Genomic DNA, 262,388 nt, shown 5'->3' with positions numbered 1-262,388 from the left:
ACTGAGCGGTTCCTCTCTTCTTCTCCCCAACTTCTGTCTCCTCTTCTCCCCCACTTGTGTCCCCTCCTCCTCTTCCTCCCTCCTCTCCTTTCTCCTCCTCCTCCTCCTCCTCTCTCTCTGCTCTAAGATGCTGAATTCCTACTGAACGGTTCCTCTCCTCTTCTCCCCAACTTCTGTCCCCTCCTCTCTCTTCTCTCCTTTCCTCTCTCGTCTTTCTGCGGGCCTACATTCCCACTGAGCGGTTCCTCTCCTCTTCTCCCTAACTTCTGTCTTCTCTCCCACTTCTGTCCCCTCCTCTCCTCCTCCCTCCTCTCTCTCTCTCTCTCTCTCTCTCTCTCTCTCTCTCTCTCTCTCTCTCTCTCTCTCTCTCTCTCTCTCTCTCTCTCTCCCTCCCTCCCTCCCTCCTCTGCGAGGCTGAATTCCTATGGAGCGGTTCCTCTCTTCTCCCCAACTTCCGTCCCCTCCTCTCTCTTCTCTCCTCTGCTCTGCGAGGCTGAATTCCTACTGAACAGTTCCTTTCCTCTTCGCCCCAACTTCTGTCCTTCTTCCTCCTCCCTCCTCTCCTTTCCTCTCTTGTCTTTCTGCGAGGCTAAATTCCTACTGAGCAGTTCCTCTCCTCTTCTCCCCCACTTGTGCCCCCTCCTCCTCCTCCCTCCTTTCCTCTGTCTTCTCTCTGCTCTGCAAGGCTGCCTACCTACTGAACGGTTCCTCGCCTCCTCTCCCTAACTTCTGTCTCCTCTTCCCCCCTACTTGTGTCCCCTCCTCCTCTTCCCTCTTCTCCCCAACTTCTGTCTCCTCTTCTCCCCTACTTGTGTCCCCTCCTCCTCCTCATCTCTCTTCTCCCTCTTTCTCTCTCTGCTCCGCGAGGCTGACTTCCTACTAAGCGGATCCTCTCCTCTTCTCCCGCACTTATTTCCTCTTCTCTCCCGCTTATTTCTTCTCCTCCACTTGTCCCCTCATTCATTCATTCATTCAATCGTATTTATTGAGCACTTACTGTGTGCACAGCGCTGTACTAAGTGCTTGGAAAGTACGATTCGGCAACAGATAGAGACAATCCCTACCCAACAACGGGCTCAACGGGCTCACAGTCTAGAAGGGGGAGACAGACAACAAAACAATAACATTGATAACATCAAAATAGATAAATAGAATTATATATATATATTAGATATATAATTATTTATATACATACATATCATTAATAAAATAAATAGAGTAATAAATATGTACAAATATACACAAGTGCTGTGGGGTAGAGAAGGGGGTAGAGCCGAAGGAGGGAGTTGGGGCGATGGGGAGGGGAAGAGGAGCAGAGATAAAGGGGGGCTGAGTCCGGGAAGGCCTCCTGGAGGAGGTGAGCTCTCAGTAGGGCTTTGAAGGGAGGAAGAGAGCTAGTTTGGCGGTTGTGAGGAGGGAGGGCATTCCAGGCCAGGGGGAGGATGTGGGCTGGGGGTCGACGGCGGGACCTCTGCCCTCTCTTCTGTCCTTCTCTCCCTGGCCTGGCCTCCTCCCCCTGGCTGGATTTTGCTCTCACACTTTTCTCTCAGGTGGGTGGGTGGGTGGGTGTGTGTGTGTGTGTGTGTGTCAGCCTCCCCCCATCCCATCCCATCCCATCTCATCCCTTCCCTCCCGGACCCCTGAGTGACCCCCCAGGTTTCCCCTCCCCTGCAATAGCCCTTCTTCCTCCACTCCCCTCTCCTCCTCCCCTTCCTTCCTCCCTTCCTCTTCCCCTTCCACCCCACCCCCACAAGGGTCCCAGGGCTCTCCCCTCTCTTGGCCGGGGTGGGAGGGGTGCGTGACAGGGAAGGGAGGGGAAGGACTGAATGACTGCAGATTACTCATTTCCTTGGTCTCTTCCCAAAAAGAGAAGACACCCTGCTCCCTGGTTCCCTGGCCCATCCATCCATCCATCCATCCGTCCCCCTCCTCTCCCGTCTGGCTCACATTGTGCAATCTGGAGTGACCCCATGCCCTCACTCAGCTTTCTGGGGGCTGGGCCCTTTTCCAAAGGCAGGGAGACCTTTCCCAGCCTCCCATCCCTTTGGATAGGATGATCAATCAGTTGCATGGATGGACAAGCACCCAAGGAGGAGGTGCCACCTTGGGTTTTCTCACACCCACTGTCCCATCTCCCCCTCCCACCCCTGTGACCCCAAGTTTTCTCTTGGACTGCAGTCAACACCCCAATCTGGGGGGAGGGACAAGAAGCCTGCCCCACACTACCTACTCTCCTTCCTCTGCACTAATGTCACTCATTCATTCATTCACTCATATTTATCGAGCACTGACTGTGTGCAGAGCACTGTACTAAGCACTTGGGAGAGTACACTGCAACAAGAAACAGACACAGTCAGGGAGAAGAGACTTCCCTGGTGAGCACAAGCAGCAGTCCACCTAACCTAAGTAGCAAAGGTGACATGGCTTCCCTCAAGAAGGACAATCAATCCTTTTACTGAACGTTTACTACGTGCAGAACACTGAACTAAGCACTTGGGAGAGTACACCGCAACAAGAAACAGACACATTCAGGGAGAAGAGACTTCCCTGGAGAGCACAAACAGCAGTCCATCTAACCAAAGTAGCAGAGGTGACATGATTTCCCTCAAGAAGGACAATCAATCCTTTTACTGAACGCTTACTATGTGCAGAGCACTGTACTAAGCAGTTGGGAGAGTATGATACAACAGGCTAGACTGTAGAAGCAGAAGCAGCATGGCTCAGTGGAAAGAGCCCGGGCTTTGGAGTCAGAGGCCAGGGGTTCAAACCCCGGCTCCACCAACTGTCAGCAGTGTGACTTTGGGCAAGTCACTTAACTTCTCTGTGCCTCAGTTCCCTCATCTGTAAAATGGGGATTAAGACTGTGAGCCCCCCGTGGGACAACCTGATCACTTTGTAACCTCCCCATCGCTTAGAACAGTGCTTTGCACATAGTAAACGCTTAATAAATGCCATCATTATTGTTGTTATTATTAGACTGTAGACTCTAGACTGTAAGCATGTTGTGGGCAGAGAATGTGTCTATTATGGTATTGTGCTCTCCCCAGCACTTAGTACAGCGCTCTGCACCCAGTAAGCGCTCAGTAAATGTGACTGACTACAACTGTGAGCAGAGTCAGTAGACGTATTCGCTGTCCGCAATGAGCTCACAGCCCAGAGGGCAGGATGGAACGATAGAACAGCGTTCTCCCACAAATGGCAATCGATTTAACCGAACTAGTAGAGGTGCCATGGCTTCCCAATCCAAGACCCCCCCAGCTGTTCCAGACTGAGAAGCAACATGGTGTAGTGGATAAAGGCCGGCCTGGGAATCAGAAAGTCATGGGTTCTAATCCCAGCTTTGCCACTTCTCTGTGGTGTGACCTTGGGCAAGTCACTTATCTGTGCCTCAGTTATCTCATCTGTAAAATGAGGATTAAGACTGTGAGCCCCATGGGACGGGGACTGTGTCCAACCTGATTACTTTGTATCTACCCCAGTGCTTAGAACAGTGCTTGGCACATTCATTCATTCATTCATTCAATAGTATTTATTGAGTGCTTACTGTGTGCAGAGCACTGTACTAAGCGCTTGTGAAGTACAAGTTGGCAACATATAGAGACGGTCCCTACCCAACAGCGGGCTCACAGTCTAGAAGTGGGAGACAGACAACAAAACAAAACATATTAACAAAATAAAATAAATAGAATAAATATGCACAAGTAAAATAAATAGAGTAATAAATATGTACAAACATATATACATATATACAGGTGATGTGGGGAGGGGAAGGAGGTAAGATGGGGAGATGGGGGGGAGGAGGGGCAGAGGGAGGAGGGGGCTCAGTGTGGGAAGGCCTCCTGGAGGAGGTGAGCTCTCATAGGGCTTTGAAGGGAGGAAGAGAGCTAGCTTGGCGGATGGGCGGAGGGAGGGCATTCCAGGCCCGGGGGAGGACGTGGGCCGGGGTCGACGGCGGGACAGGCAAGAACGAGGCACAGTGAGGAAGTTAGCGGTGGCAGAGGAGCGGAGGGTGCGGGCTGCGCTGGAGAAGGAGAGAAGGGAGGGGAGGTAGGAGGGGGCGAGGGGATGGACAGCCTTGAAGCCGAAGCAAGCACATAGTAAGCTCTTAACAAATACCCTTATTATTATTACTATTAGAACAGGGCTTGGCACATAGTAAGCTCTTAACAAGTACCCTTATTATTATTACTATTAGAACAGGGCTTGGCACATAGTAAGCGCTTAACAAATACCATCCTTATTTTTAAACATTTGGGTGAGTCGTGGCCTAAACCCATTTCTGTAGGTGGAAGTGGACAGATACCTCACCACTTCCTCCCTACATTCATTGCAGTATCATACATTTGATTCTTCATAGGTAGGAGAAACAGGGGATCATCATCATCATCAATCATATTTATTGAGCACTTACTGTGTGCAGAGCACTGTACTAAGCGCTTGGGAAGTACAAGTTGGCAACACATAGAGACAGTCCCTACCCAACAGTGGGCTCACAGTCTAAAAGGGGGAGACAGAGAACAAAACCAAACATACTAACAAAATAAAATAAATAGAATAGATATGTAATAAATAGAATAGATATGTAATAAATAGAATAGATGTGTAATAAATAGAATAGATATGTAGTAAATAGAGGATGCCTAATGGAAAGAGCAGGGGCCTGGAAATCCTAATCCCAGCTCCTCTGCTTTCCTGCTGTGTGACCCAGGGCAAGTCACTTTGCTCTCTGAGCCTCAGTATCCTCATCGGTGAAATCAATCAATCAATTGTATTTATTGAGCACTTACTGTATGCAGAGCACCATACTAAGAGCTTGGGAGAGTACAATAGAGCAAACTTGGTAAACTTGTTCCCCACCCACGGTGGGCCTAAAATCTAGAGGGGAGATAGAGTTAATATTAATAAATTACAGATATGTACATGATTTCTTTGGGGCTGAGGGGGCGGTGAATTAAGGGAGCAAAACCCAATGCAAAGAAGATGCAGAAGGCTGTGGGAGAAGAGCATGGTATTGTGGATAGAGCACGGGTCTAGAAGACAGAAGGTCATGAGTTTTAATCCCTGACCCGTCACTTATCTGCTGTGCGACCTTGGGCAAGTTGTATCTCTTCTCTTGGCCTCAGTTCCCTCATCTGTAAAATGGGGATTACGACTGTGAGCCCCAAGTGGAACAGGGGCTGTGTCCAACTTGATTAACTTGTATCTACCCCAGCTCTAGAGCATTGCTTGGCATGTAGTAACGGCTTAACAAATACCATGATTATTATTATCTGTAATTTATTTATTTATATTAATGTGCATCTCCCCCTCTAAACAGTAAGCTCATTGTGGGCAGGAATATGTCTGCTTATTGTTATATTATCCTTTCCCAAGCAGTTAGTACAGTGCTGTGCATACAGTAAGTGCTCAATAAATACGAGTGAATGAATGATGATGAAGATGATGACAAGACGCTGCAGGGCAGATGATGATCCCTCGTCGAAGATGGCTAGTCTGCACACAGTAAGCGCTCAATAAATATGATTGAATGGATGTCAAACTCCTGGGGGCGATTTAGCCCCACTGCTGCTTCCTACTACAGCAGGGCGGGATGGACGCCCCATTGTGCTGCAGAAGAAGGGGTGGGCACGACCAGAGCCCCCCGCCCTGGGGCCAGAGCCCCCCTGAAGCTGAGCCAGCCTCCAGCTCCATTATGTTGCCAACTTGTACTTCCCAAGTGCTTAGTACAGTGCTCTGCACACAGTAAGCGCTCAATAAATACGATTGATTGATTGATTGATTCTGCAGTAGGCTAGAGAACCGTTAGCATGCTGGGGAGGTCGCCGGAATAATAATCATAATAAGTATTGTGGTTGGCACATACCTTTTCTAAGCCCCTGGATAGACCCGATACAATCATTTCAGACCCAGTTTCTGTCCCACACTGGGACCGCAGTCCAAGAAGGAGAATGGATACTTAATCCCCATTTTATCCCCTCTTCATATCTGATAATGACTCTCCCCACCACCTTCCAAGCCTTATTTGAAGGCACATCTCCTCCAAGAGGGCTGCCCTGACTGAGCCCTCATTTAATAATAATTATAATTATGGCATTTGTTAAGTGCTTACTATATGCCAGGCACTGTACTAAGTGCTGGGGTGGAGACAAGCAAATCGAATTGGACACAGTCCCCACACCTGGTGCTCACAGTTTCAATCCCCAGAGAAGTGAAGTGACTTGCCCAAGGTCACACAGCAGACAGCTATGTACATAAGTGGTGTGGGACTGGGTGGGGGGGATGAATAAAGGGAGCAAGTCAGGGCAAGGCAGAAAGGAGTGAGAGAAGAGAAAATTATCATTATCAACATTGCTATCATCTCTTGGAAACATCTAACCTTGGCTTCAATCAATCAATCAATCAATCGCATTTATTGAGTGCTTACTGTGTGCAGAGCACTGTACTAAGCGCTTGGGAAGTACAAGTTGGTAACATATAGAGACAGTCCCTACCCATCAGTGGGCTCACAGTCTAAAAAGGGGGAGACAGAGAACAAAACCAAACATACTAACAAAATAAAATAAATAGAATAGATATGTACAAGTAAAATAAATAAATAAATAAATAGAGTAATAAATATGTACAAACATATATACATATATACAGGTGCTGTGGCATTGTTCTCTCCTGGTTGCTCTGCACACAGTAAGTGCTCAATAAATACGATTGAATGAATGAATGAATGAATGAATGAATGAATGGTTCTCCTTTTTTATGGTGTTTGTTAAGCACTTTACTTTGTGCAGGGCTCTATATTAAGCAAGGGAAGCAGCATGTCATAGTGTAGCGGATATAGCTTGGGTTTGGGAGTCAGAAGGTCTTAGGTTCTAATCCCAGCTCTGCCACTTGTCTGCTGTGTTACCTTGGGCAACTCGCTTGACTTCTCTGTGCCTCAGTTACCTCATCTATAAAATGGGGATTAAGAGTGTGAGCCCCAGTTGGGACAGGGACTGCGTCTAACTTGATTTTCTTTAATCCACCCCTACGCTTAGTACAGTGTCTGGCACACAGCATAATAATAATAATAATAATGGCATTTATTAAGCACTTGCTATGTGCAAAGCACTGTTCTGAGCGCTGGGGAGGTTACAAGGTGATCAGGTTGTCCCACAGGAGGCTCACAGTCTTCGTCCCCATTTTACAGATGAGGGAACTGAGGCACAGAGACTTGCCCAAAGTCACACAGCTGACAGTTGGTGGAGCAGGGATTTGAACCCATGACCTCTGACTCCAAAGCCCGGGCTCTTTCCACTGAGCCACGCTGCTTCTCTAATTATTACAAGCTTATAATAATAATAATTATGGTATTTGTTAAGCGCTTACTATTTGCCAAGCACTGTTCTAAGTGCTGGGGTAGATACAAGGTAATCAGGTTGTCCCATGTGGGGCTCACAGTCTTGATCCCTATTTTATAGAGGAGGCAACTGAGGCACAGGTAAGATAAGTGACTTGCTCAAGGTCACATCGCAGACAAGTGGCAGAGCATGGATTAGGACCCAGCTCCTTTGACTCCTAGGCCCTGTGCTCCATCTATTAGGCCACACTGCTTCTCCAATCAATCAATCAATGGTATTTATTGAGAAGCAGCATGGCCTAGTGGATCGATCATGGGCCTGGGAGTGAGAAGGTCATGGGTTCTAATCCCGGCTCCACCAAACTGCTGAATGTCACTGTTTACTGTTGTATTGTACTTTGCCAAGAACTTAGTACAGTGCTCTGCATATAAGCGCTCAATAAATAGATTGAATCTATGCATCAGGCAGAAACTCTTCACCCTCGGCTTCAAGGCTGTCCATCACCTCTCCCCCTCTTACCTCACCTCCATTCTGTCCTTCTCCAGCCCAGCCCGCACCCTCCGCTCCTCTGCTGCTAATCTTCTCACCGTTAGGCCTCGTTCTCGCCTGTCCCGCCATCGACCCCCGGCCCACGTCCTCCCCCGGGCCTGGAATGCCCTCCCTCTGCCCATCCGCCAAGCTAGCTCTCTTCCTCCCTTCAAGGCCCTACTGAGAGCTCACCTCCTCCAGGAGGCCTTCCCAGACTAAGCCCCTTCCTTCCTCTCCCCCTCATCCCCCCCTCCATCCCCATCTTACCTCCTTCCCTTCCCCACAGCACCTGTATATATGTATATATGTTTGTACATATTTATTACTCTATTTATTTATTTATTTATCTTGTACATATCTATTCTATTTATTTTATTTTGTTAGTATGTTTGGTTTTGTTCTCTGTCTCCGCCTTCTAGACTGTGAGCCCACTGTTGGGTAAGGACTGTCTCTATATGTTGCCAGCTTGTACTTCCCTAAGTGCTTAGTACAGTGCTCTGCACACAGTAAGTGCTCAATAAATACGATTGACTGATTGATTAATACAAGCACTTATCCTACCTCACCTTGATCATTTTATCAGGCTCTTCACTGACCTCCCAGCTTCCTCTATCTCCCTACTCCAGGCCTTACTTCGTTCTGCTGCCTAGATCATTTTTCTATAAAAATGTGCAGCCTACATTTCTCCACTCCTCAAGAACCATCCGTGGTTTTCAAACTCACCTCCTCCAGGAGGCCTTCCCAGACTGAGCCTCCTTTTCCCTCTCCTCCTCCCCATCCCCCCCGCCCTAACTCCTTCCCCTCCACACAGCACCTGTATATATGTTTGTACAGATTTATTACCCTATTTATTTTACTTGTACATATTTACTATTCTATTTATTTTGTTAATGATGTGTATCTAGCTTTATTTTTATTTATTCTGGCAACTTGACACCTGTCCACATGTTTTGTTTTGTTGTCTGTCTCCCCCTTCTAATAATAATAATAATAATAATGGTATTTGTTAAGTGCTTACTAAGTGCAAAGCACTGTTCTAAGCACTGGCGAGGTTAGAAGGTGATCAGGTTGTCCCACGGGGGGCTCACAGTTTTAATTCCCATTTTACAGATGAGGTAACTGAGGCACAGAGAAGTGAAGTGACTTGCCCAAAGTCACACAGCTGACAGTTGGCAGAGCTGGGATTTGAACCCGTGACCTCTGACTCCAAAGCCCGGGCTCTTTCCACTGAGCCACGCTGCTTCTCCTACTGTGAGCCCGTTGTTGGGTAGGGACCGTCTCTATATGTTGCCAACTTGTACTTCCCAAGCGCTTAGTCCAGTGCTCTGCACACAGTAAGCGCTCAATAAATACGATTGAGTGAATGAATGAATCTACCTCCCCACAAACAGAAGCTCCGTACCATTGGCTTTAAAATACTCAATCAACTGGCCCCCTCCTATCTCACCTCCTTAATTTCCTACTGTAAACCAGCCAGTCCACTTCACTCCTCTAATACCAATCTTCTCACTGTACCTCGATCTCATCTATATCACCACGGAACCCCTCGCCCGCTTCTGCCTCTGGCCTGAAACACCCTCCCTCTTCATATTTGACAGACGATCACTCTTCCCACCTTCAAAGCCTTATTAAAAGCACATCTCCTCGGAGAAACCTTCCCCAACTAAGCCCTCATTTCCTTCTCTCCCACTCAATCAATCAATCAATCGTATTTATTAAGCGCTTACTGTGTGCAGAGCACTGTACTAAGCACTTGGGAAGTACAAGTTGGCAACATATAGAGACAGTCCCTACCCAACAGGGGGCTCACAGTCTAGAAGAGGGAGACAGAGAACAAAACCAAACATATTAACAAAATAAAATAAATAGAATAGATATGTACAAGTAAAATAAATAGAGTAATAAATGTGTACAAACATATATACATATATACAGGTGCTGTGGGGAAGGGAAGGAGGTAATACGGGGGGATGGAGAGGGGGACGAGGGGGAGAGGATGGAGGAGGCTCAGTCTGGGAAGGCCTCCTGGAGGAGGTGAGCTCTCAGTAGGGCCTTGAAGGGAGGAAGAGAGCTAGCTTGGCGGATGGGCAGAGGGAGGGCATTCCAGGCCCGGGGGATGACGTGGGCTGGGGGTCGATGGTGGGACAGGTGAGAACGAGGTACGGTGAGGAGATCAGCGGCGGAGGAGCGGAGGGTGTGGACTGGGCTGGAGAAGGAGAGAAGGGAGGTGAGGTAGGAGGGGGCGAGGGGATGGACAGCCTTGAAGCCCAGGGTGAGGAGTTTCTGCCTGATGCGCAGATTGATTGGTAGCCACTGGAGATTTTTGAGGAGGGGAGTAACGTGCCCAGAGCGTTTCTGGACAAAGACAATCCAGGCAGCGGCGTGAAGTATGGATAACAAGTTCCCAGGATGCTATAAAAGTCTCATCCCATTATATTTTTATGATGCATTGTTTAATATAATGCAACAGAGTCTGTGGATGTACAGTAAAATAATTGTTGCCTGTGCTGTAGGGATTAGGAGAGGTAAAAATAATTGCTTTTAGCACTGGTAGTAGGTACCTTTTGTTAAGGAAGAAGACAGTAGCACAACTACCCGTTTAAAAGCAAAAATAAAAATGGAGGCAATTACATAATTGATTGACTTTTTATCTTTGGTTTGGCACTCGCTTCTGTGTAGCCTTTGTACCCTTAATTCACCCCCATCCTTAGCCCCACAGCACTAAAGTATATCTCCCTAATTTACTTATATTAATGTCTGCTTCCTCCTTTAGACTGTAAGCTCCCTGTGACCAGAAAATATGTCTACCAACTCTTATACTGTACACTCCCAAGCGCTTAGGACAGTGCTCTGCACACTATAAGCGCTCTATAAATTAATTCATTCATTCAATCGTATTTATTGAGCACTTACTGTGTGCAGAGCACTATACTAAGCGCTTGGGAAGTACAAGTTGGCAACATATAGTGACGGTCCCTACCCAACAACGGGCTCACAGTCTATATGATTGGTAGATTGATTGAACTAAGATGGTAATTAAAATGGGCCCTTGTCTCTCACGTCATGGCCTGTAACAGATTAGCAGTGTGGCTCAGCGGAAAGAGCATGGGCTTTGGAGTCAGAGGTCATGGGTTCAAACCCCGGCTCCGCCGATTGTCAGCTGTGTGACTTGGGGCAAGTCACTTCACTTCTCCGTGCCTCAGTTACCTCATCTGTAAAATGGGGATGAAGACTGTGAGCCCCCACCCCCCACCCCGTGGGACAACCTGATCAACTTGTAACCTCCCTAGCGCTTAGAACAGTGCTTCGCACATAGTAAGAGCTTAATAAATGCCACCATTAACTAATTAATTAATTAATCTGAAGCAGCGTAGCCAGATGGATAGAGCCTGGGAATCAGAAGGACCTAGGTTCTAATCCTGGCTCCACCAATCAATCAATCAATCAATCGTATTTATTGAGCGCTTACTATGTGCAGAGCACTGTACTATGTGCAGACCACTTGTCTGCTGTGGGACCCTGGGCAAGTCACATCACTTCTCTGGCCTCAGTCACCTCATCTGTAAAGTGGGAATGAGGACTGTGAGCCCCGTGTGGGACATGGACTGTGTCCAACCCGATTTGCTTGTATCCACCCCAGCATGTACACAGTGCTTGACATGTAGTAAGCACTTAACATAGTCTATATTATTATTGCATGCGGACTGGGTGGGAGAAGCAGAGAAGCAAGATGAAGTAGGAGGTATAAAAGCTGAAGTCCAGAATACACCCCAAAAACCTCTGTAAATTCTGTAATTCATATACTATATTATTATTATAGAATTATTATAAGAGTTGGTAGGCATGTTTCCTGCCCACAGTGACTTCAAGGTTCTGACTTCTCTCTTCTCTGCCTAGAAATCCTTTCTGTTGAGAACTGACCTAATGACTATTCTCAACATGATTCCTCCCTTGGGTTCTGACAAAATAAGAAAAGTGTTTTAGGAATTTCAATTTTCACTCCTTTCTTCCTTCTGTCTATTGTCCACTCCCAAGCACTTGTACGCAGTAAGAGCTCAATAAATACGACTGATTGGTTGATTTCTTGATTTGTTCCTCCTGCTTTCCACCTTCGTATTTTTTTTTCTATTTTCCCTTCTAACTTTTTTTCTTTTCTTGTCTTTACCATCTTCAAGGAGAAAGAAAAAATCTAGCACTTCTCCGTGCCTCAGTTACCACATCTGTAAAATAAGGTTAAATCCTCCTTCCTCCGACTTTAACTGTGAGTCCCAAGAGGAAAAAGGACTGTGTCCAACCTATCTTGTGTCTACCCCACCACTTACAAATAGTGTTTGACATATAGTAAACACTTAACAAATGTAAAAAAAATTAAATAAATAAAAAAGGAGCTCAAAATCAACAGGGTGGAGAGAGACGTTAAAATAAATTACAGATAGGGAAAAATAGGGTAGAAGAATGTGAACATAAGTGCTGTGGGGCTGGGGTGTGCGTCATAAAACTTGAGGGGTAATAATTACGATGGTATTTGTTAAGTGTTTACTATGTGCAAAGCACTGTTCTAAGCGCTTGGGGGATTCAGGTTGTCTCATGTGGGGCTCACAGTCTTAATCCCCATTTACAGATGAGGGAACTGAGGCCCAGAGAAGTTAAGTGACTTGCCTAAAGTCACACAGCTGACAATTGGTGGAGCTGGGATTTGAACCCATGACCTCTGACTCCAAAGCCCGTGCTCTTTCCACTGAGCCACGCTGCTTCTCTGAACCACGTGCATAGGATACACACAAGGGAAGAGCAGGTAGAGGAAGTGTGGTTTAGTCAGGAAGGCCTCTTTAAGGAGATGACAATTTAAGAGGGTTTAAAAATGTAGAAAGTTTACATGATAGTAACAAATCACATATAACTTTGAGGATTAATGGAAGGGGCAGGTATAGTCATTCATTCATTCAATCAATCATATTTATTGAGCGTTTACTGTGTGCGGAGCACTGTACTAAGCACTTGAGAAAGTACAACAAAACAATAAACAGTGACTTTCCCCACCAAAAACGAGCTTACGGTCTAGAGGCAGGGAGGCAGACATCAATACAAATAAATAAAATTACAGATATGGACATAGTGCTATGGGGCTCGGAACGGGGAGAGCAAAGGAAGCAAGTCAGGGTGATGCTGATGGGAGTGGAAGATATTATTATTACTGTTATCATGGTACCGGTTAAGCACTTATTATGGGCCAAACACTGCCGAGGCACTGGGATAGATACAAGTTAATCAGGTTGGTCACAGTCCCTGCCCCACATTGGGCTCACACTCTTAATCCGCATTTGTTACAGATGAAGTGACTGAGGCACAGGGAGGTTAAGTGACTTGCCAAAGGTCACACAAGACATGTGGCAGAGTGGGAATTGGAAATCAGGTCCTTCTGACTCTCAGGCCCGTGCTTTATCCACTAATAATAATAATAATGGCATTTATTAAGCGCTTACTATGTACCAAGCACTGTTCTAAGCGCTGGGGAGGTTACAAGGTGATCAGGTTGTCCCACGGGAGGCTCACATTAATCCCCATCTTACAGATGAAGGAACTGAGGCCCAGAGAAGTTAAGTGACTTGCCCCAAGTCACACAGCTGACAATTGGCAGAGCCGGGATCTGAACCCATGACCTCTGACTCCAAAGCCCGGGCTCTTTCCACTGAGCCACGCTGCATCATGCTGCTTCTCCTACATAAGGACTCTGGGGCTGGGGTGAGCTTGGAGGGTATGGAATTAGTCTATAGGTGACACAGAAAGGAGGGAAAATAAGATGAGGATGAGAGATTAAAGAACGACTTCCTACAGGAGATGGGATTTTAGTAGGACTTTGAGATGTGGAAGGTGTGGTCTTTCAGCTAAAAAGGACTTTTCTACTCTGTCACTTACCTGCTGTGTGACCTTGGGCAAGTCGCCTAACTTCCTTCTAGACTGTAAACTCCCTGTGGGCAGGGAAAATTTCTACCAACTCTATTATACTGTACTCTCCCAAGCACTTAAGTTGGTTTAGTGGAAAGAGCACAGGCTTGGGAGTCAGAGGACATGGGTTCTAATCCCACCTCTGCCACTTACTAATAATAATAATAATAATAATAATGGCATTTATTAAGCGCTTACTATGTGCAAAGCACTGTTCTAAGCTCTGGGGAGGCTACAAGGTGATCAAGTTGTCCAATGGGGGGCTCACAGTCTTCATCCCCATTTTGCAGATGAGGGAACTGAGGCCCAGAGAAGTTAAGTGACTCACCCAAAGTCACACAGCTAAGTGGCAGAGCTGGGATTCGAACCCATGACCTTTGGCTCCAAAGCCCGGGCTCTTTCCACTGAGTCACGCTGCTCCCCCTGTCTGCTGCATGACTTTGGGCAAGTCATTTCAATTCTCTGTGCCTCAGTTACTTCATCTGTAAAATGGGGATTAAGACTGTGAGCCACTCATGGGACAAACTGATTACCTTGTATCCCCTCCAGCGCTTAGAACAGTGCTTGACACATAGCAAGCGCTTAATAAATACCATCATCATGAGGAATGGTGGGGCTTAGTCTGGGAAGGCCTCTTGGAGGAGATGTGCTTTCAATTAAGGCTGCTTTGAAGGCGGGGAGAGTAATTGCCCATCAAATTAGAGGAGGGAGGGCACTCCAGGCCAGAGGAGGGACGTGGGCCAGGGTCCTTCATCATCATCATCATCAATCGTATTTATTGAGCGCTTACTGTGTGCAGAGCACTGTACTAAGCGCTTCGGAAGTACATATTGGCAACATATAGAAACAGTCCCTACCCAACAGTGGGCTCACAGTCTAGGGTCCATGGCGAGGCAGGCGAGATGGAGGCCCAGGGAGAAGGCTAGTACTAGAGGAGCAAAGTGTGTGGACTGGGTTGGAGAAGGAGAGCCCCCAGACTGAACCCCCTCTCTCCTCTCCTCCTCCCCATCTCCCCGCCCTACCTCCTTCCCCTCCCCACAGCACCTGGATATATGTTTGTACAGATTTACTACTCTATTTATTTTACTTGGACATATTTACTACTTGCACATATTTAGAGAAGCAGCGTGGCTCAGTGGAAAGAGCCCAGGCTTTGGAGTCAGAGGTCATAGGTTCAAATCCCAGCTCCGCCAATTGTCAGCTGTGTGGCTTTGGGCAAGTCACTTCACTTCTCTGTGCCTCAGTTCCCTCATCTGTAAAATGGAGATTAAGACTGTGAGCCCCCCCACAGTGGGACAACCTGATCACCTTGTAAACTCCCCAGCACACAGAACAGTGCTTTGCACACAGTAAGCGCTCAATAAATGCCATCATTATTAGAGAAACAGCGTGGCTCAGTGGAGACAGTATGGGCTTTGGAGTCAGAGGTCATGGGTTCGAATCCCAACTCCACCACATGTCTGCTGTGTGACCTTGGGCAAGTCACTTAACTTCTCTGGGCCTCAGTTCCCTCATCTGTAAAATGGGGATTAAGACTGTGAGCCCCACATGGGACAGCTTGATCACCTTGTATTCCCCCCACAGTGCTTAGAACAGTGCTCTGCACATACTAAGCGCTTAACAAATGCCATTATTATTATTACTAGTCTATTTATTTTGTTAATGATGTGCATCTAGCTTAATTTCTATTTATTCGGATGATTTGACACCTATCCACATGTTTTATTTTGTTGTCTGTCTCCCCCTTCTAGACTGTGCGCCCATTGCTGGGTAGGGACCGTCTCTATATGTTGCCGACTTGTACTTCCCAAGCGCTTAGTACAGTGCTCTGCACACAGTAAGCGCTCAATAAATATGATTGAATGAATGAATGAATGAGAGAAGCGATGTTGAAGTAGGAGGTTTAAAAGCTAGTCCAGAGTACACCCCAACAACCTCAATAAATGCTGTTAACATGGATTTGTACTCTTAAACACTTGGATCCATGCCCTTTCATTATTTGATATCTGCCCTTCCCTCAACCCCACAGCACTTGCACCTATATATAGATTATATTTTATAAATGATTTATTTATATTAATGTCTGTCTCCCCCTCTAGTCTGAAAGCTCGCTATGGGCAGGGAGTGTGTCTACTGACGCTGTTGTTTTGTAGAGAAGCAGTGTGGCCTAATGGATGGAGTGCAGGCCTGAGAGTCAGATGGACCTGGGTTCTAATCCCGGCTCCACCACTTGTCTGCCATGTGACCTTGGGCGAGTCACTTCATTTCTCTGTGCCTCAGTTCCCTCATCTGTAAAATGGGGATTGAGGCTGTGAGTCCCATAAGGGACAGGGACTGTGTCCAACCCAATTTGCTTGTATCCATCCCAGAGCTTAGAATAGTGCCTGGCACATAGTAAGTGCTTAACAAGTGCTTAACACATAGTAAGTGCTTAGAGAAGCAGCGTGGCTCAGTGGAAGGAGTGCGGGCTTTGGAGTCAGAGGTCATGGGTTCAAATCCCGGCTCTGCCAATTGTCAGCTGTGTGACTTTGGGCAAGTCACTTAACTTCTCTGTGCCTCAGTTACCTCATCTGGAAAATGGGGATTAAGACCGTGAGCCCACTGTGGGACAACCTGATCACCTTGTAACCTCCCCAGCGCTTAGAACAGTGCTTTGCACATAGTAAGCGCTTAATAAATGCTATTAAAAAAAACAAATATCACTATTATTATTATCATTACTCTCCCAAGTAGTTAGTACAGTGATCTTACACAGTAATCTCTCAATACCATTGATGGGGATGATGATGATGCTCCATTTGCATCCATAATGAGGTTCTGGAATGCATTCAAAAGAGGGAATTGATGCAATTCACAAAGGACTCTTAATTGCTGCCTGGACTTTCAGCTTTCTTATCCTCCAAGGAAGGAAATTCCCCCAACTACAAACTTCCCAAAAGATTAACAGCACTCGCCGCCATATAAAGTCATATCCTGTCTCATACACTCTAAAAAGGGAAGATCATTTAAGTAACATAGTATTGAGTTCATCTTGATTCCAAAAAATGATGGCAGAGTGGAAAAAAATACCAATTGGATGGTTTCGTGGAGATGACTGGAAAGTACACCGCAAAATGGTTTCTCCTAAACTGTACTTTCAGCTAGATGAACACTTAGTACAGTGTACAGGGCTCTGCACACAGTAAGCGCTCAATAAATACAATTAAATGAATTTGCACACAGTAATCACTCAATAAATATGATTGAATAAATGAATTGTATGAATGAACACCTCTAGCCCACCTCTGATTCAGGGTTCATTTATACAGCAATATGAACACTAATCATAATCGTAATCATAATACCAAAGGAGTATTTGTTAAGCTCTTAGCTTGTGATAAGCATTGGGGTTGATTCAAAAGAATCAAATAGGACATGGTCCCTGTCCCACATGGTGTTCACAGTTTAAGTAGGAGGGAGAACAAGCATTGAGTTCTCATTTTGCAGATGGGGGAACTGAGGCAAAGAGCAGTGAAGTGACTTACCCAAGGTCACACAGCAAATAAGTGGCAGAGCCAGGATTAGAGAAGAAATGTGGCCTGGTTTATAGAGCACAGGCCTGGGGGTCAGAAGGGCCTGGGTTCAAATCCTGCCTCCTCCACTTTGCTGTGTGATCTTGGGCAAGTCACTTCAGGTCTCTGTGCCTCAGTTCCCTCATCTCTAAAATGGAGATTAAGACTGCAAGCTGTATGTGGGTCAGGGACTGTGTTCAACCTGATTAACTTGTATCTACCCCAGAAATTAGTACAGTGCCTGACAGTAAGCACTTAAAGACCAGGAAAAAAAAAATCTTCTGACTGGTAGGCCATTGCTCTTTCCACCAGGATAAGCAGCTTCAAAGATCACAGAGTAGAATGAAACTGGGGACTAGGGAATATATGTTTGTACATATTTATTACTCTATTTATTTATTTATTTATTTTACCTGTGCATATCTATTCTATTTATTTTATTTTGTTAGTATGTTTGGTTTTGTTCTCTGTCTCCCCCTTTTAGACTGTGAGCCCACTGTTGGGTAGGGACTGTCTCTATATGTTGCCAATTTGTACTTCCCAAGCGCTTAGTACAGTGCTCTGCACATAGTAAGTGCTCAATAAATATGATTGATTGATTGATTGATTGATTGACAGGGCAGAGAAAGAAGCAATCCCCTCCAGATCATGATTCCCATTCCCTTCTCCAATGCTAGGCTAGCTCCCACTTTCCCCATCCATTTATGCTCGAATTTACTCTTGGTGTATTCTGCCTAAACACAAGCTGCTTATCTTGTTGGTCTGATAAGAATAATGATAATGATGGTATTTGTTAAGTGCTTACTATGTGCCGGGTACTTTTCTAAGCGCTGGGAAGGATACAAGCAAATCGAGTTGAACACGGTCCCTGTCCCAATCTCGATCCCCATTTTACAGATGAGGTAACTGAGGCACAGAGATGAGATGTGATTTGCCCAAGGTCATACTGTAGACAAGTGGTGGAGCCGGGATTAGAACCCGTGACCTTCTGATTCTCAGGCCCGGGCTCTAGCCAGTAGGTCAGGCTGCTTCTCTGGTCAAGTAGACCAAAAGCCAGATCCAAGGGTGAATCCCTGTCATCATCATCATCATCAATCGTATTTATTGAGCGCTTACTATGTGCAGAGCACTGTACTAAGCGCTTGGGAAGTACAAGTTGGCAACATATAGAGACAGTCCCTACCCAACAGTGGGCTCACAGTCTAAAAGGGGGAGAGTCTAAAAGAGGGAGTACTGTCTCTACTCCAGTGCCTAGTACAGTACCTGGCACTTAGTAAGCGCTTAACAAATATCATAATTATAATTACTATTATAGACCCAACCCATCAAAGCTACTAATCCCACCACGCTTGTCAAAGATGAAAACAGCTCCTTTTTCACATTCCAGGCACACCTTAAATATTACAGAGAAGCAGCATGGCTCAGTGGAAAGAGCCCGGGCTTGGGATATATATGTATGTTTGTACATATTTATTACTCTATTTTACTTGTACATATTTATTCTATTTATTTTATTTTGTTAATATGTTTTGTTGTGTTATCTGTCTCCCCCTTCTAGACTGTGAGCCCGCCGCTGGGTAGGGACCGTCTCAATATGTTGCGAACTTGTACTTCCCAAGCACTTAGTACAGTGCTCTGCACACAGTAAGCGCTCAATAAATATGATTGAATGAATGAATGAATAAAAGATTCACTCATTCTCTTTATCATTATGACAAATGGTGAGTCAGTATCAAGTTCCGGGAGCCCCAGGTTAAAGAACTGAATTCGTCTGGTCAATAAGGCGAGCTTGAAGTTCAACCTTCCTTTCGCTCTTCCTCTAACTCAAGGGGGCTAGGTTTGGAAGTGGATTGGGGAGACTTAGGAGAGGAAGGAAGGAGGCGGCCCACTTGCTCAGAGTTGATAATGTACAAGAAGGAAATGTACCCTTCCTCTTCCTCCACAAGCACAGTCATCTGGAACGTGTTTCATTGCAAAATCAGTCTCACCACATAGAGGATTTCTGAGCATATAGAAGGGAGGGGTAAGAAATATGAACTGGTTTTGTCTTCACTCATCCCAGTTTTCACAGTACATCTCATGCCTGGCCTTGGCAGGCATTTATTTATTTATTTATTTATTTATTTATTTATTTATTTATTTATTTATTTATTTATTTATTTTACTTGTACATATCTATTCTATTTATTTTATTTTGTTAGTATGTTTGGTTTTGTTCTGTGTCTCCCCCTTTTATACTGTGAGCCCACTGTTGGGTAGGGACTGTCTCTATATGTTGCCAACTTGTACTTCCCAAGCGCTTAGTACAGTGCTCTGCACACAGTAAGCGCTCAATAAATACGATTGATTGATTGATTGATTGACTTTTCAGTTCTTTCTTTGCTGTGCCTCTCACCATTTCTGGATATTAGCCTCCATCTCATTTTGATTTTCAAAAATTCAGTCTAATCATTTCTGGCCATGTCTCTGGATCTGTTTTTATTATCACAAAACATTCTGTGGAGTGGATTTTTCTTATCGAGGAGTTTAACCTAACCAATAAAGACTAAACCCTTCATAAAATGTACACAACAAAAAACCAAGTCCTATTTTGCAACAACTAATCAATTTCTTAAAATATTTCCAAGGTAAGGATGATATTCTAGAAAATACTCTGACCAAACAAAATGTCACCTGCAGAGCAATTTCCTAACAGCATCTTTGGACTTTTGAAATACGGTTTGGTTAAGAAAGGCCGAAGCAAGACTTGGGAAATTTGGAAGAATCATTTGACATGATGCATTTTACATAACTTACGATCAAATGATAGCTTAGAAATGCAAGACCATCTGGCTAGTAACTTCTCCATCAGGGCAAGTGACTGCCCTCAGGGAAAGGCAGGCCACTCAAACAAATTGAGGGCCCATTACATTTTTACTTTTACATTATAACATTTACATTATATAGAATCAAGGTGGCTTAGTGGAAAGAGCACGGGCTTGGGAGTCAGAGGTTGTGGGTTCTAATCCCAGCTCCGCCGCTTGTCAGCTGTGTGACTTTGGGCAAGTCACTTAACTTCTCTGTGCCTCAGTTACCTCATCTGTAAAATGGGCATTAAGACTGTGAGCTCCACGTGATGACCTTGTATCTACCCCAGCGCTTAAAGCAGTGCATTACACATAGTAACCGCTTAACAAGTACCATAATAATAATAACAATAATAATAATAATACTAACTAAAATTAAGGCAAATGGGAATTTGCCAATCCATATTACAGAGAGTAGCATAGTTTTTTTTCTTGGTTCATAGCATAAGCGCTTAGTACAGTGCTCTGCACATAGTAAGCGCTCAATAAATACGATTGATTGATTGATTACCAAAAATATTTAGTCCCTAGCCTTTAAAATTTAGGGAAGCAGCATGGCTTAGTGGCTAGAGCGTGGGCCTAGGAATCAGAAGGACCTGAGTTTTAATGCTGACTCTGCCTCTTGTCTGCTGTGTGACCTTGGGCAAGTCATTTACTTCTCTGTGTCTCAGGTCCCTCATCTGTAAAATGGGAATGAAGACTGTGAGCACCATGTGGGACATGGAATTTGTCCAACTTGATAAGCTTGTATCTACCCCAGCACTTAGAACAGTGCTTGACACATAATAAGGGCTTAAAAAGTACCATTATTATTATTAATAATTATTATTGTTGTTAATAATAATTAAAAATGGCAAAAATAAAGCACATTGTGCCCAAGTATTGACTAGACAGATGTTGGTAAAAAGGCAGCTAGATTTCCTTAAGAATATGAAAAGTCACCTCTGGTTCTCCAGGTGATCTACAGACTTCACGATATACAATATTGGTATTTGTTAATAATAATAATGGCATTTATTAAGCACTTACTATGTGCAAAGCACTGTTCTAAGTGCTGGGGAGGTTACAAGGTGATCAGGTTGTCCCACGGGGGGCTCACAATCTTAATCCCCATTTTACAGATGAGGTAACTGAGGCCCAGAGAAGTGAAGTGACTTGCCCGAAGTCACACAGCTGGCAATTGGCAGAGGTGGAATTTGAACCCATGACCTCTGACTCCAAAGCCCGTGCTCTTTCCACTGAGCCATGCTGCTTAGTATGGTGCTTGGCACACAATAAGTGTTTATGCAGTGTGGGCTAGTGGAAAGAGCCCAGGCCTGGGAACCATAGGACCTGAGTTCTAAAACCTGTTCCGCCACTTGCCTGCGGTGTGACCTTGGGCAAATCACCTAACTTCTCTGTACTTCAGTATCCTCATCTGTAAAATGAGTATTAATATACTATGAGCCCCATGTGGGATATGGATTGTGTCTCACCTGAGAAGCTTATATCTTTCCCAGGGGCTTAGTACAGTCCCTGGAAATTAGTAAGTGCTTAACAGATCCAAAAATAAAAAATAAAAAATGGAAAATTAGTCATTCTTTAGATCCAGATCTGGCCCCGATGCAGGGTGTGGCTGAAGGTTGAGGAAGCCACCACAATAGATTTTAGGTGCCAAGGCAGTTGGAGTTTCTACAGTGGAATCAGCTCATTTTCATTCCTGCATCCTGCTGACCTTCTCCTTCAATGGTCTTGTCTTGTCTTATGCAGTCGAGTCATTTCCGAAACATAACGACACCACGGACATCAAGGGAGAGGCACCTCAAAGATTTTTTCTTCAGTAGGGAACTCTGAATCCCTTTGTCCTTACAATCAATCAATTCAGCAATCCTATTTATTGAGCCCCTGCACTAAATGCTTGGGAGAGTGCACTAGATATAGGAAGAGTGATTCCCTGCCAAATAAAGACACAGGGGATTTGTCCTTTGCTGCTCATCAAATGCCACCAAGAAAGGAAAGTCCTCTAGACTGTAAGCTCCTTGTGGGCAGGGAAAATGTCTACCAATTCTGCTATATTATACTCCCCCAAGCACTTAGTGCAGCACTTTGCATGTAGAAAGCATTCAATGAGCATAATTGATCGATTGAAAGGGGCAGATTTTTTTCCAGCAAAAATTCCATAAGGAACCAGAGACAAGGAGGCCAAACAGCCCCAGGCACTGCAAACAATACTTAGTATGGTGCCTGACACATAGCGTTTTAAGTACTACACTCAGAGAAGAATCAAACACAACACAAGGGAAAATATTTTGTGTAACCAATGCGGTCGTGGCTGTTGGTTCCTGCCCTGAATTTCACTGCAAGTACTGTTTCATTGGAAGGAGGATTCCATTCACCAAAAGCAGAAAAAGGAGGAAAAACATCTGTGTCTCTTTATGCTGATTTTGTCAATTGGATCAGAGCCACAGATTGATAGAACCAGTAAATTAAGCTATGATTAACTTGTATATACTCTAGCACTTAGCACAGTGCTTGACACAAAGTAAATGCTTGACAAATACTACAATTATCATTACTATTATTAAATATTATTAATAGCATTATCATCATCAATTATTTTGTGCTGGGAAGCCCAAGAATTATTATGAACATCCTGAGGCAACTCAAGGGGAAATTCATGCTAAAGACCCCTCATTCAATCTGTTTCCCACTGTTTATCTAAAAGAAAACCCCCAAGTTTAGCTTCCTGTGTACATTTCTCTGGGTTGTAGAGTAAGTGGGGGATTTTAGTACTTCTTATAAATAAGCTCTGATTCAGCCCAGTCTATTTCCTCTTCTCCACCTGAGACCCAATTTTGTAACTTGATGCCATTTCCCTTCATTCTTTCAGAATCTTCTTGTTCTTAAGATTACTTCCTGCAGCCTACCCTATTACTGTTTTCCCATTAGGAAGTATCCGTAAACACATTTATGATGTCTTATTTTATTCTTTACGGGCAATGTCCGGGGCCAAAAATAGGGTGTTGGAGTTGTTGGTGTTTCCTTATGGAATGGTAATGCTGAGAAATTACTTTTTTAAAATATCTAAACCCTATCCAGACTAGATCGATTGAGTTATAGATGATCTCTTTCATTAACCTAGAAGGGAGGAGAGGCAGAATCTACCATTAAATCTATTGGAAGAGGTGAACAAAAGCAGTGATGGTATGGTAGAGAAGGAGCATGGCTTAGTGGAAAGAGCACGGACTTGGGAGTCAGAGGTCATGAGTTCTAATCCCGGCTCCACCACTTGTCAGCTGTGTGGTTTTGGGCAAATCACTTTACCTTTCTGTGCCTCAGTTACCTCATTTGTGAAATGGGGATTAAGAGTGTGAGCCCCAATTGGGACAACCTGATAACCTTGTATCTCCCCCAGTGCTTAGAACATTGCTTGACACATAGTAAATGCTTAACAAATTCCATTATAATTATTGTGTTGGAAGATTACTGAAAGATTATCTCCCTAAAATTGCCCCTGCTTCTCTTCAGTCTCACTCTCATCGAGCCTTCTTCAAGTGTCCCATCTTTCCCGGCAGTAATTCAAGAGGTGATCTCCCATCTCCTCTCAAAATCCACCCCCTCCATCCCCTCCACTTCCTCCCAGCCCCGTGCATCTTATCAAAGCACTTGCTCCCATTCTTCTTCCTTCCCTGACCACCATCTTCAACTGCTCAGTGACCAGTGGTTCTTAACCTTACCTTAAAAATCCTCCCTTGGCCCCAAATGACCCTCCAGGTATTGCTTCATTCCCCCTCCTACCACTGCTTTCCAAACTCAGGTAACTTGTTTACATCCCAAGCCTCCGCTTCCTCTCCTCTGATTCTCTCCTTGACCCCACTGCGATCTCCCTTCCTCTCCTTTCCATGGAAATCACCCTTTCAAAGATCACCAATGACCTCCTTCTTGCCAAATCCAACAGCCTCTACTCCATCCTAATCCTCCTTGACCCCTCAGCTGCCTTCAACACTGAGGACCACCCCCTTCTCCTGGAAACATTATCCAACCTCAGCTTCACTGACACTGTCCACTCCTCATTCTCCTCCGATCTCTCTGGCTGCTCCTTCTCAGTCTCTTTTGTGGGCTCCTCCTCTGCTTCCCATCCCCAAACTTTGGCAGTCAGTCAGTCACATTTATTGAGTGCTTACAGTGTGCAGAGCACTGTACTAAGCACTTGGGAGAGTGCACCATTACAAAATAACAGATACATTCCTTGCCCACAGTGAGCTTACAATCTAGATGGGGAGACAGACATTCATAGAAATAAATAATTACATTGCAGTACCTGTAGTTCAGTTCTGGGTCCCCTTCTATTCTCATCTCCACCCACTCCCTTAGAGAACTCATTTGCTCTCCTGGTTTCACCTACCAGGTCTTCATAAATGATTCCCAACTCTACCACTCCAACCCTGACCTCTCATCTTCTCTTATAGTCTCATATATTTCCTCATGCCTTCAGGACATATTCATTTGGATGTCCCACTGACACCTCAAACTTTTTTTATGGTATTTGTTAAGTACTTACTATGTGCCAGGCACTGTTCTAAGCGCAGGGGTAGATACAAGATAATAGGGTTGGACATAGCCCCTGTTCCACACGGGGCTATCTTAATCCCCAATTTACCGATGAGGGAACTGAGGCACAGAGTAGTTAGGTGACTCACCCAAAGTTACACAACAGGAAAATGACAGAGGCGGGATTAGAATGCAGATCCTAATGACTCCTTGGTAAAGTGCCTGGCACACAGTAAGTACTTAACTAACACCATAGGAAAAAAAAAACCTTGACTCATCTCTCTAATTCAACCCATTTCACTGTACCTCAGTCTCACCTGTCTCGCCACAGTCCCCTGATCCCCAACATGCCTCTGGCCTGGAAAGCCCTCCCTTCCCAAATTCGACAGACAACGACTCTCCCCCACTTCAAAGCCTTATTGAAGGCCCATCTCCTCCAAGAGGCCTTTCCTGACTAAGCCCCACTCTTCCTCTTCCCCCACTCTCTTCTGTGTCGTTTTGACTTGCTCCTTTTACCCTCTGCCCACCCCAGACCCACAGCATTTATATCATATATATATATATATATATAAGTCTATCTGTCATTTTATTTATTTGTACTGATGTCTGTCTCCCACTCTCTAGGCTGTGAGCTCATTGCGGGCAGGGATTGTCATTGTTTATTGTTGTATTGCTCTTTCCCGAGAGCTTAGTACAGTGCTTTGCACATTGTAAGCGCTTAATAAATACGAGGGAATGAATGAACTCATACCTTCAGTCTGTCAGTAAATCTTGTCAGTTCTACCTTCACAACTTCTCTAGAACCTGCTCCTTGGTCTCTACCCAAACTGAAACCAGGCTGGCATGGAGGTCATCATTTTCCTCCTTGACTACTGAAGCAGCCTCCTCGTCTACCTCCCTGCATCCTGGCTCTCCCTTCTCCGGTCCAGACGTCACTCTGCTGAATGGATCACTTTTCTAAAAAGCGCCCTTCAGTCCACAGCTCCCCGCTCTTCAAGAGCGTCCAATGGTTGTCCATCCACCTCCGTATCAAGCAGACACTCGTAGCCATAGGGTTTAAGGCTCTCAGTCAGCTTTCCCCCTCTTACCTGACTTTGCTGATCTCCAACTACAACCCCACCTGTATGTTTTGCTCTTCTAACACCCACCTACCTTCTGGGCCTCCATCTCATCTCTCTCACTACCACCGCTTTGCCAACGTACTCCCTCTGGCCTGAAACTCCCTCCCCCTTCCCCTCTCCCCATCTTCAAAGCCTTACTAAAATCACATCTCCTCCAAGAGGCCTTCCCTGACTAGCCCCTCCTTTCTCCACTCAATTCTCTCTCCCTTCTTCATCACTTATGGGTCCATAACTCTTCAGCACTTTGACATTCAGTCCATCCCCAGCCACACAGCACTTAGGTACGTAGCCTTATACTCACTCCATTTCCCTTAAATGCAATTTATTTTAATGTCAGTCTCCCCAATTAGACTGTAAAGTTCCTTGAGGGAAGGGATTGTATCTACCAACTCTACTGTAGTATACTCTCCCACAGCGCTCTGAGCTCCACAAATGCTCGATAAATCTCATTAATTGATTATTGAACATCAATGTATCCCTGAGGCAAACTTGGGTATCAAATTCCTGCAAGACCAGGATAACGCAAAGTCGAATGCTTTAGAATTCAGCATTACAATTTTTAAATGGTTTAAATGGAACTGAAATTGAGGCCCCGATTATTACTGAAAATTCCTAGATTTCAATCAGTGGTACTGATTGAGCACTAATTATGTACACAGCACTGTAACCATGGTAATAAGTGGAATTTGTTAATGATTTGCTATGTGCCAAGCACTGTACTAAGCGCATGGGATAAATGCAAGATAATCAGGTCTCCTCTGGGGCTCACAATCTAAGTAGGAGGGAGAACAGGCGTTGAGTCCCCATTTTTCAAGTGAGGGAACTGAGACACACAGAAGTTAAGTGACTTGCCCAAAGTCACATGGCAAGCGCATGGTGGGGCTGAGATTATAACCCAGACCTTCTAACTCTCAGGCCTATGCTCTCTATTTACTAGGCCACACTGTTTCCCTAGACTAAGCGTTGGGAGATTATAATACAATAGAATTGATAGTCACAGTCCCTACCCTCAAAAAATATAGAGGTCTTTGGGGGGGTTTTTTGGTTTGGTTTTTCATTTGGTTTGCACAGGAAGTTTGTATTAAACCATTCCTTCTGGAGCGGGAGGGGATGCTTAGGTTCCAATGTCCCACCTTTGGGTCGGAAATGAGATCCAGTTTTCCTTCATTTTCCAACAGGTTTGGCCTAGGGTTTAGGAAGCAGGATTAAAACAAATTCCAATATTACCCCCTTCATCCACACATACCTTTTCACTATTTTTATCATGGAAGGAATAACCTCACATACCCCATTGAGAAGCAGCATGCTCTAGTGAATAGAGCACGGGCCTGGGAGTTGGAAGGACCTGGGTTCTAATCCTGACCTTACCACTAGTCTGCTGAGTGATCTTGGGCAAGTCATTTCACTTCTCTGTGCCCCAGTTCTCCTGTTTGCCCTCCTGTTTAGATTATGAGTCCCACGCGGGACAGAGATTGTGTCCAACCTGATTATCTTGTATCTATCCCAGTGCTAAGAACAGTATCTGGCACACAGTAAGCACTTAACAAATACCACAGTTATCATATACTTTTCCAACATTAAACTCCAATAAACTCCTGGAGGAATAAAATAAAATCAATGGACCCTTAGTACAGTCAAGTGCTTAGTACAGTGCTCTGCACACAGTAAGCGCTCAATAAATACAAATGAATGATGATCAATGAATCAATTCATTGTTTTTATTGAGCACTTACTGCCACAGCATTGAGAGCACTTGTGAGAGTACAATATAACAGAGTTGGTGGATATGTTCCCCGCCCACAATTAGCCTAGAGTTTAGTAGGGGAGATATTAAAAGCCAAAATTATTTGGTGGCATCCATACTTACCTTCTAATATGAATAGTTAAATTAATTAGGCCTTCCCAGACTGAGCCCCCTCCTTCCTCTCCCTTTCCCCACAACACTTGTATATATGTATATATGTTTGTACATATTTATTACTCTATTTATTTTACTTGTACATATTTATTCTATTTATTTTATTTTGTTAATATGTTTTGTTTTGTTGTCCGTCTCCCCCTTCTAGACTGTGAGCTCGCTGCTGGGTAGGGAATGTATCTATATGTTGCCAACTTGTACTTCCCAAGTGCTTAGTACAGTGCTCTGTATACAGTAAGTGCTCAATAAATACGACTGAATGAATGAATTAGGGAATAATGCATTTCAAAATAAAACATAGGTCTTTTCTAATGCTGTCACAAATTTCAAAAGACTTGCATCCTGATTTGTGATTCATATGCATCAATACAACAGCCTGAATGACGTGAACATATTTCAAAATCCTAACACAGTTGGCCAATTCTGGAAAACTAAAAAATGAGAACGGTATTAACAGGAGTGTGGCAAATCAAGATGTCATTTAAAGTAGTTTTTTTCTTGTCATCATTTTTTTATGGTATTTGTTAAGCCCCTACTATGTACTAAGAGCTGAGGTAGATACAAGCTAATCATGGGGTTCCCAGTTTTCATCCCCATTTTACAGATGAGGGAACTGAGACCTAGAGAAGGGAAGTGACTTAACCAAGGTCACACAGCTGACAAGCGGCTGAGCTGGAATTAGAACCCCGGTCCTTCTGAGTTCCAGGCCCACGCTTTATCCCCTATGTGGCATATGGGTTTATTGCTTTCATGATAAAAATGGTGAAAATGTAGAAGTGGGGTAATATTGGAATTTGTTTTAAACCTGCTTCCTAAATTCAAGGCCAAACCTGCTGGTAAATGAAAGAAAACTGGGTCTCATTTCCAACCCAAGGGTGTGGCTCTTTCCACTAGGTCCTGCTGTTTCTGTTATGTTTCTGTTCTGATATGAGTATGGTAGTTTATTTTAAGCTCATTTCTGTCATTTACACGTGACTATTAAGAAATCAATCAGTTTGTGAGAACATTCCTTTTTGCCAATAAACATATCTTATTATTTGATTTATATAACAGAGGAGCAGCGTGATGGATAGACCTTGAGCCTGCGAGTTAGAAGCCCACTGTTGAGTAGGGACCGTATCTATATGTTGCCAACTTGTACTTCCCAAGCGCTTAGTACAGTGCTCTGCACACAGTAAGCGCTCAATAAATACGATTGAATGAATGAATGAATGAATAGAAGGTCATGGGTTCTAATCCCGGCTCTGCCTGTTGTTACTGTGTCACCTTGGGCAAGCCGCTTAACTTCTCTGTGCCTCAGTTACTTCATCTGTAAAATGGGGATTAAGATTGTGAGCCCCACCTTGGGCAGGGACTGTGTCCAACCTGATGTGCTTGAATTCATTCATTCATTCATTCATTCATTCAATCGTATTTATTGAGAGCTTACTGTGTGCAGAGCCCGTGCTAAGTCCTTGGAAAGTACAATTTGGCAACAGATAGAGACAATCCCTACCCAACAACGGGCTCACAGTCTAGAAGGGGGAGACAGACATCAAAATAAGTAGACAAGGAACAATAGCATCAAAATAAATAAATAGAATTATAGATGTATACACATCATTAGTAAAATGAATAGAATAATAAATATGTACATATGTACACAAGTGCTGTGGGGCAGGGAAGGGGGTAGAGCAGAGGGAAGGAGTCGGGGTGATGGAGAGGGGAGGAGGAGCTGAGGGAAAGGGGGGCTCAGTCTGGGAAGGCCTCCTGGAGGAGATGGGCTTTCAGTAGGGCTTTGAAGGGGGAAAGTGTGCTAGTTTGGCAGATGCGTGGAGGGAGGGCATTCCAGGCCAGTGTAGGATGTGGGCCAGGGGTCCATGGCGGGACAGACGAGAACGAGGCATAGTGAGAAGGTTAGCGGCGGCAGAGGAGCGGAGGGTGCGGGCTGGGATAGAGAAGGAGAGGAGGGAGGTGAGGTAGGAGGGGGCGAGGTGATGGAGGGCTTTGAAGCCAATAGTGAGGAGATTTTGCTTCATGCGTAGGTTGATAGGCAACCACTGGAGATTTTTGAGGAGGGGAGTGACATGCCCAAAGCGCATCTGTAGAAAGATAATCCAGGCAACAGAGTGAAGTATAGACTGAAGTGGGGAGGAACAGGAGGTTGGGAGATCAGAAAGGAAGCTGATGCAATAATTCAGTTGGGATATGATGAGTGATTGTACTAACAAGGTAGCGATTTGGATGGCGAGGAAAGGGTGGATCTTGATGACGTTGTAAAGGTGAGACTGGCAGGTTTTGCTGATGGATTGGATGTGTGGGGTGAACAAGAGAGCGGAGTCGAGGTTGACACCAAACTTGTGGGCTTGTGAGACTGGAAGGATGGTAGTGCCATCCACAGTGACGGGAAAGTCAGGAAGAGGACAGGGTTTGGGGGGAAGATAAGGAGCTCGGTCTTGGATATGTTGAGTTTTAGGTGGCAGGAGAACATCCAGGTGGAGATGTCCTGAAGGCAGGAGGAGATATGAGCCTGGAGGGAGGCAGAGAGAAAGGGTGGAGATGTAGATTTGGGTGTCATCAGTGTAGAGATGCTAGTAGAAGCCATGGGAGAGAATGAGTTCACCAAGGGAATGAATATAGATGGAGAACATTAGGGGATCAAGAATTGACCCTCAAAGAACCCCTATAGTAAGGGGATGGGAAGGGGAGGAGGAGCCCGCAAAGGAGACTGAGAATGAATGGCTGGAGAGATAAGAGGAGAACCAAGAGAGGATGGAGTCTGTGAAGCCAAGGTTGGATAGTGTGTTGAGGAGACGGGGATGGTCCAGTGTCCAAGGCAGCTGAGAAGTCGAGGTGGATTAGGATAGAGTAGGAGCCATTGGATTTGGCAAGAAGGAGATCATTGGTGACCTTTGAGAGGGCAGTTTTGGTGGAGTGTAGGGGACGGAAGCCAGATTGGAGGGGGTCCAGGAGAGAGTTGAAGTTGAGGAATTCGAGGCTGCGAGTGTAGACAACTCGCTCTAGGAGTTTGGAAAGGAAGGGTAGGAGGGAGATGGGGCAATAACTGGAGGAGGCAGTGGGGTCCCTAGTACTTAGTACAGTGTCTGGCACTTAGTAAGTGCTTAATAAATACCATCACTATTATTATTATAGATCAATCTCCCTTGTTGACCTTCCTGTCTCCAGCCTTTCCCCTCTCCAGTCCGCACTTCACCCGGCGGCCCAGATCATTTGCCGAAAAAATTGTTCTGCACAAGTCTCCCCAGTCCTCAAAAACCTCCGATAGTTGCCCATCCATCTCCGCATCAAGCAGAAGCTCAGCACTGTCAGCTTCAAGGCATTCAATCAGGTCCCTCCCTCTTCAATAAGTGCTCTCCCTCCTTTCCATTCTCATTCTTCTTCCACTAGGATCCAGGTGACACACTTCTCTCCTCTAACAGAAGCAGAGAAGCAGCATGGTGTAGTGGATAGAGCAAGGCCTAGGAGGCAGAAAGTCATGGGTTCTAATCTTAACTCCACCACCTGTCTGCTGTGTGACCTTGGGCAAGTCACTTCACTTCTCTTTGCCTCAGTTACCTCACCTGGAAAATGAGATTTAAGATTGTGAGCCCCACGTGGGACAGGGGCTATGCCCAACCTGATTACTTTGTATCAATCCCAGCGCTTAGAACGGTGCTTGGCACATAATAAGTACTTAAAAAATACTATTAATATTATTATTATTAATAACACCAACCTACTTAATGTTCCCCCTTCAGGATCGCACCTGGAGAGTTTCCAGTCCTCTACCAGTCTCGGCTAAGGGAGGGAGAATCAAGCAGAGGCCTACCCATTCCATTCCTAGCTTGGCCAGTGGTTCCAGCGCTTAGAACAGTGCTTTACACATAGTAAGCGCTTAACAAATGCCATCATTATTATTATTATCATTCATTCAATCGTACTTATTGAGCGCTGGGTGCAGAGCACTGTACTAAGCGCTTGGGAAGTACAAAAGTGGCAGGCAATCTGCTGCAAATCAAAACTCCCCTGTGCTGGGCAGCGGGGGCCCGGGAGAGAGTAGAGGGTGGAGACTCAGGTAAGGAGGTAATGGGAAAACACTTCTGGATTTCTACCAAGAAAACTCTCTGGATCCACTACCGGAACGATTGCAGGTGGATGTGGGGCGTTCTGGGAGGGATGTGTCCATGGAGTCGCTATGGATTGGAGATGACTCCCCAGCATAAGACAAAACAGGATGTAATGCCCCTCATTCTCCTCTCTCTCACTGTTGACCCCCTTGTTCACACCTTTCCTCCTGTCTGGAACTCCCTCTTTAAAATAATTGTGGTGTTTGTTAAGCATTTACTATGTGTCAAACACCGTATTAAGTGCTGAGGCAGATACAGGATAACCAACTCCAACACGGGGCTGACAGTCTAAGTAGGAGGGAGAACAGGTATTGAAATGTTATTTTGCACGGGAGGGAACTGAGGCACAGAGAATCAATCAATCAGCTGCATTCACTGAATTTACTGTGTGCAGAGCATTATCCTAAGTGATGATGATGGTATTTGTTAAGTGCCAAGCACTGTTCTAAGCACTGGGGGAGATGCAAGGTAATCAAATTGTCCCACCAGGGGCTCACAGTCTTAATCCCCATTTTCAGATAAGGTAACTGAGGCACAGAGAAGTGCAGTGACTTGCCCAAGGTCACACAGCGGACAAGTGGCAGAGGCAGGATTAGAACCTTCTTTCCACTAAGCCACGCTTAAGTGCTTGGGAGAGTACATTACAATAGAGTTGGTAGAGATGTTCCCTGCCCACAGCGAGCTTACAATCTAGAAGGAAGTTAAGTGACTGGCCCAAGGTCTCACAGCAGGCAAGTGGCAGGGCAGAAACCTCCCCAGCACTTAGAAAGTGCTTACTAATAATAAATACCATTATTATTATTATTATTATTATTATTAACCCAGGCTGGGCCCAGGCTCCCCACAAGGAGCTGGCCTCTCCCGCTGCCCGGGGCCTTCTCTCTGGGTTGGCCTTGGACTGGTTGTCCAGTAGAGTCCACGGTTCCCAGTGGGCGCTCAGTATAGCCCAGGACTGTGGTAGTGGGGAGCGGAGGGAGGCTGAGGCTGGGGCAATCACCATCTAGCAGGGAGGCCTTCCCAGACTGAGCCCCCTCCTTCCTCTCCCCCTCGTCCCCCTCCCTATCCCCCTGCCTTACCTCCTTCCCCTCCCCACCGCTCCTGTACATATGTATACATGTTTATACGTATTTATTACTCTATTTTATTTGTACATATTTATTCTATTTATTTTATTTTGTTAATATGTTTTGTTGTCTGCCTGCCCCTTCTAGACTGTGAGCCCGCTGTTGGGTAGGGACCGTCTCTCTATGTTGCCAACTTGTACTTCCCAAGTGCTTAGTCCAGTGCTCTGCACACAGTAAGCACTCAATAAATACAATTGAATGAATGAATGAAAGGTATTCATTAGCTGAAAGACCACACCTTCCCCATCTCAAAGTCCTACTAAAATCTCATCTCCTATAGGAAGTCGTTCTTGACTAATGTGTCATCCCTATCTTATTTTCCCTCCTTTCTGTCACCTATACACTTAATTCCATACCTTCCAAGTTCATTCCACCCCCAGAGTCCTTATGTAGAAGAAGCTGCGTGACTTAGTGGCTAGAGCATGGTCCTGGAAGTCAGAAGGACCTGGGTTCTAATCCTCGCTCTGCCAGATGTCTGCTGTGTGACCTCGGGCAAGTCACTTAACTTCCCTGTGCCTCAGTTACTTCATCTGTAAAAAATGCGGATCAAGAGTGTGAGCCCAATGTGGAACAGAGACTGTGCCCAGCCTGATTAACTTATATTCAATTAATTCAATCGTATTTATTGAGTGCTTACTGTGTGTGGAGCACTGTACTAAGCGCTTGGGAAGTACAAGTTGGCAACATATAGAGACGGTCCCTACCCAACAGCAGGCTCACAGTCTAGAAGGGGGAGAAAGACATCAAAACAAAACATATTAACAAAATAAAATAAATAGAATAAATATGTACAAGTAAAATAAAGAGTAATAAATATGGACAAACATATATACATATATACAGGAGCTGTGGGGAGGGGAAGGAGGTAAGGTGGGGGGGGATGGGGAGGAGGGAGAGAGGAAGGAGGGTGCTCAGTTTGGGAAGGCCTCCTATAGTAAGTGCTTAATAAGTACCATAATAATAATATATATATATAATAATAATAATGGTACATATTAAGCACTTACTATGGGCCATGCACTGTTCTAAGCACTGGGGTAGATACAAGGAAATCAGGTTGTCCCACGTGGGGCTCACGGTCTTAATCCCCATTTTACAGATGAGGCAACTGAGGCACAGAGATGTGAAGTGATTTGCCCAAAGTCACACAGCTGACACGTGGCAGAGCCGGGATTAGAACCCATGACCTCTGACTCCCAAGTCCTTACTCTTTCCACTAAGACATGCTGTTACACTCTGTTGCTTCTCCATTTGGATGTCTGCCCGCCACCTAAAGCTCAACATGTCGAAGACTGAACTCCTTGTCTTCCCTCCCAAACCTTGCCCTCTCCCTGACTTTCCCAACGCTGTTGACAGCACTACCATCCTTCCCGTCTCACAAGCCCGCAACCTTGGTGTCATCCTCGACTCTGCTCTCTCGTTCACCGCTCACATCCAAGCCGTGACCAAAACCTGCCGGTCTCAGCTCCACAACATTGTCAAGATCCGCCCTTTCTTCTCCATCCCAACCACTACCCTGCTCATTCAAGCTCTCATTCTATCCCGTCTGGACTACTGCATCAGCCTTCTCTCTGATCTCCCATCCTCGTGTCTCTCCCCACTTCAATCCATACTTCATGCTGCTGCCCGGATTATCTTTGTCCAGAAACGCTCTGGGCATATCACTCCCCTCCTCAAAAATCTCCAGTGGCTACCAATCAATCTGCGCATTGGGCAGAAACTCCTCACCCTGGGCTTCAAGGCTGTCCATCCCCTCGCTCCCTCCTACCTCACCTCCCTTCTCTCCTTCTACAGCCCAGTCCACACCCTCCGCTCCTCCACCGCTGATCTCCTCACCGTACCTCGCTCTCGCCTGTCCCGCCATCGACCCCCGGCCCATGTCATCCCCCGGGCCTGGAATGCCCTCCCTCTGCCCATCCGCCAAGCTAGCTCTCTTCCTCCCTTCAAGGCCCTGCTGAGAGCTCCCCTCCTCCAGGAGGCCTTCCCAGACTGAGCCCCTTCCTTCCTCTCCCCCTCGTCCCCTTCTCCATCCCCCCCATCTTACCTCCTTCCCTTCCCCACAGCACCTGTATATACGTATATATGTTTGTACATATTTTTTACTCTATTTATTTATTTATTTTATTTGTACATATCTATTCTATTTATTTTATTTTGTTAGTATGTTTGGTTTTGTTCTCTGTCTCCCCCTTTTAGACTGTGAGCCCACTGTTGGGTAGGGACTGCCTCTGTATGTTGCCAATTTGTACTTCCCAAGCGCTTAGTACAGTGCTCTGCACATAGTAAGCGCTCAATAAATATGATTGATTGATTGATTGATTCTCCTATCTATAATTTCTTTTACGGGATCTCCACCATACTACATCTTAAGCTTCTTAAGACTAAGTATGATGTCTACCTACTTTATTGCACTTTTGCAAGTGCACCAGTCATTCATTCAATCGTATTTATTGAGCACTTACTGTGTGCAGAGCACTGTACTAAGCACTTGGGAAGTCCAAGTAGGCATCATAAAGAGACGGTCCCTACCCAACAACGGGTTCACAGTCTAGAAGGGGGAGACAGACAACAAAAGAAAACATGTAGACAGGTGTCAAAATCGTCAGAACAAATAGAATTATAGCTATATGCACATCATTGACAAAATAAATAGAATAATAAATATGTACAAGTAAAACAGAGTAATAAATCTGTACAAATATATACAAGTGCTGTGGGGAGGGGAAGGAGGTAGGGCAGGGAGGGATGGAGAGGAGGAGAAGAAAAAGGGGGCTCAGTCTGGGAAGGCATCCTGCAGGAGGTGAGCTCTCAGTAGGGATTTGAAGGGAGGAAGAGAGCTAGCTTGGCGGATGTGGGGAGGGAGGGCATTCCAGGCCAGGGGAAGGCGTGGGCCGGGGGTCGACGGCGGGACGGGTGAGAACGAGGGACGGTGAGGAGATTACCAGCAGAGGAGTGGAGGGTGCGGGCTGGGCTGGAGAAGGAGAGAAGGGAGGTGAGGTAGGAGGAGGCGAGGGGATGGACAGCCTTGAAGCCGAGAGCGAGTAGTTTTTGATTGATTCGAAGGTTGACAGGCAACCACTGGAGAGTTTTGAGGAGGGGCGTGACATGCCCAGAGCATTTCTGTACAAAGATAATCTGGGCAGCAGAGTGAAGTATAGACTGAAGCAGGGAGAGACAGGCGGATGAGAGATCACAGAGGAGGCTGATGCAGTAATCCAGTCGAGATAGGATGAGAGATTGAACCAGCAAGGTAGCGGTTTGGATGCAGCGGAAAGGGCGGATCTTGGCGATATTATGGAGGTGAGACCGGCTGGTTTCGGTGATGGATTGGGTGTGTGGGGTGAATGAGAGGGCGGACGGGAAGGATGGTAGTGCCGTCTACAATGGTGATGATGATCACGGTATTTGTTAAGTGTTTACCATGGGCCAACCACTGCGCTAAGCACTGGGGTAGATTCCAGATAATCGGGTCAGACATGGTTCCTGTCCCTCATGAAGCTCACAATCTAAGAAGGAGGGAGAACAGGTATTGAATCCTCATTTTTGTGATGAAGAAACTGAGGCAAAGAGAAGTTAAGCGATGTGCCCAAGATCACACAGCAGGTAAGTGAGGGAGACAGGATGAAAATCCAAGTCTCCTGAGCTCCAGACCCGTGCTCTTTCCTCTAGTACAGGCTGCTGCTTCTAACTTTTTTTCCCACCGATTTTATCTGTTTCAATAGATCTAAAGCTCCCAAAACATTGGCTTGGCTCTGTTCCAATACTATTCACATACTATTGAGTGAATCAAGTCCACGGGGACTTTCCTTTTCTCCTTTTATCCCTTCACTATTATTGGACACAATCCCTCTTTCTCTTGGATCACCTCCACGGTACGCTTCCTCTGCTCTCGGGCACGAACTGTGAACCACTGCTGGAGGAAATCCAGACATCAGGCTTACTTCATCCATCTCAAATTCATCCTTTCCTGTTTTAACTCTGCCCTATCTGCCTGGCCGTATTACTTCTACATCCAAATTGATTTCCCGGCCCCGTTACCCATATCAGCTGATAACAGACTTTTAACTCCCTCCTCAAACTCCCTGTCCTCCCGCCTCCCCAATCTCCTGCCCCTAGTGATCTGGTCTAGTGATCCACTTTACAGATAAAATGGAAACCATCAGGGCCGATCTCCCTAAAATCTCCCCTGTTCCTCTCCAGCTCCTCCCTCCTCCTACCCCTTCTTCAGTTCTCCCATCTTTCTCAGCAGTATCTCAGGAAGAGATCTCCCACCTCCACTCAAAATTGAGACCTTCCCGTGTGCCTCCGACCCCATTCATTCATTCATTCAATCGTATTTATTGTTTGCCGTGCGCAGAACACTGAACTGAGTGCTTGGGAGAGTACAATCAATCAATCATATTTATTGAGCGCTTACTGTGTGCAGAGCACTGTACTAAGCGCTTGGGAAGTACAAATTGGCAACATACAGTGACAGTCCCTACCCAACAGTGGGCTCACAGTCTAAAAGGGGGAGACAAAACCAAACATACTAACAAAATAAAATAAATAGAATAGATATGTACAAGTAAAATAAATAAATAAATAAATAGAGTAATAAATATGTACAAACACATATACATATATACAGGTGCTGTGGGGAAGGGAAGGAGGGGGGGATGGCGAGGGGGACGGGGGGGGGAGGAAGGAAGGGGCTCAGTCTGGGAAGGCCTCCTGGAGGAGGTGAGCTCTCAGTAGGGCCTTGAAGGGAGGAAGAGAGCTAGCTGAGGGGCTTGTTGACGGGGCGGGACGGGGGGGATGATGGCGTCGAGCGCTTTGAGCAGGGCAATGAACAAACACATTCCCTTCCCACAAGCTTACGGTCATCCAAGCAGTTGCATCCTCCTTTTTTCCTTCCCTGCCTTCTATCTCCAACCATTCAGTCTCCAGTGGATCCTTCCCCACTGCTTTCAAACATACTCATGACTTTCCTAGCCTAAAAAAACCCCTCCCTTGACCCCAAGGCTCTCGCCCAGTTATCGGCCCATTTCCCTCCTACCATTCCTCTCCAAACTCCTGTAGGGAGTTGTCTACACCCACTGTCTCAAGTTCTTCTTCTCCGCTTCTCTCCTTGTCCCCCTCCAATCTGGCTTCTGTCCCCTTTCCTCCAGAGACTGCCCTCTTTAATGTCACCAATGATCTCCTTCTTGCCAAATATGAAGGGTTCTACTCCATCCTAATCCTCCTCGACCTCTCAGCTGCCTTAGACACTGGGCCCACCCCCTTCTGCTGGAAACATTACCTAACCTTGGCTTCACTGACACTCTCCTCTCCTGGTTCTCCTCCTATCCCTGTGGCCATTCATTCTCAGTTTCCTTCGCTGGCTCCTCCTCTTCCTCCCACCCCCTAACTGTGGGGATCCCTCAGGGTTCTGGGTCCCCTTCTATTCTCCATCTACACTCACTCCCTTGGAGAACTCATTTGCTCCCATGGCCTCAACTGCCATCTCTGTGCAGATGATTCCCAAATCTACCTCTCCAGCCCTATCTCCTTCTCCAGTCCCACATTTCCTTCTGTCTTCAGTCATCTCTACTTGGATGTCCCGTCACCACCTCAAACGTAACATATCCAAAACAGAACTCCTCGTCTTCCCATTCAAAAAAATGTCCTCCCACTGTAGACAACACCACCCTCCTCCTTGTCTCACAAGTCTGTGAGCTTGGCATTATCCTTGGCTTCTCTCTCATTCGATCCACATATTCACCAAATCCTGTTAGTTCTATCTCCACAACACCTCTAAAATCTGCCTTTTCCTCTACATCGAAACTGCTACTACTCTGATCCAAATTCTTATCATATCCCCTAGACTATAAACTCCTTTTGGGCAGGGAACATGTCTACCAAATCTATTGTACTGTACTCTCCCAAGTGCTTAATACAGTGCTCTGCACGGAGTAAGAACTCAGTAAATACAATTGATTGACTGATCGATCGATCCTGCCTTGTCTACTGCATCGGCCTTCTTGCTGGCCTCCCGGCCTCCTGTCATCCCCACTCCAATCCTTAGTCCCCTCTGCTGTCTGGATCGTTTAAAAAAAAAAATTCAGCCCATGTCTCCCCACACCTCAAAATCCTCCAGTGGTTACCCAAACAACCCCATGCCAAACAGCAACTCCTTTCCATCAGCTTTAAAACACTCAATCACCTTGCCCCCTACCTTCCTTCCCTGATTTCCTCTTCTTCATTCAATCATTTATTGAGTACTGTGTGCACAGCATTGTACTAAGTGCTTGGGAGAGTACAATACAATAAACGGACACATTCCCTGCCCATAACTAGCTTCCAGTTTAAAGTCCACTACAACCCATTCCACAAACTTAGTCTAACACCAACCTACTCTCTGTACCGCAAATCTCATCTATCTGGCCACCAACCACTTGTCCTTCCTTGGGCTCAGAACTCCCTCCCCGTCTCTATACCACTCTCCCCACCTTCAAAGCCTTACTAAAAGCCCATCTCCTCCAAGAGGCTTTCCTCGACTAAGCCCTTTTCCCCCACTCCCTCTCCCTTCTGCACCGCCCTTGCATTTGGATCTGTCCATTTGAAGCACTTGATATTCACTCCAACATTAGATCTACGGCATTTATGTAAATATCCATAGCGTAATTTAATGTCTCTCTCTCCCTCTAGACTCTAAGTTCCTTGTTGGCAGGGAATATGCATTGTACTCTCCCAAGTGTTTAGTACAGTGCTCTGCATGGACGCAGTTGGTGTAGTCAGAAGGTCATCTTTTCCAGGCCTTCCCGGACAAAGCCCCCCTTTTCCTCTGCTCCCCCTCCCTTGCTCTACCCCTTCCCCACCCCACAGCACCTGTGCATATATATGTACATATTTATAATTATAATTCTATTTATTTTTATTAATGATGCGTATATGTCTATAATTCTATTTATTTATAATGATGCTACTGATCCCTGTTTACTTTTTTTGATGTCTGCCTTCCCCCTTCTAGTCTGTGAGCCCATTGTGGGCAGGGATTGTCTCTATTTGTTGCTGAACGGTACTTCCCAAGCCCTTAGTACAGTGCTCGGCACTCAATAAACGTACAATAAATACAATTGAATGAATGAATGAAAAGGTCATGGGGTCTGATCCCAGCTCTGTCTGCTGTGTGACTTGGGTAAGTCACTGTACTTCTCTGTGCCTCAGTTCCCTCACCTCTAAAATGGGGTTTGAGGCTGTGAGCCCCATTTGGTAGAGGGACTGTATCTACCCCAGAGCTTGGTACATTGCCTGGCACATAGTAAGTGTTTAACAAATGCCATAATTATTATCATTATTACTAAACACTCAATAAATACTATCAATTGTGTGTTATGTGTGAAAGAGAGGTGGGTTTGACTTTCCATTTTATAATTTTTTTGCTTTTTTTAAAATGGTATTTGTTAAGCTCATCCTCTAGACTGTAAGATCTTCGTGGGCAGGGAATTTTTTTTTTTTTTTACCAACTCTGTTATACTGAACTCTCCCAAGCCCTTTACTATGGCACTCTGTACACAGTACGTAAATGCTCAATAAATAGCATTGATTGATTGAGTCTCCTTTGACTTGGGACAGTCAGGAAATGGCTCCTCCTAGACCCTCTCTTCTGGAAGAACTACACCCAGAAATTAAAATAAGGCTCTCCCCCTTCTTGGGCCCAAACATGCAATTCCAATCCACGTTTTCCTCATACCCTGCTGGCTCAAGCAATGAGAGGCTGAAGCCAAGGAAACAAATTCGCATCCCCCGCATTACTGCTCTTTCTAACCGAATTTTCAAATAGCTAGACTTTATTTAAAGGGCCAAATATTGCGAAATTGCTCAGCAGAACACAGAAATAGGCCCATAAGGTGCTGCTTCTTTGAAATTGTTCTCAACTTGTGGCGGCTCAGTTTCGACATCGCTCTCTTCCTGGAACACCTGCCCATAAATAAAACAAACCTGCAACTTTGGTATTACCCTTGGCTCCGCTCTCGTCTTCAGCGCCACTTATTTTGTCAATCAGTGAATCAATCTATAATATCTATTTAGCACTTAGTGTGTGCAGAGCACGACGCAACAATATCACAGAGTTGGGAGACAGGTTTTCTGCCCACGATGAGCTTACAGTCTAGAGGCGAGCTTACAATCTAGTCAATCATCAAATCCTGTCAATTGTACCTTCGCAACATCTGTAGAATTTACCTCTTCCTATCCACCCGAATTGCTACAACACTGGGCAAGTATTTGTCTTGTCTTATGCCGCCGAGTTGTCTCCAACCCATAGCAGACACATCTCTTCCAGAACGCCCCACTCTCCATCTGCAATCGTTCTGGTAGTGGATCCATAGTTTTCCTGGGAAAAATCCGGGAATGGTTGACCATTGCCTCCTTCTGAGCTGTCAACTTGAGTCTCCACCCTCGACTCTCTCCCGTGCCACTGCTGCCCAGCACAGGGGAGTTTCGACTTGCAGCAGTCCGCCTGTCACTCGCTGGCCACTGGCCAAGCTAGGAACGGAATGGGTAGGCCTCTGCTTGACTCTCCCTCCACGGCTTCAACTATCATCTCTACGCTGATGACACCCAGATCTCCATCTCTGCCCCTGCTCCCTCCCCCTCCCTCCAGGCTCGCATCTCCTCCTGCCTTCAGGACATCTCCATTTGGATGTCTGCCCGCCACCTAAAGCTCAACATGTCGAAGACTGAACTCCTTGTCTTCCCTCCCAAACCTTGCCCTCTCCCTGACTTTCCCATCTCTGTTGACGGCACTACCATCCTTCCCGTCTCACGAGCCCGCAACCTTGGTGTCATCCTCGACTCCGCTCTCTCATTCACCCCTCACATCCAAGCCGTCACCAAAACCTGCCGGTCTCAGCTCCGCAACATTGCCAAGATCCGCCCTTTCCTCTCCATCCAAACCGCTACCCTGCTCATTCAAGCTCTCATCCTATCCCATCTGGACTACTGCATCAGCCTTCTCTCTGATCTCCCATCCTCATGTCTCTCTCCACTTCAATCCATACTTCATGCTGCTGTCCAGATTATCTTTGTCCAGAAACGCTCGGGGCATATTACTCCCCTCGTCAATAATCTCCAGTGGCTACCAATCAATCTGTGCATCAGGCAGAAACTCCTCACCCTGGGCTTCAAGGCTGTCCATCCCCTTGCCCCCTCCTACCTCACCTCCCTTCTCTCCTTCTCCATCGCAGCCCGCACCCTCCGCTCCTCCGCCGCTAATCTCCTCCCCGTACCTCGTTCTCGCCTGTCCCGCCATCGACCCCCAGCCCACGTCATCCCCCGGGCCTGGAATGCCCCCAATCCCTCTGCCCATCCGCCAAGCTAGCTCTCTTCCTCCCTTCAAGGCCCTACTGAGAGCTCACCTCCTCCAGGAGGCCTTCCCAGACTGAGCCCCTTCCTTCCTCTCCCCCTCGTCCCCCTCTCCATCCCCCCATCTTACCTCCTTCCCTTCCCCACAGCACCTGTATATATGTATATATGTTTGTACATATTTATGACTCTATTTTACTTGTACATATCTATTCTATTTATTTTATTTTGTTAGTATGTTTGGTTTTTGTTCTCTGTCTCCCCCTTTTAGACTGTGAGCCCACTGTTGGGTAGGGACTGTCTCTATATGTTGCCAATTTGTACTTCCCAAGCGCATAGTACAGTGCTCTGCACACAGTAAGCGCTCAATAAATACGATTGATGATGATGATGATGGAGCTGAGACTGGTAGACTACTGGAAACTCTCCAGGTATGACCCTGAGAGGGGATTCATATTGATGGGTCCCCCGATTTTGGTTAACGCCGCTCCCGGTGTTAAATATTTTTTTGTGTGTGTTTTGGTTCTTTTTCTTTTTAATTTCAACAGTACCAAATGTTTGGACTGGGAATTGGCACCACCCCCTGTGGGAAATGGGATGTCAGGGCAGAGCAGGGGGTGGAGTGGAAACGGGAGAAGCAGCATTAGTTATCAGTCTTTCCATCCCCCCCAATCTTACCTCCTTCCCTTCCCCACAGCACCTGTGTATATGTATATACGTTTGTACATATTTATTACTCTATTTATTTATTTATTTTACTTGTACATATCTATTCTATTTATTTTATTTTGTTAGTATGCTTGGGTTTTTTTTCCCTGTCTTCCCCTTTTTGACCGTGAGCCCAGTGTTGGGTAGGGACTGTCTCTATACGTTGCCAATTTGTACTTCCCAAGCGCTTAGTACAGTGCTCTGCACATAGTAAGCGCTCAATAAATATGATTGATTGATTGATTGATTGATTTCCTCCGCTGGCCCTGCCTCCAGCCTTTCCCTCCTTCAGTTTCTACTTCACTGTGCTGCCCGGATCATTTTTCTAAAACATGGCTTTGCACTCCGTCGCCTGACTCCTCAGAAGCTTCCAATGGCTACCCATTTATCTCTGCATCAAGCAGAAACGCCTCACCATCAGCTTTAAGACATCCGATCAGCTTTCTTGCCCCTACTTATCCTATTTTCCCACTATAACCTCACCCTAAGCCCTCCTTACCTCTTCTCCCACTTCCTTCTGAGTCACCCTTTGTTCCCTTTATTCATCCCCTTTCCCAGCTCCACAGCACTTATGTCCATATCTGCTATTTATTTCCATTAATGTCCGTCTCCTCCTCTAGACTGTAAGCTGGTGCTTGGCACATAGTAAGCGCTTAACAAATACCATCACTATTAAGTTCATGGGCAGGGAATGTGTCTGTTTATTGTTCCATTGTACTTTTCTAAGTGCTTAGAACAGTGTTCGGCACACATTAAGTGCTCGAAAAATACGACTGATTAACCCACAAACTTCACTCCTCTAAAGCGTGGTTCAGTGGGAAAGAGCACGGGCTTTGGAGTCAGAGGTCATGGGTTCAAATCCCGGCTCCGCCAGTTAGCTGTGTGACCTTGGGCAAGTCACTTCACTTCTCTGGGCCTCAGTTCCCTCATCTGTAAAATGGGGATGAAGACTGCAAGCCCCCCCGTGTGACAACCTGATCATCTTGTAACCTCTCCAGTGCTTAGAACAGTGCTCTGCACATAGTAAGCGCTTAATAAACGCCATCATTATTATAATGCCAACTTATTTGCCGTTCCTTGTTCTCATCTCTCTTGCTGTTGACCCCATTGTCTGAAACCTCCTTCCTCTTCACGTTACAGAGAAGTAACGTGGCCTAGTGGAAAGAACACGGGCCCAGGTGTCAGAGGACCTGGGTTCAAATCCTGGCTCGGCCGACTGATTTCCGGGTGACCTCAGGCAAGTCACTTCACTTCTCTGCGCCTCGGTTTCCTCAACTGTGAAATGGGGAGGGGATGCCTTAAGCGCTTAGTACAGTGCTCTGCACATAGTAAGCGCTCAATAAATATGATTGATGATGATGATGATGCCTGTTCTCCCTCCTTCTTAGACTGTGAGCCCCAAGTAGTTAATGGGACAGTTTCCAACCTGATAAACTTGTATCTACTCCAGCGCTTAGAACCGTGCTTGGCACATAGGAAGCGCTTCACAAATACCATAAAACAGAACGAGAGGAACATCCAACAGTTGACGCTACTCTCCCCAACTCTAAAACCCTGCTAAAATCACATCTTCAAGAAGTCTTCCGTGACTAATCTGTCATCTCCCCACACTCTTTCCCTCTTGACGTTACTCATGCGTTTGAATCCACACCCAATAAGCATTTGGTACTCACCACACCTCCCACTTCCACAGTATTCATTCAGTCAATCTTAGGGGCATAGCTTTATATGATTCGCCAATTTGTACTTCCCAAGCGCTTAGTACAGTGCTCTGCACATAGTAAGCGCTCAATAAATATGATTGATTGATATGATCTATAATTTATTTTATTATGTCTGTCTCCCCAACTAGATTACAAGCACCTTGAGAATCAATCAATCAATCAATCAATCAATTGTATTTATTGAGCGCTTACTATGTGCAGAGCACTGTACTAAGCGCTTGGGAAGTACAAATTGGCAACATATAGAGACAGTCCCTACCCAACAGTGGGCTCACAGTCTAAAAGGGGGAGACAGAGAACGGAACCAAACATACCAACAAAATAAAATAAATAGGATAGAAATGTACAAGTAAAATAAATAAATAAATAAATAGAGTAATAAATATGTACAACCATATATACATATATACAGGTGCTGTGGGGAAGGGAAGGAGGTAAGATGGGGGGGGATGGAGAGGGGTACGAGGGGGAGAGGAAGGAAGGGGCTCAGTCTGGGAAGGCCTCCTGGAGGAGGTGAGCTCTCAGTAGGGCCTTGAAGGGAGGAAGAGAGCTAGCTTGGCGGAGGGGCAGAGGGATTGGGGGCATTCCAGGCCCGGGGGATGACGTGGGCCGGGGGTCGACGGCGGGACAGGTGAGAACGAGGTACGGTGAGGAGATTAGCGGTGGAGGAGCGGAGGTTGCGGGCTGGGCAGTAGAAGGAGAGAAGGGAGGTGAGGTAGGAGGGGGCGAGGTGATGGAGAGCCTTGAAGCCCAGGGTGAGGAGTTTCTGCTTGATGTGCAGATTGATCGGTAGCCATTGGAGGTTTTTGAGGAGGGGAGTAATATGCCCAGAGCGTTTCTGGACAAAGATAATCTGGACAGCAGCATGAAGTATGGATTGAAGTGGAGAGAGACACGAGGATGGGAGATCAGAGAGAAGGCTGGTGCAGTAGTCCAGACGGGATAGGATGAGAGCTTGAATGAGCAGGGTAGCGGTTGGGATGGAGAGGAAAGGGCGGATCTTGGCAATGTTGCGGAGCTGAGACCGGCAGGTTTTGGTGACGGCTTGGATGTGAGGGGTGAATGAGAGAGCGGAGTCGAGGATGACACCAAGGTTGCGGGCTTGTGAGACGGGAAGGATGGTAGTGCCGTCAACAGAGATGGGAAAGTCAGGGAGAGGACAAGGTTTGGGAGGGAAGACAAGGAGCTCAGTCTTCGACATGTTGAGCTTTAGGTGGCGGGCGGACATCCAGATGGAGATGTCCTGAAGGCAGGAGGAGATGCGAGCCTGGAGGGAGGGGGAGAGAGCAGGGGCAGAGATGGAGATCTGGGTGTCATCAGCGTAGAGATGATAGTTGAAGCCGTGGGAGCGAATGAGGTCACCAAGGGAGTGGGTGTAGATTGAGAACAGAAGGGGACCAAGCACTGAACCTTGGGGAACCCCCACAGTAAGAGGATGGGAGGGGGAGGAGTGGAAAGAGCAGGGGCTTGGGAGTTAGAGGTTGTGGGTTCTAATACCGGCTCCACCACGAGTGCTTTGCACACAGTAAGCGCTCAATAAATACGATTGATTGATTGGGCAAGTCATCTGACTTCTCAGTGTCTCACTTACTTCATCTGTAAAATGGGGATTAAGACTGTGAGCATCACGTGGGACAACCTGATTATCTTGTATCTTGTAGAGAAGCAGCATGGCTCAGTGCAAACAGCACGGGCTTTGGAGTCAGAGGTCATGGGTTCGAATCCCAGCTCTGCCACTTGTCTGCTGTGTGACCTTGGGCAAGTCACTTAGCTTCTCTGAGCCTCGGTTCCCTCATCTGTAAAATGGGGATGAAGACTGTGAGCCCCACGTGGGACAACCTGATCACCTTGTATCCCCCCCAGCACTTAGAACAGTGCTTTGCACATAGTAAGCGCTTAATAAATGCCATTATTATTATTATATTATCTACCTACCCCAGTGCTTAGAACAGCGCTCGGCACATAGTAAGCGCTTAACCAATGCCATCATCATTATTATTATTACTTATTCAATTGTACTCTCCCAAGTGCTTCCCCTTCTAGACTGTGAGCCCACTGTTGGGTAGGGACTGTCTCTATATGTTGCCAGCTTGTACTTCCCAAGCGCTTAGTACAGTGTTCTGCACACAGTAAGCGCTCAATAAATACGATTGATTGATTGATTGATTAATTAATTAATGCAACGCTGTGCACACAGTCAGGGCTCACTAAATAGTTCTGATAGATCAAATGATTGTTTGATTATTTTGGTCCATCTGAAATGAATTCTCCAGTAATACTTTTGGCTCCTTTCAAGCTGCCAGGGAGAAGAAAAAAATCTGACCTAACTCACCTACGAAAGAAGCAGCAGGGCATAGTGGATAGAGAACAGGCCTTGGAGGTCATGTGTTCAAATCCCGGCTCCACCACTTGTCTGCTGTGTGACCTTGGGCAAGTCACTTCACTTCTCTGGGCCTCCGTTACCTCATGTGTAAAATGGGGATTGAGCCTGTGAACCCCACGTGGGACAGGGATTGTGTCCAACTCGATCATCATCATCATCAATCGTATTTATTGAGCGCTTACTGTGTGCAGAGCACTGTACTAAGCGCTTGGGAAGTACAAATTGGCAACTCGATCTGCTTGTATCCACCCCAGCGCTTAGAACAGTGTCTGGCACATGGTAAGTGCTGAACAAATACCATTGTTATTGTTACTCATCTATAGAAGAGGAAAATGTCAATGATGCTTCCCTCAACACACGTGGCTTAGTGAAAAGAGCCCAGGCTGGGAGTCAGAAGGTCCTGGGTTCTAATCCTGGCTCCATCACTTGTCTGCTTTGTGACCTTGGGCAGGTCACTTAACTTCTCTATGCCTCAGGTACCTCATCTGCAAAAAGAGGATTTAAAGTGTGAGCCCCACGTGGGCCAATCTGATGACGCTGTATCTACCAGTGCTTAGAACAGTGCTTGGCACATAGTAAGCACTTAACAAATACCATCATTATTGTTATTATTTCTAGCCCAACTGGGACAGGACCAACTTTCAGGACAAATGACAACTGCATGTGATGCTTAGTTGCAAAGTCACCTGAAAATTCAAGTTCCTTTTCACTTGACCAAAGAGAAGACAATCTCCCCTCCTGAGTTTGTGATTTAGCCTTCTTTCTTATTCATTCTCTGTCCAACTGCTTTATTAAATTGGGCTGGGCTGGGCTCAGGGACTCTCCTTGGGCACTTAGTAAAGATTTCCATCTACAGTGGTGGGCATTGCTTAAAAGCTGAGGAATGCACGTTCATTTCCAAGAGAGGGAACTGCCTATTTCAAGAGTGAGGTACTGGGGGTAATCAGCATTTACGTGTGAAGTGTCACAGAGGCTCCAGAGATATAAGAAAACTACAGAGTTATAACTTCCAAGACCATAGCTATTCTAACAAGCGGCACGTTCACAAGCAAAAGATTTGTTTCCTAAAATGACTGAATTGTCCTTTAATTAGAAGCTAAATGTTTTTTTTTTTCCTTTGTTAGTGCAAAAAGGCCCTCTTTAATAATAATAATTTTGGTATTGGTTAAGCGCTTTCTATGTGTCATGCCCTCTCCTAAGGGCTGGGGTGGATACAAGCAAATCGGGTTAGACACAGTCCATAATAATAATAATAATAAAATATAATTAATTATAATATAATTAATAATATATATAATTATGATATAATTATATAATAATAATGATGATGATGATGATGATGGTGTTAAGTGCTTACTATGCGCCAGGCACTATACCAAGCACTGGGATCGTTACAAGCAAATCTGATTGGACACAGTCTCTGTCCCACACGGGGCTCAGAATCCTAATCCCCATTTCAGGGATGAGATAACTGAGGTACTGAGGCCCAGAAGTGAAGTGACTTGCCCAAGATCACACAACAGACAAATGGCGGAGCCGGGATTAGAATCCGGGTCGTCCTGACACCCAGGCCCTTGCTCTATTCACTAGGACACGCTGCTTCTCTAATATGTCTGTTATACTGTTGTATATATTGTCTATATATTGTATACTTATTGCATATGTACTGTATAGTAATAATAATGGTATTTGTTAAATGCTTACTATGTGCCATCCACTGTTCTAAGCACCGTACTCCAGTCACCCCAGAGACAAAGTAATCAGGTTGTCCCACGTGGGGCTCATAGTCTTCCTCCCCATTTTACAGATGAGGTCACTGAGGCACAGAGAAGTGACTTACCCGAAGTCTCACAGCTGACAAGTGGCAGAGCAGGATTAAAACTCACGACGTCTGACTCCCAAATCCATGCTCTTGCCACTAAGCCATGATGTTTCTCCAATTCATAGTGTAGATTATATTTTGAATAATAATAATAGTATTTGTTAAGCACTTACTATGTGCCAAGCACCGCTCTAAGCACTGGGGTAGATAGTAGGTAATCAGATCCCACATGGGGTCACAGTCCTAGTCCCCATTTTGCTGATGAGTTAACGGGCACAGAGAAGTGAATTGATTTGCCCAAGGTCACACAGCAGACTTGTGGCAGAGCCATTTTACAGATGAGGTCACTGAGGCACAGAGAAGTGACTTACCCGAAGTCTCACAGCTGACAAGTGGAAGAGCAGGATTAAAACTCACAACGTCTGACTCCCAAATCCATGCTCTTGCCACTAAGCCATGATGTTTCTCCAATTCATAGTGTAGATTATATTTTGAATAATAATAATAGTATTTGTTAAGCACTTACTATGTGCCAAGCACCGCTCTAAGCACTGGGGTAGATAGTAGGTAATCAGATCCCACATGGGGTCACAGTCCTAGTCCCCATTTTGCAGATGAGGTAACAGGCACAGAGAAGTGAAGTGATTTGCCCAAGGTCACACAGCAGACTTGTGGCAGAGCCAGAATTAGAAGCCAAGTCCTTCTGCCTCCAAGGGCCGGGATCTTTCCACTAGTCCATACTTACAAGATGTTATATTGCACTCTCCCGAGCGCTTAGTAAACTGCCCTGTACACAACACTCAATAAATACCACTGAATGATGGATTGATTGAATTTAGTGGCCCAAATGAAGTAGTAGGTGCCCCAGAGTGCTTCACTGTATGCTCACTGTGGGCAAGGAATGTATCTATTGTTATATTTTCCTCTCCCAAGTGCTTAGTACAGTGCTTTGCACACAGTAAGCGCTCAATAAATACACTTGGATGGACAACGTGACATCTTTACCTGGTAAGCATCAGAGGACATCACCAGGACATGAACACCTCCTCCAGGAGGCCTTCCCAGACTGAGCCCCTTCCTTCCTCTCCCCCTCGTCCCCCTCTCCATCCCCCCCATCTTACCTCCTTCCCTTCCCCACTTGTATATATGTATATATGTTTGTACATATTTGCTACTCTATTTTACTTGTACATATCTATTCTATTTATTTTATTTTGTTAGTATGTTTGGTTTTGTTCTCTGTCTCCCCCTTTTAGACTGTGAGCCCACTGTTGGGTAGGGACTGTCTCGATATGTTGCCAACTTGTACTTCCCAAGCGCTTAGTACAGTGCTCTGCACACAGTAAGCGCTCAATAAATACGATTGATGAGGATGATGATGATGAACAGATGCCTTCCAGGCTCTTGTCTTGGCGCAAGCAGTCCTCAAGCGCTTAGTACAGTGCTCTGCACACAGTAAGCGCTCAATAAATACGATTGATTGATTGATTGGAGCCTGCCCTCATCACGCCTACTTTCCTGACGACGAAGAGGTTGGGATAGTTTCTCATCCAGCCCGTTATCCCAGAAGCTGATGATTCGCCACGAGGTTCCGCACCTTTGGTGACATCCAGTACACGGGAATTATTCAGCGGTTCTTTCCTTCCTCTTGGTTGGATTCCCCTTCCAGCCCTCCATCCATCCGTAGGTCACCCTTCTGTTTTCCCAGACCGTTTTTTATCAAGACCGGCCCCATTAAAAAATGATGGCGGCAAATAAGCTGAATCGGAATTATTGGAAGAGATGAAATTCTCCAATGCCGTGGAAAGCAGGTGTACCATCTAATCGCTTTGACAAAGGAATTAATGATTAAAGCAGGAGATTATTATATGTAATTTATTAGGAACCAATAAGGTTGCTTTAAAATTACTATGGAATAATCTATCCTAAGAGTGATGACACATTTTACAATGAGCTTACTTGCACCGAGTATTTCAGGAAAAATAGCTTAACGGAAAAATGTAGGTTGTGGCCTACGCCTTTTTATAAAATAAAATGACTCACTTGGGGGAGCCTAAAGAAACATTTAAACTTATTCCAAACTTACTACATAGATGACAGACTACTCTATCAGCAGATACAATGATTTATTCTTTGCTAAGGCTTCAGGCATTAGAAAAACTGAACTGATGAATCTCAACAAAACACGTTTTTGAGGTTAACTTCCGCAGGATGTTATTTTCTATTTCTATTCAGGAATCTGACAGCAAAATAAGAAAATATTACATTATTATTTTCAATTTGTTCACGTCTAAGCCTGCCATTTCACGAACATTATTTTCTTTTGATACGGTAACAGGGAAGTCAATTCTTTTCCCAGAGTAGACTGACCTTTCCAATAACCAAATTGAGTTACCGTAACTCAGGTTCAATTTTAATCACTCTACATGCATTCACTTTGTATTGTAGCAATTTATTGAAAAGTTTTTGATGTCATAAATAAAAAAGGATAGATTTAACTTTTACTCCACAGTCAGAATCTCTAAAAACTTTTGAAATCTTTTAGAAATAAAAACTATACAAATTTAGGCTACCCTAATTAAATATTTCAGAAAAGCAGGGGCTACCAACAAAAACACAGGTCTAATTTCTATCAGTATAAAAATTTTCAGTACAATTAACATAAATATGAAACACAGATGGATTCACATTATCTCAACAGGATGTTACCCTGAAGCCAATCTAATTGGCTTCTTTACACTTTCTCTTTCTTGAGTTTTCATTAAATTCTGGCGACTGGGCTTCCGGCAGTTGCGTTTTCTGCTTTTTCACGGAAGATGAAATCCACTCTTCAGAACTACATTGAGAGGAAAAATATGGATTATATGTCTTAGGATAAACAATACAATTCCACTCTAGGCTTTAGGACACGAGAAGGAAATTTAACATTGATGTACTCTCGTAATTATTTATCACGCATCGCAGCAAAGAAACTGTTTCAAAATGAAATGTCAAGAGACACAAGAGTATAGTTAGACCATCACACTATAAATTGGAGATGTTTCTTTTGAGTCACTGTTCCTGCCACTTTTAAAACATTTAACATCTTTTAAACTATTTCTCATTTCTACTCCTCCCTCTAGACTTGTGGGCAGGGGGCATCTCTACCAACTCTTTTAAATTGTGCTCTCCCAAGGGCTCTGCACATAGTAAGGGCTCAATAAATACAGGTGATTGACTGATTTGACCATCTTTGGGTCAACTGCATTATTATATGCACCGAACTCATCAGGCGGCCTAATTATTTCAATCATCGGGGTAACTAGTTCCTCCCCAGCGTTCCTAGAAAATCCAAAATATTGGAGAGAGATTTTCTCCAAATCTAGCGACCCAGATAAGGTATAATGAAAATTCTCCCGAAGTAGGTTGGCTCTTGCATTTAAATTCCAGAGTCAGAATGGCCAACTTGGATAGCTAGGTTGGACACTGATCAAGCAGTGGTATTTATTGAACGCCTTCCGTGTGCAGAGCACTGTGCTAAGTGCTTGAGAGAGTACAATACCACAAAGTTGGAGGTCCTGTTTCCTGCCCTCGGGGAGCTTAACAAGTCTAGAGATAATTTGATTTTTGGTGATAAGGATAACCGGACCGGGAGCAGAATTTGTCCCTACTGACCCCAGGGCCAAGCTTCTGAACTGTTCCTCTCCTCCCGCATTTCACAATCACAGGTGCTGGCGAATCAGGATTTCTGGAGGCTTCCCGCCCTTCCTGGGATCACGTCTAAACCAGCCGTCGGACTGTCCTCTCCCAAGCGCTCAGTACAGTGCTCTGCACACCGTAAGTGCACAATGAACACCACCGACGGATTGATGATCGTAGGACTTAGGGTAGAGCAAGCACACGGAAGTGTCCTACTTGTGAGCTGCCATTTCCATTATTTATGGTTGATGTGCTGTAGCCTGGGTTTTGAAGAACATGGCCAAGCCCCCTCCTAAGATCCCTTCGGATGCTTTTGGGTGAGGCTCCCAAAAAGTCCAATTTTTCTTTGAAATCAAGTGCTTCTGCTGATGCAGAAACATATTCTTGCATACAAACAGAATGCTGTAATATAATTTTACTTCAGCAGAAACAGGCAATGCACACCCATAGGAACTTGGGAAACAAGTACCATATTGACAGAAATAAAATGCATATTTAGAAGCAATTACATTTCTATGTAGGTATTTTCTACTTACGAAAATTTAGCAGTATTATCACTTCACACGAAGTACAAGAATTTTCGACACCACTAAACTACACATTTTAAACCGTGGACAAAGAATAGCGTTTGAAAGTTATTGAATATACCCTTCCCCCGTTTTCCTCTGTTTCGCATGGCTGGTGTGAGGACAGAATTAAAAGCATTACTCTTGCTGGATTTCAGTTGGTGTAGGAATTGTAAGTACCATACTACAAATGACCCCCGACCGGTGGGTTGATTTAAAACCTAGGGTTGCCTACCACATATTAGGCAGTCTTGGAGGATTCTGGTTTCCTTTATTGGCATGATAGCAACGTTATTTTTATTAAAACTATATAGCGTATATAGTTTCAAGCTTTAACGGTTCATATTCACAGTTAAAGGAAAATGGCAGTTAAGATAGATGAGAATGTAGAAGGCTAGGGGTGGTTCACTAAAAGTAGGACAGATGGCAGAAAAAGAATGAGAAAATTGGCTTAGAAAGGCCCACTTACCCACTGCACCGTCCGGCCTGGTATAAAACTCTTACCAGTAGCACTGGCAATTACACCATGTTGATCTATTTAGGAGGGAGTCTGATTATTATCCCAGTGAACATTCTAAGGTGGTTTGGAATCGCAATGTCTCACTGAAAGCCCACCAAATATATTCCTTTGTTTTCTCCATTTCCAATACTGAAGTAGTCCCCACCAGAGAATGCTCAACTCTGATGATGAAGGATTGCCACCAGCAATTTTCTTAGATTAGCACTGTGCTAGTGAAGATAAGTGTGCTCGTGTATCATTGATTAGGGTTGGCTAGAACCAGTCCAGTGCTAGTGGAAGTGTTGAAGAATTCTTGCTTTTTTCTGCCCCCTCACTCCTCTGTAGGATTTAATTTGGATTCATCCTTGGTGAAAATAAAATCCCCAGAGATTCAATTTTATTTCTACACTTAAGTTAGAATTTTTACATTATTGGTTTCTGGCAATACACAAGTCAACCAAATCTCACCCTCTTCTTTGGGGAATTGTGGAAAAGAATCGGGAAACACCAACTTTTATGCAAGTGTCACAGGGACGAGCAAGAGGCCTTCGATGACTAATCCCTCGTTTTCCCCAACTCCCTCTCACTTCCGCGTCGTCTATCCCTGTGGGTATTCCGCAGCCCCACAGCACTTTCGAACATATCTGTAAATTATTTCTTTATATTAATGTCTGATCCTCTAGACCGTAAGCTCGTCGTGTGCAGGAAACGTGTCTACCAACATTGTATTCTCCCAAATGCTTAGTACACTGCTCTGCACATGGTAAGCGCTCAATAAATACCGCAAATTGATTCCCACAATAGCACACGAATCTTATTCAAGATCTCATTTTTCCAGGGTGCCCAAATCTGTCCAATGTGATGATGCTGATATCCACTGACTCGGCTGAGTCACCTTGAGGTCGATGTTTACCATCCATAGTCAAAGGCGGGTTTGAAATTCATCAGTGTGGGAATCAAATGGTAGGAGTCAGACAAAAACCTTCCATTTCATTTTACAATGGCATTTCATGAGACCTGTTTTAATAAGACTTTAAAATTTGCTGATTGCTCATTATAATGGATTTTTTTTCCTTTTGTGCATTTTGGCTGATTAGCTCGGTTGACAATCTTTGTAATAATAATAATAATAATAATAATAACGATGGCATTTATTAAGCGCTTATTATGTGCAAAGCACAGTTCTAAGCGCTGGGGAGGTTACAAGGTGATCAGGTTGTCCCACGGGAGGCTCACAGTCTTAATCCCCATTTTAGAGATGAGGTAACTGAGGCCCAGAGAAGTGAAGTGATTTGCCCAAAGTCACACAGCTGACAATTGGCGGAGCTAGGATTTGAACCCCTGACCTCTGACTCCAAAGCCCGTGCTCTTCCCCCTGAGCCACGCTGCTTCTTGTAGTGGGGTGAAGTGGGAAAAACATTTAAAAATCCCTCTTTCAAACAGACCGATGCTTTCTCTGTTAAACTTGCTGGCCTTAATCTTTTTAAACCAAGGGGAAAATATTTTACTGATTATGTTTTTCTTGCAGCTCCCCAAGTTTTTGAAGAAGCTGTTATGGTAATGCTAGGCTTAACGTGTTAAATATTTAGACATGATTGGCATGCCGCTAATGCAGTAGGTAACCACAATTTTATTGGGGTTGGGGTGGGTGGGGACAAAGTTCAGGGAAATCCCAATTTTTCACCAAAACAAAATCTGTTAACTTGGGAAGGAAAAAATAGTTTCAAAGTTAGCTTTACGTCTGGGAATGAGTTAAAAAAAATTCACAGTCTTTCTTATGATCTTCTACAGTTCGTTTCCCCTTTAAAAAAAGGTATTCCTTATTGGATAAAAATCACATATGCTGGCATAGAATACTTTCACCCACACAGTCCAACACCTATAAGTTTCTCAAACAAGCATTAATTACATGAATTTGGAATTGGATGGGCCTCTCCTCTAATTTCTATCAAAAACAGTGATCAAAAAAAGCATTCTGAAAAATGTTTACGTAGCATTAAGGCTGAGACTCACAAAAACAAGTGTCGGCAAAACCAAAGGATTTCTATATCAAAAACCAACATATTGCACATACTGCATATCAGCAAAAGCTTCTAACTACATATCCAGTAATCTAAAATAGTACTACTAAGTCACATGTGCAGCGCGGTACTTTGATGTTTTTGTGGGCAACCTTAACGTCGGCGACTCCAGACATCTGTGCTTTGACATCTTATCCTGAATTCTGCGTTTAACGGTATCCCCTCACGTTTACTAATACCTACAATCTCGACCCCCTGCCAACAGTTCACCACGGCGGCAACGGCAGGTACAACGTGTTCACGCAAGCAGTCCAGAATAATGGCTTGTTGTCCCGAAGCTTGATATTACAAATACGGCCCATATATTGTTCCTCGGGAGGAGAAATGGCCAGGTTGTTCAGTTCGCAGTCACTGCCACGTCGGCCAAATGTTTTCAGGGCATTTCTCCTTTTTGACCCACGTGCGAGACGTGGCAAACGAGCCGTTAAGATGCCTGGGATACTTCCAGTAAAGACTGGTTTGTCCAACGAAGTTCCCACATTTGAATGGGTTGCTTCCAGCCCCGCCTGGACACGCATAGCAAAATTCGTGCCCCTGGGTCTCTGAATTGTCCCCAGAAATGTGCAGTCTGGTAAGTCAACCTCTTTGCCTGCTGAAGCAGAGCTGTAGAAGGGAGTGCATTCTTAGTGAGACCAACAGCCCCTCTGCCACTTTTCACACATCTGTTTTGGTTATGAGCCTGGGCAAGGGACACGGAGAAGAAAACAGATTAGGTTTTGCCCACCACCGGCTTCCTCTCCTGAATCCCCTGGACGATACCACAGAGGACGAATGTCGGTATTGTCAGGCAACAACTCAACAACAACCACAACACCACCACAAATCTCTATTTGCAGACATTTCTTCATATGCACATTAGCAAAATTCTATTTCTAACGCTAAGGTGTGTAAATGGGGAAGTTTTAATACTGGGCCCTATAGAAACGTAGATCTTTCATCGAAAGTCCAGTGGGAACAATCTGCTCTTTTCATGAGTCTTTATTTGGAAGTCATTCTAAACCATTTTAGGGTTGTCCCAGATACTTCATAATAATAATGATAATAATGATGGCATTTTTAAAGCACTTGCTGTGTGCCTGGCACCATACTAAGCGCTGGGTGGATACAAGCAAATAAGGTTGGACACAGTCCCTGTCCCATGTGGGGCTCACAGTCTCAATCCCCATTTTACAAATGAGGTAACTGAGGCCCAGAGAACTGAAGTGACTTGCCCAAGGTCACACAGCAGACAAGTGGCGGAGCTGGGATTAGAACCCGTGACCTTCTGAATCCCAGGTCCGGGCTCTATCCATTACGCCATGTTGCTTCCCAGGGATGTAGCAGATGAAGACAGGACCAAAAAATTCCACACATGGTTCCGGGGATTGCTGTCTTCCGAATGTGATCCTTAGTGGAGTCAGTTGCCTCTTGACATTCAATCCTTGAATACTGGTCACGAAATCTTGAGGTGATACAGGTGTAATCTTTCTAAATTCAATCCTGGCTGTCCAAATTGAGGCTCAACCCATCCTTGGAGAAACCACCTTTTGGGTCTCGATTTTGGGTGCCAAGACAGTTTCCGATTTTACATTCTTTTAGCTTGGAACAGAGGCACTTGACACTCTACTGAGCACCAGTACGATGTTACATTCGGATCACGATCGCCAAAGCTAACAGCAAAAGGACGTTATTCCTTCTTAATCACACGGTGGCATGTATGACTCTTTCCAAACTGCCACGCACTGAATGACTATCCAACGAAAAAATCTCTTCAAATCAATTTCGCCTTCTTCAATCTGACATGTACCCAAGTACACAGCCTTAAGAACAAGTACCTCGTGTATTTTCTGGGCGTAACTGGGGACCCGATAAAATGTTGTCGACTGACTGATGTCAAGGTTTTCTTCTGGGACTGAGGCTGGATTTACACAAATACAATTAAAGGTAGCCACCCCGTCCCCCTCCAAAAAAAAAAAAAAAAAAAAAATCACAAAAAGATGTGCCTTTGTAATGAAATGAAGTTATATTCCAGGTTCAGCTGACCAGGGTAAGGAACACCTACTATTTTTGCAGGCTGCAGATGTTCCAGCTACTGTTAGGCCCAATGCTCTGAAAAAATGCTCACACCCACGTGAATCCCAGTAGCAGCAGCAGTAAAAAGACAGGCTAGGAATGGATCCTAAATGGCCAATACCACTCTTAGTTGAACACAGTATGCATCTGCACCATCAAAATCCAGATGGATGTTCATGGGTAATGGAAATAGCTCAAATTTCTATTTTTCAAGGCCTACCCTTTCCCCTAGGCAGTGACCTCTACTGTGAAGCAGCGAGGCTTAGTGGAAAGAGCAAGGGCTTGGGAGTTGGAGGTTGTGGATTCTAATCCCTGCTCCGCCACTTATCAGCTGTGTGACTTTGGGCAATCACTTCACTTCTCTGGGCCTCAGTTACCTCATCTGTAAAACGGGGATTAAGACTGAGAGCCCCACGTGGGACAACCTGATTACCTTGCATCTACCTCCAGGAGGCCTTCCCAGACTGAGCCTCATCTTACCTCCTTCCCTTCCCCACAGCACCTGTATATATACAGCACCTGTATATATGTATATATGTTTGTACCTATTTATTACTCTATTTATTTATTTATTTTACTTGTACATATCTATTCTATTTATTTTATTTTGTTAGTATGTTTGGTTTTGTCCTGTCTCCCCCTTTTAGACTGTGAGCCCACTGTTGGGTAGGGGCTGTCTCTATATGTTGCCAACTTGTACTTACCAAGCGCTTAGTACAGTGCTCTGCACACAGTAAGCGCTCGATAAATACGATTGATGATGATGATACCCCAGCGTTAGAACGGTGCTTGGCACATAGTAAGCGATTAACAAATACCATCATTATTATTATTATCACTTCATTATTCTGCAGGGGCTTCATGGATTCCCCTGTGGGACTCGGGGACCCTCCAAATTACAGCACACAACGGGCTTTTGGCTTTTGCACAGGAATGCTGGAGGCAACTCACGAGGCAGAGAAAGGACTGGATTTCAGCTGCACAGAATCAATTCCTACTTCCTCAACCTAGTGGATGAAACTCAGGTTCCCCACAGAGCCAGCTCTTTGTTTCACTGTAATATTATTTAATAATCGCGGTGTGTTTTTTCCGCACTTACTACGTGGCAAGCCCTGTACTAAGCCCTGGGGTAGATGCCACTGAATGAGTGGTTACTCTGAACCTGCCAATCAATCAATCGTATTTATTGAGCGCTTACTGTGTGCAGAGCACTGTACTAAGCGCTTGGGAAGTACAAGTTGGCAACATATAGAGACAGTCCCTACCCAACAGTGGGCTCACAGTCTAAAATGTTTCTTACAGAGCAGCAAAAACAAATGGAGAAAGAAAATCGGACGTTTGAAATATGCAAACTTAAGGCTGTAAGAATCTACTCTAAGTAAAAGGGAGGGAAGGGTAAGGGAGCCGCTTAGTCTTCATGACTGAGTTCCAAGGAATTTCATATCATATTGAGTAATGGATCCAATTAAATACTTCACACCAAGAAGAGTACAACTTATGGAGCCTTCCCTCTTCATATCTGACAGACAATTACTCTACCCACTTCAAAGTCTTTCGGAAGGCATATCTCTTCCAAAAGGCCTTTCCTAAGCCCTCTTTTCCTTTTCTTCAACTCCCTTCTGCGTCACCCTGCTCCCTTAATTCATCCCCCCGCCCCAAGCCTCATAGCTCTTATGTCCACATCCATAATTTATTTTTATTAACGTCTGTCTCCCCCTCTAGACCATAAGCTGCTTGTGGGCAGGGAGTGTGTCTGTTATTCCAAGGAATTTCATATCATTTCGAGTAATGGATCCAATAAAACACTTCACAACCAGGAAGAGTAAAAACTCTGTTATACTATACTCTTCCAAGCGCATAGTACAGTGTCCTGAAAACAGTTAGTACTCTATAAATACAACTGACTGACTAGGGCGTGGCTTAAAATTTCAAAGAGCACTACTCTAAGAGTTCGCAAAATCTTACTGCATGGACCAACTTAAGACAAAATACATTTCTTGGAAGTCCGTGGGTCTGTTTCTAACACATTTAAAGGAGATGACAAGCAGGTACAAAATGAAACTAATGGAAACCTTAAAAATAACTTAAAACCTGAGAAAGTTCACTAGTCTCCTTTCCAGGAAAACATTTTATCTTTCTTTTAAGGAACCAGCAAGGAAAATTACAACTTGAAACAATATGACAAGGAATCCAAAAGGGAAAGCGAACTTCTATAAAAAGCAGAGAAGGCGGTTCTTTGTTGTTCAATACTATGAAATAAACCTGGGCAGCTGGTGAAGTAGAGCAAAAATGGACTGTTACGCAGGGTCTGAGCCTCTTTCATAAAGACACAAAATTAATTAGGGAAATATTGACCCTTGGCAAAAAATCTCTTTTGGATATAGAGTAGCTCATTTACCTTTTAAAAATAAATCAACATTCCAATCACAAGGTAGACGTAGTAAAAACTGAATTTAGTTTGAAAAGAGCTGCTTGGAGGTTGTTTTTTCGTACTTCTTTTAAAAAAAAGGTATTTTTTTTAAGAACTTACTTGCCGGGCACTGCACTGGGGAACATACAAATGAATCAGGTTGGACACAGTTCCTGCCCACATATGGCTCACAGTCTTAATCCCCACTTTACAGATGAGGTAACTGAGACACAGAGAAATGAAGAGACTTGCCTGAAGGACACACAGCAGACAAGTGGCAGAGCCAGGATTAGAACCCAGGTCCTTCTGATTCCCAGGCCATGCTCTATCCACTAGGCCATGCTGCTGTAAGTGCTCAGTACAGCGTTCCACACACAGTAAACATTCATTAAATACAATAGATTGACTGATTGATATATTTGGAATGAAGACAGAAGTTTCAGAGTATTTAAAATTCACAGAAAATTATATCATCATTAGCATTAGGCACTGGGAATAACCGTAATTGTCGTCCAGGCAGCAGATATTCTCTCAATGATTTACAAGAATAGAGATTATCCAATTTAAAAGGCATCACCGAAAGAAATGTGTTAAGACCGAACCACTTAACCGGACTATCGTATTATGTTAACGGGGGAATAAAAATCACTCTTTTCTACAATACGAGAATAAAGCATGGCGATACAGTAACCTTGAAAAAAAGTCACTCGAGCGCTAGATCAATGTGTGCTTCTATAACTGAACATCATTCAGCTGGGGCACACAAAAATCACTTTGGAAATGCTGAGTTTTCTTAGCAGGAACGTGTTGGCAGCAAAACATTTCAAACCAGCTCCACAATGAATATGTGAGTGGGTAAATTACGGCAGTCACTTCCATCATTTTTTTTTTTTTAATTCCCTTCTATGAGTGATGGACCAGCCTGGCTCTGAGGGCCCAGGGAAGGGGGAATGGTTTAAAATTGCCACAAAATCTAGTCAACAACAGCCATAAAACCAAATGGCCCGCACTGGGTGTCATCTCTTCCCCTATCCAGCTCCCTCTCACCATGCCTCTAAATAAACTCCTCAAATCGGTTGTTTCCAACCACTGCCTCTTCTCCAACTCTCTTCTTAATCCTCATAATGACCGGATCGCCTGGTCCCCACAATTAAGAGAGGGAGGAGGAAGCCAGGAGAGCCACTTCCATGGTGCCCCCTCCCCGAAGTGGACACCCAACCAGAGAAGGTTTGGGGAGGATGGAGAGGGGCGGGTTGGCAAGAAGAAGGACTTCAAGCCATCTTGAGATAAGGAAAAGAGAGCTGTATTTCTGGTAGAGCAGGACACGGGGAGAGATTGTGACACAGGGCACGGGGAAGGATAAAGAGAGGATCCAGCGGCCCAGACTCTGGAACATCGAAGTTCCTGCCCCTGAAGGGGAGAGGAACATGAGTCCTGGGATGCCTGCAGAGAAGTACAGCGGGTCCTAGAGGGGTATGGCTTTAGAACGGGGAAAAGGCTGTTTAAATTTATTTCTGTATGTATATTAATGTCCGCCTCCCCTTCTAGACTGTGAGCTCGTTGACAGCAGGGAATGTGTCTGTTTATTGTTCTATTATAATAATAATAATGATGGTATTTGTTAAGCACTTACTTTGTGCCAAGCACTGTTCTAAGCACTGACTCTTCCAAGGGCTTAGTCCAGTGCTTTGCCCACCGTAAGCACTCAATAAATACGATTGAATAACTGATTGAATGAATAATAATCTGGATTTGTCTGGGTTGTTTCATCATCATCATCATCAATCGTACTGAGCGCTTACTGTGTGCAGAGCACTGTACTAAGCGCTTGGGAGGTACAAGTTGGCAACATCTAGAGACAGTCCCTACCCAACAGTGGGCTCACAGTCTAAAAGTGGGAGACAGAGAACAAAACCAAACATACTAATAAAATAAAATAAATAGAATAGATATGTACAAGTAAAATAAATAAATAAATAAATAAATAAATAAATAAATAAATAAATAGAGTAATGAATATGTACAAGCATATATACAGGTGCTGTGGGGAAGGGAAGGAGGTAAGATGGGGGGATGGAGAGGGGGACGAGGGGGAGAGGAAGGAAGGGGCTCAGTCTGGGAAGGCCTCCTGGAGGAGGTGAGCTCTCAGTAGGGCCTTACGAAGAATACATTAAACACCACAGAGATCCCATATCATAACACCTACCTGTGGTAGGGAGTGGGGGAAAAGCTAAAGGTTCCAGAAAGACACGTGAACTAGTGAGTCACGGGTGGGAGGGCTCTATCTCGCCACCCACCCCTTCCCGAAGTCTTCTGCTTAACTTGACACTCCTTCCCCCTCCATGTAGCTAAACCACCTCTCTCCCCAATTTCAAGGTATTATTAAGGCCACATCTCCTTAGATGTAGAGAAGCAGCGTGGCTTACTGGCAAGAGTAGGGGCTTGGGGGTCAGAGGATGTGGGTTCTAATCCCAGCTCCGCCACTTGTCGTGACCTTGTGCCTCAGTTACCTCATCTGTAAAATGAGGATTAAGATTGTAAGCCCCATGGGGAACAATCTGATTACCTTGTATCTACTCCAGTGCTTAGAACAGTGCTTGGTACATAGTAAGTGCTTAACAAATACCTTAATTAATTATTATTATCTCCTCCAAGAGGCCTTCCCTAATGAAGCCCTCTTTTCCTCGTCTCACTCTCCCCTCTGTGTCGCCTATACGTTTGGATCTATGACCACTGTACATTTGATTTTCACCTCACCCCCAAACCCAGGGCACTTATGTACAGCTTTAAGTGATATATTATTAATAATTTCTTTATATTATTGTCTGTCTCCCCCTCTAGCTCGTCTGCTGATTGTGTTGTGCTCTACTCTCCCAAGCGCTTAGTACAGTGCTCTGCACATAGTAAGCATTCAATCAATACCATTGGTTGACTGACTGATAGATCTGCAGGATTCCTGTGGCCAGCCCTAGTAAGGGGGTGGTGGGCTAGCTCCCAGTGACCTACAAGCTTTCGGGGAAATGCCTGGGTCAGCTATGGAATGGTGGCAGCAAGAAGGGTTCAGAGACTTTGGGTGCAGTGGGTAGGATGCCTCAAAACTGCGGTGAAACAACGAGAAATCTGGAGGGCTTTATGACCCAATGGGAGGCTGCCAAAGGTCTGGGCTGATTGGGGAAGGGGAGGGGGGCACCTCTTTCAGAGGGGATTTAAGGCTGAAGACCCCAGGAACCTCATAATCCTCAACACTCTGATTATCTCTCATCTAATTATCAGACAGATAATTACTCTCCCCCACTTCAAAGCCTTACTGCAGGCCCATCTCCTCCTCCCAGGGCCTTCCCTGACTAAGCCTTCCTTTCCTCTTCTTCCACTCCCTTCTTGTTGTCCTCCTGACTTGCTCCCTTCATTCATCCCCCCTCCCATCTCCACAGCACATATGGATACCGCTTATTTCTTTCTTTACTTATATCTATGTCAGTATTTCCCTCTAGGCTGTGAGCTCACTGTGGGCAGGGAATAAGTATGCTTGTTGTATTGTACTATCCCAAGTGCCTAGTACAGTGCTTTACACATGAGAACGCTTAATAAATATAGCTGATTGAGTGAATGAATGCACTCTGGCTTTCACTCCCTTCGATCCACTGACACCGTCTCCTCCAAGGTTATCAATGATCCTTTTCCTGCTGAATCTAACAGATTAGACTCTGTCCTAATCCTCCTGGACTTTTTTAGACTGTGAGCCCACTGTTGGGTAGGGACTGTCTCTATATGTTGCCAATTTGTACTTCCCAAGCGCTTAGTACAGTGCTCTGCACAAAGTAAGTGCTCAATAAATACGATTGATGATGATGATGGACTTCAGAGCAGCATTTCCTTCTCCTGGAGACACTATCTAACCTTGGCTTCTCTGATCTGGTCCTCTTTCAGATCTCCTCTTATCTTTCCGACTAAACCTTCACAGTTTCTTATCTCTCCAACTAAACCTTCGAAGTCTGTTGCCATCATTGAGCCCACAAAAACGGCATTACCTACAACTCTGTTTCGACCCCTATATTCAGCCTGATTCCAAAAATAAAAAAATGAATAGTGGTATTTGTTAAGCACTTACTATGTGCCAGGCACTGTACTAAGCCTTGGGGTGGATCCAAGCAAAACAGTATGGAACATAGTCCCTGACCCATACGGGGCTCTGAGATTCAATTCCCATTTTACAGATGAGGTCAGAGGCCCAGAGAAGTGAAGTGACTTGCCCAAGGTCACGTAGCAGACAAGTGGTGGAGTCGGGATTAGAACCCATGACCTTCTGACTCCGAGGCCTTAGTTCTATTCTGTCAGGTGCTCCACAAACCATCACCAGAATCCAAGCCGCCTTTTCCCACCAAAACCGCCCCGACACTGGTCCAGGAACTTTTCATTCATTCACTCATTCATTCATTCATATTTACTGAGCGCTTACCATGTGCAGAGCCCTGTACTAAGCGCTGGGGAGAGGACAGTAGAACGATAAAACAGACACATTCCCTGCCCACAACGAGCTTACAGTCCAGATGGAGAGACAGGCATAAATGCAAATAAAATTACAGATACGTACGTAAGTGCTTTGGGCCTGGGAGAAGAGCAAAGGAAGCAAGTCAGGGAGACGCAGAAGGAAGTGGGAGATGAGGAAAAGTGGGGGGGCTTACTCTGGGAAGGCCTCTTGGAGGAGATGGGCCTTCAGTAAAACTAGGAAGCCAGGGGGGAAAGTAAACTGGTCATACCCCAATTCATTCATTCATATTTCTTGAGCGCTTACTGTGTGCAGAGCACTGTACTAAGCACTTGAAAAGTACAATTCGGCCACAGATAGAGACAATTCGACTACAGACTCAGCCTCCTCACAGATCACCCTGCCTACAGTCTTTCCCCTCCAATCTACACACATTCTGCTGTCCGCGTCATTTTAACAAAACTTCCTTATCCTGTGCACATCTCCTCACTTCTCAAAAGCCTTCAATAGCTGCCCATTCCACTCCACGGCAGGTACAAATTCCCAATCATTTCCTTGAATGCCATTAGCTCTATCACCCCAATCTCCTGGCTCTTCTCCCACTACGCATCAGTTCCCAAGTTACTCACTGAGCCTTGTTCTCATTGCTTGGGAAGCAGTGTGACCTAATGGAAAAAGCACAGGCCTAGGAGTCCTAGGGCCTGGGTTCTAATCTCAGCTCTGCCTAAAACCGGCTGGGTGACTGTGAGCCAGTCACTTCACTTCTCTGTGCCTCATTTCTCTCATCTGCCAACTGGAGATCCAATACCTGTTCTTCCTACTTAGACTGTGAGCCCTATGTGGGACCCGATTATCTTCAGCGCTTAATGCAGTGCTTGGTACACAGTTAAGGGCTTAAAAAAACACCACAGTCGTTATTACCTCTAACTCGTGCCCTCCCTTCTGTGTGGACCTCTCCCCCCCTTCATATCCGGAAGATCACTGCTCTCCCCCATCTTTGAGGCTCTTTGGAAATCTAGAAACCTTTCCATGATTAACCTCATATTCCGACCCCATTTCTCCCTTTACTGCTACTTGGGCACATCTGCATCACTTAACTATTTGAGTACTCACAACCTATCATAGCACTCAAGTTTGTACCTTTATATATACACACACGGCGTCTTGTCTCACGCTGTCGAGTCATCTCTGACCCATAGTAAGATTTAATACCAATTTACATGGATACAAAATGGTATATAAAATGGTACGTAAAAGTATATTTGTTAAGCACTTACAAGCTTAACAAATTTGTCAAGCGCTCTTCTAGGCACTGGGGCAGATATAGGCTAATCAGGTTGGACACTGTCCCTGTCCCACAAGAGGCTCACAGTCTTAATCTTCATTTTCTAGATGAGGTAACTGAGGTCCAGAAAGGTGAAGTGACTTGTCCAAGGTCACACAGCAGACAAATGGCGGAGCTGGGATTAGAAGCCAGGTCCTTCTGACTCCCAGAACCTGGCCATGACACTTCCCTTTAAACTTTGTTCTCCTTTACCTGTGATTTCTGTTCATTCTCGGGAACCCCTACTACACTTCATGGTTCGTGGGGTCAGAGATGATATCAATTAATTCTATTGCACTCCCCCGAGTTTCGAGTACAATACTATACACACCACTGGTATTCAATCAATACAACTGACAAGAGAGAATGAAAGAGAACCAATTTATTCCTGGCTCTTTCCTTTTGGGAACTGGGAAGACTTTACGCGCTCTCTAAGCTGTGAGCTCACTGTGGGAAGAGAATGTGTCTGTTATAATGTACTCTCCCAAGCACTTAAGCACAATGCTCTGCACGCAGTAATCACTCGATAAATACAATTGATTGACTGACTGAATTACAAAGCAGTGTGGCTGAGGGGCCATCTGACATACCTCCTGTGGTTACTGCCGCTTCGGCCTTGCAAGAATCCGGCACCCATGAAGACCCTGAACAATCCGGAGTCGCTGACCTCAAATAGGTTCTTTTATTGTTGTGCACATCACAATGCCTGCATAAATAAAGGGAACTAACACTTTCCAAGAGATCCCAGCCCTACAATTAGTTTTTTTAATTTTATACACAAGGCTGAGACTCTAAGACGGGACTCTGTAATTACGGTGAAATATTTCAAGTCTTTTTTGCAGCAGGCATGGGGATCATACTGTGGATGTGACACTATATCCAGGGAGCTATCCTACGGCGAACAACCTAATCCCGGTATAAACAGAATTTTTCCAAGTTAGAAATTAAGTGTAGTGGCTAGCTAGACAGAGAAGGGAAGGAAAACGGTTTCGTTTCTGACCAGCTGAGATCCCATTATCGTTGGAGTCGACTCTTTCTTTGGCTAGTTATTTTGCACAGTGAGGGAAGGAAGGGAGGAACGGGTTGGGGTGTTATGAGCTAGGGCTCAGTTTTGCAGAATGGCGAACTTGGAGAAGAAGAACGTGAACACCGGTGCACAACTCACCTATATAGTTTTTTTGAGGACTCTCTTCTCATTCTTTTAGGAGGGGTTGGAGTATCTGACATATCGAGTTTGGTGCCCTGAAGTGCTGTCTCGGTACACTTCCCTGTTGGCGTCATACCTTTGAAGATGGAAAATTCGAGAAAGAAATTCAAGATACTTTGACCTATCCACTGACATCAGTCAAGAGTTATAGCTGCAGCTAAACCTCACGGTAATGGATAACATAGATAATTCACATAAGACCTATAAATACACCCCAAACCCGATTTTTGCAATGGTTTCAAACTCTGCCACACAATTTTTTCCAAGAGCTGTTACCAAGCAGAACGGGCTGCATTCACGGTTGTCTCTTCCCTTCCCTTCCCGGTTGGGTGAAATGATGAAATAGTAATTAGCAGGAAGGTGAGGAAAAAGCACAGGGAACAAATGAGTCAGATCCTGAATAATCACAGATGGGCCTTCTCCAAAGAAATCTTCCTTTCCCTGGCTCCCTCTCCCTTTTACGCCTTCTGGGCATGTGCATCTGTGACCTTTGGGAGTTTGATATTCACCCCACCTTTAACGCCACAGTACTTATGACCTTATCTTTAAATTACATATTATAAATTATTAGTTTATATCAGTGTCTGTCTCCCTCTTTAGACTGTAAGCTCATTGTGGGCAGGGAACTTTCTGCCAACTCTGTTGTCCTGTACACCCTCCAGCACTTAGTAATAATAATGGCATCTATTAAGTGCTTACTATATGCAAAGCACTGTTCTAAGCGCTGGGAAGGTTACAAGGTGATCAGGTTGTCCCACGTGGGGCTCACAGTCTTAATCCCCATTTTACAGATGAGGTAACTGAGGCACAGAGAAGTTAAGTGACTTGCCCAAAGTCACACAGCTGACAAGTGGCGGAACCGGGATTTGAACCCATGACCTGACTCCAAAACCCGTGCTCTTTCCACTGAGCCACGCTGCTTCAGTGTACAGTGCTCTGCACAGAGTAAGTGCTCAATAAATATGTTTGATTGACTCAGTAAGTACCAATGATTAAATACAGATATCAAAATTATTAGGAAACAGGTTTGGGGGGTGGGGGGGGGGGTTGAATAACCTTCCAATGATTATAAGGAGAGAAAAGCAAGATACGAAAATGACTAAATATTATGAAAGAACACCAAAATGCTAGCCTGAAATACACTAACACTCTTTTCTAAACATATCAATAATAATAATAATAATAATAATGGGATAAGTTCAGTGCTTCTTATGTATCGGGCACTGTACTAAGTGCTCGGGTAGATACAAGCAAATCGGGTTGGACACGGTGTCTGTCTTGTGTGGGGCTCACAGTCTTAATCCTCATTTTACAGATGAGGTACCTGAGGTACAGAGAAACAAAGTGACTTGCCCAAGGTCACACAGCAGACAAATGGCAGAGCTGGGGTTAGAACCCATGACCTTCTGACACCCAGGCCTGGGCTCTATCCACTAGGCCATGCTGCCTCTAAATAATTATTATGGCATTTGTTAAGCGTTTACTATGTGCCAGGCACTGTACTAAGCACTGGGATGGATACAAACAAATCAGGTTGGTCAAAGTCCTGTTGCCCCTGAGGTGCGGGCCAGAGAAGCAGAGAAGGAGCGTGGCTCGGTGGAAAGAGCCCGGGCTTTAGAGTCAGAGGTCATGGGTTCAAATCCCGGCTCTGTCAATTGTCAGCTGTGAGACTTTGGGCAAGTCACTTCACTTTTCTGGGCCTCAGTTCCCTCATCTGGAAAATGGGGATGAAGACTGTGAGCCCCACGTGGGACAACCTGATCACCTTTTATCCCCCCAGCGCTTAGAACAGTGCTTTGCACATAGTAAGCGCTTAACAAGTACGATTATTATTATTATTATTATTGGTATTGGGGGGCAATGTCAATCCAGTCAAGCTTCCTAATTTCCACAAATCTTCATTATTTTCCAGTTTATACGGCTCACTTAGGCAAAAAGGAATCCTCTATCCTCCATTATTCACTCCTGACCTGCTTGCCTGTGGTGGCTAAGGATTCATTCATTAAATTGTATTCATTGAGCACTTACTGTTTGCAAAGCACCCTACTAAGCGCTTAGGAGAGTACAAGGGAACAGGCATATTCCCTGCCCACAGCGAGTATACAATCTAAAGATTGTAAAGTATATATATATATACTTTGTAAAGTATATATATATAGCATATATAAGTATACTAATCAACCAATCATACTTATTGAGCACTTACGGTGTGCAAAGCACTGAAATAGTCATTCATTCATACAAGAGTTGGTAGACACGTTCCCAAGGATTTATTGAGTGCTTACTGTGGCAGAGCACTGCACTAAATGCTCGCGAGGACAATATGACAGAGTTGGTAGACATAGAAGTTTACCTCCTTCCCTTCCCCACAGCACCTGTATATGTTTGTACATATTTATTTATCTATTTATTTATTTATTTATTTTACTGTACATATCTATTCTATTTATTTTATTTTCTTGGTATGTTTGGTTTTGCTCTCTGTCTCCCCCTTTTAGACTGTGAGCCCACTATTGGGTAGGGACTGTCTCTATATGTTGCCAACTTGTACTTCCCAAGCACTTAGTACAGTGCTCTGCACACAGTAAGCGCTCAATAAATACAATTGATGATGATGATGACATAGTCCCTGCTCACAACACGCTCACAGTCCAGAGGGGGAGACCGACGTTGATATAAATAAAATACGGATATGTACATAAGTGCTGGAGGGCTGGACACAATCAGGAGGATTAATTCTCCGGAGAAGACACTCATGCTAGGAAAAGTCCAGGGAAAACGTGGAAGAGGCAGACTGATAGCTAGATGGATAGAGACCATAACCACGATAACGGAAGAACTGTTAGAAAGGTTGCGGATGATGGCAGAGGACAGGACCTTCTGGAGAAAGTACTTCCATGGAGTCGCTATGAATAGGAAACGACTCGATGGCACTTAATAATAATAATCTGGAGGACTGGGTGAATAAAGGAAGCAAATCCTATGCAACGGAGATGCAGAAGGGAGCGGGAGAAGAGGAAAAGAAGGGCTAGTCTCACACGCTCTCCAATTAATCTCCACTCAACTCACTCTGTTCCTTAATCATCACATAGCCCTTTCCTCACCAATACATTTCTCCCATGGAGGGTTTAGTACTTTCCTGTCACTGTAGCACTGAACCGATTATACAAAAATCCAAGAATTCCCCAATCCCAAGCTCCCTCCCCCCCCCCCCAATTTAATTCAACTTCAAGTAACTCAAAAGAGGAGATAAGAAAAACACTCTCATCTTTGCCCAGGAATTCGTGACCTAGAAAGATCCGTCAGTCAAAATACTTAGGCACCTCTCGTTTCTATCATAGGATTGGCCATCTCCAGAAATAGCAAAACTCTTTATTGATGTACGACTAACTTGAAAGCAAATAGGAAAATTTCTACTGGTTAAAATATTGCTTTCAAATTGTATACTTGGGAAACCTGGGGCAACTCACCTTAGCTTTCTGTGCCTCAGCGTCCTCGTATGTAAAAAGGGGATTAAATACCTATTTGTCCCCTTCTTTAGAATGTGAGCCCCATGTGGGACAGAGACTGGGTCTGGCCTGACTAAAGTGTATCAGCCCCAGTGATTATTACAGTACTTGGCATCAAGTAAATGCTTAACAGATTAACTTGGATCTACCCCAGTGCTTAGAACAGTGCTTGGCACCTAATAATTATTATGGTACTCATTGGCACTTATTATTATTATTATTTAGTGCATAAACACTCTACAGTTTAACAAGCACTCTTGTAAATAACCAGCCAGAGCTATTGTGTACTTTTCAACTAGGGGTACCCAAAACAAACAGTTTGAGGACCATCTATTCCATCCTGGAAACAATTTTTTCCATCAGGCAAACACATCAATACACATACCTAGTTTTTGTTCTATTAGCTTCAGATTTTCCTCCTGTGCGTTAAGTTCTTGCTTTTTCTTTTGCATATCTGGGGAGCCCAAATACTGCAGCTGACTATCAAGGTCCTTATTCGCTTGACCAAGTTTACACATGGACAAACGATACTGCTGAAGGAGATCTGTCAAATGGAAAAAAAAATAAATTTAGATCCTGCGCCAAGAAGACATACACTGACAATTCAGAATGGAATAGACCAATGCATTTTTGACTCTTACAGACACTGACACAGGTAACTTTCCAAAATCAAACCCAATAAAATCTTGGGTGGTTTCATTTCTTAAAATCCTTTCTCTTGCATGTGAATTTGAGACCGCTGGGGTGACCAGCTGTTGCTCTGAAGAACTGTTACTAAGACTGACTCCTCAGTGCAGAGCACTGTACAAAGTGTGGGGAGAAACAGATGGGAATAAATTCAGTCCCAGTTACCGGTCCACGGTGTCAGTGGGGAGGACACAGAACGTTTCCTGGATCGGCCCCTTTCTCTTCATGCCAACAGCTCCCAGCCTGGACTGAATTCCACAATGGTTAGCCTCCCCACTGGTTTTCCTGCCTCCAGTATCTCCTCCTTTCCATCGACCCAAATCATCTTCCCGAACAGTAGAGCTTTGACACCGTCTCAAAAAGCTCCAGTGCTAAGGAAGCAGCGTGGCCTAGTGGCTAGGGAGTCAGAGATCATGGGTTCGAATCACAACTCCGCCACTTGTCAGCTGTGTGAATTTGGGCAAATCACTTAACTTCTCTGGGCCTCCGTTCCCTCATCTGGAAAATGGGGATTAGGATTGTGAGCCCCATGTGGGGCAACCTGTTAACCTTGTATCTACCCCAGCGCTTAGAACAGTGCTAGACATAGTAAGTGCTTAATGAATACCATCATTACTATTATTATTATTAAGAGCACGGGCTTAGGAGTCCGGGATCGTAAATTCTAATCCCAGCTCCGCCACTTGTCTGATTTGTGGGCAAGTCAGTTCACTTCTCTGGGCCTCGGTTACCTCATCTGGAAAATAGGGATTGAGAATGTGAACCTCTTGTGGGACCGGGACTGTGTCCAGCCTGATTATCTTGTATCTCCCCAGTGCTTAGAACAGTGCTTGTCTCATAGTAAGCGCTTAAGGAATACCACAATTATTATTATTATTCATCTTCATCTGCTGCAAGGAGAAACTCCTTACCTCTTGCTCTGGACTCTCTTTTACAATGGTATTTAAGACAGTCAGTCAATAGTATTTATTGAGTGCTTACTGTGTGCAGAGCACTGGAAGGGTACTAAATAACAGACACGTTCCCTGCCTACATTGAGTTTATAGTCTGGGCAGGGGGTGATGAATAAAGGGAGCAAGACAGGGTGATGCAGAAGGGAGTTAAGAAAAGGAAAAAAGGGGGCTTAGGGAAGGCTTCTTGGAGGAGAGAAGTGCTTACTACATGTCAGGCAATGTACTAAATGCTGGGGTAGATACAAGATATTCAGGTAGGACACAGTCCCTGTCCCACAGGAGGCTCACAGTTTTAATCGCCATTTTACAGATGAGGCAACTGAGGGCTAATGAAGTGACTTGCCCACTGTTCCACAGCGGACAATCAAACAATGGTTTTTATTCAGTGCTTACTATGTGCAGAGCACTGTTCTTAGTGCTTGGGAGAGTACAATATAACCGAATTAGCAGACAGCAGCAGAGCTGGCATTAGAAAAGTCCTCTGACTCCCAGCCCGTGCTCTTTTCACTAGACGATGCTGCTTCTCATGGCCTAGTGGAGACGTGTGAAAAATGACAGTGCAGAAAAATGATCTAGGCAGCGGGGTGAAACGTGGAGAAAGGAGAGGCTGAAGAGAGGGAGACCAGCGAGAAGGTCGACATAGTGGTCGAGCCGGGAAACCAGAGCCTGGAGGCTGGTGGTGGGGACTCCTGTTCCAGCCCACTTGCACGGATCCAGTTTAAAGAGCACAGAGCTGGAAGCGAGGGGAGAGCTGAGTATCTAGTCCTGGCTCCACCACTCGCCTGCTGCGTGACCTTGGGCAAATCACCTAAATTCCGTTTCTTTAGACTGAGAGCCCCGTGTGGGACAGGGACCGTGTCTGACCTCATTATCTTGGATCGCTCAGTGCCTGGCACATAGAAAGTGCTCAACAAATACCATAATTATTATTATACCATAATTATTATTAGTTTCCTCATCTGTAAAATGGGAATAAAATACCTGCTCTCCCTCCCTCTTAATAATAATAATAATAATGGTACTTATTAAGTGCTTACTGTGTGCCGAGACTGCTCATAATACTGGGATAGATACAAGTTAATCAGGTTGGACACAGTCCATGTCCCACATGGGGCTCACACTCTTAACCCCTGTTTTCCACACGAGGTAACTGAGGCCTAGTGAAATGAAAGGACTTGCCCAAGGTCACACAGCAGACTCGTGGCAGAACCAGGATTAGAACCCAGGTCCTTCTGACTCCCAGCCCCGTGCCCTAACCACTAAGCCACGCGGCTTCTTTTAGAATGTGAGTTTCGTGTGAGACCGGGACTGTGCCTGGTCTGATTATTTCCTAACCCAGAGCTTAACACAGTGCTTGGTATAAGGTAAGCACTTAAATACCACAATTATTGTTGGTTTCCTCATCTGGAAAACGGGAATAAAAGACCTGCTCTACCTCTCTATTAGAATGTGAGTCCCACGGGGGTCAGGGACTATCTCTGGTCACAAAAGAAGTTCTGCTGTTGAAAAAAATGAACTCAAGACTTTTCATTTGGATGTATTCGGTCGGAAACAACTTCCAAATTACGTTCTTTTGGAAAGGGTACTGATTATGCTGTGAAAGACAAGGAAGCCACAAAATAAAAGGCAAACTTTCAGTGTTCACAGTTACAGCCCCCTCTGGACTATGGCTCTTTGTGGGCAGGGAACGCGCCTGCCAACTCTGTTGTACTGTACTCTCCCAAGCACTTAGTATAGTGCTCTGCACAGAGTAAGCACTCCACAGACATCATTGATGATGATAATGATGGCTTCTAAACCTACCTATATGTCCTCCAAGCGTCTGGTAAAGTTCTGGCATTGGTGCTCCAAAAACCATTCCCCGAAGTTTGTCCATCGGAGGGGCTTTATTTTGGAGGCCCCCGAATTTTCCATTGCTTCGAATTCGATCGCCTTCCCTGGTCAGCAGTGTAGGGCAATGGGTAATTTTTACTACCTAAAGAGAAGGACAATGAGGAAGAGGGTCAGAGGTTTCATGAGCCAAATGGACCTGCATCATAAGCTACAGGATGCAGCCGAAAAGAGCACAGAAATATAAGCACATGTAAAATACACGAATCAATGATTAAATCTGTCACTGACCGAGTGACTCAAGCTTGAGGGCAATTGACGTGTTATCGGATCGGGATTTCCAGCCAGTTCCAGAACCGGGGATTAGAGAGTGGCATGCAGGGTAAACTCACTCATTCCACCGTGTTTACTGAGTGCTTACTATGCAGAGCACTGTGCTAAGTGCTTGGGATAGTACAACAGAACAATAAACAAGCACATTCCCTGCCCACAACGAGCTTGCAGCCTAGAGGGGTAAATCCCCTACCATGTTTAGAAGAGGAAGTGCTTAGAACAATGCTTGGTGCATATGAAGCACTTTACAAGTACCGTAATTATTAACTATTATGCTTTTTGTTTGTTTCTTATCTTGGACATTCACTTTCTCCTTCGAGCTTAGCCTGGGGGATATCCTCCTACACAAGAGTCCCTTGCCTGCCTTCTGCTTCCTGTGGAGAATAAATTTTCTCTCTCTCTCACACTTTCACGATCTACAACCTGCCCTTCTCTATTACTGCATCTCTTCTGAATGCTAACTCTGTGTATTTCCACCCCCTCTAGACCGTGAGCTTGCTGTGGGTAGGAAATTGTGCCTACCAACTCAGTTGTCGCCTAGTACAGAAAGCGTTCAATAAATTCAACTGATGTGGGGAGGGGCACTTCATAATAAGGTGCAAATTACAGATAGGCAGCAGAAGGGCAGTAAGCAGGGATCAACTGTATATTTTTTAAGTAATTTATTTCTATTTATCTGTCTGCCCCTCTAGACTGTAAGCTCATCGTGGGCAGAGAATGTGACTGTCATATTGCTTGTACCCACCCCGGTGCTTAGTACATAGTAAGCGCTTAACAAATACCACAATGATTATTTTATCCATGTATTTTCCCAGTAGCTAGGATAATGCTCTGCACCTAGTGGAAATCCATAAATACATCTGAATGAATCATGATTTTCCCCGATCTGTGATCTGTTTTAATGGCAGTCTTCTCCCCTAAACTTGGAAGGGATCACGTTTAGGAACTCTTTTGTATTCTACTTCCCCAACCACTTAGTATAGTGCTCTGCAACCAGTAAGTGCTCAATAAATCTCAGTGACTGACCAACTGCTTGATGTGTGACTAAAAATCAGAGTGCAGACCCAAGCTGAGGACTAGACAGAATTTGGGAATCTCTCTGGAATGTCAAATATTTTCCATCAAATCCTGTTGTGCAGAAACCACAGTGCGCAGATAGGAGATGTAGAAGACTGAATGGAGGAGGCCAACGAACAGGGAATGTGTCTGTTTATTGTTATATTGAACTCCTCCAACCGTTTAGTTCAGTGCTCTGCACACCGTAAGCGCTCAATTCGTTCAATTGTATCTATTGAGCACTTACCGTGTGCAGAGCACTGGACTAAGCGCTCAACAAATACAACTCACTGAGGGCATGGATGACATTCAGGTTCAGAATCAACTGAAGGTCTAGTGCAGTGGATCAGTCGACCAATTGTATTTACTGAGCACTTTCTGTTAGCAGAGCACTGGACTAAGCGTTTTGGGAGAATACACTTCAACAGAGCTGGTAGAAGTATTCCCTGTCCACACTTTAGAGGAGGAGACTGACGTTAATATAAATAAATTATGGATATGTATATAAGCGCTGTGGGGCTGAGGGAGGGGTGAGGGGATGTGTTTAACCCTCTATATCCTGGGAAACTGGGATCTATCACAGATCTTATCCAACTTCTTGAGCTGTTTCATGCCATAATACTTAAGGTGGATCGGCAAACTGGAATGAATTCAAGGGCGTAGCAGCATTAACAGCTCCTTCCCCACGGCTTTCAAACATGTTCATGTCTTCCCCAATCCTAAAGAAGTCTTCCCTGATCCTACAGCTCCTCATCTCCCTCCTACCATTCCTCTCCAAACTCCATGAGCAAGTTGTCTATACCTGCTGTCTCCAATTCCTCTCCTCCAATTCTCTCCTTGATCCCTTTCCAATCTGGCTTCCGCCCTCTTCACTCCATGGGAAATTGCCCTCTCTAAGGTCACCAATGACACCCTGACTGCCAAATTCAACACCTTCTACCTCATCTTAACCCTTCATTGACCTCTCGGCTACCTTTAGCATTGTGGTCCACCCTCTTCTCCTGGAAACATTATCCAACCTTGGCTTCAGGGATACCTTCCTCTCCTGGTTTTCCTCCTATCTCTCAGGCAGCTTCTTTTCAGTCTCTTTCACCGGCTCCTCCTCTCCCTCCCAACGTCTTGATAGTGGAGGTCCGCTGTGGCTCAGTTCTGAGTCCCCTTCGATTCTCCATCTCCATCCACTCCCTTGAAGAACTCATTTATTCCCACAGCTTCAACTACCATAACTACACTGGTGATTCCTAAATCTACATCTCCAGGCCTGACTTCTCTCCTTCTGTAAAGGCTCTCAATTCCACCTGCCTTCAAGACATCTCTACGTGGGTATCCCGTCGACATCTCAAATTTAATGTGTCCCAAACTGTATGCCTCCTCTTCCCACCCAAACTCTGTCCTTCCCAAGACTATATCACTACTGTACACAACAACGCTATCCTCCCTGTCTCCCAAGCCCATATCATTGGCATTATCCTTTACTCACCTGTCTCATTCACCCCACATAGTCAATCTGTCATCAAATCCTGTCAGTTTTTACCTTCAAAACACCACTAAAATCGACCCTTTCCCATTCAGTGCTTAGAATGGTGCTTGACGCATAGTAAGTGCTCAACGAGTACCATCAATATTATTCATTCATTCATTCAATCGTATTTATTGAGCGCTGTGTGCAGAGCACTGTACTAAGCACTTGGGAAGTGCAATTCAGCAACAGAGACAATCCCTGCTCACAACGGGCCCCCATCTAAACTAGCATTATGTTGATTCAAGCACTTACCATACCCCACCGTGACTATACTGCATCAGTCTCCTCGCCTTGTTGTGGAAGGGGAAAGTATCTGTTTATTGTTATATTGTACTCTCCCATGTGCTTACTACAGTGCTCTGCATACAGTAAGTGCTCAATAAATATGACTGCCTGACCTCCCTACCACCTTTCTCTCCCCACTCCAGTTCCTTCTTCAGTCTGCTACCCGGATTTCCCCACATTTCACTACCCATGCTCTGCACACAGTAAGTGCTCAGTAAATACGATTGAATGAATGAATCAAGAACCTCCACTGGTTGGCAATCCACCTGGATATCAAACAGAAACTCCTCACCTTTGGCTTTAAAGCACTCAATCACCTCACCCCCTCCTATCTTAGCTCACTGATTTCCAACTACAATCCAGTCTGCACACTTCGCTCCTCTAGCATCAATCTACTCACTGCAACTCGATCTCATCTCTCTCGCCGCCAAACCCTTGCCCATGACAAGGCATGCCATGTCATTTGACAGACCACCGCTCTCTTCATCTTCAAAGCTTATTAAAATCCCATCTCCTCCAAGAGGCCTTCCCCGACTAAGCCCTCATTTCCCCTACTCCCTCTCCATCCTGCATTGCCAAAGCACTTCGATCTGTATCTCTTAGGCACTTGATATTCATTCCACCCTCATGTACGTATGTAACCATAGTATATGGTCAATACTGGTCCCCCCTTCTATACTGTAATCTCCTTGTGAGAAGTAAATGTGTCTACCGGCTGCTGTCATGCACTCACCCAAGTGCTTAGCATGATGCTCTGCACACAATAAGCGCTCAGTAAATGCCACGGATTGATCATGGCAATATTCTTAGCCCTGACCCACCTGACATTAGGGCATTTACAGCGGCTTTGGGATAGCACCCTGAAGAGCAAAGGCCCATAAATGAAGAGGAGAGCAGATAACTTGATCAAGGTAAAGATAACTTGAAGATACCTCAAACAAGGCAAATCTGGGAGAAAAGTGTCAGGCTGTGCCCCCTGCCAAACAGCGACAAAGAACCGGAATATTTCTTCTCCCACCGTCTTCTGGGTCTCCCTGATTTGCTCCCTTTATTCCACCCTCCCTCTGCCTCCCCACACTTACATACATCTCTGTCATTCATTTCTATTACTGTCTGTCTCCCCCTCTAGATTGAAAGCTCCTTGTGGGCAGGGAATGTGCCTACCAACTCTGCTGTATTGTACTCCCCCAAGCACTTAGCACAGTGCTGTGCACGCAGCAAGCACTCAATACATCTGACTGACTGACAGAGCTGAAACTTTGGAAGCTTGATCCTGCCAGATCTTTCCATTTCCAGGTTCTTGCTCCGTTTTGTAATGGCACAGCAAGCCTGTCCTTGACACGCACATTGTGTAAACGGGACATTCATTCACTCAATCGTATTTACTGAGCATTTACTGTATGCAGAGCACTGTACTAAGCACTTGGAAAGTATAATTCGGCAACAGAGAGAGAGAATCCCTACCCAACAACGGGCTCACAATCTAGAACAGTCATTTATTGACTTATTTCTACAAATGTCTGTCTCTCCGTCTAGACTGTAAGCTCATTGTGGGCCAGTAATATGTCTGTTTATTGTTCTATTGTACTCTCCCAAGCACTTAGTAAATTGCCAAGACACCCGGAGGGGGTTGTTGCCCTCCCTGGCTCTGTCCAAGCGGCATATGGGAGCGTAGGAGTCCCACCTGTCCACCTGTTTTATTGTCTGTCTCCCCCTTCTAGACCGTAATCCCATTGTTGGGTAGGGACCATCTATATATGTTGCCAACTTGTACTTCCCAAGCACTTAGTACAGTGCTCTGCACACAGTAAGCACTCAATAAATACGACTGAATGAATGAATGCTTTGCACACGGTATGCACTGAAGAAATATGACTGAACGAAAAAAGGTGCTGGCTTCTTCAGCCAAACCTACTCCGAGCCATAAAATCTCCCCACTGTTAGGTAGACTGGATCCCAATGGACCACTAAGACAAAGCAGCACAGAGCCTTGGGAGCTAAAGCATGTTTTCCATTCCCTCACAGGAGCCTGGGCAGAGAGACCTTGGAAGAGACAGGCTTTAAATTCCAATCCCAAGGTGGTGCAGCCTCAAATAAATGGCTATTTTGGGGGGCCCATACTAATGGCCGTGATCCCACGGTGAATAAATGAACTTTCTGGAAATACAGCTAACCATTAAGAGGAATTAACTTTCTCAGATCGTCAAGGAAACTAGTCTAACCCCGTTATGTGGTTTATTTTCAGGGTCCTCTGAGCCCTGGACTGTCCTTTGCTGAATGGTAATTGTTGGCATTAACATCAAAACCAACGCCCATGAAAGAGTTCAAGTTGAAGTCCGTACCTCTTTTCGGTAATGATTAGCGGCATCCAAATTGTCCAGAATGATGGTGTCTCCTAGTAGCATCCCAAACACTATAAAAGGCAATGGATTTCAATTATAATGAATTTCCTCACCAGTACTAAAATCCCGAATAGACTCAATCGGGGCTGCACTTATTAATCCTAAACGTGAAGCCTTCTTCCAAAAGGAGGGAAAAACAAATTATACTGCTAGTCGAACACGAGACTGCAACCGAATAACAACTTTTTTAGTGGATAAGCTCTCTTTATTGTTTTACAAACTGACTAAAAAAAGGTTGTGTAGAAACATGTAATTGTTAACACATAGATCTGTTAGATCCATATATTCCCCTCATATCTGGTATTCTTACAAAAGAAAATGCCAAGTAATTACTTTCTATAATCTTACTTACCTATCTGACAATGCTCTGTATTCTCGGGAAATGTTAACAAATCTCTGGCAAATACAGGATTTCCAAGAGGTCTAAAGTAATTTTTTCCATTCCGTAAATGAGGTAGAGGCCTGGTTTAAAAAAAAGAATAGATGAACATTTTAAACTTCTCCCATTTGTGCTCCGAACCACTATTCGTTATTGATGGTCATACTAAAAACCTGTATTATTCATTCACTCATTCAAACATATTTATTGAGCGCTTACTGTGTGCAGAACACTGTTCTAAGCGCTTGGGAAAGTACAATACAATGATAAATGGACACATTCCCTGCCCATAACCAGCTTACAGTCTTGTAGGGAGAAGAGACGGTCTATTGAACACTATCAGACTAAAATACAAAACAGGAAATCATCTTCCTTACAGCTATGCTTGCATTTTTATAGAATCATGCAAAAGCATCCAGAGGAACAAAAAAATTCTACACATCGGATTTCCTCGTAACTTGAAAAACACACTCTTGAACATTAAAATGATATATCCGCAACACCTGGAGCCCAACATGAGAAAATTATAACAAAACCAAAAATTCTTATGAATTCAACCTGGACGACAAAAGTGCCAAAATTATAAAAATTCGGCAAGCATCTTCTTTAGATTAGATGACTATTTGTAGCCAATTGCTTTCTAAATTTAAAAGAAGTGAAATATAGAAAAAATATAATTCACTTGAAAGGGGGGGACCATTTTTATACCTGTTCCAATCTGGAAGAGTCTTTCTATAGATTGAGTCGAGAGGCAACACCTGCTGACGTCCTTGGGTCTCGTCAAAGATCCGCCGAGCAGAATCGGTCGAGTGGGTGACTACGCAATCCATGTCACTTGCCAAATGCCAAGAAATAACCTTTGCGGCTTCATCGTCTTCAATCTGGGCTAAATGTGCTATCTGCGACCCCGTCCAAACACAAAACAGGACAAAAAACAAAAATCCCAAACACAATGAGATTTCAAGGAGGAAAAATGGAGAGGAAAATTTGGAAGGAGTTCTAGTAGCCCAAGGATAAATGATCTTATATACTACTCTGGTGTGATGGATGGAGTTTCCTTCCTCAGTCAAATCATATTTCCATTAGTTTGCAAACTCCTGGAGGGTGGAGCCAGAGACTGTACAGCTCTGGGAATTCTCCTCCGGCCTCGTACGCTCCACTACACAAGGTAGAAGCAGTAGTACAGTGCTGTGGAGGATGTTAATCACCGGAAACTGCTCTATGCCCACTGCATTTTCTTTTTCAAAAGGGCTCACGGGCAACAGACTTTGCTTATTTTATCAGCCTAACACACATCAGACATTCTCAGCAGTCTCTGAACTGCATTTAAAGGATCTCATTAAAAGAAATAAGAAATCGGGTGCTAAAATGGATTTAAATATTTGTCAGGGCAAAACAAGACAACTGCTACGAAGAAATACTATGAAGAAAGCTACCTGGAAATAACTTGGAAAGCAAGCCAGTTAAAGTGAAAGATGGGTACTTCGTTCTAATCACCATGAGATGGATGATTTCTTCTTCCAAGTAAAATGCTAACAATCTGCAGTTACAAATACCTGTTATAATGTACTCTCCCAAGCGCTTAGTACAGTACTCTTCACACAGTAAGTGCTCACTAAATAAGACTGATTGCTATTTACTTCTTTCTGGCAGAAAGTGCTAATGCAATTCCCTAAGTAGGAAAAGACCTGCGTGCCTTGGAAGATTAAACACTGTGGTCTATCGCCTGTCTCTAGTACTCCCCGGTTTTCTGCTAGCAAACGAGTGTCCGCTGAGGGATACGGCAAGCTTTACTGTATCCCGCTAAGTTTCCACACCATCAAACCCAAGTCCAGCCTTAGGAGTTACCAAAATGTCTGCCTGACATTTCCAATTCTCCAGAGGTTATAAAAGAAGGCATGGAAAAAGAAAACAGAGAAAGGCAGAAAAAAAAAATATTACCACTGCTCAAACTCAATAAACATGAAAGCACTGTGACATAGGCAGGGAAAGGGCCAAAGAATAAGTGTGAGAACACCTCGCCACCTCATTTATGTTCAAACTTGATTTCTGCTCAGCCCCTCTCCTCTCCCTCCCCTAGCTCGACAACCTTTAAGGCTTAGGCATCGCTTAGAGGGAACAAATTTCTGCCCTTAGCTCTACTGGTGGTGGTGATATTTGTTAAGCGCTTATTATGTGCCAGGCATTGTCCTAACCGCTGGGATAGATACAAGCTAACCATGTTGCTAACCATGTTTGTAAATATTTATTCTATTTTGTACATATTTATTCTATTTATTTTGTTCCATCTCCCCCTTCTAGACTGTGAGCCCGCTGTTGGGTAGGGACCGTCCCTATATGTTGCCAACTTGTACTTCCCAAGCGCTTAGTACAGCGCTCTGCACACAGTAAGCGCTCAATAAATACGACTGAATGAATGTTGGACACAGTCCATGTCCCACATGGGGCTCACGGCGTTAATCCCCATTTTACAGATGAGGTAACTGAGGCCCAGAGACGTGAAGAGATTTGCCCAAGGTCACACAGCCGACAAGTGGCGGAGACGCGATTAGAACCCGTGACCAGAAGGGTTCTCCCTGATTCCCAGACCCGTGCTCTCTCGCCAAGCTGTTGAATGGTCATCCCTGAGAGACACGGCAGGCTTTACTGTATCCCGCTGAGTTTTGAAACCATCAAGTCCCAGATGCTTGCGTCACTTTATTTTCCTCATTGCCATTCAAACGAGCAATGGGCTACAACATTTAAAAATTCGAGAGACGGCGGGGAGGGGAGGGATCGTTTCTTGTCACCATCCTTAATGGGTGGGAGTCCACTAGGTGCAGCCTTGCATGGTACTCAAGTCGTTTGGCAAGACATATTACCTGCAGAGGAGGAGGAAGGGTTGCACTGAGTCTAGATGCATCGCTTCCTTCCGCTCTGTAGGTGATACCATGCTCGGAACTACTTTAGAAGTGTAAGAGAATAAATCAGTACTCTGGAACCTGAGGAAAAAGTAGAAAGAAAATACCCGTGTGCAAACCAAGGTGAGGAGAAACAAGAACAGGAAAGATGCACACCGAGGAAAAGTGACCAACCTTAAAGGATAAGGGGGAAAAAAAAAAAGCAAACCCAAAACCAAACCATCGTAGGCATATACCAGAGAAGCGAGGGGGTATTAAAGGAGGTTGAAAAGATCAAAAGCAGAGATAAAGCTAAAAAAAAATATATCTTTTTTGTTTCAGAAAGAGGCAAAATTTTAGGCCTCGGAATTATGTCAGAGAAAATGGAAGGAGAAATGACAGCAAAGGCAGAAGAAAAGGAAAAGGGAGTTTCTCCTTAATTTTCCAAATAAATTCCAGAGCATGTACCCCACAACATCCATCTCAGCTACAACCGTGAGGCATAGCCTATGACAAATCATGATTCTTGTCTTCTCTTTCTAGCCCCATTTCAGTTTGATTCACGTGCAAAAGTAGTACCTACACAATCCAATCACTCTTTTATAAAGATCACCTCTCCCACAAGCTGCTAATTACAGAATGAATTCTGCGTTTTGATTGTGTGCACAATTGATCAAAAAGCTAGCCCCAACAACGGGGAAGTGTCACCTAAAGGGAATACCCACAAATGGAAACGGCAAGAGAGAAAGAGAACTACTGCTCTTGAAAAGATTTTAAGACATCGTAAATTCACCTTTCCCAAAATATCTGGATTGCCTTTGGGATAGTTTGGAAGCGTGCATGACCTTCGAGGTTGCCTCCTTAATCCTTCCAGTTCCGAAGTCTTTTGTTGTACGAGTGCATCAATGTGTGAAACCTATAAATGAGTAAAAGCAACATGTATTTATAACAGTGTGAAATAGTGAAGCCAATAGCAGTTTTTTTTCAAACGTAGTTACTTCAGAGCTTTAGAAGGTAATGTCTTGCATCAAAATTCTTCACAGCTAAGGGAAATGCTTCAACAACCTGTAAACATTTTATCTCACTTATTTTCACTGGTTACAATAATAATTATGATACTTGTTAAGCAATTACTCTGTGCTGAACACTGTTCTAAGCACTGGGGTAGATCCAAGTTAATCAGGTTGGACAAGGTTCCTGTCCCACAAGGGGCTCACGGTCTTAACCCCCATTTTACAGATGAGGGAACTGAGGTCCAGAGAAGGAAGTGACTTGCCCAAGGTCCCACAGCAGATATGTGACAGAGCCGGGATTAGAACCCAGGTCCTTCTGACTCGCAGGCCTGGGCTTTCTCCATTAAACCTCGCTGCTTCTCTCATTTCCTCAGCTATAAAATGGGGAGTCAATACCTGCTCTCCCTCCTACCTAGTTAGTGAAGCCCATGCAGGACATTATCTAACCTAATTAACATGTACCTACCCCAGCGTTTAGAACAGTGTTTGACACATAGTAAGAGCTACACAAATTCCATCTAAAAACCACTTAAAAAGCAACACACGAAACAACAAATAAATCCTCTGGGCCACAGTTTCCTAATCAGTAAAATGGGGATAAAACACTGGTTCTTCCTCCTCCTCGGGAGAGCCAAATGAGTCTGTGACTGAGTCCGATCTCATTATCTCGTATCTACCTCAGGGTTTAGCAGAGCGCTTGGCATTTAATAAGAGCTGAAGAAGTATCGCTACTATTCTCATTCCATTTTTCGGGCTATTCTTCTGTCTCTCACCCTGGGTCCCCTACTTTTCTCCCTTCTTTTCCTCGAGTGCGGGGTTCGGGGGGGACACACCTCTAAGCAGTCAACTCGTTCGTTTGAACGTATTTATTGAGTGGTTACTGTGTGCAAAGCACTGTACTAAGCGCTCGGGAGAGTCCAATCAGAGCAACAGAACAAAGTCCATCCCCCCAACTCCATCTCGTTACTCCAACCTCACCCTCCACGTGCCTGCCTGCGAGACATCTCCATAAGGAGTCCTGCTGGCACCTCAACCTAAATCCAAAACTCAACCCCTCATCTTCCTTTCTAAACTCCTCCACCTAACTTCCATCACTCCTAGTTATTGAACACTTACTTTGTGCACTGTACTAAGTGCTTGGGAGAGTACAGAGTTGGTAGCCACGTTCCCTGCCCAAAACAGACTTAGAGTCTACAGGGGCCTCACAAGAGTGTTTTTTATGGTATTTAACTATGGTACTAATGATAATTATGGTAGTTGTTATGCCCTTACTATGCACTAGAAACACTGTTCTAAGCGCTGGGGTAGGTACAGGTTAATCATCATCATCATTAATCGTATTTATTGAGCGCTTACTGTGTGCAGAGCACTGTACTAAGTGCTTGGGAAGTACAAGTTGGCAACATATAGAGACAGTCCCTACCCAACAGTGGGCTCACAGTCTAAAAGGGGGAGACAGAGAACAAAACCAAACATACTAACAAAATAAATAGATATGTACAAGTAAAATAAATAAATAAATAATAATAATAATAATAATTGTTAATAAATAATGATAATAATTATGGTATTTGTTATGCCCTTACTATGCACTAGAAACACTGTTCTAAGCGCTGGGGTAGGTACAGGTTAATCAGGTGGGACTCAGTCCCTGTCCCATATGGGACTCACCCTCTTAATCCCCATTTGCCAGATTAGGTAACAGATGCAGAAGTCAAAAGACTCGCCCAAGGTCACACAGCAGACAAGCAGTGGAGTCAGGATTAGAACCCAGGTCCTTATGGCTTCCAGGCCCATGGTCTATCCACCAGGCCACAATGCTTCAACTTTCCCATCCAGGTTGACAATACCGCCATGCCCCCTGTTTAAAACACATGCAACCTTGACTCCTCAAGCATATGGGAGCAGCATGGCTTAATCATCATCATCATCAATCGTATTTATTGAGCGCTTACTGTGTGCAGAGCACTGTACTAAGCGCTTGGGAAGTACAAATTGGCAACATACAGAGACAGTCCCTACCCAACACTGGGCTCACAGTCTAAAAGGGGGAGACAGAGAACAAAACCAAACATACTAACAAAATAAAATAAATAGAATAGATATGTACAAGTAAAATAAATAGAGTAATAAATATGTACAAACATATATACATATATACAGGTGCTGTGGGAAGGGAAGGAGGTAGGCTTAATGGACAGAGCCCGGCTTTGGGAGTCACAGGTCGTGGTATCTAATCCCAGCTCCACCACTTATCTGCTGTGTGACTCTGGGCAAGTCATTTCACTTCTGTGGGCCTCAGTTACCTCATCTGTAAAATGGTGGTTAAGACTGCAAGCCCCACGTGGGACAACCTGATGACCTTGTATCCACCCCAGCGTTTAGAACAGTGCTTGGCACATAGTAAGCGCTTAAGAAATACCATCACCGTCATCATCTTTCAACTCTCACATTCAGTCTCTTGGATCTGTCCCTTTAAATGCTTGATAATCACCTCACCTTCGGTCCCACAGCATTTATGGACATATCCGGTATCTATTTTAATATCTGTTTCCCTCCTCTAGTCTGTAAGTACCTTGTGAGCAGGGAACTTGCTACCAACTCAGCTGTACTATACTTTTCCAAGCGCTTCTAAGCGCTTAGTACAGTGCTCTGCACATAGTAAGCGCTCAATAAATACGATTGATTGATTTTCCAAGCGCATACTACAGTGTTCTGCACATGGTAAGTATTCAATACTTGCCCCCTTTTACCTCTCCTCCTCCACACCCCCACGCCGGCCTACCTCCTTCCCCTCCCCACAGTACTTGTAAATATGTGTACAGATTTATTACTCTATTTTACTTGTACATATTTACTATTCTATTTATTTTATTAATGATGTGCATATAGCTGTAATTCTATTTATTCTGACAGTTTTGACACCTGTCTACGTGTTTTGTTTTGTTGTGAGTCCGTTGTTGGGTAGGGACCGTCTCTATATGTTGCCGACTTGTACTTCCCAAGCGCTTAGTACAGTGCTCTGCACACAGCACTCAATGAATACGATTGAATGAATGGATGAATAAACACCACTGATTGTCTCCGCCTGGATTTTTTTTTTTCTTCAACATTTCTTGGACTTGTTCTTTCATCTCCATCTCGAAGGCTACTATCCTAGTCCATCACTTGACTATTGAATCGGTCTCAGGACTGGACATCCTCCTTCCCCTTTCTCCAGTTCAAACTTCACTGCTGTTTATGGTGTATTTACAAAACCCTTCTGAAATCTCATCTCCTTCCACAAGTTCCTTGATTCATTTTTCTTCTCCTCCTAGACATACCTCTTTTCCCTCTAAGCACTTTGGCACTCGTTACTTCCCTTTGCAAATACTTTTTCATACGCTTTACTTGGGCTCTTCTTTGTAAATTATTTTGTCTGTTCCCTACATATACATTGTACGCTCCTTGTGGGCAGGGATTGCGTCTTCTTTTATTCTACTCTCTCAAATATTTATTCTGATGGTTTTGACACCTGTCTACATGTTTTGTTTCGCTGTCTGTCTCCCCTTTCTAATAATAATAATAAGGGCATTTGTTAAGCGCTTACTATGTGTGAAGCACTGTTCTAAGCACTGGGGTGTGTGTGTGTGTATATATATATACATCATATATATATATATATATATACACATCATGTATATATAATCATATATACATCATGTATATATGATTATATATATACACATCATGTATATATAATCATATATACATCATGTATATATGATTGTACGTATTTATTACTCTACTTGTGGGCAGGGATTGTGTCTTCTTTTATTCTACTCTCTCAAATACTTATTCTGACGGTTTTGACACCCGTCTACATGTTTTGTTTCGTTGTCTATCTCCCCTTTCTAATAATAATAATAATGAGGGCATTTGTTAAGCATTTACTATGTGTGAAGCACTGTTCTAAGCACTGGGGTATATACATACATCATATATATGTACACATCATGTATATATAATCATATATACATCATGTATATATGATTGTACGTATTTATTACTCTATTTATTTATTTATTTTACTTGTACATATCTATTCTATTTATTTTATTTTCTTAATACGTTTTGTTTTGTTCTCTGTCTCCCCCTTCTAGACTGTGAGCCCACTGTTGGGTAGGGACTGTCTCTATATGTTGCCAACCTGTACTTCCCAAGCACTTAGTACAGTGCTCTGCACACAGTAAGCGCTCAATAAATACGATTGAATGAATGAATGAATGAAATACTCAGTACACTGCTTTGCCCACAGTAGGCCACAACATATTAATGATTGGCTCTTTGAAGTAAAGCAGTGAAGGCAAGTTAGACATGCTAATGCCTTTTTCTTGAAAAAAAAAGCCCCATTCTTGGTAGGAAAACTTGTTTTAGCAGCTTAAATACAAACCCTACAACGTTCCTAATACTACTAGGTTGTTGGGGGTGGGAGGGGAGAGATTTTACCTCATCTTGGGAGATGTAACAAGTTCCAGAATGACATTAGTAAAAACACCTCACTCGCAAATGAAAATTCAACAGAAATCTCTAAAGGAAAAATACCATACCGCGTTTGTTGATGGAATATCAATGTTCTGTCTTTTCAGTTCATGCCTCAGGTGGACTTCTTTTGCTCTTGCTTCTTGAACTTGACCTAAAAAAAAAAATCACAAATAATTAATTGGAATACCCAAAATATTTTCTCCCAGGGAAGTTGGGGGAAAATCATTTTTAACTGCCTTTTAGATTTCGGAATGTGCTAAAACATCAAAGGACACAAGCCATTGTTTTACAATTGCGTTCTACATAATATTTTTTAACCTGCCTCTGGAAACAGAATACTTATCATAATACTCACATTTAGAAAAGTGAAACCCCAATTTCCTGAGCGTGTGGCAAGCCAGAAGTAAACCTTAGGCTTATTAACATGGCCACACTCCCATTTAATGGGACTTTTAATTTTTTTTAAAATGGTACTTGTTAATCAGTTGCTAATGATGATGGTATTTGTTAAGCGCTTACTATGTGCCAAGCACTGTTCTAAGCGCTGGGGTAGATACTAGGTAATCAGGTTGTCCCACGTGGGGCTAAATCTTAATCCCCATTTTACAGAAGAGGTAACTGAGGCACAGAGAAGTGAAGTGACTTGCCCAAAGTCACACAGCTGATCAGTGGCGGAGCCGGGATTAGAACCCATGACCTCTAACTCCCAAGCCCATGCTTTTTCTGCTAAGCCACGCGGGCACTGTTCTAAGTGTTGGAGTAGATACAAGTTAATCAGGTTGGACAAAATCTGCATCCCACCTAAGGCTCACAGATTTAATCCCCCATTTTGCAGATTACTACGTGCAAAGCACTGTTCTAAGCGCTGGGGAGGTTACAAGGTGATCTAGTTGTCCCATGGGGGGCTCACAGTTTTAATCCCCAAACCAAATGTATTTTTAGAACATCTCCACTTGATTTTTAAAGTGTGTCCGGTGGAAGGGAGTGACAATCTTCTGGTTTTTTCAGAGTACTTGTAGAGGCCAGCAAGAAACCAGATTGTGTGTCAGTAGATTTAGCTAATTATCTCCACTCTGTCATTCATTCCACAGCAGTAACAGCAGCCGGTAAAATGCTTTTTCCCAAAGTGCTTGCTCAAAGGTTGCTGGCAAGAACAGAGAAGTGACTTGAGCAAGGTCACACAGGGCACAGGATTAGAAGTCAGGTCCTTCTGATGCCCAGGCCCATGTTCCACCCACTGGGCCACGCTGCCTCTCCACTGCACGCCCAACGCACTGGAGATTAGCAGCGAAATGCTGATTTATTCTCAAAATCGCCATCGACGCCCTGTCAGTCGAAGGGTGGGGTGGGCCGTAGACTGGGTCACCACCCGAACTCCAAAACCCCTGGGGCCAGCGCTGGGCTGACCACGGCTTCAACGGTTCCCAGACTGCTAACTAAGGCCCTGGTAATAATAATAATAATAATGATAATGGCATTTATTAAGCGCTTACTATGTGCAGAGCACTGTTCTAAGCGCTGGGGAGGTTACAAGGTGATCAGGTGGGACTCACAGTCTTCACCCCCATTTTACAGATGAGGGAACTGAGGCCCAGAGAAGTGAAGTGACTCGCCCAAAGTCACACAGCTGACAATTGGCAGGGCCGGGATTCGAACCCATGACCTCTGACTCCAAAGCCCGGGCTCTTTTCCATTGAGCCACGCTGCTGTGATCAGAAGGAAGAAAGAAAGAGGGAGACGGATTTCATAAGAGAAGACGAGGGACGACAGAGAAGCAGCATGGCTCAGAGGAAAGAGCACCCCCTCATCCCCCCCTCTATCCCCCACGTCTTACCTCCTTCCCTTCCCCACAGCACCTGTATATATGTATATATGTTTGTACATATTTATTACTCTATGTATTTATTTATTTATCTTACTTGTACCTATCTATTCTATTTATTTTATTTTGTTAGTATGTTTGGTTTTGTTCTCTGTCTCCCCCTTCTAGACTGTGAGCCCACTGTTGGGTAGGGACTGTCTCTATATGTTGCCAGCTTGGACTTCCCAAGCGCTTAGTACAGTGCTCTGCACACAGTAAGCACTCAATAAATATGATTGATTGATTGATTCCCTTCCCCACAGCACCTGTGTATATGTATGTATGTTTGTACATATTCATTACTCTATTTATTTTACTTGTACATATCTATTCTATTTATTTTATTTTGTTAATGTGTTTGGTTTTGTTCTCTGTCTCCCCCTTTTAGACTGTGAGCCCACTGTTGGGTAGGGACCATCTCTATGTGTTGCCAACTTGGACTTCCCAAGCGCTTAGTACAGTGCTCTGCACACAGTAAGCGCTCAATACATTTGATTGATTGATTGATTGAGCACGGGCTTGGGAGTCAGAGATCATGGGTTCTAATCCCGGCTCCGCCACTTATCGGCTGTGTGGGCAAGTCACTCAACTTCTCGGTGCCTCAGTTACCTCATCTGGAAAATGGGGATTAAGACTGTGAACCCCACATGGGACAACCTGATCACCTTGTATACCCCCAGCGCTTAGAACAGTGCTTTGCACATAGTAAGCGCTTAACATACCAGCATTATTATTATTATTATTATTATTATTAGTCAGCATTTAATCATATAAAGACTGAAAAAAAATTAAATTCTCCCATTGGCTCACAGAACTTCCTTTAGTTTAATAATAATAATCATAATGGCATTTATTAAACGCTTACTATGTGCAAAGCACTGTTCTTGCCAGCAACCTTTGAGGAAGCACTTCGGAAAACGCATTTTACTGGCTGCTATTACTGCTGTGGAATGAATGGCAGAGTGGAGATAATTAGCTAAATCTACTGACACACAATCTGGGTTCTTGCTGGCCTCTACAAGTACTCTGAAAAAACCAGAAGATTGTCACTCCCTTCCATCTGACACACTTTAAAAATCAAGTGGAGATGTTCTAAAAATACATTCGGTTTGGGGATTAAAACTGTGAGCCCCCCACGGGACAACTGGATCACCTTGTAACCTCCCCAGCACTTAGAACAGTGCTTTGCACATAGTAAGCGCTTAACAAATACCATCATTATTATTATTCGGTTTACAATTACCACATGGAAGGCCAAATAACTCAGAGGAACATTATCCACTTGGCTCTAACTAAAAAAAAAATTGCCATTAAAAAAGTGAATTGGGTCAGGGCAGAGTGACCAGAATAACAATTAAAAAATAAAATGGGCTTCAATTCTTAGTTTCAGTTTCAAACTCAGAATGAACTCTTTAAAACCGTACATCAAGATCTCCTACAATGAGGGGGATGAGTTCCTGAAGAGCAGCATCATATTATGGAAAAGATGCGTTGACGTAACTATTAATTCAGTGGGGGTGGACGAGTTCAAACAGAGCACCACAACTGATATTTTTCCGAATTCCTAAACTATCACCATCATCAGCAACAATGATATTTATTGAGCACTTACTGCGTGCAGAGCGCCACTGGTTTTAAAGCCCTCAATCACCTTGCCCTCTCGTACCTGACCTCTCTGCTCTCCTTACTACAACCCAGCCCGCACACTTTGCTTCTCTATTGCCAACTTTCCCCCTGTGCCCGATCTCGTCTATCTCGCCTCCGTCCCCTCTCCCACGGCCTCCCACGGCCTAGAATTCCCTCTCCCATCCACCCAGGAAAGACCTTTTTTCCCTTTCTCTTCCCTTTCTCTTCCCTTTTTTCCCCGGCTCGCTCTCCCTTCTGCTTCATCTAAGCGCTCGGATCTGTGACCTTCGGACGTTTGATATTCGCCTCACCCCTCAACGCTTATGTTTGTGTCTTTTTCCCCAAGCCCTTTTCAACCCTTCGGGAGACCTGCCACACATCTGCCTCTTGTGCCACTGGCCACACCTACCTACGTCAAATCAATAGATCCACGGTACTTACTGAGTGCTTATTATAAGCAGAGCGCTGTACTAAGCGCTTGGGAGAGTCTGATACAACAGGGTTGGCAGACACATTCCCTAGCTGACAGTCTAGAGGGGGAGACAGATGTTAATATCAATACATTTATCAATATTCTATTTATTTTATTTTGTTAGTATGTTTGGTTTTGTTCTCTGTCTCCCCCTTTTAGACTGTGAGCCCACTGTTGGGTAGGGACTGTCTCTATATGTTGCCACTTTGTACTTCCCAAGCGCTTAGTACAGTGCTGTGCACATAGTAAGCGCTCAATAAATACGATTGATGATGATGATGATGATGATTTGTTAAGTGCTTACTGTATTCCAGGCACAGTACTGAGCGCTGGGGAAGATATAAGTTTATCAGGTTAGACATAGTCTCTGTCCCCTACCGCCTAAATTACTACATCAGCCTCCTTCCTGACCTCCCAGCCTCCTGTCTCTCCCCATCATCATCATCATCATCATCAATCATATTTATTGAGCGCTTACTATGTGCAGAGCACTGTACTAAGCGCTTGGGAAGTACAAATTGCAACATATAGAGACAGTCCCTACCCAACAGTGGGATCACAGTCTAAAAGGGGGAGACAGAGAACAAAACCAAGCATACTAACAAAATAAAATAAATAAAATAGATATGTACAAATAAAATAAATAATTTTTATCCCCACCGCAGTCCTTACTAAACTCCGCTGCCCAGAGCATCTTTTAGAACAGTGCTTTGCACATAGTAAGCGCTTAACAAATACCATCATTATTATCATCTTTCGACAGAAACGTTCAGGACATGTCCCCCATCCCCACCTTCAAAAATCTCCAGTGGTTGCCCACTCACCTCCGCATCAAATAAAAACTCCTCACCATTAACTTTAAAGCAGCCCATCACCCTGCCCCCTCCTACCTCACCTCGCTTCCCTCCTTCTACGTCCCGGCCCACACACAGAGGCACAGAGAAGTGAAGTGACTGGCCCAAGGTCACACAGCAAGCAATTGGCAGAGCCGGGATTAGTAAATACCATTATTGCTGCTGTTGCTACTTCAGGTGGGCCTGGTTGCTTACAAGGCCTGTAAACAGTTCTAAAGTCTTCAAAAATTCCTTCCAGGTAACGGGAGATGGGTGGGTGCGACCCACAGTGGACTTATTGATTTATTTTACTTGTACATATCTATTCTATTTATTTTATTTTGTTAGTATGTTTGGTTTTGTTCTCTGTCTCCCCCTTTTAGACTGTGAGCCCACTGTTGGGTAGGGACTGTCTCTATATGTTGCCAATTTGTACTTCCCAAGCGCTTAGTACAGTGCTCTGCACATAGTAAGCGCTCAATAAATACGATTGATGATGATGATGATGAATACATAATTGACAGATATGGACTTAACTGCTGTGGGCGAATATCAAATACCCAAAGGTCACAGATCCAAGGACAGAGGCGACGCAGAAGGGAGAGGGAGCAAGGGAAAAGAGAAGAGACACATAATCCGTTATCCTCCACGAGCGCAGCCCATTCTCCGGCTTCATTAGTGCCAGCAACGGGGCAAGCGGTGGGTGTTGGAAGAGAGCGTGAAGCGGAAAACCACCCAACAAGTCAATTTGGACACAATCTCCGTTTCTCCCTTTGCACAAGATTGCGGGTGGACGCCGCTCTATACGTCCTGAAAGCACATCCATTTTTACCATTCATTCATTCAGTCAGTCAATCGTATTTATTGAGCGCTTACTGTGGGCAACTTGAGAAGTCCAAGTTGGCAACATATAGAGACGGTCCCTACCCAACAACGAGCTCACAGTCTAGAAGGGGGAGACAGACAACAAAACAAAACACGTGGACGGGTGTCAAGTCATCAGAATACATTACTGCTACTTTCATCCTCTAAACTGGAAGCTCGTTGTGGGCGGGGAACGTCTACCGACTCGGTTATGCCGGCGGGGCAGTAAAACGCTCAACAAATACCGCGGCTCGATTTCATCGCTTGAAATTCTTAACAGCCCTGGAGGGCAACTTACATTTCATTTCACTGACGAGCTGATTCCCGGCATCAAAGAGATTTCTGTATATAACAATGGACTGCGACAGTTGATCCTTCTCCCTTGTAAGTGCTGCCATCTGTTGTTGCTTCTTAAAGTCTAAACAAGAAAATGGACATTTTTATTTCAAATACAGGCCATCCGATGTTTTTACGTCCTAGGGAGAACGAAAACACCGATCGGAAAGACAAAGGTAAAAATCCGGCTTCCTAAACAATACTACTGCTGGAACCGCGGTGATTTTCGATTCACTTGCCCCAGCCACTCACCATCGTAAAACATAAACGGCAGCCGATACGGTTCCAACGCTCTCGATAAACTTGGCAGTTGAGGTTCGAAAACAATGAAATATTCGGTACTATCCTTTCCAGGACTGTTTTCGGCCAACACTAGGTTCTGCGCGAGTACAACAACACAGATCCGATTAATCAGATTACCCAAAGTACAATTAGCTCTCTAAATATTTTTGATTTCTTCATGCTGGCTTCAAAGATGCGCCGCAGAGCCTGACATTTCACCGCTCAAAATGAAACTTCATTAATAGTTTTCTTATTGAACTACCGACGACTCGACGTTTTGAAAAATCATTTACCTTTTTAATTGGTGCTGGGTTTCAGGAGACGTCTACTGATCCTTTTCATGAATCTTTCTGTCTTTATTGACTGACCCCAGTGGAAGTCCAGGGGACAGAGTGTGCCTTGGACCCCAGCAAAATGGAAAAAAATATACTTGGGAAGACTACAGCTCACTCAGCAGCAAAACTCAAATGTGGAGAGCAAACAGGGTGAAATACATAAAAGTCAACACAAAGAAAATCTCCAACTCCCACTGCTGAGTTAAAGTTACTGCTTGTTACCATGGAGGTAGACACTACATCCCAAGTGACTGAACTGGGGGGTTCTGACAAAGACCACTACTTCTAAATTCTACAGGAAAATTAAAACATGATATTTGTACTTTGATTCCAGCATAACAGGAAACGAACATAACCTCCTTCGTTTTGAGAGAACGCCATACAATTTCCTAGTGACACAAACTTAAATACATTATCTCCGACATGATTTACTTAAACAGGCAACAGTTGCTAATTGCTTATTTTCTATTCTAAAAATAGATGTCAGAAATGGCATTCAACACTTCCCTTGGGGTGGGGGGCTCGCATACACAGATTGAAATCGAGACTGCAAAAGTGGTGGGTAGGGAATGTGTCTGTTGTATTGTCTACCGTACTCTCCCAAGTGCTCAGTACAGTGCTATCCAACAAATACAAGGCCGGGGTGGGCAGGGATCGTCTCTATTGACGAAATGTACTTTCCAAGTGCTTAGTACAGTGCTCTGCACACAGTTAGCGCTCAATAAATGCAATGGAATGAATGAATACTGATTGATTAGGAGAACTTGGTTAGCTCATTGTCTTTTCAGACTTTACCAACACACACGGTCCAATCCCAGAAAAGTGCCCCCATAATGCTCGCTTTGGGGTAACAGTCCTCTTTGTACAATGTTGACCAGAGCATTGTTAATTACTCAGTCCTCTGAATTCCAACATAACGAGGGTCTACTGCTTTCGCTAATGTTTGGGGTGGGGGGGGCAGTGTCCACTAGTCCATGCTGCTGCTTTTTGGAACAGATGATGATGGTTGATCTCCCTTTGAAGCCTGTCGGGAATGACGGTGACTGTGAGCCCACTGTTGGGTAGGGACCGTCTCTATATGCTGCCAACTTGTACTTCCCAAGCGCTTAGTACAGTGCTCTGCACACAGTAAGCGCTCAATAAGTACGATTGATTGATTGACTGATTGACGGCATTACCCTTGGCACTAACGTGAAGAATCTGGGGACGGCTCGGGACGGGTTTTCACTGATCCTCCCCAAAGAGGATCAATGAGAAGCAGTGTGGCCTAGTGGACGGAGCCTGGGCTTGGGAGTCTGAAGGACCTGGGTTCTAATCCCGAGTCCGCCACTTGTCTGCTGTGTGACCCTGGGCAAGTCGCTTCATTTCCCTGGGCCTCAGTTCCCTTATCTATTCTATTTATTTTATTTTGTTGATATGTTTTGTTTTGTTCTCTGTCTCCCCCTTCTAGACTGTGAGCCCACTGTTGGGTAGGGACCGTCTCTATATGTTGGCAACTTGGACTTCCCAAGCGCTTAGTACAGCGCTCTGCACACAGTAAGCGCTCAATAAATACGAATGATTGATTAATTATCTGTAAAAAATAGGGATAAAGAGTGTGAGCCCCACGTGGGACAAAGGACTACGTCTAATCGGATTAGCTTATATCTACCCTGGCACTTAGAACAGTGCTTGACACATAGTAAGAGCCTAACAAATAAGAAGAGAAGCAGCATGGCTCAGTGGAAAGAGCACGGGCTTGGGAGTCAGAGCTCTTGGGTTCTAATCCTGGCTCCACAACTTGTCAGCTGTGTGACTTTGGGCAAGTCACTTCACTTCTCTGTGCCTCAGTTACCTCATCTGTAAAATGGGGATGAAGACTGTGAGCCCCATGTGGGACAACCTGATTACCTTGTATTCCCCCCGCCCCGTGCTTAGCAGTGCTTGGCACACAGTAAGTGGTTAACAAACGCCATTATTATTATTATTATTAAATACCATGATGATGATGATTATTATTACTATGAGGAGCAGGGATTCCCCCAGAGAAGATACATCCAGCAGGTGATGTCTGCTTAGGTCCCGCAGCACAGATAATGTACGGATAATGCTCAACTCAACGCTGTCTCTCTCCAATAATGATAATAGTGGGGTTTGGGAAGCATTTACCAAGGACAAAGCACTTTACTGAGTGCTGGGCTAGAGGCAGGAAAATCAGCCAAGTCACACATACTGCCCCTTATGGGGCTCACAATCCAAGGGAGGGGGAGAACAGGTATTTGATCCCCATTTTACAGATGAAGAAACCAAGGCAAGTTTCCTGACTCGTCCGAGGTCACAAAATCAATCAATGCTATTTACTGAGTGCTTACTGTGGGCCTAGCATTGTACTAGGCATTTGGGGGAGAGTATGATACAACAGGGACGGTACTGGAGTCAGGATTAGAACTCAGGTCTTCCGACTCCAAGACTGTGCTCTTTCCATGAGGCCACACGGCTTCCTACCCATCTTTCCCATCTCAGTTCACAATGCCACCTGTAACTCTGGTGTCATCTTTGACTACTTACTGTCTTCTAAGTACTCACATTGAGCCTTTTTTTACGGCATTTGTCATCTTTGGCTACTTACTGTCTTCTAAGTACTCACATTGAGCCTTTTTTTACGGCATTTGTTAAGCCCTATGCGCCAGGCCCTGTACTAAGCGCTAGGGTACATACAGGCTCACGAGGTTGGGCGCAGTCCAACTCCCACATGTGGTTCACAGTCTTACTCCCCATTTTCCAGATGAGGTAACTGAGGCCCAGAGAAATGAGATGATTGGCCCAAGGTCACACGGCAGACAGGTGGCAGAGATGGCACCCTCCCCATCTCCCCTGCCTTACCTCCTTCCCCTCCCCACAGCACCTGTATATATGTATATATGTCGGTACACATTTATTACTCTATTTATTTTATTTGTACATATTCATTCTATTTATTTTATTTTGTTAATACGTTTTGTTTTGTCTGTCTCCCCCTTCTAGACTGTGAGCCCGCTGTTGAGTAGGGACCGTCTCTAGATGTTGCCAACTTGGACTTCCCAAGCGCTTAGTACAGTGCTCCGCACACAGTAAGCGCTCAATAAATACGATTGAATGAATGACTGAATGAATGAGAACCCGGGTCCTCTGACTCCTACGCCAGGGCTCTAGCCACTAGGACACACTGCTTTTATTGCTACAGCCTGCTGATTTAAGCCCTGGTCACCCAACGATCAGACTTCAGTGACCGTCATCAGACATGATAGGAGATTGCCTTCATCTTTATCTTATTCCTCAGCCTGGCTTCATCAATTCATTCATCCATTCAATCGTATTTATTGAGCGCTTACTGTGTGCAGAGCACTGTACTAAGCGCTTGGGAAGTACAACTTGGCAACATATAGAGACGATCCCTACCCAACAGTGGGCTCACAGTCTAGAAGGGGGAGACAGACGACGAAACAAAACATATCAACAAAATAAAATAAATAGAATAAATATGTTCAATCAATCAATCAGTCGTATTTATTGAGCGCTTACTGTGTGCAGAGCACTGTACTAAGCGCTTGGGAAGTACAAGTTGGCAACATATAGAAACAGTCCCTACCCAACAGTGGGTTCACAGTCTAAAATAAATAGAGTAACAAATACGTACAAAGATATATACATATATACAGGTGCTGTGGGGAGGGGAAGGAAGTAAGGCTGGGGCAGGGGGAGGAGTAGAACATCCTTGGTTGGAAAGCAAAAGTCCTTTCTGATTTAAAATAAATAAGAGAAAGATAAAAGATGCCACCCAACAAGGGTTCCATTGAAATGGATTAAATATGACATTTTAAAAAGTCATACGTTCATTCAATCGTATTTACTGAGCGCTTACTGTGTGCAGTGCACTGAACTAAGCACTTGTGAGAGTACAATACAACAATAAGCAGACACATTCCCTGCCTACAAAGAGCTTTCAGTCTGGAGGATGAGCTTACATTCATTCATTCATTCAATCGTATTTATTGAGCGCTTACTGTGTGCAGAGCACTGGACTAAGCGCTTGAGAAGTACAAGTTGGCAACATATACAGATGGTCCCTGCCCAACAGTGGGCTCACAGTCTAGAAGGGGGAGACAGAGAACAAAACAAAACATATTAACAAAATAAAATAAGTAGAATAAATATGTACAAGTAAAATAAAAAGAGTAATAAATACGTACAAACATATATACATATATACAGGTGTTGTGGGGAAGGGAGGGAGGTAAGGCGGGGGGGATGGAGAGGGGAAGGAGTCTAGAAGACTTGAGCAGCAGCTTAATGGAAAGAGCATGGGCTCTAATTCCAGCCCTGCCTCTTGCATGCTGCGTGACCATGGGCAAGTGACTTCAATTCTCTGTGTCTCAGTTTCCCCAACTATAAAATGGGGATTCAATACCTTCACTCCCTCTCCCTAGGTGGTGAAACCCATGGGGGCTATTGTTACATCCGGTTTAATTAACTTGTATTTACCCTAGTGCTTAGCACGTAATAGTCGCTTAACAAATACCGTACTTACTACTGTACTCCCAGAGTCAATCAATAGCACAAGTGCCAACTGTGTGCAGAACACTCAGCACTTAGAACAGTGCTTGGCATATACTAAGTGCTTAACAAATACCATCATTAATTAACACTCTACTATGTGTTTGAGAGAGAAAAACAAAGCTCCAGGACACAATCCCTTCCACAAAGAAGCATACAATCTAGCACCACTTTTGCTATCAAGTCAGAAAAATGTGTCAAAGGCATTAAAAAAAAAAAAAGCAACGACAACCCTAAATGGTTGCTGGATACTTGGACATCCGAAAAAACGAAGAGAAAATAAGTATTTTGAAATGTAGAAAGACTTACTGAAATTTCAGCCATCCCTTTGAGAAATGGGAATTCGACTGTTTTACATTTCCCTTGAAATAGTGGGGTTTCATTATCTTCGTCAATGGAACTTTTAATTTTAGCTATTATCTTGCCAACCAATTCGGTCCCAGTTCGGTTGTTGTGTTCATCCTTAAAATAAACACACAGACGTTAGAACTGATTGGAGAAACTCTGGTGGAGAAATAAATGGAGGAAAGAGCAGGTATGCACACTACACAATGTTATTCGGCAGTGCACATGTTAGCAAATACCTATCAGTCCAAACATCCAAAAGTAGTCTCAAAAGGAGAACAATCTAATTCAAAATTAAAAGATATCCTTCGCTGTCGAAATAATAGATTGGTACTAACTTCTGCTTGTCTATCTGTGACCTCTGGACATTTAATATCCTCCCCAACCCCACAGCACTTACGTACGTGTCTTTAAATTATACACTATCAATTATTTGTTCATCTTAATGTCTGTCTCCTCCTCTAGACTGTAAACTCATTATATGGGCAGGAAACATGACTGCTAATTCTGTTGTTTTGTACTCTCCCAAGAGTTTAGAACAGTGCCCTGCCCATAGTAAGCACTCAAATACCATTGATGGATTGTTCTTAAATACCACGGAAATGTAATTTAATGTTTCTGTACCTTTATTTCCCCATCTGCATATGAGAACTATAAATACCATCTTCCCTTCCCAAAAGATAAGTGAGAAAGGAATTAAGCCAACCAAAGAGACGGTGCTAAAAGCACTGACATTATGAGGGCCTTTGGCAAGTATAAAATGTCATAAAATTCCAAATAGTACTAATCATTAGCCATGCAAACGAGGAGCACCTTAAAATATGTAGGTGACAGGAAAGGAAAAAAAAAGAGAAGTTTAAAATCTGACTATTCATTCATTCAATCGTATTTATTGAGTGCTTACTGTGTGCAGAGCACTGTACTGAGTGCTTGGAAAGTACAATTTGGCAACAGAGAGAGACAGTCCCTACCCAACAACGGGCTCACAGTCTAGGAGAGGGAGACAGACAACAAAACAAAACAAGTAGACAGGTGTCAAAACCATCAAAATAGATAGAATTATAGATATATACACATCATACCATCAGTTTGGAACTCTACTTTTTGGGTATATTTACTGCTATCTGATGCATCAATACTGTGCCAAAGGAATGGAAAAGCTGGGAGAAGCAAGTCCTTCAAAAACAGTATTAAAGAATCAACGTCTATATATATATACTGCATTCACCATCAAAAAATTCACAGGACCATAACTTATTAAATGTAGACTTTATCAGCCTCACAGTGGGCAAGGAAAAGTGTCAGTTCTATTGTTATACTGTACTCTCCCAAGCGCTCAGCACAGTACTTTGCACACAGAAAGTGCTCAATAAATACGATTGACTGAATCAGCCCCCCAAATTCATTAAATATATTGGGCTCACACGGAGCTGTCCTTGGTCCCTCTTGGAGATATAAATAAAATCCCTCCTAGGAGTTTATATTTCTCTCTCTCTCTCTCTCACACACACACACACACACACACACACACACACACAAAACTGAGAAAGAGAAAGAGAGAGAGAGAGAGAGAGAGAGACAGAGAGAGAGAGAGACAGAGAGAGAGAGACAAAGAGTGTGCACACAGGCACCCATTTTAAATAGATGATGGTTCCCAAATCTTTCCAATCCATACTCCACCTTCACTCGTGCACGGGGCATGGGACAAAACCTCCAAATGGGGGCTTCTGGGCCATTACCTCTTTGAATCCCGCTCTGTCCCAGTTACCTGTCCACCTAAAATCCCTGTCCTATTTCCACCCCCAAAACTCCAAATGAAAAGTCAGCACCTAGAAGAATCTTCGCACAAGTACATCACTATATTCGCCAAGATATTATTTTTTAAAAGGACTGCTAGAGACCATTAAATGTTACTTAAATGGTTTCAAAATGGAACATTTCCAAAGCACTCTACCTACCAAGAGACTCATTTACTCAAGAGATTTTGGAGGGCTTTCAGTCTTAGGTAGAATATCTGCTTTTGGAAGAGTGATACAGATAGACAAATTCTATGTTTCCGACTTACCCTTTTTTAGGATAAAAAAAAAAAGGAACATTACCATAATGCTGAGGCACAAATCCTTGACTAAGGTTCTACTGGTAATAGCTCGAACATTTGAAACCGCAGGAGTCGCTGGAAGATTTTCTGGGACCAGTTTGGTTGGTTCATTAGGTACGACTTCAATTATAATCTTATAAAATAAGAGAAACAATCTCATTAACATTCTCAAAGGGTCTAGAGTCAGAAAATAAACCAAGATCGCCTATTATACTGTTCCCCAGGAAGACAAAGCAGTTCGGTTAAATTTAAGGCCGATTCCTTTATCATTCAATTTTTTGCATTCATTTCAATATTTTCAAAGAAATGAGGCAGGAAAATAAAACAAGTGGCGCCGAAACAGATTTTTTTTCTTAAGATTTTTTTAAATGCCTGTGCTAACTTGCTTTGAAACTAGTGGACTACTTGAAAGTCACTCAGGCTTTGCCCATTGGCTCACATCAATCCAAAGATTTAACTATATTTGGCATTCAAATGACTTCACATGTGAAAAGCAAAGCACGCAGAAGGGTACGTGTTAGGGAAGCAAATATTTAAAAATAGAGACACCAAACCTGGTCACTGCTGAGAGAAGTCGTTTTATCAATCATATATCCAAACTGGATGCTGTAGGTCCCCACTTTGTTTGGGATCACTTTATCCCTAAATTTGAGATAAAAACAGACAGGTGTTGAGGTATTGCACTATTACATGTTATACTCCGGGGGAATAATGAAAATCTCTCTCCCTTCCACCAAGGGAGTATGAGGAGAAAATAAAACTTTCCACTTAGGCTAGCACATGTTTACCGATTTGTTTCCAATCTGTTGAATGTACTAGGGTTCTCCTAACTCTTCCTCCCTCCTCGACCAAAACTTAACAGTAAGTGAGGAAGGGAAGAAAGAAGGCAGAAGAGAAGCAGAGGTTAATATAAGCTGAAGAGCTGCAGTAATCGTTGCATTTAGCATGCATGCCTGCCAGAAGTGGATCACCATTAAATGCACGCCGCTGCACATGTACAAGAAAATATCTGGCATATGCCCTTGCAGGTAGAGAAAATCCCAAAATGATAAGGCTTGAGACTGCTGAAAAACAGTGACTGGACTGCTATAATTTAGTGTGTTTTCCAGAACTAAATGCCGTCCTATGGCTAGAAAGAGGTAATCCCACCTTGTTAGGAAGGTCACTGACTGCTGCTTGGGGAATTACTGCTATTCAGGCACTGGGAGAATAGAGTTCAATATGTTAGAGAATTCACACGACAACTTTAATCGTGTTATTAAATTCAGAATGAGCAAGGTGACATCACACCAAATTCGATCAAGAGGCTTCTAAGGCTATTCGTGTGGGAGAGCCAGGTTTTTTTCCTCTTAAAGGAGCCAAAACGTTGGAAATAAATTGCAAAACTAGGAACTACCCTAGCCGATCTTTAAGCTGCCTGCTTCCCACCTTGAAGGAACAATGGGAAGAAACTGAATTAAATCAATAGCCTTCCCCGCTTATCCCAGGACCATATAGGAGAGCTAAGAATTACCTGAAGTAGAAGAAGCCTTCTTCCTTGTCATTATCCTTGATTTTACTACAGCTAAAAGTTTCTGCCTGAAAAGAAAGATGGACATTTCACATCATTACGCACGGAATCAGACATTGCTTAACTTGCGCTACGTTGGAAATTTTATTTCTACAGTGCTCTACGGCACCTCAGGCCTAGGACGGGTTGTAAGCCCAGGTAATAATAAAGATAAAAATGATAATAATAATAATAACAATGATGGCATTTGTTAAGCACTTACTATGTGCAAAGCACTGTTCTAAGCGCTGGGGAGGATACAAGGTGATCAGGTTGTCCCACTGAGCCACGCTGCTACTTAAGTAATGGCTTTCAGTAAGTTGTTATAGCATTAAGAATCCTAGCATATTAGAACACTGAGTGAATTCATGATAACAATAATGTGTCGGGACATTTAGTGTATTAGTAATAATAGCAATAAATAACAGCAACAATAATAATGAGAATAGTTTTTGTTAAGCACAACGTGCCAAGCACTATGCTAAACACTGGGGTACATACAGGTCAATCTGATCAAATCTTAAGTAGTAGCCCAGTCAGGTATATCAGTCATTTAAATCTTAATTGGAGAAACTAACAAGAATGATATTGGTGGAATTCACTTTCCTCATCTGAAAAATGGGGATAATTATGATAATAAGGATGGTATTTGTTAAGCGTTTACTATGTGCCAAGCACTTTTCTAAGCGCTGGGGGAGACACAAGTTTATCAGGTTGTCCCACGGGGGGCTCACAATCTTAATCCCCATTTAACACTTGAGGTAGCAAGCGCAGAGAATCAGCGTGGCTTAGTGGAAAGAGCCCGGCCTTGGGAGTCAGAGATCGTGGGTTCTAATCCCGGCTCCACCACTTGTCAGCTGTGCGACTTTGGGCATGTCACTTAGCTTCTCTGTGCCTCAGTTACCTCATTTTACAGATTAAACCCCACATGGGACAACCTGTTTACCTTGTATCTAACCCAGCGCTTAGAACAGTGCTTGACACCTAGTAAGCGCTTAACAAATACCATAATCACCACAGAGAAGTGAAGTGACTTGCCCACAGTCACACAGCTGATAAATGGCAGAGCCGGAATTAGAACCCGCGACCTCTGACTCCCAAGCCTGGGCTCGTTCCACTAAGCCACTCTGATACCTGTTTTTGCTCCACTTTAGATGGTGAGCCCATGTGGAACAGGGAATGTGTCTGATGTGACGATCTTTGATTTCTCCCAAATCTTTGGCACATAGTACACTGAATTCCATAACAATGCTAAATTTTATAAATATTTAGCTTATTTATGTTTGTGTGTATACACACACACACACATATATGTATATGTAAATGTATATACATATTCTTACACACACTCTCTCACTCTCTTTCCCTTAGCACCGTGATGGACTATATAAATACCTCCTTCCCTATCTTGACTTCATCCTCACTTAGCCCTAACTACTGGACTCTCAACTCTTATCGAAACACTATCGCCACTTTCTACGTCTACCCCATCGTCCCTAGCTAATCCTACTTGAGGATGTTTTACGGATTTGTGCGTTCCTCATCGCTACCTTAGAAAATTTAACTGTATCTGAATACCTAGTTTTCTCAGTCAATCAATGGTATCTATTGCGTCCTTAGAGCACTGGACTAAGCGTTTGGGAGAGTGAAACCCACCAGGATTAGCGGACATGTTCCGTGCCCATAAGGGGAGACAGATATTCGTGGAATAAACAGTTTTATCTTGTTAACAACAACAACAACAAAAATCTCCCTAGACGGGGAGACAGATATTCGTGGAATAAACAGTTTTATCTTGTTAACAACAACAACAACAAAAAATCAAGGAAGGCAGAGTTTCTCCCTCAGCCTTCCCTCCGGTCAGTGTGATAATTTTCCAATCTCTTTATCCTTCCTTGCGAATACATTTTGTTGGACTTTGAACAGTCCCTAGACTGCAAGTCTGTTTTGGGCGAGGAATGTTATATTCTCCCAAGCGCTTAGTACAGTGCTCTACACACAATAAGTGCTCAATAAATGACTGAGTGACCCTGGAGCTGTGCCTCAGAAAACAGTTACAATGCCTTTCGGTTCAAAGAAGCTTCTGGTGAGCCCACATCCACGACTGAGCTTAAGAGACCACCTCTTATACACGCTGTCCAGGAAAATACGAGAGTGCACCTTTTCAGGCCCTATTGACACTCACAGAGAAGAGAGGAAAAGGAATGTCCTGCCCCAGTAGGACATGGGCATAGACTGTTTTTTGTAATAATAATAACAGTGGCATTTATTAAATGCTTACTATGTGCCAAGCACTATACTAAACGCTGGGGAGGATACAAGTAACTCAGGTTGGACACAGTCCCTGTCCCACTTGGGGCTCACATTCTCAATCCCCATTTTACTGAGGGGATCACTGAGGCCCAAAATTATCGTTATTATTGTTATTAAATATAATTATAATAATGATAATTATGGTATTTGTTATGTACTTACTATGTTATTATTAATATCATTATTATGGTATTTGTTAAGAGCTTACTATGTGCCCAGCACTATACTAAGCGCTGGGGAAGATACAAGTAACTCAGGTTGGACACAGTCCCTGTCCCACTTGGGGCTCAGATTCTCAATCCCCATTTTACTGAAGGGATAACTGAGGCCCAAAATTATCATCATCAATGTTATTAAATATAATTATAATAATGATAATTATGGCATTTGTTAAGTACTTATTATGTTATTATTAATATCATTATTATGGTATTTGTTAAGAGCTTACTATGTGCCAAGCACTATACTAAGCACTGGAGAAGATACAAGTAACTCAGGTTGGACACAGTCCCTGTCCCACTTGGGGCTCACATTCTCAATCCCCATTTTACTGAGGGGATAACTGAGGCCCAAAATTATCATTATTATTGTTATTAAATATAATTATAATAATTATGGTATTTGTTAAGTACTTACTATGTTATTATTAATATCACTATTATGGTATTTGTTAAAAGCTTACTATGTGCCAAGCACTATACTAAACATTGGGGAAGATACAAGTAACTCAGGTTGGACACAGTCCCTGAACCACTTGGGGCTCACAATCACACAGTCCCTGTCCCACTTGGGGCTCACAATCTCAATCCCCATTTTACTGAGGGAATAACTGAGGCCCAAAATCATCATTATTACTGCTATTAAATATAATTATAATAATGATAATTATGGTATTTGTTAAGTACTTACTATGTTATTATTAATATCATTATTATGGTATTTGTTAAGAGCTTACTATGTGCCAAGCACTATATTAAGTGCTGGGGAAGATACAAGTAACTCAGGTTGGACACAGTCCCTGTCCCACTTGGGGCTCACATTTTCATCCCCATTTTACTGAGGGGATAACTGAGGCCCAAAATCATCATTATTATTGTTATTAAATATAATTATAATAATGGTAATTATGGTATTTGTTAAGTACTTACTATGTTATTATTAATAACATTATTATGGTATTTGTTAAGAGCTTACTATGTGCCAAACACTGTTCTTAGCGCTGTGGTAGATACAAGGCCATCAGGTTGTCCCATGTGGGGCTCACAGTCTCAATCCTCATCATCATCATCATCAATCATATTTATTGAGCACTTACTATGTGCAGAGCACTGTACTAAGCGCTTGGGAAGTACAAATTGGCAACATATAGAGACAGTCCCTACCCAACAGTGGGCTCATAGTCTAAAAGGGGGAGACAGAGAACAAAACCAAACATACTAACAAAATAAAAGAAATAGAATAGATATGTACAAGTAAAATAAATAAATAAATAAATAGAGTAATGAATATGTACAAACATATATACATATATACATTTTCCTCATGAGGTAACTGTGGCCCAGAGAAGTGAAGTGTCTCCCCCTTTAGACTGTGAGCCCACTGTTGGGTAGGGACTGTCTCTATATGTTGCCAACTTGGACTTCCCAAGCGCTTAGCCCAGTGCTCTGCACACAGTAAGCGCTCAATAAATACGATTGATTGATTGATTGAAGTGACTGGCGCAAGGTCACACAGCAGACAAGTGGCGAAGCACAACCTTCTAGGCTGTGAGGCCGTTGAGGGCAGGGATTGTCTCTATTTGTTGCTGAGTTGTACTTCCCAAGCGCTTAGTACAGTGCTCTGCACAGATTAAGCACTCAATAAATGCGACTGAATGAGTGAATGAATGACCTTCTGATTCCCAGGTCTGGGCACCGGTGATGCCCTGCGTGCGTCATCCACATCCTCTCCCCCAGTCCTCCCCAGCCATGGAGTTCCTGGGTTCCAATGACTTACGTTTGCTGGTGGCCGGTTCCCACTCCCTGGTAGTTTCCACATTTTCATGCTGATCCGGGTTGAATTAATATTCTTTATGATGCTGTCATCTTCAGAGAGGACACTAACCATAAAATCTGTTGACAAAAACCAAAACCATTACCCAATGATTTTCTTGATTCCCTTCCTTCCTCTCCCCCTCATCATCCCCATCTTACCTCCTTCCCTTCCCCACAGCACCTGTATATATGTTTGTACATATTTATTACTCTATTTATTTATTTTACTTGTACATATTTATTCTATTTATTTTATTTTGTTAGTATGTTAGACTGTGAGCCCACTGTTGGGTAGGGACTGTTTCTATATGTTGCCAATTTGTACTTCCCAAGCGCTTAGTACAGTGCTCTGCACATAGTAAGCACTCAATAAGTACGATTGATGATGATGATCCCCCCATCTTACCTCCTTCCCCACAGCACCTGTATATATGTTTGTACATATTTATTACTCTATTTATTTATTTTACTTGTACATATTTATTCTATTTATTTTATTTTGTTAGTATGTTAGACTGTGAGCCCACTGTTGGGTAGGGACTGTCTCTATATGTTGCCAATTTGTACTTCCCAAGCGCTTAGTACAGTGCTCTGCACATAGTAAGCACTCAATAAATACGATTGATGATGATGATCCCCCCATCTTACCTCCTTCCCTTCCCCACAGCACCTGTATATATGTTTGTACATATTTATTACTCTATTTATTTATTTTACTTGTACATATCTATTCTATTTCTTTTATTTTGTTAGTATGTTGGGTTTTGTTCTCTGTCTCCCCCTTTAAGACTGTGAGCCCACTGTTGGGTAGGGACTGTCTCTAGATGTTGCCAATTTGTACTTCCCAAGCGCTTAGTACAGTGTTCTGCACACAGTAAGCACTCAATAAATACGATTGATTGATTGATTGATTCAGTACCACAGAGACCAGTTTTGCTCAGGTCCGGCCTCAATTTTGAGATGCAGATAACATTAATTCATGCGAACGCTCTTGAGGATAAGCCAGAGATAAATTCAAAGGACAAACATTTTTTTAAAATCCCAGATAGGAACTTGCCTAACACTGCAGTTTTGCTGTTGTTGTTGTCGTTGGGATTTTTTTTTTTTGGAAGATTCAAAACAGATTCGGTTTGAATAGTCAACTGTAAGATAACTGTAACTGTAAGATAACTGTAAGATAACTGTCAGAGAAGCAGTGTGGCTCAGTGGAACGAGCACGGGGTTGGGAGTCAGAGGTCATGGGTTCTAATCCCGACTCCGCCACTTGTCAGCTGTGTGGCTTTGGGCAAATCCTCTGCCCCTCCCCATCCCTCCCGCCCTACCTCCTTCCCCTCCCCACAGCCCCTGCATATATGTTTGTACAGATTTATTACTCTATTTATTTTACTTGTACATATTTACTATTCTATTTATTTTGTCAATGATGTGCATCTAGCTTTACTTCTATTTATTCTGATGACTTGACACCTGACCACATGTTTTGTTTTGTTGTCTGTCTCCCCCTTCTAGACTGTGAGCCCACTGTTGGGTAGGGACCATCTCTATATGTTGCCAACTTGTACTTCCCAAGCACTTAGTACAGTGCTATGCACACGGTAAGCGCTCAATAAATGCGATTGAATGAATGAACGAATAAATGAATGAATGTCACAACTTCTCTGGGCCTCAGTCACCTCATCTGGAAAATGGGAATTAAGACTGTGAGCCCCATGTGGGACAACCAGATTACCTTGTATCCCCCCCAGCGCTTAGAACCGTGCTTGGCACATTCATTCAATCGTATTTGTTGAGCGATTACTATGTGCCAAGCACTGTACTAAGCGCTTAGCACATAGTAAGCACTTAAATGCCACTATTATTATTATTATTAACTGGCTCTCAACTCTGTATCTTTCTGATTATTTTAATAGTGAGTGTTGGGGGAAAAGGCATTTAAAACTGTTAGATTCACAAACACAACAAAGAGAAGAGAAGCAGCTTGGCTCAGTGGAAAAGAGCCCGGGCTTTGGAGTCAGAGGTCATGGGTTCAAATCCCAGCTCTGCCAATTGTCAGCTGTGTGACTTTGGGCACGTCACTTCACTGGGCCTCAGTTACCTCATCTGGAAAATGGGGATGAAGACTGTGAGCCCCACGTGGGACAACCTGATCCTCCTGTAACCTCCCCAGCGCTTAGAACAGTGCTTTGCACATAGTAAGCGCTTAATAAATGCCATCATCATCATCATCAACAAAGGTTTAAAGGGAATGATGGGATCTGTGAACATCAACTGCTCCAACGCCTCATTTTGTTCAGCTCTTTTGCACAGGACATTACCAACCCAAGGTGCGGGACTGTAAATTAGATGTAAACTCCTCGAGTCACAAATGCCTAACACAGTAGGCCAAAATAAACTACGAAACAGCACATACATCATTTCATTGCACCCTCAAAACAACTCAGTTGGGCTGAAATATGAGGACTCTCTGTGAACAAGTAAGTTCAAATACAGAATTAGTAGGGAGGACAGCTTTCTCATCCAGCTTTTGTTGTCGGGTGAATATTCTCCAATTCCCTAACAGATTTCTTACCCAAACATGTAGGGGAAAATTTGCAGGCTGGAAGAAATGGGATTATTCTAATGGAATACAATCCACAGCCCCTGGGAAAATGGGAATGAGGCTTGGTGCAGCTGTGGTTCAATGAAGCAGAAATCCACTCGAGAGTTGACATCCTACATATTATTAACACTAAGCTTTCACAACGTGCAAGACATCAGACCAAGTGCCAGTAAAAATCGAAAGAAATAAATTATGCCTTTGCTCCTGGCCCACATTTCTACTGGGGAAGACGGGAGGGATACAACAAAAGAACAGATCCACTCCTTCCAAGTGCTCAGCAGCAACTTCTGAAAACGCGACAAGCTCGGGTCAAATAATAATAATAATGATGGTATTTGTTAAGCGCTTACTATGAGCCAGACACTGTACTAAGTGCTGGGATGGATACATGCAAATTGGCTGGACGCAGTCCCTGTCCCACATGGGGCTCCCAGTTGTTTTCTTTCAGCTCAGTCCTTCAAACCAGCAGCATAAAACAGATGAAAAAGGAAGGGCCAATTTGGGAGTTTTTAGTGTTTATGCCCCTAGGTACGTCGCACAACTCTTTTGTGACCTCACAGTCTCAAACCCCATTTTTCAGATGAGGTAACTGAGGTCCACAGAAGTATTTTCATACTACGACCCGTGCGGGTCTTGACGCGCACTTTCATTCTGCGCGCTGACTGCAACCTTGTTAGGCAAGTAAGGAGCTTTCTTCGGGCGTTACAAAGAAGGAGCATGGTGCTTCCCAGCCCAGCGCTTAGAACAGTGCTTTGCACATAGTAAGCGCTTAATAAATGCCATTATTATTATTATTATTATTATTTCTAATCCCAGCTCTGCCGCTTGTCTGGTGTGTGACCTTGGGCAAGTCACTTTACAATAAAAACACAAATTTAACTTTAAAAGTTAACTTTAAAATAGAGAAGCAGCGTGGCCTAGTGGATAGGGCACGGGCCTCGGAGTCAGGAGGACCTGAGTTCTAATTCCACCTCTAGACTGTGAGCTCGTTGTGGGGAAGGAAATGAGCCTGTGATGTCCTTACACTGTATTCTCAAGAGCCTGGTACAGTGCTCGGTACACAGTGAGCGTTCAATAAATACTGACTGACTGGCTCTGTCACTTGTCTACGGTGTGACCTCAGGCAAGTTGCTTAAACTTCTCTGTGCCTCAGTTACTTCATCTGTAAAATAGGGATTCAGACTATGGGCCTCATGAGGGACAGGGACTGTGTCTAACCCCATTTGCTTGTATCCAACCCAGTGCTTACTACAGTGCCTGGTACAAGGTAAGTGCTTACATATCACAACTACTATTACTATTATTTTTTAAAATGACAACAGTGTGAAAAAAATCATTTACAGAGTACTTGGAGGGAACAGTCTTCAGCTACCTCACACTTTGAGGCAAATCAATCACTCAATGGCATTTATTGAGTGCTTACCATTGTGCACAGCACTGTACTAAGCGCTTGGGAGAGTACAACAGAACAATGAAGAGACACATTCCCTGCCCACAACAAGCTTGCGGTCTACAGGGCTTCGCTTCTGCCATGTCAGGACAGGAGAGCACTTAGTCTGTGCAATTCCCAGAACCCTAATGGCAGGCCAGAGAGGGCTTACTTCATCAAAACTAATACTAATAATTGCAGTATTTGTTAAGCGCTTACTGTGTGCCAGGGACTATACTCAGCGCTGGGGTGGATACAAGCAAATTGGGCTGGACTTATTCATTGTCTCACGTGGGGCTCACAGTCTCAGTCTCCATTTTACAGATGACAGATGAAGAAACTGAGGCACAGAAGTGAAGTGACTTGCCCCGGGTCACACAGCAGATAAGTGGCAGAGCCAGGATTAGAAACCAAGACCTCCTGAATCCCAGGCCTGGGCTTTAGATACTGCCAACTTGTACTTCCCAAGCGCTTAGTATAGTGCTCTGCACACAGTAAGCGCTCAATAAATACGATTGATTGATTGATGCCATGCTGCAGCTTTAATGATAGCATTTAATGATAGCATTTATTAAGCGCTTACTATGTGCAAAGCAATCAATCAATCAATCATATTTATTGAGCACTTACTGTGTGCAGAGCACTGTACTAAGCGCTTGGGAAGTACAAGTTGGCAACATCTAGAGACAGTCCCTACCCAACAGTGGGCTCACAGTCTAAAAGGGGGAGACAGAGAAAAAAACCCAAACATACTAACAAAATAAAATAAATAGAACAGATATGTACAAGTAAAATAAATAAATAAATAAATAGAGTAATGAATATGTACAAACATATATACATATATACAGGTGCTGTGAAAGCACTGTTCTAAGCGCTAGGGAGGTTACAAGGTGATCAGGTTGTCCCACGGGGGGAATCACAGTCTTAATCCCCATTTTACAGATGAGGTAACTGAGGCGCAGAGAAGTTAAGTGACTTGCCCAAAGTCACACAGCTGACAAGTGGCAGAGCCGGGATTCGAACCCATGATCTCTGATTCCAAAGCCCGGGCTCTTTCCACTGAGCCACGCTGCTTCCCCAAGCACCCTTTACTCTCCCAAGCACCTAGTACAGTGCTCTGCACATAGTAGGTGCTCAATAAATACCACTGATTGATTACTGTAGAACACACCTGGGATTCGTAATACCTGGCAAGCATACCAGAGGGCCACGTGAAACTGCATCATCAATATTAACTATTGATAATAATAATGGTATTTGTTAATAATAATAATAATAATGGCATTTATTAAGCGCTTACTATGTGCAAAGCACTGTTCTAAGCGCTGGGGAGGTTACAAGGTGATCTGGTTGTCCCACGGGGGGATCACAGTCTCAATCCCCATTTTACAGACGAGGGAACTGAGGCCCAGAGAAGTGAAGTGACTTGCCCAAAGTCACACAGCTGACAATTGGCGGAGCCGGGGTTTGAACCCATGACCTCTGACTCCAAAGCCCGGGCTTCTCCACTGAGCCACGCTGCTTCTCTGTAAGAGAAGCACCGTAAGCACTCACTGTGTGCCTTGCACTGTACTAAATGCTGGGGATAGATAAAGGATAATCACTGTGGACACAGTACCTGTCCCCTCACGGGGCTCACAGTTTAAGGGGGAAGGAAAGCCGGTATTTCAACCCTATTTCACAGATGAGGAAACTGAGGCCCAGAGAAGTTAGGGAATTTACCCAAGGTCACCCAGCAGGTAAGTGGTAAAATCAGGATTAAACCCCAGGTCCTCTAACTCCCAGGCCTGTGCTCTTTCCACTAGGTCACACGGCTTCTCTAATTTCAACATCCTACGACTGGTTCAACGAGGCTGGTGCTCCTGGCCCCAGCTGCTCTGATAACAGCGGAGAGTAAAATTCCGATACTTGTGCCCTGAATTTGGAATCGAAAACTGCTTACGAAATGGGGAAATTCCAGCCAGTTTTCCTAGTTTTCCTTAATTACTACCGATGGATTACCATTCGCTACCTTAAGGGACAGAGCACGGGCCTGAGAGCCAGAAGGACTTGGGTTCTAATCCCACCGCCACCACCTGCCTGCTCTGTGATCTTGGGCCAGTCACTTCTCTTCTCTGGGCCTCAGTTCCTTCACCTGTAAACTGGGGATTAAAACTGTGAGCCCTGGGTGAGACAGGGACCGGGTCCAACTTGAGTGTGTTGTGACTACCCCAGCACTTAGTACAGTGCCTGGGCACACAGTAAGCGCTTAATCAATCAATCAATCAATCAATCGTATTTATTGAGCGCTTACTATGTGCAGAGCACTGTACTAAGCGCTTGGGAAGTACAAATTGGCAACACATAGAGACAGTCCCTACCCAACAGTGGGCTCACAGTCTAAAAGGGGGAGACAGAGAACAGAACCAAACATACCAACAAAATAAAATAAATAGGATAGAAATGTACAAGTAAAATAAATAAATAAATAAATAAATGAATGAATGAATGAATGAATGAATAAATAAATAAATAAATAAAAACCTAAATGATAAAGCATCACTGGAAAAAAAGCAAAATTCCACAAGCATTTCTTCCTTTTTTAAAAAATCATAATAAATTCAACAATTCCCTTGAATTCACAGGCTTCAAGGATGCCCGGTGTAATCTGCCACTGGTAAAATAATTTAACTTCTAAGTTACCATAAAACGGATGGATGGCATGTGTAAAACCCACAGCAATTAAATTCTAAGACATAAGCGATTAGGAAAATTTAACAATGTGTATGACAACAGAAAAAAAAACACCCTGATGCTTGAATAGCTGTCCACCTCTTCTTAAAATTCAAAAAATATTTCAAAAGGACAAAATAGCACCAAGAAGTACCTACCAGCGAAGATATTTCCAGCTGGGAAAGAAGCATCTCTGTCATATTTAACATTCACACGCACAGGTTTCTCAGGATCTGGAAGAACCCTCAATTTAATTATCGGTCCTTCAAGTGTACTCTTGTTGTAGGTGCCCTTGACCTGTATACTATGCTCTCCCCTACAAAAAGAAAGCAAAGAGATTTAATGTTAAAAGTTATCGTTCCCTAAGATGCAATTTTCAAATCGTGTGGTTGGAGCGACTGTTCCGGGTGCCTCAAAGCCAAAGAACTGGTGATCATTACATTTTTTGTGCAATATAACCCAGTTCCATACATAAATGTGATTATTTTTCCCATTCAAAGAGCTATAAAGTAATAAGGCACATGAAAATCTGATCGAGTCATCCCCCAAGGGTTACAGTTCTCTGTAAAGTACTAGTCAATTACTCCCACAAATCATTATATTTCCTTATAGCCGCCAATGCAAAGATTAGATAATGAGACGTAATTTTCATTAGTTCTCACAAAATAGTTGTGTGACTCACCTAGGGGCACAAACACTAAAAACTCCCAAATTGGCCCTTCCTTTTTCATCCGTTTTATGCTGCTGGTTTGAAGGACTGAGCTGAAAGAAAACAACGTTCTTAGTTTCGGAAAGATTTAAGATCACTCCTAAAGGGCTTACTTTTACAATAATAACAACAGTAACAATAATAATAATGGTATTTGTTAAGTGCTTACTATGTGCCAAGCACCGGGGTAGATACGTGGGGCTCACAGTCTTAATCCCCATTTTGCAGGTGAGGTAAATGTTGCCCAGAGAAATTAAGTGGCTCGCCCATGGTCACTCAACAGACAAATGGTGGAGGTGGGATTAGAATCCATGTCAACTAACTCCCAAGCCCGGGATTTCCACTAATCCCTGCTTAGTGGCTTCTTTTTTTTACTCAGCAGCTGCCAAAATAAAACATTTGTACATGATTCTCTGTTCCTCTAATCTGATTGAGTAATAGTAATAATAATGATGGCATTTATTAAGCGCTTACTATGTGCCAAGCACTGTTCTAAGCGCTGGGGAGGTTACACAAGGTGATCAGGTTGTCCCACAGGGGGCTCACAGGCTTAATCTCCATTTTACAGATGAGGTAACTGAGGCACAGAGTAGTTAAGTGACTTGCCCGAAGTCGCACAGCTGACAGTTGGCAGAGCCGGGATCTGAACCCATGACCTCTGACTCCCAAGCCCGGGCTCTTTCCACTTATTCTATTCTACTCTGCCAAGTGCTTAGTAGGGTGTTTGGCCCAAAGTAAACACTCAATAAATGCCCAGTAAATACCACTGATAGATTGATTGAGCTGAGTTTTAGGAGCAGAAAGAGCAAATATCTGGAAAAGACAAAGACAACGTACCTATATGCGAAAAGCTCAACGTACCTTTACGGTGGGAGCTTTCTGAAGACTTATTTTAATATGTGGTTCGTCAGATGGATTTTCCCAATAATCGCAGACCTGAACTACAAGAGGGTTTGGCAATTCCTTTCCGTTGATCACTGGAATCGGCTGAAACGGGGAACGCAAAACAGGGTGAACTCTCAAGCAACAAGTCACGTGCCTCGCACTCTGGAAGCAGCACATTTGTGGGACAGTCTTCCTTCTTAAAGGTTAAGGAGACACTCATTTTTACGAAAGTAATTATGAACCACTACTCATAAAATCGATGACAGCTTCGAATTCATCCCCACATTCTTCCAAGACGACAGTGTCCCCAGCCACTAAATGGCACCAAGTAGAGTGAGGTGGAATGAGTGGTTACAGCCAACGCTGCTGACAATCGAAGGAAAATGAACCTCAGGTGGCTCGCAATAGATTACGACTTTCTGGAATTAAGTTTTTAAGTTTCAGAATCCATGAGCCCCTTCCTTCCTCTCCCCCTCGTCCCCCTCTCCATCCCCCCATCTTACCTCCTTCCCTTCCCCACAGCACCTGTATATATGTATATATGTTTGTACATATTTATTACTCTATTTATTTATTTATTTTACTTGTATATATCTATTCTATTTATTTTATTTTGTTAGTATGTTTGGTTTTGTTCTCTGTCTCCCCCCTTTTAGACTGTGAGCCCAATGTTGGGTAGGGACTGTCTCTATATGTTGCCAATTTGTACTTCCCAAGCGCTTAGTACAGTGCTCTGCACATAGTAAGCGCTCAATAAATACGATTGATGATGATGATGAGGCACAACTCAAAAAATGATTGAGTTGGGGCAACTTGGTGGACAACGCTGTGGACTGTTAAGTTTTAGACTGTAAACTCATTGTAGGCAGGGAATGTGTCTACTATATTGTACTCTCCCAAGTGCTTAGTCCAGTGCTCTGTACACGGGAAGCGCACTGACTGCCTGAGAAGAAGGATACTGAGAAGCAGTGTGGTCTAGCAGATAGAGCCCGGGCTTGGGAGTTAGGATCTGGGTTCAAATTCTGGCTCTGACCCTTATCTGCTGTGTGACCTTGGGCAAATCACTTCACTTCTCTGTGCCTCAGTTACCTCATCTATAAAATGGGGATTGAGACTGTGAACCCCATGTGAGACAGGGACTGTGTCCAACCCGCTTTGCTTGCATCCACCCCAGCACTTAGAACAGCGCTTGACACACAGTAAGCGCCTAACAAATACCATCATCAATACTATTATTATTATTATTATTACACTGTTGGTGAAAGGGAAAGGGGAATTACAAGGAATGGGGAGGAGGATTCCATTTTTGATGGATTGTTTTTTTAATATATTAATTCCATGCATGCATGGGACATTTGCTTTTCCAGGTTGCTCTATCATCATTTCTCTCATTTTATCCTTACAACATCTTAGACGGGGAAGAGAGGGGCAGGAATCTCTATTCATGAAGAGAAATATTCCACAAGAAGTGCATCTGGATGACAGCTTTCACTCAAATGGGGGCTCATCCGTTTTCCGTGAACCTGAGGGATCGATGGGCTAAAGGATTTGTTTGCGGCCACAAAGCAGGCCCGTGGCAGGGCTAGGACTAGAACCCAATCTCCTGCCTCTCCTAAAATATTTCATTCTTACTCCATAGATCTGGTTTACATCCAAGGTGATGCAAATAATTTGTAATGAATTTATTAGTTCCCCCTTTTAGACTGTGAGCCCACTGTTGGGTAGGGACTCTATATGTTGCCAATTTGTACTTCCCAAGCACTTAGTACAGTGCTCTGCACATAGTAAGCGCTCAATAAATACGATTGATGATGATGATGATGATGATGATTAGTTCAGCAGATCCATCCAGCTCAGTGCCAAAATGTTAAGGATTTCACTATTTGTCACTGACAGTGAATTCGTTGATTTGCTTTACGTAGGAAAAGCGTCAGTTAACTTGATGACGTTGAGAGGGAAAGAACAGCCCACTGCTACTGTGGCTGCTCCTCCCAGTTTTCTAGATCAGTCAGTCAGTTAAATTGTACTTATTGAGCACTTACTGTGTGTAGAGAGCACTGTAGTAAGCGCTAGGGAGAGTAAGACACTACAACAGACACATTCCAGATGGCCTTTAAGTCCTCCTCAGCAGTATTCCCTAGGGCTGCAGAGGGAAGGAAGGAGAGCGGGCATCAACTCAGACATCCTGTTTCTTAATGTCAGATTTCCCTTTCTCTAGATCCCACATTGCTACATGGAGAACATGAAAGAGCTGAGGTTAGACACTTTCCAGGGATTTCAAAATGGCCAAATCGAAGAACAACGCACACTGATCATTCAGAATCTCAAAACTACACAGTCAGCAAATCCATCAAATCAGAAAAACTCACCTCTAATTCTGGCCAATCCACCAGAATAAGTTTAACTGGAGGTCCAGAAATTAACTGCACCCGAAGAAAATCAGAAAATTCACGCCACGCAAAACACAATTCCTTGCTTCCGGGAGGTCCTGGATTAAATTTTATGCCTTTTACATTTATGCTCTGTGTACTTTCCTATTAAGAAAAGAAACAGTCTCAGAAAATATTGGAAAATTGATCAAAGATTTCAAAATAAAACCTCATAAAGGTACAAAACTACATAAATTATTGCAACCATTGAATTCTCAGAGAACACGATTTTAAAAGGTGGCTCATTCTACGTCCTTAAGATTAGGAATTCAAATCCAAACCTGTGTCTGCAAAATTCTAGGAATAATCAAATCATAATTTAGACATTATGCACACAAGAGCCTAGGGAAAGGGACGAGCAAGGCTACCGGATCATCCTCTAAAAAAGTCCAAAATTTTCTTATCACTCACTTACTTCACTGTTCAGTTTGCAAAAACTTTCGACTGCAAAATCCCACTGTCAATAACAAAATAACATCCCCTGAGTTGGGCTGAGTCAGAAGAAAACTGAAACCCTGAAGGAGCCAATTTTCCAAGCCTACACAATATGGTTTAAAATAGTTTGCAGGGGGTGTTTCACTGATTAAAACAACCGTGACTTATTCTTGTACATAATTCAGTTCTTCCCGCTTAGAGTAGCCTTATTAAAAAAGTAAAAATAGAGCATTTTAACAACCACTGTACATGTTGTAATAAATTGTTTTTGAAAGGAGACGTACCTGCCAGGTCACTTTCAAATTAGATTTATTTAATCCATTCCCAGAAATACCCAAAGAAGTTAAACAACTTGAACCTAATGTCTGAATCTGATTTCCGTACTGGTCTGTAATGATTACATCTTTAAAAGAAAAGGAAAAAAAAATGTAGTTAAGTGGATATGATACCACTATTTTGAAGAGTGATTTTCATTATCAGGAAATACTATAAATAAACTAGGAAATATTTACTTTGAAATTCAGTCCTGGACACGATTATGGTTAGGGCATGGATTTTAGTGTTTCACCTGTCCACCTAAATTTCAACTCCTCCTACATTTCCCAACTTGCTGTCTTAAAACCGGATTAAATCCACAAAATTTGTCCTATCACTTTCCACTGCCAAAAACGACTTGAATCGAGATACAAATTCAACTGAATGATGCCATCGCTGGGTGTCAAACCAATTTTGCACACTTATGAAATGTAAAAACTCCACTGTCTTGAGTAAATTTTGATTTACTGGTACCTTGAAGGTGCCGTCATTTTGAGTGCAACCAAAAATTTAATTTTTTTCAGGGTTTGCATCATTCTATCTGCTCTGTAAGGTCTACAGTTTTGCTGGGTAACTGACATCTTTGGATATTTTTTTCATTGATTGTTCTAATAGGCTGCCCTCACCTGAAAAGTCAAGGATTATGCTGGGAGTCCATGACTCTAAATGAAGTGAGACTGCCTCAAAAACTGCTATAATAATAATAACTGTGTTTTTTGTTAAGCAAATACTATGCGCCAAGGATTATACTAAACATTGGGGTGGATACAAGCAAATGGGGTTGGACACAGTCCCTGTTCCACGTGGGGCTTACAGTCTCAATTCCCATTTTACTGAGGCCCAGAGAAGTAGTGACTTGCCCTGATTTGCCCAAGGTCACACAGCAGACCTGTGGCAGAGCTGGGATTAGAACCCATGACCTTCTTACTGCCAGGCTGGTGCATCTATCCAATATGCCATGTTGCTATCAGTGCCACTTGATGCCAACAGAGAGCAATTCTACCGAATGCCCATCTAATTGGGTCATTTATAAATGCTGTAAAAAAAAAAAAGAGGACCAGAGGAGTAAAACTAAAAATCCTTCACTTTTGAAAACAGTGAAAGGAAACTCAAAGAATAAATCCTGATAATTGGCCCCCAGTAGAGCAATTCTACCGAGTGCCCACCTAGCTAATTGGGTCATTTATAAATGCTGTAAAAAAAAAAAAAAAGGGCCAGAGGAGTAAAACTAAAAATCCTTCACTTTTGAAAACAGTGAAAGGAAACCCAAAGAATAAATCCTGCTAATTGGCCCCCAATTAATCAACGGCATTTATTGAGCGCTTACTGTGTGTAGGACATGATACTGAGCGCTTGGGAGAGTACAATATAACAGAGACGGTAGACACGTTCCCTTGCCCACAAGGAGTTTACAAGAGGCATACACCCAGTTTCATCTTTAATATATGAGTTCTATTCTTGCAAGCCCCCGTGACAAGGAAAGCTTGCATTGTCTTGCACTGCATTGTAAGTGCCCATCCCTGACCAATACTCCCCACATACATATATACATACATGAGTAAAACTATTCCGTCTTGATCGTCGGAAGAACATCCCCTAACAATGTTGTAGCAGATCTGAGTGGGCTTTTTCAAAAGCTCTGAAAAGTCCACACCCTTACTCTGATGCAGGACATTTCAGAAGCCAAGAACATATTCAATCGTATTTATTGAGCGCTTACTGTGTGTAGAGTGCATATATATATATATATATATATATATATATATATATATATATATATATATTATTGCATATATATATATTATTGCATATATATATATATATTGCATACTAATATATATATTAGTGCATATTTATATATATATATGTTAGTTAATATATATATATATATAAATATATATACTGAGATTTCAGGGCCACAATGTTCCACCAGTAAATAGAAGCTCAGATTAGCATTAAAACTCAAATACAACTTAAGAAGTTTCGTGGCATGACGAATGGGGGAATAAGTTTCAACAGGGTGGTAAGGGTGGAAGGGAGGGTTTCAACTCAATTCGATCACATTTATTGAGCGCTTCCTGTGTGCAGAGCACTGTACTAAGCGCTCGGGAGAGTACAATACCACAACAAACAGGCACATTCCCTTCCCATATCAAGCTCACAGTCTAGAGGGGGAGGAAGATATTAATATAAATAAATAATCCACAGATATAATAATAATAATGGCATTTGTTAAGCACTTACTATGTGCAAAGCACTGTTCTAAGCGCTGGGGAGGATACAAGGTGATTAAGTTATCCCACGTGGGGCTCACAGCCTTAATCCCCATTTTACAGATGAGGTAACTGAGGCACAGAGAAGTTAAGTGACTTGCCCAAAGTACACAGCTGACAAGCGGTGAAGCCGGGATTTGAACCCATGACGCACATACAATATGTATGTAAGATACGTATGTAAGACGTAAGATATGTATGTAAGTGGTGTGGGGCTAGGAGGGGTGATAAATGAAGGGAGCAAGTCAGGGTGATACAGAAGGGAGTGGGAGAAAAGGACGGCTTAGTCAGAGGAGATGGGCCTTCAAAAAGGCTTTGAAGGGGGAGAGAAAAATTGTCAGATTTGAGGAGGGATGGTGTTTCTTGACTCCTGCATGGAGTCACTTCATCCAGTGGCTCCCAATTTAGTACAAAGTTGGCTCTCCCAATTGTGGAAACTCTACGCCTCAACAGGAGCACATTCATGGAGCTTTATCACCCCTCTAAAATTGATCAGGTAGGCAATTCTGGGTAATTTCGGTAAGCATCCGTAACTTGATATTAGTTCAGGGACCAATCCTCATTTCACAACATTGTTCCTAAGGGAAAATTGGCTCCAACTTACATTTCGGGTTACAAAACAGTTTTAACTCCATCTGTCTTAGTATTCTGAGTTCAAGCTGGGTTTTTTTGTTGTTGTTGTTGGCTGCTTTCAGCCTTAAGGGCATCTATTTTCTTTGAAAGTGATCCCCCCACGCCCCCCAAACCTAGATTTACAAACATATTTCTCACCCTACTAGTACTGCCACAATTCTGAATGTAACAGATTCTTAATCAAAAATTGACTCACCAATTTCTCCCGGAAGTTCTTGTCCCATTTGTACTGTACTTTCTCCTTTTAACTGGCATTTAAGATGCTTAGGTTCATCAGGAAGTGGTCTGAAAGGATTTTAAATTTTAAATGAATTTTTCACTCAATTACTAGACTGTTAAAAAATATCTCGGTTGCCTTAATCAATCTGGTATTTATTGAGCACTTACTGTGTGCGGAGCACTGTAATAATAATAATAATAATAATAATTGAGGAATTGTTAAGCGCTTTCTATGTACCAGGCCCTGTACTAAGCGCTGGGGTGGATACAAGCAAATTGGGTTGGACACAGTCCCTATCCCACATGGGGCTCACAGTCTCAATCCCCATTTGACAGATGAGGTAACTGAGGCACAGAGGAGTGAAGACTTCCCCAAGGTGCCCTGCTCTATCCACTACACCATGCCTCTTCTCCTGTTCTAAGAACTTGAGAGAGTACAATACAACGGAGTAGGTAAAGTGCAAGAGAATAGTTCGCAGCGCTTAGAACAGTGCTTTGCACATAGTAAGCGCTTAATAAATGCCATTATTATTATTATTATCCTTGTTCTCTCTAAAATCTTACACAACAAAGTAGTACTTACTCCAGTTAATAGAAAAGAGCTCAAAGAAGTGTCTCTTCATGGGAGAGGCGTTAATCCAAAGAGTCTAAAGAAGGTTATCGTTAAAGCTAATAATAATGCATCATCATCATCATCATCAATCGTATTTATTGAGCGCTTACTATGTGCAGAGCACTGTATTAAGCGCTTGGGAAGTACAAATTGGCAACATATAGAGACAGTCCCTACCCAACAGTGGGCTCACAGTCTAAAAGGGGGATAATTGTGTTTATTATCATACACTTCATTCTTCCAAAAGCTAAACTTCTAAACTTCTTCCTGGAATTCATTCAAGTACTATTTGTGAATTGAAGTAGTCTGTTTTGGAAGCTTCCTCTCTTGCTCTGAGAGAGCTAATGAAGTTCCCCACGGTTCTCAACTTAATTCACTTACTTCCATTGTTTGGAAGGATCTGGTTTATTTGGGCATAAGGAATTCTTTCCTGTTTAAAAAAAAACTTTCAGACAACGTTCATTTTTCCCAAGTGACCTTTTTACAATCTGAAGATAATAACAACAATAATAATTATGGTATCTGTTAAGCGCTATGTGCCAGGCACTCTATTAAGTGCTGAGGTAGATGCAAGCAAATCAGTTTGGAGACAGTCCCTGTGCCATGTGGGGCTCACAGTCTTCACCCCCAATTTACAGATGAGGTCGCTGGGGCACAGAGAAGTGAAGTGACTTGCCCACAGTCACACAGCAGACAAGTGTGTGCTCCTTCCTCCTCTCCCCATCCCCCTCACCCTACCTCCTTCCCCTCCCCACAGCACCTGTATATATGTTTGTACAGATTTATTACTCTATTTATTTTACTAGTACATATGTACTATTCTTTATTTTATTTTGTTAATATGTTTTGTTTTGTTGTCTGTCTCCCCCTTCTAGACTGTGAGCCCGTTGTTGGGTAGGGACCTTCTCTATATGTTGCCAACTTGTACTTCCCAAGCGCTTAGTACAGTGCTCTGCACACAGTAAGCGCTCAATAAATACAACTGAATGAATGAATGAAAGTGGCGGAGCCAGGATTAAAACCCATGACCTTCTGACTCCCAGGACCGGGCTCTATCCACTACGCCATGCTGTTTCTCTGATTGCTGACGGCAACAGCCAGAAACAAAAGAAACTTCCGCGAAAAGGTTTAGGAGATATACTGATGGGGGAGATCCATTGTTGCCACTCTGTTTTAGAGAGTGACATTTTGTGATAATGATGGTGATAACAACAACTGTGGTATTTTCTCAAGGACTTACTGAGAAGCAGCATGGCTCAGTGGAAAGAGCACGGACTTTGGAGCCAGAGGTCATGGGTTCAAATCCTGGCTCTGCCACTTGTCAGCTGTGTGACTTTGGGCAAGTCACTTAACTTCTCTGGGCCTCAGTTACCTCATCTGTAAAATGGGGATGAAGATTGTGAGCCCCACGTGGGACAACCTGATCACCTTGTATACCCTCAGCGCTTAGAACAGTGCCTCGCACATAGTAAGCGCTTAATAAATGCCATTATTAATAAATGCCATTATTAGGAGTCAAGCACTGTACTAAGCGCTGGGGTAGATACAAGATAATCAGGTCCCATGCGGGGCTCACAGTCTAAGTAGGAGGGGGAACAGATATTGAACCCCCATTTTACAGATGAAGGAACTGAGGCCCAGAGAAGTGATGTTCATTCATGCATTCAATTGTATTTATTGAGCGCTTACTGTGTGCAGAGCACTGTACTAAGCACTTGGGAAGTACAAGTTGGCAACATATAGAGCCGGTCCCTACCCAACGGCGGGCTCACAGTCTAGAAGGGGGAGACAGACAACAAAACAAAACATATTAACAAAATAAAATAAAAATAAATATGTACAAATAAAATAGTGATAAATACGTACAAACATATATACATATATACAGGTGTTGTGGGGAGGGGAAGGAGGTAAGGCGGCGGGGTGGGGAGAGGAAGGAGGGGGCTCAGTCTAGAGGAGTTAAGTGACTTGCTCAAAGTCACACGGCTGACAAGTGGCAGAGGCGGGATTTGAACCCATGACCTCTGACTCCAAAGCCCGGGCTCTTTCCACTGAGCCACGCTGCTTGTAAGCAGTTACCTCACTGTAAAATGGGGATTTAATCCTCCTCCCTCCAAGTTAAGACTGTGAGCCCTTTGTAGGACAGAGAGTGGTCCGGTCTGATTATCTTGCATCAACCCCAGGACTTGACACAGTGCTTAGCACACAGTCAACGCCTAACAAGTACTATTACTTCGTTCCAGCACCCAATGGAGGAAAAGTGAGCAAACTGACTAGGAACCACTGGACTACCTGAAGAACCTTACTTTGTCTGGAAACTTGATTTACATTGCTGCAAACCTAATAGCTTCCAATTGCGGGAGCAACAAAAGTTTACTGAAATAGTTACTCAGCAGAAGCACGTTACTTTCATGTGGACGTTAATATTACTCCATGCCAGAGGGTTTTTTTTTTTTTAAGTTATGCTTCCAAATGAACAGATCCTTTCAACCTTCTGACCCCATAGATTAACTGCTTCTTGATTTAACTATTCAGCTCCTCCTCCTCTTTCCTTCTGCAGAATCGTTTTGGGCCACTGTTCTGCTCCAAAGAAGAAAGCGTTATGAAATGAAAATCTGATGCCAATTAGTACTTTGGGTAAGAATTTGGAAAACAATAATGATAATGATGATAATAATAATAATAATGATGTTCTGAGCAGTAAAGGCAAAAGCCCTCTGTAATTTACACCTAGGGGACTTGTAACGTGAGATGATATTCTAAGTCTGGTGAAGCCAAATAAATCCCCTCTAAGATCCCACCATGATCCTCAGGAAATCATATACGAATACATTTTATTTCAAACACACACATACACACACACTCACGGTTATTTACTATTCTATTTTATTTTGTCAATGATGTTCATCTACCTTTACTTCTATTTATTCTGATGACTTGAAACCTGACCACGTTTTGTTTTGTTGTCTGTCTCCCCCTTCTAGACTGTGAACCCGTTGTTGGGTAGGGACTGTCTCTGTATGCTGTCAACATGCACTTCCCAAGCGCTTACTACAGTGCTCTGCAAACAGTAAGCGCTCAATAAATACGACTGAATGAATGAACGAATGAAATAAAATACATTTCACATGATATGCATAAATACAGAAATATAAGTGTAAGTGTGTAAATTATATTTCAGTGCACTTTATGGGTCAATAAATACATTTCTTATGACCGAATCACTTACTCATAATGGCTATGTGAATTTGAAAAGCCGACGGATGGGCATGATTTTCTCATAACATCGTAATGGTTAGATTCTCTTAGAAATAGTTCTTCCAATCACAATTTTGAAATCGGGATAAAAATCTCATTAATTTGCACACCATTACTGGGAAATCTGTGGTAATGCAGACCACTGCCACAGAAAATCGTTCTCTTTTTCTATGGCTTTGTCTGACAAAGGAAATGCCTGTGTTACATCGTGGCTAACGACCTCATTAGGCCGCAGGCAAGAGGAGATATGAAGAGGCATCAGGGACTAATAACCCTTGGGAAGCAGTGTGGCCTACTGGATAGAGCCCAGGCTGGTGGGCTGTGTGCATATACATATATATATATACACACATACACCTGTATATATGTATATACATACACCTGTATATATGTATATATATACACCTGTATATATGTATATATATACACACCTGTATATATGTATATATATACACACCTGTATATATGTATATATATACACACCTGTATATATGTATATATATACACCTGTATATATGTATAAATATATATATGTATATATATACACCTGTATATATGTATATATGTTTGTACATATTTATTACTCTATTTATTTATTTATTTTACTTGTACATATCTGTTCTACTTATTTTATTTTGTTGGTATGTTTGGTTTTGTTCTCTGTCTCCCCCTTTTAGATTGTGAGCCCACTGTTGGGTAGGGACTGTCTCTATATGTTGCCAACTTGTACTTCCCAAGCGCTTAGTACAGTGCTCTGCACACAGTAAGCGCTCAATAAATACGATTGATTGATTGGTGAGTCAGAAGGACTGGCTTCTATTCCCAGCTCTGCCACTTGTCTATTGTGTGACCTTGGGTGAGTCACTTCATTTCTCCGGGCCTCAGTGTCCTCATCTGGAAAATGGGGATTAAGACTGTGAGCCCCATGTGGGACACGGATTGTGTCCAACCTGATTAGCCTGTATCTACCCCAGCACTCAGTACAGTGCCTGGCACATAGTAAGTGCTTAACAAATACCACATTTAAAAAAACAAGCAAAAAAAAAAAATAAACCCAAAACAACTCCCGCCTGCTCGCGGATTGAAAGAAAAAAATAACCAAAGAGAGGAGGAAAGGGGTGGGGGAAGGAGAAAAGGAGAAAGAGAGAGAGGGAGAGAGAAATACACACGAAGGAGAGACTGAGAAAGAGTTAGGGTGGGAAGAGAGAGGGAGAGGAAGAGACAGGAAGGAGACAGAGGAAAAAAAAAACAAACCAGTAGAAAAAAACTTTAGTACTCACACTCTATACTACAGATTTTTTTCCCACTAAATCAAATTGTAACTTCCTCCTCCCCATCCCCCCACCCTACCTCCTTCTTCTCCCCACAGCACCTGCATATACATTTGTACAGATTTATTGCTCTATTTATTTTACTTGCACATATCTACTATCCTATCTATTTAAGGATGTGCATTTAGCTTTAATTCTATTTATTCTGATGACTTGACACCTGTCCATACGTTTTGTTTCGTTGTCTGTCTCCCCCTCCTAGACTGTGAGCCCGTTGCTGGGTGGGGACCATCTCTATATGTCGCCAAACTTGTACTTCCCAAGTGCTCAGTACAGTGCTCTGCACACAGTAAGCGCTCAATAAATACGACTGAATGAATCAATCATTTATTGAACTCTTACTGTGTGCAGAGCACTGTACTAAGTGTTTGGGAGAGTGCAATAGAAGAGGGTGGGGAGCCACATTCCCTGCCTAAAACGAGCTAACAGACTACACTATTTTACTCCAAATTAGTGAGATTTCACTACATACCTTTTTTGGAGAAGAGTATTTATCAAAAACCTATTATACACACTTTGAAAACTCTTAAAAAGGAGGGAAAAAAAATAAAACACAGACCTTACTGTAAATGCGCTCTCCAGAGAGACGTGATCATCCTGGAATGATATCTGGCAATACCGCACATCTTTCACAGACGTCGGCACTTTCACGTCTGGTAACAAACCCTGAAGCAAGTGCTCTTTGTTAATTTTCGGTGTCCAGTTAACCTGATGAGAAAAATATACATATATATATGTATGAAATGCACATCTGAGGACGCAAAAGCATACACCAAATTCTAACAGTACTGCATCCTTAAGGGGAGGAGGTACAGCACCGCTGAAGATACCACCAAGTCAAAATTCTTCTGGGGAGAAATCTGGTTTCATTTTCAGCAGCGTATACGTCAAGTTACAAGTCAATCAATCAATCAATCGTATTTATTGAGCGCTTACTATGTGCAGAGCACTGTACTAAGCGCTTGGGAAGTACAAATTGGCAACATATAGAGACAGTCCCTACCCAACAGTGGGCTCACAGTCTAAAAGGGGGAGACAGAGAACAAAACCAAACATACTAACAAAATAAAATAAATAGAATAGATATGTACAAGTAAAATAAATCAATAAGTCCACTGTGGGTCGCACCCACCCATCTCCCGTTACCTGGAAGGAATTTTTGAAGACTTTACAACTGTTTACAGGCCTTGTAAGCAACCAGGCCCACCTGAAGTAGCAACAGCAGCAATAATGGTATTTACTAATCCCGGCTCTGCCAATTGCTTGCTGTGTGACCTTGGGCCAGTCACTTCACTTCTCTGTGCCTCTGTGTGTGGGCCGGGACGTAGAAGGAGGGAAGCGAGGTGAGGAAGGAGGGGACAGGGTGGTGGGCTGCTTTAAAGTTAATGGTGAGGAGTTTTTATTTGATGCGGAGGTGAATGGGCGACCGCTGGAGATTTTTGAAGGTGGGGGTGGGGGACATGTCCTGAACGTTTCTGTAGAAAGATGATAATAATGATGATATTTGTTAAGCGCTTACTATGTGCAAAGCACTGTTCTAAAAGATGATCTGGGCAGCGGAGTTTAGTAAGGACTGCGGTGGGGATAAAAATTATTTATTTTATTTGTACATATCTATTCTATTTATTTTATTTTGTTAGTATGCTTGGTTTTGTTCTCTGTCTCCCCCTTTTAGACTGTGATCCCACTGTTGGGTAGGGACTGTCTCTATATGTTGCAATTTGTACTTCCCAAGCGCTTAGTCCAGTGCTCTGCACATAGTAAGCGCTCAATAAATACGATTGATGATGATGATGATGATGATGATGGGGAGAGACAGGAGGCTGGGAGGTCAGCAAGGAGGCTGATGTAGTAATTTAGGCGGTAGGGGACAGAGACTATGTCTAACCTGATAAACTTATATCTTCCCCAGCGCTCAGTACTGTGCCTGGAATACAGTAAGCACTTAACAAATCATCATCATCATCATCATCAATCATATTTATTGAGCGCTTACTATGTGCAGAGCACTGTACTAAGCGCTTGGGAAGTACAAGTTGGCAACATATAGAGACAGTCCCTACCCAACAGTGGGCTCACAGTCTAAAAGGGGGAGACAGAGAACAAAACCAAACATACTAACAAAATAAAATAGAATAGATATGTACAAATAAAATAAATAAATAAATAAATAGATAGATTAATAAACAAATAAACAAATAAAGAGAAGCAGCACCTCAGTGCTTAGTACAGTGCCTGGCACCTAGTAAGCCCTTAAAAAATACCCTTACTGTTGTTATTATTAGCAAATAAAAAAGAAGAATACAATTTAGTGGGTAAGACACGTATTTAAATAAGTTACAGATAGGAGAAACAGCGGAGTATAAGGACACCCCAAAACACACAATTACAAATACTTCAACAGCTACACCCATTTTTAAACACAAAGGATGATATGTAATCCCTGTACTATGAGAATGATCTTCTCAAAAAGCTGACAAGGCATATGCAAACCCATTTGATCAACCACTTCAACAAGGTTCTAATCCTGGCTCCGCCACTTGTCTGCTGTGTGACCTTGGGCAAGTCACTTCACTTCTCTGGGCCTCAGTTCCCTCATCTGGAAAATGGGGATTGAAACTGTGAGCCCCATGTGGGACAGGGACTGTGTCCAACCCAATTTGCTTGTATCTACCCCAGAGCTTACCGGGCAAGTCAATTCACTTCTCTGGGCCTCAGTTCCCTCATCTGGAAAATGGGGATTGAAACAGTGAGCCCCATGTGGGACAAGGACTGTGCCCAACCCAATTTGCTTGTATCTACCCCAGAGCAGTGACTGGCACATAGTAAGCGCTTAAAAAATGCCATCATTATTATTACTATTATAAATAATAACAATGACTTTCCTTTGGGAGTCCTTTGGTGCCAATGGGCTGGATTATAAATCTCAATGAGAAGCAGCGTGGCTCAGTGGAAAGAGCATGGGCTTTGGAGTCCGAGGTCATGGGTTCGAATCCTGCCTCTGCCAACTTTGTGACTTTGGGCAAGTCATTTCACTTCTCTCTGCCTCAGTTCCCTCATCTGTAAAATCTCTCCCCCTTTTAGACTGTGAGCCCACTGTTGGGTAGGGACTGTCTCTATACGTTGCCAATTTGTACTTCCCAAGCGCTTAGTACAGTGCTCTGCACACAGTAAGCGCTCAATAAATACGATTGATGATGATGATGATGATGGGGATTAAGACTGTGAGCCCCCTGCGGGACAACCTGATCATCCCGTAACCACCCCAGCACTTAGAACAGTGCTTTGCACACAGTAAGCGCTTAATAAATGCCATTATTATTATTTTTATTTATAATACCAGAGAAGTCCACTCTGTGCAAATTCTTGGAATTTCTGCAAAATTTAATCATCCAAGCTTTCGACATTAACAGGCCAAAAACTAATGTCCTCTTAATTACTGTATGAGGACGATGATTCTAACTCATTGATATTTTTCTCGAGTCAATTTGTTTTTCAAATAGGAATTAGATTAAGACAATTAATTAATTAGATTATGACAAATTAAGACACAAAGAGAGATATGATCTTAGAACAAGAAATCCTTGGGAACGTGTCTACCAGTTCTAGTGCACTGTACTCGCCCAAGCACTTAGTATGGTGCTCCACACCAAGTAGGCTCTCAATAAATACCACTGATTGAAGTTGGGGGGGGGAGTTTGTTTTCAATAACGTACTTTGATTTTCTCTGCCAGAGCTGCCGTTATGATGATTTCCCTCTCCCCTTCATCATACATCTGAAAAATGAGATTATGCATGACGTCGCCCGCGATCCAGTTGATCTCGTCTTGATGTTTAATTTGAATCGCCTTTTGTCCTTCCACACTGAAGATTTGCAATCTGGCAACGTGGCTGCTGGGAAGCAATTTGAAAGTCTTCTCCACGGCTGTTACCTCTTTACAACTCTAGGTATAAGCAAAAACATAAACTGGAATGACTTGGCAAGAAACCAGGTTAAAAATGGGTTTAAAAAGGGCCGGGGAAGAGCCGGGAAGCTTTCGTTCAGTTTACTGCCAGTTCAGTTTACAAGCAGCTACGGAAAGGTGATTGTTGCAAAAGTGGCCGAGTTTCAGGGAGGCATTTTGAATTAACAGTTTCGGAGACACATCCGACATTCAAAGTGTGAAAACATCTTCCCTTTTTACGTGTTTTCCCTGTTGAAAAGCCCAAAGAACTCACTGCTGTAAAATGTTACAAAGCAATTTCATGACCCATCCTTTCATTACAGATATCGATGTAAATCGAACCAACTAAAAAAACACCACACACAAAACCACTTACAGGTATTTCGATCTTTGCTTTAAGTGTCTGATCTTTCTTTATGTTCTGTACTTGGACTACAGGCCCAGTTAAAATACTGGTCCCAGCGTTGCTGCAATCCACGGTGTATACTGGAAGGTTTGGAGCACCTAGGAACTAGGGAAAAAAATAACAGACAGTCTTCTGAATTTCACTCTGCTAGCTGGGTCATTCTTCTACAAAACCGTTCAGTCCCACGTCTCCACACTCCTCAAGAACCTCCAAGCGGTTGCCCAACCACCTCCACCCCAGACAGAAACTCTTTTTTGTCGGCTTTGAGGCACTCACTCCCCCGGCCCCCTCCTACCTCACCTCCCTGATTTCCCACTCCAACCCAACGTGCTTTCGCTCCTCAAATGCCAACCTACTCACAGAACCTCGAGCCTCTCCACCTGGCGGCTGACCTCTTGCCCATGTCCTACCTGGAAAACCCTCCCTCTTCCTAACAAATGATTACTCTCCCCACCTTCAAACCCTTCTTCTCCAAGAAGCCTTCCCCGACTAAGTCCTTATTTTCTCTTCTCTCGTTCCCTGATGGTTGGCTGCTGACCTCTCGCCCATGTCCTACCTGGAAAACCCTCCCTCTTCCTAACAAATGATTACTCTCCCCACCTTCAAACCATTCTTCTCCAAGAGGCCTTCCCCGACTAAGTCCTTATTTTCTCTTCTCTCGTTCCCTGATGGTTGGCCGCTGACCTCTCGCCCGTGTCCTACCTGGAAAACCCTCCCTCTTCCTGTCTAACAAATGATTACTCTCCCCACCTTCAAAATCTTCTTCTCCAAGAGGCCTTCCCCGACTAAGTCCTTATTTTCTCTTCTCTCGTTCCCTGATGGTTGGCCGTTGACCTCTCACCCGTGCCCTACCTGGAAAACCCTCCCTCTTCCTAACAAATGATTACTCTCCCCACCTTCAAACCCTTCTTCTCCAAGAGGTCTTCCCCGACTAAGTCCCTATTTTCTCTTCTCTCGTTCCCTGATGGTTGGCCGCTGACCTCTCGCCCGTGTCCTACCTGGAACACCCTCCCTCTTCCTAACAAATGATTACTCTCCCCACCTTCAAACCCTTCTTCTCCAAGAGGCCTTCCCCGACTAAGTCCTAATTTTCTCTTCTCTCGTCCCCTGATGGTTTCTATTTTCTCCCGTCTGCGTTGTCCTTGCACTTGGATTTGCCCCCTTTACTGACCCCAGCTTCAGCCCCACAGCATTTATGCCCGCATATGTCATTTATTTTCATGGCTGTCTCCCCCTTTAGATTGTAAGCTCTTCCAGGCCAGGGAACATGTCTTACCCACTCTGTTACACTGTGCTCTCCCACGTGCTTAGTACACTGCTCCGCATCCAGTAAGCGCTCAATAAATACAACCGACCGATACTATCAGGACAGTTGGTGAGGTCACTGGACATTTAGAGGTAGGAATTGTGGGCACTGGGGACATCGGAAGCAGGGTGGGTCAGTGGGATAGAGCACTGGCCTGAAAGTCAGAAGGAGTTGGGTTCTAATCCTGGCTCTGCCACCTGTCCTTGGGCAATTCATTTCACTTCTCTGGTCCTCAGTTCCCTCATCTGGAAAGTGGGAATAAGAGTGTGAGCACCACATGGGACAGGGACTGTGTCCACCCTGAATAACATGTTAACATGTATCCAACCCAAGCGCTTAGAGCGGTGCTTGGCTCATAGGAAGCGCTTCACAAGTGCCATAATTGGGGGCTTCGGGGGGGATGTGGAAGTTTGGAACAATTAGCCGGGATTAAGGGCAGGGGAGTTAATGAAGGGGAGAATTGAATAACAATAAAAATAATAATGATAATAATAACAACTGTGGTACTTGTTAAGTGCTTACTATGTGTCAGGCACTGTACAAAGAGCTGCGGTGGATATAAGCAAATCGTGTGAGTCCCAAGTGGGGCTCACAGTCTCCATCCCCAATTTACAGATGAGGCAACTGAGGCACAGAGAAGTGCAGTGACTTGCCCAAGGTCACACAGCATCCACGTGAAGGAGTTGGGATTAGAACCCATGACCTTCTGACTCCCAGCCTGTGTTCTGTCGTGAATTCATGAGCAGAAGAGAACTATGATTTGATTTACAGTGGGATACAGGGGGCTAGTTTAACTGCTGGCGGCCTTCTGCTGCACAAACAGAAACAGCAGACTGTGGGGGGGGGTGATGGAGGGCTGTTGGAAGAGTGTTAAGAGGGATGGGGGAGAAAAGAACTGAATTTGGTAGAAAGGGTCAGAGTTGAAGGCACATATTTCTGCATCGAGTAGTGGGAATCCATCAATCATATCTTCTATCCGTCAATGGTATTTATTGAGCGCTTGCTGTGAGCACATTATCGAGGGGAAGGTCAGAAGGGGAGTCCAAGATGGGGGTGTATAGCTGGAGTGGGGCCAGAGGTTAGTCAAGTGATTATGGTTGGTGTTGACGATAATAAAAATAATAATAATCATGGTATTTGTTAAGTGCTTACTATGTGTCAGGCACTGCGCTAAGTGCTGGGCTGGAGACAAGCAAATCCGGTTGGACACAGGCCCTGTCCCACGTGGTCAGTCTCCATCCCCATTTTACAGATAAGGTCACTGAGGCCCAGAGAAGTGAAATGACCTGCCCGAGGAGACTGTAAGCCTGTAAGGAGACTGCAAGCCCATTAAGCGCTTAGTACAGTGCTCTGCACACAGTAAGCGCTCAATAAATACGATTGATGATGATGATGTTGGGCAGGGATTGTCTCTGTTGCTGAATTGTACTTTCCAAGTGCTTAGTGCAGTGCCCTGCGCACAGTAAGAGCTCAATACAATTGAATGAATGAAATGGAGGAGCCGGAATTAGAACCCATGACCTTCTGACTCCTAGGCCTGTGCTCCACTACGCCATGCTGCTTAGAACAATGCTTGGCACATAGTAAGCGCTTAACAAGTACCATTATTATTATTATAGGAAAACCTCCTGCTCATTTATTCATGCATTCATATTTATTGAGCACTTTACTGTGTGCAGAGCACTGTACTAAGCGCTTGCTCATTGTTTCATGACTCTCTGTCCACTCTAGGGGTTCTTCTCTCTCCTGCCAACTAAACTACCAGTCACCCCTAAGTGGTCTGGGGCCCCTCAGAGCACAAGAGAGCAAGACGATAATTCGTTTCTCACAAGGGGCAACTTACCTTACAGTGTACAAGCAACTTGGGCTGGGCTGTGATATTCCCAACTTCATCTAACACTTCCACCTGGAATGGAAAGGCTGTTCCATTTTCAATGACTAAAATGTCCGATTCGGGTTTCACTTTCAACTGACGAGGAGGCCCTGGTAAAATGAATGCCACCAAAAAAGGGAAACTGAAAAACCCAAGGTTCAATTCCTACTTTCATCGAGCTGAAATTTATAAAACTTACGCATTTATTCAACTTCAAGGCTATCTCCAGGATAAAAGTGTACGCGTGACACATTAGTACAGGAATTACAGGACACATGGTCAAACACTACAAAAAACTGCACTGTGCAAAATTATTCTACCATCTTAAGACTGAGCCCCCCTTTTTCCTCTCCTCCTCCCCGCGCTACCTCCTTCCCCTCCCCACAGCACCTGTATATATGTTTGTACAGATTTATTACTTTATTTACTTTACTTGTACATATTTACTATTCTATTTATTTTGTTAATGATTTGCATCTAGCTTTACTTCTACTTATTCTGATGACTTGACACTGGTCCACATGTTTTGTTTTGTTGTCTGTCTCCCCCTTCTAGACTGTGAGCCCATTGTTGGGTAGGGACCATCTCTGTAAGTTGCCAACTTGTACTTTCCAAGAGCCTAGTACAAGTGCTCTGCACACAATAAGTGCTCAATAAATATGACAATGAATGAATGATAGCCAAACTTTACTATTATTTCCCCTGTCCCTAATAGACTGTAATGTACGTCTCCCCCGAAGACTACAAGCTCCTTGTGAGTACCAGTAGCATTCACTCATTCATTCGATCGTATTTATTGAGTGCTTACTGTGTGCAGAACACTGTACTAAGTGCTTGGGAAGTATACGTTGGCAACATATAGAGACGGTCCCTACCCAACAGCGGGCTCACAGTCTAGCATCTACCAACTCTGTTGTATTGTAATAATAAGAATAATTATGGAATTTGTTAGGTGCTTACTATGTGCCAGGCACTGTACAGAGTGCTGGGGTAAATCGGGTGGGATGCAGCCCCGTCCCACGTGGGGCTCAAAGTCTTAATCCCCATTTGACAGAGAGAAGCAGCGTGGCTCAATGGAAAAGAGCCCGGGCTTTGGAGTCAGAGGTCATGGGTTCAAATCCCGGCTCTAACAATTGTCAGCTGTGTGACTCTGGGCAAGTCACTTCACTTCTCTGTGCCTCAGTTGCCTCATCTGTAAAATGGGGATGAAGACTGTGAGCCCCACGTGGGACAACCTGATTACCTTGTAACCTCCCCAGCGCTTAGAACAGTGCTTGGCACATAGTAAGCGCTTAATACACGCCATTATTATTATTATTATGAGGGAATTGAGGCACAAAAAGTGAAGTGACTGGCCCAGGGTCACACAGCAGGCAAGTGGCAGAGCAGGGATTAGAACCCATGACCTTCTACCAGGCCCGTGCTTTAGCCACTACAGAATGCTGCTTCTCAAGCAACTCCCCAAGCACTTAGTACGTCGTCATCATCATCATAATTAATCGTATTTATTGAGCGCTTTCTGTGTGCAGAGCACTGTACTAAGTGCTTGGGAAGTACAAATTGGCAACATACAGAGACAGTCCCTACCCAACAGTGGGCTCACAGTCTAAAAGGGGGAGACAAAACCAAACATACTACAAAATAAAATAGAATAGATATGTACAAGTAAAATAAATAAATAGAGTAATAAATATGTACAAACATATATCCATATATACAGGTACTGTGGGGAAGGGAAGGAGGTAAGATGGGGGGGATGGAGGGGGGGACGAGGGGGAGAGGAAGGAAGGGGCTCAGTCTGGGTACAGTGTTCTGCACACAGTAAACACTCGATACATGCCACTGATTGATTTAGATTTTAAAACATTTCATCATTGAAAGCACTCTCCCCAAATCCAAAGCCTTACTGAAATCATATCTCACCCCTCTTCTATTTTCCTTCACTCCTGCCTCTCCCATGTATTCTAATAATAATGATGATGGTGTCTGTTAAGTGCTTACTTGGTGCCAGGCACTATACTAAGCACTGGGGTGGACACAAGCAAATCAAGTTGGACCCAGTCCCTGTCCCATGTGGGGTTCACACTCTCACTCCCCGTTTTACAGATGAGGTAACTGAGGCACTTGGAAGTGAAGTGACTTGCCCAGCAGACTGGTGGTGGAGGCAGGATTAGAACCCATGACCTCCTGACTCCCAGGACAGTGCTCAATCCATTACGCCATGGGTTCCACCCTTTCAACACTTAGGTACTCCCCACCCATCCCAACAGCAAATATAATAATAATAATGATGGTATTTGTATATATATACATATCCTTATACTCAGCTGTAATTTATTTTATTAATAATAATAATAATGGCATTTATTAAGCGCTTACTATGTGCAAAGCACTGTTCTAAGCGCTGGGGAGGTTACAAGGTGATCAGGTTGTCCCTCGGGGGGCTCACAGTCTTCATCCCAGCTCTGCCAGTTGTCAGCTGTGTGATTTTGGGTAAGTCACTTAACTCCTTTGGGCCTCTGTTACATCATCTGTAAAATGGGGATTAAGACTGTGAGCCCCCCGTGGGACAACCTGATCACTTTGTAACCTCCCCAGCGCTTAGAACAGTGCTTTGCACATAGTAAGCGCTTAATAAATGCCATTATTATTATCCCCATTTTATAGATGAGGGAACTGAGGCACAGAGAAGTTAGGTGACTTGCCCAAAGTCACACAGCTGACAATTGGCGGAACCGGGGTTTGAACCCATGACCTGTGACTCCAAAGCCCGGGCTTTTCCCACTGAGCCACGTCTGTCTCCCCCACCGGACTGCAAGCTACTTGAGAGCAGGGATTGTGTCTACCAACTGCACTGTTCTGTCCCAAACATTTTAGTACAGTGCTCTGCACCAGGCGCTTGATAAATACCACTGACTGACTGAAACTTTCATTTTTCTGTTTTATCATTTTCGGTAAGAACTGAACTCAAATTTTCCCTTTGGCCTTAAACAGTCCTTCTAGTGAACATCTCCAAGTTGTACCAAACTTGAAATAAGCAAAACTGGCCATTCCCTGATTTGCTCTGAAATTTAATCGCCACATAAAATTTAGTGCATTTGAAGTCTCTATGCAAGGTGCCACCATTTTCTGCCAGTGGTTGAAAATCTCTTTGAAAATCTGGTTACTTCTGTCTCGCTCAGCCTAAGCTCACTAACGGTCTTAATTTGAATATCTTCACCAGGGGCACAAGTTTTAAACATGAATGAACGCTACTTGTAGGAACCTAGTAATTGTTCATCACAGCGCCTTCGTTTTCCTCTGCCATACACGACGTCCCATGCTGAAAGAGACGAGCCAACAGGGATGGACACAGTCCCTGTTCCACCTGGGGCTCCCAGTTGCGATCCCCATTTCCCAGATGAGGTAACAGAGGCCCAGAGAAGAGAAGGCCCTACTTCCCTTCAAGGCCCTACTGAGAGCTCACCTCCTCCAGGAGGCCTTCCCAGACTGAGCCCCTTCCTTCCTCTTCCCCTCGTCCCCCTCTCCATCCCCCCCATCTTACCTCCAGCACCTGTATATATATGTTTGTACATATTTATTACTCTATTTATTATTCTATTTTACTTGTACATATCTATTCTATTTCTTTTATTTTGTTAGTATGTTTGGTTTTGTTGTCTGTCTCCCCCTTTTAGACTGTGAGCCCTCTGTTGGGTAGGGACTGTCTCTATATGTTGCCAACTTGTACTTCCCAAGCGCTTAGTACAGTGCTCTGCATACAGTAAGCGCTCAATAAATATGATTGATGATGATGATGATGAAGTGACTTGCCCAAGGTCACACAGCAGACAAGTGGCAGAACCAGGATTAGAACCCATGACTCACAGGCCCTCGCACTATCCACTCTGCCACGCTGCTTCCCTTTTGCGTTGTCCCCATTTGCTCCCTTTATTCACCCCCTCCACCTCCAAGCCCCAGCCCTTGTGTACGTAGCCGTAATTCATCGATTTTAAAGACTGAAAGCTCGTTGTGAGCAGGGAATGTGTCTGTTCTATTGCTCTGCTTTACTCTATTTTACATTTAAATACATTCTGAACAATATGAACACTGCGGGGATTCACCCCTTTTACATTAAACATTTTGAACAATAAGTATGAATACTGCAAGCATTCACCCATTTTATATTGAATATATTTTGAACAATAACCATTCCCCAACTACCTCTCCCTTCTGCGTCATCTATGCACTTGGATGCGTAAACTTCAGGCACTTGGTATTCACTCCACCCTCATCATCATCATAATAATAATAGCATTTATTAAGCGCTTACTATGTGCAAAGCACTGTTCTAAGCGCTGGGGAGGTTACAAGGTGATCAGGTTGTCCCATGGGGGGCTCAAAGTCTTCAGCCCCATTTTACAGATGAGGGAACTGAGGCACAGAGAATAATAATAATAATAATAATAATGGCATTTATTAAGCGCTTACTATGTGCAAAGCACTGTTCTAAGCGCTGGGGAGGTTACAAGGTGATCAGGTTGTCCCACGGGGGGCTCACAGTCCTCATCCCCATTTTACAGATGAGGGAACTGAGGCACAGAGAATAATAATAATAGCATTTATTAAGCGCTTACTATGTGCAAAACACTGTTCTAAGCGCCGGGGAGGTTACAAGGTGATCAGGTTGTCCCACGTGGGGCTCACAGTCTTAATCGCTGCCCAAAGTCACACAGCTGACAAGTGGCAGAGCCGGGATTAGAACCCACGACCTCTGGCTCCCAAGCCCGGGCTCTTTCCACTGAGCCACGCTGCTTCTCCCCACAGCACTTAATATATGCCTCCCCCTCTAGACTGAAGCAGCATGGTGTAGTGGATACAGCAGGGGCCCGGGAGTTAGAAGGTCACAAATTCTAATCCCCGCTCTGCCACTTGTCTGCTGTGTGACCTTGAGCAAGTCACTTCACTTCTCTGGGCCTCAGTTACCTCATCTGTAAAATGGGGTTGGAGACTGTGGGTTAGGGACTGAGTCCAACCCAACTTGCTTGTATCTACCCTAGCGCTTAGAAGCAGCGTGGCTCAGTGGAAAGAGCCCGAGCTTTGGAGCCAGAGGTCGTGGGTTCAAATCCCGGCTCCGCCAATTGTCAGCTGTGTGACTTTGGGCAAGTCACTTCACTTCTCTGGGCCTCAGTTCCCTCATCTGTAAAATGGGGATGAAGACTGTGAGCCCCCCCGTGGGCCAACCTGATCACCTTGTAACCTCCCCAGCACTTAGAACACTGCTTTGCACATAGAGCTTAATAAATGCCATTATTATTATTATTATTATTAACAAATACCATAATTATCATCATCATCATCATCATCATCATCAAATGTATTTATTGAGCGCTTACTATGTGCAGAGCACTGTACTAAGCGCTTGGGAAGTACAATTATCCTCATCATCAGACTGGAAGCTCTTTCTGGGCAGGGAGCGTTGTCTATCAATTCCGTTGCATTGTACTCTCCTGAGGGCTTAGCTCAGTGTTCTGCATACCATATTTTATATAACATTATATAAAATATAATACCACTCAACAAATACCACTGATGGCTTGGAACCAAGCGCACGTTTCAGAATTCTCTCTCACTAGAGGACGAACATTATATATTAAACCTGTTGGCACATTTCAAAGCATACCATGAGGAATGTTTCTTAAAAAAGTATTTACCAGGCAGCAATCGAATTTTCAAAATCTGAGAGTCTTCTTTTAAACCTGGTAGAATAACCTTCAGGTTAAAATTCTGTTGAAAAGAATATTTGAAATATTAAACTGAGTCAACAAAGTAACAACAAACTCAAAAATTAATCTTATTTTGGAATTTCATTTTTGTCCCATTACAGCTCACTGTGGGCAGGGAACACATCTACCAACTCTGTGCGACTGTTCTCTCCCAAGCGCTTAATACAGTGCTCTGTACACAGAAAGCACTCAATCCATATCACTGATTGACTGATTAATCTAGAATTCACTGAAAATGCTCAATTTATGCCTCTTTGAAACACTTGGAACAAAAAGTGGGAGTCGAATTATTTCTTCCTAGTAAACATTCTTCTACAAATTCAAAAACCATTATTCAAATGGTGCCAATTAAATCCATCTTTGTTCAAGAAGTATGTTTTTTCACTGTTACATGGCTTGTGAGCCCCATCTGGGGCACTAAAGTGTATTTTAACTGGGTTTTATCTAGTACAGTGCTTAGCGCAAAGTATGCAGAACTATGATATTGATATCTATCAGCAGGTAGTAAAATTAATAAGGGGATTTGAAAGCATAGCAAGAAACTTACTCAGGAGATGGTAATAACTAGTGATTTTCCCCAGCCATTTTAAAAGATAAAGAGAATTTAGAAAGAAAATTAAGCAATTTTTTGAAGCTGCTTTGCAGTGAGGGAGAACATTTATTTCATAGAAAATTTTGATTAGGAAAAATTTCCTCCTCCCGGAATTTTACTTGTTCCCTGGTACATATGTTTAAAATAAATTGCTTTTTCCCCTGGTTTATATTAAACATTCTGTACTAAGAAAGCACATACTTACTGAAATAACTTTAAAAAATGGTGTGAACTTGCCGAATCACCAAGGGACTAATTTATCTATGAATTCAAGTTGCAGAGCCATGGGTTTCTTACACCCTGATGGAAAAACTGACAACATAATACATTAACCTGCAACTGGAATTCCTAAACCATTATCGTCAAGACAAATGCTCTCGTTGTTGTACACAGTCACCTCGAACTACACATTTTTATGTTAAATCTAGATAATGATATGCCCATATAAATCACCTATTGACAACTTCTTCCTCAAGACTGTTTGAAATGTGTCTACCTTAGAAGTGAAATCAAAGCACTGGATGGGAAGGGAGTAGACTTTGGAAGCTGCTAAGGAAAGTTGTAGCTTAGAGCATAGATTTGGGAAAACCAGATGTGAAGCTGGAGTAATAGAAGAGTGTGAAATTGGAAATGATGGATCGGGACAGGATTTAGAAAGGGAAATGGCTGAGGAAAAGCATTCACACTGTGTCGTGATGAGCAATCCATTCTGCCACTCTGGACTGTGAGTTCCAGACATTTTCCCAATTCGATTTGTCTAGAGAACGGTATATTCCCCAGTGAAAACAGCCAGAACTTGTTCTGTCACTTACAACAGGCCCACTGGTTCATTTAATTGTGTTAACGAGTGCACAGTCCCTGGAGGAGGGAGCCGTTAAGTTCCTTGGCTGTAAAATCCCACAAAAGGGAAGGTCTGAACGTCTTTCCCAATTAATTGTCTGAAGGACTGAGGAAACAGGAGAATGGATTACATTCACTTAGGCTTAACTAGGATTGACTTGCAAAACTACAGATTGGAAGAGCCAGCTGAGAGCACAACAGACGATGCTTTCATCTCTCACTGCGTTTCACTTACATGAAGACACCACGTTATTTTCAATATTTTCAATATGAGCTCCTTAGTACAGTGCTTTGCACACAGTAAGCGCTCAGTAAAGATGAACGAAAGCTATGGAATGAAGACCCATTTCGGCACCCTGCTTACCTTGCCCTGGTAATTGTTTACGTGGCCCTTAGCTGTAACACCCTTAATTATACAAGTTGGTCCTTTACTTATTTCTTCATACTCCAATGACAAACCGCTACAAAAACAAATGAAAACATATAGTATGAGTTTTCTGAAATGCTATGCTACCAGGCTTTATCATCACTTCATTCTGCGACTAAATGCAACAGAGAAACAGTACAAAATATTGGACTTTCACGAAATGTCTTTCTATTCTGCATAGCAATACCACTGGGGAGCTCAGTAACTGCTTAATTACAACACCATCATTTCTCCCCATCTTGAGGGGTGATCATAATTGTGGATTTAGCCCCTATGCTGATGGGATGTAATCATTTCTTCTTCTCCCACTCCTTTCTGTATCACCCTTACACTTGAATTTGCACCTTACCTTCACCCCTCCTCCAGCTCCACAGTACTTCGGTACTTGTGAACATAGCCGTAATTTATTTATTTATATTCATAAATAAATGGAGTGTTGCAAGCACGTTAGCTTGCTGCAGGCAGGGAACGTGTCTCCCAACTCTGCCGTGCTGTCCTCTCCCAAGCACTTAATACAGTGCTCTGCATACAGGAAACGCTCAATAAATACCCTTGATCGATTGAATGCTGAAGGGAGTCAAATCCTGAAAGACTTGGAAGCATTTCGCTGAGGATTAGACAAGGGGGAACTGCCTATATTACAGCCATGAATCACTGACCACACCAATCACTCCTCCTACTCGCACCCAGATCTTAGAAAAGGAATACAAGAAGGGTAACGACTACCGTGGCTGTAACCTCCCAGGATGATGACTAAGCTATGATCAAAATCTGTGATAAATTGTGCAGCATTAAGGAATATCTTTGTATTGGCTCTTTGGCAAAGGTGAGGCAATTTCAGCTTGTTCGTGTTTTCATTCAGATTGCTAAAATGCAAAGTCCCCAACTGTATTAAAAAGAATTTATTGGGGAAAACATTTCCATTGGACCCACTGATATAAAAAGGGCTCAACAAATGTAAAAAAATAATAAATTTACATTTAATAAATTTAATAATAATAAAGATGGTATTTGTTAAGCACTTATTACGTGCCAAGCACTGTTCTAAGCACTGCGGGGGGGGAGATACAAGTTTATCAGGTTGTCCCAAGTGGGGCTCACAGTCTTAATCCCCGCTTTGCAGATCGGGTAACTGAGGCCCGGAGAAGAGAAGTGACCTGCCCAAAGCCACACAGCTGACAAGCGGCAGAGGTGGGATTAGAACCCACGATCTCTTGACTCTCAAGCCCATGCTCTTTCCACGCAGCTCTCTATGAGTTTGGGGCAAAACTCTTTCTATTCCCTTTTTAGGAAACATCTTATTCACTCATTCATTCAATCGTATTTATTGAGCGCTTACTGTGTGCAGAGCACTGTACTAAGCGCTTGGGAAGTACAAGTTGGCAACATATAGATATTTTCTTGAACTGCGTCCCTTACTCCTCGAGAATTTAGGGTTCAACTTTCCACCTGTCCATTAGCAGTGGGAAGGGAATGCACACGGATTAACATCTACCTGAACCTCTGAGTTGCCAGCAACAACGGCCAAAGTCGGCAGGACTGCTTTAAAAGGTATCTGCTAAGCGCTTACTCTGTGCCAGGCACTATACTAATTGCTGGGGTAGGTAGGTACACGGTTGGGGCTCACAGTCTTAATCCCCGTTTTACAGGTGAGGTGAAACTGAGGTGCAGGGAAGTAACGTGACTTGCCCAAGGTCACCCGGCAGACAAACGGCAGAGCCGGGATTAGAAGCCGGGCCTTCTGACTTCCCAGGCCTTTGCTCTATCCACTTAACCACACTGCTTCTCAATCAGCTCAATTCTTCCATCAGCTCCCCTGGGGATTTTAAGATTACAAGGGACACGATGTGATCAGCTGTTTTTATTGGGCGCTTCCTGTGGGCAGAACACTGTACTAAGCACTTGGGAGAGAACATAGAACAATATAACGGACACATTCCCTGCTCTCCACAAGTCTACAGGAATACAACGGATAATTACAAAAGTGACAATTTAAATAAAAGGCACAAAGCTTAAAAGGGGGAATTTTCTGCGACTCAATCATGGTGATAGATAATCCCAAGGTGGCTGCGTAATTGAGGATGTCATGAGTAACAGTATGACCTAGTGGAAAGAATAAGGGCCTGGGGTTCAAGGGACCCGAGTTCTATAACTTTGGCTCTGCCACTTGTCTGCTGTGGGACAGCCTAGGCCTGGGAATCGGAAGGTCACTGGTTCTAATCCCGGCTCTGCCACTTGTCTGCTGTGTGACCCTGGGCAAGTCACTTCACTTCTCTGGGCCTCGGTTACCTCATCTGTCAAACGGCGATTGAGACTGCGAGCCCTGCGTGGGACAGGGACTGTGTCCAACCCAATTTGCTTGTATCCACCCCAGTGCTTGGTACACTGTTTGGTACATAATAAGCGCTTAAATACCATTATTATTATTATTCACAATTAATGCCAATATGCAAACAACTGGGTGGAAAGTTCATAAAGTACTTGACCCTTGCCACTGGCTCAAAGCATGTACACCAGCTACGGTGACTAAATCAATCATACTTGAGCGCTTATTGTGTGCAGAGCACTGTACTAAGTGCTTGGGAGAGTATAACAGAGTTGGTAGACATGCTGCCTGCCTCTCCACAAGCTAATTACAGTCTAGTCCTTCCCACTGCCTCCCACTTATCTTGGGTCATCTGAAGCCCCCAAAACTTTGAAAATTGGGCCTACCTGCTGCTATATTATGGATTTGAGAAAGATCACTTAGAGGCCTTAAATTTCAGAAGCGTTCTGTAGTGCAGAACCATTTATCACCGAGACGTATTTCTCAAACAAAGGAATGGAAAGAGAACGATAGATTGGCAAAGTCCCATTATAACACAGTTGGTTAACTGTGCCTATTCTAACATACTGCAGGTAAGTACAAATCCCTCGAATTATGCTTTATTTAGAAGTCAACCATCTGGGTTCTGGTTTGTGCCAGAGCACAAAGTATACAGTCCTTCAGTTCAGTTTCACTAGGATGGCCTTTCTCGAACGCGGCCATGAACTTTGCTGAAAAGATGACGAACACTTCTGAAATTTAAGGCCTCTAAGTGATCTTTCTCATATCCATAATATAGCAGCAGGTAGGCCCAATTTTCAAAGTTTTGGGGGCTTCAGCTGAAAAACCCGGGATTGAAGCAGGTTAGGCCTGCAAGTTGGGAAAGGGTGCTTGGCTCTAGGTTTTGACTGAATAGTGAACTCCAGGTAGGTTCAGATCTCACTCCAGGGTCAGAAACGAGACCCAATTTCACATAGTGCACTGAAGCCCCAGTAATTTGCTTTCTGATTAGAGTAAGAGGCTCTGCTGCGACTTTATTTTCTGATCTTGGAGTCAGAAATGGAATTCGAACACCTCCATATCCTCAGACTTCAATATTTTAATGTGGTAGAGTAGCTATAATGCGAGGAGTGTCTCTCTCTCTCCCCGTCTCTCCTTCCAAAACTTGTCATAGTGACATCTTCTGTTATATCAAAATCTTAAACCTTGCATGTTAATACATAAAACCTAACATAAGGCAACATACTCAATGACAAGGTAGTAAATGTATGCTGATGTTGGAGACAACAATTTTTAATTACCTTGCTTCAAGAATTGGCTTGATTTCAGTCATCAGCTGAGTCGTATGACCAAATTCATCCTGCAAGTCCAAAGGAATGTTGAATGGCACTCCAACACGAAATGGAGGATCCAGAAGACCCACAGAAAATTTTTCTGGTTTCCCCTCTTTAAAAGAAAAACAATGTTGATTGTGCACTTTAAAAAAATAAAACATAGATGAAAATATTTTGATTACAGCCCTATCAAAACTAGAATTGATTTGATGTTGTGGAATCTCTTTATCTGGAATGAAGGATAAACACTTCTGAGAATGAGTTTGGGTGAAGTCCTCTCTACAAAGAAGGGAATGAAATCTGATGATTGTCCAAGTTACTTTTAACCTCTCAATTCCAGACCGACATCTATATGATGATGATGGTATTTATTAAGCGCTTACTATGTGCAAACCACTGTTCTAAGCGCTGGGAAGGTTACAAGGTGATCAGATTGTCCCACGGGGGTCTCACAGTCTTAATCCCCATTTTACAGATGAGGGAACTGAGGCTCAGAGAAGTGAAGTGACTTGCCCAAAGTCACCCAGCTGACAGTTGGCGGAGCCGGGATTTGAACCCGTGACCTCTGACTCCAAAGCCCGGGCTCTTTCCACTGAGCCACGCTGCTTCTGGTACACGCTGCACGCTGCATATGCCTGGTACAATTGTGTTTTGGCCAAGTACAAAGTTGCAACTTTTAAATTTCATGGACCGCAACTCCACCTTGATGAGCAGGATGAATTTCTAAGAATTTCCATTTAAAACAAAATTGAATTGCGGCCATGGCATGAATGGATTTAAAAAGCATGTCACACACAGGGTCTGATTCCATTCGATTCACTTCAGTCGTATTTACTGAGTGCTTACTGTACGCAAAGCACTGTATAAATTGCTTGGGAAAGTACAATATTACAACAAACAGACACAATCCCTGCCCACAACGAGCTCACAGTCTAGAGGGTGAGACCGACATTAATAGGAATAAATAAATAGATGACAGGTATATCCGTATGTGCTTTGGGGCTAGGGAGGATAATAATGATGGAGGGGGAGACCGACATTAATAGGAATAAATAAATAAATGACAGGTATATCCGTATGTGCTTTGGGGCTAGGGAGGATAATAATGATGGAGGGGGAGACCGACATTAATAGGAATAAATAAATGACAGGTATATCCGTATGTGCTCTGGGGCTAGGGAGGATAATAATGATGGCATTTGTTAAGCGCTTACTATGTGCAAAGTGCTGTTCTAAGCGCTGAATGAATGAATGAAGGGAGCAAGTCAGGGTGATGCAGAAAGGAGGAAAGGAGTGGGAGAAGAGGAAGGCTTCTTGAAGGAGAGAGACCTTCAATAAGGCTATGAAGTGGACGAGAGCAGTCATCTGTCTGATACGCAGAAGCCATAAGGATCTGATCCCTATTCACCATCTCCTATCTGCCCCTCCCCTCTGCGTCGACTATGAACTTGGCTGCGGATTCCTTAAGCACCCTGATACTCACCCCCAGCCCCACAGCACTTCGGAATATCTTCTTATACTCTACTATTTTCTCCTATCCTTAATTCATTTTAATGGGTCTCCCCCTGTAGAGTGTTAAACTCCTTTTGGGTGGGAATCACATCTACCAACTCTGGTATTGTACTCTCCCAAGCCCTTAGTACAGGGCTCTGCACAGAGAAATCGCTCACTAAATACCATTAATTGACCGATCACAATCACCCCTTCCAAAAAAAATAAAAATAGAGGTTATATCAGAGGTTCTCCCAGTTACCCGGAGCACTCAGTAGGGATCAAAGATAGATAACAGCCATTGTCCTTTTTATTCCCCATTTAGTCTTCTCTGCTGCTCCCCCATAAACCCAATCATTAAAAATAATAATAATAATAATAATAATGACATTTATTAAGCGCTTACTACTTAGACTGTGAGCCCACTGTTGGGTAGGGACTGTCTCTATATGTTGCCAGCTTGTACTTCCCAAGCGCTTAGTACAGTGCTCTGCATACAGTAAGCGCTCAATAAATACGATTGATTGCAAAGCACTGTTCTAAGTGCTGGAGAGGTTACAAGATGATCAGGTTGTCCCTCGAGGGGGCTCACAGTCTTCATGCCCATTTTACAGATGAGGTAACTGAGGTAATAGGGCCTATTGAGCTCCTCTGGGCCAACCCTTGTACTAAGGGCTTGGGAGATTTGAGAGAGAATTCTAGGATCCCTGCCCCTCGTGTACCTTATAATAATGATAATTATAATAATAGTGATATTTGTTACGCACTTACAAGGTGCCAGGCACTGTACTAAGTGCTGGGGTGCATACAAGCAAATTGGCTTGGACTCGGTCCCTGCCCCACATGGGGCTGACAGCCTCGACCTCCATTTTACAGATGAAATAACTGAGGCCCAGAGAAGCTGAGTGACTTGCCCAAGGTCACCCTGCACACAAGTGGGTTCAAGTGGCTTTGGAGTCAGAGGTCACGGGTTCAAATCCCAGCTCCGCCAATTGTCAGCTGTGTGACTTTGGGCAAGTTACAACTTGTCTGTGCCTTAGTTCCCTCATCTGTAAAATGGGGATTAAGACTGTGAGCCCCACATGGGACAACCTGATCACCCTGTAACCTCCCCAGCGCTTAGAACAGTGCTTTGCACATAGTAACCGCTTAATAAATGCCATTATTATTATCTCTTGAAGCAGCATGACTCAGTGGAAAGAGCGCGGGATTGGGAGTCAGAGGTCATGGATTCGAATCCCGGCTCAGCCACTTGTCAGCTGTGTGACCTTCAGCAAGCCGCTTACCTTCTCTGTGCCTCAGTGACCTCATCTGTAAAATGGGGATTAAGACTTTGAACCCCACGAGGGACAACCGGATCACCTTGTATTCCCCCCAGCGCTTAGAACAGTGCTTTGCGCACAGTAAGCACTTAACAAATACCAACATTATTAAGTGGCGGCGGTGGGACTAGAACTCAGGACCACCTGACTTCCGGTCCCAGGCTCTATCCACTGCGCCATGCTGATTCTACCTTATAATCTAGCGGGGGAGACTGATAAAAAATAATTACTGAAAAAAATAACAGAAAACAGGGATGTAGACAAGTAAGTGTTCCAATATTACAATAGGCAAATCTAAGTACAGAGGTGCTACAGTGTAAATGCCTAGGTGCCAAGGTGGCACAGAATGACGAAGAGGGGGTTGGGAGAGTATGACCATATGGTACTCTCCCATGTGGTAGTAATAATAATAATAATAATAATGGCATTTATTAAGCGCTTACTATGTGCAAAGCACTGTTCTAAGCGCTGGAGAGATTACCGGGTGATCAGGTTGTCCCACGGTGGGCTCACGGTTTTAATCCCCATTTTACAGATAAGGTAACAGGCAGAGAGAAGAGAAGTGACTTGCCCCAAGTCACACAACTGACAATTAGAGAAGCAGCGTGGCTCAGTGGAAAGAGCCCGGGCTTTGGAGTCAGAGGTCATGGGCTCAAATCCCGGCTCCGCCACTTGTCAGCTGTGTGACTTTGGGCAAGTCACTTCACTTCTCTGGGCCTCAGTTTACCTCATCTGTAAAACGGGGATTAAGACTGCGAGCCCCATGCAGGACAACCTATTCCTAATTATCTCCGTTACTTGCCTATAAGAATATATACAGAGATAGTTTTAAATACCATTTTTATATTAGAATTTGGTCATTTCAACACTTTATCAGTGGAAAGAGCCCGGGCTTCGGAGTAAGAGGTCATGGGTTCGATTCCCGGCTCCGCCACTTGTCAGCTGTGTGACTTTGGGCAAGTCACTTCACTTCTCTGGGCCTCAGTTTACCTCATCTGTAAAATGGGGATTAAGACTGTGAGCCCCCCGTGGGACAACCTGATCACCTTGTAACCTCCCCAGCGCTTAGAACAGTGCTTTGCACATAGTAAGCGCTTAATAAATGCCATTAAAAAAAATTGGCAGAGCCAGGATTTGAATCCTTGACTTCTGACTCTAAAGCCCGTGCTCTTGCCACTGAGCCACGCTGCTTCTCTAATAAATCATCATCATCAATCGTATTTATTGAGCGCTTACTGTGTGCACAGCACTGTACTAAGCGCTTGGGAAGTACAAATTGGCAACATATAGGGACAGTCCCTACCCAACAGTGGGCTCACAGTCTAAAATGGGGAGACAAAACCAAACATACTGACAAAATAAAATAAATAGAATAGATATGCACAAGTAAAATAAATAAATAAATATGATTGAATGAATAGATGAAAGAAAAGTTCATTGGGACAGGATTTCTGCAGGTGGGCTCTCTTAGAAATGGAGAAAGGTGTGGTCAGGCAAGTTGGAAGCGGGAAGGGGAGAGAGCTCCAGGCATGAAGAAGGGTTTGAGCAAGGGGTCAGAGGCAAGAGAGAGGGGAGAAAGAGGCACAGTGAGAAGGTGAGAGAGCTTGAGAGAAACAAAAAATGCAAGTGCAGACAAAGTGAGAGAAGGGAATGCACAAATAAGAGGAAGTGGGCATCTTAAAACTGATTGTCAATTGTTTTGGTTTGACGAGGAGATAAATAAATGGGTAACGGCCAGGGTTTTTGGAGGTATGGGAACACGAGGGAAAATGAAGTTTCAGAAAACTGGGGGAGAAGTGAGAGAAGGGAACAGATAAGAGGAAGTGGGCATCAAGGCCACCAGCCAGTTGTTTCGGCCTGATGGGGAGAGAAATGGGTAACCCCTGGGGGGTTTTCAAGTCGTGGGAAGATGTGGGGAAAACTGATCCAGGCAGCAGCGTGAAATATGGGCTGGATAGTGGAGAAGCTGGAGGATGAAAGACATATAAGGAGGCGGATACGGTAGCCAAGCCAGGATACTGTGAGTGACTTGACAAGGGCGGCGGCCATTGAGATGGAAAGGAAAAGGCGATTCCAGAAAATGCTTTTGGAGAAAAAACCCATTGGATAAAGCTGCATATTAAATGTGGCCCTCAAAGACAGAAAGGAGTCAAAGATAATGCCAAGGTCACAGGTTTCAGAGATAGTGGGGGGTGGGAGTGTTGTTCACTGTGACAACAAAGTCTGGCGGAGGAAAGAATTTGGAAGAGAAGATAAAAGAGTCCTGTCAAACATATTGGTTTGAAGTTCCAGTAGAACATTGCTGCAGATATACGAGAGGTCGGGGGATAGATTTGGGAGTGGTCTGCCTAGAGGTGGTGGCCAAAGCCATGGGAGAGGATGAGTTTCCCCAAGAGAGAAGCGCAATCTGAGGAGAAATAGAAACCGTACTAGAAGTCTGAAGGACACCCAGTTAGAGGAAGAAGCAGTTCAAAAGACTGAGAAGTGGCCAAGAGATTAAGGGAAATGAGAGAACTGATTCAATAAAACCAAGATTAGATTCGTTTAGTTGCTAATCTCCAATCTCTAATCTAATCTCTTTCAAAAGAGAGTATAGCCCAGTGTCAAAGGCAACCAAGAGGTCAAGGAGCATTAGGATGGAAAGGAGTTCATATGACGCCTTTCAATCTATGACCTCTGGACATTTGATTCTCCTCCCACCCAACTCCACAGCATTTAGGTACATATCTTTAAATTCTATATATCAGTGTGGCTCAGTGGAAAGAGCAAGGGCTTTGAAATAGAAGGTCATGGGTTCAAATCCCAGCTCTGCCAATTGCCAGCTGTGTGACTCTGGTCAAGTCACTTAACTTCTCTGTGCCTCAGTTACCTTATCTGGAAAATGGGATTAAGACTGTGAGCCCCATGTGGGACAACCTGATCACCTGACAACCTCCCCAGCGCACAGAACAGTGCTTTGCACATAGTAAGCGCTTAATAAATGCCATTATTATTATTATTTATTCATACTAAGGCCTGTCTCCTCCTCTAGACTGTCAGCTCATTATGGGCAGGGAGGTATCTGCTAAATCCATGATATTGTACTCTCCCAAGTGCTTAGTACAGTGCTCTGCACACGATCAGTGCTCAATAAATATGACTGACTGATAAGACTTGGCAAGGAGGAGGACACAGTGATACTGGAGAGTACAGTCTCACTGGAATGAAGGAAACAGAAATCAGGGTGTAAAGGGTTGAGAAGGGAATTGGAGAAGAGGAAGAAGAGACAGCAAATAATTACACCCCGTTCAAGGAGTTGGGATTGGAAAGAGGATGATGGAAGGATTACTGAATGGTGCAATGGGTTGGAGGGAAGGTTTGGGTTTTTTTTGTTTCAGAATAGGGAGATGCAGCAGGCATGAAGTCAGAGAGGAAACAGCCATCGATAGGTGAGTAGTTGAAGACGGTGGTTGGGAGGAAGAGTAGCAGCAAGTGTTTTTAGAATATGAGAGGAGACAAAATCACAGGTAGAGGGTAGATTTTGAAAGCAGGCAAATCTTCTCCCTAGAGATGGCTGGGAAGGAAGAAAAAATGGATGAGGGAGTGGGTGGCAGATGCGAAGATAAGCTTTGTGAAGCTCACCTGAGTTTAATTTTGTGAACCAAATAGCTGGTTCGCTAGAGAGAGGAGAGGTGGGGGTTACAGGAGGGAGTCAAAGCGGCATGGAGTCAGCCATAAAACTGCCAAGTACCAAATTATTCTGTGCCCTGGGTCCTCAGCCTACCTACACTATCAATCAATGGTATTTATTGAGCGCTTCCTATGTGCAGAGCACTGTACTAAGCATTTGGGAGCGTACAACAGAATTAGCAGGCATATTCCCCGTCCATACTGCACATGCGCTACGACAACGCAAGAGCAAACAAGCGCCGTACTGGAAGCGTCACAGAGATAGGCTGAGCTTACGTTTGATGTCATGAAATATTTGCAAAGCCTCAACATAAGCATTTTGAACTCACATTAGAATCAATCAATCAATCAATCATATTTATTGAGCGCTTACTGTGTGCAGAGCACTGTACTAAGTGCTTGGGAAGTACAAGTCGGCAACACATAGAGACAGTCCCTACCCAACAGCCGGGCTCACAGTCTAGAAAATTAAGACATTTTATGGTCTGGTATCTCATTTTTAAACTTCTGGCTGATCAGGCACTGGATGACTAGGATGCCTAGTCTAGAAAACAGTCTAGATGACAGTCTAGATGGCAGTCTAGAAAATTAAGACATTTTATGGTATGGTATCTCATTTTTAAATTTCTGGCTGATCATGCACCGGATGACTAGGATGCCCCACCTGCCCAGTGCTGTATTCCACTTACCTTTGACAGAAAATTTTAATGTTTTAGAGGGCAGCGGCCTTCCTGCGTAAGTGTCTGCATTACTTTCATTCAATACCACTTGCAATTTTAATGTGTAGTTCCCCAGTTTTTGAATGTTTTCTATAAGCAAGTAAAAAAAAAAAAATTAGTAAGAAATCATCAAAGCATTACTACTTTAAAAAACACCTGATAAAATACGTACCCATTTTTTTAAACCAGTAAGGCCATTTACCCCCATGCTGACTGATATGTGAAATGATTTCTTTATTCCCACTCGGCGCTAAATTACAGAAGAGAGGAGACAATTAGACAGTTGGTCGTTCAATCTGAAAACCCAAAATTCCAAGAGCTCTGATTGATCTTTTGATCAATTAATCAATCGTATTTATTGAGCGCTTACTGTGTGCACAGCACTGTACTAAGCGCTTGATCACTATTTTAACTCTTCAAAACAGGATTAAAAGTTACAACATTTCTGACCTCATCATCATCAGCAATGAAGTAGTTATTCTTTTCATCGGCATTTCCCAAATAACAGACTATTCCTGTTTTATTAAATTTTACACAGTTGGGTCATTTAAATCGAGAAGTGCTCCAGAAAAAATTATATATTTTTTTCTATCAAGACTTTCCATAAAAACTGTGACCTCTAAATTTAGAATGTTATGATTATGGTTTCTATAGTGCCTTAAGAATTCAGAGCCTTTTCACCTATGTTTCTTTTTTTTTTTAATAATACCCTCTGAGTAGGGAAGAATGTATTCCCATTTGAAACACTATCCCTTTCCACAAAGCCCAGTAAACAGAAGGAAAAGCTCCTTTAAGGATTTAGAGATGCTTAACTGTGAGGTGAGCTCCACCCAATGCCTGAATACAGCAAGTGATGCCCTTCTCAAGCAGAAACAACCACAGATGGGAGGAAGAGGGGAAGAATAAAATGGGGAGGACCCAGGCAAAGAGGTAAAAAAGCCGGAGAGAAATTAAGGAAAGGCTAGGCTAAAGAGTAGAAGAGAATGAATTACGGAAAGCAGAGGGCAAAGACACAAAATGTGAAGAAAAGAAGGAAGGAAAAGTTGCAAAGCCGGGGGGGGGGGGGGGGGGGGGGGGAGAAGAATCATTCAATCAAATCAGTGGTATTTATAAAAACACTGCACTAAGCACTTGGAAAAGTACAATACAAAAGAATTGGTAGACATGTTCCCTGCCCTCAAAGAGTTCACAGTCTAGAGGAATAACGGAGAACAGGTATGGCAATTTTTTTTAAAATGCATGCACTGTTTAAATGATTATTAAAGGACCCACATGAACTATTCTGGGTGCATAAGAACAGCTAAAAAGGGACTTTTTTCCTATAGCTCAGGAAGTGGGAATAGGGATACTATGGACATCTACATTTTTCAGATCCTTAGGGGCGAATATAATACGTTTCTTAAGCCGAAACAACTTGAAACCCACCCCCTCAAACTTTGAAAAGAAAAGCCTGTTAAAATGTTCAAATCCGCACACTTACAATGCAAAATGACCTTGAGCTCAACCAAAAGTTTCTTTGAGCCGCCGTGACTTGTACCAGGGAGCTTTTGCATGGCTTCCCCTTTCTTATTCAGTATTTCAATTCTTAAAGCACCTGTATTTTTACACGTTTGAAAGGACAGAGAAAGAAAAAGGGGTTTAGGCATCTTGGGACTTTCAAATAGGTAATCAAACTCAAAATTATAGACACAACATGCATAACGCGCCCACACCAGGGTGGGCAAAACTTTGAAGAATTTTCATTTTAATATCATACCGATTGGAGTCCCTGCGGGCTTGACTTCATTTGGTAATAATTCATCTCCTTCAGGCCAGGTTACTGACAGTCGATCGGGAAGCCTAGTACACACATTCACATTTATTATTGAATCACAGTTCCTATTTCACCTGTTTAACACATATTATTATTATCTCAATGCAATGGCCTGCGGCGATATGTCTGAATTAATTTCCCTCTTATAAATGTCTGTGCTCCCCAAGACCTAGCAGAAGCCTGAGAGTCAGAAGGTGATGGGTTCTAATCCCGGCTCCACCACTTGTAATAATGATAATAATAATAATAATGGCATTTGTTAAGCGCTTACTACGTGCAAAGCACTGTTCTAAGCACTGGGGGGGGGATACAAGGTGATCAGGTTGTCCCACGTGGGGCTCACAGTCTTAATCCCCATTTTACAGATGAGGTAACTGAGGCACAGAGAAGTTAAGTGATTTGCCCAAGGTCACACAGCAGACATGTGGCGGAGCTGGGATTCGAACCCATGACCTCTGACTCCAAAGCCCACCCTCTTTCCACTGAGCCACGCACCTTGGGCAAGTCACTTCACTTATCTGTGCCTCGGTCCCCTCATCTGGAAAATGGCGATTGAGAATGAGAGCCCCACATGGGGCAAGGACTGGGTCCAACCCGATTTGCTTGCATCCACCCCAGTACTTAGTAAATGCCTGGCACATAGTAATAATAATGATGGCATTTGTTAAGCGCTTAATATGTGAAAAGCACTGTTCTAAGCGCTGGGGGGGATACAAGGTGATCAGGTTGTCCCGCTTGGGGCTCACAGTCATCATCCCCATTTTCCAGATGAGGTAACTGAGGTCCAGAGAAGTTAAGTGACTTGCCCAAGGTCACACAGCAGACATGTGACGAAGCAGGGATTCGAACCCATGACCTCTGACTCCAAAGCCCGGGCTCTTTCCACTGAGCCACGCTGAATAAGCACTTAACAGAGACCACAAGTTCCCTTCTAGACTGTGAACCCGCTGTTAGGTAGGGATTGTCTCTATCTGTTGCCAAACTGTACTTTCCAAGTGCTTAGTACAGTGCTCTGCACACAGTAGGTGCTCAGTAAATACGACTGAATTAATGAATGAATGAACCTAGATCGGAACAGGGAACCAGGTCTGAATTCCCTTATTTTGTATTTACACTAGTGCTTAGTACGGAAGCAGCGTGGCTCAGTGGAAAGAGCCCGGGCTTTGGAGTCAGAGGTCCTGGGTTCAAATCCCAGCTCTGCCAATTGTCAGCTGTGTGACTTTGGGCAAGTCACTTCACTTCTCTGTGCCTGAGTTACCTCATCTGTAAAATGGGGATTTAGACTGTGGGCCCCCCCGTGGGACAACCTGATCACCCTGTGACCTCCCCAGTGCTTAGAAAACTGCTTTGCACACAGAAAGCGCTTAATAAATGCCATTATTATTATTATTATTACTTGGCACAGCACTAGTGCTCAAAAAATACCATTTCTACTGTTATTACATGGTAGTAATTGTATTTATGAAGCACTTTCGTGTTCAGTACTGTAGTGAGCCCTGGGAAAGAATACACAGGTGAGAATCAGACACAGTTCCTGGCCTTGAGGGGGCTCACAACAACAACAGCAACAATATAATAATATTAATAAACAACAACTGTTTATTTGTTAAGCGCTTATTATATGCCAGGCACTGTACTAAACTCTGGGGTAGATACAAGTAAATCGGGTTGGACACAATCCTAGTCCCAGGTGGGGCTCACAGTCTCCATTCCCTTTTTCCAGATGAGAGAACTGAGGCACAGAGAAGTGCAGTGACTTGCCCTGGGTCACACAGCAGACAAGTGGCGGAGCCAGGATTAGAACCCATGACCTTCTGACTCCCAGGCTCTAGCCACTAATGCCGCTTCTTGAGGGGAGGAGGAGAGGGAGAGAGGGGACTGGTTATAGACACATGAATAATGATGAAACAAAATGGTATAAAGATTGCCTAAAGACAAAAACAAACACACAAAATGTAATTTTAAAAAATCAGTAGGGTACTGTGGCTGATGAAGCAGGATTTCAGGCTCCTCAGGACTCAAGTCCAACCGTCACAATCCCGACCATGAGCCACTAAAATATCAATCTGATAAAACTAAACCTAGATCCATTCTTTATCCATTTTGAACTGAACTGAACTGTAACTTTCCACCCTACAATTATCTCTGAAGTCACCACACTGGTTCATACGCCAATGCGATAACTCAAACGAGGTCAAAACAATCGCCAAAATGAGGTAAAAAAAATGCTTTCTGTGGAGGAGTATTTCTTAGCTAGTCCATTTAAGCTAGACCCTTATTCGCAAAGCATAACAATGTTGCTTCCTGGCATCTTATCATGGCTTATTTTCAATGAAAGAATTTCCAGGTCTAATAATCTTCGAGACTGTGAGCCCGTTATTGGATAGGGATTGTCTCTATTTGTTGCCGAATTGTACTTTCCAAGCGTTCTGCCCACAGTAAATGCTCAATAAATATGACTGAATTGAATTAACATGAACGAAGAAAAATATGTTTCAGATTTGGCAATGTTGATACAGATAAAGTGACATACTCGGACTCACACCGTTAACTGATAGACAATCTAGAAGTAGGCTCTGAGCGGCTTTCAAATATGACAGGAGAGACATCATTCTGCTCTGGTAATGAGCGATTTTTAACTGATCCTTTGAACACGCACCTAAGGCTTTCAGAAGACAGCTACCCCATTGCTCTGACATAGTTCTTACCTTGCCATTTCATCCTCTACATATTTTTTAACAGCTTTTTCAGCCACCGATCTGTCCAGCTTTGTGATTGGGACGGTTTTTGTTTCATCGTACAGCGCCTGAGGTTCCTGAACAAATCAAATCCAACACACGTTACAACGTGCAAAGAATTCATAGAAAATAATAAAACCTAATTAAGAGGGAGTCTGAACTTTTAATTTTTTTCCACGTAGAGAGTACTGATATATTCTACAATATTTCTAACTTGCTTCTGAGTCCGGGAAACTTTCGTTGTTTATCCCATTTTTGGCTCAGAACAGTAAAACTGTACAATGACTACAAAATAAGTAAACTCAAAACATTTCAATGGGGAACATGGAGATGAGTGTAAATAACAGACTCGTCCCTCTGCCTCCCACCATCTAAAAGTGGGAGCCCCGCAAGCCTCAATATCTGGCTGCCTTCTAATGTCCATCTACACCCACTCCCTCGGAGAATTTATCTGCTCCTACCCCTTCGACTACCATCTCAACCCGTAAGAGTCCCAAACCTACATCTCTAGCCCTCTCCATCACTGTACTCTCACATTTCCTCCTGTCTTTAGGACTCTATTTGGATGTCTCGCCAACACTTCAAACTTCACGTGTCCAAAACAACTCCTGATCTTCCCACCCAAACCTTATCCTCCTCAGATCTTCCCCATCATTGTAGACAACACCACTAACCTCCCTGTCTCACAAGCCCATAACTTTGGTATTGTCTGCAACTTATCTTTCATTTCATGGAATGCCCTCCCTCTGCCCATCCGCCAAGCTAGCTCTCTTCCTCCCTTCAAGGCCCTACTGAGAGCTCACCTCCTCCAGGAGGCCTTCCCAGACTGAGCCCCTTCCTTCCTCTCCCCCTCGTCCCCCTCTCCATCCCCCCCATCATACCTCCTTCCCTTCCCCACAGCACCTGTATATATGTATATGTTTGTACATATTTATTACTCTATTTATTTTACTTGTACATATCTATTCTATTTATTTTATTTTGTTAGTATGTTTGGTTTTGTTCTCTGTCTCCCCCTTTTAGACTGTGAGCCCACTGTTGGGTAGGGACTGTCTCTATATGTTGCCAATTTGTACTTCCCAAGCGCTTAGTACAGTGCTCTGCACATAGTAAGCGCTCAATAAATACGATTGATGATGATCATCCCTACTGCTACTAAAGGCTGACCCAAGAACTTATCCTATGTTACCCTGACCATGCTTCTGCCTCTCTGACAAAATCACAGCCTCCTGACGCTCCCCAGGATCAATTTTCTGAAAAACCACTTAGCCCACATCTCTCCACTTCTCCAAATCCTCCAGTGGTTGCCCATCCACCCCCGCATCAAAGAGAAACTCCTTCCTTTCTGCTTTAAAGCGCTCAATTTGCCCCTATTTAACCACATTGACTTCCTACAACCCAGCACGCTCATTTCGTTCATCTAATGCCAACCTACTCACTGTACCTCCATCTCACCTATCTTGCCGCCGAACTCTTGCCCACATCCTGCCTCTGGACTAGAATTCCCTTCCCCTTCATCTCCGACAGCGATCCCTCTTCCCCACCTTCAAAGTCTTATTAAAATTCCATCTCCTCCTCGAGGCTTTCCCCCCTAGGCCTCATTTCCCCTATTCCCTCTCCATTCTATGTTGCCTACACACTAGGATTGGTACCCTTTATAATAACAATAATAATGATGATGGCATTTGTTAAGGGCTTACTATGTGCCAAGCACTGTTCTAAGCGCTGGATGTTCACCCCACACTCAGCCCCAAAGCACTGACATACACATCCATAATTTACATATTTATATTGATGACAGTCTACTCCTCTTCCAGGCCGTAAGCTCCTTGTGAGCAGGAAACATGTCTACCCGCTCTCCCGAGGGCTTAGTACAGTGCTCTGAGCACAGTGAGTGCTCCATGAATGCCACCAATCTTGAACTTTTTAAAATTTATCAACCAAGTAGTACAGTACAGTGCTCTGCACACAGTAAGCTCTCAATAAATCCGACTGAATGAATTTAAAAAGTGCAATTGCAATCCAAAGAATAGCTCCAGCAAAATGGTTCCTGAATTCTAAAATGATCAAATATTCCTTTCCAGCTTACCATTGCAATTTGAACTTCTCCTCCTGTAGCGTACACATCTCCATCATGATCGCCATAAAGAAAAAACTTCACTATGCTTCCATAAAATAAAGGAAGTGTCTTGGTGGTTTTCACCTACAACATTTAACAATAAAAATATTATCAATATGCACACTTAAGATTCTGCAGGCAGCGTATCAGAGAAGCAAGAAGCACTGAAGTGGCAAGCAGGAAATCTGCTCCCTAGTCCTGGAACGGAACTGCTCCGATACTCCTGACTCTGAGGGAGCCACGACTTGTCTGATGATGGGCAGGGGACATGTCTGCTAATTCTGTTCTACTTTACTCTCCCAAGCGCTTAGTACAGTGCTCCGTACAAGTACGTGCTCAGTACATTCCACTGATTGATGATGACGACTGTGTCATTTGTTAAGCAGTTAATATGTGCCCAACACTGTACTAAGCTACAGGGTAGATACAAGATTTTCAAGTCCCAAGTGGGGCTCACATTCTAAGTAGGAGGGAGAACAGGTATTGTTCCCCCTTTTAGCAAATGAGGGAACTGATGCACAGAGAAGTGAAGTGACCTGTCCAAGGTCACACCGCAGGTAAGTGGCGGTGCTGGGATTAGAATCCAGGTCTCCTGACTCCGAGGCCCATGCTCTTTCCAGTACGCCTCGTTGTCTGCCTCAATTACTACCTTTAAAAAGATATAATACCACTTACCCCAAGTAATAAGGAGTAATTAAAAAATGCTGAGCTTGGAATCCTGAGTTCCTTCGAGAAGTGTGCAACATACATGCCAAAACACTGAAAACCTTCACACAAAACACAATCGTGCCTCGTCAATAGGCCTAGCCAATATTAACTGTCAATCGCCTTCTGATCATTTTGCAGGTAGTGCTTTAAAGAACTATAAATGGTCATTTCTGTATATATGTATATATGTTTGTACATATTTATTACTCTACTTATTTATTTATTTTATTTGTACATATCTATTCTATTTATTTTGTTAGTATGTTTGGTTTTGTTCTCTGTCTCCCCCTTTTAGACTGTGAGCCCACTGTTGGGTAGGGACCGTCTCTATATGATGCCAACTTGTACTTCCCAAGCGCTTAGTACAGTGCTCTGCACACAGTAAGCGCTCAATAAATACGATTGATGATTTCATAATTAGGATTTCATCCTGAGGCATGGCATTAGTAGTCTTGAGAAGCAGCGTGGATTGAGCCCGGGCTTCGGAGTCAGAAGGACCTGGGTACTAATGCCGGCCCCACCATTTGACTGCTGTGTGACCTCGGGCAAGTTACTTCCCTTCTTTAGGCCGCAGTTCCCTCATCTGTAAAATGGGGATGAAGACTGTGAGTCCTATGTGGGACAAGGACTGTGTCCAACCTGATTAGCTTCAATCTATCCCAGTGCTTAGAACAGTGCCTGGCACATATTAAGTATTCAACTAATACCACACACACAAAAAAGACGGAGACGGCCGCAGATAAGGCAACGAGGGTGGCGGAGTCTCCCACTGGGAATGATGGAGGAGACTTGGTCCTCAAATTTTAGTAGCAGGGACCATGATCCCAGGGATAATGGTTTGCACAGTGCCATTAGGGTGACCCACAAAAGGTGGATTTGGGGGAGCGAGGGGTGGAAAGGCAGCCCCCTACAAAGAGCTGGACTCATTTATGACCCAGGTGACAGGAATAGAGTGACCTAAGTCAAACACAAACAGCTCTGTTAATGTTTTCAACAAATAGGAATGTGTTTCTAACAGACAATAACCTGGCCTGAACGAGATGAAAAAAGAGTAATGGAAAATCTGAGTGAAACAAACACTCTCCATCCCTAGAAGAAGCCATTACACACAGTCTGATGTTAAAACACAAAGAATTGTTTCATTTTACTCACTGCCTTAGAAATATATTTCGCCATTTACTTCCAACTCATTTTACTCATTTGATTTCTAGTTCCGTAAAAATTCAAGGCTGATCTCAAACGTAAGAAAACTGGATTTTAAGACGGAGGCAGGCCCCAATTTTTTCTTACCAACTGTCCGGCTTTGTATGTCTTTCCATCCCACTCTATTGCAGAGTACGTTGCCCAAGGACTTTGCATTCTTTTTGAAGACAGATCGCTACGAGTAATTATTCCTTTAAAAAGTGTAAATTTTATTTGTTTATCATACTTCTCGTGACAGTCTTTCAACCACAAGGCAAATTCTCGGTCGATTTTCATTCGCTGCTCCTGAAATGTTTTGAAATTGTCAGAGGACACTTATAAGCAGGAAGAGTGCCAGAAATGTTTTTATGCTTTTAAAAAGTGATCGTATTTCTTTTGCAATGGAATACTTTTACGTCAATACGGTAAACAGGAGAGGAGCCTGATTTCAGTTCCGAGCACATCAACAACTCTAAAACCAAAAAGTCCAAATTCCCGGCCTGCTCCCCACTTCATTTTATTCCTGAGTGATGACTTAACAATGCCCCTTCAAAATACTGAATTTAATGAAGACCACACAGTTTTTCTAGCATTATCTCAATTCTAAAACTACAGTTTTTCCAAGTAAGGGATTTTGAAATTCTCCAAAGAAATGACTGCCAGAATGCTAAATTCACAAAGTGATTTTGAGACAAGAAAAGGATCCACTGTCAACCAGACTGAAATGATCAGAACACCAATGGTACAATCCAACTACTCTTCGTAATAGCTGTAAAAGAGCTGTTGGAGAAGGGAGTTCCACATTAGTCCTTTTCAATTTTTACATGCTCAAAGTGGGAAAAACTGAAAATGCATACAAATGAAAATGAAACAAAGTTCTACGATTTTAAGGGCTGCAAATCTTAGAAGAATGTGGTTACTGTAGAATTCACATTACTTCCAATTTCAGACTAAAAGAAACTAGCATTTTAGACCTTGGTTGATAAAACAAGCATTCCTGAAATGTTCATGAGAATATACTCCAGGCTGATTATTACTTTATATAAGTGGCTAGATTTTTGATGCAAAAAGATCTACTAATTTCAAGCCATCTTTAACCAAAATGCTTAAGGGGATCGGGCATTCTTGCTTTTCTTCCATGCTTTTTTTCTTCTAGACCTAGAAACTTCATGTTTGTCATTAGTCTCCTACATCCCTGAGTCCCAAGATCAACCACCATTACTTAGCTGAGTTAATCTCAAATTTAATATATAAGGCATGGCAATAGTTTACCTAACTAATATCATAAAAAGAAAAACTAAAAGTCATCACTCTGTTCTTCAGATTAAACCCCAAGATCTAAAACAAATGATCTGTGATCTTGATGTGTTAAAATTCCTACACCACATCTAAAAGAGTGGGAAAAGTTTGTTTTTTTAAAAAAAGTATCATCTGCTTCAATAACTCACTACATATGGATCTTACCATGACTAAAATCGCCAGGACCAGGGTGTGGGCAAAAAGTAGATTGAAACGAGGCATACAGGGATAGAAAATACAAAATGGTCACTTGTGATTTTTAGAACTTAAAGTCTATTGACGCAGTCACTAAAACAAAATTCAAAATTGAAGAGCATTACCTGTCCATTAAAAACTCTTGTAAAGAGGGTGTTTTTTTCTTTCAACTTTAATTCCAGATCCATAAAAGTCAGTTTGTTTGTGCTGACTTGAAATTTGTCGTTCGTGAACAACGCCCCAGAGATTCTATTGTAGCATTCAATTGGGGCGAGCCCTCTCTTCTTCGGAGGCGCACACCAGTCAAAGCTTGAACGGAAGAGGAAACGTTTAGTAGACATCCTTTCCTGGAAACCTCTTTGAATGTGAATGATAAAAACCAAAGCAGTGACGCTTACTCTTCCACAGTTGTGTACGGTATCAATCTTCCATTCCAGAAACATTCAAAAATTGGTCTTTTCCCTCTGGCCCCTTTCTCTATTATAAAGCAATCGTCGTCGTCGTCATCATCTTTTAATTCTAGATCAAAACAGGAAAAAAAAAAACCTTGACATCTACCGACTATGAGTTTTTACTCCTACAAAATAAAAGATCATTGTAGAGTCACTATGCTGCCTTTAATAACCATGATAATAATAATAGTATTGGTTAAGTGCTTACTATATGCCAGGCACTGTGCTAAGCGCTTGGGAAGTCCAAGTTGGCAATATATAGAGGCGGTCCCTACCGAACAGTGGGCTCACAGTCTAGAAGGGGGAGACAGAGAACAAAACATATTAACAAAATAAAATAAATAGAATAGATATAAGTAAAATAAATAAATAGAGTAATAAATATGTACAAACATATCTTAGAATCAGACCCTTCAAATTACTTTAAGGAAGGGAAAGTAAAAAGCCAACTTGAGTTCATTGAAATTTCAGCTGGGCTAAGGTTACCTGCCCTCTCTAATTCCTTAGCAAGAGAGAGCAGAGGTGTATTCTGGTTCCAAGATGAACCTACGCCATCATCATAATAATTACAGTATTTGTGGAGGACTTCAAAGACAACAGAAAGGTCTTTTTCCTCACACGAATATGTGCTTTATAAGAATAAAGCCTCCAAAATAAAATGCTGACATTATTTCCTAAAATTTAGTGCCAATACAGATCAAAATAAAGAGAATGTATGATGATGCTTTGCACAAAGTGCTTAATAAATGTCATCATGATTATGATGCAGCATCTCTAAAGGTGGCATTTCTTCCCTCAAATTTATATATGTATATATGTTTGTACATATTTATTACTCTATTTATTTATTTTACTTATACATATCTATTCTATTTATTTTATTTTGTTAATATGTTTGGTTTTGTTCTCTATCTCCCCCTTCTAGACTGTGAACCCACTGTTGGGTAGGGACCGTCTGTTGCCAACTTGTACTTCCCAAGCACTTAGTACAGTGCTCTGCACAAAGTAAGTGTTCAATAAATACGATTGATTGATTGATTTACACACATTTCAATGGTGCAAACAATTTCTTAAGTTTCCAGGTGTTAATCCACTTCCCTTTTATAGTAATTCATTCATTCAGTTGTATTTATTGAGCACTCACCGTGTGCACAGCACTGTACTAAGTGCTTGGAAACGACAATTTGGCAACAAAGAGAGACAATCCCTACCCAGCAACAGGTTCATGGTCTAGAATCAATAAATGTATATATTTTAAATGTCACCAGTAATTCTGGCATTTATTGAACGCTTACTATGTGCAGAGCGCTAGACTAAGCCGCCTTACCTCCGTCCCCTCCCCACAGCACCTGTATATATGCATATATGTTTGTACGTATTTATTACTCTATTTATTTATTTTATTTGTACATATTTATTCTATTTATTTTATTTTGTTAATATGTTTTGTTTTGTTCTCTGTCTCCCCCTTCTAGACTGTGAGCCCACTGTTGGGTAGGGACCATCTCTATATGTTGCCAAATTGTACTTCCCAAGCGCTTAGTACAGTGCTCTGCAGACAGTAAGCGCTCAATAAATACGACTGATTGATTGATTTACACACATTTCAATGGCACAATTTCTTAAGTTCCCAGGTGTTAATCGACTTCCCTTCTACAGTAATTCATTCATTCAGTCGTTTTTATTGAGCACTTACTGTGTGCACAGCACTGAACTAAGCGCTTGGAAACGACAATTTGGCAACAAAGAGGGACAATCCCTACCCAGCAACGGGTTCACGGTCTAGAATCAATAAATGTATATATTTTCAATGTCACCAGTTATTCTGGCATTTACTGAACGCTTATTATGTGCAGAGCACTAGACTAAGCGCTCGGGTGTACAATGTAGCAGAATCAGCCAATCCGTTCCCTGCCCATAGCGAGCTGACAGTCTAGAGGGGGGAGACGGACATTACTATGAATAAATCAGTAATTTATATTATATATTATATCTAATTTAATGTATGAATATAATTTAATAACAACGATGGCATTTGTTAAGCACTATGTGCCAAGCACTGTTCTAAGTGCTGAAATTTAAAGATTATGACTATTCCTATTCCTGTGAGTTTTTCATCTACCGCTATATTGTATTCTCCCAAGCGCTTAGTCCGGTGGAAAATGCAGACGATCAGTCAACATACTTGATGGAAAACAGGGATCATCAGGATACGTCTCCTTATCATAGAGGAAAGGATGGTAGCGGATGACTCCTTCTACTACACCTTCTCCTTCCACGTGGGACTTGAACTCAAAGCTATCGGCTGCTGTATTTATGTACAACGTCTGCATGTCATCTTTGATTTCTCTAAGGTTGATTATCTTCGGTACCTTCCCCTTTTCGAACATGGCGATCTAAAACGAAAGGAGACACATTATCGCCATGGTTGAAGCACTAGATACCCCTTGCCTCTCATCGGCCGACAGTTAAAACTGAATTATCCGGTTTAGGGGAAGAGCTTCCTTCGGCTTCAGAGGAGTTGCATGGACGCATCCCGTGATCGGGGGAATTATCCAGTGGGAAAGAATAGATGCTATTACTGCTAATTGCAAATAATATAGGGACTCTAGCTATTCAAACTTTGGTCAATCAGTCAATGATATTTCAGTGCCCGAGTTGAAAGCACTTGGAAGAGGGTCACAGAATCCCTGTCCCCCAAGGGTTTCACAATCATGTTTGTTTAATTGTACTTGTATTCACCATCAATCGTATTTATTGAGCGCTTACTATGTCCAGAGCACTGTACTAAGCGCTTAAGCGCTGGGGAGGTTACAAGGAGAACAGGTTGTCCCACGGGGGGCTCACAGTCTTCATCCCCATTTTACAGATGAGGGAACTGAGGCTCAGAGAAGTGAAGTGACTTGCCCGAAGTCACACAGCTGACAAGTGGCAGATACGGGATTCGAACCCATGACCTCTGACTCCAAAGCCCGGGCTCTTTCCACTGAGCCACGCTGCTTCTATACTTGTATTGCTTACTATGAGCCGGGCACTTTACTAGGCACTGGGATAGGCACGAGCTAATCCCATGGGGCTCACGGTCTTAATCCCCATTTTACAGATGAGGGAACTGAGGCAGACGAGCAGAGGAACTGGGATTAGAACCCAAGTGGCTCTGACTCCCAGGGTTTGACCCACCGGAAGATCAATCGATCGTATTTATTGAGCGCTTATTGTGTGCAGCGCACTGTACTAAGCGCTTAAGATCTACTGCACTCATGGTCATCCTGGTGGCAGAGTGAGGGGGATGAAGCAGCGTGGCTCAGTGGAAAGAGGCCGGGCTCTGGAGTCAGAGGTCATGGGTTCAAATCCCGGCTGTGCCAACTGTCAGCTGTGTGACTTTGGGCAAGTCACTTCACTTCTCTGGGCCTCAGTTCCCTCATCTGTAAAATGGAGATGAAGACTGTGAGCCCCCCATGGGACAACCTGATCACCTTGTAACCTCCTCAGCACTTAGAACAGTGCTTTGCACATAGTAAGCGCTTAATAAATACCATCATCATCATCATCATCATGAATTTGGGATCCTGGATGGGCAGAGACTGAGAAAACAGACTCTAAACCACCCCCAAATCCATCCAGAAGCAGCATGGCTTAGTGGAAAGAACCCGGGCTTAGGGGTCAGAGGTCGTGGGTTCTAATCCTGGCTCCACCACTTATCAGCTGTGTGACTTTGGGCAAGTCCCTTCACTTCTCTGTGCCTCAGTTACCTCATCTGGAAAATGGGGATGAAGACTGTGAGCCCACGTGGGACAGCCTGATTACCTTGTAACTACCCCAGCGCTTAGAACAGTGTTGGCACATAGTAAGTGCTTAACAAATACTATCATCATCATCATCCCTGCCAGAAAACTGTAGGGAACCTAAATTAGCTCCACCCTAACTATTCTTGGGTATACTTACTGGGTGTCAGGCACTGTACTAAGTGCTGGGATAGATGCAAGATAATCAGAAGATAATCAGCTAGTCCCTGTCCCACATGGGGCTCACAGTCTTAATCCCCATTTTACAGATGAAGTAACTGAGGCACAGAGAAGTGAAGTGACTTGCCCAAGGTTACACAGCAGACAATTAGCAAAGCTGGGACTAGAACCCAAGACCTTCTGACACTCAGGCCCTTGCTTCTCTATCCCACAAGCTCAGGAGCAAAAAAATCACAGTGATATCACAGCTCCTGCCGATTAACAGTCCAGGGGACTAAGGAATTTAGGTAGGAAAAAAAAGGGAAAAGGAAGCCAGTGAGGCTTTGACTAAAGTTCCCAATTCCACAATCAGATAACCTCGGATAACTAGGTCGCAAGAATTTCCAAGAGTTATAGAGCCGCTCAGGTGATCTGAAATAGCTGATAGATTCACATTTTACCTCCATATCAATGTTGTTGAATGGTCCGACTTCTTTTGCCGAAATGTTGGTTTCATTTCCTTTTGGTCCATGAATATAGTAATGATAAATATGTCTAGAATTTAAAACAACAATTTTACTGTTCTAATCGATATGTAAAATGGAGATTGCTGATTTTTTTTACTTAAAAGCGTTTTACAAAAAACAAAACAAAATATTTTCCCAAATGTTACAATTAGAGCTCTCCTTTCTCCTCACTCATAAGGCATTTTTCTGGAGCAAGCAGCTATTAATCTTAATGTCTGCTCTCTACCCCTGCTCCCTTTCCCTTTTGCATCACCTGGGCACTTGGATTTGTAACCTTTAGCACTTGAAAATCACACCCTAGCCCCAGCTTTATTTACACATCTGTTATTTATTTTAATGTCTGTCTTCTCTTCTAGACTGTAGGCTCCTTGTGGGCAGATATCGTGTCTACCACTCTGTTGCACTGTAATAATAATGATGGCATTTGTTAAGCGCTTACTACATGCCAGGCATTGTACTAAGTGCTGGGGTGGTGACAAGCAAATCAAGTTGGACACAGTCCCTGTCCCACAATGGGCTCACGGTCTTAATCCCCATTTTTTACAGATGAGGTAACAGGACCAGAGAAGTGAAGTGACTTGCCCACGGTCACATAGCAGACAAGTGGCCGAGTCGGGATTGGAACCCATGACCTTCTGACTTCCAGTCCCGTGGTCTATCCACTGAGCCAAGCTGCTTCTTCTTCTCATTGTACTCTCCCATACTTAGTACAGTGCTCTGCACACAGTAAGTGCTCAATGAATACCACTGATCAGCTGATCCTGATTCAAACAATATTCAGTATAGAGCAACATCCCCATTTGAGCTGATCCTGATTCAAACGATATTCAGTATTGAGCACCATCCCCATTTGAGGGATCTGACATTTCAGGACACCCTCAATTTAGCTCCACATATTTGCATTTGGGAAATTCTAATTTAATTTTCACACTTACAAGAATTAGTCAAAGTGCACCATGAGTGGAAGAAAGGGAAATCATCAGGGATCAACTTCAGCCAAATCCACTTTTTACTCACCCATTCAGAAAATTTAAAGCAAGAATTAGCATAGGTTTGCTAGCTCGATTCTCTTCATTAGCTCCTCAGATGACTAATCAATGATCTGATTTAGACAGTAAGTCCCTTAGGATCCCCGTTGCTCTTCAACCCAACGAGTTGCCATGGGGTAACTAACCAAGTACTGTGAAAATGTTGTAATTTGGACCAAATGAGGGCTGGGGAAAATCCAGGCAGAGGAAAATAAAATGCAGTGTAGTTTTTACTCTAGAACTGACAAGGGGCTAGGCGATATTTTGGCCCAGTGAGAAGGACAGCACTAGAGGAGTGAAGTGTGCGGGCCGGGTTGTAGAAGGTGAGAAGTGAGGTAAAGTGAGGGGGTAAGGTGGTGGACTGCTTTAAAACCAATATTAAGGTGTTTTTGTTTGATGCAGAGTTGGATGGGCAACCACTGGAGGTTCCTGAGGAGTGGGGAAACATGGCCTGACCATTTTTATAGAAAAATGATCCAGGCAGCGCTGTCCTGCCTCTGGCCTGCAACACGCTCCCTCCTCAAATCCAACAGATTCATTCATTCAGTCGTATTTATTGAGCGCTTACTGTGAGCGCAGCACTGTACTGAGCGCTTGGGAAGTACAAATTGGCAACATACAGACACGGTCCCTACCCAACAGCGGGCTCACAGTCTAGAAGGGGGAGACAGACAACAAAACAAAACATGTGGTCGGGTGTCAAGTCATCATTTCTTACTTGTACGTATCTATTCTATTTATTTTATTTTGTTAGTATGTTTGGTTTTGTTCTCTGTCTCCCCCTTTTAGACTGTGAGCCCGCTGTTGGGTAGGGACTGTCTCTAGATGTTGCCAACTTGTACTACCCAAGCGCTTAGTACAGTGCTCTGCACACAGTAAGTGCTCAATAAATACGATTGATCAATTGATTGATCAGAATAAATAGAAGTAAAGCTAGATGCACATCATTGACAAAATAAATAGAATAGTAATGACTACAGAGAGACAGATAATGACTCTCCTCCTCTTCAAAGCCTTACTGAAGGCCCATCTCCTCCAAGAGGCCTTCCCAGACTAAGCCCTCCTTTTCCTCTTCTCCCACTCCCTTCTGTGTCACCCTGACTTACTCCCTTTGCTCTTCCCGCCTCCCAATCCCACAGCACTTAGGTCCACAGCTGTCTTTTTATTTATTTGCATTCATGTCTGTCTCCCCGCTTCTAGCCTGTAAGCTCATTGTGGGCAGGGAATGTGTCTGTTTATTTTTTTTAATAATAATAATAATAATAACGGTGGCGTTTATTAAGCGCTTACTATGTGCAAAGCACTGTTCTAAGTGCTGGGGAGGTTACAAGGGGATCAGGTTGGCCCACCGAGGGGGCTCACAGTCTTCATCCCCATCTTAGAGATGAGGGACCTGAGGCAGAGAAGTGACTTGCCCAAAGTCACCTAGCTGACCATTAGTGGAGCCGAGATTTGAACCCATGACCTCTGACTCCAAATAATAATAATGATAATGATGGCATTTATTAAGTGCTTACTATGTGCAAAGCACTGTTCTAAGCGCTGGGGAGGTTACAAGGGGATCAGGTTGGCCCACGGGGTGGGGGGGGGGGGGGCTCACCGTCTTCATCCCCATATTAGAGATGAGGGACCTGAGGCAGAGAAGTGAAGTGATTTGCCCAAAGTCACCTAGCTGACCATTAGTGGAGCTGAGATTTGAACCCATGACCTCTGACTCCAAATAATAATGATAATGATGGCATTTATTAAGTGCTTATTATGTGCAAAGTACTGTTCAAAGTGCTGGGGGGGGATACAAGGTGATCAAGTTGTCCCACGTGGGGCTCACAGTTTTAATCCCCATTTTACAGATGAGGTAACTGAGGCTCAGAGAAGTTAAGTGACTGGCCCAAGATCACACAGCTGACAATTGGTGGAGCCGGAATTTGAACTCTTGACCTCTGACTCCAAAGCCCGGGCTCTTTCCACTGAGCCACACTGCTTCAATATTGTTGTACTGTACTCTTCCAAGCGCTTAGTACAGTGCTCTGCACCCATTAAATACTCAATAAATACGACTGAATGATTGACAGATTCAATGAATGAATGAATGAGCACCTCCCCACATTCTAAATATAGGTCTATATAGGTCTATTAGGTCTATAGGTCTATATGGACCTAATTATAGGTCTATAATTTCAGTACTCTACGCCTAAGTCTAACAAGAGCAGCTGGAAATGTTGTTTGGGGCAGAGAATGTGTCAGTTTATTGTTATAGGATACTCTTCCAAGCACTTATTACCCTGCTTTGTACACAGTAAGCGCTCAGTAAATAACGACTGACTGAATGAATGAATGTTCTCTCACAATCCTCTATAGATTTCTTGATCTTGCAGTCTGAAAGAGGTTTTGTAAATTACAGTGTGGATTTTCATTCATTCATTCATTCAATCGTATTTATTGAGTGCTTACTGCGTGCAGGGCACTGTACTAAGCGCTTGGGAAGTACAAGTAGGCAACATATAGAGATGGTCCCTATTCAACAATGGGCTCACAGTCTAGAAGGGGGGAGACAGACAACAAAACAAAACAGGTGGACAGGTGTCAAGTCGTCAGAATAAATAGAATTAAAGCTAGATGCACATCATTAACAAAATAAATAGAATAGTAAATACGGACAAGTAAAATAAAGTAATAAATCTGTACAAACATATATACAGGTGCTGTGGGGAGGGGAAGGAGGTATCCATTCATTCATTCAATTGTATTTATTGAGCATTACTGTGTGCAGAGCACCGTACTAAGCGTTTGGGAAGTACAAGTTGGCAACAACTAGAGACGGTCCCTACCCAACAGCGGGCTTACAGTCTAGAAGGGGGAGAGAGACAACAAAACAAACCATACTAACAAAATACAATAAATAGAATAGTAAATATGTACAAGTAAAATAGAGTAATAAATATGTACAAACAGGGTGGGGGGATGGAGAGGAGGAGAGGAAAAGGGGGGCTCAGTCTGGGAAGGCCTCTTGGAGGAGGTGAGCTCTCTGTAGGGCTTTGAAGGGAGGAAGAGAGCTAGCTTGGTGGATGTGTGGAGGGAGGGCACTTTGCATTTCTTCCTTTAGGTCATGGAATAAGAGCAGTAGAGGAGGCAAATGGAAGAAGCAAAGAATAAGGACGCTTCTTTTAGACTGTGAGCCCACTGTTGGGTAGGGACTGTCTCTCTATGTTGCCAACTTGTACTTCCCAAGCGCTCAGTCCAGTGCTCTGCACACAGTAAGCGCTCAATAAATACGATTGATGATGATGGTTCTGTAGCGAAAGCGTGGCTCAGGAGAAGCAGCGTGGCTCAGTGGAAAGAGCCCGGGCTTTGGAGTCGGAGTTCATGGGTTCAAATCCCGGCTCCGCCAATTGTCAGCTGTGTGACTTTGGGCAAGTCACTTCCCTGGGCCTCAGTTACCTCATCTGTAAAATGGGGATGAAGATTGTGAGCCCCCCGTGGGACAACCTGATCACCTTGTAACCTCTCCAGCGCTTAGAACAGTGCTTTGCACATAGTAAGCGCTTAATAAATGCCATTATTAAATGCAAAGGCTGGAAGCAAGGATCACTGTGTCACCACACTACTGTGACCTCCTTGTGGGCAGTGAATGTTTCTACTGTTGTGTTGAACTCTCCCTAGCGCTTAGTACAGTGCTCTGCATGCACTAAGCGGCGTGAGAGGCGTCAGAGGTCGAGGGTTCGAATTCCGGCTCCGCCAATTGTCAGCTGTGTGACTTTGGGCAAGTCACTTCACTTCTCTGTGCCTCAGTTCCCTCATCTGTCAAATGGGGATTAAGACTGTGAGCCCCCTGTAGGACAACTTTCTCACCTTGTAACCTCCCCAGCACTTAGAACAGTGCTTTGCACATAGTAAGTGCTAAATAAATGCCATTATTATTATTATTATTATTATTACTAAGCACTCAATAAATATTTATTCATTCAATCGTATTTATTGAGCGCTTCCTGTGTGCAGAGCACTGTACTAAGCGCTTGGGAAGTACAAGCTGGCAACGTATAGAGACGGTCCCTACCCAACAGCAGGTAGAAATATGATTGACTCGCTTTCTTTTTTGGTTTTTAAAAAAGAGGGGCATCCTAGTGGATAGAGCACAGGTCTGGCAGTCAGAAGGACATGGATTCTAATCCTGGCTCCTCCACTTAATAATAATAATGATAACATTTATTAAGCGCTTACTATGTGCAAAGCACTGTTCTAAGCGCTGGGGAGGTTACAAGGTGAGCAGGTTGTCCCACGGGGGCTCACAGTCTTAACCCCCATTTTACAGATGAGGGAGATGAGGCCCAGAGAAGTGAAGTGACTTGGCCAAAGTCACACAGCTGACAAGTGGCGGAGCCGGGATTTGAACCCATGACCTCTGACTCCAAAGCCCGGGCTCTTTCCACTGAGCCACGCTGCTTCCACACTTGTCTGCTGTGTGATCTTAGGCGAGTCACTTCACTTCTCTGGGCCTTGGTTTCCTCATCTTAAAGTGGGGATTGAGACCGTGAGCTCAATGCGGGAGAGGGACTGTGTCCAATCCGATTTAGTAATAATAACAATTACGGTATTTGTTCATTCGTTCATTCAATCGTACTTATTGAGCGCTTTCTTTGTGCAGAGCACTGTACTAAGCGCTTGGAAAGTACAATTCAATTGTTAAGCGCTTAACTCTTTGCCAGGCACTGAACTAAGCGCTGGAGTGGACACTGTCCCACATGGGGCTCCCAGTCTCCATCCCCATTTTACAGATGAGGTAACCGAGGCCCAGAGAAGTGAAGTGACTTGCTCAAGGTCAAACAGCAGACAAGTGGTGGAGCCGGGTTTAGAACCCATGACCTTCTGACTCCCACTAGGCCAGGATGCTTTGCTTGTATCCCCACCCCCCACACCAGCGCTTAGTACAGTGCCTGGCAGATACTAAACACTTAAATACTACAATTATTATTATTATTATTATTATTATTATTATTATTATTATTTCAAGGGAGGGGCCAGGTTAGGAGTCTGCTCAGAACAGGGCAAAGGGGGAACTTTTAGACTGTGAGCCCACTGTTGGGTAGGGACTGTCTCTATATGTTGCCAATTTGTACTTCCCAAGCGCTTAGTACAGTGCTCTGCACATAGTAAGCGCTCAATAAATACGATTGATGATGATGATGATGAACTGACTGGCATGAGGGAAGGGAAATTAATTCCTTGCGCTGAACGGACTCAGTGGAGTTTTGGGACGCTGTGTTATGTCATCAGAAGGCATGGTGAATTTACACAGATTTTATGTTCTCTTGTCAATTGGAACTGGAGGTACGACAACGAGATTACTTGTACAAAATGATTCTTGGGTGAAATAAAGGCATAGAAGTCCTACTGTACAACAAAAAAGAATTAAACTTTTGTTGGGGGAGGAGAAAACTACAGCGCACCAGAAAAGAAAAATGCTCATTTGGTCCAGTAGTTTAAAGGCCAAAACATTCTCACTGGGAACAATGAAAGCTTTAAAGTGGTGCCTCAGCAGATAACCACTTAAAAGACGGGGCAGTTCTAAAGTCTCAAGTATATATAGTCATTGTGTCGAATAAGCGCTTAGTACAGTGCTCTGCACATAGTAAGCGCTCAATAAATACGATTGATGAATAAGGGTAAAATATAGTTATTTAAAAGGTTCTTTTTTGGCAATTTCAGGAAGATGCTTTATAGAAAGTGTTACAGTAGCTATTGCTCTTTTAAAAATATCACATAAATAACTTTCAAAACATCATCATCATCATCATATTTATTGAGCGCTTACTGTGTGCAGAGCACTGTACTAAGCACTTGGGAAGTACAAGTTGGCAACATATAGAGACAGTCCCTACCCAACAGTGGGCTCACAGTCTAAAACACAGCACTCGCCAAAATTCACCTACCAACTCAATAAATGCTATTTTCCTTAATTAATTTCATCAAAGTAACAAAGATCTTCACTAACTTTGGAGGTTTCAAAAGGAAAGGTTTCAAAGGAAGGACCCAACCCATATTCCGTTCTCTCTCCACCCACCGAAAAGAACCGCGACTTACGCCAATTGTCTTGTCCAGAGATGAAAATAATTCTTCAAGTACTGAATGTGCTCCGGTTGCACCCCCGTTATAACTACTGCGGTGAAGCTGTAGCTATTGCTCTTTTAAAAATATCACATAGATAACTTTCAAAACATCATCATCATCAATCGTATTTATTGAGCACTTACTGTGTGCAGAGCACTGTACTAAGCGCTTGGGAAGTACAAGTTGGCAGCATATAGAGACAGTCCCTACCCAACAGTGGGCTCACAGTCTAAAACACAACACTCGCCAAAATTCACCTACCAACTCAATAAATGCTATTTTCCTTAATTAATTTCATCAGAGTAACAAAGATCTTCACTAACTTTGGAGGTTTCAAAAGGAAAGGTTTCAAAGGAAGAACACAACCCATATTCCGTTCTCTCCATCCATCGAAAAGAACCGCGACTTACGCCAATTGTCTTGTCCAGAGATGAAAATAATTCTTCAAGTACTGTATGTGCTCCGGTTGCACCCCCGTTATAACTACTGCGGTGAAGCTGTTTTTTTCCTTTTCCTCTAGGATCAGACCGTGTAGAAATCTTTCATCGTCATTTCCGATATGAGATGAATCGGCAGGCTTAAAAAAAAAAAGGAGAAATCAACCGTGCAAAGCTAGACAAGGAGGTCAAAAACAAAAAATCTAAACAAGATGACCAGCCTATCTTTGGGAGGTGGTGGATAGTGTGGTAGCAAAATCAATCAATCGTATTTATTGAGCGCTTACTGTGTGCAGAGCACTGTACTAAGCGCTTGGGAAGGACAAGTTGGCAAGCAAAACAGCATCAAGCTGAAAGGCTGTAGTGGATACCCACTTTCAACCTGGTCGAGTAACTTGGACCTGTCTTGTCTGCCTGTCTCCCCCCTGTAGAATGTAAGCTTCTCGTGGGCAGGATGATATATTAGACCGGTCCGCTAATTCTCATGGATTGGACTCTCCCACGTACTTAGAAAAGTGCTCTGCACATAGTAACCATTCGATAAATGTCACTGATGGGAAGCAGCAAGGCCTAGTGGATAGAGCCTGGGCGTCAGAAGGTCATGGGTTCTAATCCTGCCTCGGCCACTTGTCTGCTGTGTGGCTTTAGGCCAGTCACTTCACTTCTCTGGTCCACAGTTACCTCATCTGTAAAATGGGGATTAAGAGTGAGCCCCATTGCAGGACAGGGACTGTGTTCAATCTGATCTGCTTGTGTCCACCCTAGCCCTTAGTACATAATTATTATCATTATTATTATTGATCAATCTGATCTGCTTGTGTCCACCCCAGCCCTTAGTACATAATTATTATCATTATTATTATTGATCAACTGAAGAACTATATAAGTGTGAGTGCCATCTTAGATTGGGAGCCCCCCCTTGGAAAGCAGGGGCCAAGTCTAACTCCCACCTCTGTATTCTTTCCTAGCACTTAGTACAGTGTCCTGCACACAGTAAGTGCTTAATACTATTACTACTACTATTAGTGATAGCCACGTTTCACGCTTTAGGAATTTTTGTGTTCTCTTCCCCTTTCAATTAAAACAAAATATAATAGTTCTTTTTTCCAATGTATAAACAGTGTATAAAACTTGTAAAGGGGGGAAAAAGTCTGCAGAAAGTTCTTTTTCCCCCCTTTGGAAAAGACACATATATATTTATATATGTATATATATATATTCAATATAGTTAATTAATTATATATTTAATATATTTATTTAATATGTATATAAATTATTCATGCATAATTATTTTATTTGTATATCTTTATCTTTTGGGGGAGATATTATATCTCTCCCCAAAAAGAACCCTCTGCAGTCTTTTTCCCCCCCTTTACAAATTTTATACACTGCTTGTACATTGGAACTAAAGATATATATATATATATATATATATATGATAGGTATATATAACATAAATATATATAAGATATAAATATATATATACATATATATATATATATATATATAACTCTGCATGCACAGATCCCACGGAAAAACATATAAATTATGAACTTTAAGTTAAAGTAAGACTGAAAAGGGTATTTATTCTAATAAATTGCAAATTTTGTTTTTACTAAAGATGACAAAAGTGGTACATTAAATGGGCAATCTTATGTGATGAGAAAGCACCAAATGAACATTTGCCTGAGGAATATTTACCTTCCTGTTCCTGATAAATCCACTATATATTGATTCTTTATTTTTCTCTTTTTTCTCAAAATCTTCCTTTGAAAGCACAAGCTCATGAACATCCTGGGAATCTGCAGGCTTGCTGATCATCTAGTAGGAATAAAACAAATAGATGTGACACCATGACGGTAGTATTTACACAAACGAGAAAACATCAGATCATTTAAAATGATATAATCTCACTTTTGAAAGTGTATAATATTGAAAAAGGAGTGTCCTTACTCTGGCTGACTGTCCAACGAAGAAGACCGCTTGCTTCCCTCCGACACCAAAATAGGAAATGTCACTGTTTAAACTACGAGGCACTGGCAAAGGGCGAACATACCCCGAGTGGTCACTGAAATGAAAACTTGTATTAATAAGCTTATTGTTGTCCTGAAATAATAATGGTCTTTGTTCTGCATTTACTATGTGCCAAGCACCAAACTAAGCACTGGTGTAGATCCGAGATAATCGGGTAGGAGGCAAAAGAGGCTCTGAATTCCCATTTTTACAGATGAGGAAACTGAGGCACAAGGAATTTAAGTGACTCTGCCCAGGGTCATAAAGCGGGCAAGTAGTGGAGGTGGGATTAGAACCCAGGTCCTCTGGCTGCTGGGCCTGTTCTGCTTCCACTAAGCTAAGACTCAGTTACACTACAACTTCTCATTTAATATAGTAATATTTTGGATGACTTTAAGATTGAGCGATAATTTCATGGTGTTTAACATAATAGCATACAGCAGATAAAGGAATTTCATATTTTTTCCAAAGGTTTTAGAACAGATCCTAATTTACATCAGGTCAAGTCTAGGGGAAACTATGTCACCATACAGCCATATTTTCGGCGAACACAATCTCATTGTTTCATCGTTTCTTGGCCTTCTGGCTAAGATCAAGTGTAGTATGTACTCTCCAAGCGCTTAGTACAGTGCTCTGCACAAGTGCTCAATAAATACGATTGAATGAATTGTGGTGTGCACTCAATTAATCAATGATAGTCTGAGGATAGAACTGATGGGATTTGGTGACTGACTGAACACGCGGGTTGAATGAGAGTCAGGAGCAGAGGATAACGTCAAGGTTCTGCGCTTGTGAGAAAGATCAAGTGTAGTATGTACTCTCCAAGCGCTTAGTACAGTGCTCTGCACACAGTAAGTGCTCAATACATACGATTGAATGAATTGTGGTGCGCACTCAATTAACCGATGATATTCTGAGGATAGAGCTGATGGGATTTGGTGACTGAATACGCGGGCTGAATGAGAGTCAGGAGCAGAGGATAACGTCAAGATTGTGCACTTGTGAGAAAGATCAAGTGTAGTATGTACTCTCCAAGCGCTTAGTACAGTGCTCTGCACACAGTAAGTGCTCAATAAATACGACTGAATGAATTGTGGTGCGCACTCAATTAATCGATGATAGTCTGAGGATAGAACTGATGGGATTTGGTGACTGACTGAACACGCGGGTTGAATGAGAGTCAGGAGCAGAGGATAACGTCAAGGTTGTGGGCTTGTGAGAAAGATCAAGTGTAGTATGTACTCTCCAAGCGCTTAGTACAGTGCTCTGCACACAGTAAGTGCTCAATAAATACGACTGAATGAATTGTGGTGTGCACTCAATGAATCAATGATATTCTGAGGATAGAACTGATGGGATTTGGTGACTGACTGAACACGCGGGTTGAATGAGAGTCAGGAGCAGAGGATAACGTCAAGGTTGTGGGCTTGTGAGAAAGATCTAGTATGTACTCTCCAAGCGCTTAGTACAGTGCTCTGCACACAGTAAGTGCTCAATAAATACGATTGAATGAATTGTGGTGCGCACTCAATTAATCGATGATATTCTGAGGATAGAACTGATGGGATTTGGCGACTGACTGGACACGCGGGTTGAATGAGAGGCAGGAGCAGAGGATAACGTCAAGGTTGTGGCTTGTGAGACAGGGAAAGATGGTGAAGTTGTCAAAGGTGACGGAAGAGTCCAGGGGAGGAGGGAGAGTTTGGATGAAAAAGTCAGGAGTTCACTTTGGGATGTGTTGAGCTTGAGGTGTCGGCGGGACATCCGAGTAGAGATGTCCTGAAGGCATCATTTTTGCGAAATAAAGTTTGCAGTGATTAAAGATGAGGGTACCCCCATTTTAGGACAGGCCAAAAATAAAGCCAATCCCCATTTCATTATGCAACCTAATAGCTCTTAATGAGTCTAATAGCTTCAATTATCACCATGTTGGCTTCTCTACCGGGGAAGAAACAAAGCGGTAAAAAAACAACACTGATCATTCCCAATTATAAATGTATCCAATCAGAATATGATTGGGTACATTCATGGTACACAATTACAGCTAATGAGATCTGCAATAGCATAAACAGCCAGACAGGCCTCATTTACTGTCTTGCACAAGCACGGAAGCGTATTTAAAATCTAAGACCTCACCATTATGCTGCATTTTCCATTACAATTGAATGCACTCCCAGAGCACCTAGCCTACTACTAAATATTCACTGAAGGGGGGAACAATACATATATATATATATATATATATATATATATATGGATAACACAGTATGACTTTTGCCCAGTTACAAATTTTTTAATCTGTTAAAATTTAAATCTCAGGTTTCTAAAGATTTCAAAAATGTTGCCTCATTTTCTGATCCACATTAAAACAATGCCACCAAGGCCAGCAGTTCTTCAAAAAAAAAAAAAGATTGACTTCTTTTCAGTGTACAGAAGAGATGGAAATGGCTAACTGGAATGCTTGTTATCACAATTACCTGAGATCTTAATAGTATTAAACAAAACTAAGCAGCCTGCTTTAATTTCAAGGATTGGAGTCCAGTGTCCATCTAAACTTTAACAACATTTAAATCTTCATCTTGAGGAGAGCTATCTACACTGTTATGAGAATGATGACATTCAATCAGAGATATCCAAATTGCCAGCACCCCCAAGTTCTAGAAGGGAAAATCCCTTCTGAAGAAAAAAATTGTGTATTTAATAGTAGCTCAACATTTCAGCGACCACAGTCCAAAGTGAAATAGTTAAAGTAGTAAGTGTTGCAAAACTCTCTTTAAAATTTAATTTGGGTTTTCTTCTTATTGGTGGTTGGAATTTCAACTAAATTTTCACAACTACAAATGTATCTGGAAGAAGAAAGTGGGTTCAATTGGAAAAAATTATAAAAACCTACCTAATCATCACCAGTCAATAATTACTTGAAAGCCTGTTAACTGCAAAGACCCATATCGGGTAAACTGACAGTAGTAGTATGATAGCAGTAGTAGTGAAATATATTGATTGCTTACTCTGTGATCATCAGAGCCCAGTGGGAATAAGACTGGGAAGAAGGCAGGATGTCAAGTGTTAAGAAAGGCCTCTTTTTTCTTTTCCTTTTCTTCCACTACACTCTGACCCTGTTCCTTTTCGCCACTGCATTAAAATGGAAACTACTGGGAATTTTCCCCGTTTTTCCATTATTTCAAAAAAATTAAATGAATCCATGGGCTGAGATCCTCATGTGGGCCAGGGACTGAATCCAAACTGATTACCTTGCACCTACCCTGGTGCTTACTTCATAATAAGCGCTCTTCTAGACTGTGAGCCCACTGTCGGGTAGACACCGTCTCTATATGTTGCCAACTTGTACTTCCCAAGCGCTTAGTACAGTGCTCGGCACACAGTAAGCGTTCAATAAATACGACTGATTGGTTGACTGATTGATAAAAACCACAACTATTATTAGACTCACACTCAAAATAAGCACAAGCACTTATATCCAAGCGTTTCCAAAATCCCACTTTCAAATATGGGAATTTCCCCAAGACCCTCACTCCCAACGTCAAGAGGACTGGGTGAAGGAAGACACGGGAAAGGGCAAAGGCACCATGATCTGACTACGGCTTTTTTTCCCTTTTATGGCATTTGTTAAGCACTTACTACGTGTCAGGCACTGTACTAAGCGCTGGGGTAGACGCAAGATAATCAGGTACGGCACAGTCCATGTTCTACAGGGGGCTCACGGTCTTAATTAATCTTCCTTTTACAGGGGAGGCAATTGAGCCGCGGGGGAAGTGAAGTGACTTGCCCAAGGTCACCCAGCAGACACGTGGTGGAGCCGAAATTTGAACTCAGGTCCTCCTGACTCCCGGGCCTGGGCTCCATCCATTAGGCCACGCCGCCTCTCTATATCCTGGCCTCTGGGGAAGCTGCGGAAAACGCTTGCCACAGGCTCCAGAGACGGGCATGGCTGCGGTCCCCAGGATGGCCCCATGACTCTCATTCATTCATTCAATCGTACTTATTGAGCGCTTACTGTGAGCAAAGCACTGTACTAAGCGCTTCGGAGAGTGCAACGGAACAGTAAACAGACGCAATCCCTGCCCACAACGAGCTTACAGTCTCGAGGAGACTCTCACTCCTAACAGCTGGTGGGAGAGGCAGGCGGCTGCCAGAGACGTTGACTTCAAAGCTGAATTTAGCCATTTCCATGAAATTTAAACTCTGTGGGTTCAAACTGCTCTCTTCCCCCTCGGAGACCTCCAGTCTCTAGACCGCCTCCATGTACCCCAAGCTGTCGCACCCCACTCGGACTCCAGGGCCTCGACACCAGCCCCCCGATCTCCTTCTATCTCGCAAAAGCAGCGTGGCTCAATGGAAAGAGCCCGGGCTCCGGAGTCAGAGGTCCTGGGTTCAAATCCCATCTCCGCCACTTGTCAGCTGTGTGACCCTGGGCAAGTCACTTCACTTCTCTGGGCCTCAGTTACCTCATCTGTAAAATGGGGATGAAGACTGTGAGCCCCACGCGGGACAACTGATCACCTTGTGTCCTCCCCAGCGCTCGGAACAGTGCTTTGCACATAGTAAGCGCTTAACAAATGCCATCATCATCATTATTATTATTATCTCCCCTCAACCTCCACCACCCGCCTCGCTCCCATCCAGAATAAGCTTTCTTCATCCTGTGGCTTTCTCCCTCTTGCCAGTTCTACCAGACTTTACTATCAATCTTCCTCGACCTTCAACCTGATGAACCCCCCTCTTCTTCTCCCTTGGTTTCCAGTTATCCAGTTCGATGATTATTTATTTAAACTCATCAACTCCCACAACTGCAATGGCCATCTCCAAATATAAAGCAGCATGGCATAGTGGCTAGAGCCCGGGTCTGGGAGTAAGGACATGGGTTCTAATCCCTGCTCCACCACCTGTCTGCTGTGTGACCTTGGGCAAATCACTTCACTGCACTGGGCCTCAATTACCTCACCTGCAAAATGGGGATGGAGACTGTGAGCCCTACATGGGACTGACTGACCGCTACGTGGATGAACTGCAAATCTTCTTCTCTAGCCCTGACCTCTCCTCTTCTCTATCTCACATCCTCTCATTCATTCATATTTACTGAGCGTTTACTGCATGTAAAGTACTGTACTAAGCATTTAGCACTGTACTATCCCCTCCCATCTCCAGAACCCCGCTACATGGATGTCTCAAAGGCACCTCAACCCACCTTCCCTCACAAATCCGCCGCTCTCCTTTCCCATCAGTTATCCCCACGAAGCCCGCGACCCTGGCATTATCCTCTCCTCCTCCCTCTCTCTTTCAACGCCCACGCTCAGTCCGCCACCAAATCCTGCCGGTTTTTCCCTCCATGTGGAAAAACCGCTTGTCCTACTCCGTCTTAACAACTAGTTTCTTAGTTTCCCTGCCTCTCCATTCCTGCCCGGGTTTCACTGGGCTACACCAGTCACTTTCCTAAAAAGTCACTGTGCACATCTCCTCCCTCCTCAAAAACTCCCAAATAGTACCCGGTCTCCTCCGCATCAAATAGTCATTGGCTTTAAGGGCTGAATCAGCTTTCTCCTGCCTACACTCTCTTTTCTCTGCACACCCCAATTCTCTTAAGTTTTCTAGCTTGCCTATTCGTTGGGCCTCATTCTCCTCTCTTCCTCTGCCAAACTCTTCCTCACACCCTCCTCTAAGCCTGGAAGTCCCTCCCGCTTTCCACCTGCGATCCCATTACCCGCTATCCTCCATCCCCATTCTCAGAGCGTTTCTAAAAATCCCATCTCCTCCAGAAAGCCTACCCCGATTTCTAATCCTCCCACTGACCAGACCCCTACTTCCTCTCCACCACTTTTGTGCCACCCAAGCACTTAATCAATCAATCAGTCGTATTTATTGAGCGCTTACTGTGTGCAGAGCACTGTATTAAGCACTGTACTTAAGTAACATTCCACCTCCCACAGCACTTTTGGAAAAACTTTTACACCTTATTACTGAAGCACTAACTCAAGGGTTGAACTCTCCTTCTTTCTCCTATCTATGAATGATTTTCGAGTCAGTCTCCACCATTAGATTGCAAGCTTTCTGAGGGCCAGGGTGATGTCCACTGATTCTACTGTACTCTCCCAAGTACTTAATAGAGTTTTCTACAAAGAACAAGTGCTCAAAATGCTACTGACTGATTTAAATTACTAAAAGTTCTAACATTAAAAACACTCCCACCCCACATATCTAGTCCTCTGACTCCTAGCGTGGTGAGAAGCAGCAGGGTGCAGTGGCAAGAGCGTGGGCCTGGAATTAATTCATTAATGATGGCATTTATTAAGTGCTTACTATGTGCAAAGCACTGTTCTAAGCCTGGAAATCAGAAGGTCATGGGTTCTGATCCCGGCTCTGCCACTGGTCTGCTGTGTGACCTTGGGGAGGTCACTTCCCTTCTCTGGGCCTCAGTTACCTCATCTGGAAAATGAGGACTGAATCAATGAGCCCCACGTGGGACAGGGACTGTGTCCAACCCTATTAGCTTATATCCACCCCAGTGCTCAGTACAGTGCCTGGCACATAATAAGCACTTAAATACCACAATTACTATTATTAGTCCTCCAAACTCAACCACCTCATCAGTGACAAAGTTATATTTCCCAATTGGGCATTTAAGGTGGCAACTCTGCTGTTCCATTACCCTACTTACGCAGTTGTAATTTTTCAGAAAAACAGTGAATAACGCTAACCTTTCAAAGTCACCTTTTCTTGTAAATTTTGACAACCTATACACGGCCCAGTTGTTGAGCTGTTTGGAGGTCATTCCTCTTCCATTATCAATCACTGCAACTGCAGGTTTGCCTTGTGAGTCATCAAAAAGCTAAAGAACAGAACATACAGAAAAAAAACAACAACAGAATGGAAAATGACAGCATATGAGGGCGTGCACAGTAAATACCGCAGTTCCCGGTCACGTACAAATGCTCAAGTCCGATCGTTTACTTTCGGTGAATGAAAACCAAGACAAATAATGAAAAATGTCGGATCGCTACGGAACACACTGTTATGTTGCAGACTTCAGGGCCACAGTTTCTACTGAAAATGCACGGTAGCTTAGCACCGGTTTTAACTTCAGTACACTCCAGGGATCACTTACCTGGGGACCTCCCCAATTATATCCTCAGCGTGCTACATCTCCACGAGAGGCAGGGGCACTAAGAGAAACCATCAGGTTTAACTCTCGGCCTCCTCTCTGGATCCTGCTGCCCTTGGGAAAGCAGGAGGAGGAGATACTAGTGGGATTTGAGGGCCTGATTTGTTTTTTACGGTATTGGTTAAGCGCTTCCTCTCCGCCAGGCACCGGACTAAGTGCCGGGATAGACGCAAGTCGATCAGATTGGACACAGTCTAACCAAAATAATAGTAACGGTATTTGTTAAGCGCTTACTATGTGCCAGGCACAGTACTAGGGAAGCAGCATGGCTCAGTGGAAAGAGCCCGGGCTTTGGAGTCAGAGGTCATGGGTTCGAATCCCGGCCCTGCCAATTGTCAGCTGTGTGACTTTGGGCAAGTCACTTCACTTCTCTGGGCCTCATTTCCCTCATCTGTAAAATGGGGATTAAGACCGTGAGCCCCACGTGGGACAACCTGATCACCTTGTAACCTCCCAAGCGCTTAGAACAGTGCTTTGCACATAGTAAGAGCTTAATAAATGCCATTATTATTATTAGTAGTAGTAGTAAGCGCTGATGGGGATTAAGACCGTGAGCCCCATGTGGGACATAGACTGTGTCCGGCCCGATTAACTTATATCTACCCAGCGCTTACTACAGTGCCCAGCAAACAGTACGCGCTTAATGAATTACCATGATTATTACTGTTCTTATTATTATCAGCCCACGTCCCTCTTGGGGCTCATGATCTTAATCCCCATTTCTCAGGTGAAGACGCTGAGGGCCAGAAAAGTGAAACGGCTTGCCCCAAGTCACCCAGCAGAGAGGTGGCGGAGCTGGGATTCGAAGCCAGGTCCCCGGACTCCCAAGCTTGGGTGCTGTCCATGCTGCTTTTAGTGGTCCAACTTTGTCAGCCAGTCTGGGCCGGTTGGCCCCTGATGGGGGCTTGTCAATTCCAGGTAATTTAGGGTGGACTACACCGCAGAGTCCACCAGACGCCCGCATTAAGGGGAGCCAAGAGCTAAGCCTACTATTCTACTGGAGCTCTGGAAAAACCCCGTTTCCAGCCCAGTCCAACCGAGCTTTCGCTGGGGGCCACTCCTCCCTAGAGGCGATCCACCAGGCAGGGGAAAACGCTGGCCGACCTCGCTCGACTGGAAACGCCCAACGCTTTCTGGAGACAAATCCGTCCTCGGAGAATACTGGTCTGTGGCGTCACCCAATTAAAGTCTCTTGGTCTGCTGTACAGGCCATCATCATCATCAATCGTATTTATTGAGCGCTTACTGTGTGCAGAGCACTGTACTACGTTCTTGGGAAGTACAAGTAGGCAACATACAGAGACAGGCCCTACCCAACAGTGGGCTCACAGTCTAAAAGGGGGAGACAGAGAACAAAACCAAACATACTAACAAAATAAAATAAATAGAATAGATATGTACAGGTAAAATAAATAGAGTAATAAATATGTACAAACATATATACATATATACAGGTGCTGTGGGGAAAGGAAGGAGGTAAGATGGGGGGATGGAGAGGGGGACGAGGGGGAGAGGAAGGAAGGGGCTGAGTCTGGAAAGGCCTCCTGGAGGAGGTGAGCTCTCAGTAGGGCCTTGAAGGGAGGAAGAGAGCTAGCTTGGCGGATGGGCAGAGGGATTGGGGGCATTCCAGGCCCGGGGGATGACGGCGGGACAGGCGAGACAGGCCAGGAATGGGAAGTAAGAGAAAGAGGCAGCCTTAGGACTTAGGGAATTAGAGTGGAGAGGAGGAGGCGGGAAAAGGGATGGGAAAGAAAGGAGACGCTCTACCGGTGGAAAAAAAAAACAAACCAAGAAGAGAAAAGAGTCAAAGAAAAGAATTCAAATGAAGAGGCGGGAACTCAGGTGTGATAGAACCACGTAGCAAAGCTGAAAATCAACAAAGGGGGGAAAAAAGGCCATCGACGAAAAGGAGAGGAGGAGGAGCTAAAGAGGCGGGGAGTGTGTATGGAGATGAAATTACAAATGGTAGGCACCACTTCTGGATTTTTCCCAAGAAACCTCTCTGGATGCACTACCTGAACGATGGCAGATGGAGCGGGTGGTGTTCTGGAAGAGATGGGTCCATGGAGTCGCTGCGGGTCGGAGACGACTCAACAGCATGAGACAAGACAAACAAAGGTCCTGTAGAGTCTTTCGGCCCCTTACTACTTCCCCCAGAAGAATCCCAATTTTTGATCTGTTTCTTTTCTCCTTCTCCGTGCCACCGCCCAACAGTTTTGCTTAAAAGTAACTTTTCAAAGTCTCCAGCCGCCTCTGATTCGGGACAAGCACTAAGCCCGGCAACCACACACTGTTCACGAGGCGCCGCGGCTGCCGAGAGAAAGCACCTACTAAGTCTTATTTGCGTTAGGAGGATGAAGGCGGGCAGCACCCGCTGAGCTCCCGGCGCAGATAGCTTACCAGTTTGATCTGGATGCTCCGAATACCGGTGTTACGGGACGTAGCGGATAACGAGTTGTCAATCAACTCTGCAAGGGCAAATGCTAGGAAAGATAAAGAAAAGAAATTATAGAACCACCTCTCGTTGGGGACAAAATTTACAAAGGTATAGTTTCTTCCTCCCACAGTAGATAGGAGCTTCTCTCTCAGTCGATCAATCGATCGTGTTTATCAAGTGATTATTATGGGCAGGGCACTGTACGAAGAGCGTGGGACAAGGTAACGTGAGTTGGCACGCGCGTTCCCTGCCCACAAGCTAATCCTCAACACTTCCAAATAATAGCATTTCCTGAGTACAGAGTACCGTACTAAGCTCTTAAAGACTAAAATACAGTTAATAGAGACGGTCCCTGCCAACAAGGGGGAGACAGATAATAAAACAAATTACAGAAAAGAGGAAGCAACAGCGCATAAAGATGCGCACATGACTGGATAGAGCATGGGCCTAAGAGTCAGAAGGACCCGAGGTCTAATCCTGATTCTACCAACTGTCTGCTGGGTGACCTTGGGCAAGTCACTCCACTTCTCCGCACCTCAGTTACCTCAACTGTAAAATGGGTATTAAGACCGTGAGCCCCGTGTGGGACGGGACTGCGTCCAACCTAATTAACTTGTATCGACCCCAGTGCTTAACAAGGTGCCCGGCACATAGTAAGCGCTTACCAGATACGGAACCCATATTAAGCGCTTTAACAAAATGGGTGACCAAAAGAGGTGGGAGAACCCAAGGGCTCAGATAATAATAATAATAATAATAACAATAATAATAATTGTTAAGTGCTTACTATGTGCCAAGCACTGTTCTAAGAACCGGGGTAGATACAAGGTTGTCCCATGTGGGGCTCACACTTTTAATCCCCATTTTGCAGGTGTGGTAACTGAGGTACAGAGAAGTTAAGTCACTTGTCCAAGGTCACACTGCAGTGAGAGTTGTGGGGATAGAAGGGGGGAAGATGTAAAAATCAATCAAAGGCCCCCTGGAAGAAATGTGATTTCAAAAGGGTTTGGAAGAAGGGGCCTGTCAAAAGGGAAGTGGGAGGGAAGTTCCCGAAAGGGAGGAGGATGTGAAGAAGAGGAAGATGGGGAGGAGGACGAGGGCAGAGCATAGTGTGAATAAGTTGGCTTGAGAAGAATGAACCATGCCAACTAAGGGGTAATAAGATCAGAGCAGCATGGCCTAGCGGAAAGAGCACAGCCCTGGGAGTCTGAGGACCTGGGTTCTAAACCTGGATCTGCTGTACGACCTCGGGCAAGTCTCAGTAACTTCATCTGTAAAATGGGAATTCAATACCCGTCCTCCTTCCTACTTAGATGGTGAGCCCCTGTGTGGGAGTCTGTGTCTAACCTGATTATCTTCTATCTTAAGAGAAGAGCGTGGCTCTGTGGGAAGAGCACAGGCTTGGGGGTCAGAGGTCATGGGTTCTAATCCTGGCTTCGCCGCATGTCTGCTGTGTGATCTTGGGCAAGTCACTTAACTTTTCTGAGCCTCAGTTACCTCATTTGTTAAATGGGGATTAAGACTGTGAGCCCCCGTGGGACAACCTGATCACCTTGTATCCCCCCAGTGCTTAGACCAGTGCTTTGCACATAGTAAGCGCTTAACAAATGCCATTATTAATTAATTATCTTCCTCAGTGCTTCAAACAGTGAGTGACACATACTAACTGCTTAACAAATATCACAATTATTATTATTATTATTATTATTATTATTAAGAGTGGGGATAAGTAGTGGGAGAGAGCTGAGTGAGTGTCAGACCTCCTTCCCTTCCCCACAGCACCTGTATATATGTATATATGTTTGTACGTATTTATTACTCTATTTATTTATTTATTTTACTTGTACGTATCTATTCTATTTAATTTATCTTGTTAGTATGTTTGGTTTTGTTCTCTGTCTCCCCCTTTTAGACTGTGAGCCCACTGCTGGGTAGCGACTGTCTCTAGATGTTGCCAACTTGTACTTCCCAAGCGCTTAGTACAGTGCTCTGCACACAGTAAGCGCTCAATAAATACGATTGATTGATTGATTGATTGAAGTTCTGCTCCGCATGGAGAGGAGAGGGCAACCGGCAGCGTGGCCCAGTGGAATACAAACAGGCCTGGGAATCAGAATAACTGGGTTTTCAGCCCAGCTCCACCATGTGCCAGCAGCGTGACGCCGGGCAAGCCACTCAACTCACCTGGGCCTCAGTTCCCTCACCTGCAAAATGGACATTCAATCCCTGTTCTCCCTCCTACTTAGACCATGAGCCCCACGTGGTACAGGGATTGTGTTCGACCTGATGAACTTGTCCCTACCCCAACACTTGGAACGGTGCTGGACGCGTAGGAAGCACTTGACAAATACCATTAAATTTAAAAAAAAAAATCAGAGGTTCTTGAGGAGTGGGGAGTCATGTGTAGAATTACATTTTAGAAAGATGGTCCCGGCAACCGAGTGACATATGGACTTGAGCAGGGAAAGACAGATAGGAAGCACGGAGACAAATGAGGTGATGATGGACATCTATTAATCTGTTAATTAATTTATTAATCTATTAATTATAATAATTATAATTATGTTTATTTATTCTGGTGACTTGACACCTGTCCACACGTTTCGTTTTGTCATCTGTCTCCCCATTCTAGACTGTGAGCCCGCTGTTGGATAGGGACTGTCTCTATATGTTGCCAAATTGTACTTCCCAAGCGCTTAGTACAGTGCTCTGCACACAGTAAGCGCTCAATAAATACGACTGAATGAATGAATGAGGAGGCCGATGCAGTAGTCGAGGCGTGATAGGACCAGGTGCCTGAGGCGCCTGAGTAGAGAGGAAGAGAAAGGACGGATCTTTAACAGTGTGGGTTTAGTCATTAAAGCACCGCTCTGTCAGTCACAAGGACCTCTGTACTTCCCAAGCGCTTAGTACAGTGCTCTGCACACAGTAAGCGCTCAATAAATACGATTGATTGATTGACCTGGGTTCTAATCCATGTTCCGCTACATCTGCTATGTGACCTTGGGGAAGTCACCTCACTTCTCCGGGCCTCAGTTACCTCACCTCTAAAAATTAAGGGCGTGAGCCCCACGTGGGACAGGGACTGGGTCCAAACTGATCCACTTGTCTCTATTCCTGTGTTTAGAACAGTGCTTGGCACATAGTACTGTCTCCAGAGAATTAGTCCTCCTGATTATGTGTTCAAAATATGCTAATCTAAGTAGCGTCATTTGGCCTTCCAAAGACCACTTTGGTTTAATTTGCTCCAAAATCCATTTGCTTGTTTTTTGGGAAGTTCCCCTCCCCACAGCAGATGTACAGATTTATTACTCTATTTATTTTACTTGTACATATTTACTATTCTATTTATTTTGCTAATGATGTGCATCTAGCTCTATTTCTATTTATTCTGATGACTTGACACCTGTCCACGTTTTGTTTTGTTGTCTGTCTCCCCCTTCTAGACTGTGAGCCCGTTGTTGGGTAGGGGCCGTCTCTATATTACTCTATTTATTTATTTTACTTGTACATATCTTTTCTATTTATTTTATTTTGTTAGTATGTTTGGTTTTGTTCTCTGTCTCCCCCTTTTAGACTGTGAGCCCGCTGTTGGGTAGGGACTGTCTCTATATGTTGCCAACTTGTACTTCCCAAGCGTTTAGGAAGCGTTCAGTACAAGTACTGTGTGCTGTGCACACAGTAATCGCTCAATAAATACGACTGACTAAATGAATGAATGAATGAATGAAAGTACCATTACTGTTACTATTATTATTATTATTAAGAAATGGCTGAATAGGGATTTGAAAGAGTAAGGGAAGTCTAGAACACTGTCAAGGTTACAGGTTTGAGAGATGGGGAAGATGATTAGAGAAGCAGCGTGGCTCAGTGGAAAAGAGCCCGGGCTTTGGAGTCAGAGGTCATGGGTTCAAATCCCGGCTCCGTCAACTGTCAGCTGGGTGACTTTGGGCAAGTCACTTCACTTCTCTGTACCTCAGTTACCTCATCTGTAAAATGGGGATTAAGATGGTGAGCCCTCCGTGGGACAACCTGATCACCCTGTAACCTCCCCAAGCGCTTAGAACAGTGCTTTGCACATAGTAAGCGCTTAATAAATGCCATCATTATTATTATTATTAGAAGCTGAAGGAGCAATGAGCTTCCCTAGAGAAGGAGTGTCCTCTGATAAGAGAAATGGGACCCAGAAGAGAGCCACAGTAAGGGGCTGGAGGCCATCCCGGCTCTACCCTTTGTCGGCTGTGTGACCTTGGGCAATCCACTCCACTTCAGTATGTCTCAGTTCCTTCATCTGTACAATGGGGATTAAGACTGTGAGCCCCCCCAAAGGAGACAAGGACCGTGTCCGACCATATTAGCCTGTGTCTACCCCAGTGCTGAGTAGTGCCTGGCACCTAGTTAGTGCTTAACAAATACCATTAAAATAATTTTTACAAAACGTAGAGAAAGAGCTGACGAAAGAATTGGCCGCAGAGGTTGGAGGACTCCTTATCGCTATCCCCACCTCTCCTCGCATGTCCCTTTGTCTAGTTATCCATAACCCCCATTCAGAAAAGGGTCAAGAAAAATCAAAAAAATGAAAGAAAAAACCCTCAGTCTATAGCTCAAGTATGCAAGTAAATTTCAAAACGAGTATGATTTGAAATTTAAAACTAAATGCTACGAATGCCAAAATATAGATGGTAAAGGAGCTTAACTGTGGATAAAAAAGCAAACCTATTTCCTGAGAGCTTTATTGTGCCCAGGCCACTGTATTAAGTGCCTAGGAGAGTTCACTGCCAGATTTGGTAGACAGCGTCCCTGCCCACAAGGAGCTTACAGTCTAGAGGGGGGAGACAGCCATTAAAATAAATTCCAGCTACGTACCTAAAAGCTGTGGAGCTGAGGGTGGGGCGGACAAAGGGTACAGATCCAAAAACTGAGGGAACTATTCAAAAGAGGATTCCTTAAGTTTCCATATTTAAGAATAATGTGTATATCATTTAGACGATTCCCCAGGTTTGGGGGACTTACGCAACGGGTTTTGTCCTTCGCTGGCATAATATTCATACATGCCACTCTTGACCAGCGTGTCATAATGCGGTAAGAAGTCAATTCGCTCCTTTGTTGCGGAAAGTAATAATTGATTGACTGACTGCAGCAGGTACAAGGTAATCCCATCTTGGACACTGTCGCCTGCAAAGAAGGTGAGAAATGTAACACACACCAATATAATTATCTCTAGCAAAATGCCACCGTAATTTAATCTGAAGAAAATAAAGTGACGGCTAGGAGATGTGCATTTTAAACACACTCTCGATAGGAGTCTTTCTGATCTAATTCCAAATGGATCACAAAAAGAATGCCACTTTCCAACTGGGTTTAGATGAGCATACTTTCGGCTATAATTGTGAGAAGAATCAGCCTTTGAATAGGTTCTGACAAGCTCTCCAGGCATCACCTATCACGTAACTGAATCATTAATTGTTGGCTTTTCAAGACCATGACCGGAAAAGTTGGCAAAAGAGGAACTCTGGATTGAATCCTGCACCCTCGTTACAATTTCAGCAACAAAAAGTGGGCCTTAAATGACATTTCTAGGTTATGTGAAATGTTTACAACTTAAGAGAAGCATGAGATTAATAACCACTGTTTACTTACTAAAGTTATCATCTGTAATTTCTTTTCTGTTTGTTGTTGTAATGACAAATTTCTCTTCGGGTGAGATGCCGAGTGCCTAGCAAGAGATATCAATAATCCGTTATTATACAAAATGCATGATAAATCAAAGCACACTAAACACTTTCATTCCCAAGAAGCAAAGCAATATTAAACATCAGACACTACATTAACCGCATGAGGAAATCCCTAACACTGCTTCTATTTTCCCCAGATCCCAGTTTAAGGATTTGCACAGAATACAACAGTTTAATTCAACTGTGATGGGTATTATTTTATTAGTCTAAGGACAAGGAAATCAAGAAACAAAAATTTTAACTTTCTTTCGAGTCTGAGTTCAGGTGACCTCCCGCTACATTAAAAGTGTGCAGAATTTCCTAAAAGTGCTTGTTAAACAGTGAGTGCTTGTCGTGTCCAAAGAGAGGCCCTCGCTTCAGATTTTACCTGTCGTACTAAGGCACACCCCAAACTATAATCCTAACGCCGCTCCCCAAATCAAGGTGGAGAGAAAATACTGTATTAAAAGAAAACTTTTCTGCAGCCTGGCCTAGTGGAAAAAGCATATGCCTGGGGGTCATAAAATCCCGCTTCGGCCATGAACCTACTGCGTGACCCTGGGCAGGTCACTTCACTTTTCTGTGCCTCAGTTACCTATCTGTAAAATGGGGATTCAATCCTACTCCTTCCTATTTAGACTGTGAGCCCCAAGCGGGACAGGGATTGTGTCCAGCCTGGCTGACTTGACTTGTATCTACCCCAGCACTTAGAACAGTGCTTGGCACACAGTAAGCACTTAATCAATCAATTGTATTTATTGAGCGCTTACTGTGTGCAGAGCACTGTACTAAGCGCTTGGGAAGTACAAGTCGGCAACACATAGAGACTGTCCCTACCCAACAGCGGGCTCACGGTCTAGAAGGGGGAGACAGAGAACAAAACCAAACATACTAACAAAATAAAATAAATAGAAAACTTAACAAGTACCATTATTATCATCATCATTATTATTATTATAAGACGTTCCCAAATCATTTTGCATACAGAACTTAAATACTATTGTTATTATACAGATTAATGAGGAATTACCTAATTTTTCCTTTATTAACAGGTGAGCTAGGAGAACTCATTCAACATGAGAAGCAGCGTGGCCTACTGAAAAGAGCCCGGTCTTGGAAGTCAGAGGTCATGGGTTCTAATGCCGGCTCCGCCACTTGTCAGCTGTGTGACTTTGGGCAAGTCACTTCACTTCTCTGTGCCTCAATTATCTGTCTACTTCATTCAACCATATTTATTGAGCGGTTACTGTGTGCGGAGCACTGTACTAAGCGCTTGGGAAGTACAAGTCGGCAACATCTAGAGACGGTCCCTACCCAACAATGGGCTCACAGTCTAGAAAGGGGAGGCAGACAACAAAACGAAACATGTAGACTGGTGTCAAAGTCGTCAGAACAAATAGAATTAAAGCTACATCATCATCATCATCATCAATCGTATTTATTGAGCGCTTACTATGTGCAGAGCACTGTACTAAGCGCTTGGGAAGTACAAATTGGCAACATATAGAGACAGTCCCTACCCAACAGTGGGCTCACAGTCTAAAAGGGGGGGGGGGGGGAGGGAACATGCACATCATTAACAAAATAAATAGCTTAGTAAATATGTACGAGTAAAATAAATAGAATAATAAATCTGTACAAATATATATACAAGTGCTGTGGGGAGGGGAAGAGGGTAGGGCGGGGGGGATGGAGAGGAGGAGAGGAAAAAGGGGGCTCAGTCTACTTGCTTTGTTTTGTTGTCTGTGTCCCCCTTCTAGACTGTAAGCCCGTTGCTGGGTAGGGACGGTCTCTATACGTTGACGATTTATATTTCCCAAGCACTTAGTACAGTGCTCTGCACACAGTAAGTGCTCAATAAATACGGTTGAATGAATGAATGAATAAAATGGGGATGAAGACTGTGAGCCCCATGTGATTGACTTATATTTACCCCAGCTCTTGGAACAGTGCTTGACAGATAGTCTGCGCTTAACAAATACCATCCATATTATTCATTCAATTGTATTTATTGAGCGCTTACTGTGTGCACAGCACTGTACAAAGCGCTTGGAAAGTACAATTCGGCAATAAAGAGACAATCCCTGCCCTCACCGGGCTTACAGTCTAGAGGGTCTCCCGCTAAGACCATCTCGGGGATTGAGGAGAGATTCTGCCTCCAGTAACCGAATCCTCAGAAGCCTTGCGAGTTCCCTTCACCATTAACACTGGCAAATAATGGCTTTTCTACCAGGAAAGATTTTCAGCTGCTAATCTATCTCAGTCATTCATTCAATCAAATTGATTGAGCGCTTACTGTGTGGAGAGCACTGTACTAAGCACTGGGAAAGTACAATTCAGCAATAAAGACGGACAATCCCTGCCCATACTGGGTTTTGAAGTGGAAGCAGTTCGTCAGCTTAAAAAAAAATCCAAAAACGAGGAAACCTACATAGCCAGCTAGCGTAGCTTTCTAATATATAAAACCAATAGATGATGATTGATTCCATCCCCAAGAGCAAAAGAATCCCGTTTGTTCTGGAGTACAAAAGGGCACGTGTGTATTACTCATGTTTACTTTAGTGTGAGTGCTGGAAACCAAATATTAGAGTAGAACTATGGCTCTGAGAAATTGGAATTCACTAGGAATGGCTTTGCTTTTCGTAGCATCTTTCCAGGAATGCCTGCCAATACGCCCATCTTACAAAGGGCAAATCTGAAAAACAAGCCGGTTAATTAAGTGATTAGCTGTGACCACAGAATGGACCAGGAGAATTGTGAGCAGAGCCGTGCTCTTCTGAATTCCCAACTAAGGTCCTATCCACTAACCAAACTGATTACCTGAAGGACAATTAACCGTAACTTCTTTATTTCTATTCATGTCTGTCTCCCCCTCTAGACTGTCAGCTCGTGTCTGTATATTGTACTCTCCCAAGCGCTTAGGACAGTGCTCTGCACACAGTAAGCGCTCAAAAAGTAGGACTATCAATCCATCAGTGGTGTTTACTGAGCACTTACTCTGTGCAGAGCACTATATTAAGCGCTTGGGAGGGTACAACAGAACAGACACACAAGAGTTTACACTTCTTTGAAGTCAAAACTCACCCCTGCGTCTTGACCAACCACCCTGTGCATACAGAAGAGTCAATAAGCACTGGTTTATTGACAGCCCATCACTCCTTCCCACTTCCAAAACCCTCCTAAAATCACATTTCCTCCATGAGGTCTTCACAGACTAATCAATTACTGTACTAAGTGTGTGGGAAACTACGACACAATAGAGTTGGCAGTCATGATCCCCACCCACAATGAGGTTATAGTCAACAGGGGGAATCTCCCCGGGAGGGCTGATCGGGGGATATCAAAATGAACGGAAAAAACCCATGTGAACCATCCAATGGACGGCAAAATTGTGAGGCACGAAGGAAATCCACCCCACATTCACGCCATTTGAAGGGTTTCTCTCCAGTAGGCTCGTTACGGGCAAGGAACACATCCGCTAATTCTGCTGTACTGTACTTTCCCACGTTCGGAAGCAGTGTGGCTCAGTGGCAAGACCCCAGGCTTGAGAATCAGAGGTTGTTGGGTTCCAATCCCGGCTCCATCACTTATCGGCTGTGTGACTCTGGGCAAGTCACTTCACTTCTCTGTGCCTCCGTTCCCTCGTTTGTGAAATGGGGACTAAGACTGTGAGCCCCACGTGGGGTAACCTGATTACCCTGTAGCTACCCCAGAGCTTAGAACAGTGGTTGGCACATATTAAGCGCTTACATATCATCATTACTCATATTATCATCAAATACCACTGATTGACTGATTTCTCCAATGATGAGTCGGGGATGAGAATTAATAGGAATTATTCATTCATTCCTTCAATCGTATTTAAGTGCAGAGCACTGAACTAAGCGCTTGGGAAGTCCAAGTTGGCAACGTATAGAGACGGTCCCTACCCAACAGTGGGCTCACAGTCTAGAAGGGGGAGACAGACAACGAAACAAAACATATTAACAAAATAAAATAAATAGAATAAATATGTACAAGTAAAATAGAGTAATAAATACGTACAAACATATATACATATATACAGGTGCTGTGGGGAGGGGAAGGAGGTAAGGCGGGGGGGATGGGGAGGGGGAGGAGGAGGAGAGGAAGGAGGGGGCTCAGTCTGGGAGGAGCGGGCTCAGTCATAATTAATAATTATGCTACCTGCTAAGCACTTACCACGCACCAAGCACTGTTCTATGCACGGAAGTAGATACCAGTAAGGAGGCTGGACACAGTCCCTGTCCCACATGGGGCTCACAATCTTCATTCCCCTTTTCCAGATGAGGGAGCCGAGGCCCAGAGAAGCGAAGCGACTCGCCCAAGGTCACGCAGTAGACATGGGGCGGAGCTGGAATTAGATTTCCAGCCTGGGCGTTCTTCATTAAACCACGCTGCTTCCCATACGCAGGAAAAGTATGAGAGTGTGAATTCTCTGCTGTGGGTTACGGGATCCATAATCCCTGACGGTTTTTGCGAAATTGCTGTTCTCCAACAAGACCTCTCTGAGGGCAAACTATGGCCGATGAATGAAGACTTGCCTCCATTCATTCCATTTACTGGGTTGCTCTTTATTGACTGATCAATAATGATAGCAATCCCACGGCAATCTTGGCACACCCATCCTCGGCACTGGATAATCATGATTTGCAGTGCTACATATTCTGAATCAGTCAATTCAGGGTATTTACTGAGGGCCCACTTGGTGCGGAGCCCCATACTAGGCATTTGGGAGAGTATGATACCACGGAGTTGGTAGACACAATCCATTCAATCATTCAATCGTATTTACTGAGCACTTACTGTGTGCAGAGCACTGTACTAAGCGTTTGGAAAGTAAAATTCAGCAACAAAAAGAGACAATCCCTGCCTATGGCGGGCTCGCAGAAGGGGGGAGAAAGACATCAAAACAAGTAAACAGGCATCAATACAAATAAATAGAATTATAATAACGATGGTATTTAAGCGCTTACTATGTGCCAAGCACCGTTCTAAGCACTGGGAGAGATACAAGGTAACAGGTTGCCCCATGTGGGGCTCACAGTCTTAATCCCCATTTTCCAGATGAGGTCACTGAGGCACAGAGAAGTTAAATGACTTGCCCAAAGTCACACAGCTGACAAGTGGCGGAGTCGGGATTAGAACCTACGACCTTTGACTCCCGAGCCCGGGCTCTTGCCACTAAGCCTCGCTGTTTCTCTGTTATAGATATAAAGACACCCTTAACAAAATAGATTAATATGTACATATATACACAAGTGCTGTGGGGTGGGGAGGCGGGTAGAGCAGAGGGAGGGAATCGGGGTGATGGGAAGGGGAGCAGAGGAAAAGGGAAGATTTCCTGATCAGTTTAAAGACAGAAATAGGATGAAAATTTTGATGGTGATAATAATAATAATAATAATAATGGCATTTATTAAGCGCTTACTATGTGCAAAGCACTGTTCTAAGCGCTGGGGAGGTTACAAGATGATCAGGTTGTCCCACTGGGGGCTCACAATCTTAATCCCCATTTTACAAACGAGGTAACTGAGGCCCAGAGAAGTTAAGTGCCTTGCCCAAAGTCACACAGCTGACCATGACCTCTGACTCCAAAGCCCGTGCTCTTTCCACCGAGCCACACTGCTTCTCCTGGTGATGGTGGTGGTGTTATTTGTTAAGCGCCTATTATGCGCCCAGCCCTGTACTAAGCGCTGGGGTGGATACGTGCAAATCGGGTGGGCCGCAGGGCACAAACAGTAGTGGTTTTTTGGAATTAAAATCCTAGCAAACAATCAGTCTGACACCATATTAAGACTGATGACCTCCAGCTTCCTGCTCCATTTCCTTTGACTTGGAGGTGAGTTTCATTTCTTTTAATCGGCGGTAAAAGACTGAGAAACCTGGACAGCTTTAGGATCCAGCAGAGGCTGTGGGGGCGGCCAGGCACTCAGTCGTTCGGTCAATCTTACTGATTGAGCGCTTACTATGTGCACAGCACTGGACTAAGCGCTTGGAAGAGTACAATAGAATGACGTAACAGACACATTCCCTGCCCACAACGAGCTCCCAGTCTACAAGGGGAGAGAGAGACACTAATAGAAACAAATTACAGATGATGTACTCTCACATTAAGTGACTCTGGGGGCTTTTTTCGGCCAGGATTTAGCTCTGAAAACCCCCGGTGACATCGCAACAGAGTAATCAGAATAATTAAATGTGCAATTGACTGTATAGCTAAAGAATTATATGTATGCACAGTCACATAACCTAACCCTCACGGCCAACTTTATTCATCATTCTGGCTTGGACTAATATATCATTCTCTAGGTCTCTAATGAAACGGCATTCATTCATTCATTCAATCATATTTATTGAGCGCTTACTGTGTGCAGAGCACTGTACTAACAGCTTGGGAAGAACAAATGGTCAACATATAGAGATGGTCCCTACCCAACAACGGGTTCACAGTCTAGAAGGGGGAGACAGGCAACGGAACAAAACAAGTAGACAGGTGTCAATACTATCAGAATAAATAGAATTATAGCTATAAACACATCATTAATAAACGAGAGTAATAAATACACACAGATAAAATAGAGAAATAAGCTTTGCACATAGTAAGCGCTTAACAAATGCCATCATTATTATTATAAATATGTACAAATATATACAAGTGCTATGGGGAACAGGGTAGGGCAGGAGGGGCGATGGGGAGGGGAGGAGGAGAGGAAAAAGTGGGGGCTGAGTCAGGGAAGGCCTCCTGGAGGAGGTGAGCTCTCAGTAGGGTTCTGAAGGGAGGAAGAGAGATAGTTTGGCGAATGTGTAGAGGGAGGGCATTCCAGGCCAGAGGTAGTACGTGGGTTGGGGTCAGGTCTCCTCCTCCCCTCCCCATCGCCCCTCCTGCCCTACCTTGTGTCTTTATTGAGCGCTTACTGTGTGCAGAGCACTGTACTAAGCGCTTGGGAAGTACAAGTTGGCAACATATAGAGAGGGTCCCTACCCAACAGTGGGCTCACAGTCTATAAAGGGGGAGACAGAGAACAAAACCAAACATATTAACAAAATAAAATAAATAGAATAGATATGTACAAGTAAAATAAATAGAGTAATAAATACGAACAAACATATATACATATATACAGGTGCTGTGGGGAAGGGAAGGAGGAAAGACGGTGGGGATGGAGAGGGGGACCAAGGGGGAGAGGAAGGAGGGGGGTCAGTGTGGGAAGGCCTCCTGGAGGAGGTGAGCTCTCAGTAGGGCCTTGAAGGGAGGAAGAGAGCGAGCTTGGCGGATGGGCAGAGGGAGGGCATTCCAGGCCTGGGGGAGGACGTGGGCCGGGGGTCGATGGCGGGACAGGCGAGAACGAGGTACGGGGAGGAGATTAGTGGCGAAGGAGCGGAGGGTGCGGGCTGGGCTGGAGAAGGAGAGAAGGGAGGAGAGGTAGGAGGGGGCGAGGGATGGGCAGCCTTGAAGCCCAGGGTGAGGAGTTTCTGCCTGATGCGTAGGTTGATAGGTAGCCACTGGAGATTTTTGAGGAGGGAAGTAACATGCCCAGGGCATTTCTGGACAAAGACGATCCAGGCAGCGGCGTGAAGTATGGATTGAAGTGGGGAGAGACACGAGGGTGGGAGATCAGAGAGAAGGCTGATGCAGTAGTCCAGACGGCATAGGAGGGTAGCGGTTTGGATGGAGAGGAAAGCGCGGATCTTGGTAACGTTGCGGAGCTGAGACCGGCAGGTTTTGGTGACGGCTTGGATGTGAGGGGTGAACGAGAGAGCGGAGTCGAGGATGACACCAAGGTTGCGGGCTTGTGAGACGGGAAGGATGGTAGTGCCATCAACAGTGATGGGAAAGTCAGGGAGAGGGCAGGGTTTGGGAGGGAAGACAAGGAGTTCAGTCTGCTTGTCTGCTGGGTGACTTTGGGGAAGTCACTTCACTTCTCTGGGCCTGTTTTCTCAACCGCCAAACAGGTCTGATACCGTTCTCTCTCCTATTTAGGCTGTGAGCTCCAAATGGGACAAGGACTGTGTGAATTGTCAGCTGTGTGACTTTGGGCAAGTCACTTAATTTCTCCGGGCCTCAGTTCCCTCATCTGGAAAATGGGGATTAAATCTGTGAGCCCCACGAGGGACAACCTGATCACCTTGTAACCTCCCCAGCGCTTAGAACAGTGCTTTGCACATAGTAAGCGCTTAATAAATGCCATCATTATTATTATTATTATTATTGATGAATCTATGGTATTTAATGAGCTTTTACTATGTGCAGAACACTGTACTAAGCACTTGGGAGGGTACAACAGAGTTAGTGTCTTACCTGATTAACTTGAGGGGTGGAGAAGCAGCATGGCTCAGTGGAAAGAGCCCGGGCTTGGGAGTCAGAAGTCATGGGTCCTAATCCCGGCTCTGCCACTTGTCAGCTGTGTGACCTTGGACAAATCACTAAATTTCTCTGTGCCTCAGTTACCTCATCTGTCAAATGACTGGGACTGTGAGCTCCACCTGGAACAACCTGATTACCTTATATCTCCCCCAGCACTTAGAACAGTGCTTGGCACAAAGTAACTGCTTATCAAATACCAACATCATCATTATTATTATTATTATTATTATTATCATTATTATGTCCACCCCAGGTCTTAGAACAGTGCTTGACGCATAGTAAACACTTAACAAATACCATTTAAAAAAAAAAGAGGAGATGCAGTATAAGAAGGAACAGCTGTGGCATGGGTGTCAGAAGGTCATGGGCTCTAATCCTCCCTCTGCCGCTTTTCTGCTGTGTGAGTTTGGGCAAGTCACTTCACGTTTCTGGGCCTCCGTTACCTCATCTGGAAAATGGGGACTGAGACTGGGACCCCATGTGGGACAGGGACTGTATCCAAGCTGATTCGCTTGTATCCACCCCAGTGCTTAGAACAGCACCTGTCACACACCTGATTCCTTCTCCTGGATCAATCAATCAATCAATCGCATTTATTGAGCGCTTACTGTGTGCAGAGCACTGTACTAAGCGCTTGGGAAGTACAAGTCGGCAACACACAGAGACGGTCCCTACCCAACAGCGGGCTCAGTCTAGAAGAAAAATAATAATAATAATAATACTGAGAATTTGGACAGGATGACTGTGGACGACTCTACTGTTTTCTGGAGTGGATCTTAACGGACCTGGAAACCGAGTGCTAAAGTGCCGTTTCCGGGGAGAATGAAAAGACTCATACATGGAGAGCTCTCAAATTTTCTAATGTTGTTATTATTCAATAGCCTCAATTGTGCCATACCACTATTCTGTTGTCGTAGTACAGGATGACACTCTAGATCAAATACTCTCATTCGACTTAGATAAAATTAGGCAACTAGAGGTCAAAAAGTCTATTTGGGAAACCGAAAAAAGAGAAACAAAACTTTTGACTTTTTTAACAACCACATAAAAAGACTGCCTACGAAAGACTATCGAGTCGGTTCTTAATCTAAAAAAAAAAAAATCATAAAATTCGATTTGGAATGTTCGCCTTTGAAAACAGGATTTGTGACCTCAGGTAAGTCAAGCAAATTGTCAGCAGAGTGTGCTTTCTAGTCTATTAAACACAGTACCTCCTTGACAGGAATAGCTCAAAGAAGAGACGCAACAGATACCGAAAAATCCTCCGAGAGCCTTAAAAATAAACTCCATGCAAATTCTAAGTTGAAAAGAGGAGAACGAGAGAGCTCGGAGGTAACTCCCAGCACCGTGACCTATCTGCTTTCTTCACCTATTTCTTCCCTAGCTCACTCCCTTCACTCCTTCCAAGCAGATTGCTCGACTATCCTTGCTCTTGACTCTTCCACCTGGCTCCTCTCCCTCCCACTGTTCCCCCCAATCATTCGTATTTATTGAGCGCTTACTGTGTGCAGAGCACTGTACTAAGCGCTTGGGAAGCACAAGTTGGTAACACATAGAGATGGTCTCTACCCAACAGTGGGCTCACAGTCTAGAAGGGGGAGATAGAGAACAAAACAAAACATATTAACAAAATAAAATAAATAGAATAGATATGTACAAGTAAAATAGAGTAATAAATATGTACAAACATATATACAGGTGCTGTGGGGAAGGGAAGGAGGTAAGGTGGGGGGGGATGGAGAGGGGGAGAGGAAGGAGGGGGCTCAGTCTGGGAAGGCCTCCTGGAGGAGGTGAGCTCTCAGTAGGGCTTTGAAGGGAGGAAGAGAGCTAGCTTGGCGGATGTGGGGAAGGAGGGCATTCCGGGCCCGGGGGATGACGTGGGCCGGGGGTCGACGGCGGGACAGGCGAGAACGAGGCACGGTGAGGGGATAAGCAGCAGAGGAGCGGAGGGTGCGGGCTGGGCGGGAGAAGGAGAGGAGGGAGGTGAGGTAGGAGGGGGCGAGGGGATGGATGGCCAGCCTTGAAGCCCAGGGTGAGGAGTTTCTGCCTGATGCGCAGATTGATTGGTAGCCATTGGAGGTTTTTGAGGAGGGGGGTAACATGCCCAGAGCGTTTCTGGACAGACAATCCGGGCAGCAGCATGAAGTATGGACTGAAGTGGGGAGAGACAAGAGGATGGGAGATCGGAGAGGAGGCCGATACAGTAGTCCAGACGGGATAGGATGAGCGCTTGAACGAGCAGGGTAGCGGTTTGGATGGAGAGGACAGGGCGGATCTTAGCAATGTTGCAGAGCTGAGACCGGCAGGTTTTGGTGACGGCTTGGAGGTGAGGGCTTTTGCCAATCCTTAGAACAATTTTTCTACAGGCTTAGTTAACTACACACTCCGTTACTGAGGTTATTCTACTGGAGATTATCGATCGATAGTATACACTGAGCACACAATGGGCACAGAACACCTTATTAAACGCTTGGGAAAAGTACAGTAGAATTAGTAATCAATGGTATTGATTGAGCGCTTACTGTGTGCAGATCACTGTATTCATTCATTCACTCAATTGCATTTATTGAGTGCTTACTGTGTGCACAGCACTGTACTAAGCGCCTGGGAAGTACAAGTCAGCAACACATAGAGATAGTCCCTTCCCAACAACGGGCTCACCGTCTAGAAGGGGGAGACGGACAACAAAACATTTACGAGAGCGCTCAGTAAATAGGACGATTTGACACAGATTTATGAAAGCGTTCAGTAAATAGGCTGATTTAAAAAAGTTACGAAAGTGCTGCCATTACGGTTTTAGGGATTTACGAGCGTTCAGTAAATAGGACTATTTGACAGATTTCCAAAAGCGCTCAGTAAATAGCTGATTTTACAGATTTACGAAAACGCTCAGGAAATAGGCTGATTTTAAGGAGTTCGGTCACGACGATTTCTCAGCGCTTACAACAACGCTCAGCACCTAGTGTTTAACAAATACCACCATTGACAAATTGCCAAAAGCGCTCAGGAAATAGGAGGATCTGACGGATTTATGAGCGCTCCGTAAATAAGAGGATCTGACGGATTTAGGGTCGCTCAGTAAATAGACTGACTTAGATTTCCGAGCACGCTCAGTAAATGGGCTGATTTTAAGGAGTTACGAAAGCACGCGGCAAATAGGACGCTTTTACCAATCTAGGAGAGCGCTCAGTAAATAAGACGATCTGACGGATTTAGGGGCGCTGAATGCTAGGGAGAGTACAATACCAGAGAGTTGGAAGACATCCCTGACTGCCCACAAGGAGCTTACAATCTAGTTGGGGATAGAGGCGTTAAAATAAACTGCAGCTAAAAGAAGGGGCAGAGCTCACCTCCTCCAGGAGGCCTTCCCAGACTGAGCCCCTTCCTTCCTCTCCCCCTCGTCCCCCTGTCCGCCCCCCCATCTTACCTCCTTCCCTTCCCCACCCCACCTGTATATATGTATATGTTTGTACATATTTATTACTCTATTTATTTATTTATTTTACTTGTACATATCATCATCATCAATCGTATTTATTGAGCGCTTACTATGTGCAGAGCACTGTACTAAGCGCTTGGGAAGTACAAATTGGCAACATATAGAGACAGTCCCCACCCAACAGTGGGCTCACACTCTAGAAGGGGGAGACGGACAACAAAACATTTACGAGAGCGCTCAGTAAATAGGACGATTTGACAGATTTATGAAAGCGTTCAGTAAATAGGCTGATTTAAAAAAGTTATGAAAGCGCTGTCATTATGGTTTTAGGGATATCACATATCTATTCTATTTATTTTATTTTGTTAGTATGTTTGGTTTTGTCTCCCCCTTTTAGACTGTGAGCCCACTGTTGGGTAGGGACTGTCTCTCTATGCTGCCAACTTGTACTTCCCAAGCGCTTAGTCCAGTGCTCTGCACACAGGAAGCGCTCAATAAATACGATTGATGATGATGATGAGGATTATAGGGATATATACATATCTGCTTAGTACAGTGCTCTGCAAGTAGTAAGCACTCAAGAAACACCATTAATGAGCATGTTCTCGGGCTGGGGTGAGTTATCAAAGTGCTCGCTCAATTGATCGTATTTGCTGAGTGCTTAGTGTGTGCAGAGCATTGAACTTCCTCCCTTCAAAGCCCTACTGAGAGCTCACCTCCTCCAGGAGGCCTTCCCAGACTGAGCCCCCTTTTTCCTCTCCCCTCCCCATCCCCCCCCGCCCTACCTCTTTCCCCTCCCCACAGCAACTGTATAGATGTTTGTACAGATTTATTACTCTATTTATTTTACGTGTACATATTTACTATTCTATTTATTTTGTTAATGATGTGCATCTAGCTTTACTTCTATTTATTCTGATGACTTGACACCAGACCACATTTTTTGTTTTGTTCTGTCTCCCCCTTCTAGACTGTGAGCCCGTTGTTGGGTAGGGACCGTCTCTAGATGTTGCCAACTTGTACTTCTCAAGCGCTTAGTACAGTGCTCTGCACACAGTAAGCGCTCAATAAATACGATTGAATGAATGAACTGAGAAGCAGCCAGGCTCCATGGAAAGAGCCCGGGCTTGGGAGTCAGAGGTCGTGGGTTCTAATCCCAGCTCCACCACTTGTCAGCTGTGTGACTCTGGGCAAGTCACTCAGCTTCTCTGTGCCTCAGTGACCTCATCTGGAAAATGGGGATTAAGACTGTGAGCCCCGCATGGGACAGCCTGATAACCCTGTATCTACCCCGGCGCTTACAACAGTGCTTGGCACATAGTAAGCGCTTAGCAAAAACCATTATTATTATTATTAAGACAGGAGAGCGCTTAGTGTACGTAGAGCATTGTACTCGGCGCTTAGGGGAGTTACAACAGACTGATATAACAGACACATTCCCTGTCCACAGTGAGCTTCCAGGCTAGAGGAGGTGTCAGTGGGACATCCAAGTAGAGCATCCTATTTATTTATTTATTTTACTTGTACATATCTATTCTATTTATTTTATTTTGTTAGTATGTTTGGTTTTGTTCTCTGTCTCCCCCTTTTAGACTGTGAGCCCACTGCTGGGTAGGGACTGTCTCTGTATGTTGCCAACTTGTACTTCCCAAGCGCTTAGTACAGTGCTCTGCACACAGTAAGCACTCACTAAATCCCAGCTCTGCCAATTAGCTGTGTGACTTTGGGCAAGGCACTTAACTTCTCTGTGCCTCAGTTACCTCATCTGCAAAATGGGGATGGAGACCGTGAGCCCCACGTGGGACAACCTGATCACCTTGTAAATTCCCCAGTGCTTAGAACAGTGCTTTGCACATAGTAAGCGCTTAATAAATGCCATTATTATTATTATTATTATTATTAATAAATACGACTGATTGATTGATTGATCCTGACGAAAGAAGGTAGGGAGGAAATCCTGAGGGAAGGCTCCCAGACGGAGCCCCCCTTTTCCTCTGCTCCTCCTCCCCTCCACATCGCCAACTCCCTCCCTCTGCTCTACTCCCTTTCCCGCCTCACAGCACTTGTGCATATTTGTACGTATTTATTACTCTGTTTATTTTATTAATGATGTGCATACATCTATAATTCTATTTATCTATTTTGATGCTCCTGAGGCCTGTCTGCTTGTTTTGTTTTGTTGTCTGTCTCCCCCTTCTAGACTGTGAGCCCGTTGTTGGGTAGGGATTGGTTCTACCTGCTGCCGAAATGTACTTTCCAAGCGCTTAGCCCAGTGCCCTGCACACAGTGAGCGCTCAATAAATACGACAATGAATGAACAAATGAAATGCGAGACTGTAGAGGAGATGTGGGTGGGAGTCGTCCGCTTAGAGATGGTAGTTGAAGACAGAGGAGCAAATGAGTTCTCCATCAACATCAATCGCATTTATTGAGCGCTTACTATGTGCCGAGCACTGTACTAAGCCCTTGGGAAGTACAAATGGGCAACGCATAGAGACAGTCCCTACCCAACAGTGGGCTCACAGTCTAAAAGGGGGAGACAGAAAACAAAACCAAACATACCAACAAAATAAAATAAATAGGATAGATATGTACAAGTAAAATAGAGTAATAAATATGTACAACCATATATACATATATACAGGTGCTGTGGGGAAGGGAAAGGAGTGGGTGTACATGGAGAAAAGAAGGGGATTCAGAGCTGAGTCTTGAGGGGTTCCCACGGTTAGAGGGTGGGAGGCGGAGGAGCCCGCGAAAGCAAATGAGCGTTCAGGCCGTAGGAGGGGAATCAAGAGAGGACAGCGTCAGGGAGGCCAAGGTTAGATACCGTTTCCAGGAGAAACAGAGCGTCCAGGCCGATGAGAGACTAAGGAGGATCTGGATGGAGTAGGGGCCGTTGGATTTGGCGAGAAGATCAACTCTGGTGACCGTAATCATAATAATAATAATGATGGCATTTATTAAGCGCTTACTATCTGCAAAGCACTGCTCGAAGCGCTGGGGAGGTAACAAGGTGATCAGGTTGTCCCGGGGGGGCTCACAGTCTTAATCCCCATTTTCCAGATGAGGTAACTGAGGCACAGGGAAGCTAAGTGACTTGCCCAAAGTCACACGGCTGACAACTGGCGGAGCTGGGATTTGAACCCATGACCTCTGACTCCAAAGCCCAGGCTTTTCCCACTGGGCCACACCGTAGAGAGGGCAGTTTCGGTGGAGCAAAGGGAGAAGCACATGGCCAAGATCCGCCTTTTCCTCTCCATCCAAACCGCTACCTTGTCAGTACAACCACTCATCCTACCCCGACTGGACTACTGCCTCAGCCTCCTCCCTGATCTCCCATCCTCCCGTCTCTCCCCGCTTCAGTCTATACTTCACTCTGCTGCCCGAATATTCTTTCTACAGGAACGCTCTGGGCATGTCACCCCCCTCCTCAAAAATCTCCAGTGGCTACCTATTAATCAATCAATCAATCGTATTTATGGAGCGCTTACTGTGTGCAGAGCACTGTACTAAGCGCTTGGGAAGTACAAGTTGGCAACACATAGAGACGGTCCCTACCCAACAGTGGCATTAACCTTCCTATGAAGCAAAAACTCCTCACCCTTGAACGCCCTCCCTCCTCACATCCACCAACCTAGCACACTTCCCCCTTCAGAGCCCTACTGAAAGCTCACCTCCTCCAGGAGGCCTTCCCAGACTGAGCCCCCCTTTTCCTCTGCTCCTCCTTCCCTCCCCATCGCCCCGACTCCCTCCCTCTGCTCTATCCCCCTCCCCGGCCCACAGCACTTGTGTCTATATGTACGTATTTATTATTCTATTTATTTTATTAATGATACAGATATATATCTATAATTCTATTTATTTATACTGATGCTATTGATGCCTGTCTACTTGTTTTGTTGTCTGTCTCCCCCCTTCTAGACTGTGAGCCCGTTGTTGGGTAGGGACTGTCTCTATCTGTTGCCAAATTGTACTTTCCAAGCGCACAGTACAGTGCTCTGCACACAGTAAGCGCTCGATAAATATGACTGACTGACAATGAATGAATGACTGAATGAGAAGAAGCCAGACAGCAGGGAGTCAAGGAAAGAATTGGAGGAGAGGAAGTAGAGAGATGGGGGTAAACTTGGTAGAAGAGTTTGGAGAAGAAGAGTATTTATTTATATTATATAAATATATATTTATTTATACATATATCTATTTATTTATTTTACTTGTACATATCTATTCTATTTATTTTATTTTGTTAGTATGTTTGGTTTTGTTCTCCGTCTCCCCCTTTTAGACTGTGAGCCCGCTGTTGGGTAGGGACTGTCTCTATATGTTGCCAATTTGTACTTCCCAAGTGCTTAGTACAGTGCTCTGCACACAGTAAGCGCTCAATAAATACGATTGATTGATTGATGGAGTAGAAGTTAGATGGGGCGATAATTGGAGAGTCTCCTAGGGTCATAGATGGGTTTTTTATATTTTTTAAGGTTTGGGGTGATACATGGGCGTGTTGTGAAATCCGGTTGAAGATGGCCATCCCAGTGTTTTAACGAGGTGAGAAGGGATGGGGTTGGAGATCCCCCCCCGCCCCCCACCTTTTAGACTGTGAGCCCACTGTTGGGTAGGGACTGTCTCTAGATGTTGCCAATCTGTACTTCCCAAGCGCTTAGTACAGTGCTCTGCACACAGTAAGCGCTCAATAAATACGATTGATGATGATGCAGGGAGAGGGGGAGGCAGGAGATCTCACTGCTGGGAAGGATGGGAGAGTTGAAGACGGCGCCCATTAAGCCCTTTGATCCTCACCCCAGCCGCACAGCACTTAAGGCCATCTCTTCCTACTCTACTATTTCCCTGCTCTGTGGTTTATTGCAAAGTCTGGCTCCCACTGGAGACTGGAAGCTCCTTGTAGGCAAGGATTGGGTCCATAGAGAAGCATGCGTGGCTCAGTGGAAAGAGCCCGGGCTTGGAAGTCAGAGGTCACGGGTTCAAATCCCAGCTCCGCCAATTGTCAGCTGGGTGACTTTGGGCAAGTCACTTCTCTGGGCCTCAGTTACCTCCTCTGTAAAATGGGGATTAAGACTGTGAGCCCCACGTGGGACAACCTGATCACCTTGTATCCCCCCCAGCACTTAGAAGAGTGGTTTGCGCATAGTAAGCACTTAACAAATGCTACTATTATTATTATTATTATTATTATTATTATTATTATTATTATTATTATTACCACCATCTCTACTGCATTCAAGCAGCACGGTGTAGGGCACAGTGCTCGGGCCTGTGAGTCAGAAGGTCACGGGTTCCAATCCCGGCTCCATCACTTTCACTCAATCGTATTTATTGAGCGCTTACTGTGTGCAGAGCACTGCTAAGCGCTTGGGAAGTCCAAGTTGGCAACATATAGGGAAGCAGCGTGGCTCAGTGGCAAGAGCCCGGGCTTGGGAGTCAGAGGTCATGGGTTCTAATCCTGGCTCCGCCACTTGTCAGCTGGGTGACCTTGGGCAAGTCACTTAACTTCTCTGAGCCTCAGTTACCTCATCTGTCAAATGGGGATTATGACTGTGAGCCCCCCGTGGGACAACCTGATGACCTTGTAGTCCCCCCAGTGCTTAGAACAGTGCTCTGCACATAGTAAGCGCTTAACAAATACCATTATTATTATATAGAGACGGTCCCTACCCAACAGCGGGCTCACAGTCTTGTCTGCTGTGTGTCCTTGGGCAAGTCGCATCACTTCTCTGGGCCTCAGTTCCTTCATCTGGAAAATGGGGATTGAGACCGTGAGCCCCATGGGGGACAGGGATGGGGGACAGGGACTGGGTCCAACCTGATTTGCTTGTATCCACCCTGGCGCTTAATACAGTGCCTGGCACCACAGTAAGCACTTAACAAATACCACGCTTATTATTACTTTCCCACAAGGTTAGTACAGTCACGACAGGAACCAGAGGACCTGGGTTCTAATCCCGGCCCTGCCATTTGCCTCCTGTGTGACCCTGGACAAGTCGCTTACCATCCCAGTGCCACAGTTTCCTCAATTACAAAATGGGGATTTAAACATCTGGCACAGAGCCCCACGTAAGCCAAGGTCTGAATTCAGCTTGATTAACTTGGATCTAACCCAGTGATTAGAACGGTCCTTGACACACAACAAGAGTATAATAATGATGATTATTAGTAATAATAATAATGATAATGGCATTTGTTAAGCGCTTACTATGTGCCAATCACTGTACCAAGCGCTGGGCTGGATACAAGCTCACAGTGTTAATCCCCATTTTACAGCTGAGGTAACTGAGGCCCAGAGAAGTGAAGTGACTTGCCCAAGGTCACAAGGCAGACCAGTGGCAGAGCTGGGATTAGAAACCATGACCTCACACATCCCAGGCTTGGGCTCAATCCACTATGCCATGCTGCTTTTCATGCAGAATGCAGCATGCAGCTGTAAATTCAACTGCCTGTAGATAATAATAATAATAATAATAATAATAATAATAATAATGATTGGAGCATTTGTTAAGTGCTTACTATGTGCCAAATACTATTCTAAGTACCGGGGTAGATACATGATAATGGAGCTGGACACAGTCTCTGTCTTGCATAAGGCTCACAGTCTAGGCAGGAGAACAAGCTATTAAATCCCCATTCTGCAGCTGAGGAAGCTGAGGCCCAGAGAAGTGAAGTGACTCACCCAAGGTCACCCAGCGCCAAACGCCGTACTAAAAACTGGAGTGGATACAAGCAAATCAAGTTGGACACATCCATCCCCATTCTGCAGCTGAGGAAGCTGAGGCCCAGAGAAGTGAAGTGACTCACCCAAGGTCACCCAGCGGACAAGTGGCGGAGCCGGCATTAGAGCCCAGGTCCTTCTGACATCGAGGCCCTTGCACACTCTACCCATTAATCCACATTACTTCTCTACCGTACAGGAATTCCAAAAGCGATACACGACGGACAAGAAAGAGTGAGAAAAACAATAAAACAGAAATATAACTTAGGTTGAGAGATTTTTTTTTAAGTTTCCAATTGCAATTGTCCTTCATTCTCATCCAGCAAGTTTGTTGCTTGTCAAAACTACCTGGGAACATCTGCTGTTTCAGACTGAAGCTACATTTCAAATCAAATCAAATATTTACGCAGTTTACCTTTATTCCCAATAATTTGTCTTCCTCTAGAGCCCACAGAGTTACGGTGGTGGTAACAGTAATATTAATAATAATAATAACTGTGGTATTTGTTAAGTGCTTACTATGTGCCAAACGCCGTACTAAAAACTGGAGTGGATACAAGCAAATCAAGTTGGACGCATCCATCCCCATTTTGCAGATGAGGTCACAGAGGCCCAGAGAACTGAAGTGACTTGCCCAAGGTCACCCAGCAGACAGGTGGTGGAGCCGGGATTAGAACCCATGGCTCCCAAGCCCCTGCTCTACTGACTACGCTTAGTAGGAGTAATTTTTATTGAGCACCCAGTGAAGGCAATGCCCTATACTAAGTCTCCTAGACTGTGAGCCCGCTACTGGGCAGGGACCGTCTCTATATGTTGCCAACTTGTTCTTCCCAAGCGCTTAGTACAGTGCTCTGCACACAGTAAGTGCTCAATAAACATGACTGAATGAATGCTGGGGACTCTGCCACAGGAGAAAAAAGAATCACTATCCACCCAAAACCTCAAGACTTCTTTCCTTTCGAAGACTTCTAGGAGGATCAGATACGAAAGTGAACTTTGCTTTTCAGAGACGGCTTGTCAACAGCAGTCACTGTTTGTCAACTGTAGGGGTTCCTCAAGGTTCAGTGCTTGGTCCCCTTCTGTTCTCGACCTACACTCACTCCCTTGGTGACCTCATTCGCTCCCACGGCTTCAACTATCATCTCTACGCTGATGACACCCAAATCTACATCTCTGCCCCTGCTCTCTCTCCCTCCCTCCAGGCTCGGGTCTCCTTCTGCCTTCAGGACATCTCCATCTGGATGTCTGCCCGCCATCTAAAACTCAACATGTCCAAGACTGAACTCCTTATCTTCCCTCCCAAACCCTGCCCTCTCCCTTGCTATAAACGGTACTACCATCCTTCCCGTCTCACGAGCCCGCAACCTTGGTGTCATCCTCGACTCTGCTCTCTCGTTCATCCCACACATCCGATCTGTCACCAAAACCTGCCGGTCTCACCTCCACGACATCTCCAAGATCTGCCCTTTCCTCTCCATCCAAACCGCTCCCTTGCTGGTTCAATCTCTCGGCCTATCACGACTGGATCACTGCATCGGCCTCCTCTCTGATCTCCCGTCCTCCTGTCTCTCCCCGCTTCAGTCTATACTTCACTCTGCCGCCCGGATTATCTTTGTCCAGAAACGCTCTGGGCATGTTACCCCCCTCCTCAAAAGTCTCCAGTGGCTACCGATCAATCTGCGCATCAGGCAGAAACTCCTCACCCTGGGCTTCAAGGCTGTCCATCCATCCCCTCGCCCCCTCCTCCCTCACCTCCCTTCTCTCCTTCTCCAGCCCAGCCCGCACCCTCCGCTCCTCTGCTGCTTATCTCCTCCCCGTACCTCGTTCTCGCCTGTCCCGCCGTCGACCCCCGGCCCACGTCCTCCCCCTGGCCCGGAATGCCCTCCCTCCACACATCCGCCAAACTAGCTCTCTTCCTCCCTTCAAAGCCCTACTGAGTGCTCACCTCCTCCAGGAGGCCTTCCCAGACTGAGCCCCCTTTTTCCTCTCCTCCTCCCCATTGCCTCCTTCCCAGGTGCTTAGTACAGTGCTCTGCACACAGTAAGTGCTCATTAAATACGATTGAATGAATGGATGGATTTAATCATCAATGTAGGGAGGCCACTCCAAGGCGGGCAAAATATCAGCTACTACATAGGTCTTGGAGTTGGAACCCCGGGGGGCCTTATCCCGGCTCCGCCGCTTGTCTGCTGAGTGACCTTGGACGAGTCACTTCACTTCTGGGTGTCTCAGTTCCCTCATCTGTAAAATGGGGATTGAGACCATGAGCCCCACCTGGGACAGGGACTGTGTCCAACCCGATTTGCTTGTATCCATCCCGGTGCTTAGTAGTGCCGGGCACATAGTAAGCGCTTAACAAATACCATCATTATTATCATCAATCGTATTTATTGAGCACTTACTGTGTGCAGAGCACTGTACTAAGCGCTTGGGAAGTACAAGTCGGCAACATATAGAGACGGTCCCTACCCAACAGTGGGCTCACAGTCTAATCATTATTATTATGATTATTACCGATGGAAAATAATGCCAAGGTCCTATCCAGTTGGCCCTGTCCACTGTCAAAACTGTCACCTTTCAATAATCAATTCCAGCCCCTCATTAAGCCCCTGGGCCCTTGGGCCTACTGTAGCACACTAGAAATTCATTCATTCATTCAATCGTATTTATTGAGCGCTGTGTGCAGAGCACTGGACTAAGCGCTTGGGAAGTACAATTTGGCAACATCTAGAGACAGTCCCTACCCAATAGTGGGCTCACAGTCTAAAAGGGGGAGACAGAGAACAAAACCAAACATGCTAACAAAATAAAATAAATAGAATAGATAGGTACAAGTAAAATAAATAGAGTAATAAATATGTACAAACATATATACATATATACAGGTGCTGTGGGGAAGGGAAGGAGGTAAGATGGGGGAAGGGGGGGCGAGGGGGAGAGGAAGGAAGGGGTTCAGTCTGGGAAGGCCTCCTGGAGGAGGTGAGCTCTCAGTAGGGCCTTGAAGTGCCCCAGGCACGACCCCCCCCAAAGACCCACCACTTCCCATTGCATTCATTCAATCAATCAATCAATCAATCGCATTCATTCAATCAATCGTATTTACTGAGCGCTTACTGGGTGCAGAGCACTGGACTATTCCTTAATTATATCGTTGTCTACGGAAAATTAAATTCAGGGACGTGGTTGAAGCTGCATTTTTCAGGACTGCATCTCCAAATTATAGACAGTACATCACTAATTATCTGCCAAAGTTCGTACTATGAGCAAACATTATCTTTAGGATATTGCAGCGTGGCTCAGTGGAAACAGCATGGGCTTAGGAATCAGAGGTCATGGGTTCAAATCCCGGCTCGGCCGCTCGTCGGCTTTGTGTCTTTGGGCAAGTCACAGCTTCTCTGTGCCTCAGTTCCCTCATCTGTAAAATGGGGATTAAGATTGTGAGCCTCACATGGGACAACCTGATCACCTTGTTTCCTCCCCTGCGCTTAGAACAGTGCTTTGCACATAGTAAGCGCTTAATCACTCCTCTCTCCAGACTGTGAGCCCGCTGTTGGGTAGGGACTGTCTCTATATGTTGCCAACTTGTACTTCCCAAGCGCTCTGCACACAGTAAGCGCTCAATAAATACGATTGAATGAATGAAAAAATACCAAAATTATTATTATTATTATTATTATTAAGCGCTTGGGAAGTACAAGTTGGCAACAGATAGAGACGGTCCCTACCCAACAGCGGGCTCACAGTCTAGAAGGGGGAGACAGACAAGAAAACAAAACATATTAACAAAATAAAATAAATTGAATAGTAAATATGTACAAGTAAAATAGAGTAATGGATCTGTACAAACATATATACACCGTCTCTATATGTTGCCAACTTGTACTTCCCAAGCGCTTAGTCCAGTGCTCTGCATACAGTAAGTGCTCAATAAATATGAATGAATGAACAAACACCAAAATTATTATTATTATTATTATTAAGCGCTTGGGAAGTACAAGCTGGCAACATATACAGACAGTCCCTACCCAACCGCGGGCTCACAGTCTAGAAGGGGGAGACAGAGAACAAAACCAAACATACTAACAAAATAAAATAAATAGAATAGATAGGTACAAGTAAAATAAATAAATAGAGTAATAAATATGTACAAACATCTATACATCTATACAGGTGCTGTGGGGAAGGGAAGGAGGTAAGATGCGAGGGGATGGAGACGGGGACGAGGGGGAGAGGAAGGAAGGGGCTGAGTGTGGGAAGGCCTCCTGGAGGAGGTGAGCTCTCAGTAGGGCCTTGAAGGGAGGAAGAGAGCGAGCTGGGCGGATGGCAACATCTAGAGACGGTCCCTACCCAACAGCGGGCTCACAATCTAGAAGGGGGAGACAGACAAGAAAACAAAACATATTAACAAAATAAAATAAATTGAATAGTAAATACGTACAAGTAAAATATAAAAGCAATAGATCTGTACAAACAAACATATATACAGGTGCTGTGGGGAGGGGGAGGAGGGGAAGAGGAAGGAGGGGGAGCTCGGCCGTTCGGGAGCTCGGGGGTTCGGTCAGCGCTTGGAACAGTGCTTTGCACATAGTAAGCGCTTAATGAATGCCATCATCATTATTATTGTTCGACCTTTCCGGAGCTCGGGGGTTCGGTCGCCGCTTGGAACAGTGGTTTGCATGTAGTAAGTGCTTAATGCATGCCGTCGTTAGCTCTCTTCCTCCCCCTTCAAGGCCCTACTGAGAGCTCACCTCCTCCAGGAGGCCTTCCCAGACTGAGCCCCTTCCTTCCTCTCCCCCTCGTGACCCTCTCCATCCCCCCCATCTTACCTCCTTCCTTTCCCCACACCACCTGTATATATGTATATATGCCTGTACATATTTTTTACTCTATTTATTTATTTATTTTACTTGTACCTATCTATTCTATTTATTTTATTTTGTTAGTATGTTTGGTTTTGTTCTCTGTCTCCCCCTTCTAGACTGTAAGCCCACTGTTGGGTACGGACTGTCTCTATATGTTGCCAACTTGGACTTCCCAAGCGCTTAGTACAGTGCTCTGCACACAGTAAGCACTCAATAAATACAATTGACGATGATGATTATTATTGTTCGGCCGTTCGGGAGTTCAGCCGTTCGAGAGCTCGGGGGTTCGGTCAGCGCTTGGAACCGTGCTTTGCACATAGTAAGCGCTTAATGCATACCCCTCCCCCTCGTCCCCATCTTACCTCCTTCCCTTCCCCACAGCACCTGTATATATGTATATATGTTTGTACATATTTATTACTCTATTTATTTATTTATTTTACTTGTACCTATCTATTCTATTTATTTTATTTTGTTAATATGTTTTGTTTTGTCGTCTGTCTCCCCCTTCTAGATTGTGAGCCCACTGTTGGGTAGGGACCGTCTCTCTATGTTGATGATGGCATTTATTAAGCGCTTACTATGTGCAAAGCACCGTTCTAAGTGCTGGGGAGGTTACAAGGTGATCAGGTCATCCCATGGGGGGCTCACAGTTTTAATCCCCATTTTACAGACGAGGTCACTGAGGCCCAGAGAAGTGAATTGACTTGCCCAAAGTCACACAGCTGACAACTGGCGGAGCCGGGATTTGAACCCATGACCTCTGACTCCAAAGCCCCCGCTCTTTCCACTGGGCCACGCTGCTTCTCCTGTTCTCTATGTTGCCGACTTGTCCTTCCCAAGTGCTTAGTACAGTGCTCTGCCACACTGAGACCCTTCCTTCCTCTCCCCCTCATCCCCCTCTCTATCCCCCCATCTTACCTCCTTCCCTTCCCCACAGCACCTGTATATATGTTTGTACTTATTTATTACTCTATTTATTTATTTATTTTACCTGTATATATCTATTCATTTTATTCTGTTAGTACGTTTGGTTTTGTTCTCTGTCCCCCCCTTTTAGACTGTGAGCCCACTGTTGGGTAGGGACCATCTCTGTATGTTGCCAACTTGGACTTCCCAAGCGCTTAGTCCAGTGCTCTGCACACAGTAAGTGCTCAATAAATACGATTGATGATTGATTGACTGCACACAGTAAGCGCTCAATAAATACGACTCTGCCACACTGGGCCCCTCCCTTCCTCTCCCCCTCGTCCCCCTCTCCATGCCCCCATCTTACCTCCTTCCCTTCCCCACAGCACCTGTATATATGTTTGTACTTACTTATTACTCTATTTATTTAATTTATTTGTACCTATCTATTCTATTTATTTTATTTTGTTAGTATGTTTGGTTTTGTTCTCTGTCTCCCCCTTTTAGACTGTGAGCCCACTGTTGGGTCGGGACTGTCTCTAGATGTTGCCAGCTTGTACTTCCCAAGCGCTTAGTCCAGTGCTCTGCACACAGTAAGCGCTCACTAAATACGACTGATTGATTGATTGATTGCACACAGTAAGCGCTCAATAAACACGACTGATGATGGTGACGCCATCATTATCACTGTTCGGCCGTTCGGCAGCTCGGGGGTTCGGCCGTTGGGGGGTTCGGCCGTTCGGGAGCTCGGGGGTTCGGCAGTTCGGCCGTTCGGGAGCTCGGCCGTTCGGCAGCTCGGGGGTTCGGCCGTTGGGGGGTTCGGCCGTTCGGCCGTTCGGGAGCTCGGCCGTTCTGGAGCTCGGGGGTTCGGCAGCTCGGCCGTTCTGGAGCTCGGGGGTTCGGGAGCTCGGCCGTTCGGCAGCTCGGGGGTTCGGCCGTTCGGGAGCTCGGGGGTTCGGCCGTTGGGGGGTTCGGCCGTTCGGGAGCTCGGCCGTTCTGAAGCTCGGGGGTTCGGCAGCTCGGCCGTTCGGGAGCTCGGGGGTTCGGCAGTTCGGCCGTTCGGGAGCTCGGCCGTTCGGCAGCTCGGGGGTTCGGCCGCTGGGGGGCTCGGCCGCTCGGCAGCTCGGGGGTTCGGCCGTTCGGGAGCTCGGGGGTTCGGCCGTTCGGGAGCTCGGCCGTTCTGGAGCTCGGGGGTTCGGCCGTTCGGGGGTTCGCACGTGCGCGTGTCCCCTCAGCCGTTTACACTCCCGCTACGCCCTGCCTCGACGGGAGAGTATTAAAAAAAAAAAAAAAAAAAGCAACCCCCAAAATCCACCTCGGTTTTTTTTTTTTTTTTTTAACGGCGCTGGTTTGGCGCTTCCGGTGGGGCGGGCGCCGTACTGAGCGCTGAGGGGGCTAGGAGGTCACGGGGCTGGTCGGGGGCGCGCACGCACGCACGCACGCACCGCCCCCTCCCCCCCACCAAGCGCGCGCACGCGCACACGCACACACACGCGTACGTAGCTGTACGTATTTAGACTGTGAGCCCACTGTGGGGGAGGGACCGTCTCTATATAATAATAATAATAATAATAACGGCATTTATTAAGCGCTTACTCTGTGCAAAGCACTGCTCTAAGCGCTGGGGGGGATACAAGGTGATCACAGGTTGTCCCCACGGGGGGCTCCCAGTCTTCATCCCCATTTTACAGAGGAGGGAACTGAGGCCCGGGGAAGTGAAGTGACTTGCCCAAAGTCACCCAGCTGACAACTGGCGGAGCCGGGATTTGAACCCATGACCCCTGACTCCAAAGCCCGGGTTCTTTTCCCACCGAGCCACGCTGCCAACTTGGACTTCCCAAGCGCTTAGTCCAGTGCTCTGCACACTGTAAGCGCTCAATGAACACGATTGATGATGATGATGATTTATATATGCATATATCTTTATACATATATACATGTATATATGTTTGTACATGTTTATTTGTTTATTTATTTTACCTGTATATATCTATTCTATTTATTTTATTTTGTTAGTGCGTTTGGTTTTGGTCTCTGTCTCCCCCTTTCAGACTGGGAGCCCACTGTAGGGTAGGGACCGTCTCTAGATGTTGCCAACTTGTCCTTCCCAAGCGCTTAGTACGGTGCTCTGCACACTGTAAGCGCTCAATAAATACAACTGATGATGACTTATATATGTATACATGTTTATACATATATAAATGTATATACATATATACATGTCTATATGTTTGTACATATTTATTACTCTATTTATTTATTTTACTTGTACATATCTATTCCATTTATTTTATTTTGTTACTACGTTTGGTGGTGTTCTCTGTCTCCCCCTTCTAGACTGTGAGCCCGCTGTTGGGCAGGGACCGTCTCTACATGTTGCCAACTTGTACTTCCCAAGCGCTTGGTACGGCGCTCTGCACACTGTAAGCGCTCAATAAATACGATTGATGATGATGATGATTTATATATGTATATATGTTTATACATATATAAATTTATATGCATATATGCATGTATATATGTTTGTACATATTTATTACTCTATTTTACTTGTACATATCTATTCCATTTATTTTATTTTGTTAGTATGTTTGGTTTTGTTCTCTGTCCCCCCCCCGCCCCCAGCCTTTTAGACTGTGAGCCCACTGTTGGGTAGGGACCGTCTCTGTATGTTGCCAACTTGGACTTCCCAAGCGCTTAGTACGGTGCTCTGCACACAGTAAGCGCTCAATAAATACGATTGATGATGATTTATATATGTATATATGTTTACACATATATACATGTATATACATATATACATGTGTATATGTTTGTACATATTTATTACTCTATTTATTTTACTTGTACATATCTATTCCATTTATTTTATTTTGTTAGTCTGTTTGGTTTTGTTCTCTGTCTCCCCCTTCTAGACTGTGAGCCCACTGTTGGGTAGGGACTGTCTCTAGATGTCGCCAATTTGGACTTCCCAAGCGCTTAGTACGGTGCTCTGCACATAGTAAGCGCTCAATAAATACGATTGATGATGATTATTTACACTGAGAGACGGACAGACACAGAAAAGTGACAGAGACACACTGAGAGACAGAGACAGAGAGAGACAAAGACAGACGGAGACGGACAGACCCAGAAAAGCAGAGACCCGCATTGGGAGACAGAGAGAGACACAGAAAGAACCAGAGAGAAGGAGACACACAGAGAGACAGACAGACACAGAGAGACAAAGACAGACTGAGAGACAGACACACACAGGGAGAGAGACACACAGAGACGGTGAGACACACAGGGAGGGAGAGACGCAGAGAGACAGAGCTAGGGAGGCGGGGAGAGACTGAAAGGCACAGAGAGACACTTGGAGAGGTGGGGAGCCAGAGACAAAGAGACTGAAAGGCACAGAGACACAGAGAGACACTTGGAGAGGTGGAGAGACAGAGACAAAGAGACTGAAAGGCACAGAGACACAGAGAGATGCTTGGAGAGGTGGAGAGACAGAGACAAAGAGACTGAAAGGCACAGAGACACAGAGAGACACTTGGAGAGGTGGAGAGACAGAGACACAGAGAGACACTTGGAGAGGTGGAGAGACAGAGACAAAGAGACTGAAAGGCACAGAGGCACAGAGAGACACTTGGAGAGGTAGAGAGACAGAGACAAAGAGACTGAAAGGCACAGAGGCACAGAGAGACACTTGGAGAGGTGGAGAAACAGAGACAAAGAGACTGAAAGGCACAGAGAGACACTTGGAGAGGTGGAGAGACAGACACAAAGAGACTGAAAGGCACAGAGAGACACTTGGAGAGGTGGAGAGACAGACACAAAGAGACTGAAAGGCACAGAGAGACACTTGGAGAGGTGGAGAGACAGAGACAAAGAGACTGAAAGGCACAGAGGCACAGAGAGAGACTTGGAGAGGTGGAGAGACAGAGACAAAGAGACTGAAAGGCACAGAGAGACGGAGACACAGAGAGAGACTTGGAGAGGTGGAGTGACAGAGACAAAGAGACTGAAAGGCACAGAAACACAGAGAGACACTTGGGAGAGGTGGAGAGACAGAGATGAAGAGACTGAAAGGCAAAAAGAGACAGAGAGACACTTGGAGAGGTGGAGAGACAGAGACAAAGAGACTGAAAGGTACAGAGACACAGACACAGAGAGACACTTGGAGAGGTGGAGAGACAGAGACAAAGAAAGGGAGACGGGTGAGCGGCGGGTCAAAGGTCAGGGGTCAGAAGTCGGGGGGAGGGGACGAGGGGGTTGGGGGAGGCCGCAGAAGGCCGAGCAGCCCCATGGGGGGGGGGGGGGCCCAGAGGTCGGGGGTCAGAGGTCGAGGGGCGTCAAACAGGATCCCCGGCGGCCCAGGCACGTGGCCCTCCCTCGGGAAGAGAAGCAGCATGGCTCAGTGGAAAGAGCCCGGGCTTTGGAGTTATTATTTTCTGGGCCTCAGTTCCCTCACCTGCAAAATGGGGATGAAGACTGTGACCCCCCCCGTGGGACCACCTCATCACCTTGTAACCTCCCCGGCCCTTAGAACAGTGTTTGGTACATAGCGAGCACTTAACAGATGCCGTCATTATTATTATTAATCTGTAAAATGGGGATGAAGTCGGGGAGCGCCATGTGGGACAAGCCTGTCGCCGCCCCGGCGCTTAGAACGGGGCCGGACGCGGGGGGAGAGTCGTCGTCATCGTGATCTTTCCGCGCTCACTAGGTGCCCAGCCCTGTTCTAAGCGCTGGGAGAGATAATAATAATAATAATGGCATTTATTAAGCGCTTACTATGTGCAAAGCACTGTTCTAAGCACTGGGGAGGTTACAAGGTAATCACGTTGCCCCACGGATCCAAGGTGATCGTCTTCCGTGGGGCTCGCCCTCTTCATCCCCATTTCCCAGCTGAGGAAACCGAGGCCCAGCGCAGTGAAGCGGCTTGCTCAAAGTCCCGCAGCAGACAGGCTGGTGTCGGAGGCGGGATTCGAACCCACGACCTCTGACCCCCGGGCCACGCTGCTTCTCTCGTAGTGGGTGCTCGTTTGTAATAATAATAATAATGGCATTTATTAAGCGCTTACTATGTGCAAAGCACTGTTCTAAGCACTGGGGAGGTTATAAGGTGATCAGGTTGTCCCACGGGGGGCTCCCAGTCTTCATCCCCATTCTACCGGGGAGGGAACTGAGGCCCAGAAAATAATAATAATTATGGCATTTATTAAGCGCTTACTATGTGCAGAGCACTGTTCTATACGCTGGGGAGGTTACAAAGTGATCATGTTCTCGCACGTGGAGCTCCCAGTCTTCATCCCCATTTTACAGGTGAGGGAACTGAGGTCCAGAATATAATAATAGCAGCATTTATTAAGCGCTTACTATGTGCAAAGCACTGTTCTAAGCGCTGGGGAGGTTACAAGGTGATCAGGTTGTCCCACGGGGGGCTCCCAGTCTTCATCCCCATTTTACAGGTGAGGGAACTGAGGCCCACAAAATAATAATAATAATAGCATTTATTAAGCGCTTACTACGTGCAAAGCACGGTTCTAAGCGCTGGGGAGGTTACAAGGCGATCAGGTTGTCCCACGGGGGGTCTCCCAGTCTTCATCCCCATTTTACAGACGAGGGAACTGAGGCCCGGAGAAGTGAAGTGACTTGCCCCGAGTCACGCAGCTGCTGAGCGGTGGAGCCGGGATTGGAACCCACGACCTCTGCCTCCCAAGCCCGGGCTCTTTCCACTGAGCCCCGCTGCTTCTCTTGTCCAAACCTTGGCGCTCAGAACGTTTCTCGGCCCAGAGTAAGCGCTTAGCACACAGTTCCCTCCTTCCTCTCCCCCTCCTCCCCCTCCCCCCCCTTACCTCCTTCCCCTCCCCACAGCACCTGTATATATGTATATATGTGTATATGCATATGTATACATGTATATATATGTATATACGCATATGTATACATGTATATATATGTATATACGCCCCCTCCCCATCCCCCCACCTTACCTCCTTCCCCTCCCCACAGCACCTGTATATATGTTTGTACAGATTCATTGCTCTACTTATTTATTTTACTTGTACATATTTATTCTATTTATTTTATTTTGTTAGTATATTTTGTTTTGTTGTCTGTCTCCCCCTTCTAGACTGTGAGCCCGCTGTTGGGTAGGGACCGTCTCTAGATGTTGCCAACTTGGACTTCCCAAGCGCTTAGTACAGTGCTCTGCACACGGTAAGTGCTCAATAAATACGCTTGAATGAATGAATATACATATGTCTGTACGTATTTACTACTCCATTTTACTTGTATGTATCTATTCTATTTATTTTATTTAGTTTATATGTTTTGTTTTGTTGTCTATCTCCCCCTTCTAGACTGCGAGCCCGCTGTTGGGTAGGAGCCGTCTCTAGATGTTGCCAACTTGGACTTCCCAAGCGCTTAGTCCAGTGCTCTGCACACAGTAAGCGCTCAATAAATACGATTGAATGAATGAATATACATATATGTCTGTACGTATTTTTATTACTATTTTACTTGTTCGTATTTATTCTATTTATTTTATTTTGTTCATATGTTTTGTTTTGTCTGTCTCCCCCTTCTAGCCTGCGAACCCGCTGTTGGGCAGGGACCATCTCTAGATGTTGCCAACTTGGACTTCCCAAGCGCTTAGTACGGTGCTCTGCACACAGTAAGCGCTCAATAAATACGACTGAATGGATGAATATACATATATGTATATATGTTTGTACGTATTTATTACTGTATTTACTTGTACATATGTATTCTTATTTTATTTTGTTAATATGTTTTGTTGTCTGCCTCCCCCTTCTAGACTGCGAGCCCGCTGTTGGGTAGGGACCGGCTCTAGATGTCGCCAATTTGTACTTCCCAAGCGCTTAGTCCAGTGCGGTGCACACAATAAGCGCTCAATAAATATGACTGAATGAGTGAATGAACGCGCTCAGTCCAGCGCTCCACACACCGTCAGCGAGCGCGTTCAATACATGTGACCGAATGAATGAATGAATGAATGAAGGCGCTCAGCCCGGCGCACCGCACACAGTCACCGCTTGCGCTCAATACATGCGAATGAATGAATGAATAAATGAATGAATGAACGCGCTCAGTCCGGCGCTCCGCACAGTCAGCGCGCGCGTGCTCAATACACGCGACCGAATGAATGAACGCGCACAGCACACAGTCTGCGCGCGCTCAATACATGCGACTGAATGAATGAATGAACGTGCACAGCACACAGTCAGCGCTTGCGCTCAATACATCTGACCGAATGAATGAATGACTGAATGAATGAACGCGCTCAGTCCGGCGCTCCGCGCAGTCAGCGCTTGTGCTCAACACATGCGACCGAATGAATGAATGAGTGAATGAATGAATGAGTGAACGTGCTCCATCCGGCGCTCCGCCGTCAGCGCTTGTGCTCAATACATCCGACTGAATGAATGAATGAATGCGCTCAGTCTGGCGCTCTGCACAGTCACTGCGCGCTCAATATATGCGACTGAATGAATGAATGAACGTGCTCAGCACACAGCGCGCGCGCTCAATACATCCAACCGAATGAATGAATGAATGAATAAATAAATACGCTCAGCCCGGCGCTCTGCACGCAGTCAGCGCGCGCGCTCAATACATCCGACCGAATGAATGAATGAATACGCTCAGCCCGGCGCTCCGCACACTGTCAGCACGCGCGCTCAATACATGCGACTGAATGAATGAGTGAATGAATGAATGAATGAAGGCGCTGAGCCCGGCGCTCCGCACACAGTCAGTGCGCGCGCTCAATACATCCGAACGAATGAATGAGTGAATGAATGAATGAATGAAGGCGCTGAGCCCGGCGCTCCGCACACAGTCAGTGCGCGCACGCTCAATACATCCGAACGAATGAATGAGTGAATGAATGAATGAATGAATGAAGGCGCTGAGCCCGGCGCTCCGCACACAGTCAGTGCGCACGCGCGCGCTCAATACATCCGAACGAATGAATGAACGCGCTCAGTCCGGCGCTCCGCACACAGTGCGCGCAATACATGCGACCTGTTTATACGTATATATGTTTGTACATATTTGTTACTCTATTTATTTTGCTTGTACATATCTATTCTATTTATTTTGTTAGTATGTTTGGTTCTGTTCTCTGTCTCCCCCTTTTAGACTGTGAGCCCACTGTTGGGTAGGGACTGTCTCCATATGTTGCCAACTTGTACTTCCCAAGCGCTTAGTACAGTGATCTACACACAGTAAGCGCTCAACAAATACGATTGATGATGATGATGATGAAGAAGCGACCGAGTGAATGAATGAATAAATGAATGAACGAAGGCGCAGAGCCCGGCTCTCCCGCACACAGTCAGCGCGCGCTCAATACAAGCGACCGAGTGAATGAATGAATGAATGAAGGCGCTGAGCCCGGCGCTCCGCACACAGTCGGCGTGTGCGCACGCGCTCAATACATCCGAGCGAATGAATGAACGTGCTCCGCACACAGTCGGAGTGTGCGCTCAATACACGCGACCGAATGAATGAGTGAATGAATGAATGAAGGCACTGAGCCCGGCGTTCCGCGCACAGTCGGCGCGCGTGCGCTCAATACATCCGAGCGAATGAATGAACGTACTCAGCCCGGCGCTGCGCACACAGTCAGCGCGCGTGCGCTCAATACACGTGAGTGAATGAGTAAGTGAATGAATGAATGAATGAAGGCGCTGAGCCTGGCGTTCCACGCAGTCGGCGCGCGCACGCTCAATACATCCGAGCGAATGAATGAAGGCGCTCAGTGCGCGCGCGCTCAATACGCGCGACCGAATGAATGAATGAGTGAATGAATGAATGAATGAAGGCGCTGAGCCCGGCGCTCCGCACAGTCGGCGCGCGTGCGCTCAATACACACGACCGAATGAATGAATGAATGAATGTAGGCGCTCAGTCCAGCGCTCCGCACACAGTCGGCGCGCGCGCTCAAAACACGCGACTGAATGAATGAGTGAATGAATGAATGAAGGCGCTGAGCCTGGCGCTGCGCACAGTCAGCACGCGTGCGCTCAATACACGCGACCGAATGAATGAATGAAGGCGCTGAGCCCGGCGCTCCGCACGCAGTCAGCGCGCATGCGCTCAATACACGTGACAGAATGAATGAGTGAATGAAGGCGCTGAGCCCGGCGCTCCGCGCACAGTCAGCGCGCATGCGCTCAATACACGTGACAGAATGAATGAGTGAATGAAGGCGCTGAGCCCGGCGCTCCGCGCACAGTCAGCGCGCGCGCGCGCTCAATACATCCAAATGAATGAATGAATGAACGAACGCACTGAGCCCGGCCCTCCGCGGTCAGCACGCGAGTGCTCAATACATGCGACCGAGTGAATGAATGAATGAATGAATAAATAAATGAATGAACGAACGAAGGCGCTCAGCCCGGCGCTCCGCACACAGTCGGCACGCGCGCGCTCAATACACGCAACCGAATGAATGAATGAATGAGTGAATGAATGAAGGTGCTGAGCCCGGCGCTCCGCGCACCGTCAGCGCGCGTGCGCTCAATACACGCGACCGAATGCGTGAATCAATGAATCAATGAATGGACGAAGGCGCTGAGCCCAGCAATCCGCACACAGTCGGTGCGCGCGCTCAATACATCCCCCCCCCCGCCCCCACCCCGGGGAAAAGGCCCTTGTTATCATCAAGTTACATTAACGACAACCTCATTCGCACCTGCTCAGCCAGGATGTCCCGCCATCGACCCCCGGGCCTGGAATGCCCCCAATCCCTCTGCCCCTCCGCCAAGCTCGCTCTCTTCCTCCCTTCAAGGCCCTACTGAGAGCTCACCTCCTCCAGGAGGCCTTCCCAGACTGAGCCCCTTCCTCTCGTCCCCCTCTCCATCCCCCCGATCTTACCTCCTTCCCTTCCCCACAGCACCTGTATATATGTAGATATGTTTGTACAGATTTATTACTCTGTTTATTTTACTTGTACATATCTATTCTATTTATTTCATTTTGTTAGTATGTTTGGTTTTGTTCTCCGTCTCCCCCTTTTAGACTGTGAGCCCGCCGTTGGGTCGGGACCGTCTCTAGATGTTGCCAACTTGGACTTCCCAATCGCTTAGTCCAGTGCGCTGCACGCAGTAAGCGCTCAATAAATACGATTGATGATGAATGAATGAATGAATGAAGGCGCTGAACCCGGCGCTCCGCACACAGTCAGCGCGCGTGCGCCGAATACACGCGACCAAATGAATGAGTGAATGAATGAACGAATGAATGAATGCGCTGAGCCCGGCGCTCCGCACACAGACAGCGCGCGTGCGCTCAATGCACGCGACCGAATGAATGAATGAGTGAATGAATGAATTAACGAACGTGCCGAGCCCGGCGCTCCACACACAGTCAGCGCGCACGCGCGCTCGATGCACAAGACCGAATGAATGAGTGAATGAATGAATGAACGAAGGCGCTGAGCCCGGCGCTCCGCGCACAGTCAGCGCGCGTGCGCTTAATACACGCGACCAAATGAATGAATGAATGAAGGCGCTGAGCCCGGCGGTCCGCACACAGTCAGCGCGCGTGCGCCGAATACACGCGACCGAATGAATGAGTGAATGAATGAACGAATGAATGAAGGTGCTGAGCCCGGCGCTCCGCGCACAGTCAGCGCGCACACACTCAATGCACGCGACCGAATGAATGAATGAGTGAATGAATGAATGAATGAGCAAACGTGCCGAGCCCGGCGTTCCGCACACAGTCAGTGCGCGCGCACTCAATGCACGCGACCGAATGAATGAATGAGTGAATGAATGAATGAACGAAGGCGCTGAGCCCGGCGCTCCGCGCACAGTCAGCGCGCGTGCGCTTAATACACGCGACCGAATGAATGAATGAATGAAGGCGCTGAGCCCGGCGCTCCGCACACAGTCAGCGCGCGTGCGCCGAATACACGCGACCGAATGAATGAGTGAGTGAATGAACGAATGAATGAAGGCGCTGAGCCCGGTGCTCCGCACACAGTCAGCGCGCGTGCGCTCAATACACGCGACCGAATGAATGAATGAGTGAATGAATGAACGAAGGCGCTGAGCCCGGCGCTGCGCACAGTCGGCGCACGTGCGCTCAATACACGCGACCGAATGAATGAGTGAATGAATGAATGAATGAAGGCGCTGAGCCCGGCGCTCCGCAGTCAACGCGTGCGCTCAATACACGCGACCGAATGAATGAATGAGTGAATGAATGAGCGAACGTGCTGAGCCCGGCGCTCCGCACACAGTCGGCGCGCGTGCGCTCAATACACGCGACCGAATGGATGTATGAGCGAGTGAATGAATGAAGGCGCTGAGCCCGGCGCTGCGCACACAGTCAGCGCGCGTGCGCTCAATACATGCGACCGAATGAATGAGTGAATGAATGAGTGAATGAATGAACGAAGGCGCTGAGCCCGGCGCTGCGCACGGTCGGCGCGCACGCGACCGAATGAGTGAATGAATGAATGAAGGCGCTGAGCCCGGCGCTGCGCACGCAGTCAGCGCGCGCGCGCTCAATGCACGCGACCGAATGAATGAATGAGTGAATGAATGAATGAACGAACGTGCCGAGCCCGGCGTTCCGCACACAGTCGGCGCGCAGGCTCAATAACACACGTGACCGAATGAGTGAATGAATGAGCGAACGCGCTGAGCCCGGCGCTCCGCATACAGTCGCCGCAAGTGCGCTCAATACACGCGACCGAATGAATGAGTGAATAAATGAATGAAGGCGCTGAGCCCGGCGCTCCGCGCACAGTCAGCGCGCGCGCGCTTAATACACGCGACCGAATGAATGAATGAATGAAGGCGATGAGCCCGGCGCTCCGCACACAGTCAGCGCGCGTGCGCTCAATACACGCGACCAAATGAATGAATGAGTGAATGAATGAATGAACGAACGTGCTGAGCCCGGCGCTCCGCACAGTCGGCGCGCGCGCGCTCAATACACGCGATGAATGAATGAATGAGTGAATGAATGAATGAATGAATGAATGAACGAACGTGCTGAGCCCGGCGCTCCGCTCACAGTCGGCGTGCGTGCGCTTAATACACGCGACCGAATGAATGAATGAATGAATGAATGAATGAATGAAGGCGCTGAGCCCGGCGCTCCGCGCACAGTCGGCGCGCGCACGCTCAATACACGCGACCAAATGAATGAGTGAATGAAGGCGCTGAGCCCGGCGCTGCGCAGTCAGCGCGCGCGCGCGCTCAATGCACGCGACCGAATGAATGAATGAATGAGTGAATGAATGAACGAACGCGCTGAGCCCGGCGCTGCGCACACAGTTGGCGCGCGTGCGCCGAATACGCGCGACCGAATGAATGAGTGAATGAGTGAGTGAATGAATGAATGAAGGCGCTGAGCCCGGCGCTCCGCGCACAGTCGGCGCGCGTGCGCTCGATACACGCGACCGAATGAATGAATGAGTGAATGAATGAATGAAGGCGCTGAGCCCGGCGCTCCGCACACACACGGCGCGTGCGCGCTCGATACACGCGACCGAATGAGTGAGTGAATGAATGAATGATTGAATGAATGAAGGCGCTGAGCCCGGCGCTCCGCACGCAGGCAGCGCGCGCGCGCTCAATACACGCGACCGAATGAATGAGTGACTGAATGAATGAATGAACGAACGTGCCGAGCCTGGCGTTCCGCACACAGTCGGCGCGCAGGCTCAATAACACACGCGACCGAATGAGTGAGTGAATGAATAAATGAAGGCGCTGAGCCCGGCGCTCCGCGCACAGTCAGCGCGCATGCGCCGAATACACGCGACCGAATGAATGAATGAGTGAAGGCGCTGAGCCCGGCGCTCCGCGCACAGTCGGCGCGCGCGTGCTCAATACACGCGACCAAATGAATGAGTGAATGAATGAATGAATGAATGAATGAATGAAGGCGCTGAGCCCGGCGCTGCGCACAGTCAGCGCGCGTACACTCAATGCACGCGACCGAATGAATGAATGAATGAATGAGTGAATGAATGAACGAACGTGCTGAGCCCGGCGCTCCGCACACAGTCGGCGCGCGTGCGCCGAATACACGCGACCGAATGAATGAGTGAATGAGTGAGTGAATGAATGAATGAAGGCGCTGAGCCCGGCGCTCCGCGCACAGTCGGCGCGCGCGCTCAATGCACGCGACCGAATGAATGAATGAGTGAATGAATGAATGAACGAAGGCGCTGAGCCCGGCGCTGAGCGCGCGTGCGCTCAATACACGCGACCAAATGAATGAATGAGTGAATGAATGAATGAAGGTGCTGAGCCCGGCGCTCCGCGCACAGTCGGCGCGCGTGCGCCGAATACACGTGACCGAATGAATGAATGAATGAATGAATGAAGGCGCTGAGCCCGGCGCTCCGCGCACAGTCGGCGCGCGCGCGCGCTCAATGGACGCGACCGAATGAATGAATGAGTGAATGAATGAATGAACGAAGGCGCTGAGCCCGGCGCTCCGCAGTCTACGCGCGCGCTCAATACACGCGACCGAATGAATGAATGAGTGAATGAATGAACGAAGGCGCTGAGCCCGGCGCTCCGCACAGTCGGCGCGCGTGCGCTTAATACACGCGACCGAATGAATGAATGAACGAAGGCGCTGAGCCCGGCGCTCCGCACACAGTCAGCGCGCGTGCGCCGAATACACGCGACCGAATGAATGAATGAGTGAATGAATGAACGAAGGCGCTGAGCCCGGCGCTCCGCAGTCTACGCGCGCGCTCAGTACACGCGACCGAATGAATGAATGAGTGAATGAATGAATGAAGGCGCTGAGCCCGGCGCTCCGCACAGTCAGCGCGCGTGCGCTTAATACACGCGACCGAATGAATGAATGAACGAAGGCGCTGAGCCCGGCGCTCCGCACACAGTCAGCGCGCGTGCGCCGAATACACGCGACCGAATGAATGAATGAGTGAATGAATGAATGAACGAACGTGCCGGGCCCGGCGTTCCGCGCGCGCGCTCGATACGTCGGAGCGAATGGACGAATGAATGAAGGCCTAAGACGCGGCCCCGGTGCCGAGCGCTTAGCGCAGCAGAGGCGGGAAGGGGGTCCCGCCCAAGGGGATCCCCGTCCCCCTCCCCCGCCCCGGGTCTGACCTGGCAGAGCGCCCGTCGGAAGGCCCCGTAGTCGTCGTCCTGGCCCACGTCGAGCGCCCGCTCCCCGGGCTCCGACTGCTCCCGCCGCCGGTCGAAGAGGAACACCGTCCGCACCCGCGCGCCCCGCCCCGCCCCGCCCGCCGCCGCCGCCGCCGCCGCCACCACCGGCGGGGGAGGAGGCGGGGGGGGGACCCGCAGACCCCAAGTCCGGGGCGCCGACGGCCGGGACGGGGACGACAACGTCGCCAACGGCCGCCGCAGCCGCCGCCGCCGCCGCTGCCATATTGGCGGGCAGGAGGAGGAGGGGGAGGACGGAAGGAGCGGAGCGGTGCGGTGCGGTGCGGTGCGGTGCGCTGCAGGCCCGGGGGCCGGGCTGGGCCGGTCTGGGCCGGGCGGCGATGGTCCGTGTCCCCGGATGGCCGCGCAGGCGCAGCCGCCGCCGCCGCCTCCTCCTCCGCGCAGCCCCCGGGACCCGATTCAAACCGGGGGCCCCGCCGCACTGCGACGTCACTTCCGCGTCCTCGGGGCCGAGCCGAGCCGAGCGGGGCCGAGCCGAGAGGGGGCGCGCGCGCGGGAGGGGGCGGGGCCCGGCCGGGGGTTGGACGTCGGCCCCACTTGGCGGGAACTGCGGCCGCGCGCGACGCCGGGGACGCGCCCCCGAGACGCACGGGACACGCCCACAGACTCCAGCGTCACGCCCCCTGACGCCCCGGCCACGCCCCCGACGTCCGGGCCACGCCCACAAACCCCAGTGTCACGCCCGCGGACTCTAGCGTCACGCCCCCCGACGTCCAGGCCACGCCCACAGGCTCCAGCGTCACGCCCCCCGACGTCCAGGCCACGCCCACAGGCTCCAGCATCACGCCCCCCCGACGCCCAGGCCACGCCCCCCGACGCCCGGCCCTCGCCCACAGACTCCAGCGTCACGCCCCCTGACGTTCGGGCACGCCCCCTACCGGCCAGCCCAGGGGCCCCTGACGTTCAGACACGCCCCCTGCTCATTCATTCATTCATTCATTCATTCATTCAATCGTATTTATTGAGCGCTTATTGTGTGCGGAGCACTGGACTAAGCGCTTGGGAAGTCCAAGTCGGCAACATAGAGGGAGGGTCCCTGCACACGCCCCCAGACTCCAGCGTCACGCCCCCGACGTCCGGGCCACGCCCCCCGACGTCTAGGCCACGCCCACAGACTCCAGCGTCACGCCCCCGACGTCTAGGCCACGCCCACAGACTCCAGCGTCACGCCCCCTAACGTCTAGGCCACGCCCACAGACTCCAGCGTCACGCCCCCGACGTCTAGGCCACGCCCACAGACTCCAGCGTCACGCCCCCGACGTCCGGGCCACGCCCCCCTGACGTCTAGGCCACGCCCACAGACTCCAGCGTCACGCCCCCCGACGTCTAGGCCACGCCCACAGACTCCAGCGCCACGCCCCTGACGTTCAGACACGCCCCCTACCGGCCAGCCCGCGGCCCCTGACGTTCGGACACGCCCCCTATTCATTCATTCACTCATTCATTCACTCATTCATTCATTCATTCAATCGCATTTATTGAGCGCTTACTGTGTGCAGAGCATTCATTCATTCATTCAGTGGTATTTATCGAGCGCTTACTGTGTGCGGAGCACTGGACTAAGCGCCTGGGAAGTCCAAGTTGGCAACATCGAGAGACGGTCCCTACCCAACAGCGGGCTCACAGTCTAGAAGGGGGAGACGGAGAACAAAACAAAATAAAACAAATAGAATAAATATGCACAAGTAAAATAGAGTAATAAGTCTGTACAAACATCTGTACAGGTGCTGTGGGGAGGGGAAGGAGGTAAGGCTGGGGGATGGGGAGGGGGAGAGGAAGGAGGGGGCTCAGTCTGGGAAGGCCTCCTGGAGGACGTGAGCTCTCACTAGGGCTTTGAAGGGAGCTTTGCACATAGTAAGCTCTTCATAAATGCCACTGTTATGATTATCATCATTATTATTATTATTGAAACCCGTGACCTCTGATTCCCAAGCCCCACGTCTTGCCACTGAGGCACTCTGCTTCTCCGTTGGTAGCTGGGCAGGGCCTCCCCTCAGGCCTTCCTCCCACCCTCAATCAATCAATCAATCAATCAATCGCATTTATTGAGCGCTTACTGTGTGCAGAGCACTGGACTAAGTGCTGGCAACATATAGAGACAGTCCCTACCCAACAGTGGGCTCACAGTCTAGAAGGGGGAAGGGAAGGAGGTAAGGCGGGGGGGGTGGGGAGGTTTAGTACAGTGCTCTGCACACAGTAAGCGCTCAATAAATACTATTGATTGTACTTCCCAAGTGCTTAGTACAGTGCTCTGCACACAGTAAGCGCTCAATAAATACAATTGAATGAATGAACAAGTTGGCAACATATGGCTGTCTCCGGACGACACGGTCTCTTCTGCTGCTCTCTGCAGTGCAGGCCTCTTCTTCTCCCAGTCCCCCAGGCTCACCGGAAAAGGAGGAGGTGTCGGTTTCCTTCTCGCCCCCCAATGTCGCTTTCGCACTATCCCTCCTCCCCCTTCCCTTTCCTTCCCTTCCTTTGAAGCCCACATTATTCGCCTCTCCCACCCCCTCCCGATTCTTGTAGCCGTCATCTACCGCCCTCCGGGCCCCACTTCCAACTTCTTTAACGACTTTGACCCCTTCCTCACCTTCCTTCTCTCCTTCTCCATGCCCACTCTGATCCTCGGAGACTTCAACATCCACATGGATATCCCTGACGACTCCTCTGCCGCCCGCCTTCTATCTCTCCTCGACGCTGCCAACCTCTTCCTCCACCCCACCTCGCCCACTCACCAACTTGGTCATACCCTCGACTTCATCATCTCCTACCGCTGCACTGTGTCCGCCCTCACCAACTCTGAGATCCCTCTCTCTGATCATAATCTTCTCACCTGCCTCCTCACTCACACTCCTTTCCCCTGTAAATCCGTATTACTCCCTCACAGAGATCTCCGCTCTCTGGACCCCACCCATCTTTCGGAGCGCCTCACACCCCACCTCGCCGCCCTCTCCTCTCTACCCAGTCTTGGTGATCAGATTACTGCTCTCAACTCTACCCTTTCTACTCAGCTAGACTCACTCTCTCCCCTTTCCCTTTGCCGCTCTCACACCACTAACCCACAGCCCTGGATCACTGCCACCGTCGCCTCCTTCGCTCTTATGCTCGAGCTGCCGAACGCCGCTGGTGAAAGTCTAAACACCATGCCAACCTCGTTCACTTCAAGTTTATCCTTTCCTGCCTTAACTCAGCCCTCTCTTCTGCCAGACAAAACTATTTCTCCTCCCTTATTGACACCCATGCCCATCACCCCCGCCAGCTCTTCCGTACATTCAACTCCCTTCTCAGGCCCCCGGTTCCTCCCCCTCCTCCTTCCCTCACCCCCAATGATCTGGCCTCCTACTTCATTAACAAAATTAAATCCATCAGGTCCGACCTCCCCAAAGTCTCTTCCCCCCTTTCTCCAACCCCCCGGCTCTCAACACTCTCTGCTACTCTCCCATCCTTCCCAGCAGTGTCCTCAGAGGAGCTCTCTTCCCTCCTCTCAAGTGCTACTCCGGCCACCTGTGCTTTTGACCCCATTCCCTCTTATCTCATGAAATCTCTCGCTCCATCCCTTCTCCCCTCCTTAACTTCCATCTTCAACCGCTCACTCTCCACTGGTTCCTTCCCCTCTGCCTTCAAACATGCCCATGTCTCTCCCATCCTAAAAAAACCCTCTCTTGACCCCACCTCACCTTCTAGTTATTGCCCCATCTCCCTCCTACCATTCCTTTCCAAACTCCTTGACCGAGTCGTCTACACGCGCTGCCTAGAATTCCTCAACAACAACTCTCTCCTCGACCCCCTCCAGTCTGGCTTCCGTCCCCTTCATTCCACGGAAACTGCCCTCTCAAGGGTCACCGATGACCTCCTGCTTGCCAAATCCAACGGCTCCTACTCTGTCCTAATCCTCCTCGACCTCTCAGCTGCCTTCGAGACTGTGGCCCACCCCCTTCTCCTCAGCACGCTATCCGACCTTGGCTTCACAGACTCCGCCCTCTCTTGGTTCTCCTCTTATCTCTCTGGTCATTCATTCTCAGTCTCTTCTGCGGGCTCCTCCTCCCCCTCCCATCCCCTTACTGTGGGGGTTCCCCAAGGTTCAGTGCTCGGTCCCCTTCGGTTCTCAATCTACACGCACTCCCTTGGTGACCTCATTCGCTCCCACGGCTTCAACTATCATCTCTATGCTGATGACTCCCAGATCTCCATCTCTGCCCCTGCTCTCTCCCCCTCCCTCCAGGCTCGCATCTCCTCCTGCCTTCGGGACATCTCCATCTGGATGTCCGCCCGCCACCTAAAGCTCAACATGCCGAAGACTGAACTCCTTGTCTTCCCTCCCAAACCTTGCCCTCTCCCTGACTTTCCCATCTCTGTTGACGGCACTACCATCCTTCCCGTCTCACAAGCCCGCAACCTTGGTGTCATCCTCGACTCCGCTCTCTCCTTCACCCCTCACATCCAAGCCGTCACCAAAACCTGCCGGTCTCAGCTCCGCAACATCGCCAAGATCCACCCTTTCCTCTCCCTCCAAACCGCTACCCTGGTCGTTCAAGCTCTCATCCTATCCCGTCTGGACTACTGCACCAGCCTTCTCTCTGATCTCCCATCCTCGTGTCTCTCTCCACTTCAATCCATACTTCATGCCGCTGCCCGGATTGTCTTTGTCCAGAAACGCTCTGGGCATATTATTCCCCTCCTCAAAGATCTCCAGTGGCTACCAGTCAATGTGCACATCAGGCAGAAACTCCTCACCCTGGGCTTCAAGGCTGTCCATCCATCCCCTCGCCCCCTCCTCCCTCACCTCCCTTCTCTCCTTGTCCAGCCCAGCCCGCACCCTCCGCTCCTCTGCCGCTAATCTCCTCACCGTTAGGCCTCGTTCTCTCCTGTCCCGCCGTCGACCCCAGGCTCACGTCCTCCCCCGGGCCTGGAATGCCCCCAATCCCTCTGCCCATCTGCCAAGCTAGCTCTCTTCCTCCCTTCAAGGCCCTACTGAGAGCTCACCTCCTCCAGGAGGCCTTCCCAGACTGAGCCCCTTCCTTCCTCTCCCCCTCGTCCCCCTCTCCATCCCCCCATCTTACCTCCTTCCCTTCCCCACAGCACCTGTATATATGTATATATGTTTGTACAGATTTATTACTCTATTTATTTATTTATTTATTTTACTTGTACATATCTATTCTATTTATTTTATTTTGTTAGTATGTTTGGTTTTGTTCGACTCCCCCGTTTAGACTGTGAGCCCACTGTTGGGTAGGGACCGTCTCTATATGTTGCCAATTTGTACTTCCCAAGCGCTTAGTACAGTGCTCTGCACATAGTAAGCGCTCAATAAATACAATTGATGATGATGATGATGTGCAGAGTCCCGCCCCCGTCGCCCAGGCCACGCCCACAACCTCCAGTGTGACGCCCCCTGCCGCCCTGCCCGGGTCCAGGCGCCCAGGCCACGCCCCCTGACATCCAGGCCACGCCCACAGACGCCAGAGTCCCGCCCCCTTGCCCCAGGCCACGCCCACAAATTCCCGTGTAAGCGCCCCCGTGTCGCCCAGACCACGCCCCCTGCCGCCTGGCCCAAGCCCCGACGCTCAGGCCACGCCCACAGACTCTTGTGCCACGCTCCCTGCCGCTCAGCCCATGCCCCCTGCCGCCCCGGGCCACGCCCACAAACTCCAGCGTCGCGAATCACCGCCCAGGCCACGCCCACAAACTCCAGAGCCACGCCCCTGACGCCTATGCCACTCCCCTTTCTGTCCAGCCACGCCCACAGACGCGAAAGTCCGGCCACCGCCGTCTAGGCCACGCCCACAAATTCCAGCGCCCCTATCGCCCAGGCCACGCCCCTTTCTGCCCGGCCACGCCCACAGATGCCAGTCCCGCCCCCGTCTCGCAGGCCACGCCCACACCCTCTAGTGTGACGCCCCCTGCCGCCCAGCCCACGCCCCGACTCCCTGGCTACGCCCCCTGCCGCCCTGCCACGCCCCCTTTCTGACCGTGCCACGCCCATAAGTTCCAGTGCCACGCCCCGACACCCAGGCCACGCCCCCGGCCGCCCTGCCACGCCCCTTTTGGACCATGCCACGCCCATAAATTCCTGTGGCACGCCCCCTGTCGCCACGCCTCGACTCCCAGGCCACGCCCCCTGTCGCCCAGGCCACGCCCCCTGCCGGCAGTGCCTCGCCCCGTCGCCCAGGCCACGCCCACATCCTTCAGTGGCCACGCCCTCGTTGCCCAGCCACGCCCCCTGCCGGCAGAGTCCCGCCCCTTGTCGCCCAGGCCACGCCCACATCCTCCAGTAATAATAATGATAATAATAATAATAGTAATAATAATAATAATAGCATTTCTTAAGTACTTACCATGTGCAAAGCACTGTTCTAAGCGCCGAGGAGGATACAAGGTGATCAAGTTGTCCCACGTGGGGCTCCCAGTCTTCATCCCCATTTGACAGATGAGGGAACTGAGGCACAGAGAAGTGAAGTGACTTGCCCAAAGGGATTCAGCGGACAATTGGCAGAGCTGGGATTTGAACCCACGGCCTCTAACTCCAAATCAATCAATCAATCAATCGTATTTATTGAGCGCTTACTGTGTGCAGAGCACTGGACTAAGCGCTTGGGAAGTCCAAGTTGGCAACATCTAGAGACAGTCCCTACCCAACAGTGGGCTCACAGTCTAGAAGGGGGAGATAGAGAACAAAATCAAAACCAAACATATTAATCAAAATAAAATAAATAGACTAGATATGTACAAGTAAAATAAATGAATAAATAGAGTAATAAATCTGTACAAACATATATACATATATATAGGTGCTGTGGGGAAGGGAAGGAGGTAAGATGGGGGGGATGGAGAGGGGGACGAGGGGGAGAGGAAGGAAGGGGCTCAGTGTGGGAAGGCCTCCTGGAGGAGGTGAGCTCTCAGTAGGGCCTTGAAGGGAGGAAGAGAGCTAGCTTGGCGGATCATCATCATCATCATCAATTGTATTTATTGAGTGCTTACTGTGTGCAGAGCACTGTACTAAGTGCTTGGGAAGTACAAATTGGCAACATACAGAGACAGTCCCTACCAAACAGTGGGCTCACAGTCTAAAAGGGGGAGACAGAGAACAAAACCAAACATACTAACAAAATAAAATAAATAGAATAGATATGTACAAGTAAAATAAATAAAGAGTAATAAATCTGTACAAACATATATACATATATACAGGTGCTGTGGGGAAGGGAAGGAGGTAAGATGGGGGGCGGAGAGGGGGACGAGGGGGAGAGGAAGAAAGGGGATCAGTGTGGGAAGGCCTCCTGGAGGAGGTGAGCTCTCAGTAGGGCCTTGAAGCGAGGAAGAGAGCTAGCTCGGCGGATCATCATCATCATCATCAATCGTATTTATTGAGCGCTTACTGTGTGCAGAGCACTGTACTAAGCCCTTGGGAAGTACAAGTTGGCAACATATAGAGACAGTCCCTACCCAACAGTGGGCTCACAGTCTACAAGGGGGAGACAAAGAACAAAACCAAACATACTAACAAAATAAAATAAATAGAATAGATATGTACAAGTAAAATAAATAAGTAAATAGAGTAATAAATCTGTACAAACATATATCCATATATACAGGTGCTGTGGGGAAGGGAAGGAGGTAAGATGAGGGGGATGGAGAGGGAGACGAGGGGAAGAGGAAGGAAGGGGCTCAGTGTGGGAAGGCCTCCTGGAGGAGGTGAGCTCTCAGCAGGGCCTTGAAGGGAGGAAGAGAGCTAGCTGGGAGGATGGGCAGAGGGATTGGGGGCATTCCGGGCCCGGGGGAGGACGTGGGCCGGGGGTCGATGGCAGGACAGGCGAGAACGAGGCCTAACGGTGAGGAGATTAGCGGCAGAAGCAGGGGGCGTCTATGGCGGCGCTCTGAGGAGAGGAGCCTTCCAGAAGCAGCGGGGCCACGCGGTGTGATGGCGGCCGGGCGGGCCTCTCTGGCACTCTGAGGAGAGGAGCCTTCCGGGAAGCAGCGTGGCTCAGTGGAAAGAGCACGGGCTTTGGAGTCAGAGGTCGTGGGTTCAAATAATAATAATGATGGTGGCATTTATTAAGCACTTACTACGTGCAAAGCACTGTTCAAAGCGCTGGGGAGGTTACAAGGTGATCACAGGTTGTCCCCACGGGGGTCTCACGGTCTTAAACCCTATTTTACAGATGAGGGAACTGAGGCCCAGAGAAGTGAAGCGACTTGCCCGAAGTCACCCAGTTGACAATTGGCGGAGCCGGGATTTGAACCCATGACCTCTGACCCGGCCCACGTCATCCCCCGGGCCCGGAATGCCCCACATCCGTCCAGGTAGCTCTCTTCCTCCCTTCAAAGCCCTACTGAGAGCTCACCTCCTCCAGGAGGCCTTCCCAGACTGAGCCCCATCCTTCCTCTCCCCCTCCTCCCCCTCTCCATCTCCCCCAGCCTTACCTCCTTCCCATCCCCACAGCACCTGTATATATGTAGATATGTTTGTACATATTTATTAGTCTATTTATTTTACTTGTACGTATTTATTCTATTTATTTTATTTTGTTAATATGTTTGGTTTTGTTGTCTGTCTCCCCCTTCTAGACTGTGAGCCCACTGTTGGGTAGGGACCGTCTCTAGATGTTGCCAACTTGTACTTCCCAAGCGCTTAGTCCAGTGCTCTGCACACAGTAAGCGCTCAATAAATACGATTGAATGAATGAATGAATGAGTGAATAAATGAATGAATGAAGTGAGTGAGCCACGCTGCTTCTCTATCCCGGTTCTGCCAATTGTCAGCTGCATGACTTTGGGAAAGTCACTTAACTTCTCTGGGCCTCAGTTACCTCATCTGTAATATGGGGATGAAGATTGTAAGGCCCTCGTGGGACAACCTGATCATCTTGTAACCTCCCCAGCACTTAGAGCAGTGCTTTGCACATTGTAAGTGCTTAATAAATGCTATCATTATTACCCATGCCCCCACCTTATCTCCTTCCCCTCCCCACAGCACCTGTATATATGTATATATGTTTGTACGTATTTATTACTCTATTTATTTTACTTGTACATATTCATTCTATTTATTTTATTTTGTAAATATGTTTTGTTTTGCTGTCTCCCCCTCCTAGACTGTGAGCCCGCTGTTGGGTAGGGACCATCTCTGTATGGTCCAAGTTGCCAACTTGGAATTCCCAAGCACTTAGTACAGTGCTCTGCACACAGTAAGCACTCAATAAATACAATTGAATGAATGAATGAATGACTCCAAAGCCCATGCTCTTTCCACTGAGCCGTGCTACTTCTCTATCCCAGCTCTGCCAATTGTCAACTGCGTGACTTTGGGCAAGTCACTTAACTTCTCTGGGCCTCAGTTCCCTCATCTGTAATATGGGGATGAAGACTGTGAGCCCACCGTAGGACAACCTGATCATCTTGTAACCTCCCCAGCACTTAGAACAGTGCTTTGCACATAGTAAGTGCTTAATAAATGCTATTATTATTATTATTATTATTTTGTATAGTCTGTGGAATTCTTGTACTCGTGAAATGTCTGTCCACACACTCTTCTCCTGTGATACAAGGTCCCGTTCTTGAAGGGACGTGTGTTTTGGGGACAATGGCGTTATAGCAACCATGGATGCAGTGGGAATGAATGGGTTAGGGGGTTGATGGTTCAAAGATATTCCTACAACTGACATTTTTCCATACAAATTCTTGTAGCATCCTTAGGGCCGCCTCCCAGTTGGCTTCGAGGCTCTCCGCTCCTTATTATCTGCTGTTTTCACCTTTATTTCCCAACCTGCTTCTTTCCTTCCCTCCAAGCCGACACTGTGGCCATTCATTCATTCATTCATTCGTATTTGAGTGCTTACTTAATCGTATTTATTGAGCGCTTACTGTGTGCAGAGCACTGTACTAAGCGCTTGGGAAGTCCAAGTTAGCAACATATAGAGACAGTCCCTACCCAACAGTGGACTCACAGTCTAGAAGGTGATGAGGTTCCAAGGTGATCAGGTTCATTCATTCGTTCACTCAATCGTATTTATTGAGCGCTTACAGTGTGCAGAGCACTGGACTAAGCGCTTGGGAAGTTCAAGTTGGCAACACATAGAGACGGTCCCTACCCAACAGTGGGCTCACATTCTAGAAGGTGATCAGGTTCCAAGGTGATCAGGTTCATTCATTTAATCGTATTTATTGAGCGCTTGCTCTGCACTAAGGGCTTGGGAAGTACAAGTTCATTCATTCATTCAATCGTATTTATAGCGCTTACTGTGTGCAGAGCACTGTACTAAGCGCTTGGGAAGTACAAGTTGGCAACATCTAGAGATGGTCCCTACCCAACAGCGGGCTCACAGTCTAGAAGGGGGAGACAGACGACAAAACAAAACATATAAACCAAAGAAAATAGAATATGTACAAGTAAAATGAATAGAGTAATAAATCTGTACAAACATCTATACAGGTGCTGTGGGGAGGGGAAGGAGGTAAGGTGGGGGGGATGGGGACAATCAGTGGTATTTAGTGAGTGCTTACTACGTACAGAGCACTGTACTTCGTGCTTAGAAGATCGCAACACAGCAGATAACTTCCCCGCCCACTTCGGCAGACCATTTCAGAAGAGAGCAGTCTTTATTGACTCATTTGGGAAAGCCAATTTTCTCTAGCTTCTCAATTACTAACCCAATTTACTAGACCACGTCATGTTAAGGCCCTGCTGAGAGCTCACCTCCTCCAGGAGGCCTTCCCAGACTGAGCCCCTTCCTTCCTCTCCCCCTCGTCCCCCTCTCCATCCCCCCCGTCTTACCTCCTTCCCTTCCCCATAGCACCTGTATATGTATATATGTTTGTACATATTTATTACTCCATTTATTTATTTATTCTACTTGTACATATCCATTCTATTTATTTTATTTTGTTAGTATGTTTGGTTTTGTTCTCTGTCTCCCCCTTTTAGACTGTGAGCCCGCTGTTGGGTAGGGACTGTCTCTATATGTTGCCAATTTGTACTGCCCAAGCGCTTAGTACAGTGCTCTGCACATAGGAAGCGCTCAATAAATACGATTGATGAGGATGATGATGATGATATTTATTTATTTATTCTACTTGTACATATCTATTCTATTTATTTTATTTTGTTAGTATGTTTGGTTTTGTTCTCTGTCTCCCCCTTTTAGACTGTGAGCCCGCTGTTGGGTAGGGACTGTCTCTATATGTTGCCAATTTGTACTTCCCAAGCGCTTAGTACAGTGCTCTGCACATAGTAAGCGCTCAATAAATACGATTGATGATGATGATGATGATGATATTTATTACTCTATTTATTTTACTTGTACATATCTATTCTATTTATTTTACTTTGTTAGTATGTTTGGTTTTGTTCTCTGTCTCCCCCTTTTAGACTGTGAGCCCACTGCTGGGTAGGGACTGTCTCTAGATGTTGCCAATTTGTACTGCCCAAGCGCTTAGTCCAGTGCTCTGCACATAGTAAGCGCTCAATAAATACGACTGATGATGATGATGATGTTTTCTGCCTCTTCAGTACCGTTAGGTGACAGTTTGGCTGCCGTGCTTTCTTGGAATCGAAGAGGGACTCTTAGATTTCAGCTTCACAGGGCCCTTCACGTACGATACGAACACAACAGTGTAGACGGATCAGGGCATTCGTAGTAGACACCATCCGACACCATAGACTCCCCCCTCTTCCCCTTACTTATGTCATTCCACCGACCTGAACCCCCCTGATGGCCCAGCTCAGACCGTTCAGTACACTCCCCAAAGTCCTCTTCAAATCCCACCTCTTCCCACAACTTTTCCCTAACTGATCTCCCCGCGCACTAAGGAACGTATTAGAGAAGCAGCGCGGCTCAGCGGAAAGAGCCCGGGCTTTGGAGTCAGAGGTCACGGGTAGAAACCCCGGCTCCGCCACTCGTCGGCTGTGTGACTTTGGGCGAGTCACTTCGCTTCTCTGGGCCTCAGTTGCCTCATCTGTAAAATGGGGATGAAGATTGTGAGCCCCCTGTGGGACAACCAGATCACCTTGTAACCTCCCCAGCACTGAGAACAGTGCTTTGCACATAGCAAGTGCTTAATAAATGCCATTATTATTATTATTATTAAAGTCTGGCCGGGCGTCTCGAGAAGGGGACATCCAAGTCTTCCAGCCAGACTCTTCTCACATTGCTTTAGCCCTTCAGAAACCTTTCGTTAGGCCTCCAGAAGCAGCGTGGTGTAGTCGATAGAGCCTTGGCCTGGGAGCGAGAGGGACCTGGGTTCTAATAGCGACTCCTCTTCTTGTCTGAAACTCCCCAGCGCTTAGAACAGTGCTTTGCTCGTAGTAAGCGCTTAATAAATGCCATTAGAAAAAAAAAGTGACTTGCCCAAAGTCACACACCTGACAAATGACAGGATTAGAACTCACCACCTCGGACTCCCAAGCCTGTGGTCCTTCCACTGAGCCATGCTGCTTCTCAGTACTTGGCACGTAGCATTTATCAAGTACCACAATCATTATTATTCATTCATTCATTCAATCGTATTGATTGAGCGCTTACTGTGTGCAGAGCACTGGACTAAGCGCTTGGGAAGTGCAGGTTGGCAACATATAGAGACGGTCCCTACCCAACAGCGGGCTCATATTAGCAGTAGTAACAGCCTTCGTTTCCTTGATTATAAGATGGGAATTCAATACCTGTCGCCATCCCCCCGGCCTTACCTCCGTCCCCTCCCCACAACCCCAGTATATATGTACATACGTTTGTACATATTTATTACTCTATTTTACTTGTACATATTTATTCTATTTATTTTATTTTGTTAATATGTTTTGTTGTCTGTCTCCCCCTCCTAGACTGTGAGCCCGCTGTTGGGTAGGGACCGACTCTACATGTTGCCAACTTGTACTTCCCAAGGGCTTAGTATAGTGCTCTGCACACAGTAAGCGCTCAATAAATACAAATGAATGAATGAATGACCTTGTGCAAGTCACTTGATTTCTCTGTGCCTCAGTTACCTCACCTGTAAAATGGGGATTAAGACGGTGAAGCCATATGGGACTGTGTCCAACCTGATTGATGTTAATCTACTCCAGTGCTTAGTACAGTGCCTGGCACATGGTAAGCACTTAACAGATGCCATTTAAAAAAATCTACTCCAGTGCTTAGTACAGTGCCTGGCACATGATAAGCATTTAACAGATACCATTAAAAAAAAAATCTACTTTAGTGCTTTTTACAATGCCTGGCACATAGCAAACACTTGACAAATACCGTTAAAAAAAAGAAAAAAGAAAGAAGACATCATTGAGAGTGAAGTTTACCTAGGAGGGTGACTGAAAAGGCCAATGACAATCCCAGCTGCATTGCGCTAATAATAATAATAATAATAATTGTGGTATTTGTTAAGTGCTTACTATGTGCCTGCACTTACCAAGCGCTGGGGTGGATACAAGTGAGTCAGGTTGGACACAGTCCCTGCCCCACATGGGGCTCACAATCGTAATCCTCATTTTCCAGGTGAGGGAACTGAGGAACTGAGGCCCAGAGAAGTGAAGTGACTTGTCCAAGGTCACACAGCAGACTAACGGCTTCGCACATAGTAAGCGCTTAACAAATGCCATCATTATTATTACTATTACTGGGATTAGAACCCAGGTCCTTTTGACTCCCAGGCCGGGGCTAGCAAAAAGGATGTCCCTGATTGTGTTATTGTGTTCAATGTTTGCTGCACCAGACACTGTTTCCCCCTTTGTCTCGCATTCCACATGAAGCTTGCACTCAGAGAGAGCCTCTCCTTACTTAATAATGATGGCGATTGTTAAGCACTTACTATATGCAGAGCACTGTTCTAAGCGCTGGGGGGGATACAAGGTGATCAAGTTGTCCCACGTGGGGCTCAGAGTCTTAATCCCCATTTTACAGGTGAGGTAACTGAGGCTCAGAGAATTGACTTGCCCAAGGTCACACAGCAGACATGTGGCAGAGTCGGAATTCGAACCCATGACTTCCGACTCCAAAGCCCATGCTCTTTCCACTGAGCCACGCTGCTTGAGAGCGGTGTGCCAGAGAAGCACCATGGCTTAGTGGAAAGAGCCCAGGCTTGGGAGCCAGAGGACGTGGGTTCTAATCCCGGCTCCGCCACTCGTCTGCTGTGTAATATTGGGCAAGCCACTTCACTTCTCTGTGCCTCGGTCACCTCATCTGTAAAATGGGGATGAAGACTGTGAGCCCCATGGGGGACAACCTCATTACCTTATATGTACCCCAGTGCTTGGCACATAGTAAGTGCTTAACAAATGCCATCACTATTATTATTATTATTATTATTATTATTATTATTATTATTATTATTATTATTGTTCTGGTCTCCCCTCAGGAGAGAGACTTGATTACTCACGTCTCAGCCCTCGCAGGGTCGCACCTGGAGAGTTTCCAGTCGTCTACCAATCTCGGCTACGGGAGGGAGGGACAAGCGGAGGCCTACCCATTCCGTTCCTAGCTTGGGCAGTGGCTAGCGATTGGCAGGCAATCTGCTACAAGTCAATCAATCAATCAATCAATCATATTTATTGAGCACTTACTGTGTGCAGAGCACTGCACTAAGCGCTTGGGAAGTACAAGTCGGCAACATATAGAGACAGTCCCTACCCAACAGTGGGCTCACAGTCTAGAAGGGGGAGACAGAGAACAAAACCAAACATGCTAACAAAATAAAATAAATAGAATAGATAGGTACAAAAAATAAATAGAGTAATAAATATGTACAAACATATATACATATATACAGGTGGTGTGGGGAAGGGAAGGAGGTAAGACGGGGGGGATGGAGAGGGGGAGATGGAGAGTCAAAGCTCACCCATCCTGGGCAGCAGCGGCTTGGGAGAGAGTTGAGGGTGGAGACTCGAGCTTACTGAGCGGAAGGATGCAATGATAAATTGCTTCTGCATTTTTACCAATCAATCAATCAATTGTATTTATTGAGCGCTTACTGTGTGCAGAGCACTGTACTAAGCGCTTGGGAAGTACAAGTCGGCAACACTCTGTGAATCCACCTCCAGAATGATTGCAGATGGAGAGCGGGGAGTTCTGGGAGAGATGTGTCCGTGGTGTCTCGAAGGGTCGGAAATGTCCCGATCAATCAATCAATCATATTTATTGAGCACTTACTGTGTGCAGAGCACTGTACTAAGCGCTTGGGAAGTACAAGTTGGCAACATATAGAGACGGTCCCTACCCAACAGTGGGCTCACGGTCTAAAAGGGGGAGACGGAGAACAAAACCAAACATACGAACAAAATAAAATAAATAGAATAGAACAAGTAAAATAAATAAGTAAATAGAGTAATAAATATGCACAAACATATATACATATATACGGGTGCTGTGAGGAAGGGAAGGAGGTAAGATGGGGGGGATGGAGAGGGGGACGAGGGGGAGAGGAAGGAAGGGGCTCAGTCTGGGAAGGCCTCCTGGAGGAGGTGAGCTCTCAGCAGGGCCTTGAAGGGAGGAAGAGAGCTAGCTGGGCGGATGGACATAAGACAAGACTCATGTCCCCATCCCAGAAGCATTTGTCTGGAAAGTGGAAAGAGCAGGGGCTTTGGAGTCGGTGGTCATGGGTTCAAATTCCGGCTCTGGCAATTGTCAACTGTGTGACTTTGGGTAAGTCACTTAACTTCTCTGTGCCTGTTACCTCATCTGTAAAATGGGGATTGACTGTGAGCCCCCCGTGGGACAACCTGATCACCTTGTAACCTCCCCAGCGCTTAGAACAGTGCTTTGCACATAGTAAGCGCTTAATAAATGCCATCATCATCAACATTTGTCTATCATTTTTAATACCCCATTACTTCTTCCTATCTGGAATTTATTTTGGATCCATCTCCCCTACTAGATTCCAAACTCCTTGAGCTGTACTCTACCCAGCTCCTAGTAAAGTGCTCACGGCTCACAGCGTGGCTCAGTGGCAAGAACCCGGGCTTGGGAGCCGGTGGACGTGGGTTCTAATCCCGGCTCCGCCATTTGTCCGTTGTGTGACCTTGGGCAAGCCGCTTAACTTCTCCGGGCCTCAGTTGCCTCATCTGTAAAATGAGGATTAAGACTGTGAGCCCCACGTGGGACAACCTGATTACCTTGTAACTACCCGAGAGAACTTCTAGATTGTGAGCCCGCTGTTGGGTAGGGTCCGTCTCTATATGTTGCCGACTTGAACTTTCCCAAGTGCTTAGTACAGTGCTCTGCACACAGTAGGTGCTCAATAAATATGATTGATTGATTGATTAGTACAGTGCTCTGCACACAGTAAGCGCTCAATAAATACGATTGAATGAACAGTGCTTGGTGCATAATAAGCACTTAACGAATACCATAATTATGGGAAACAGCATGGTGCAGTGGATAGAACATGGTTCTGGGAGTTAGAAGGTCATGGGTTCCAACCCCCGCTCCTCCACTTGTCTGCCGTGTGACCTTGGGCAAGTCACTTCACTTCCTCTGTGTCTCAGTTCCCTCACCTGTAAAATGGGGATGGAGACTGCGAGCCCCACGTGGGACAGGGACTGTGACTAACCTAATTTGCTAGGATCCAGGCTTAGTACAATGCCTGGAACAGTCAGTGCTTAACAAATATCAGAAGTATTATCATTATCCTCTGTGCCTTAGTTTCCTTGTCTGGAAAAGGGAGATTAAATAACTGTCTTCCCTCCCTCTAAGATCGTGAGCCCCATGTGGGAAAGGAGCTGTGTCGGATCTGATTACCATGTAACTACCCCAGTACTTAGTACTGTGCTTGACCTACAGAAAGCCCTCAACATATTCAACCTGCCACCAAATCCTGTGGGTTCAACCTTCACGACATCGCTAAAATCCACCCTTTCTTCTCCATTCGAACTGCAACTGTGTCAATCCAAGCACTTCTCCTCTCCTGCCTTGATTACTGCGTCAGCCTCCTCGCTGACCTCCCAGCCTCCTGTCTCTCCCTACTTCAGTCCATACTTCATTCTCCTGCCCAGATCTTTTTTTTTTTTTAAAAAGTTCAGTCCACATTTCTCCCCTCCTCAAGAACCTCCGTCGGCTTTAAAGCTGTCCATCTCCTCGCCCCCTCCTATCTCACCTCGCTGCTCTCCTACTCCGACCCAGTTCACCCTTCATTCTCCCGCCCAGATCTTTTTTTACTTTAAAAACAGTTCAGTCCACATTTCTCCTCCCCTCAAGAACCTCCATGGGTTACCCAACCACCTCCGCCTCAAAGAGAAACTCGTCACCATCGGCTTTAAAGCCATCATCATCATCAATCGTATTTATTGAGCGCTTACTGTGTGCAGAGCACTGTACTAAGCGCTTGGGAAGTACAAATTGGCAACATATAGAGACAGTCCCTACCCAACAGTGGGCTCACAGTCTAAAAGGGGGAGACGGAGAACAAAACCAAACATGCTAACAAAATAAAATAAATAGAATAGATATGTACAAGTAAAATAAATAGAGTAATAAATATGTACAAACATACATACATATATACAGGTGCTGTGGGGAAGGGAAGGAGGTAAGATGGGGGGATGGAGAGGGGGACGAGGGGGAGAGGAAGGAAGGGGCTCAGTGTGGGAAGGCCTCCTGGAGGAGGTGAGCTCTCAGCAGGGCCGTCCATCTCCTCACCCCCTCCTATCTCACCTCGCTGCTCTCCTACTCCGACCCAGTCCACCCTTCATTCTCCTGCCCAGATCTTTTATTTTTTAAAAACAGTTCGGTCCACATTTCTCCTCCCCTCAAGAACCTCCGTGGTTCCCCATCCACCTCGGCCTCAAAGAGAAACTCGTCACCGTCGGCTTTAAAGCCGTCCATCTCCTGGCCCCCTCCTATCTCACCTCGCTGCTCTCCTCCTCCACCCCAGTCCGCCCACTTTGCTCTTCTAATGCCAACCTACTCACCGTATCTTGATCTCGTCTTTCTCGCCTCACCCACATCCTGCCTCTGGCCTGGAACTTCCTTCCCCTTCATATCCGACAAACACTTAACTTCAGAGCCTTACCGAACGCCCAACTCCTCCCAGAGGCCTTCCCTGACTGAGCCCTCATCTCCTCTTCTCCCACTCCCTTCTGCCTTGGAACTGGAATTTGCCCCTTTCATTCACCCCACCCTCGGCCCTCCGGCGCTTTTGTTCCCGTCTGTAATTTTAAAATCTGTCTCCCCCTCTAGACTGTAAGCTCCTTGTGGGTAGGGAACATGTCTTCCAACTCTAATCCCAAATTGACTCTAAACTCTAACACTTACCTCTAATTGAAGCTCAGTGGAAAAGAACCCGGGCTTTGGAGTCAGAGGTCATGGGTTCAAACCCCGGCTCCGCCAGTTGTCAGCTGGGTGACTTTGGGCAAGTCACTTCACTTCTCTGGGCCTCAGTTCCCTCATCTGTAAAATGGGGATGATAACTGTGAGCCCCATGCGGGACACCCTGATCACCTTGTAACCTCCCCAGCGCTTAGAACAGTGCTTTGCACATAGTAAGTGCTTAATAAATGCCATTATTATTACTATTATTATAACTCTGTCGTATTGTACTCTCCCAAGAGTTTAGTACAGTGCTCAGCACACAGGAAGTGCTCAATAAATATCATTAACAAATATCCCAATTATTATCTACACTTAATAGCTGCTCAATAAAGTCTATTGTTCAGTTGATGAAGGCGTAAATTTGATTTCTGTTACCAAATTGTACTGTCCAAATGCTTAGTACAGTGCTCTGCATATGGTAAGCGCTCAGTAAATACAATTGAATGAATGAATGAATGAATCAATCGTATTTATTGAGCGCTTACCATGTGCAGAGCACTGTACTAAGCGCTTGGGAAGTACAAGTTGGCAACATATAGAGACGGTCCCTACCCAACAGTGGGCTTACAGTCTAAAAGGGGGAGACAGAGAACAAAACCAAAAATACTAACAAAATAAAATAGAATAGATATGCACAAGTAAAATAGAGTAATAAATATGTACAAACATATATATATATATATATATATATATACACACACACATATGAATGAATGAGGAATGTGGAGCCCTGTCAAAACTGTAGCAATAGCAGCACTTAGTGCACAAAGTAATGACTAATAACTCCATGAAATCATTTTAGTTCACTTAGAATTTCTGATCAGAATGAGATGACCTAGAATTAAAGATATTAGTTTAGGGAGATAATAATAATAATAATAATAATGACATTTGTTAAGTGGTTACCATGTGCGAAGCACTGTTCTAAGCACTGAGGGGATACAAGGTGACCAGGTTGTCCCATGTGGGGCCTCCCAGTCTTCATTCCCATTTTACAGATGAGGGAACCGAGGCTCAGAGAAGTTCAGTGACTTGCCCAAGGTCACACAGCAGACATGTGGCGGAACTGGGATTAGAACCCATGACCTCTGACTCCCAAGCCCCGGCTCTTTCCACTGAGCCACGCTGCTTCTCTAGTAGCCTAGGAGACGTAGTCTGCCTTCAAAGCCTTATTGGAAACACATTCATTCTTTCAGTCGTATTTATTGAGGACTGTACTAGGCGCTTGGAAGTACAATCCAGTAACAGAAATCAAATTTAAGCCTTCATCAACTCAACAATAGACTTTATTGAGTAGCTATTACATGTAGACGATTGAGATATTTATTAATATCTCCTCCAGGAAGCCTTCCCTGACTAATCATTCATTCAATTGTATTTATTGAGCGCTTACTGTGTGCAGAGCAGTGTACTAAGCGCTTGGGAAGTACAAGTTGGCAACACATAGAGACGGTCCCTACCCAACAACGGGCTCCCTCCTCTTCTCCCACTCCCTTCTGCATCACCCTGACTTGCTCCCTGTGTTTTTCCCCTTCCGCCCCAGCCCCACAGCACGTATGCCCATCTCCGTAATTTATTTATTTCTATTAATGTCTGTCTTCCCCACTCTAGTCTGCAAGCTCGCTGCGGGCAGGGAATGTGTCTGTTTATTATTGCATTGTACTCTCCCAAGTGCTTAGTACAGTGCTCTGCACCGAGTAAACACTCAATAAATATGATTGAATGCGTGAATGAACTAATGGCAACCCCAATTTAGTTTCCTTTTTTTAAAGGGCTTACTATAATAATAATAATAATAATAATGAAGGCATTTATTAAGCGCTTACTATGTGCAAAGCACGGTTCTAAGCACTGGGGAGGATAAAAGGTGATCAGATCGTCCCACGGGGGGCTCACAGTCTTCATCCCCATTTTACAGAGGAGGGAACTGAGGCCCAGAGAAGTGAAGTGACGTATGCCCATCTCTGTAATTTATTTATTTCTATTAATGTCTGTCTTCCCCACTCTAGCCTGCAAGCTCGCTGTGGGCAGGGAATGTGTCTGTTTATTATTGCATTGTACTCTCCCAAGCGCTTAGTACAGTGCTCTGTACTGAGTAAACACTCAATAAATATGATTGAATGTGTGAATGAACTAATGGCAACCCCAATTTAGTTTCCTTTTTTTATAGGGCTTACTATAATAATAATAATGATGATGATGGCATTTATTAAGAGCTTACTATGTGCAAAGCACTGTTCTAAGCACTGGGCCATTTATAATGGCAACCCCAATTTAGTTTCCTTTTTTTATAGGGCTTACTATAATAATAATAATAATAATGATGAAGGCATTTATTAAGCACTTACTATGTGCAAATCACTGTTCTAAGCGCTGGGGAGGATACAAGGTGATCAGGTTGTCCCACGGGGGGCTCACAGTCTTCATCCCCATTTTACAGAGGAGGGAACTGAGGCCCAGAGAAGTGAAGTGACTTGCCCAAAGTCACACAGCTGACAATTGGCGGAGCCAGGATTTGAACCCATGACCTCTGACGCCAAAGCCCGTGCTTTCTCCACTGAGTCATGCTGTTTCTCTCTATATATCTATCTGATACTATAAGCGTTTAGTCCAGTGCTCTGCACACAGTAAGCGCTCAATAAATACGATTGATTGATTGATGTATCGGGCTTACTATGTTCATTCGATCAATTGTATTTATTGAGCGTTTACTGGGTGCAAAGCGCTGTACTGAGCACTTGGGAGAGGCCAGCAAACAGACACATTCTCTGCCCACCACGAGGGCTGGGGGAGATACGAGATCATCAGGTTGGACACAGTCCCTGGACCAAATATAGTAAGCGCTTAATAAATGTTTGGTTTTGTTGTCTGTCTCCCCCTTCTAGACTGTGAGCCCACTGTTGGGTAGGGACCGTCTCTAGATGTTGCCGACTTGGACTTCCCAAGCGGTTAGTACAGTGCTCAGCACACAGTAAGCGCTCAATAAATACGATTGAATGAATGAATGAAGTGCCATCATTATCGTTATAATAAGGCTCACATCCCAAGTCAGAGGAAGGAGGCTTTAATCCTTATTTTGCAGTCGAGGTAAATGAGACACAGAAAAGTCACACAGTAGAGTTATGCTCTTTCCAATCAATCAATTGTATTTATTGAGCGCTTACTGTGTGCAGAGCACTGTACTAAGCGCTTGGGAAGTCCAAGTCGGCAACATATAGAGACGGTCCCTACCCAACAGTGGGCTCACAGTCTAAAAGCAGTGTGGCTTAGCGGCGAGAGCACGGGCTTGGCAATCAGAGGATGTGGGTTCTAAACCCATTTCCATCACCTGTCTGTTGCGTAACCTTGGCCAAGCCATTTCACTTCTCTGTGCCTCAGTTCCCTCATCTGTAAAACGGGGGTGAAGACTGTGAGCCCCACGGGGGACAACCTGATCAATTAATCGTATTTATTGAGCGCTTACTGTGTGCAGAGCACTGGGCTAAGCGCTTGGGAAGTCCAAGTTGGCAACATATAGAGACAGTCAATCAATCAATCAATCATATTTATTGAGCGCTTACTGTGTGCAGAGCACTGGACTAAGCGCTTGGGAAGTACAAGTTGGCAACATATAGAGACAGTCCCTACCCAACAGTGGGCTCACAGTCTAAAAGATGACCTTGTATCTACCCCAGTGCTTAGAACAGTGCTTGTCACATAGTAAGCGCTTAATCAATCAAGCAACCAATCATATTTATTGAATGCTTACTGTGTGCAGAGCACTGTACTAAGCGCTTGGGAAGTACAAGTTGGCAACATATAGAGACGGTCCCTACCCAACAGTGGGCTCACAGTCTAAAAGGGGGAGACGGAGAACAAAACCAAACATACTAACAAAATAAAATAAATAGAATAGATATGTACAAGTAAAATAAATAGAGTAATAAATATGCACAAACACACACACACACACACACACATATGCAGGTGCTGTGGGGATGACCTTGTATCTACCCCAGCGCTTAGAACAGTGCTTGCCACATAGTAAGCGCTTAATCAATCAATCGTATTTATTGAGCGCTTACTGTGTGCAGAGCACTGGACTATAGGCAATATATAGAGACGGTCCCTACCCAACAGTGGGCTCACAGTCTAAAACGGGGAGATAGAGAACAAAACCAAACATACTAACAAAATAAAATAAATAGAATAGATCGGTACAAGTAAAATAAATAAATAATAACACACGGACGCACACACAAAAAAACCCATCTTGTCCCATTGTTATTATTAGACAAGTGGCAGAGGCAAGATCAGAACCCAAGTCCTCGGATTCCCAGGCCGGCGCCCTTTCCCCTCGACCACGCTACAGCTCGTTCATGTAGAATAAATCATCATCATCATCAATCGTATTTATTGAGCGCTTACTGTGTGCAGAGCACTGTACTAAGCGCTTGGGAAGTACAAATTGGCAACATCTAGAGACGGTCCCTACCCAACAGTGGGCTCACAGTCTCAAAGATGACCCTGTATCTACCCCAGCACTTCGAACAGTGCTTGCCACATAGTAAGCGCTTAATCAATCAATCAATCATTGAAATGAATAAATGAATGAATACTTGGGTAGGTCTTCCAGGCACATTCATGTTTGAGGTAGTTGGCAGTATGGCCAAGGTGGTCATTATCACATCTGATGCACCTTTAATCATGCAATTAAGGTTTGGGGAGAGCACACGTGTCTGGGAGAGGACAGTGCGTGTAGGAGGGAGTTAATTATTTTGTTAGTATGTTTGGTTTTGTTGTCTGTCTCCCCCTTTTAGACTGTGAGCCCACTGTTGGGTAGGGACCGTCTCTATACGTTGCCAACTTGTACTTCCCAAGCGCTTAGTCCAGTGCTCTGCACACAGTAAGCGCTCACTAAATACGATTGATTGATTGATTGATTAGCAACACTTAATGGATTTCATCCCCCCCACCCCTCTCTTTCCATGCCTGCATGTTTCTGCTAGAGCCCTTCTGAAGCACTTTTGATCAATCTGAGATTCTATTATTCTTATTCATTCATTCAATCGTATTTATTGAGCGCTCACTGTGTGCAGAGCACTGGACTAAGCGCTTGGAAAGTACAACTCGGCAACAGATAGAGACAATCCCGACCCAACAGTGGGCTCACAGTCTAGTAGGGGGAGACAGGCAACAAAACAGAACAAGTTGCCAACTTGTACTCCCCAAGCGCTTAGTACAGTGCTCTGCACACAGTAAGCGCTCAATAAATACGATTGAATTTATATATGTATATATGTATTTATATATATATGTATACATATATACATGTACATATATGTATACGTACAAACATACGTATATATATATACGTATGTTTGTACATATTAATTACTCTAGTTATTTATTTATTTTACTTGTACATATCTATTCTATTTATTTTATTTTGTTAGTATGTTTGGTTTTGTTCTCTGTCTCCCCCTTTTAGACTGTGAGCCCACTGTTGGGTAGGGACTGTCTCTATATGTTGCCAACTTGTACTTCCCAAGCGCTTAATACAGTGCTCTGCACACAGTAAGCGCTCAATAAATACGATTGATTGATTGATTGATTAAATACGATTAAATGAATGAATGAAAGTAGGTCAATACCCTTCCCAGACTGAGCCCCCTTTTTCCTCTCCTCCCCCCCAACACCCTACCTCCTTCCCCTCCCTACGGCCCATGTCTATATTTGTACAGATTTATTACTCTATTTATTTTACTTGGACATATTCAATCGCATTTACTATTCTATTTATTTTGTTAACGATGTGCACACAGCTTTAATTCGATTTGTTCTGACGATTTTGACACCGGTCTACATGTTTTCTTTTGTTGTCTGTTTCCCCCTTCTAGACTGTGAGCCCGTTGTGGGGTAGGGACCGTCTCTAGATGTTCATTCATTCAATCAATCGTATTTATTGAGCGCTTACTGTGTGCAGAGCACTGTACTAAGCGCTTGGGAAGTCCAAGTCAGGAACATATAATCAATCGTATTTATTGAGCGCTTACTGTGTGCAGAGCACTGGACTAAGCGCTTGGGACGTACAAGTTGGCAACATATACAGTCCCTACCCAACAGTGGGCTCACAGTCTATATGTTGCCGACCTGTACTTCCCAAGCGCTTAGTACAGTGCTGTGCACACAGTAAGCGCTCAATAAATACGATTGATTGAATGAATGAATAGAATTATATATACATATACAACATCATTAATAAAATAGAGTAATAAATATGTACAAATATACATAAGCTTTGGAGTCAGAGGTCATGGGTTCAAATCCCTGCTCCACCAATTGTCAGCTGTGTGACTTCGGGCAAGTCACTTAACTTCTCTGGGCCTCAGTTACCTCATCTGTAAAATGGGGATTAAAACTGTGAGCCCCCCGTGGGACAACCTGATCACCTTGTAACCTCTCCAGCGCTTAGAACAGTGCTTTGCACATAGAAAGCGCTTAATAAATGCCATTATTATTATTATTATTATAAGTGCTGTGGGGCAGGGAAGGGGGTAGAGCAGAGGGAGGGAGTTGGGGCAATGGGGAGGGGAAGGGGCTTGGTTTTTTTTTCAATCGTATTTATTGAGCGCTTACTGTGTGCAGAGCACTGTACTAAGCGCTTGGGAAGGATAAACTGGCAACATATAGAGACAGTCCCTACCCAACAGTGGGCTCACAGTCCATAAGCCCTTACTTTTAACAAGCCCTAGTAAGGCTTAAAATTAAATTAAATTAAAATTAAGGCTTGTTAAGCCCTTACTAGGCGCCAAGCACTGTTCTAATCACTGGAAAAGATATAAGTTAATCAGTTTGGACACAGTCCCCGTCCCCCATGAGGCTCCCCATCTTAACCTCCATTTTACAGAGGAGGCCCCGGGAAGTGAAGTGACCTGCCCCAGGTCACACAGCAGACACGTGATGGAATCAGGATTAGAACCCAGGCCCTGCTTCCCAGCCCCGTCCTCTATAATAATAATGATGATGGCATTTGTTAAGCGCGTACTTTGTGATCAGGTTGTCCCCCGTGGGGCTCCCAGTCTTCATCCCCATTTTACAGCTGAGGGAACTGAGGCCCGGAGAAGTGAAGCGACTTGCTCAAGGTCACACAGCAGACGCGTTGGGGAGTCGGGATTCGAACCCATGACCTCCGACTCCCAAGCCCGGGCTCTTCCCACTGAGCCAAGCTGATTCTCTAATCATCATCATCAATCGTATTTATTGAGCACTTATTATGTGCAGAGCACTGTACTAAGCGCTTATGGTTGATAATGGATTCTGTCGGGACTTTGGCGATGGGTGTGATCTTCCTAGTTTTGCACGGATATAGATTGGGAAAATAAATATCTAGGTGTGCTCCAGTTTTTATTCATTTCCTTTCACCAGTCCTATTTGCAGAAGTAACCCAAGCCTATGGTATTTGAGGACACATATGTTATATATGTATATATGTTTGTACATATTTTTTACTCTATTTTATTTGTACATATCTATTCTATTTTACTTTGTTAGTATGTTTGGTTTTGTTCTCCATCTCCCCCTTTTAGACTGTGAGCCCACTGTTGGGTAGGGACTGTCTATGTTGCCAATTTGTACTTCCCAAGCGCTTAGTACAGTGCTCTGCACATAGTAAGCGCTCAATAAATATGATTGATTGATTGATTCAGAAGCAGCTAGCCCTTGAAAAGAAGTAGCTTTTCTACTTTAATGGACTGAGGTAGTTGGGAACTCTGGTCCGTTTTCCCACTTATCCCGCCGGCTCGGGATGTGAAGGTGGGAAACTCATAGACCTCCAGTCTTTGTGACCTCCACCGAATTTTTTTTTTTTGGTTCTCGTTATTCAGCCCACAGCACTTATATACGTACCCATAATTTTAATGTCTGTCTCCCAATGTAGATTGTAAGCTCCCCCCTTTTTTACGGTATTTGTTAAGCGCTTACTACATGTCAGGCGTTGCACTAAGTGCTGGGGTAGAGTTAATAACAACAATAATAATAATGATGGGGTTTGTAAAGTGCTTGTATTACGATAGCATCAATATTGTAAAGTGCTTGTACTTCCCAAGCACTTAGTACAGTGCTCTGCACACAGTAAGTGCTCAATAAATACGATTGATGATGATGATGATATGCCAGGCACTGTACTAAGCGCTGGGATGGATACAAGCAAATTGGGTTGGCCGCAGTCCCCGTCCCACATGGGGCTCACGATCTCAATCCTCATTTGACAGATGAGGGAACTGAGGCCCAGGGAAGTGACTTATCCAAGGTCACCCAGCAGACAAATGATGGAGCCAGGCTTAGAAACCCAAGTTTTCTGACTCCTAGAAGCTTGAGCCCACTGTTGGGTAGGGACCGTCTCGATATGTCGCCAACTTGTACTTCCCAAGCGCTTAGTACAGTGCTCTGCACACAGTAAGCGCTCAATAAATACGATTGACTGATTGCTCTTCCCATTAGGCTGTGTTGCTGGGGCAGTCAGCCAGTCAATCGTATTTATTCAGTGCTTACTGTGTGCACAACGCTATACTAAGTGCTTGGGAGAGTGCAACATTAGACACCCTCCCTGCCCACAATGAGTTTATAGCTTAGAGAGGGAGGCAGGCATTAATATAAATAAATAACAGAGAGGGAGGCAGGCATTAATACAAATAAACAACAGTGAGAATGTGTTAGCGTTAAAGGAGCAAGGTGTGCAGGCTGGGTTAATAATAATAATTATGATGGTATTTGTTGAGTGCTTACTAGGTGCCAAGCACTGTTCTAAGCGCTGGGGTAGATATATGCTAATCAGGTTGTCCCACATGGGGCTCACAGTCCTAATCCCCCTTTTACAGATGAGGTGACAGGCACAGAGAAGTTAAGCGGCTCACCCAAGGTCACTCAGCAGACAGGTGGCGGAGCTGGGATTAGAACCCATGTCCTCTGACCCCCAAGCCCGGGCTCTTTCCACTGAGCCATGCTGCCTCCTAATAATAATACTAATGGCATTTATTAAGCGCTTACTATGTGCAGAGCACCGTTCGAAGCGCTGGAGAGGTTACAAGGTGATCAGGTTGTCCCACGGGGGGCTCACAGTCTTAATCCCCATTTTACAGATGAGGTAACTGAGGCCCAGAGAAGTGAAGTGGCTTGCCCAAGGTCACACAGCTGACAATTGGTGGAGCCGGGATTTGAACCCATGACCTCTGACTCCAAAGCCCGGGCTCTTTCCACTGAGCCACGCTGCTTCTCTTGGGGGAACAAGGTGATCAGATTGTCCCACGTGGGGCTCACAGTCTTAATCCCCATTTTACAGAGGAGGGAACTGAGGCCCAGAGAAGTTAAGTGGCTTGCCCAAGGTCCCACAGCTGACAATTGGTGGAGCCGGGATTTGAACCCATGACCTCCGACTCCAAAGGCCGGGCTCTTTCCACTGAGCCACGCTGCTTCTCTTGGGGGAACAAGGTGATCAGATTGTCCCACATGGGGCTCACAGTCTCAATCCCCATTTTACAGATGAGGTAACTGAGGCCCAGAGAAGTTAAGTGGCTTGCCCAAGGTCACACAGCTGACAATTGGTGGAGCCGGGATTTGAACCCATGACCTCTGACTCCAAAGCCCAGGCTCTTTCCACTGAGCCACGCTGCTTCTCTAGTAGTGCTTGGGGTGGGTGGGAGGGGAAGCAAGGTGATCAGGTTGTCCCTAGGGGGGCCCACAGTCTTAATCCCCATTTTGCAGATGAGGTAACTGAGGCACAGAGAAGTTAAGTGGCTTGCCCAAGGTCACACAGATGACAGGTGGCGGAGCCAGGATTTGAACCCATGACCTCTGACTCCAAAGCCCAGGCTCTTTCCACTGAGCCATGCTGCTTCTCTTGGGGGAACAAGGTGATCAGATTGTCCCACATGGGGCTCACAATCTCAATCCCCATTTTACAGATGAGGTAACTGAGGCCCAGAGAAGTTAAGTGGCTTGCCCAAGGTCACACAGCTGACAAGTGGCGGAGTTAGGATTCGAACCCATGACCTCTGACTCCCAAGCCTGCGCTCTTTCCACTGAGCCACGCTGCTTCTCTTGTACTGCTTGGGGTGGGGTGGGGGGACGGACAAGGTGATCAGGTTGTCCCACGTGGGGCTCACAGTCTTAATCCCCATTTTACAGATGAGGCAACTGAGGCACAGAGAAGTGAAGTGACTTGCCCAAAGTCACACAGCTGATAATTAATAATAATGATAATAACGATGGCATTTATTAAGTGCTTACTATATGCAAAGCACTGTTCTAAGCACTGGGGAGGTTACAAGGTAACTGAGGCCCAGAGAAGTTAAGTGGTTTGCCCAAGGTCACACAGCGGACAAGTGGCGGAGCCGGGATTCGAACCCATGACCTCCGACTCCCAAGCCCGCGCTCTTTCCACTGAGCCACGCTGCTTCTCCTACAATCTGGGAGGCAGACGAGGGGGTGGAGGATTAGGGCAGAGAAGAGCCCCACTCGATTCGACTATGACGAATTTGCGGGAGGCCTTCTGAGAACATCGCCCCGACTCCTTTCCTCTGCTCTATTCCCCTCCCCACAGCTCTTGTGGATAATAATAATAATAATGATGATGGCATGTATGTACATATTTGTTATTCTATTTATTTTTATCAATGCTACATATATTTCTATAATTCTATTGATACTGATGCTATTGATGCCTGTCTCCCCACTTCTAGACTGTAAGCCCATTGTTGGGTAGGGATTTCCTCTATTTGTTGCCGAATTGAACTTTCCAAATGCTCGGTGCAGTGCTCTGCGCACAGTAAGCGCTCAATAAGTACAATCGAATGAGTTGAATGAATGAATGAAAGGTGGCATGAGATCTTCCAGAGGGAAATCCTGAAGGAGCCAGGAGCCAAATACCCAATGTAATCGTCTGGAGATCAATCAATCAATCGTATTTATTGAGCGCTTACTGTGTGCACAGCACTGTACTAAGCGCTTGGGAAGTACAAGTTGGAGATACACACACAAACACACAAGAAGCAGCGTGGCTCAGTAGAAGGAGCATGGGCTTTGGAGTCGGAGGTCATGGGTTCAAATTCTGGCTCCACCAACTGTCAGCTGTGTGACCTTGGGCAAGTCACTTCACTTCTCGGAGCCTCAGTTACCTCATCTGTAAAATGGGGATGATAACTGTGAGCCCCATGCGGGACAACCTGATCACCTTGTAACCTCCCCAGCGCTTAGAACAGTGCTTTGCACATAGTAAGTGCTTAATAAATGCCGTCATTATTACACACACACACACACACACACACACACACGTTTGAATCCCGGCTCCACCACGTGTCTGCTGTGTGACCTTGGGCAAGTCACTTAACTTCTCGGAGCCTCAGTTACCTCATCTGTAAAATGGGGATGATAACTGTGAGCCCCATGCGGGACAACCTGATCACCTTGTAACCTCCCCAGCGCTTAGAACAGTGCTTTGCACATAATAAGTGCTTAATAAATGCCATCATTATAATATATATATATATATATACACATATATATACACACATACACATATATGTTTGAATCCCGGCTCCACCACGTGTCTGCTGTGTGACCTTGGGCAAGTCACTTAACTTCTCGGAGCCTCAGTTACCTCATCTGTAAAATGGGGATGATAACTGTGAGCCTCATGCGGGACAACCTGATCAC

At 45.0% G+C, this 262,388-nt stretch overlaps 1 protein-coding gene across 1 annotated transcript; it reads right to left on the bottom strand.

The window, feature by feature from the left end:
• Positions 1 to 51,689: 51,689 nt before the first annotated feature.
• Positions 51,690 to 232,470, bottom strand: SMCHD1 (structural maintenance of chromosomes flexible hinge domain containing 1; the record flags this gene model as incomplete). Its single annotated transcript, XM_038747255.1, has 48 exons — positions 51,690 to 51,804; positions 67,230 to 67,347; positions 71,166 to 71,324; positions 74,224 to 74,395; positions 79,789 to 79,859; positions 80,201 to 80,310; positions 80,936 to 81,126; positions 83,900 to 84,022; positions 88,709 to 88,794; positions 94,598 to 94,717; positions 94,888 to 95,014; positions 100,134 to 100,286; positions 102,269 to 102,400; positions 102,822 to 102,909; positions 103,781 to 103,845; positions 108,125 to 108,240; positions 115,064 to 115,221; positions 115,588 to 115,667; positions 116,476 to 116,601; positions 118,869 to 119,033; positions 119,648 to 119,766; positions 122,781 to 122,869; positions 128,565 to 128,713; positions 131,722 to 131,949; positions 132,326 to 132,460; positions 135,505 to 135,644; positions 141,228 to 141,300; positions 143,096 to 143,192; positions 146,765 to 146,909; positions 153,969 to 154,088; positions 154,171 to 154,248; positions 155,479 to 155,592; positions 155,755 to 155,837; positions 158,520 to 158,626; positions 160,639 to 160,752; positions 162,667 to 162,864; positions 164,178 to 164,361; positions 164,451 to 164,571; positions 166,690 to 166,900; positions 168,910 to 169,003; positions 176,519 to 176,685; positions 178,247 to 178,366; positions 178,499 to 178,613; positions 185,272 to 185,402; positions 188,136 to 188,218; positions 193,186 to 193,347; positions 193,813 to 193,888; positions 232,333 to 232,470. Coding segments are annotated over 48 exons (6,066 nt in total), but the record flags the coding sequence as incomplete, so codon positions are not given.
• Positions 232,471 to 262,388: the final 29,918 nt, after the last annotated feature.

This window comes from Tachyglossus aculeatus, chromosome 5 (genome assembly GCF_015852505.1).
Source record: "Tachyglossus aculeatus isolate mTacAcu1 chromosome 5, mTacAcu1.pri, whole genome shotgun sequence".
Taxonomy (NCBI): Eukaryota; Metazoa; Chordata; class Mammalia; order Monotremata; family Tachyglossidae; genus Tachyglossus; species Tachyglossus aculeatus.
Note: the sequence above shows the minus strand (reverse complement) of the source record. Positions and strands in the feature narration are given on the sequence as shown.